The sequence below is a fragment of the Chionomys nivalis genome, chromosome 2, assembly GCF_950005125.1.
Source record: "Chionomys nivalis chromosome 2, mChiNiv1.1, whole genome shotgun sequence".
NCBI classification, from domain to species: Eukaryota; Metazoa; Chordata; class Mammalia; order Rodentia; family Cricetidae; genus Chionomys; species Chionomys nivalis.
Genome location: NC_080087.1, coordinates 22,168,539 through 22,456,896, shown reverse-complemented (window position 1 = coordinate 22,456,896; position 288,358 = coordinate 22,168,539). Strand labels below are relative to the sequence as shown.

General features: G+C 39.5%; 2 protein-coding genes across 2 annotated transcripts; both read left to right on the top strand.

The window, feature by feature from the left end:
* Nucleotides 1-3,350: 3,350 nt before the first annotated feature.
* On the top strand, nucleotides 3,351-18,343 carry Rab32 (RAB32, member RAS oncogene family). The gene is made up of 3 exons (XM_057762332.1): nucleotides 3,351-3,742; nucleotides 12,444-12,721; nucleotides 16,730-18,343. Exons 1-3 carry the CDS (start codon nucleotides 3,499-3,501, stop codon nucleotides 16,877-16,879), a joined length of 672 nt encoding a protein of 223 aa, XP_057618315.1. The 5' UTR covers nucleotides 3,351-3,498; the 3' UTR covers nucleotides 16,880-18,343.
* Nucleotides 18,344-72,155: 53,812 nt separating this feature from the next.
* Nucleotides 72,156-187,293, top strand: Adgb (androglobin). The gene is made up of 35 exons (XM_057761945.1): nucleotides 72,156-72,288; nucleotides 88,437-88,581; nucleotides 97,627-97,719; nucleotides 100,261-100,332; nucleotides 100,841-101,050; nucleotides 108,215-108,354; nucleotides 110,761-110,847; nucleotides 112,595-112,842; nucleotides 124,615-124,709; nucleotides 129,797-129,971; nucleotides 130,839-130,929; nucleotides 136,931-137,060; nucleotides 137,325-137,358; nucleotides 138,675-138,855; nucleotides 139,942-140,005; nucleotides 142,214-142,316; nucleotides 144,837-144,978; nucleotides 146,487-146,601; nucleotides 148,055-148,222; nucleotides 149,395-149,530; nucleotides 150,081-150,218; nucleotides 152,625-152,718; nucleotides 153,464-153,598; nucleotides 154,094-154,247; nucleotides 158,273-158,460; nucleotides 163,629-163,813; nucleotides 164,921-165,120; nucleotides 168,919-169,030; nucleotides 172,596-172,768; nucleotides 175,268-175,447; nucleotides 176,331-176,442; nucleotides 178,673-178,876; nucleotides 182,515-182,605; nucleotides 183,260-183,443; nucleotides 186,975-187,293. The coding sequence occupies exons 1-35, from the start codon at nucleotides 72,215-72,217 to the stop codon at nucleotides 187,161-187,163; spliced, it is 4,842 nt and encodes a 1,613-aa protein (XP_057617928.1). The 5' UTR covers nucleotides 72,156-72,214; the 3' UTR covers nucleotides 187,164-187,293.
* Nucleotides 187,294-288,358: the final 101,065 nt, after the last annotated feature.

The following is a 288,358-nucleotide window of genomic DNA, read 5'->3' as shown; positions in this document are numbered from 1 at the left end:
TTGCAAAACCATGACTGCAATATGCACACACATATGCACATACAAACACAGATTACAGAAGAAAGGAGAGTGACTTAGTTGAAACTGCATAATAAAGATATAGTTACCACATCAAGGTTGGTGTAATTCTGGTACATAAACCAGCAACAGAGGGGGGAGCACAGAAACGGACATTTTTATGAGAACATGGGAACTAAGTGAAGATACCACAGAGCACAGGAGAACTCTGCCTTGTCAATGATGAGCCTGGACAGCTTGCTTTTAATGTGAGCATCAAGCAAAACTTATTTTAAACTTATTTTCAATGTTTATTTCAGGAATACCAGGCTTGTTAGTTCCCATTCAATGATTATCACTAAATAATACTTTATTTTTCATAAAGCTCATGCTCAAAAAATGTACCTGATTCTTTTGAAATTGCTTTTCCTGGACTCATTCCAACATGAAGCCCTTGAGATCAAGCATTTTGTTCACTCTGTTTCTTTCTATTTCAAGTGTCAAAAATAAGCTTTTGAATCAACAAATAAGCATATACATCCTTCAGGAGTGGAAAGATCAGATAAACCTTTTATGTAACATATAAAGGATGGAGAGCATTTGGTTTGAAAAGCCTGAGTTGGGGCAGATGTGGGAAAAAGATTCTAGGTGAAAGAGAAGGCAAACACAGATGGAAAAGGAAGGCCGGGCGTGGTAGAACAAAGCTGAAGTCGCAGAACTTGGGAGACTAAAGCAAGGAGATCTCAAGTTCAAGGTATGGAGCAAAATCCTCTTTTCAAAGAGGCAAAAGGTATTTATGTGGGAATATAATGTGAAGCCACTCTTAAGTAAAATAAATGGAAAATTCATTTAAAAAAAAAAACAGCCATTCACAAGTCTCAGAATAGTTGCATTTTTTGTTATACACAAAAAGAAAAACTGTTTCCCCATTAAAATAATGCAGAATACTAAGGTTTTGTCCATTCCCCCTAACTTATAACATCTCCAACTTATATAGTATCCAATACATACATACACACACGTACACGCATTTGCGCGCACACACACACGTGCATGCACACACATGGATGTATGGGTTTCTGAGACGGTTTCTCTGTAGCTTTGGTGCCTGTCCTGGAACTAGTTCTTATAGACCAGGCTGGCCTCGATCTCATAGAGATCCGCCTGCCTCTGCCTCCCGAGTGCTGGGAATAAAGACATGTGCCACCACTGCTAGCTAGAAGTTCTCATTCTTAAAACAAGTATGTACCTCAAGCTCCTGAAGGTTTATTGGTTACATGCAGATTGCAGGGTTTTTCTTCTAAACGATTAAATAGAAGTTTTGGGTTCCTTAGGAAACTAGCTCATCAAGTGTCTTAGGGTTTCCATCGCTGTGAAGAGACACCATTACCATGACAACTCTTACAAAGAAAGCATTTAATTGGGGTGTCTCACTTACAGTTTCAGAGGTTCAGTTCATTTTCATCATGGTGGGTGCATGACAGTGTGCAGACACGTGTGGTGCTAGAGTAACTGAGCATCCTCCATCCTGCAGGCAGCAGGAAGTTGACCAAGACACTGGGCAGTATCCTGAGCATAGGAAACCTCAAAACTCATCCCCAGAGTGACACACTTCCTCCAACAAGGCCATACCCACCCCAACAAACCCACGCCTCCTAATAATGCCACGCCCTATGAGATTATGGGGGCCAATTACATTGAAACAATCACACCAAGTGAGTCAAACGTATAGCAGACATAAAAATGACTGAATTCTAAGCCCAAGTACATGAGACACTATTAGAATTTCTGAACCTCTCTGAATGAGAATTCTGTAGGCACTGTGGAAAATGGTATGGAGTTTTTGTCAAAAACGTATATGGAAATATAGTTGCTATATGATCCAGACATTTCACTTTTGAGTACTTAGGCAAAAGGATCAAAATCAAGATGTGTGTGTAGATGTGTGTATTGGGATATGTGTGCCAGTTGGGGCAGGAGAAGCTAGCAGAGGAGAGCCAACAATATCTCACAGAACACAGAATATTCCTCACCTCTATAAACTTTTGGAGCTGGGAATCTGAGCTTAACTGCTTAGTTGAGGTACTTGATACAATATAAGGCTGTGGTTCAGGTTGGCTTGGACCTGGAAAACAGACAGTTAATCCTGTTGTCCTGTCTTACCTTGGGGAAGCTACCTGCTAGTTTTGCAGTTGGATGAAGGGCCTGAAATGGCCAACAAGCTTTAGGGTGGGATGAGGTAGGGGACGAAGCTAATCCCTTTACTAGGGAAACATCTGGCATCTAATAATACGTAGTAGAGTGTAACACTTTTCTTTCCAAGTCAGGCCTGTTTCATTTAGAATGTGTCCTCTGGTTTCATCCATTTTGCTACATCTATTTTAAGACTGAATTATATTCCACTGTGTATATACACAAACATATAAATAAACATATATCTACAAACATATAAATTTATATATATATATGTATAAATGTATGTGTATTTACTCAATATAACTTCAACTCTTCTGCTCATGAACACTTCCGTTCTTTCCAAGTCTTGGCTACCGCGAATAACACTATAATGATTTCAGGTATGTGTTTACCTCCAGGGCGGACCTGATTTCATTTCTTCAGAGTATATCCTCAAAGGACATATTTCTGGGTCACGGGCTGGCACTGAGCTTAGCAACTATATTGGAAATCACCCCAAAGCTAGAGCCAAAACAGACAAATGGAAGTTCATTAAACAGAGAAGTCTCTGGACAGCAAAGCACAACAAAGAAAGAATTGTACAGACTGGGTGGAAATACATCTAAGCCGCACATCTGAAGCAATGCTCAAAAGCAAAAACACAAAAACAAAACCAGAACACTCAAACACCCAAATATGAAATGGGCAAGATGATATGAATGGATATTTTCCTAAAGAGAACATACAAATGGCCAACATGTGTATGAAAGAGGAACTTCACATCCCTAACCATCAGGGAAATGTCAATCAAACCCTCATGCAGCAATCACCTCACACTTATAGAACAGCTATTACCAAAACAGAGAGAGACAATAAGTGTTGACTAAGGTGTGGAGAAAGGGGAATGCTCGCACACCATTGCTGACCATGTGAATTGCAGTCATTATGGAAAGCAGAGTGCAGTTTCCTCATACATGAAAACTAGATTTATCAAATGACCAAGCCTTAGTCCTTTGAAAGGTTGAGTCACCTGCCTTTTATTTTCCAATTACTGGAAGTCAAAGGCATGGGACTCAGGGCCAACACTGGCCTCCCAGGTCCCCATGCGGTTTGCAGCCAGCAGGAGGCGCCATGGACCACGACGGGTTCCGCGGGAAGAGGAAGTGCCCAGACCAGCTCACCCAGCGCAGAGTGCACCGAGACTCTCCTGGCCGGCTGTGCGCGGTCGGTTCCGGGTCTGGTGACTCCCGTGACAAGGGTCTCCGGGTGCGCAGAGGGAAGATCTGTCCTGACAGTCTGGTGGAAGATTCCACGGCCTCGGTGCCCATGGCGGGCGAGGGCTTGGGGCACCCGGAGACGACGGCCACCACGGCGCCCGAGACCCACGAGCACCTCTTTAAGGTGCTGGTCATCGGCGAACTCGGCGTGGGTAAGACCAGCATCATTAAGCGCTATGTGCACCAGCTCTTCTCCCAGAACTACCGGGCCACCATCGGGGTGGACTTCGCCCTCAAAGTCCTCAACTGGGACAGCAGGACGCTCGTACGCTTGCAGCTGTGGGACATCGCGGGTAAGCGGGCGGCGTCCCAGAGCCACCAGACTTTCGCTCTTCTCTGCCTTCTGGTTCCTCTCTTTTCTTTTCTCTGCCTGAACTCCCTGTGGTGCGCTTTTAGATGTGAACGAATGGACCGGGAAGATAAGTCGGCTTTGGGAGGCCATTCCCCTCTCCTACTGAAGTTCTGGGTGACTGAAGGACTTACGTGGAGTTCCACTACAGTGGTTCTTTCGACCCATTCACGTGGGATCATCTAGGACCATCGGAAAACACATTTACAGTATAAAAATTACAGTTATGAAGTGGTAACGAAAATAATTTCATGGTTGGGAGTCACCACAACTCGAGGAACTGTATTAAAGGGTCGCAGCATTAGGAAAATTGAGGATCACTGCGTTGGTAGTGCAGTCCAAACCAACACAACTCGGTTATTTTCGACCAAGTTCCTCCAACATCTGTCTTGGGTCGGTACCCCGCTGATGTAAGGGTTTTCTCTCTCCTTAAGCCAAGAAATTTTACCTCTGAGTAATAACAGACATGTTTATAATTTACTAAGAGGGGGTTGGAGCTATGGGTGAGAAAATCTTGGAGCCCAGCCAAACCTTTGTGAAGGGAAACACTCCATTCCTGAAATGTTCTCACTTGGGAGGCCCGGTGACCCTGAGGAAAGGCTGGGAAAGTTCTGAAACTTTCCCGCTGCACGTCCCTCCCTAAGCCAGTTCTCCTGCCTTCCATTGGGCAATTCCCCATCCCACAAACACTGAACTGTTTCTTTTTGCTTTCAATTGTTGCTCTGGAACGTAAGAGCCATTGTCTTTAAGAGACCACTTGTGACCCTTCCGTGGGTTCTCATTGGTGTGGTAGGTGCCATCTGGGCATCGAACAAAAGGGGACTTTCTGTGAAGTTTAATGAAAATGGTAGCAAAGGTTACCCTGTTCAATCATTGCGTGTTCAGAAGCTCTGTCTGCCAGGAAGCAGTTGAATGGGAGCTTGTTTAACTGGAGAACGCCTTACCGAGTGCCAGCTCTGAAGTCTTTGGAGGCTGTGGTTACACAGCTGGGTAGCAGAGTGAAAGGATGCCTGGCTTCTGTCTGCCAGGTAGTATGTTCTGCTTCCAACCACTCCATATAAAGCGTTGAAAGACTGCAAACTTTAGGCTGATTTCCTTAGGAGCAGAGTCAAACTTAGACAAGAAGATACATTTATGTACATCGATACCAATCTCTCAGAAAGTTTTTTGGTCTTGGGCTCAACTTGGTTATAAAAAAAAAAAAAAAAAAGGCTAAAGAATCTATTTGAAGTGCCGCCCATCCTTTAAAGCCAAAGGATTTGAAATACTTTCTGCTATGGTCCAGAACACCGAAGAACATTCTTGTTGCTTGTTGTGACTTCTCACATCCTGACGGTCGCCTTACCCTGTCCAGTGCAGCTTTTTCACAGAGATGGTTTGAAACCAGTTAGAATGACAATTTATTTTCTTTTATTATGTGTAACTCACGATGACAATAAGTATTAAATTACATCTGGAGATTTGATAAAACAAAAGCAGCAAGTAGTTCTGGGTTCCCTTAGTTCCAACACTTGGGAGGAAGAGGCAGGCAGATCTGTGAGTTTGTTGCCAGACAGATCTACAGAGTGAGTTTCAGGATAGCCAGGGCTACACAGAGAAACCCTGTGAGGAAAAATAAATAAATAAGAATCTTTTCTATCTGTACATCACCTCTCCTCTTTGCATGGCCCCCTCATTTTCTCTTTCCCTCTATGCAGCCCAAGCTGGCCTCCGTGTGGATCCCTCTTCCTCAGTTTCCCTACTGTTGGAACTACAAGAACTTGCCAAGATACCCAGTTTCATCCTTCTTGAACTGACACCATAGCCAGGAGGGAGGCATGGTCCATCCATCTGCCATAATGATGCCATCCTTGCACTCTTGCCAAAATCTGAAACTTGAGCTTCTCTGGGAAAAAAAAAAAAAAAAAAGAAACATTTTATAATCTCAAAAGGGATCTCTGATGTTAGCTGCTGCTTTTCAGCAGGAACTCTTGTAGCGTTCAGCAAATACATAACTCCAAATAAGAACTAGAGAGGTGTTAGTGTTTTTAGTTGGGGGTCTGCTGCTGAAACATCATGACCAAGATGAATGTTGGGGAGGAAAGAGTTTATTTAATACACTTCTACATCACTATTTATCACTGAAGGAAGTCAGGACAAGAACTCAAACCGGGCAGCAACCTGGAAGCAGGAGTTGATGCAGAAGTCGAGCTACTGCCTGGCTTGTTCCTCATGGTCTGCTCAGCCTGCTTTCTTTTAAAACCCAGGAACACCAGCCCAGGGTTGGCACTACCCTCAATGGTAGGGGCCCTCCCTCATCAATCACTAATTAAGAAAATACCTTACAGCCAGAGTTTAAGGAGGCATGTTCTTAATTGAGGTTCTTTCTTTCAGATAACTCTAGTTTGTGTGCTCAGTTGATATGAGCTGAGCCAGCACATGGGGTCACTAGACAGTGTTAGGCTTTTCTCATAGAGTCAGAGTTTGGGAAATGCTGTCTTAATATGCAGATAGCAAGAGACACAAATAGCTTGGATTTGGCCTGGAATTTGCAGAACTACGGCCTTAACTGCGCTGGATTTGAGCACTTGAGTTACTAGTGAATTCTGCTTAGCTCATGGCATCTGAATAAGAGAAAAGTTGTATAATAAACACCATGCCAAAACACTTCCCCAAGGCTAAGCATATGCCATGCATGATTACAACGCTGACTCATACTGAATTCTGAAAGAATAAAAGTATTTATCCCCTGAATTGCAAAACATAAGGAGGAGCCAGCCACATGACATGACGCAACTGCTGGTTCCTTTTCAATACTGTCGTTCTGGAGGCCGTGGAGGCGAACAGAGGCATAACAGTAATGTCATCTGTCAGAAGAGGTTTGAGAAGGGTAATAGGCAAGAATTATTGATTGCTTTCTGTAAAGGTAGCCAAACAGGTTCATGTAAACCCTTCAAATTAAGGACCACAGTAACTTGCTGGTACAGGCCTCAATAATGTGTTTCTCATTGCACTGAAGAATCCTAAATTAGAGCATGTACCTCGTAATGTAGACTCATAACAATTATCATTGCTTCCTACCTTTGTTCCACGAGTCATCATGCTTCCTTACTTATGAAGTTTAGTATCCAGAGAAGGTCAGTTTTGATTGGCTCCAGCTTTTTAAAGTGAATTTTTAAAAGATTTTCTAAACTATGGCCATTCTGCTTGTGATAAACTGTTTCATTGGTCCATACCCTAAAAAAAAATCAAAACAATAATTTTAGATATTTGCCTGGTATCTGATAAACAATCACTGAGGAAGTCTGTGGTCATTGTGGTCCAAGAATGAAGTATTATTTTCAAATACATCCTTGGAGAAATTGTATCCGTCGTATAGATGTTATACTGACCATTTGCTTTCTATAAGCTTTCCAGATAGAGTTTTCTGTTATTGTGTAAACCTGGGAGACTTCTGAATGGAGATATCAGAGATCAAAGAAGCATGGTTTAGACTTAATCCAAGTGTTCTCCTTCTCATCAAAAGCCTTTTCCCTTTGATCCAGCAAGCAGGCTTGGGTGACTCCTTTCTGAGACAGAAACGGAAGGAAAAAAAAGTGGGTAACAAAGATGTAGCTTTACAATTTCTATTGGTCATTTTAGCCGACAGACTGATTCTCTTCCACCCCATCCCCCCCCCCACAGTGGAGTTTATCTGTAGAATTTATGTATGTATCCTCTATCATGAACTGTGATTGCTTCTGGGGGTTATTCTGAATATGCAGGGGTTCCTGTTGTGATTATCTGGAGCCTCTCTCATCAGAACCTCAGACAGGGGCCTTAGCATCCACCGTCAGTAACATGTAAAGATTCTTTAACATCTACTGTGTAAGGAGACTAGGCTTCATCTGACGACTGTGTTCATCCAGCCTGGCTTAGCAGAAGAACTACTTTCACACATAAGTCCTGAGGACTGGTGTACAGTATCATAAAATCTTCATAGACAAAAACTGACTTGCCACTTCTCACTTATTCCAAGACTGTATTATTTGTTTCAGTGGTCCAGGAGGAAAAGGGCATGCCTACATACAAGTGCAGTTATGAGATAAAAGGCTCATGTTTCAAGCTATGCAGGGAGCTTGCTCCAAATATTATGTACAGTGAAGTTGGGGCTAACAATTAGTCATCTTTTAGACCTGCCAAATCAGAATTCGAAGCACTTGGAAGGTTGTCACCTACCAAACACTGTGGGTGATTCTGATTTATACTAAAGCTGAGAAGCATTGTTCTATCTTGGGTTCTGTTGCACCCTGGCAACACACCCACATCCCCACTACACCCTACGAGCTCACCACTTAATCCGACAGCCTGTCTGTTCAGCGTCCATGTTCCCTCGCCATCACATCTTCCACGTCCTTCACTTCCTTTCCTAGGTTCGCAGAACTTCCACCTAAGTGACCTCAGGCCACCCTCATCCTCCATGTGGCCATCCCAGGAGCCTCTGCTGGAGGCTAGTTTATAGACACAAGAGCAATTTACATACAGAGATAGGATACTTTTTGTTCTTGTTCAATAGATTTATTTAAAGGAACAGAAACAATGTCTTAATCTTTTAAAGTTGTTATGAGTTTGAACAGAAATTAGGAAGGTTTTTATTTTCTTAGACAATGATTCTCTTATAATCTATGATAGGAGATTGCCTGTTAAGAGTACTTTATCTCTGAAATGCAGCATGAGATTTAAGAATTTTATTTAGGAGACCTTCCATTTGCTAACTAGAAGCCAAACATTCCTTCTAAGTCACCTTGAGTAGTTATTGAGTAACTCATGTTTACTTTCAGTGGATGGGGAAGAGGTGAATATCTGAAAGGGGGGAAACTGAGCACCATTTTATTCTACTACTCTTGATTTTTATTATGAAATTTCTATTTTGAGTTTCAACTAATGTAACTAGAAACATTTGGATTATCAAGAGAGAGACTCAACCCAAGCAAAAGTCATGATGAAAATCCCAAAAATCAGTTTCTGTGCATTGCACTTCTTATAACCACAGAATGTGGTATTTCCTTTATTAAATCCAAAAGAAATACATTCATTATTAAGATTTTCATTTTAGGTAAGGTGATAGATTTTGTGTATTTTTTTTTATTTAGCCTAATAGGAATATTTATTCCTGGGAAAATGCTAGTTTTGCTGTTTGATCCTCCTCCGTGTCATTAATGGGTAGTATCCCAAATAGCAAGATAAATATTTTAATCTTTTCCCAATTTGCATATTTTAAGATTTTTCGCATTTGCATATGTAGGAGCTTGTGTGATATCTTTGGAACCTGCATCAACTCTCTCTGCCTCTGCACTTACCCTTCTCATCCTCCATGGTTGCCAAAATCTCAAGTTATAATCAACATGCCTTCCTTCTGAGGCAGTAGCACATTGTTGAAGAGACAAAAAACATTTTGAGAGTCATTGAAAATATGCTGTCAGTATGTCAGCAGCATTGGAGATAACAAAGGCTAACCCTAGTATCAGTGACTGGTGCACTCTGCAATAGGGGATCTTCCCTCCGCTTCTGTAGTAAGCAGGAGGTGACTGGGAGTGTGGAGCAGGAGGGGGACACTGTAGCACTGTACTGTGCTTAAGAATATCACTCTTAGCTACTGTTTCTAACAAGAATCTCTTCCGCCACACCAGACACAATCAGAAATTTATCTGTTCCAGCAAATATTGGATAGATCGGATGGCACAGTAGTGTGATTAACCCAGAGAATCTGAGTCTCTCCTTGGGACTCCATTCTCTCATGAATAAAATAAGAGAGATGGACTAAGTGGACACTTGCACCTGTCTCCTCCCTTCCACCAGCAATGTCTCTTTTAGACTTGGCTGTTGCCCAAGGTTGCCCCTGAACTAATATGAACTTGTTCAGCATACCCCTGGGTTTCAATCAATTTTCCTACCAGTGCAAGTTTTAACTCTGAACATGCACATTCTACAGGAAGCCAAACCTCCTCAGGCCCCCAAACTACTGAGGAGAGGCTTCCTCCCTTACCCACCTGTACCATATGCAAAGACTCCATCAGGTCCTGAGCCAGGCCCTGCAGCCTGGGCAAGGATTGTCTGCCTTCTGGTAAAATGTGTTCTACTGTTTCCATGACTTTGTTAACTGACTGTTTTCTCTTCCTGCTTGAAAGTCCTCTTCCCAACTTACTCTGGATACAAATCTTCACTGGGTAAGTCATTGACACTTGGTCCCCAGTCAGTTTCTTCCCTTTTTATTTGCTTAATTGTATAACTGACACCTTTTTCACATAGCATACAGAGGTTTTTGTTTTGGGTTTGTTTTTGTTTTTGTTTTGTTTGTTTGTTTGTTTTTTAGTACAGTTTCTGATGTGAGGCTTGTAAGGGAAAATTTCCTTCTAGTCTTGACATCTCAGAGACTCTGTCTGACATTTCTAGGCCAACATATCTTCCCCAAAAATTCCTTATCATGGGCATTTCTGGTTTTGGATGAGTTATCAGAAAGGGCAGATGAGTTCATCTTTTAATACCACAGTTATGATTAACAGAAAAATTATCTGGGATTTTCAGGAGCTTGACTTTAAAAAAGCAAGAGGGATGAAAGCCTAGCAGTTCTTTGAAACACATAGTTATATAGTTATCCATCCTTTTACTAATTTGGCACCTTATCTTTTTGAAATTCAAAGATGGTCAAACTGAGAACTATGTAATTATCCTACAGTGTTAATCTTCCCATATTTTTTAACCTAAGGCTATCTTTGTCTTAGTGGGGCTACAGCCCCTTTGGGTTCTATAATTCAAGTTAGTAACAGTGGATTCCTAAAGCCTCACTAGTAGAAAATGAAATCCGAACAACTTCAATGCATCTGTCTAGTCATTTTTGAAGACTTGGTGACTTTACCCTTACCTGTTACAATATCTTGGGTGAATGTATTGGTGTCACTGTTCAATGCACATTTATAGAGAGAGGTACAAGGCTAAGATGCCATAAATGTCACCATTTATGATTGAATGAGCTACACAGACAAGCTAAAATTAGATTTATCTTACCAATAAAATGTGAACATGACAGGTCCCAACAGATGACCATTCATTGTAAAGAAATCCAGATGTTTCAACATATGAAGAAGAGTCACGAGCCACAGCAATATTTAAAATATGATGATATGATAGAATTTGGAGGAGGAAGGGTATTTGCGGTCTGGGGTAGCTTTGTGTTTGTTTGAATAAACGGTAACAAAGATGTAGATGGAGCTTGTTTCTTGATGTGTGCTGTAACTATGCCTTTGTCTTAGATCAAGGTGATAATCTTAAATTCTCATTGCTTGCCACTCATTCTCTTTCTGAATCTAGTCAGCAATTTGACACCTTAAATATATGTGCCTAAGAACTCAAGGCAACCATAAGGTAATCCAGAATCTTAAGCCCGTAGGCGTGAAGGAGTCAGAAGGCTGTCTCCTTTGGTGAGTGTCACTGTGATCCAGACCATGAATGTTTTTGTCCCTCTCTTCATCTGTCAGATAAAGATTGGTGGCCTTGTTATAGGAAAGATATGTTTGGCAGCACATAGCAACAGCATGCTTTTCAGGCCTGTCTGGATGTGCAGACAGTACTATATTGAGTAGCAGAATTAGTTGAGCTGATAACAGAAGCTCAGTTCTTTTCAAAGGATTATATCTGAAGAGCTATGCATCGAACCTTCTCACAATCATACAGCCAGCTGTATTTGGAAAGCATGAGTTTTCCAGTGACTGCTTCTAAGAGGGGAACAATTTGAGTACTGTGTCAAAAACAGGTAGATATGTGTTGGAGGGAAACTGCTTGTTCCTTTCCTGGCCTCCTGGAACCAAAACAATCACACAGAAATTATTAATTAAATCACTGCTTAGCCCGTTAACTCTAGTTCCTTATTGGATAACTCTTATATCTTAATTTAAGCCATCTCCATTAATCTGTGTATTGACACATGGCAGTGGCTTACCAGGTGAAGTTCTGGCATCTGTGCCCAGCAGGGCTACATGGCTTTTCTCTTACTCCTCTCTTCTTTCTCCCAGCATTCAGTTTAGTTTTCTCAGCCTACATAAGTTCTGCCCTATCACAGGCTCAAGACAGTTAATGGTAATCACAGCATACAGAGGGGAATCCCACATCAGATATGGGTTTGAGATATAAAGGGAAGGTGAACTGAGATCACAAGCTGTCTTCTTGCCTGTCTAGTCCCTATGTTTTTTTTTTTATTTTGCAAAACTTGCTTTTTTTTTTTTTTTTTTTTTTGTCCCTATGTTTTTGACTGGCCTTTTACTACCTCACCTGTCTGCATTCTGTAAACTTCAGCATAGTCTATTTTTGTCTCTTCTTCCACTTCTACCTTTCTGTCGCCCCCCCCCCCACCTCTCTCTTCTTAGACTAATGGGAGAGAAAGCAAAACCGGCTATCTGTGCAGCCTGAACTACTGGAATCCTGAAGTGTATGGTAAATATGTTCTACAAAGGACTAACTCTTATCAAGCAAATTGTCAGCCACTTTTGTTAAGTTCATGTCCTGTCTGAATGTCCTTAATCCCAGTGATGCTTATTTCTTAGAATAGTTTTTTGATCTTTGAGCATATAACTGCCACTAACTATGACCCTCACAGTTATGAACAATTAACCTCCTTTTGTATTCATTTCCAGGGCAAGAACGGTTTGGCAACATGACCCGAGTTTACTACAAGGAAGCTCTTGGAGCGTTTGTCGTCTTTGATCTCTCAAGAAGTTCCACATTTGAGGCAGTCTTAAAATGGAAAAGTGATCTGGATAGTAAAGTCCACCTTCCCAATGGCAGCCCCATCCCTGCTGTCCTCCTAGCTAACAAGTGTGACCAGAAGAAGGAGGGCAGCCAAAGTCCTTCCCAGATGGACCAGTTCTGTAAAGACCATGGCTTCACTGGATGGTTTGAAACTTCTGCCAAGGTGAGATGGCTTTCCTGACAGATCTGTTTCTGACACCCTTGTCAGACTAGGCTGGGACATGAAGTGTGTAGATAGATTTCTGCAGAGTCTTGTAAGCACAGAATCAGAAAAGCATAGTATGGATATGTGACACCCTCCCTCTCGGAAGCAGAAGTGCTTTCAAAGTTAGCTTGCCGGGCTGTGAATAGGCCAGCAGAACTGTCATTCAGGGTAAAAATCGCATGACATTTTCTGTGAGTTTACATTCTTAACCAAGGTGTTTCTCTCCTGCTACTGGAGTAAATGGGAAATAAGGTGTTTTGTCAAAGACAAACACTTTATGACTTTTGAAAAAGGCAAAGAACATGAGAAAATCTCTTTAGAAGATGAAGGTCATATGGACAACTCCTACTGAATAGTCACTAGCAGGTTGGATTGACTCTAAGAGCTTTAAGCAAGAGCAAAATTTACTATGTGCCTTTTCCTAAATAGTTGAGTGGATTGTTTTCTCCTACTATTGGAAACTGCGTTTTATTTTTCCTTTCTAAAAACAACTAAAATAAATTTTGAAAAGCTTAACCATGGGGCAACTAGAAAACCAAAGTTAAAAAAAAATCACAGGTACATTCACTATACTGGAGAGTTGTAGTCCCTGGCATTGTTAAATAAGACAACTCAATAACCATCAGACTCTCATAAAAAATAATAGCCTTTTTGAGAAATTCTATTATTAGCATTTACTCCTTAATTTACATACTTGTTATACTGTCCCAGCTTATAATATGTGTGCTATATATGTATGCATCTGTGTGTGTGTCCACACCGTTTTTCCTCCAAATAGTCTTTCTGAGTGATGGCTTCCAGGATTCCTGTCAGGTTGCTTTCAACTCTACTAGGCTCTTACCCTCAAGGTGGGAGATTATTCAGTGTCAGTTCTCATCAGAATTACGAAAGCAAATGATGAACGATCACATCACAGAGCAGCCTCTGAGCACTGAGTGATGCTAGAATCGCTGGCAGGAAAGTCCCTGGAGGCAGAACTGAGTGGTCCCAGCCATACACTGTTTTGATAAATACGGCATCTTATGTTGCCCTTGGTTTCGTGAAAAGATAGTTGCGGTGGAAGAAAGATGGGGCCCAGGGGTCCTGCAGGAGTTCTTTAGCCTGGCAGGAAGGAGGAAATCACAGAAGGAAAGGCATTTCAGAGACTGAATTTTCCAGGACTGTGCCCCTCTCTGCCCCGTATACATGCTGAACAATTTGCTTTAACTTCCCACTGAAGAGTAGTATGTGTACAACTACATATATATGTTGAGGAATTTCCTATAATGCATGTAAAATTCTATGTAGGATTCAGTTGATCTTCCAGCTAAAATATTATAACTTTATGCAAAAATCTGCCTATAAGATTCATAAATCATTGTCATATGATCTATAATTTGAGACTGTATAAGTAATTGGCTTTATTGTATTTTAGACAAGATATTATATAGAAGAGGGAGAGAAGCATATTATTTATAAATAAATGTTCTCATATAGTTCAATGTTTCCCTCAAATATGCGAGGAAGAACTTCCACCTGATCTCCTGTGTGGCAATTCAGGAGTCTTCTAGAGTCTAGAATCTAAAAAATTACTATGAAGTTTTACTTTAAAGGTTTGGAAAATTATATCAAGGCTTTAAGTATTATGTATTACTAATAGATGTACTTCTGGGTGTTGACAACTAACTTTATGTCTGGATTTGGCTTGAATTTTAGTGCTGTGGTTTTAATAGATACATATAGTCAGAAGGTAGTTTTGAGCTCACAAATTTAATCTTTTCTCCTTTATGGCACATAATGGATTTTGATACTGAACTTTCCAACCCATTTCACTACAAGATGGGATTTATGTTCCCACTCAGCTTTGAGTAACCACTGCTAGAGACCTGTGTCAGAAGGAGAATATAGCCAGAGGTTCATATAATTGAATACAGATCCATTTGACGGAGCTGTTTGGTGAGGCTTAGGAGGTGTAGAGGAAATATATCACCAGGAACTAGCCCTGTGTTTTCAAATTCTCATATCATTCCCAGTTTTCTCTCTCTGCTTCCTGCTTATGGTTTAAGGTATGATCTCTTAGTCTCAACCAGTTGCTCCAGTCACCATGCCTGCCTGCTTGTTGCCAAGCTTGCCCTGCCCAGTGATGGTGACAGCACCTCTGGGCTCCATCTTTCTTCCACCACAACTATCTATCTGTTCACAAAACTAAGGAGAACATATGATGTCGTATTTATCAAAACGGTGTATGGCTGGTACCATGCACTCCTGCCTCCAGGACTTTCCTTTGCCAACGACTCTATCATCATTCAACAGATGGTTGCCCTGTGATGCAGTTCCTCATCACTTGCTTTCATCATTCTGATGAGAACTTACATTGAGTAATCTCCCACCTATGAACCCAAATAAATCCTTCCCTCCATACGTTTCCTGAGTCATGGTGTTGTATCACAGCAACAGCAACAACAAAATAACTAATGAAGAATGGGAATGGCAAGAACTGAATGACACGTTTGGAAATTCAAAGATCATTTTTGTGTTAAAGTTATCTTGGGAGTAAAGATCTCAAACCAGTCCATACTGTAAAAGCATCCTAAATAAACAATATCACTCCCAAATGAACAGGCCTGCCATCTGAAGAAGTTTGTGCAAATAAGGGGGTAGGCAATTTCATAATGTTGGATTTGGTTGGAGACATTAATGTAAATTGTTTCCTATTTATAAATCTATGTGTGTATTTATATGTGTGCATTTCTTTTCATGAATATTTATAAATATATTTAAAAAGATGTAGGTGAGTTGTGTATGTGTGTGTGTATGTGTGTATACACACAAGTGTTAAATAGCTCTCTCAGCCAAAGGGCTGGAGGCAATAATATCATATAAAAAAATGAACTCTCCTAATCTGACTTGTGAATACAATTTTTTAAATAAATAGATGGAGATTCCAGGAGAAAGACATGATTCCATGACTGATGGGAATAGAAAGTGCAGATAAGCTTGAGATAATCTGTGTTGCCAGCAAGTAAGAAGGCACTCACAAAACAGTGTGGACATCTCACTAAGAACACAGGCCTTGCTATTAGAAGTTACAGAACTATACACCAATCACTAAATAAAGAATTTTTGCAACGGAATTAATGGCTAAAATTGATAGCATGATGAGCACAAACAAACGATAAATACATTTTTCCTCACGGTAGAGTCCTGACTAGTAAATATAGAAAGGTCTGGTGCAAACAAAATGACAGCTTCCAATGCTGCAGTGACAACTGCTTTAGAAGAGAATTAAAAGATGCTAAAGTTAGCGAGGAAAGGTATGAAAGAAACAGGCTGTCTACTTATTTATATGCACTAGGTCCGAAGGTGGGGTTGCAACTTTCAACAGGAAGCCGGGCAGCAACGACCTTAATCCACGTGTCTCTTTCACTCTGAGGACACGTGATCCCATCTACTTCCCATCAAGAATGCGAAACTTTAAAGTTAATCGAAAGGAAATCTTAGAAAGAGCCAGACCGAGGGCGATTCTGTGGCCAGTGTTCTCCAAGATGTCACTTGAGATTACAGAAGTGGTGTAACCATTAAACCTTTCCTGTGTTTCCGTAAATAGCCTCCCACTAGTGCTGGGGCAATAACACTGATCAACTCAGTGAATCACACAAAAAGAAACATGAAAACAGGAGAAAGACTTTTAGGGAAGACGCCGTTCTGGGAAAGAAGGAAAGAAAAGAGAGATTAATGGAAATGGAAATAACTGAAATTCATTCTATACATGTATGAAATTTTCAAAGAATAAATAGCAAATTAATTAACCAAATGCCTTGAACTCTTAGTGTAACAGATACTAACTAGCGTTGGAGAAGAGGTTACCCAGTATGCTGGTGTGCCTAGCGCCCTCTGGATGTCTCCCTAGTCTCCTTACCGCACTCAATATTTACTTCCGAGGTCAAGGCTGGCACTGATCCTCTACATTCTGTTCTCCTATTACAGGATAATATAAACATCGACGAGGCCACCCGGTTCCTGGTGGAAAAGATCCTTGCGAACCAGCAAAGCTTCCCTAGGGAAGAAAACGACATGGACAAAATTAAACTAACCGATGAGCCCCTCCCAACGAAGGCCAGGTCCCAGTGCTGCTGATGTGTCTCCATGTCCTCCGCGCGCTCTCGTTGGTCCTACGTGCATCTGAAGATGTCCAGGAGCCATTGGCCTGTGAATCTCCCCTCAGGCATGCTTTATCATTCAGCTGCTCAGGAACCGAGCCTGCGAAGCTGGAGATGCGCAGAGAACTGTTCCCACTAGAGGCCCGGTGACTTACCAAATGAACCCTAGGCTCTTTTTGTACTGTCAAATGCAGAGTAATGTTTACAGCCTTGGAAACATTTTTGTACAGCAAGTTCAAGTGTTAGCTTTTAGTGTAAGAACTGGAATAGCAGAAAAACGTTCCCACAACCTTCCTGACATTCTGAGCGTCTTTGTTCCTGTATTCATCCCCACCTAACCATGATTTTTTTTTCTCATAGACTGTTACCTACAGACTTGAAGGTCCCATGCAACTATTTCCTAGTCAAAACATTGGGCAGGGAACGGTACTTTGCACTTCCTGTAAAATTTTGTCCTCAAATACCGTGAGTCTAAGCTGAGCTAGGCGGTAGTGGTGCACGCCTTAATCCCAGCACTCGGGAGACATAGGAAGGCTGATGTCTTTGAGTTCTAGGTCAACCTGATCTACAAAGCAAGTTCTAGGACAGCTAAGACTGTTACACAGAGAAAACCTGTCTCAAAAAAAACGAACAAATAAGCAAAAACAAACAAAATGTGTTTCTAGAGCTGATAGCTGGGGTATAATAGAGTTTGTTCTGAAACATCTTAAGATTCCCTTCCTTAATTAATCGAAAGTACTGAGCTGGGGCTGTAGCTCAATGATAGAGTGCCTGTCTAGAATGCTATAGACCCTAGGTCTGCAGTACTGGGCGGGCTGGAAGGCCCTTGCATCTTACCTGTATTATGGGTGTCTCCCTCTGAATCCTCTCCTGGCGTAAACTATAAATGAACATTCCTTCTCTCCCCTCTATTCCATTTATAGCCTGGAGCTATTGAAGGCACAGCAATACTAAGTGGAACTTGTCTTTCTAGATTTGTCAGGGTAAAGGTCAGGGGGGAAATTTTTTCCCCAAAGCTTATGCAATTATATCCAAGTTTCTAGAGTATGAAACCTGAAAGAAAATAAACCATGTATCATTTTGTCTATGGTTTCGGACACTGATTATATAATGCCTAGGACACTTTTGGAAGATGTACAATGTTTGCGTTGCACTTAACTCAGAGAAAGGAAAGAATAAATACTTTAACCTAAGCCTGTGTGTTGAATGAATGTAGTTCTAGGCATGTACTTTCTGGTTTAGAAGATGTTGTGTTTAACTGGAGTTAATCTGTAATACTAGCATGCGGGAGACAGAGGCAAATGGTTATAATTTCAAGGCATATATTAACTACCCAGCAAGCTCAAGGACAGCCTGGGCTACACAAGAGCCTTTCTCCAAAAAGAATAAAATTTCTTTAAAAAAAAATGTTTTCTGTTGAATTTTTTAGATTTAGTTACCTTATTTTATGTGTGTGCTTTGGCTGCATTTGTTTGTATGTGTACTGTCTCTGTGTGTGTGTGTGTGTGTACGCACGCGCACGCGCTCGCACGCACGCGCGCGCACACACACACACACATGCACCTAGTATTTATGGGGGTTAGAAAAGGACATTGGATTCCTTGGAATGGAGCTATGGATGGTTGTGAACCACCATATTGATGATGGGAGCCCAACCCACATCCTCTGCAAGAGGAAGAATTGCTTTTAATCCCTGAGAACCTTGATTTTTAATTTTAAGGGGCTTTTCACATTATGCAAAAAAAAAAATCAGCTTCTTTAAAGAAATTTAAGAGCTTTAGTGTCATAGCCTAAAGCTAAAACAATGAAATACTGAACATATTTGTCTCTTGAACCATGTGAACCTGCAGCCTAGTATTCTGAGAACAAGAAAACCATAGAAATGCTATTGTTCTGTCCTCTGTGTCCTGAGAATAAAGGAGGAACAGGCTTTCTTTTCACCAAACTTAAGCCTGACCTAAGTGTGGCTAGATGCTATATGTTCATGGAAAGAAAGCATGTTAACCCTTTGGACATGTATTCGTAGATCCAAGTTTTCTGGAACAGGGTACCAGGGCTTGATTGATGTGTATAATATAATCCCTATGATTTGTCATGCATTAAATCTCACTTTCTAAGAAATGCATATCACCCTCATGTAAAATAAAGCTTTATAATGTCTCTGATACTCCTCAGCCTGTGAAGAATGTATGAGGTATTGCTATCGAACCCCAAATGTAGAAACATCAAGTCAATACTAAACTACCGAAAGTGACAACAATCACTTGAAAGTTTTTACATGTGACATGATTTTAATTTTGATAAGAAATCTGCCACATTTAAGTCCATTACCAGTGATCTTAAAATGAGAAGTGTTATATTCCATTTGCTCAACTTCACAATGTGGGTTAATTTACAGTATTTGTCCAGGACAGTTCCTGACAAAACTGATTGCTGTTATGTCAAGTGAGACAGTTTCGACTTTGTACTGTTCACATTTCAGTGAAAAAAATGTTCGTCTTTTGCCTTAATCTTAAATTCTTTAAGGTTTTGTAACTTTAGCATAAAATTTGAGTTGAGGCTAAATTATATAAAAAGGACTAAATGAAAGAAAAGAACTCCTTGTTCCCTCACTCACTTTAAGAAGCAGTTATACATTTAAACATACACTCTAGTTCAGAACTGGCATAAAGTAACCAATTAAAAGATGTATCTTCCCCCCCCCCCACTGGTCTTATATATCAAGATGTTGCCAATTTTTCTTTCTGCTATGTGTGGGCTCTTAAACCCCATGTTTCTAAAAAGCAATTTTTGTGGAACAGAGATTTTCCAAAGTGTAGTTTCATTTTTTTCAATATGTCTACAAAGCACTGAATTCCTTAATGAAATTTCCCAAGCCTCCCTTTAGACTTGTATGGTTTCTTGGAAATACACTCTTATGGAAATCCAATATCTATTTTGAAACCTCCTATGCTAATTAGTATGCTAAATATTACTGAGTTTGAAATCTATCGTTTGCTCAAAACACTATTAAAATATAACACTATTTCTGTGTGCAAATTATCAATAGTATAAGTCTAGGCACTTTAGACAATGGACTAAAAATAAAAATGTGTTTTCACCCACTGAAGTCAATAGGCACTTAAGAGTCTTGCTACCACTGATTAGCCATTTAGTCTACATCATAATTCTCTCTTACTTCCTCCCAAAATTATATAATACTGAAATTAGCTCAAATGTGAGAAAAAAAATCTAACTACACTAACTGTAGGACTGCTAGGGGGAAATATACTAAGACAATTCTAAAGCACTCTAAAGTGCTAAGAGCCAAGAAAAAATGAAAACATACGTTTGATTACATAAGAATATAAATAAAGACAAGAAGACAAAATTACAACAAGCAACAAACAAAATATTTACAACCTATTTGATTAGGAAGGGAATGAAAGAAGGATAATGACAAGCAATGAAGAAAAATGAGCAAAAAATGCAAAACCAATACGTGTGGACATGCTATGCGAGCGTATATACTGATAAACCATGTGCACTCATGCAAATAATCCAGGAGTACATTGGGTGTTCTTCTGCATCATTTTCTGACTTAACTCCTTGATACAGGGTTTCTCACTGAAGCTAGGCTCTCAATCATTTTTGGCTATGCCCAGTTTTTGCCTAGAATTAGATTCCTGGGTCCTGACATTAAGTTTTGTCCTCCACATGGAGAACACACACATGTGTACATGCATGTACATGTGTACACTTACACATGTAAACACTCATATATCCACACATGGACATTGCATACACATGCAAAAGTTAATAATCAGGAAGCAAAACAATTTGTTGTAGTGGCATTTCATTTGTATTTTAATAAATAAAGCTTGCCTGAAGATCAGATTGTAAAACAGCCCAACTGGTAAGCCTTACAGACCAGGCAGTGGTAACAAACGCCTTTAATCCCAGTTGCCACACTAATTGATATAGAAACAGTGTAGTGCATGCCTTTAATCCCAGTGATGCATACCTTTGATCCCAGCCCTAGAGAGGATTATAAAATGGGAGGAGACAGCTCTCAGTCTCAGGCTCATTCTGAGATTTCTGAAGACAGGATTGCATTTTCGGTCTGAGGTAGAGGTAAAAGCTAGTGGCTGACTGTTTTGCTTTTCTGACCCTCAGGGTGAACCCTAATTTCTGTTTCTGAGTTTTTATTAATTGTGCTTCGTTTGGTTAAGAGCCAATGGCTAGCTGTTTCCCTTTTCTGATCTTCAGGCAAATTTTATTTATTAAAACACAAATGAAATGCCTCTACAATTTGTTAACATTTTTTGGTTATTTCCTTAATATTGAAATCATAGGAGAAATAAGGAAGTCGTAGCTGTTACACTCCGTTTATTTAAATATAGTCAAGTTTCCTTCCCAAACTGCTGCTCACTTTACACACCAAGTCCACATCCTGCTAAGAAGTGACATACTTATTCTAAGAAGAATTATAATTAAAAATAGAAAACTTTTGTTTTTGAATAAGTATTATCAAAATGAAATACACTTTATTATTTTTATGACTTTGAATAATCCATTAAAAACTTAAAAAGGAGACAACTCAAAGTAACCTCACTCTTTTATGTGATCAAGTACATAGGGCATGTTAGTTAAAACAGTTTCTTAAGAAAAACAGAAGTAGTCCAACATCAAGGCAAATTGGCACCATTTCTCAAACAGTTCATTCCAAGTCCACCTGGTAACTGAGAGGTTTGTCTGTGTTGATCAGTTTTATCTGAAAGCGAAAAAATAGAGCCACATTGTTATGACAAATAATTTTGTGTCTAGTACAAGCTGCTCACCAAAGTTAGTTTACCACAGAAGCTTTGAACCAAAGGTGTTCTTGGTCCTAACGACTACATCTCAAAGAGATGCTCCCAGGCTGCTTAGAAAAGCTGGTGAGAGGCTAATTTATGTTACAAAAGGACTTCCCACATCTCAGGGACAGCAAAGGAACTTGAAAGTTTCCTAATACAAGTATCTCAGAAAAGAGCATGGGAAGAGTCACTTCCTTCATTTTCAATAGGGGAATTAAGCCTTTCATTCTTAATGTTTTTGTTTAAAATTTTGTTTGCCCTTATTATCAATTCCAGATAAACATTTGTTTATGCCCACAAATCTTCTTAAACCTTCTTAAAGATTAATAGCTACAATATCTAGCTTGCAGTAAAAATGTAAATCTATATTAACCAACATTCTAGAAGAGACAGTTGGACATCTCAAGGAGGCTCTATACATAAAATCATATGGACTATACACATTTATAAAATTGTTTTGAAAGATGAACATATAAAAGCTGTGGCTCAAAGGCTAGGGTTGTAGTTTAGTGATACAATGTTCAAGTGTCCCAAATAAAGCCTAGACTTCAGCCCCTATCAACACACACACATACCATAAAATAAATCCACTGTCTCCAAGAAGCAAAATAAACCACCTAGTACTCTCTAACAAGACCATTAGCATGTCACAAACACATTCCACTGTCCCCATGACACACTTGCTCGAAAAACTTAAGTGTTCATGTGTTAGGTGTAATAAGCAGAATTACATCCACTAGAAGGCAGCATCTGAAACTGTCTCCTGAAAGAAATGCTCATTTGGCTGAAATTTTGGGCCACATTGGATCTGAAGCTTGCATTGATGTAAACTGTGCTTTGGAGTCCTGGGGATCGCATTAGCCTTGCTTTAAGACTGTGGCTTGGATGCCTATGGAACTGAGAAAGACGTAATTGCATCTGGCTGCCCTCTCACATCAGCATACTGCCTCACTTCTCTGTCTATAAAGATTGACTTCCATGAGTTTTTTCTCACTGATAATTTTTTCAATTTGGAATTAAAAGATAATCTCATTATTTTCCCCCTTTCACTTTAATCTATCTCATGTACTGTTCCCCATCTGCTCTCTCTCAAATTCATGGCCTCTTTTTCTTTGATTGCTGATATTCCTTTTTTTAATTGATTACAAGCTTTTAAGATATTGTCTAAAACCTTTTACTCCTGTGGAGATTTAGTTCTATAAAGAACTAGAGGGTTTTCATGCTGGGTTGATTCAGAAAGATTCTAGTCTCAAGGAAGAGGGGCTAAGTTTTTACATTATTGTGTCTTTAAACTAGAGCACATAGTCTAGCTTCTGACATGGTACTATTTGAACATATTTGCAACCATTCCTACTTAATGATTAAATGATAAGTTCAATGCATTTACTAACAATACAATTATGGGCAAGAGTGTGCTTTCTGTAGACAGAAATTAAAGATAAAACAGGATTCAATGCCAGGAGATAGAGTGAGCTATTCTTAGGCATACAGAATGCTAAGCACACCATGTTCTGAAGTAGAGATAACAGCTGACCAGAAACCAACTATGGTCAAGTATTCAAACATCTTATCCTGCAGTGTAAGATGAAGCCTGACTGTTGCCACTGCTGCATTCAGTGTGTTATGTTCTGATAGTATTTGTGTATGTGTATATCATAATGTCTATTGCAATAATTTCACATCACACATTATTTAATGATGGAGGAGGTTCATCTGTCTATGTGTTACTTTCATTGGTTAATAAAGAAACTGCCTTGGCCCTTTGATAGGACAGAAAATTAGGTAGGCGGAGTAAACAAAACAGAATGCTGGGAGGAAGAAGGCAATGAGGCAGATGCTATAGCTCTCCTCTCCAAGATGGACGCAGGTTCCGATCCTTCCCAGTAAGCCACCATCTCGTGGTGCTACACAGATTACTAAATATGGGTTAATCAAGATGTGAGAATTAGCCAGTAAGAGACTGGAGATATGGGTCAGGCAGTGTTTAAAAGAATACAGTTTCCTTGTAATTATTTCAGGTAAAGCTAGCCACGAGCAGGGCGGGAACACAGCCTGCCACTCCTACTACAATTTAACTGTAAAGCTAACATGAAATAAGTAATTCTCTTGGTAACTGACAATTTTAGGCATTTCACAATTTAGTGAGAATCTCCAATGAAGAAGAGAGTCTCTCTCTACATGTTTCAAAAGAGATCTCTGATGAAACACACTAAAGGAAGACCATACAAAGTATGGAATGCTCTGTAGTAATACTGCCTCTGATCTCTGACTCTAAGCAGGGTTGATCTTGGTAAGTACTTGGATAGGAAACAGAACATGCAATCAACTCCTCTGTCTGCTCCCTTCAGCCAATTACGCATGGGTGTCCTTTCTTGTGAGTGGCAGACAAAGTCTGCTGCAGCAACTATCGTCTAGTCTAGCTTTCAAATCATGCATTAGCTAATTCATTTGTATACTAAATATGTATTTTATTTTTGTGTATGTGTCAATGGGAAAGTATACACACATGTGTGCAGATGCTCAGGAGGCCAGAAAAGAGAACCAGGTCTCTTAGAGTAGGAGTTATAGGCAGCTATGAGCCAAGGAACATGGGTGCTGGGATTTAAATCAATGTCTGCTAGAAGAGCAGCAAGTGCTTTTGCTAGCTGAGCCATCCCTTCAGGAACTAGATCATATATTTGTAACTACAGATGCCAAACAAGATTTGCTCTCCAACTTTGAGTCCTCATGCAATGCATTAAGTCACCAAATAAAGAAGAGAAGCCCTGCTTTCTTTTCCTATAAAGAGTCTGGCAGACTTCTATATGGCTACTTCTGGCAGAGATATTTTTTGAATTGTGTATTATGAAGTCTGCTTTTAACCTTTCCTAAATGACACATTGCAAGTTCACTTTTGAAGTCACCTTGTGCTTTTAAAACCAAGGCTAATGATGAACTTGAAGAGAATAAAGAAACAGGGTCTGTCAAAGGTGTTAGTTACCTATGGGCTTCTCCACAGACTAAAACTGTTTTTATCAGTCTTTTATTCTGCTTCAATCCTAATGCTGTAGGAGGGCATGGCTGCTTAACTCTGCCCTAACATTTGTTTGTTATAGCACCTTAAAATGCTAGAGTTCAGTATTTTTAATCCAAGAATTTTTTGTTGTTTTTGTTAAGCTATATATTTATCTCTGCTCTCCTCTCTTCCTCTCCGCTACCCTTCAGCCCTCTCCCATGATCCTCACACTCCTAATTTACTCAGGAGATCTTGTCTTTTTCTACTTCCCATGTAGATTAGATCCATGTAAGTCTCTCTTAGGGTCCTCCTTGTTGTCTGGGTTCTCTGGGATTGTGAATTATAAGCTGGTTTTCTTTGCTTTATGTCTAAAAGCCACTTATGAGTAAGTGCATATTATATTTGTTTTTCTGGATCTGGGTTACCTCATTCAATATGGTGTTTTCTAGATTTATCTATTTACCTGCAAACTTCAAGATGTCATTATGTTTTCTTCTGTGTAATACTCTATTGCATCAATGTACCACATTTTCTTTATCCTTTCTTCAGTTGAGGGGCATCTAGGTTGTTTCCAAATTCTGGCTATGACAAATAATGCTGCTATGAACACATGTCCTTGTAGTATGATTGATCATCCTTTGAGTATATATTCAAAAATGATATGGCTACATCTTGAGGTAGGAGACCTCAACATATAACCAACCACACTGGACCTTATAGAAAAGAAAGCAGGAAGTATACTTGAATGCCTTGGCACAGGAGACAATTTCCTAAATATAACCCCAGTGGCACAGACACTGAGAGCAATAATTAATAAATGGGACCTCCTAAAACTGAAAAGCTTCTGTAAAACAAAGGACTTGGCTAACAAGACAAAACAACAGCCTACAGACTGGGAAAAGATCTTCACCAAATCCATATTGGACAGAAGATTGATCTTCAAAATACATAAAGAACTTAAGAAATTGATCATCAAAAGAACAAATAATTCAATAAAAAATGGGGTACAGACCTAAACAGAGAACTCTCAACACACAAGCCTAAAATGACTGAAAGATATTTAAGGAAATGCTCAACATCCTTAGCCATCAGAGACATACAAATCAAAACAACTCTGAGATTTTATCTTACATCTGTAAGAATGACCAAGATCAAGAGCACTGATGACAACTCATGCTGAAGAAGATGCAGGGTAAAGGAAACACTCCTCAATTGTTAGTGGGAATGAAAACTGGTATAGCTGCTTTGGAAATCAATATGGCAATATCTCAGAAAATTAGAAAACTAGCTATCCAAGATTTTTATGTAACTTTAACATTGGAAAAATAGTGTCTAATGATTAAAAAATAATTTTGAAGCAAAATTAAAAATGAATATGATATTTATTAAAATAAGGTGACATTCTCATAACATGAATGTCCCATAGCATTACATGGTTAGCTGCCTCAACTACAACAAGATCAGAAATTATACCATGGTGTTAGTCGTACTGATGTGGGATTCCCCTCTGTATGTTGTGATTAACATTAATAAAGAAACTGCTTTGGACCTATAATAGGGGAGAACTTAGATAAGCAGGGAAAACTAAACTGAATGATGGGAGAAAGAAGGGCAAATTCAGAGAGAAGCAATGTAGCCCCATTGGAGACAGAAACCCAGAACTTTACCCAGTAAGCCACAGCCACGTGGTGATACACAGATTAATAGAAATGGGTTAAATTAAGGTATAAGAGATAACCAATGAGAAGCTAGATCTAATGGGCCAAGCAGTGTTTTAAATAATACAGTTTCTGTGTGATTATTTTGGGGCTAAGCAGCTGGGAACAGCCAAACAACCCTCCTTCCTACTACAGGGCAGGGCAAGCTGGCACTGCCATATTTCCCCTAGCAATGGTATTGCTTAAGTTCATAAGAAGGCTTAGCATTCTAAGAAGCACTTTTGGTCATAAAAAAATTACAGATATGCAATAAAGGCAAATTCAGATGAAAGAGTCCTCTAAATGAGAAACAGCGTGTTTTTAAAATGTACATAGGCATGGGAGAAAGAAAAAAAAAGTATAGAGAGTTATAAAAAGAAGTAAATTGTTTATAAAAATTGTAAAAACAAGTATTTAAACAGAGAGTACAGACAGTCATAGATTAGAGCAAAGATAATAAAATAAATATTAAAAATAATAGAGTAAAAATGATATGCCATGTAAAGATGAAATACACAAAGAGAGTCTAATTTATGTATATTATTGTGTTTTCTTTGAATTATTTGACTGTGAAGGAGCTAAGTAAACAACATATATACTTTAAAGATATGTTGACTTCAGAATTTGAATCTAAAGATATGTTACTTTGCAAAAGAAGTTCTTCTTTTATTTCCTCAGAGGATGAGAACCTGTGGAATAATTTCAGACTAATGTGGTTTGGTGGACCAAGACCCCCAGAAAGGTTGCTGTGCACACCCCGAAAAGTTACTTCACCCAATAAACAGCAGAAAGCAGTTTGGAGAGAACTATGCCCATATTTCCAAATATTGTTTATAAATATATGTTTACATTCAAAGGGGGGGAATGCTATAGAGATTTGCATTGGTATGGATCTTAGTTTATTGATACAAATTTAAGGTCAATTATATTATATATATATATATATATATATATATATATATATATATATATATATATATATATTTCTGCTCTTGATTAAGGTTTTGTGTTTGTGCAGCTCATTTAAAAATGTAATGAATAATTAAGAAATATAGGTTAATCTATAATAGTCAATCTTTTAGCTATGTTAGTTAGTTTTCCTAGATGTATAAAGATGTACTTCAGATGATAGGGATTCTTCAAATCTTTCAAAGACTACAGAATGTGGCATTTTATTGTTTTAAGAATTTAGGACTTTTCAAGACAATGAGACATATCTGCTCCTGGCAGCACCAATCTATTCCAAGAGGATGATGCGCACTGAAGAATCTCCTTATGAAGTTTATTAGCTACTTGGGCAAGAACCAGCTCTGTGCTTGCCTGGATTGCTTGATGGCATGCTCTGTGAACTGGACATGCAGGACCCACAGAGAAATGACTGCTGAACTTGTCTAAAGGTCAGACTGTCCTTCAAGGTTACTGCTTCAAGAAAGAATAGAAAGAGTCTGCTAGACATTCTCCTGAACACAGAAGAAAGTGACTGATAAACTGCCAATATAGGCAGAACTGTCTTTGAAATTTCCTGCTTCTTGGAAAAGTCTGCTGGATACTATAGGTCTGTAGGCTGAAGATAGATGCCTGGATGGTACAGAACTTTGGATGACTGTCCAGGCAGTGAGATGTCTCTGTCAATTCTAGAGTTTTGAAAGTTTCTTATAATGTACTTCCTGTTTACTTAGGTAATATTATATCCTTCTGCAGTCTTTGATGGAGTTGAAGAATTGATAGTTAAAGTTTTCCTTAGTTATGATAAAAGATAAAGTAGATATATATTGTAACTATAATTCTTGCTTGATACTTGTCTTGTTATATGTAATTTTTCTATGTTAAAGTTAAAACCTTCCTTTTTATTTACACAGAAAAGGGGAAGTGATGTGGGATTCCCTTCTGTATGCTGTGACTACCATTGATTAATAAAGAAACTGGTTTGGACCTATAGCAAGGCAGAACTTAACTAGGCAGGGAAAACTAAATTGAATGCTAGGAGGAAGAAGGCCAAGTGAGAGAGAAGCCATGGAGCTGCCGCCAGAGACAGATGCACTGAAACTTTGCTGGTAGGCCACGACCTTGTGGTGATGCACAGATTAATAGAGATGGATTAAATTAAGATGTAAGAGCTAGCCAATAAGAAGCTAGAGCTAGTGGGCCAAGCAGTATTAATACAGTATCTGTGTGGTTATTTCCATTCTGGGCATCTGGGACAAGCAAGCAGACTCCTTACAACATGGTACCAAGATGGGTGTGACTGGAGTGACTAGATGATGCCATTTGGAGACACAGATGGGGCGAATACCCTGTGAAGACAGTGAGGAGTTTCATTCCCTGCTGCAAAGGAGTGAAGAAGGATTTTTCTGCAGGTTCTGGGGCTATAGGAACACATGATTGCCTCGATCTTGGGTTTTTAGCCTTTGTAGCCATGTGTCACACTAAGCCTAAGCCATCAAGTAAGTGGAGCCCAGGAAAATGATTAAATACATCCTGCAGTGGTTTGAGTGAGAATGGCCCTCTAGACTCATATCATTGCTTCTTTGGTTCCCAGTTGGGAGACTATTGGGAGGAAATGATTAGGAGGTGTGGTCTTGTTGGTGGAGGTGTGTCACTGGAAGAGGGTTCCGAGGTTTTAAAGGCTCAGCCAGACCCAATATCTCTCTCTCTCTCTCTCTCTCTCTCTCTCTCTCTGTCTCTCTCTCTCTCTCTCCCTCCTGCCTGGGGATCACCATGCCTCTGGGCTCCCCATCATAACGATAATGCACTAATACTCTGAAGCAAGCCCCCAGCTACATGTTTCTTCCATATAAGAGTTGCCTTGGCCATGGTGTGTCTTCACAGCAATAGACCACTCACTGAGACATTCCAGAGCAGCTTCGCTTCTTTCAGCAGATTAGACAAAAGAAGACAAAATGAGGGAGAAGTATCAGAAACACAAGATCTTGTTAGAAATAATACAAAAGAGAATAGAAACTTGGAAACACAGGAGTGAGCATAGAAAAAATGCAACTGATAAAAGAAAAAAAAAACTCCTAAAGGATAAAGAAACAGAATGTACTGAGGCCTAACTATCTTTGTGCTTCAGAATATGCCAAAATTATAGTAATATTTTTGAAGTGAAACACTAGGAGAGGAAAAGGCACACTAGGGCAACTAAAACCAAGCACACATATCAGGAAAAGTGAAGTCAAGGAAAAAGTACCATAAAACTCACAAAATTACTTTATTATAGAAAGAAGAATTCACAATAAATGCCTTAGAATTGTAAGTCATTATACATTCATCACAGCTCTGGAAGCTCTGGAAAGTGTTAGAGGAAAAATATTTTCATGGGACTTTGCTTAAACCTTCTTTAAACAATTGTGAAATAACAGAAGACCAATGTAACACACACACATACACACGCATAAAAATGACATGCATTTTTCCCTGAAGTTATCTTGAAACAATCAATCCTAAAAATGGCTGAAAACCAGACCATAAAGAAGCCTCAAAGTCAAAGAAAATCAAACAGACCTAAAAGGATATTTGTCAGCATTCATCACAAAGCAACAAAATGAGATACTAGCTGTAGGCATATCACAGAATCAAATAAAGGAAACCTAACCTGGGCATACATCTCGAGCAAAGGATAAAACCCATCCCACCATTATAGAGTACCTGGAAAGTAACTCTAGGGATAATACCACACACAGCTGCCAGAGCTTCTGATGGTGTCAAAGGAAAACATTTAAATCTGAAAAATCAAGAATAAGGTTCATGGGTGAATTATCTCTTCATAAGAACATCAAACGAATTAATTTAAAAAGATGATGTATTCCTTTATTCAGTGTAGTGGACACAGAACAGTGTAAGCCTCAAAAATTAGTTACCATTCAGGGTACTTTTTCTTGCAGCTTCTATTTAACATGGTTCTGGAAGTCCTATCCAGAGCAGCTATACAGAAGGAGGAGATCAAGATCATCTAAATTAGCTAGGAAACAGAAAAAAAGTCAGTGTTTTAAGATGATGCATTCTTATCCATAAAAATAAATTTAAGGAGCTCATGCAAACACAACTCACAGCATACAGATCTCAGATCCAAACATTGAAGTGTTCTCATTGCAGCATGACCACAAAAGCCAAGACACACAAACAATCCACATGTCCATACATAATGAAGACAAGGAAAATGTGTTATGAACATGAAATGGAACATGACCCCGTGTTTTTCCAAGTAAAGAAATGGGCCTGTAATCCAAGCTACTCAGGAGGCTGAGAGTAGGCAGATTTTTCTGCCCTGCCTACCATCTCCCAAATATCCACATGGAGGCTTATTATTACTTATGAAAGCTTGGCCAATATCTTAGGCTTGTTTCTATCTCTTCTAAGTTAATCCGTTTCTATTCATTTATGTGTTTGCTTTGTGACTCGTGGCTTTTACTTCTTTTTCCTTCAAGTTTGTTCCCTCTGTATCTGGTGGCAACACCACCTTCTTCTTCCCAGCATCCTATCTGCCCTAAAAATCCTGCCAACCTATTGGCCATTTAGCTTTTTTTTCTTTATTTTATTCTTTTTTAATTAAAATTTCCGCCTCCTCCCCGTTTCCCATTTTCCTCCCCCTCCTCCCACACATCGCCCCCTCCCCCCACTCCCTGCCCCCTCCCCCTACTCCTCTCCCCCTTTCCCCACTTCATTCCCCCTCCCTCTAAGTACTGAAGAGCTTTTTATTAAACCAGTCTGAATGACACATCTTCATGGTATATAAAAAGATTATTCCATAATAGCTAAGCCAGGGGATCACGGAAATGAAAATACATGCAGGAGTGACCTCAAAACTGAAAGTTGTTTCTGGGGAATACTGGTGTGGCAGACTGGCTGAAGGTCTGTCATTGGTGGCGGCTCTGCACCTGCTTCCAGCTAGCTAAACCTAACGCAGAAGGAAATCTCTGTCATGTGGTGTCTGAGACCCAGAACGTTCTGTGATGAAAGACACTTTTCAGTCATAGACCAGTTGCTTACATTCCATTTAAGACAAGGGATCTCCAGGCAAAAAATAAACCCTCTGAAAATTTTCATATATTGCATAAGTTCATTTTGGTCCTTTGGGGATCGAAGGGACAAAAAAAAAAAACCAAATAAATAAATCAGATGAAACACACCTGTAATAGGAAATTTTTAAACAAGACATAATAAAGAATCTAAGGTAGGGGGTCAGTGGCATGACTCAGTGAGTAAGAGTGCCCAAAGTTAAAACTCTTTTGCCACTGAACCTGAGTTTGATTCCCAGGACCCACGTGGGAAAAGGAGAAAACCAATTACTGCAAGTAGTTCTATGATCTCCACTCACATGTCTTGGCACACTTGTCCACGTACACACACACACACACACACACACACAGTGCACTTTAAACGTAATAAAAATGTAATAAGAATCTAAATAAAAATAAGAAAGAATGAGATTTTTTAAATTACACTCATTGGTTATTTCATGATTAACTGTACATTGAGAAGACATGTGTACATGCCATAGTATATGTGTATAAGATACATGCCATGGTGCATGTGTGTAAAATACATGCCATGTGATGTGTGTAGGACACAAGTCATGGTGCTTGTGTAAGGCACCATGGTGTATAGGGCAGACAACAGGTTTTAGTTGTCTGTAGTCAGTTCTCTCCTTCTACTGTGTGGGACCCGGGGATGGAACTCAGGTTGTCAAACTTGGCAGCAAATGTCTTTCTATGCTGAGCCATCTCACTCATCAAACACATTTTTTGTTTGTTTGTTTATTGACATATTCAAATATGTTCTTCATTAATTACACCAGAACAAAAGATTTGTCTACAATGTCCTAGAATACAGTTGTCTGCTTTTTGATTCTGTAGTTGCCTGCTTTTTGAATCTGTGAAATCTAACAGTTTGGAAGACAATCAAAAAAAAATTTTCTCTGAACTGCCAAACAATTTTATTATAGATGATAGAAGAAAAATGTTTGTTTCTCCCAGTTATGAACTGCAGTAGAATGTCATTTAGATGTTGCTAGGAAGAAAAGGCTGTTTTGCCCCCTTAATTATATTCTACAGTGCAAAAGCATCAAATGTTGGTTCTACTAAGTATATTGCTCTGAGCCTTCTATTTCCTGCATTCGAACACGTGGGAATAAGTTTGACAGTGTAGAATGTTAATAATAAATTTCATAATGCTTCTGGTTTATTTAATAGCAGAGGGATTTCTGGGTCCCACATAGAAATCAACATAGTGAAAGAACTGAAGATGCATTCAGGAGTGAAAAATAAGTGAAATGGCATGAAATTGTCCCTGACAAAAAAAACACATGTGGAGACCTCATGACCCTGAGGATTTTGTATGGCTGTATTATGCGCTTAGAGTAATTACACTGCTGCATATACCAATACTCTTTGGGCAGAAGTAGAGAACTACAAGTCAGGATCCTCAATTCTAAGTCCAAGACAAAAACCCTGAAACATAAAAGAGACTTTAGAATGTTCAAATGTGAATACTCATGAGATATTTAATCAAGGTGAAATATGAGCTATTCCATGCAAAAGGAAAATCTGAATGAAAATTAGAAAGACCTTGAATTGTTAGGAAATGTAAGCTCTCAGTCATTCCTATATCAATGACTGCTTTTGGAGGATGAAGTGGTTTTGTTGAATGCTGCTCCTAAAGCAGCTACATTAAATGTCTGGGAGTGTGTTTAGCTCTTGCATGATGATGGGCATTATTTGACATCATCTGCTTGCATGTCAAAGACAAATCCTGACACTCATGCAGAATCAACATAATCGAGATGCAGATGAAGGTTAGGAGACGCCTTTATGACCTTGAGAAATAGTATTTACTACCCAGGTTGTTTGTGCATTTTCCATGAGTAATTTCCTCAAAAAATGATATGAACTAGAAATGCAAAACAATATTATGAATAACATTTTGCTTAAGTACAGATATGAGGAGCGGCGGGCTGTGTTCCCACCCCCCAGCTAGCTTTACCCAAAATAATTACATGGAAACTGTAGTCTTTTAAACACTGCTTGGCCCATTAGCTCTAGCCTCTTACTGGCTAACTCTCATATCTTGATTAACCAATTTTTATTAATCTGTGTAGCACCACGAGGTGGTGGCTTACCAAAAAAGGATCTTAACCTGTGTCCATCTTGGAGAGGAGAGCTATAGCATCTGCTCGGAGAGGAGAGGCATGACATCTGGCTCACTGCCTTTTTTCTCCCAGAATTCAGTTCTGTCTACTCTGCCTATCTAAGCTGTTGTCCTATTAAAGGCCAAGCAGTTTCTTTATTAATTAACCAATGAAAGTAACAGATAGACAAATGACCCTCCTCCATCACTTAAGGGCAGTAATCTATCTAAAATATTCTAGAAATGTTGTCTTCAGGCAGGATGTGAAGTTTCATGTCCAGATGCAAGCTGGTAAAGAAGCAGGACCACCAGTTATTACTGGGAAGCAGAAAGGGCATCATAGATGGCTTACACTCCAAGAGATACTGAAGGATCATTTAACTCTTCCACTAGCTCAGTCAACATGAGCTATCAGTTTAGCACTAAAATAGAATAGTCAGGAGCATGATAACACCTGATGGTGCTGAGAACCCCTTCCTTGGTGTTATAATGCTAAATCTCTGGAGATTTGACTTCTTAAAATGCTATTGTGAATATCATAACTTTGTGAGCAACTCTAAACTGTTTGTGTATGTGAAAAAGATATATATATATATATATATATATAATTAAAGAAAATTTGTGACAATTAAGGAAAATGTGGTACATTTACACAATGGAGTACTACACAGCAGAAAAAATAACGACATCTTAAATTTTGCAGGAAAATGGATGGAGCTAGAAAAGATCATTTTGAGTGAGGTAACCTAGACACAGAAAGACAATTCACATGTACTCGCACATAAGTGGTTTTTAAACATAAAGCAAAGAAAGCCAGCCTACAAATCACAATCCCAGAGAATTTAGACAACAATGAAGAGACTAAGAGAGACTTACATAGATCTATTCTACATGGGAAGTAGAAAAAGACAAGATCTCCTGAGTGAATTGGGACATGAGGACCTTGGGGGAGGGTTGAAGGGGATGGGAGAGGCAGGGAGGGGAGCAGAGACAAATGTAGAGCTCAATAAAAATCGATAAAATAAAAATAAAAAACAAGAATGCATATAACATCAGGGAAGAAAACTGAAGGCAAGGGTAATAATCTAAGAGATGACTATGAGTCTAAGAGATGAATATTCAAAAAGGAAAAGAACAAGACACAGGAATAAACCATAGAAAGGGTGGAAAAATGTAAAACAAAAACGGTAGGGCAGAATGGGAGAAAAGTTGCTTGTGTTTAAGAAAAAGAAAGCAAAAGAGGCTAGAGGCCAGCAAAGACTTCTCAAGTAGAAAAAGCAAGTGTCTTTATTGTAAAGCGGTGAGGTGAAAGGAGCATCAGGAAACAAGGGGATGGGCAAGGCAGAGCCACAGAAGCCTAAGACTGCTTGTTTCTTTGTGTGAGTGAAGTTTAGCACACGAGTGGAGCTGGCATCCAAAATCCTGCTGTGGTGCTGTTAAGGATCTGGCATATGGGCTTCAGCCTCAGCAAACCTCAGCTATCAGTTCCCTTTCCAATAAACTACAGCGACTGTGTTTACATCCACCTGTAACTTGCAAGTTGTTGTAATTCCCATGAGATGACCATAGAGGTAGGGTAAGAAAATCCTGGACAGCAAAGAAAAAAGAAAAAAAAAAAACTCATTTGTTTTATAAAAAAATTAATCAATAAATTAAATCTTTTATCTATTTTTAAAAAAACCTGTTGATGCAGTTCTTAATTATGTGTATGCAGCACAAGATCTTACTGTGGGGATGATGTATGGTAGGATCATAATACTATAATAAGTATCCCATGTGTGTCCAAATTGAAATTTATTTGGTGCCAGCATAAGAATTACAGCATAGACTAGAGATAGCAAATCCAAAAATGAGTCTGAAGCCACTTATAAATATAGCATATGATGGGATGTTATTTCAAATCAACAAAGAAAAGTTGATTATTTTGTAGAATAAGTTGTAATAACCAGGTATATATCTAGAAAAGTGTGTTGGTTCCTGTCTTCGTGCCTGTTCTATTGCTGTGAGGAGACACCATGACCAAGGCAGCTGTTAACTGGGGGCTTGCTTGCAGTTTCAGAGGTTAGCCCATTATCATCATGATGGGAAGCATGGCTTACATAAGCTGACATGGTGCTGGAGAAGTAGCTGGAGTGTTCAACATGTGCTCTCTGTAGGCAGCAAGAAGAGAGAGAAAGAGCTACTGGACTTAGCATGGGCTTTTGAAACCCCTAAACCCACCCCCAGGGACACACTTACTTCAACAAGACCACATCTACTCCAACAAAGACAAACCTCTAATCCTTGTAACCCTCTCAAACACTTCTACTCCCTTATAACCAAACATTCAACTGTATGTGAGCCAATGGAGGCCATTCTTATTGAAACCACTGCAGCTTCCTGTATCATTATTTGTCCAAATAAGTTTCAAGTAAAATAGCAATTTAAGTGAAAACATATTTCCTAAATTACTAATAAGAAACAGTACCTAAACAAATAAATCATGACTGTGAAATCTGATTTATTTAACTAAATGAAAATAAATTCTTACTCAACATTGCCATAAACATTAAGCAATGATCCTAAAAATATTCTTTATCATAGATAAACTGTTTTTTTCATTAATTTTTAAGAAATTCCCAAGAAAGAAAGGAAAAGTCTAGCAGAAAATTGAGCAAAGAATAATTAGAAATGGCTCATCAAAGTGAAAATTCAAATGGCAATTTAACACGTGAAAAATTATTCAAACTAGCAATAATCCAAATTTAAACTAGACTGAAATAGCATTCTTCTGTATTATATTGGACAAAAATACAATTTCTAAAAGTACGATTACATGTCACTGAGACTGTAAAAGTGAAATGTATGTAAATGTATTTAAAAACATCCAACACATTTACAAATACAGTGTTGGGATGTAGCTCAGTGGTACCTCAGACTTGTCTATCACACACAAGGCCTGAGATCCAACTTCTCATAGTCCCCCTGCAATATATGTCGTAGCGTAAATGAACGGCAGACAGAAATTATAAAATATTCAGCTTTAATTAGGGAAAGACTCACAGAAACGAAGTTCCAGTGGAGAACAGGAAAGCAGAAGGGGCAGCTGGGAGCACGCCCAGAATCTTTATAAGTAAAAAATATCCTCAGGGGACCCCGCCCCCTGCTAGCAAGGTGATTGGCTGGGTCTCCCCTACATATACTACATATATATATGTATATACATATATATACACACATATACATATAGGACGGATGAGATGGCTCATTGGGTAAAGGTGCTCATCTCCAAGGCTGATGACCTAAGTTAGAACACAAGGACCCAAATAGTGACAGGATAAAGCTGACTCCAGAAAGATGTCCTCTCCTACACTGTAGCACTCAGGCCTCATCCACATGCAGAGAAGAGAATATTAACCAAATAAAATTAAATTAAAATGCTACTTTACAAAGCAGTCTCCCACAGACCTTTGATTCTGGATGTAAAGTGGTTTGCTGCAGTAGTGTTTTCAAAGGGGGAAATTTAGGGGCCATGGATCAAAACCAGAATGGTGCTGTCGTGTTATTTTCATAATCAGAGAAAAGCATTAATACAGAAAAGTTCGCTTAAACAGGAACAAGCTTTTTTAAAAGTAATGCACTAAAGTAACCACCACTTACTCTGCACTGCAGAAATGAAACCTTTCTAAGTTGATGTAAGTCTCTGATTTCACAGAAATGATTAGTTACTGAGGTCTACGCTGAACAAAAAGAACATCCCCCATATTGCACTAGTAATAATTGCTTTCTAGATTATGGTGACTAATGTCACTGAAATCCTAACTTACTATCTAATCTACACAATTTTCAGGTTAACATATAACAAACTCCTATAGACAACATGGTTTAAAAAGGATGTAAAGCTATTCTTGCAGGACTGGATGCTGGCTCAAGTCTACAACTCAGGCTTTACTAGATTCAAATATCATGATAAGCTGACAGCTGCTTTCTCTCTGTGTCCTCATGAGCCATTGGAGGCAGGAGCGGGCTCTCATGTGCGGTGACCAGAAAATTGTATTCCTGAATATTCTGTCCCATAACAAGTAAAAGCTTTGCCCCCAAACCAATAACCAATGTGCGTGTGTATACTTTATTCCTACTACTTGTTAAGATATACAGCATCAGTATTCTTATAGCTAAGAAGGCAGAGGTTCTAATAACTGAATCATTTGCCAAGAACAACTCTGTGTGGCAAATTCCAGTTCCAATTCATTCACTCTTCCACTCTCTACCTAACAAGCAATCACAATAGCTAATTATAGGATTCATCAAATTGCGATATCATAAAGCATCATTAATTCACACTCCTCTGACAGATACAACTTGCAAATTACACCTCAATAGAGCATTATAACAAACCACCCTCTAGCAAATTCCTAGCATATAAAAATGTAGTGCAGTAAAATGTTTTTGATAAATTGACATTTGATGTTTTGATGGGAATCTTTCAAAACCTGATATACTAGTCCCTTATTGTTCAGTATTTTTCCCCATTCTTGTCTAAGGTTTCTGTCTTGCCTGGTTCCCGCAGTCGTTAAGTCCCAAAGAAATCACACAGAGGTCTACATTAGTTATAAACTAATTGGCCCATTAGCTCAGGCTTCTTATTAACTCTTATAACTTATATTAGCCTATTATTCTTGTCTATGTTAGCCATGTGGCTTGGTACCTTATTTGGTAAGGCAGTCACATCTTGCTTCTTCTGTGGCTGGGTCATCACTGCAGACTAGGACTTCCTTCTTCCCAGAATTCTCCTGTTCTCATTGAACCACCTCTACTTCTTGACTGGTTCTCCCACCTATACTTCCTGCCTGGCTACTGGCCAGTCAGCATTTTATTAAGATACAATTGACAGGGTACAAACCATTGTCCCACAGCACATGCTTACACCGTGAGTTATAGAAGAAAGCTATTGATGTCATCCCTTGTTTGGTACAATGAAACATTTATGATCACCGCTTATTTAGTAGCAGATACTTCAAAAGAAATTGCAGCTGCCCTTTAAATGATAGACCCTCTGTCCATTTTGCCTTCTTCAGAGTAACTTTGTTCCATAGAAAATCATGCCCTGATGCTTCTAAAAGAACTCAACTATAGCTAAATTCAAAACTTGCCCAGTAGCATGAGCAATGGGTCTCAGTCATGAGTTAGTCAAATCATGATGGTATTTGTGCTCTCTCATGTCCAGGCAATGACAATTGTGTCTTCCCTTCTGTCTCCTAGATAATAATCGCTAGACTTCAAATATACATTTAACATTTTCAACATCAAAAACAAAGTCTGAAAAATGGATGAAAAGGAGACAAGCATAACATATGGCCCAGAGGATGCCATGAAAAGCTCTTCTCTAGGGCTGCTCACTGTCCAGTGTAGCCAGAACTGCCAGTCAGCAATTCAAACTAGGTATAAAGATAAATGTAACAATAAACAGGGATGCATCCCTTTATATACATATGTATACTTTATGTGTGTAAATTTATTCAGTCTTTATAAAAATTTTATGAGGTGAATACTTGAAAAATTTAAGGCCATCCCTGAATATCCAGCAAAGCTACCTAAGCTCTGTTCTGAGGGTGGAAAGCTTTTCGCAGGAGGTGCCATGTAAGTGTGAGTAATGGAGGGTCTAGAAAAACAACTGAATTAAAGGCAGATTAAAGGCAGTCTCATTCGGTGAGAGGAATCAGCACAACTGAGAGAGCGTGTTCCCTGGAAACACTCATGGTAGAAATGTAAGTGCATTGAGGCTCATAGCCTGCTGCAGGGGAGAGGCTTCTGCAGCCTCACAGGGGTGTAGATTGTGTCCTCCATATGAGGGGGACCATATCTGAAATAGAAGCACCAGAAAAACCAATCAAGAGAAATATTTCTAAGAGTTGAATAAAAGTTAATGAGGAGCAGGGGATGGAACACAGCTAATAGAGTGCTGGCCCAGCATGTTTAAGGTCCTGGGTTCTGTCCCCAACACCCGATAAAGCTGTGTGAGGTAGCACACTCCTGTTATCTCTCACTTAGGAAGAGAAAGCAGGAGAATCAGAAGTTCAAGTTCATCCTCCACTGCACGGCAAGTTCAAGGTTAGCCTGGGTAACATAAGTTTTGTTATAATAATAGCTCTCAGGTTACATTTGCATCAGTGTGTGAAATATTAAATTCTGATATCAAAGAGGTGTCCTTGATGAGAAAAAAAAGGCAGAGCAGAACATACTGAAGCTGTACCACTTTCCTAAAAGCAGTGAAAACTCTGGCAACACTGCAAGAATTTGATTTGGGGAACTCAGAATATTAACCAAAGATGAGTAGGAACCTCAGAAGAGTTGTTCAAGAGCAATGCCTTCATATTTAAGGATGAAAATTGCCAATCAATAAATAAACACTCCAAGCATTAAAAATATATCAATTCTGGAAAACAGGTTATAAAAAAAAAAAACAAAACAGAAAATGGGTCATAATAAAGTCTGCTGCTGCAGATCCAGCCTTGAAGGAATAACCGATCTTCCCAGGGCTTAGGATGCAACCCCGACATTTTCACCCTGAAATTAGTTGCCTGAAGGCTAGTTTTAAAACTTTGTATTTATCTCACCTGAGTCCAGATTATTTTAGCACCAAAGCTGCTAATAATAATATGTTCGTTGAAAGTGCTAAAAGGGAAACTCTCCAGTCTCTGCTACCCTAATCTATGTGTATTCGTGGGCAACCTAATTTAAATCTAAACAGAAGTCTGAGAAGTGCGATGGCTACCAGCCTCAGAAAACTTCTGTATTCTCCAAAAGTCCATTCCTGGGTGGTGTGGATGCTCACAGATACAAGGGAAAGGCCCTATGCCATTGGTTCTCAACCCATGGGTCGTGACCCCTTTGAGGTTTACTGATCCATTCATAGGGATTGCCTAAGACCCCCAGAAAACACAGAGATTTACCTTATGATCATAATGTAATTATGAATTAATTACAGTAACACAATTACAGTTATGAAATAGCAATGAAAATAATTTTATGGTTGGGGGTCACCACAGCATGTGGAACCGTATAAAGGGCCACAGGGAGACTGAGAAGCACTCCAAGCTCTCAAGGCTTGGCAGAGCAGCTCTGGCTTTGGAGTTAAGATTGCTGTAGCTTGGTACTAAAGGCATACCTCTGGGCAAGGGCTGGGAGAGTGTGGTTCCAGGCACGTAAGGAAATCTCTATGTGGTCATTATCTGACCGCTAATTAAGAAGTCTGACATAAGGTCAAACGACAGTACTCTGAAAATCCAAAATAGAAAATGATTCCAAGTCTGAAATTCAGAGATGGCATCTGAAGAATTTCAAGTTTTGAAGGATTTGGAGTTTGAAAGCTTGAATTGGTGATGTACAGCTAGAACATTTGACTCAGATATTCACAGAGCTGAGGGACTCTGAAACCTGAAGCACGCTTGCTCTCAAGTATTTCGAGGCTGGAATGCTCAACATGTACTTTCATTTCCATGTGTGATAAAGGGTGCATGTTTTCTAGAATCAGGTAAGAAATATCTTTGAACAAATGGCAGCCAAAAAATAAGTGGGGAGAAGAAAGGCCAGTGAGCCTCGGGAATCCACCTGCCTCCGGGTGTTGGGGTTAGAGGTGCACAGAATGTGCACAGATAACACTGAGCTTTTTATTTTTCCACCGGGGTGTAACTCAGGTCCTCATGCTCACACAGGCATTGCTATGCCCTGCTGAATCATCTCCTCAGCTGTAACCAATTATTTCTTGTTTTTTATGAGACAGGGTTTCTCTGTGAAGGTTGGCTGTCCTGGAACTCCCTCTGAAGACCAGGCTGGACTCTAATTCACAGATAATCTGCCTGCTTCTGCCTCTTGAAATAAAGAGGCTGGGATTAAAGGTATGTATCACTACCACCCAGCAAAAAACTATGTTTCCCAAGTTGGCCTCAAACTCCAAATCCCCCTCCCTTTGCCTCCTTTAACAAAGCCTACTACTGTCCTGTGCTACCAGAAAGGCCCATTATTCCTACATGTCTTAAAAAACAACTGCCCTTAGCCTGGCCATGGCAGCTCATACCGTTAATCCCAGCACTCAGAGGCAGAGGTAGGTGGATCTCTGAGTTCAATGCCAGTTTGGTCTACAGAGCAAGTTCCAGGACAGTCAGAGCTACAGAGAAACCCTGTCAAAAAAAAAAGTAAAGACAATTGTCCAAGTCATTAATTACAATTCTGTATAAATGGATAGAAAATGCAATTTCTAAGAATAACAACATAAAAATTGAAGGTGAGAGATAAAGAGAAAAACTTTTAATATAACTGGAATCATTAAAACTTAAGAATAAATAGTAAAACCTAAGTAGTCCTATAAAGTATGAAAAATGAATTTCTTATCAATTGAATTAATGATTAAACTGATGAGTTAAACCTCTCAAGGCACAAGATCCATGTCTTTTGAATGAAATATAACAACCATCAAGGAATAATTAATTCCTACCATGCACTAACTTTTCCAAAACACAGGAAGTGAAAACACTTTCTAATTCATTTTGAAGTCAGTATTCACAATGTCAATGATCACAAAGGTATCACAAAAATAAATCCAGATGTAAGAAAAATAGTGAAAAATCCTTTAAAAACTAGCAAGTCATTTTTAAGTAAAAGTAATTAACATATTGTATTAATAAAGGAGCAAAAGACATGCATGCCTCAATAAAAACAGAAAGAGAAGATAACAAAAATACAGTGCTAAATTTAGCTATTACTAAAGGAGACATCACCTCCCTCCATCACCTGACAAAAGAAAACCAGTTGAGGAAAACGTCCTCAAGGGACTATCTGTTGAAATCACACAGCAAATATCATACTTGGTGTTGAAAGATGGAAGCTTCCAGAAGCAAGACAATGACACCTTCTTTGCCCTTCCCTCTGCATTGTACCAGAGATTTTCACTGGAACAATCAGGCAGGAAAAAGAATGGAAAGACGTTAGCACTGAAATTAAGGAGTTGACATTATTAGCTGCATGCAACCTGATCTTTCCATTTAAAAAGCCATTAGGAAGCTGTTGAAATTGCAGTGTTCATTTTTAATGGAATACTTGAGCAAAACTTCAGCGTATAATACCAGTGCATAATATACAGCATATGAAAATCTGTCATGCTCATAATCATAGTAATGAACTATCCAAAAATGAAATTAACAAATTCATTTACAATATCACCAGAAATAATAAAATTTTTGAATAAATTTAAAGAAGGACAAATTCTTGCATAATGAAAATTACAAAATTATTTTTATAAATTTAAATTATGAAAGATCTAAATAAATGGATAGGTATCCCATGTTCAGGAACCTAAAGAGTTAATGTTGCTACTACAGCTGTTTTTGTAGAAAGTGGTTTACAGATTAAAAGCAACCTTAACTGCCCAAATCCAAACAAAAACCTCATGTAAATTACTTTTTGAAAAAAATCGACCACCATTTTTTCAGAAAAGGGTAAACTGATCCTGAAATTTCCATGGACTGATAAGGGCCGAGTTTCAGAAGTTCCACTGCTATAACAACATAGCTAAAGCAAGGAGGAGAAATTTCATCTTGCTCCTTCTTTCTGTGTGTAGTGAGGAAGAACTTCAGAGCCCGGAGGGCATGGGGAGGAATTGATTTGCCTCATGGTGGGGAAAGGTGGGGTGAGGGGAAGCAAAAAGCAAGAGGGGAGATGGACAAAGGCAGGTCAGAGTCCTAGGGCTTTTCTTGGTACACCCTGATGACCTAGTTTCTCTACCCAAGGCTTGGGAGTCATACTGGATCCAAAGTATAATAGAACCCAAATAACCAAAGCAGTGCTTAAAAATATCTACAAAGTCAATGGCCTTATATATCTCTGGATTTTTGAATTTCATACATAGTGACAGCAATTAACTGTATTTCTCAATAAGTAATAACATTTTAATGAAAGTGAAAACACTAAATACAATACCTAGATTTGTAATTTATGTTTCCAAGCATTTATATTTGCTTATAGAGGAGTCTACCTCCTCCAATATTTGAACCACACCTGGATGAAAAGGAAAGTTATATTCAAACGATTTTCCCAGCTTAGTACTAAACATTAACATTAAATTCTGTTGCATGTATCTTTCTGTTGCTATGGGCAAATTATTTGAATGACTTCAACAAATCCTTGAACTGAACAGAAATTGCTTCCCACTCAGTTATAATTTTACCAGGCAGAGGCTAGAGATTGGGACTAAACAATAAAAAAGTCATTCAAGTTCACATTTAATGCTCTGTGTGGGATGCAGCTGAAGTCTGGAGAGGGAAACATGACCTGGTGGTAGAGAGAGCTTGCTTTATCATCTGAAAGACATTTTGGCAGCTCTGCTTTTAATTCCACAGACTAAATGGGGGAGAGACCACCCCGAAGGAACAAATATGACTGTTAAAATTGAGCATTGAAAATTGTGCCTGGAGAAAAAAAAAGGTAAACAATCACAAATGAAGAAAAATGTAGGAGAGAGATTTCCTTTTATTAAGTTTTTGGAAGTGGTTGACAAAGCAACAGTTTTCATTATGTTCTCACGTGTCGTGTGCCGTGCTCCTGCCGCCCCTGCGTTCTCACATGCTCTGTCCCCTGTAACTGGCCTGATTTCCTGTGTAAGAGGAAGCTTAGGACTTGCTTATTATATGTTTCCTTCATTATGTCTAAATGAGATATGCTATTGGTTTTTTATCAACTTCCCCTGATAGTTTTTCTTCTATGCAATCTACTTTATCAATTTTGCTTTCTATTGTTACTTTAAAGATAATTTTGATATTTCCATTTGCAACACCTGATTTTATGATTTAAGTCTCAGCTTCATTATTGAATTTTCTATCCATGTTTCTGTCTTTTGCATCCCTCTCCTGAATGGATTTGTTGGCCTTATTCTTTTCCTGTCTTATCCTCACTGGAATCGTTGATCCATTTGTTTATATGGAAACATCTGAATTTTCGTCTGGCGTGTCAGATATCAGATATTTTAGTTCCCTTAGATTCATTTGTTGTGGGCTGTGGTTTTAAAGGGCATCCATGTTGCCTTACTTTCCAATGTTTCTTGTGTTTCTGTATTATGGTTTCTGCATCATTTGGGTTGGCCATCTCTTCTAGTTTTATTTTATTTAGTTGTATTTGCCTTCTTACTTTTTTTGAGAGCTCAGTTACCGGTACTGCTCCCAGAGGAGTAAAGAAACCATTGCAAAAGCGATGTCACCGAAACAAACCAAAATAAAAACACCAAGCGTGAAAGCCCCACTTGGAATTGTTGGTCAGGACTGTCCAACAGACTATCAAAATAATACACAGTAAGGCACACAGTTAAGAAAAACTATTAGGGTAAAAAGTTTTTTAAATGACTTACATAAAGGCAGAAAATGCAAGGAAAGAAGAAGTAACAGACCAGTTTACACAGAAGAAAGGAAGAAGAGAACAATGGTGGGCAGAGGGAGATTGCATAATAATGAAAATGTATGAGGTTATGTGCAAAAAAGAGGTCCGTGGGCTGTGTCAGAGGAGTAGTAGGTAGGAACTGCAGTTCAAGGTGTCCATCCCAATAGCAGAAAGCTCCCTGATGGGTGAATCTTGCACAGGCAAGGTCCCAAGACACCAGACCCCAGAATGGCTTTTGTTTTTTTGCTGTGCCCTCGCTTGCTGTTGCTATCTTTCTCTGGTGTCTGGTATGGTGTGGACAGGTGTGGGGAGATCCCCACTGTCTGTCATGTAGCATGTTTATCTCATGGAAACATCCTATTCTGCTGGGTATTCTTACTTTTGGATTATTATGAAGATGATTCCTTCCTAAGATGTACTGTCTGATTGATAATAATAATATTGGCTAAAGTAGAGTTTTGATGATTAAAATATGAACAAGGAAGGGTCACACAGCTAGAACACATGGGTTTCTATCGAGGAACCGCATAGACTGTGGCTTAGGTTAATGATTAAGGGAAACAGTTGAGTCCCGGTAGCCCAGCTAGCTTAAATTCTTTTAACCTTAATGTTGAGAGATGTGTTCACAGGTTTTTGGAGTGAAACATAGCTGAAACAAAGCTTTGAAAATAACTTAAAGTGAGACCAAGATGTTTTTGTTAAATAGCTTTGAGGTGAAAACCCAAGAAGATAATCTGAAGTTTTAGCAAGGCACATGGCTGAATATGGAGCTCGTGAAGATCAGGGAACAAGAACAAAACAGCCCAATTATTTCCAGCTGGTGCACTTTTGTTACCAGGATTGGTTGATGACCAAAGATGATGATTAATTCCTGTACCCATTTTGTCCTCAATCTCCTGACATAAAAAAAAAAAAAGACTATTGATGAGTAGGTATGTACCCTAAAGATTTAAAGTAGAGATGACTGATTCTTTTTCATATATAAAAGTTTAGGCTTGTGATTCTTTTAAGATTCCTTATAAGATTATCTTTTAAGATAAAGTAATTGGCCCTTTTTTGTAACTGCAAAATGCAGCCTGCAAGTAAAAGACCTGACTGAGAAGACTACCTTGCTTACCATGTTATCTAAAAAAGTTGCTTGGGTATGAATGTACATGGATCTTGGGATAATTTGATAATTTGTTTTTCATCTGTAATGCATAAAATGTTTAATAATGTTAACAGATATGGAAACATGCTGTTTTTCACTTGTATTTACTGTAATCATTCACTTGAAAAATCGAATGTAGACACACTGCAGTTTTTATATTGTCTGAAAGATCCTGCTGGGGTATATATACCATTGGGAAAGAATAAAGAGTTGAATTGAGTTTGAAGGAAAACATCAAGAAAATTAGAGAGAAACATCAAGAGAGACAGAGGGGACAGTTCTGGATAAAACTAAGAATAGAGGAGAATAAAGAAATAAATGGTCAAGAGAGAGTGTGAGTGTCTTTTTCCCTTAACCTCCTCCGATGAAAAACAAAGTCTAGCATCAGCCAACTCCACTGCTTCCATTTGAACCCTGCATGATGGAGGCTGCCCCTCCCCCCCCCGCAACTATAAAGAAGAATCAACAAAGAAACTATAGCAAAAATGACAGTAGCACACAGTCAAAATAGAAAAGGATGACAAGGTGGAAAAAGAAAAGGAAAACAGAGGGATAGACAAAAAAAAAAAAAACAACAGTGTTTTCTATGTGTTCTAGTGTTGGAGTTGGCCAGGTGGGTGAGCCATCACTTGATCTTGGAGTCTCTTGCCTTTTCAATCATTCAGCCTGGTGCTGAGCACAGACTGGTCAAGGACCAGTTGTCCTTCAGAGCCACACTCATTTTATTTGTTTCACTTCTTTGTGTGCCAGGAGCCTCTGCTGGCCTCTCTTAGTTTTACAGCCTATGAGTCTAGCAAGTTCTCACTGTGGGTACTCCCTAGTGAGTAGACCCAGACTGGTCAAGGACCAGTTGTCCTTCAGAGCCACATACTTTTTATTATCTTCCTTTTTGTGTGTGTGCCAGGAGTCTCTGCCAGCCTCTTTCAGTTTTGCAGCCAAAGGGGCTAACAAGTTCACACTCTGGATAATCCCCAGTAAGTAGACCCCAGGGTGCCTAAGGTCAGAGCTAAGAGACCTTCCCTGCCAAGGAAATTGAGATGAAGGAAGCTGAAGTCTTTATTGCAGAACTGTTCTCAAAAGATGCTTTCAAATCCCTTATCAGGTGTTTTCGGGTGTGAACTCCAGAGTTTTCAGTCATTCTAGCAGCTAATCATGCAATTGACTGAACTGAATAGTGGCCACAGGCTCAGGGACTCTCTCTGCTCATCCTCAGGTTATGGGATTCGTTTCTGGTCAACAGACAGCAGAATCACTGACCACTGTGTCCATCCTGCTGCCTATCTGCTTTCAGCTCTCCTCCTTTCTACAGTTGCCAGCGAGGGACTGGGACAGTGTCCTAGGGTTCACTCATTAGGGAATCTTTCTTATTTGAAGTCTTCCCTTATTTCCTAGTGCATTTCAAAACTGCTCCTATTTTTAGACTCTGGAGTGGTTCCGTCTCAAGATGGCACCTGGCTATAGTGATCTGAAATATAAGGAATGACAATGTGACAAAGTGAATTGCTTCCCCAACATTGACCTGTCACACAGGTAGAGTTATTGTCACATCAAATTCCTTACTTGGATTCAATGCTTACGCAAACTAAGGGCCTATCCTATGGGCAGGACTTCCGGGCTTTTTATAGGCATGACATTTCATGTCTTTACCTCCTCCCTGGCCAGGGTTGGAGAAATGGGCTTCATTCTTCTCGCTCATCAGACGTCCTCTCTTCAGATGTTCTCGGAGGTCAGGTGACATCTAATGTCTTTCTGTTTTCATCTTTGGAATAGAGTCTACCCTTCTATACTCTGCTGAGTAAGAATCTTCTTACTCAGAGTCTTATTCAAAGGGAGATTCTACTCTGCTATCTTCTGTGGGGACCGAGTGTGTGCTTCTTATCATCTGGTTATGACCATGACACCATTTGTTATCTAACTGTAATGTTCTTGACATAAACAGTGATGAGAAGTTTGGCGGATGGGGGAGGGTATTGGTCAGTTCAGCATAACAGACTAAATGGATTAAACAACAGAGACTAATTTCTCACAAATCTGGAGAGTAGCAAGGCCAAAATTGGGGTGCTGATACTGTGAGAGTCTGGTGAAGACTCTCTTCCCAGATTGTAAATAGTTGTTTTCTTGCATTTCCTCACATGCAAAGTAAAGGTGGAAAATAAAGGAAGCAATTAGGGGGAGAGGGAAACAAGGAAGAGGAAGGTTAAGTGAGCGGAAGATAATTTCTGGTATACTTTTTCCTAAGGCATTCAATCTGCCTTGAAGGTTTCATCGTCATGACCTCATGAAATTAATTGCTTCTCAAAGGTTCCCATCTCTAAGTATCAACACATAGAAGGATTGTAGGCCCATATTCCTGGATGGTGTGCCAGCCAGGCACAAAAGCCATAGGCCCGATCTGAGGTGGTCATGTATCTCTGCAGACAAGCTGTCTCTGCCTAACAACAGCCAGGATGTGCTGCTCCTCTTTCTCTTTTGTTATAAATGTAGATCACCTGAGGAGAGGTGTTGGCTGAAGCTGATGGTCAGGAGGTTTGGTGCTTCCTTCTTTTGTAATTTGGAGGATATCTTATAGAGATGCTAATTCAGGCCTATGAGACAGCAAGCATACAGGTAGAATGAGGATGTAACTAAAGCCCATTCACCTGGTTGCCTAGGAGACAGCCTAATGTGTTTTCCGCTCAATTTATACAATGATATATAAGCTGTTTGGAGAATAAACGAGGAAAGATCTTCAGGAGACCATCAGGAGAAAAGACCCTGAGATGCCCTTTCATAATGACCATGTAAGCTGTGTCTGATTATTCCTTGCGGCTTTGTACCAGTCCAGTTAGGGGAAAGAATTGTCTGTGTTGGACCCACATGTGCCCCAACAAAGGATAAGACATCATATACATGGACATCATATAAACTTCTCAATGGAGTTGATTTTCCCTCAGCCAGAATCTTCTCTAGATTCTATAGCTGGATTACCAACAGTTCCGGCTCAGCAGAGAATTACCTGTAACTTTTGATTCTGCCTACAGATTCTGTCACTGCTGGAATCCTGTTCCTCATAATATAGCTCCCTAGCTGTGAGGAAACATATGGAGGTGTTATGGTCAACATTCCCAGCCAGGGCTCGTATTCTTCTTTCCTGACTCTACTTTCTGGACTCAGGACTAGAACTGCCAAGATGATCTCAGTCAACACACAGAAACCTGAGGAGTAATAGAATGGTTGTTTCAAGCTATTAAAACTTGGATGCTTTGTATTTGCAACAATCACTAATCAAAATGTGTATCTTGTGTAATGGTTATAATAAGTTGTGTAAAAAGCTAAATATAACAGATGGTAGAATGAATTAAAGATTAGCAACTTGACCTATCTCCACTATTGTGTCTGGTTTCTCATGTCTCCAGAGAACTTCCTCAAGACTATTTTTTTTATTCCAAAGATTGATTTTTCCCTATGTTTCAAATTTATATTTCTCTGGTTCTAAACAAAAAGTATTATATATATATATGTGTGTGTGTGTGTGTCATATACATACTATATGATATATAATACATGTGGGTATATACTGTACAATATATCATATTATGCTATATGTTATGTATATCAACAAAAGTGTGATATATAAAGTATGATGCATATCATATATGTGATATTACATATGTGATATATTATATAAGCATATGTGTGCATGTGCACACATATTTATACATACATACATGTAGGGATATAGCCCCACCCATTGGGGGCGTGTTCGCCTCGGGCTAATGTTTACGGATAAATCTGCCGGGCGTGATCCCAGCAGCCCTTTCTTTTGCTCCGCTTTTCCTGTTCTCCGCGGGAACCTGTGGTCCTGTAAGTCTATTTCCTTATTAAAGCTGTATATATCTATATAATCTGTCTGCACTCATTTACGCCGCCACATTTTGGCACCCAACGTGGGGCTATTTTGCCCCCGACCCGGCACAGGGGGGCGCAAGCTCCATCTTTCCCAGCTAGTTACCGGAGCTCAGGAAATGCGATTTACAGCACGCTCCCTGCTCGCTTTCCCTTCCCCCATTCCAGGCCACTACAGTCACAGAGCAGCGACCCCCACAGAGCAGTTAATAGCTCCCTGCTTCTTCCAAACCCTCACTGCCTGATTTAAGGGAAGCACCTGCGGTTTTGAAGCAAAAGCCGCCAACCCCTTCCCTTAACAGGCAGTACAATAATTTTTGTTTTGAGTTAATTGTTTCAGACCGGCTCTGGCTTAGACCACGTGGACTCAGGTGCATTTCTTTCGCCACCACTGGCAGGAAAACTTCATTACAGGTACATAATTTTCTTTTATAAATAAGAAAAATGTCTGAAAACATTACCATTCAAGACTTTAACAGCCTTTTCAGTTGTACCATGTGGGAGATTTTACAAGAAGTGTCTGTCAGCCCACAGATATGGATCTTTCTGGGATTCGTAGTTTTCCTTGGTACTATATGGTTTGATAATAGAAATATGATAAAGTCTTTACGAGACGAGGTTGAATGCTTAAAAACAATTGAGAATGACAACAATCTTCTCAAAAATCAGTTTGAAGTTCTCCAGGCAGAGAAGAGATCTTTGTTTAACACATCTCGACAAACTGAACAAAATTTAGAAGAGGTACAGGCTGATGTTAAGGAGAAATTCATTACTATGGAAGAGGGAACAGCTGATTTGAGTCGTAAGCTTCAGTCCCTTTCAGTAGGAACTGAAACATTAACGGCTGATATTAAGGAGAAATTCATTACTATGGAAGAGGGAACAGCTGATTTGAGTCGTAACCTTCAGTCCCTTTCAGTAGGAACTGAAACATTAACTGAGAGAATCAAAATTACTGAATGTGACAATCAGATTTTGTCTAAAGCTTATGACAGATTGGTGGAAAGATTATCAATACAGGAAGGCACGGTATATGCTATAAAAATTATGTCCAAAGATGAGATGTTATCTCTAATGGACAAACTTCATACTTTAGAATCGTCAATGAAGGCTTTAGAACATAATTCTGGACAGCAGATTCAGACATTAAAGAAGGCAATGGTGAATAGAATTGAAAAGATTGAGGAATTTCTAAATTCTGAGGAAGAAGAGCAAGAGGTAGAAAGGCAAATTTTAACTAAATCTGTGGGTAAATCCCTCCAGGACAATTCCCACAAAGCTCTACCTACAGTTCTACCTGCCTTTCCAGTTGTAACAACAGAGAAAGTAGTTGGTTCCAGAAACCCTAGGGTCATCAAGGAAGATACATGGGAACCTGTCCGTATGAATGATCTCAAAGAAATTAAACAGGCTGTAATGACTTTTGGAATGAATGCCTCTTTTGTTAAAGAGATGCTAAGATCTTGGGCCAAAACAAATAAAGTCACGCCCTCTGACTGGTTTCAACTGAGCTCTGCTGTCCTTGAGAGTGGAACGCAATTGAAATGGAAATGCTTATTCAGGCAAGAGGCTAGACTTTTAGAACAGCAGGAAAGAGCAAAGGGAATTGAGATTTCCATAGATCAAATTTTGGGAAAGGGGCTATTTTCTGACCCTCAGGAACAAGTTAATTTGGATGAAAATACACTCTCCATGTGTACTACAACAGCCTTAAGGGCTTGGGACAGGGGGCAAGACCCAGGACAGAGGATGGAATCATTTGTCAGAGTTAAACAGGGTCAGAGAGAACCCTTTACTGACTTTTTACAAAGAATAACTAAAGCTGTACAAATAGGGATATCTGACCCAGAAGCAAAATGTATAATGATAGAGACTTTGGCTTATGAAAATGCAAATGTGGAATGCAAAAGGATTTTGGGACCTTTAAAGCTCAAATCAGCACCATTAGAAGAATGGGTCTTGCATACACTAGATGTTGATACATTTGACTATGGCACTGAAGCATGGGTAGAAGAAACAATTTCCAATGGTAAAAGGAGACATCAGAATACCAAATGTTTAAATTGTGGCAAAATGGGTCATATGAAAAGGAATTGTAGACAACGGATTTTCAGAAATAATAATAATGCATCTTCTAGAAATAACAGAAATAGGAGGACTCAGCCTTCAGGTTTATGTAGAAGATGTGGAAAGGGCAGACATTGGATGAATGAGTGCAGGTCTACAAGAGATAGACAAGGCAACCTGATACAGACGGGAAACGTGAGAGGGGGTCCTCACAGGCCCCCATGGCAAACATGGTTCAGTCATTTCCAGTTACTACAGAGAACGTGACTCGTCAGGACAATTAGAAAGCCCCATGCCTACTGTTACAAGCAATAATGATCAGAAAGATGAGTTCCATGTGTTTTGGCAAACTTCTATAAATGACCAAAGACCAAAGCTGAGAGTGTGTGTAAATGGCATTTTTATTACTGTCCTGCTAGACACAGGTGTGGATGTAAGTATCATTACCCCAGAATCTTGGCATCCATATTGGCCTCTTCAGAATGTAAATGTTCAGCTCCTGGGAATTGGAACCCTATCTCGAGTAAGGCAGAGCACGAGATGGGTTGAATGTATAGGACTAGAGGGACAAATAGGAAAATTAAGGCCATATGTAGCCAATATTGCAATGAATTTATGGGGTCGTGACCTATTACAACAATGGAATACCCAAATTAACATTCCTGCTACTTCTATAGCCTATATTTCTGGGGATAATATTAAAAGATATTACAAACGGAGAAAACTGGCCATTCGGGCTGTACAAGAACAAGCAATTGATGTCCCTTCAGAGATATCAACAGCCTTGCCTTTAAAATGGTTGACTGAGAAACCAATATGGACAAAGCAATGGCCTTTAGCTGAGGAAAAGTTACAGGCTTTAGAACAGTTGGTACAAGAGCAATTAGATGCTGGACATATAGAAGAATCTACCAGCCCTTGGAATTCTCCTGTATTTGTGGTTAAGAAAAAATCAGGTAAATGGAGAATGGTGACAGATCTCAGGGCTATCAACAAGGTTATCCAACCTATGGGCCCTCTGCAATTTGGAATTCCTTTGCCCTCTTTATTGCCAAAAGGATGGCCTCTCATAGTTATTGATTTAAAGGATTGTTTTTTCACTATACCTTTACAAAAAGAAGATAGAGAAAAACTTGCCTTCACAGTGCCTACTTATAATAATTCTCAACCTTCGAGGAGGTACCACTTGGCCGTCCTCCCCCAGGGTATGTTAAATAGCCCCTCCCTGTGCCAATATTTTGTGAATCAACCATTGCAAATAATACGCAAGAAATTTCCCAAATCGATAGTATATCATTACATGGATGACATTTTGTTATCCGATTCAAACATGGATACCTTGAACAGACTGTTTGAAGAAATAAAAATACTTTTACCAAAATGGGGATTGCAAATTGCTCCTGAAAAGATTCAGAAGGGAGATTCTGTTAATTATTTAGGTTATAAAATAGGTTTACAAAAAATTAAGACACAAAAGGCACAAATTCGGAGAGATCGCCTACGGACTCTTAGTGACTTTCAAAGGCTATTAGGGGACATTTCCAGTCTACGGCCAGCTATTGGGATAACACCTGATCTAATAATTCATTTGAACAAAACCTTGGATGGTGACAAAGATTTAAACAGTCCCAGAGAATTAACAGCTGAAGCAGAAAAGGAACTGACAATGATTGAGGAAAAATTACAACAGGCACATGTAGATAGGGTAAATCCAGAGCTCGATTGTATTCTCGTCATACTACCATCAAAAATTTCCCCTACAGGAATTTTAATGCAGAGAGATGATATTATCTTGGAATGGATCTTTTTACCACATAAACCAAGTAAGAAACTGAAAACTTATGTGGAAAAAGTCTCTGAGTTAATTATAAAAGGCAAGTTGAGACTTCATCAACTAGCAGGCATAGACCCAGCAGAAATTATAGTGCCTTTCACTGCTGATGAATTAAAGAAATTATGGGAAGATAATGAACCATGGCAAAGAGCTTGTGCTAATTTTTTGGGAGACATTAATAACAACTATCCAAAAAGCAAGAGGCTTAACTTCATAAAGAGAACTTCTTGGATCCTTCCTCAAATCGTCCGTGATGCTCCAATAACTGGAGCCCGTACATTCTATACTGATGCCAATAAATCAGGGAAGGCAGGTTACAAATCAGAAGACTTGGGTAAGGTGGAACAAAGTCCTTATGATTCTGTCCAGAAGGCAGAATTATATGCCATTCTTATGGTGCTAAGGGATTTTAAAGAACCTATTAATATAGTTACTGATTCACAATATGCAGAAAGAGTTATTTTACATACTGAAACTGCTGAATTTATACCTGATGATACAGAACTAACCTCTTTGTTTATCCAGGTGCAAGATTTGATTAGGAACAGGCTTTGCCCTATGTACATAACACACATCTGATCCCATACAGGTCTGCCAGGTCCTCTAGCACAAGGTAATGCAGAAATTGATCAATTATTGATTGGTAGTGTGCTACAAGCCTCTGAATTTCATAAAAAACATCATGTTAATAGCAAAGGTTTGAAGAAAGAGTTTTCTATTACATGGCAACAAGCTAAGGAGATTGTAAAGAAATGCCCTACTTGCTCTTTCTATAACCAAATGCCACTGCCTGCAGGGGCTAATCCAAAGGGCTCCCAAAGGAATGAAATCTGGCAGATGGATGTGTTCCACTTTGCAGAATTTGGCAAATTAAAATATGCTCATCACACCATTGACACGTATTCAGGCTTTCAGTGGGCAACAGCTTTAAGTTCAGAAAAAGCTGATTCAGTAATCACTCATTTATTAGAAGTCATGGCTATCATGGGTATACCTACACAAATAAAGACAGATAATGGTCCTGCTTATGTCTCTAGGAAAATGAAACGGTTTTTTGATTATTACAATATCAAGCATGTTACAGGTATACCATACAATCCTACAGGTCAAGCAGTCATAGAAAGATCAAATCGAACTATAAAGGATATGTTGAACAAACAGAAAGGGGTGGAAAACACCCCCAGAAATAGGTTACATAATGCTTTGTTAACCTTGAATTTCCTCAAAGCTAATGAGAAGGGAACATCGGCTGCAGAAAGACATTGGATAATGGAAAAGTCTACTGAACTAAATCAACCAGTTTATTTCAAGGATGTGCTGACCTCACAATGGAAGCCAGGAGATGTGCTGCATTGGGGAAGGGGATTTGCTCTTGTCTCCACAAGTGAGGAAAAATTGTGGATACCGTCAAAATTGATAAAGGTTCGTTTTGATGAAGAGAAGCCAGTTGGGAAAGATAAATAACAATTCAATCACATGGATGGCAATCATACTGATGGTAAGTAATACAGATAGGTTGGTGGCAGGGTTCTCTTCTTATCTCCACAGGAAAATACCCATCTTCAAAGAATTTAAGGTACCCCTAATATTTAATTACTGATGGAGGGACATGTTCTGTAAGTATTAATTTATATGTATATATATATATATGTCTTAAACTTTCTTTGGTTTTCCTCATATCTGTGTCTTTCTTTATATGTCAGTATATGTCCTTGTTGTTAATGTTTAAATTTCCCATAACAAGCAACAAATTTTCCTACTGTAATCTTTGAAGTTTCCAGGATGAAGATGGGGCCCCACGACATCAACTCCATCTGGTTTTTATGATGTCATGAATTTTTTTTTAAAGCGCTAATATTAGACCTGTTTTTTGGTACCAACTACATGAGACAATTTCAAATGGTGCACATTTTTGACAACACTCTGGTTGGACCTTCTCAAAACGCTCTGAGACTAGTTACAATTTTCTTAGGTCAAAGGTTAATTTGGGAATTTTACCATCATTTGCTTTCACAGGACCCCCTAAGAAGAACGTTGCCCCCATGTCAGCTAGAAGCAATCTTAGAGGACGACATCCCCTCTCCCAACAGAGTTTGCCCTCAGGGTTGGGGACATCTTTTAGTGGTTGGTTTAGGGTTGAGGGGATGGGGTGATATTTTTATGAAAAAAAAAAAAGAAGAAGAGGAAGAAGAAGGGGCATTAACTGGTTTTATGGGATGATTGGTATTTGTGAATTACTGTTTATAGAAAATTGTATTGGTACTGTTTCTTGTATATTGATATATTGAATATTGAATGTGAGTGTTACTACCTCTATTTTTGTATGAGTATGCTTATAACTTTGTCTATATTGTATTGATACATCTACCATATTAATTGTACATTTCTACCTCTGATACTATGACATTGTTTACAGTTGAAGATCATTGTCTTCATATATTGCACAGTTGTTTATTCTTTTAGTCTTCAAGTTAGATAGGTATTGAGAATTATATGTTTGTCATATTTATTTTTAAGTTAATCAGGTCTTTTAGTTACATAGAGATTATATTTAGTATAGATAGTATGATCTTCAGCCTCTTCAAGAGCTGTAGAAAATGGCCTTTAATCTAACCTAAAATTTCTGTGCCAACGAGACACAATTACTCCTGGCAACACCACTCTACTCCTGAGAGAACGTTGAGCACCAACGACACTCCACTGGGAGCTTGTCTTCTTGGCAGAACTGGCCTTTGGGTTAAGAAAAGCCCATACCTCAACTTCTGACAAAGATACAGACTATCCCTAAGTGGATGAAACAGGATTGTCTTATCCTGCCAAGACAGGGTAGGATAGTTCTAAGAATGGTATGCCAGTTATGTTAGGCCTTAGCCAAAGTTGGTTGACTCAACATTGCAAACGAGACTTTGGGTGATTGCCCAGGTAGTCAGTTGTCTCTGTCAATTGTTGCACATTTTGGATATCTCTCGATTGTTAAGTAATATTTATTCCCTTCTCAGATCTTTGACGGAATTGAAGATTATATAATTGTAGTTACTCTCTATGTTATTTAGACTCCTTGAGATAGAATGTTTAGCAAAAGTTTTGTTCTCAATATTGTTTGTTATATTTATTATTTGTTATTATTGTATATAGTTGTATTTGGTTTAGTTCTATCTTATTTAGACAAAAGGGGGAGATGTAGGGATATAGCCCCACCCATTGGGGGTGTGTTCGCCTCGGGCTAATGTTTACGGATAAATCGCCGGGCGTGATCCCAGCAGCCCTTTCTTTTGCTCCGCTTTTCCTGTTCTCCGCGGAAACCTGTGGTCCTGTAAGTCTATTTCCTTATTAAAGCTGTATATATCTATATAATCTGTCTACATTCATTTATGCCACCACACATACATACATACATACATACATACACACACACATACACACACACACATATCTCCAGTGTGTGAAACAGTGAAATGCTTTCACCCCTGAACTACAAGCAGGGAGAGAAACAAGAGTTTTACTTAGAATTTCAGGCTGTCCACTTGTTTTAAGTAAGATGGGAACAGAGAAATGTCAAGAAGCTATTTGTGACACTAACCTTTTACATTTTTTACTGACAACCATTTCAAGTGGATTGAAACTAAACCAAACAACTCCCCCAAAATAATAAACCTAGGCATTCCCAAAGAGGAATCTCTACATACTGAGTTAAAGCTTTTAATTCAGTATCTGTGTATAATTAAACTTAAATTAAAATGGTTAAAATTTGATCAGAATAAATCAGGACACATGCAAACTATCCTGTCCTTATAGTCTCCTGTATTTTGTGTAAGATTCCAGTGTTGAGTTTAAAACAATCATGTGCCTTGATAGAATAATAAAACGTTTTCCAATGTAATCTACTGAGAGATAACAGAATGCCCTGAGTTAAGAGGCCTGTCTTTTGAGAGTGGCTCTGAGGGAGAAAAATATTATTTAGGTGATTTTGAATAAAATGCTAACATAGATTGACTTCGATATTTGAAATAAGAAATAAGGAATAATAATAACAATAAAAAAGGATTATTCAAAATCGAGTGATCATGTCTTCATTTCAAGAATTAAAAGCATTTCAAAGATAAACAGAAAAAGGGGAAATGATGTGGGAGGGTCTTCTATCTATCTGTTGCTTTCATTGGTTAATTAATAAAGAAAACTGCTTGGCCTGATAGGTCAGAATATAGGTAGATGGGGAAGACAGAACAGAATGCTGGGAAGAAGGGAAGTGAGGCAGATGCAATGGAGCCAGCCGCCAGGTCAGACATGCTGAATCTTTCCCAGTAAGCCACCACCTCATGGTGCTACACAGATTATTAGAAATGGGTTAAGCAAGTTATGAGAGTTAGCCAAGAAGAGGCTAGATATAATGGGTCAGGCGGTGTTTAAATGAATACAATTTGTGTGCTTTTATTTCGGGTGTAAAGGTAGCTTTGCAGGAGCCTGGCAGGATGAAAAGCAGGCCTGCTCGCCTCATCACTACACAGTACTGACTATATTATCATTTTTTTTACATTATGAGTGAAACTGCTACAAATTTTCTTGTACAAATCTTTATGAAAACATATGCTACCTCTCTCTCAGGCCAAGATCAAAGTTTCTGAATCTTATGAAAATAGGTGTGTGTTCAAATTCGTACTTGACTACCCAACAGCTTCCCAGAGCGCTTTTATTCCAGTCATGATGTGCTGCAGTTGCTTGTATTAGCTCTAGAATTTGGCATTTGTATCGAGTAGTTTTATTTCATAACAAAACATTTATTGCTATAAAATAGCATTGATCTGAGCCAACACATTAGAGAACATAGCTGAAGGCCAGTCACCTCACTTGTATTATTTGATTCCATTCCTAACAGAGATGATGGGATGGTTTTGTGTACTGTGTTTCAGAAGCCACTAAGAGTCACATGAAAGACAAATTCTAGCATATTTTTTTACTTTCAAAGCTCTGCTTGGGTCATGTTTGCTAATGTTACAGTAGTGCAAGCGGCCAAGAGGCATATTTAAGTGATGGAAAAATAGAGTTCCCCTTTTCTGAGTGGTGTTAAGTCACTTGAGAAGGAAAATTGCTACAGGAATGAGAAGCATTGTTGGAAAATAGAGTAATTTTAAAAAGCTCAGCTTATTTAACGTAGTAAATAGAATGGACTTAAGGAAATCCAAAAACGCAAGGGCTTCAGACACCATGACAGGATGAAAAGGGGGGAAGTTCAAGGAGAAGTGTGATGGAGGTGGGTCATCTTTCTATCTGTTGTTTCATTGGTTAAGTAATAAAGAAACTGCCTTGGCCCCTTTAATAGGACAGAAAATTAGGTAGGCGGAGTAGACAGAACAGAATGCTGGGAGAAAGAAGCCGAGTCAGGAGTCGCCATGATTCTCCCACTCCAGACAGACGCAGGTTAAGATCTTCTCTGGTAAGCCACCTCATGGGCTACACACATTATTAGAAATGGGTTCGATCAATATGTAAGAGCTAGCCAATAAGAGGCTGGAACTGATGGGCCAGGCAGTGTTTAAAAGAATACAGTTTCCGTGTAATTATTTCGGGTAAAGCCATGCGGGCGGCCGGGTGCCAGGACGCAGGACGCAGCCCCACTGCTCGTATCACTACAGAAGTGAATAGAATTGTCCCCTCTATGCAGGAATCCAAGGCTAATCCCGTCTGACAGAATCACAGTTGAAGTCTCTCTGCAAGGCTACCAGCTCAGAAGGTGAGTTGGACATGCGAAGAAAAGAAAACAGGCTGTTTCCCCAGAGGACGTATTTGTTGTGTGTGGCACTAAGGTACTTTCAGGAGGAATGGCTACTGTTTCACTTACATGATTCAAATCTTTTTTTTAAATTGATTTTTATTGAGCTCTACATTTTTCTCTGCCCCCCTCCCTGCCTCTCCCCTACCCCCTTCAACCCTCCCTCAAGGTCCCCATGTTCTCAATTTACTCAGGAGATCTTGTCTTTTTCTACTTCCCATGTAGATTAGATCTATGTAAGTCTCTTTTAGTGTCCTCATTGTTGTCTAAGTTCTCTGGGATTGTGATTTGTAGGCTGGTTTTCTATGCACAAATTTTACACAAGTTCCTCTTCGGACCAAATCTAAACAAGAAGATGAAATTCCAGGAAATGATGAATTTTGTCTAACTCGGTTGTCAGAGAGTTACCAGTACACCGTGTGAGTCTTACCCAGTTTCTGAACTGTAGTTCTATAGAGTAATTCCCTGGCTCCACTCTGTGTAAAATAGACTTGTGTCCCCTTCCCTCATCTTCAGGTATGTCCACAGAGGTAACAGTGTCCTCTAAACCCTGACCTGTTTACATAACATACACCCAGTGCACACCCTCAGCGTCCTTGCTTCAGGCCACCAATGTACCAAAGAGAAATTAGAGTTAATTTTTTATATTCTCTTTGTTTGTCTGTTTTTGGTTTTTGAGACAACATCTGGCTATATAGCCTAGGAAAGCTTGGAACCCAGCGTGTATTCCAAACTGGCCTCAAATTTTCAACTCTCCCACCTCAGCTTTCCAATTGTTGGGATTGTAAGTATTTACTACCATGACCAGCTTTCGTTTAAACTTGTAAAATATCCCTGCCTCTGTTTGCTGACTCATCCCTTCAACTAGTTTTCAAATCTTTTTATTCGAATGTGTCTGTATTTGAATGTTAAATTACTTAACACTTTGCTTTTACTGATTTAGTCTCCTTCATGACAATTATTAGGGATCTGTAATATTGTATAATGGCTTGCTTGTTTTCTAGTATTCCTAATTTGATGTGGGATTCCCCTCTGTATGTTGTGAATAGGTTTTATTGCCACTGGTTAATAAAGAAGCTGCTTTCAGCCAATGGCTTAACAGAGTAAAGCAAGGTAGGAATTCCAAGCTGAGATAGAGGAGAAAGTAGGTAGAATCAGTGAGACGCCAGGTAGCTGCCATAGGAGAAAGACTCCTACACATGAGCCTTGTGGTAAAATATAAAATAATAGAAATGGGTTAATTTAAGATGTAAGAGCTAGCTAGACACTTAAGCTATTGGCCAAACAGTATTGCAAATAATATAATTTCTGTGTGTTTATTTTGGGTCTGGGCAGCCAGGAAATGAACAGTTTCTGCTAACATATATTGACTGAATTTCAGGTGATAGTATTCACTGTACATTTCTACCCTTCAGCATACCACCCAGGTCTCAGTAATTAGCATATATTTGTTGTATTACTTAGCTAATTAACTGTGGTAACTGAGTGACTTCGACCAAATCACTTTACTTTTTAAAATTTGAAGTGTGTCCTGCACACCACTGTGTAATACAATCAGAGATTGCAAGGAACAATAATTCCAAAATTTGCCTGTGACATCTCACCCTCCTCTAGCAAAAGTTTCCCTTACAGTAACAGTTGCTGTGTCGGGAGGGAGAACCCTAGTGTCACATTTCCAAAAAAGAAGTAGCTAGAAAGTTCTGAAGTGGGAATTCCACCTAAGCAGCATTATCATTTAAAAATGGTAAGTGAATAACACAGACACAAATCTCTTCGATCACCTTCACTCTTAAATGTTTCCCATGTTCTTATAAAATAATTTTATATACAGTATGGGGAAGTTACAGGAGAAGTGCTATCTTCTCTATCCTAGTGTTAAATGGGATGAAGGAAATCCCTCCATCTTTAAAGAGGGCTGCAAAGATGCTTCTGGCAAACCTCTCCTTAGTATTTTCTAAGATCAAAGTAAGCGTTCAAGGTTGCATCCTGTACTCAAAGTTGGGCTTTGCTTATCAGTTGCACCATTTTGACCTAGTCAGCCATAGGGGGATGTGAGGCTGAGCTCTGAACACTCATTGTTAGGCACAGAACTCTTTTGCATTAGAAATAAAATTTCAGCAGGACCACTACTGGGTGAGCTTGCCGCCTTGATTTGGCTTGGCCACGAACTGTTTTCAGGTATAAAACATTTTTGCCTTGCCTATATTTTTGAACTGTGTGGTATTTTGTTAAGAACCTAGACCCATTTCTTTTTTTTTTTAAATTATTGATTTTATTGAGCTGCCCATTTCTAACGCTCACTCAAAGGCCTTGTATTTTCGGCTAAGAGCAGGCTTCCTGTGTTCTTTTCAGTTTGGAAACTGGCAGTGTCACTTCATTAGTTACTTAGACCGAAGTTCTTCCTTCAACTTTGATCCTTCTTCTAGCTCAGAGACCATAACCAATCTGTCAGAAAAAACCCTTGGACGCGTGCATCTTTGGAACATACTGGGAACCTACCAGTTCTCACATTCTTCCTTAGTTACTTCCGTTGATGTGGCAAAACAGCATGACTAAACTAAGGAAACTTATAAAAGACATCATTTATCTGGGGAGCTCATTGTTCCAGAAGACAGAAGAGTCCATGACTATCATGGGGAGGGGCATGCAACAGTCAGGCAGACATGGGACAGGAGCAGTAGCTGAGAGCTTATATCTTATCCACTAATTGGAAACAGGGCAGGGTGAGGAGAGGGAAAGGGCAGAGCAAACACTAACTGGGAGTTGCATGAATCTTTAAAATCCCAAAGCCCACCACTAGTGACCCACTTTCTCTAAAGAAAAAAAAAGCCACACCATACCTTCTCAACCTTACTGAACAGTTCCCCTAACCAGGAACCAAGCATTTAGACACACGAGCCTATGAGGGCCACTCTCATTAAAACCACTACACTCTCCTATGCTGTAGGCTGCTGTTCATTGATGGTGCTTTTCTCTGAACAACCTCATTGTCATTTTAATTTGCTTGTCATATCTTCTGCCCTCCTCACCCCTCAGGAGCCACCAGTGTTTATTTTCAATAACAATATCTGCTCCAAATCTAATTGCTTCCATCTAACTCAAAATAAATGCCATGAACTTAACAAGGTGTGTAAGATCTGCCTGCCACATGCCCACGCGAAGGAACCTCTATTCTTCCTTGTGTTAGAGGCATAGAATGTCCGCAGCATGTGTCTTTCTGCCTCAGAGAATCAACTTGATGACCTTTCAAGGGGTATTCTTGTCCACAGAGGTCTGGGTAGCTTACCTTCTCACACAGGTCAGATTTCTCTTCAAACATCACATTATCAGAGCAGCTATCCTTATGCTCTTAACAAAATAGCAACTTCCCTGTCCAACTTCTATGTTTCACATTTCTTTTATATTACTTCCTTTACCCTAATCTAATTTACAGCAACATTATTTATTATACATTTTTCACCTGTCTACCTTTCTAGAGGGAAAATTAATGAGGGCTGGCCATTTCTCAGTTTTCTACCCTCCTGTCGTGGTTTGAATAAAAGTGGCGCCGTAGGTCCATAGGGAGTAACACTATTAGAAGGAGTCTTAGTTGGGGTTTCTATTGCTGCAACAAAATACCATGACCAAAAAAGCAAGTTGGGAAGGAAGGGGTTTATTTGAATTATACATTCATATTGTGTTCATCACTGAAGGAAGTCAAGACAGAAACTCAAACAGGGCAGGATCCTGGAGTCAGGAACTGATGCAGAGGCTATGGAGGGATGCTGCTTACTGGCTTGTTTTCTATGATTTGTTTAGCCTGCTTTAGTATATAACTCAGGACCAACATCTCAGTGCCCCACCCACTATGAACTGGGCCCTCCCCCATTGATCACTAATTGAGAAAATGCCTTACAGCTCTGTCTCATGGAGGCATTTTCTCAACTGAGGCTCCCTTCTCTCTGATGATTTTAGCTTGTGTCAAGGTGACACACAAAATCAGCTAGTACAGGAGGTGTGGCCTTGTTAGAGTAGGTGTGGTCTTGGTGAAGGCAGTGTGTCACTGGGGTTGGGTTTTGAGGTTTCAGATGCTCAAGTCAGGCGAGTGTCTCACTCACTCTTCTTGCTGTTTGCCAATTTGAATATAGAACTCTCAGCTACCTCTCCAGTACATCTGCCTGCATGCTGCCTTGGTTCCCATCATAAAAATAATGAACTAAACCTCTGAACTGCAAGTCAGCCCCAATTAAATGCTTTACTTTATGACTTGCCATGGTCATTGTGTCTCTTCTCAGCAACAGAAGCCCTAACTAAGACACTTTCTTATATGTCTAACCCTCAGAACTAGGCCGTGGACATAGTAGACATGATAAATACATTAAGTGAAAGGACAGATGGGTCTGTGGTCCTTAAGTACATCTTTCCTGTGCTGGGCTCTTCCTCTGTGGACCTCTAATTTTTAAAAACTGACTCCTTGGTAAAGGAAGATTACTTTTAATGAAGCACCCTTAAAACAATGCACTTTGATAATGTGAGCTTCGTGTGTGTGTGTGTGTGTGTGTGTGTGTACACATGCTTGTAAGCACAAATAGCATGTGTAAGATATGGCATATACGGAAACTGAATGAGTAGCAAAAATGTAAAGAATTACTGGCAATTCAGAGAAAAGAGAATAGATTCTAGTTAAATTGACAGGATATGTAATATCAAGATCCTTTGGTGAGGAAGAGAAAATGCTTTATCTTAATCATGCTCTTTCATTCTGCTCTTCTTAATCCGCATGTTATGAAACTTGAAATTAATCGTTAATCTCTTAAAAGATGTTAAAATTATTTGAAATCTTCACAGAATGCAGTAACACAAAATTTTATTACTCTCTTCTTTGCAATTACAGTTTTTGCCCCCCTTTTTAGAAATTTGATGCAGACTAAGCAATGATGTCTCATAGAGAAATAACTGCTTTTATTTCATCTGCCTTTGTTAAACATAGGCAGCACAGTTAATCACTGCAATAAACCAAATGAGAGATGAACTCAGAAAGATGCTTCTAGATGAGAAGAGGTTCAGAGTCTAACTTGCTCACTATACGGTGTATCCAGAATGTGATTCAACTCAGTAGAATTCCAAGTCCAAATACCAACATATTCATGCCAAGCTGTCTATACAGAATCTTTTAAATTAATCTGATGGCCCTTTTTGTATGGTAAGAAAGGGGAGAGGCTTATCTTAGTATTCTTCCAGCTGCTCATTCCTTTCTGTTAGGCCCCTGGGATACATCTTCTTTTTTGCTGCATCAAGATTCCTGGGTTGGGGGTTGGAGAGATGGCTCAGTGGTTAAGAGCACTGACTGCTCTTCCAAAATGACTGGGTTCAATTCCCAGCACCCACATGGCAGCTCACAACTGTCTGACGATCCAGTTACAGGGGATCTGACAGCTTCACACCAATGCACATAAAATAAAGTTAAATAAACCATAAAAATATTAAAAAAAAAAAGATTCCTGGGTTGCCCCATGGCCATGATTTGAATGGACATTCACATCCCCTCCTGTGTATCTGACTTTGCAGTGCCCACAGGTCCTGATCTCATCAAGAAACTTCTTTCCTGGCATAACGTCTTATGTGTCACCTTGGAGGTTTGTGAAAAGCTAATCTTGGTTGTCAACTTGACATACCTTGGAAGAGCAGACCGTGACTGAAGAATTGCCTCCACCAGGTTGACCTATTGAGCGTATCTGTGGGGGCATTTTCTGGGTTGTTAATTGATGTATGAGGACCCAACCCATTGTAGATGTTGCCATCCCCAGACAGGTGGTCCTGGGCTGTATAAGAAAAGTAGCTGAACAAGTCATGGAGAGCAAGATTGTAAGCAGAGGCCACAACTTCTGCTTCCAGGGTCCTGCCTTGATTTCTCTGGATGACAGGCTAAACCTATAAACTAAAACAAACCTTTTCCTCTCCGTGCTCCTCTTGGTCAGAGTTTTATCACAGAAGCAAGACGTAAAATAGGGCAATGTCTTACTCGGGGCTGCTGTAAGCTCAGGTGTTGTATGAGCAGTGGGGCTGCGTCCCGCCACCCGGCTAGCTTTACCCGAAATAATTACACGGAAACTGTATTCTTTTAAACACTGTTTGGCCCATTAGTTTTAACCTCTTATTGGCTAGCTCTTACACATTGATCTAACCCACTTCTAATATTCTGTGTAGCACCACGAGCTGGCTTACCAGGAAAGATCTTAACCTGCATCTGTCTGGAGTGCGAGAATCATGGCAACTGCCTGACTCAGCTTCTTTCTCCCAGCATTCTGTTCTGTCTACTCCGCCTACTGAATTTTCTGTCCTATTAAAGGGCCAAGGTGTTCTCTTTATTTAACCAATGAAATTAACACAAAACAGAAGACTCTCCCCCATCACTCAGGTTTTGGCTATCTGGCAGAAGCCACTGTGCCATTTGTAAATGTCAGTTTATTCCGTTTGCTTCACAGTATTACAAATTCTTCAGGGTTGAAACCCAATCCTACTCATCTTTTATAAAATGCACAATGCATGCAATTAAATCTCTAACCAAGACCTACAGATAAACTCAAAGAAATTAGGGTTCAAAGTATCAATAATTATAGTTAGATGATGTAAACACAAAACAAGATAAAATACATGTTTTATAGCTAATAAGAACAGAAGATAAGGTGGTGAAATATGTAGCATTAAGAGAAAAAATAAACCAATGAAAAGAAATTTAACACAAAAGAATACAGATAGTTGAGTTGATAGGTAAGAATGTTAAAACAAATATTATAAGCATGTTTTTAAATGGTAACAGCTATCAAGTTTCTTAGGCTTTATAATTCCCAACTCCTGGAGCATTCATAGGTCTTAGATATTACAACTCTTGGTATGTGCTGTACACTGATACCTTGTCCTAATTTGCCACGGGTTCAAGCTTGTCAATCACACTGTAATCCCAAATCAGCGATCATCTTTCTTAACTACTGGTCAGCTCCACACCGAGCTCATTTTGAGATGCCTCTATAATTGTAGTTAGTTTTACTCAATGTGATACTATTGAACCTTGTACTGGCTGGCTTTGTGTGTCAACTTGACACAAGCTAAAGTCATCAGAAAGGAAGGAGCTTCAGTTGAGGAAATGCCTCTGATGGGGAACCTCCTTCAGCCAATGGTCATTGAGAGGCTGGACCAGATTAGGCATGGCCTTGGGTACCAACAAAGTTGCAGGCCCACCTGTGCTATCTCTTTCTTTCTTGTCTCTCTCTCTCTCTCACCTGTTTGCTGAGTTCAGTTCCTGTTCCTGATTTATACACAAGCCTGTGATCTGTGAGTTCCCCCTAAATAAAGAACCCCTCTATTATACTCAATTCCAAGCTAATGTGGAATTTCACTTTCTTGCCTCCATGAGATATAGCTGTAAGGAATTTTCTCATTTAGTGATATATGGGGGAGGCCCCATCTCATAGAGGGTGATGCCATTCCTGGGATGTTGCTCCTGGGTTCTATACTAAAGAAGGCTAAACAAGTCATGGAAAACAAGCCAGGAAACAGCATCCTTTTATGGCCTCTGTATCAGCTCCTACCTCCAGAATCCTGCCCTGTTTGAGTTCCTGTCCTGACTTCCTTCAGCAATGTGGAAGTATAATTCAAATAAACCCTTTCCTTCCCAGCTTGTTTTTTGGTCATGGTGTTTCATTGGAGTAATAGAAATCCTAACTAAAGCAAACCTGGTTATGGAGTGTTTAGTATTTATTAGGTTTAGGGTTCATTTAAATTTTTGAATCTGTAGCTTTATAACTTTTATAAAATTTATAAAAACTTTCAACCAACCATTATTTTTTCATATAATACTTTCTGTATTCAGCAGCTCAGTCTCCACCATGTCCCTGCCCATTTGGGTGTTCTAACTACATCAATATTGGGCCATATGGTGTTATTACACTATACTGAGACTTCATCTACTTTTTCAACAGTGTTTTCGTCTCTCATTTTGGATAGCTTCTGTTTCTGGGTCTTCAAATGGAGTAATCCATTTTCTTGTAATGTCTGGTCTGCCATCAATCCAATTCAATGTGTTTTGCAATATAGACATTGTATTTTTTTTTCAGATGTTTCTAAATTGAAGTTAGCAATCCAGTCTTCTGCACATACGGGTTTCAATAATGATAACTGTTGTAATGTTCTATCTGCTAATTTTATCATCTGTATTTTTTTAATTCATTTTGAATCAACTTTTTCTTAATGGAGTATGTCTTTCTGCCTACTGATTTTTATTGGCTATCAGTAATTGCAAATTTTACATTTTGGGGTATTGAATTTTTTGGTTATATTAGTGTTCTTAAGATTTTTTTTTTTCTGTGTTGCTATTATTGAAAATACTATGGTCTTTTTAGGTGTTATGCATGGCATCTGTTAGGAGGAATTAATTTTTTTTTTTTTTTTTTTTTTTTTTTTTTTTTTTTTTTTTTTTTTTTTTGGTTTTTTCAAGACAGGGTTTCTCTGTGGTTTTGGAGCCTGTCCTGGAACTAGCTCTTGTAGACCAGGCTGGTCTCGAACTCACAGAGATCCGCCTGCCTCTGCCTCCCGAGTGCTGGGATTAAAGGCGTGCGCCACCACCGCCCGGCGGAGGAATTAATTTTTATATTATTCTTGTTGCTATTGTTTTGAGACAGGGTCTCAACTAGGTAGCTCTGACTGTCCTTAAACTCACTATACAGTCCAGGCTATCTTCAAAATCTCAGAAATTCATGCTTCCTGAAGATGCTTCTGCTTCCTAAAGGCTGGGTTAAAGACGTACCTTTCCAAACCTAGCTAGAGATTCCAGGGATTAATACCTTCTTTCTTTGTTCCCTTGTTTAAATAAATTCAGAATTTCATTTCAAACATCCCTAGTGCTGGAGCTAAAGTTTATCTACAAATAAAGATTTTTGTGGTAGGGTCACATATGGACACCAAATCACCTATTGCATCTGTAGAGGCCAAGCACTGAGAGAAATGACCAAATTAAAACTATAATTTATAAAACCACTTTCAAACACTCTCAGTTCACTCAGTTTAAGGATGGGGATGTAGTTCTCTGGAATTCACATTTGCTTAGCATGGCCAAAGCCTTGGGTTCTTTTGATTACTGGTACGGCAAAAACAATTACTAAAAAAAGAAGGCTACTAATTCCTTCTAATTGAAAGAGGAAGGGAACAGGTTACTTATGAACCTGCACTGGGAAGCAGAGTTTTATTCTAGTTCCGTTTTCTGAGCTCTTGAGTGCTTTAGATTCCAGATAAGTTGCTTTGCCTTTCCATAGTTTACTTTCCTTCTCTGTAAAATGGATTGATTGTAATCCCAAATTTAAGGGAGTTATAGACTAAAGGTTCCTGGGAGTGTGCCAAAGCAAGTGCTGAGCAGTCGTAAGAGCCAAAAAGCAGGAGTTTTAGGACTTCAAAGGTCCCAGCTGAGTTTGTCAAAAAAGGTAAGACAATGCCTGTTTCGAGAGATCCTGTAGCTCCGTTATTGAGAAAAGCTGGAGGGCGTAATTAAGGAAAACCACAATATCATAGATATCTCACATTATAAACAGTAAGGCTCTTCATAATAAAGAAGGTTATTATTTCCTAAGCAAATGAGACAAAACCTCAGAGTTGAAAGGGTGCTGTCCCTCAACCTACTGCAGAACATGTAGAGTTCACTCTTTCATGGAGCTGGATTTCTCGTGACTAACTGCACAACTGGCCTAACTGTGAAGACACTGAGCAGCAGAATCTGTGTGATTCCCTGTGGATTTGAACATTGGAGGACACCTGAAGGGAGGATGCTAAGAGGAAGAAATTACCTCCCCTTCCTTCAACACACACACCCCTAGTCCTCCTCTCCTCCCCTTCCGGTCATCCAGGGCTGCTGATGGTGGGTAGATATCCTATACCAAAGCCTGTTTCCACATTTCAGCAGAGGCTAGTTCTGTTTCTGCTGAGAGAAAGAAGTGTGTCTTTCTAACCACTTCCCTATGAGCTACTACTGCCCTAAGTCAAATCTCTCTTCCCGCTAGAGCAAATCTTATTGGGGGTGTGGCTTAATAGTATCGATGATGATGGTGATAGCAATAATAACTGAAACAATAATAACAGCGATAGTAATACCACTCTCTTCTTTCCCAGTTTCTAAAGGTATCTGATGGAAAGCAAGTTTGAAACTCCCTAAAGTGAAACCAAAGGCAACCACCTGGATCAGGAAATGTGACCAACAGGTAGCCAGAGGAAGTGAGCAGCTCAGCCTGAGGTGTAGCCTGCCTTGTTGGGCTACCCACCATCTGTTCCGCTTCTCCTGTGCACTGCAGTTTTGTTACAAGTGGCAATATCACCCGCCTCTGAGCGCTTATGACCTGTCAAGCCCATTTGTGGTATTATTCTTCCTTATTTTACAAATAAAGAAAATGGAAGTTCTGAGCATTCAGTGAACAAGAGCCAGTATTTAAATTCAACGTGGTCTCTAAAGGAGCTGGCATCCTTTCCCAATGTAGTAGACATGTGACAAGTCATAACTGATATCATTTATTATTCCAAGATGATATCAATCATAATTATAGTGTCTGTATTTACCTTAAAGGCAGATCCATAAGATCAAGTCTCCTTCCATGTTCTATTACATGACATGTCACTATAAGGTTAGAGAAACACACATGCTACTTATGTGACTTGCTCAAGTTTTTAACTCTATATGGAAGAGAGATTCCATCTACACATGTTGTCTTCTTAATATAATAATTACAGAAGGAACACCAGCTTAAGAATTTCTTAGGACCACATAGTTGTTAAAATTGCTGTGTGATCCTCTCATTCCAATACTTTGCCCATATTTTTAATCTTAACGATAAACATCTATCTGAAAGGAGGCTCTTTGTGAAATAAGTTCAGCTTAAATCGTCACTCTTTTGCCTGTCATCCAGCCACCATTATTGTGCAGCATTGTGATTTCTGGCAGGACACTTTGTCCCTTTAGGTCTGAAGTTCTTTGTAATTGTTTGGCATGTAGTTGTTTTGATTTGCCTAGCCTTTCTTCTCTCAGGGTCTTGGCATTCACAGGCATGGACGGTGATGTCAGGGACTGCCCCGGCTCTGAATTAAATTCACCCACTTATATGGTTGGCTACTCAGAGCTGTACTATTTCACACATGGTCAGTTGTACCAACTTACGGCAATGTTCCTTATTACTTCATTAAAATCATTACTGATATGTTTTCTCACTATTTAGTATACTTTTATTTAGAGGAATTCTATGGAAGTTCTAGAACTTTGGCAAACAAAGCAGGGCCCTCTATGGACCTTCCATTGTCTGTAGATGCAGTTTAAAGGAAGAATTTGAGGACACTTCGGCAGTAATAAATTTAGTACTTTAGGCTTTGAATTTATATTATGTGTAAAATATACTAAGTCATTATCTAATTGTCATTGATGTAGCTCTCAACAGTATTAAGACTGCAGTAGTCTGACAACCCAGGCTCCGCAGAATGGAGAGAGTGGAGCAGTCATTTGCCAGAGTTGAAAGATTTGATTTGAGGAAGCTGCTTTCTCAACTGAATCGTGTTCTTACTCCCAAGAGCAGAGGGGCTTATTTTATTTAAAGATGCTTAGTACTTCCCGGTTTGTGGGAGAGGCCACATATATGTTCTAAACCTCGGGACCATGGGTCAAATTTATCTTGAAGTTACAATGGGCTGAAAAAATAATGTTTTGTCTCAGTCAGTGGTGACCTTCCAGTATAAGCATTTTTTAGTTGAGTATAGGATCCACGGGCCCTATATTTAGCTAATTGGCCACATTTATTCAAGTTATCTACCCTCTCCCAGAAGGCACGTAATGAGTCTTGCATGTTATTCTGAACACTTTACATCCATTTTATCCTCAGAGTAGATGTTAGCATCTGCTAGCAGATGAACAATGGAAGGTTAAAGAAAACCAGTTCCAAGGCAACCTAACTGCACAGACTGCCCGAGCTCCAAACCCAAGCTTTAATAGATTCCTACTGTCCAGCATTTTCAGCGCCCCTGTATTCCTTAGCCAGATTAACCCTTTCACCTAGCCAGACAGGACGCTGCTTGTTTATCTCCCCGACTCCACAAATGGATTCTCTTCCGGATCCACCGTTTTTTTTTTTTTTTAAGCCTTTGGCAAAGTCAGTAGTATTTAATGAAGGAACTCTTTTCTTCAGCTAAGAGAACACGCGGTTGGACACCCAGAAGATCTATATTCTCTTAGTTGAAAAACGGAGTCTAAGGTTCAGAGTCTAAAACCCAGGCATAACAAGCTTCAAAGAAACCCCTCAGCAGTCATTTGATCCTGTCAGTGCTTGCCCACATCACAGTTCCTCCCGAATAAACCAACTCCTAGGTCTTAAACCGCGTCTCCACTCAGAGCCGGCCCTCCGCCCTCAAGCAGGCCTGGCTGGAGCCTTCCGGTTCTTAGAACTCGGTCACGGTCTCCGTCTCCTGGCAACCGCGGACGCGGGAAGCCTCGCGGGCCTAGTGGCGCGAGCGCTCTCAGTGGGCCCTGCTGGAGGCTGCCAGGGCGAGCCTCAGGCATGGCCTCCAAACAAGCTAAAAGGAAAGAAGTGCATCGGATCAATTCTGCGCACGGATCTGACAAATCTAAAGAGTAAGGGACTTCTCCCACCGGGTGCCTTCCCTACCCCTGGACCACTCCCACCCAGGGCTGGGACTGGCTCCAGAGCAAACCACCACTTAAGGAATTGATCTGCTTGCCCTGGGTCTGTCTTCCAAGGGACCAATCTAGGAGAAGCCTGTTCCCTCATCCTCCTTATTCCAGAGCCATTTCCTTTCCAGAGAGGCTGCTTGCCCGTTGGAAATGTTTCCAGTTTCCATCTCCTGACTCTCCCAGCGGCGCCTCCTATCCTGGGTGTCACAGGCCTCTCAGAAGTTCTGAAAGAGGAGGTTTGTCTAGGAAGACTCCAGTTAAAGACCCGCCCACTTTCGCCAGTCCACCTGAAAAGAGGCCTGGGGGGGGGGGGGGAGAAAGGGAAGAGAGGGAGGAGAAGAGGAAGTGAGAGTTTTATTTTTGCAGTAGCCCAACCCTCCAGACTTCTAATCAGATGCAACTGAATATGCAGTGACTTCAGAAAACTGAAAGAGTAAAGTCTACCGCATTAGCATGAAGTGGCTTTCCTAAGGCCTACTGGGGAGGTGGTATGTAGGCTGGTTCGTGGGATCTTTTTGTTCTGGGCTGCTGGTGTGTCTTAACCTCCCTATTCATAGTATTTTCCTTTGGTGTTTCCTTCCCTTTGGATATAACCAGATATTCTGTAGTATATATTATATTATATATTATATTATATTATATTATATTATATTATATTATATTATATTATATTATATTATATTTGTAAGCCATTCCTGCTTCGAGACACCAAACCCTACTTCAGGGGAATCCTGAACAGTCCTCTCCATGCAGTTCCTGTGGGGGATGGGCAGTATATATATATATATATATTTTTTTTTTTTTTTAACTGATTCTTACATACGCGTTTGCTTACATACTCTTCCCTATCTAAAATAAACACCTCCTGCATCTTCTGCTCTCTGGTCCCTCCTGTTTGAACTGTTTTCTTTGTGAATTCATCTCCTGGGCTCAGTCCAGAGCGGAGATTCTATGGTCTCCTACGTCTGTCCTCTTTTATAAACAAATGTCCAGATACCCAGCAGATAACCCATTCATTTCCTTAGTTCAAATTTCAGACCCGATGGTACATACATAAGTGATCTTTACAGGATCGCTCTACTTTTGTGTACCCGTTGTGAATAGAGCCATTTCAATGTTGCCTAATATTCCATTCTAGAAGTCTAAGACCCTTAAGGCCTGGAGAATCGGGCCCACACTGCCTCTTTGATTTTCACCTTACTGGTTCACTTACCCTCAGACACATGAGAATACCAGCTACCCTGTACTTCTAGGGTCTCTTCGGTTGTTCCCACCCCAGGGTCTCCACACTCTAGGTCTTTTTCCTCCAGATGTCCATTAGGTCCCTCTCCATCTCCCTCACAAGTTATCTAAATGTAATTTTTTCTCAGCTTCTTTTTTAGTTGCCCCTTTTAAATTGTATCCCTACTTCCCCGCCCAAACTAAAGCAAAAACTCAAAATACCCAGTACTCCCTGTTTTCCATTCTGCCTTTTCTTCATTGATTTTTTTTTGCTGTTCTTTTTGTTCATGTTACACATACACAAACACACACAACACACATGCACACACACACACCTCATAGTTTTTTAACTGATTGTTTTTCATTTGTCTGCCCAATACTGGATTATTTTAGGTACTTCCTAATATAAGTTCTCTTAATTCAGGGTTTTTGTTTTTTCTGTTTTATACATTGTCAAATTCTTAGTACCTAGAATGATTCTTAGGTCATATGTATAGTAGGTATTAAAAAATGCTTTGTGTGTGTATAAAAATATAATTATATGAAAAAATTAATTAGTAGTATAGGTCAGATTCTTAGATTAAATCACTTCTATTTAGTTCTACCACTGTGAGTATTCATGAGCTAATTCATGCAGACTCTGTTCAAGAAGGATGTCTCTGATAGCCACATTTACTCATTGTCCCATGTAGACAGAGAATCAGGTCAACTGGTAAAACTACTTAAATGAACTAAATGAGAAAACAATAGTGAGTGACAGATTTTACCAGGCTTGAAAAGGGATTTTAAGCTCCTTCCCCCAAATAATGATGTTCATATGCTCAAACCTATTTAGGAGCTGGGAAAGTTGTCAGCATTAAATAGTTTATTACATCCTGAAAGTGAAAGACATGATTTTTTCTTCTTCTACAAGGCAGCTAGTTTTTATCAGTGTCTGGAGAGAAGACCTGATCTGATAGGTTCTGTGATGGTTGCACCACAAAGGAAGCTCACAGTCCTACTGTAAGACACTGGCTATGCCTTTGCCAGAACTATGATTTCTTTTAGAAAAGATGATGTATTTCACATATGCTTCTTTCTTGCAAAATAATCTGAATTGAAATCCTGCTGGTACAAGTGCATGTTTGATTTACAAAAATAGAGAAAAATGGCAAGTACTTTTATATCATAATATTTTAAACCTAGGTTTTACTACCAGTGATTAAGCATTAAATATCACATCATTATTTTGATGTAGCATTAAATGAGAGAATGTGAAGTGGATGATAAATCAAGTCCGTCCTATGAGGTTTTGCCACAGAACGAATGGTGAATGCAAGGCTGATTCACAGACACAGAGCAAAGTGTCACGCAGTCACAAAGCCTTAGGGATCAAAGTCCAGCCAAGACTCTGGTGTGGTTGTCTTTTGTAGTACCATGGGAGAAAGTTAGAGGACTTGATGTCATTTTACCACTCCTATGGTTACATAGCTAATAAAATCAATCGACTCTCCCATAATCCAGCATAAGGAAGTAAGAAAAAACTTTCAGAACCTTGAAAGCATCCATTTCAGGCACCACCCCTGTCAACAGCCTCAGTGAGTTACTCTGTCTAGGGTCTGTAACCCGCCTGGCTGGTCAGTTATTCCAGGGTCAGGGAGAGGTACTACCTGAAAGACATGGGCTGGTGAGAAGAAGGAGGCTAGGCAGATTTGTTGAAGCCTCCGTTTATTAGAGTCATTGTCTTTTGTAGTACCATGGGAGAAAGTACTACCTGAAAGACATGGGCTGGTGAGAAGAAGGAGGCTAGGCAGATTTGTTGAAGCCTCCGTTTATTAGAGTCATTGTCTTATACAGCCCCTGGATGAGGAGCTTGGGGGTCTGGGGCACGGGATCTTGCCACGTGGTCCACGCCGGTCACGTAGTCCAAGAGGTTACAGTTGGTCAGGTCACAATTCCTCTGCCAGGAGTTCACAAGTTGACATACCTAGTTCTCTAGATAGAGTGTGAGGCGGGTTCCGCTAACAGATAGCTCTCTATTAACAGACAATTTGGGTGTGGGATAGGCTTTGTCAATAAAACAATTCTCAATACAATTGGGAAGTGGAGCCCTCTGCAAACTTCTCAGGGCATTGATCCTTATAATAATTTTGGGGGGGACATGGCTCCTGACACACCCCCTGAAGCTGTCATCCGTGGCATCTACTTTACCTTAAAATTATGCATCAGTCCCGAGGCAGGGGCCATATCTGGCTTTTGCTTACTAGGGTCACCAGCAACTAATACGTTTTTACTGTGTGTGTGGTAAATGATCTTAGTTTGGTTCCCTACCTCAGTTTTCAGTTCTTCTGGATTTGATTAAAGCCCATTTCTCCTTACATTTTCTACTTTGATCTTTTGTTGGCATTGTGCAAAACGAGATGTTAAAACTGACCCATCTCATTTGGTGCATTCAGTTAGTGGTTGATTCTATGGTGCACACTTTCTCATTCAGACCATACGAAATCTTTTTAGGGTTCACACTGGCAACGGGTCATTTATGATGATGGACAAACATTTTGAATTCAAATGGTTGCTTTTCTTTTTAAGTGAGGTCCATTAAAGTACGATTGCTTTGCTCCTCTATTGTTCTATTAAATTTATTTATTTATTTATTTATTTATTTGGTTTTTTTTGAGATGGGTTTTCATTGTGTAGCTTTGAGATTTTTTTTAACTCCAAAATAAGTATGGGAATATAGTAAAAATACTTAAAGTCTTGACTCATGTGACTTTTCCATTACTGTTTAACATAATGAACATTAGCATAACCTGTAGGAATCATTGTTTCAGTACTTTAGCCAATTCTAAGAAGTCAATAGAATACTTAGTTCAGTAACTGTGGCTACTAGGAGTTGCTTCTCGCAGTTCTGTAGGCTAGAAGTGCAAGATCAAAGGACAGGCATGGCCAAGGCCTGGCTCATAGGGGACCTAGCTCTTTCTGTGCCTTCACTCAGTAGAGAGGATGAGGACCAATCCTTTTCCTTTTTGAAAGACACTAGTCCCATCACGAAGGCTTTGCCTTTATGACCTAATAACCTTCCAAAGGTATCACATTCTAAACCCATTCCACTGGCGAGTAGGACCTCAGCATTTCGGGATATGGATAAGGTGTCTTCTGTAACATCATATAGCAGTAATTAGAAATCATAAACACATTTGACTGAGTTGTTTTGATAACTGAATGATACTGCAAAGATTCGTCTATCCATTACAGACTTGTACAAGCATTCATCAGATGAGGGATTTGATCTTCTTGGCAGAAAAAAAAAATGCAATCTAAACATTGGAAGTAATTAGAAGGTTGTAGGGATGGCTCAGTGGGTAAGAATGTATGCTGTGTAAGCACAAAGACACAAGTACGACTCTCAGAGTGTGTACGTGCACACACACACACACACACACACACAAATTAAAGCCTGTATGTGGCATCACAAGCAGCACGGGGCTGTAACTCCAGGGGATTGGAATACAGGCAAGTAGTTCCCTGGGGCTTCCTACCTGTCAGCCCAGTTCCCAGTTTGATGTGAGGGTCTCTCTCCATGGAATAAGGTAGATGTCACAGAGCAGGATAGCTGATGTCCCTTTCTAACCTCTGCACGTATACCTTTATACACAATGCGGCCTTCAAAGCCATTATTATCATTAATGCACATTTGGACACACTTAAATATTCCAAACTTGACAGAGTAGTCCACAAGGGGGATGGGGTACAATTTGGTATTAGTAGTCACAAAATTTTCTTCTACCTCCAATAGCATATTCAAACTATGATTTAAAACACTGCAAGAAATGTATTCAAGTAACAAAAATTATAACGCCTTCTACATTTGTAATGGTGATAACTTGTCATCAAACCTCTCTCAGATTGAGAATTACATAACTCATCTCCATTTTAATTGTGTCCTTATGGCCACAACACCCATTTTAACTTTATAGAATTTTCAGAAAAGGTTAATGTATCTGTCCATATGTGAAAAATGGGATTATTTTCAAAGTTAATTTTAATGATATTATGAGAGCAATATAAAATAGAATAATACATTTCTTGCTGAGTATGAAATTGAGTTCTTGGTTATCTGAAAGAGAGAAAAGGAGCTGATTACATGCAGCTGTGCAGCAGTGGGTGGTGGAGTATGTTCCTCTGTTTACAGAGATCGGGACAGTCCCACCCACTGCAGAGAATGAGGCACAGAAGGAGGCTCCTTTATGGCTCCCGATGAATATCAGCACTCACCATATTACCTAGCTCCATCTGCACAGTCCACACCAAAGAGAGAGGCCAGAGGAGCAAAGGTGGAAGAACAAAGGAAGTAGTGGGGGGGAGAACTTTGTAATTTCTATAATTGACCTTTGTAGACCCCAACAACTACAAACATTTAACAAATTCAAAATGCTAGCGTCACAGATAGAAATACACCCAAGGGGAAATTGGAATTCTTCATGTTTCTAACTAATGAGCGTGCCTCACACCAACATCATTGGAAATCCACAAATGATAAAGAATTGTGCATCAAGGTAATTCCATCAAAGGAGTTATGATGCGGCTTGAGTTCATAAGAGAAGCCACCGGGAAATCTATAATCATGTTTTAATTTCCCTGAGGACTTGGTGGACAGCAAAGAAGTCATGTGTCAGCATGAGGTTAGATTAGCGAAATCATGAGACTCCTAGAACGAGGCTGTGTGTGTTAAAGAGGAAGTTGCTTCTCTGCAGCCAGTCTTTCACCATTTCCCTCAACAGTCACTCCTTAGACAGCTAGTGCTGGGGAGGCAGATGTTTGGGGCACAAGAGGTCATCTAGACCACCCGTGCAGAGGGTCTGTGGCTCTTGACAGGTGCTAGCTCATGAGCGCGTAGTGGAAAGAGATGGAAAGGTAAAGAGAGAACTATAAAGTCGTGTGGGGAACACATGACTTAGATGTCTGAACAGTGATTTCAGAAACACAATCTGACACGTTCACGGAATTTATGCTTGACTTCAATCCAAGGTAGAACAAAATGAGCCGTGGTTTGAGCTTGGGGGATGCCTCCTTCTGTCCTGCTGACGAGCATGAGGAACACGGGGTGGTGGGTAGCCAAGAAGATCTGAGAAGTAACAATGGGAAAAGCTATGTTTGCCTTCCTCCATGGCAGTACACACAGTGATGGTGTACAGGCCCTGAGAGTGTGGTGCCCTAAAGAGGAAGGGTTAAAGAGTTATAGGTCTAGTTTATTTCATATTTCCTCAGGGCCTGATACAGTGTGTCGTAATAAAAGCAGGGTATAATTTAAGTGAATTGAAGTGGAAACAAGTCTTATAGCTGGGTCATAAAACCCTCTGAATCAGAGAGGGTGAGAACATGAGAGCCAGAGGGCAGAGGCCCATCTCAGGTTCCAAGAATCCCTGCCCCTGGGTAACACTTGGCGAAGATTATGACGTTATGTAAGTGTCCACTGCGTATTTTAAAATATAAAGTCTTGCTCAGGCAAATAGCCCGGCTTAATGAGGCTAAGACTGTCTTTCAGCCATAACAGGCTCTGCCTTGAGTTCTTTGTCTGAAATCTTCACTCGAAGGTTTCTGTAATAATTCACTCCAATTTGATGTGGTTTAAGAGTTACAGCTGAGACTTGATTTGTTGTTGAAATCACTCATTCTTTTTAAAGTCATTGTGTGTGTGTGTGTGTGTGTGTGTGTGTGTGTAGACATGCTTGTGGCGTGATGTGCATCTGAAGGTCAGAGGACAACTTTGGGTGTCTATTTGTAACTTCCACCTTTTTTGTGACCATTTTATGTTTAACACTACATTGGGAGTTAATTGGCTGACAAGATTCCTGGGATCCCCTTGTCTTTGCAGTCCAATCTTACTGTACCCACTCTGGGATTACAGATGTGTATTACTGCAGCTGGTGTTATGTGGATATTAGGGATTCAAACGGATATCCCAACCCCTAGAGCCATCATGTATAGCATCACTTTTACCCTAAAATTTTGTATCAGTCTGGAGACAGGGGCCATATTTGCTTACTAAGATCACCAATATCTTATAAAGTTTTACTAAATAATAAAAAGTTCTAAAAAATCTATTAAGTTAAAAGATTTAAAAGTAGATGCTCATAGAATCTGTTCCTCTTCTTACCTGAAACACGATTGAGTTTATGCCTTGGCACTGTGGCATTGTTGGTAAGGCTTCCTGTGGCATAAACAGTGGCTTCTCCAAAAGTAATTTTAACAACATCCTGTTGACGTTCATGTTACTGTGACATTTCTAGGCTGGAGATTATTTAAATGATAGAATTAATTTAAATGGTCTGTATACTTATTCTGCCACGTAATGTGAGGAGAAATTGATTGAAAGCCGTATCCAAAATAGACTAAAATGCACCCTTGTGTGGCATGGAGGACAAGTGGGAGGGTGACTCTTTGTGTTTATTTTCACCACCAGGAAGTCCACATGGGGAAGAAGGACCCAAGTAGGTGTTTTGAAATTTTATTGTAAGTATTCCCTCCCAGGTTCCTGAGGCTGTCTGTATCCCTTCTCAGGGTGGGTTCAAGGCAATTCAAGAATCTGAGGCAGTAGCCATGCTAGTTTGTGTGGTTAAATTAATACATAGTACATTTTTTAATTAGAGAAATACTGGATATGGTTTTAATTGTGTCACAATGAATACTGAAGTACAAATATTTAGCAATTCCTGGGAGATTGTCCTATCCGTGTAATTGACAGCTTGATTGGATTGACTCTAAAAGTAAAGAGCAATGAGACGTCCTTTTGCTTTCTTGGTGTCCTGCTGTCAAGGCTTAAAAGCCTCGGAGCCAGGTTTACATAGTTATGTATGACCTTGTCGGCACTCTGGGTTACCAAGTCTCCTTCCAGGGCCAGATAGGTGACTCAGATTCCGTCCTGACCAGTGATCAATGTCCTGATGTTTCAGTTCCTTGTTTTGCAGCATTATTGAGCATCAGTCAAGCCCCACTGTCCTCAGACCTGGTGATACTGATGAGCTATTCCTTTTGCCTCTCTTTTCCATTCCTGGAATCCACTTGCCCATCTGCCTTATTTTCTTTCTTCTACCTCCAAATTAAGACATTCTCAAACGGTTTTTTTTTTTTTTTAGTTGGACCCTTACTTTTCTTTCTATTGATCATTAAGCCAATGATCATCAATTAAATGCAACTTTATTAACTTCTCCAGGCCTCCTCCTGCAGTAGCCCACTTCCCATCCTACATGCCGAATAACACTGATCCAACCAACCCATGCTAAACTGAAGGTCTTTCCCATGAGGTCAAACAAACATGGCTTCTTCACTCACTTGGATATAATTTCCTCCTCTTCTGTGCTAGCAAAGTACTCTGCCCCTAACTTCCTTACATCCTTCTCAGCTCTTATCTTTATGCTCCAGCAATCGTGTGCCTTGGTCCTCGCTAATTCGAGACTAGAAACTGAATTTTGTTAATATTTCTATTCACTCAAGCATACTGAATTTTAAAAAACAGACAAATGTTAAACTGTTAAAATCAGTTTCTATTTAAATAATTTTAGTAAAACTAGGGGAATAAAAGGTCAACGTAACAACTTGTTTCTTATTTTTTTTTTTAACTATTTTTAAATTAGAAAACATGTTTTTTGCAACTCGTTTCCTTAGGAATTTGATTTTCTCAAGAGTGTGACTCAGAATGCCCCCAGACCAAATTTAGTCCGTTGTGTAATTCTATTCATATTCAGGTTCCCGTGAGTATTAGCTGACACTACTTAAGGCATGCTGATTGCATTTGGCATAAATAAGCTGCTTCCCACCAGGAGTAAAATCATGCCCCAGCACTGAACAGCGTGCTTTCAGAAAACAAGGGCAAAATTCCAGGACCCCATTTTATTGAAACTTTAATATCCCTTTAGTGGCCAGCTTCTATAAAATAATGTCATCAAAACAGAGATGAACAACTGCGTCTGTGCCTGGACAAACCAGATCAGCTGCTTTTCAGTGCTTAAAAGTCTCCAAGACCCCTCCTGTATAGTTCATATTGTATTAGTCTTGTTAAGTGTCTTAATATTTACTTTAACTAATTTATTGATTTTAATTAATTAACTAATTAATTAGAGAGAGGATCTTGTGGTGCCCCCGGCTATCCTCAAATTCTGGGTCTTCCTGTCTCTGCTTCCCAGTGCTAAGATCACAGGCATACTCTACCATGGCTTGAGGTGTGAGGAGAAAGGAAAGAGTAATAGAGGGTGTGAACATGATTACAGCATGTCCCCTGCAGCCATGGAAACGTTATCATGACAGCCCTGTCTCTAAAAGTCATTTAAATATCACTTTATTGTCTTTGCAAAGTATGAGTCAATAGTGCTTTTATGTCTCCTGGAGTTACTTTATTAATAATAGTCATATGATGTAGTGGGAGCTGCGGGCAGCATTCCTGCCTGGCTCCTGGCTGCTTGGCTAGCTTATGCCCCGAAATAATTATATGGAAACTGTATTCCTTTAAATATTGCCTGGCCCATTATATTTAGCCTCTTCTAGGCTAATTTTTACATATTAATTTAGTCCATTTTTAATAATCTAAGTAGCACCATTAGGTGCACTTATCAGGAAAGATTCAGCATGTCTGACCTGGCGGCTGGCTGCATCGCGTCTGGCTCTGAGAGGAGCTGCCCTGCATCAGAGCTCATTTCCTCTTCCTCCCAGCATTCTGTTCTGTTTACTCCGCCTACCTATATTTTGCCCTATCAGATGGGCCAAGGCAGTTTCTTTATTGATTAATCAATGACCTTCCTCCATCAATATGAAAATATTTTAATACATTTATGAACTAATATATATAAAGACAATTTTGACCTTGTCTCAATTCTAAGTCAGGCAAATCATTTAAGTTACTAAATATAGGTGAATTTGAATGAAATACTATGTAGACAAAAATGCATCATCTTGGACACAACTTGCTAATCAAATACATACTTGAGGTAAAAAGTTATGTTTTATGGGGCTGGACAGATAGCTCAGCTGTTAAGAGCACTGACTTTTCTTCTGGAGGATGGAGGTTCAATTCCCAGCACTCACATGATGATTCACAACTGTCTATAATTCTAATTCTCGGGGACCCGACTTCGTTTCTGGCTGCTGTGGACACCAGCATTCATGTGGTGTACAAATATACCTGCAGGCTAAACACACACACATACACACACATACACACACACACACACACACACACACATATACATATACCTATATATGTTACTTTTAGTCTGTTCACATGTCTACTTCACATTTTTTTTGTTTCTTTCTACATATATACCAGTTTTAAAATCTACGTTCTAACAGCCCGCCATAGCAGTTGATTATCTATTCTTTATGCTATTTTATAATAATTACTTGAACTTCTTAAATTTTTACTACTAAAATTGTTTAATGTCTGTTCACACACATATATATCACACATATATGTGTGTATATGTCACACACCCACATATATGATCAAAATTTAAGTTTAAAAGTGTGTGTATCATGAATCTAGGAACACCTAGAATTCCTACCATGAAGTGAAGTTGTGAAGTTTGGAAAATTCTTCAGTTTTAAAATTCCCAGCCTCTTCCTCTGTTTTGCTCTGTTCGTTGTTGTTGTCGCTTCTCTATCTGCTCGGCACTCAATGCGAAGCAGTCGGGGTTCACTGTTACTTAGAAATAAGTGAACCACAGCTTAAGTGAGGGATTTGCTTACCCAGTCTGAAATTATATATTTTCTAAAATGTTTACTTCCAAGATATCTGTTATTTGCCTCAATTAAAAGAATTCTGCATTTCCAGTTTTCATGTCTTCCTATAGACAGTTTCCAATTAATTCTTCACTAACATAAGATCTTTCTGCTCTTTGTTTTATGTCTGATTTCTCAGAATATCTTTAATTTCTTTTCACACGCAGGTTTACCTCAAATATTTTCTACCAAGGTCGATAGTTATTCAGCGTCATTTCTACAGAAAAAACACAAGAACAATTGCATCTCTCAGAATCCCTTTTGTTAACTGCTCTATTTTAATAACATAATCGTATCTTTTAGAAGCACAGATATTATTATCATTATTATTATTATGTGAGTTTTGTGAACAATTGGGATAGTAAAATCAATTGTTGAAATATTTGTGTCTCATTGAAGATGAACACTTTTATCTTTTGAATAAGAGTTTAATTGGATATTGACTTTAGCCCTGGCAATAGATTAACTTTTGTTCTGAAAATCATACTTTATTACTTTCTGATGCCTACTATTATTATGAACTTGAGATGGTTCTTAATTCCAAGTAATTTGATACTCTGTTATATAAATAGGCACCTGTATATATGATTGATCTGCATTTTCATTTGGTATATTTAGGCTCAGATTACCACCTTCTTACCTTCTATTCATTTAAAAAAATGGTTAAACTTGGATTTGAAAACACATTTTTGTCATTTCAATATTTTTCTCATAGGAATGTCTTCAACATTCTAATCTCTTTATCCCCATTCCCACATTCTAACCACTTCATCTTTCTGGAAATCTTAGTATGTCTGTGTTATGTTTAGTCTGTAAACATAAACATGTAGACATGTCTACTTTATATTTTTTGTTTTTTATATGTATATACCAGCTTTTAAAATCTATGTTCTAATAGCTTCCCTATAACAATAGGTTATCTCTTTTTATGCTATTTTATAATAATTACTTGATCTTCTTAAATTTTTACTACTAAATTGGTTAATGTCTGTTCACATCTGAATTTTTGTCTAATAACCTTCCCAATCTCACAGCCCCTCTGTTATCTCTTTTGAGAACTGTAAGGGCACTCATTTTAAAGACTTTTAAAATTACCTCATTTCTCTTCCCCTAGGTTTGCTTCCTTTCTTTTGAGATGCTGACTGCTCCTAGCTTTGCATTTTGCCCTTTGCTCGGTTGTTTTTGTTCATGTCTTGTAGATATTCTGAGGTCATGCGCTTTATTCTTGCCGTGCAGTTGCTGTAGTGTTCAGGTCCCTAACCTACTGAAGCCCTTGGTGCACTCTCACAAGAGGACATGATAGTTGTTACCATGTTGAGTAATACCCAGTCAGTTGGCAAACAGCTGCTCTTTGGAGCTACCTGAAGAATGTTCCTCTTCTCTTGAGCACTAGTCTCTCTCCAGAAACAAAACCTTGCTACAACTGAGCTACAACATAGTCAATGAACCAGCAGAGGCCCCTAGGACTTCGTTCCAACGTAAGAACAGTCCTTTCTGATAAATGGGCACATATTTAAAAGTTTTACCATAACTCCACCTCCTCCCAAATCTTAACGCTAGAATCTTGAGTTCTCTGCCATATGGGAAATACTCTCCCTGGTGTCTTACCCTAGTGGAAGTCTGTCTCCATTCAAGTTTCCCGGCCTGTCACACTATCAACACGGGGGTGCAATACCAGGTTTAGTTCAAGTTAGGAGCTTACAAATGGCTCCAGCATTTGTTCCTTTTTGAGACCTCCTTCTCACTTCCTGATACTTACAGCGTAGCTAGATTTCCAGATCTTCAAGCTCCACGTACTGCTGTTTGAATGCATTTCCTAGTGACGATGTATGCACTGCACCGTTTCATCCCCCAATTCACCCCAACACACTCTTTCTGTAATCAGTACACCTATCATCCTCATCACTGCATCCTCATGCTTGCTGCTCTCTTCTCTTTCATAGTTTACTAGTTCTACGATGGGAGCCAGTTTTTCACTCAGTTATCTATTCGGCTTTTGTTGTTGTATTGTTTTTAATTTTTATTTATTTTTATTTTTTAGTATTTTTAGTATACTATTCTGAACATTTGAAATAGCCAGAGTTTATGGTATAAATCTTCTCCATTGATTTTAATAAGTTTTTCAAAAATGTTTCCACCAAATGCATCTATAATTGAATTTTTGATACAGCTTGTGATTTTAATGATATGATGTCTTCTACTAGTATTTAGGAATATTGCTAAAGTAACTGTGGATAAGCCTTGTTTTTGATATTACAGATTTGACTTTTCTAAAACTTTGCAACGTGTTTTACAACAAGTGTTACAAGTTCCTAAATCTTCCTTTATTGTGGAGTGGTTAAGCACACATGCTTCTCTCACAACCAACTGTAATTCCAGTTCTAGGAGATTCAGTGCCCTCTTCTGACTTCTGCAGACACCAGGCTTATGGCACACATACATTCACTTTGGAAAAACAATCATGCAATTAAAAATCTAAAGTATAAGACACACTTTAAAAATTATCTAGTTCTCAGAATTGGTGAGATCAGGCACAATGTCCTTTGAATACTTAAATGGATCTATCTGTACTAAAGCAACTGCTAGATTCTGCCAGCCAACTTCAAAGTCACACAGGCTGTGCTGAGGATTTAATAAGCAGCCTTTACCAGGGCGTTTAAAGTCCTCAGTATATTTGACCTTGGGCTGAACTTTTTATCATGTTTGCCTAACACTACAAGTGATCCCATAGACTAGCTTGACACCATTGAGTGGAATCTTTTTAAGTAATATTCAGTGTAATTGAAATACATTTGATGTGTTCCAAGGAAAGGCAGTCAATTAGTTACAAAGCTTAAGAGCTCGAAGAGGAAGCGTTGACTTATGTGTGGCAGACTGAAACAGGAAACAAATATTACAAGAACCCTTATTTCTTAGAAAATGAAATCTTCTTTTTAATAATAGCTTTTAAGATTGTTAACTCCAGAACCAGGTATGGTGGCACACACCTTTAAGCCAGTGGAGGCAGGTGGAGCTCTGTGAGTCTGAGGTCATTGTGGTATACAGAGGGGGTTTCAGGGCAGCCAGAACTACATAGAAAGACCCTGTACCCCAAAACAAACAAGACTGTTAACCTTCTAAGTGAGTTAACCTTAACCCTGCTTTTTTGATACAAAGTCATCATCTTTTTAATCCATAGTCTATGGCAGCACCCGATAGAACATAATGAGATAAAGATCTACCTTTTGCCTAGATTGCTCTATCAGTAGTATGGAGTTTTCTATTTTTCCTGAAAACATACTCTGCGTCCTCACCTCTTGTATACTCTGACATGCTACTTAGGGATATACTGTAACAATGCGTAGGTCCCAAGACTATTTTCTAACCAGGCAGCAGAGTGAGATTTAAAACAAAAACAAAACAGAGAACCTGCATAAAGAATGGGAAGCTCCTAACCCCAAATTAGGAGGAACTGAAGATGACAGCGTCTTCTCAAGCAGCTCTCGGCAATGGCACTCTGACTTTTGCTTTTACACTTGTGAGTAAAGTCCTAAGCACAAATGAGTTTTAGCAGCCTCTGCCAGCAGCCATAAAGGGGGCTGCTGTTCCAGGAGACTCTGGCAGATTGCTGCAACACAGCACAGCAAAAATACAAGCTTCTCAACCGGAAGTGTGAACTGTTGTTCAGGAAACTGACCTAACCCTTGAGCGCTGTAATGGGAACTCCTGCGTGGAGTTCCGGGTCACCCACTGGCTTACGGTTGCTGTCGGGGACATGTAACCATCCAGGCAGAATTTGGCAGTCCTCGGAGCATAATGTTTTCTAAGCATTTCCTCTACCTTACCTGTTAAAGAAATGACTAAACTTGAATCCTATTGCTTTGCAGAGGGTTCAGGTGAAAGCACAGCTCTGCAAACCTTTGTTGGAATATCCTTGGCAGAGGCCAACCTAGGCTCTCAGTTCTCCTGAGGAAGAAGGTTGACTTTAGCACAAGCTCCGGCAGTAGTGCGCACAGAAAGTATTTACCAAGGAGCCCGGAGTTCCCAAGTCGATAAAGTGTGAGGCCCAGACTACTCATCAGGGGTAATCCTGTGGGACAGAGCCTTTGAACGGCTCTGCTAGCTAGCTGATGGGACACAGAGATAGGGTCTCAGAACCAGTTTGAGGCTCCGTGGGTCCTTGCGAGGTCCCACTCCCAGTGGCCTCTACAAAGGAGTCATTCCTCTTTTGGGGCTTCCACATGTATCAGGCATGGAAGGTCCTAGAAAGGAAAAATATTTTGGCAATTAGGAGACAGAAAAAAAAAATGTGTGAAGGGTTTGTAGCAACAATGAAACCTACCATAGTTTTCTTTATAAAAATAAGAGGCTTTAAGTCGGGCGGTGGTGGCACGCCTTTAAATTCCAGCACTTAGGAGGCAGAGACAGGCAGATCGCTGTGAGTTCAAGGCCAGCCTGGTCTACAAGAGCTAGTTCCAGGACAGGCTTCAAAGCTACAGAGAAGCGCTGTCTCGAAAAACAAAAACAAACAAACAAAAAAAGAGGCTTTAAAACCAAAATCCACACATTTGAAATTTTAAAGTATTGATGCTGAGTTAAATGAAACATATAATAGAAACTAGATATTATGAATTCATTGAAATAATAGGTAAACAAAAATAGATAAGCAGTTATGAACACAGGACTTACATAAGAATAGACTGAAAATATATGTATTCCATTTTTAATTGAGAATTTTTGCATCTACTTTCAGAAGGGAAATTGGCCTATAATTTGCTTTTTTGTTGGGTATTTATATGGTTTTGGTTTCAGGGTGATTGTGCCTTCATCAAATGATTTGGGTAAGTTATATTGTGTTCATATGAAGCTTGATAGTTCTCTATACACACCAGTATTGAGTCTTCTGTATTAGTCAGTAGAGACAAATGTTTAAAATTTGCTTGTGAACTAACCTCTTTTGGGGTTCTTCCTGTCTCTAGATTGTTGACTTGATAGTGTCTGACTGGCAAGTCTACCCAGTATACTCCGCTGACAAGAACGTTTAATTTATGCAATGCAATTAACTTACTATTTGATATTAGAGATTTTAATTAAGACTCTTCAACCCTTCCTCTCTCAAGTCTCTACCCTTTTGGCAGCAATGTGCCACCAGGTTCTGTGGAACAGAAGAAGGGGAAGTTCCCGATCTGGCCAGAGTGGAGCGAGGCAGACATAAATGCAGAAAAGTGGGATGCAGGCAAAGGAGGGAAGGAGAAAGACAAGACTGGCAAGAGCCCCATCTTTGTAAGTAGTCCTGACTGAGGCTTATAGATGCATGGGTATGACTTCTCATGCAGTGCTTTGCACATGCTGGAGAGGAAGGCCAGGGTCTTGCACATGCTGCACAAGTTCTGCCCCTGAGCTTCACCTCAGCTCATTAATAATGGGGTACACCTGTCATCGTGAGTTTGCCTTCCTCTTTCTCTCCCATCTCCATCCCAAAGGGAAAGATTTTCTTTTCACCCTGATCCCTTCCCCCATTTTGTTTTCCCCAGCTTTTATCCTGAAAATGGGCAGGAAGAAATATAATGGAGTCCTTGAGAAAGATGAGAAAAAAATGAGATAAATAAGCAACTGGTTTTGGACATGAGAGAACCCAGTATTTGCCTCCTTAGCAAAAGTCCCATGGTATTTGCTTCTGCATCCAATGTTGAGCTTTTGACTAACATGAGATGCTACAAAATGAAACAGACACTTGGCTACCATTCCAGTCTCTCTGTTTTTCTCCTATCTTTTCACACAGATCTGTTTTTATCTGAATAACACATATATATCCTAAAATCTGATCTGCAAGGTATTTTTTACCATCACAGGATAAAGACACTCTAAGCTCCCAAAGGCTTTTTTTTTTTTAAGTTCCCTGAACACTTTGGATTGACTCATCAGGTTGCTTCGCAACTCCATTGCTTAACTATAGATTTACCCAATCTAACCCACTGCTGTAAAATCTGAAAAACACTAACAGTTACAGGCATCCACACACAAGCAAGCACCAGATCCACACATGTTTTAAATTGCTGCTAATCATTATAATATTTCGTTTTCGTTTGAACTCAAATCTTCACAGGCCCTTTGAATGTGGAAGGTACAGTCATTTTATGTGTGGTACCAAGAATGCATTGCCTAACACATTGCTAATCTGCACGTTAAAATGATAATAAAGACATCAATTAATTGTCTTTACTAAATGTCTTTATCTTTAGTGAATCAGTCACTGAGATTCTACATTGTGTTAAGAGAATTTAAATTTTAATATTTACTATTTCAGAAAGCTCTATGCAAATAAAAACATCATAGACCAATCTAACCATTCTGAGTACCTTGCATGTATTTCAAAATGTTTGTGATATGGATATTTTTAAGTGAATATCACCAATAGTCCACAATCAAATTTTACTCAACAAGCAAGGTTATGACAAGGACATATGCCATTCTTTTTTAATTCTTTCAATTTTTTTCTTCTATTGAAAATAGATTTTTTTCTCTCACATCATGTATCTTGCTTATGGTCTCTCCTCACCCCACTTATCCCGATTGTTCCCCATTTCCTGTCTGGTTTTACCCAGGTTCTGTCTCTCATTAGAAAACAAATATGATTAACTGTTTGGGATAATATTAAAATAAAATATGATGCATAAGATAATAAAAGTTAATACAACAGATTTGGACAAAACAAAAAGAAGCAAAAGAGCCCAATGGAAGACAAAAGAAACAACCACTTGTTCAGCTTCCAAGGAATCCCATAAAAAACACTAAATTGGAAGCCATGATACATAGGCAAAGGACCTGTAGGGTAAAAAGAGAGAAGAAACAAATATATATGTACAATAAAAAATTATAAGATAAAGCTGGGCGGTGGTGGTGGAGTACGCGTTTAATCCCTGCATTGGGAAGGGAGGCTGACATCCATTGAGTTCGAGGCCAGCCAGGTCTACAGAGCGAGTTCCATGTCAGCCAGAATTACACAAAGAATCCATGTTTCAAGAAAAACAAAACTATAAACATTGGTGGTGCTGATTTAGAGGGCCTTGTTTTCCTGGTGTCCTCCATTCCCTGTGGCTCTTACAGTCTTACTGCCTCTTTTTCCTCAGGGTTCCTTGAGCCCTGAGGGGAGGGATGGAGATATCCTGTTTAGAGCAGAGTGATCAAGTCTCTCACTCTTTGCATAATGTCTTTCTGTAAATGTCTGTATTTGTTCCTGTCTGCTGCTGTAGGAATCTTTTCTGATTATGGTTAAGAGAGGCACTGATATATAAGTTATTCAGAGTCATTTCATTGTTTTTTATTTTAAAAAGTATTTAGTGTTACACTAGGTCCCTGAGCTTTCTAGTTTCAGCCTCTTGATCACCTAAGCAGTATCAGGTACAGATTCCATCTTGTGGACTGGTCCCTAAGTCAAATCACATATTAGTAGGTTTGCCCCACAAACTTTGTACCACTATTACCCTAGCATATCTTACAGGCAGAGCATCATAGAAGATCAAAGGATTTGTGGCTGAGTTGGTGCTTTTGGAGAGTATTTTCGTGTACCAAAGATGCCATCTTTGGTTGTTTGGCAGTTCTTGAGGGTGTAAGATAAGATCTAAAAGTGACTTTGATTTGTATTTCTCTGATGGCTAAAAATGTTGAACATTTCTTTATGAGTTTCTAAACCATTTTACTTTCTCTTCTGAGAATTATCTGTTTAGATCTGTACTCCATTTTTAATGGAGTTGTTTTTTTGATATTTAGTTTTTGAGTTCTTTATAGATTTTGGATATCAGCTCATTATCAGATGTGTAGTTGGTAAAAATCTTTTCCCATTTTGTAGGCTGCCACTTAGTCTGAATGATGGTGTCCTTTGCCATGCAGAAGCTGCTCAGTTCCATGGAGTCTTATTTATTAATTGTTGATCTAGTGCCTGTGCTAACGGTTCTGTTCATAAAGTCTTTCTCTGTGACAATGAGTGTAAGGCTATCCCCAGCTTTCTATAAACTATCCTGTTTGATCAGCAACATTTGTTGAAGATGCTGCCTTTTCCCCAGTGTGTGTTTCTGGCCTCCTTATCAAAGATCGGTTGTCTATAGGTGTGTGGATTTATGTCTGGGTATTCATTTCTATTCCATTGATCAACATGTGGGGTTTTGTACCAGTACCATGCTGTTTTTATTACTATAACTCTGTAGTACAAGCTGAAATCAGAGATGCTAATATATCTAGCAGTTCTTCTTTTACTTGAGATTTTTTTAGCTATCCTAGTTTTGTTGTTGTTTTGTTTAGTGTGTGTGCGCGCGCGCGCGTGTGTGTGTGTTTCTATATTAGTCTAAAAACTGGCCTTTTAAGATCTGTGAGGAAACTGTTGGAATTTCGGTGAGGATGCATTGAATCTGTAGATTGTTTTTGGTAGGGTAGCCATTCTTACTGTATCAATTATACTGACTCATGAGCATGGGAGATCTCTCCATCTTCTGATATCTTCTTCAGTTTCTTTCTTCATTTTCTTTAAGTTTTTCTCTTTCACTCTCTTGGATAGAGTTACCCCAAGATATTTTATGTTATTTGAGGCCATTGTGTGTAGACCGCCTCGACGGGTTACTCTGTCTAGGGTTTGTAACCCGTCTGGCTGGTCAGTTATTCCAGGGTCACGGAGAGGCACCACCTGAAAGGCATAGGCTGATAAGGGGAAGGAGGCTAAGCATATTTGTCAAAGCCTCCGTTTATTAGAGTCATGGTTACAGCTTATATAGCCCCTGGATGAGGAGCTTGGGGGGCTGGGGCATGGGTCTTGCCACGTGGTCCACGCCCGTCACGTAGTCCAAGAGGTTACGATCGGTCAGGTCACGATTCCTTGGTCAGGAAGTCACAAGTTGACACACCTAGTTGTCTAGATAGTTTGGAATGTGAGGCAGGTTCCATTAACAGATAGCTCTCTATTAACAGTTAATTTGGGTGTGAGATAGGCTTGGTCAATAAGACTATTCTCAATACAATTGGAAAGTGAAGCCCTCTGCAAAACCTCCTCACGGTGGTGCTTCCTGTAAATTTTGGGGGGACACGGCTCCTGACAATTGTGAAAGGTGGTGTTGCCCTGGTTTCTTTTTCAGTCTATTTGCCATTTATATGGGAGGGCTATTTGTTGACTTTTGTGAGCTAATTTTGTATCTAGCAAGTTTGCTGAAAGTGTTTATCATTTATAAGAGTTTCCCAGTGGAATTTTAAGGGACACTCTGCATAATATCATATCACCTTCAAATAAAGACTCTTTGACTTCTTCCTTTCTAACTTATGTCCCCTCGATCTCCTATTTATTTATTTATTTATTTATTTATTTATTTATTTATGATTTCTGCCTCCTCCCCGCCACCGCCTCCCATTTCCCTCCCCCTCCCCCAATCAAGTCCCCCTCCTTCATCAGCTCGATGAGCAGTCAGGGTTCCCTGCCCTGTGGGAAGTCCAAGGACCTCCCACCTCCTTCCAGGTCTAATAAGGTGAGCATCCAAACTGCCTAGGCTCCCACAAAGCCAGTACGTGCAGTAGGATCAAAACCCAGTGCCATTGCTTTTGACTTCTCAGCAGTCCTCATTGTCTGCTATGTTCAGCGAGTCCGGTTTTATCCCATGCTTTTTCAGACCCAGTCCAGCTGCCCTTGGTGAGTTCCTGATAGATCATCCCCATTGTCTCAGTATGTGGGTGCACCCTTCGCAGTCCTGAGTTCCTTGCTCGTGCTCTTTCTCCTTCTGCTACTGATTTGGACCATGGGATTTCATTCTGGTGCTCCAATGTGGGTCTCTGTCTCTGTCTCCTTTCATTGCCTGATGAAGGTTAATATCCAGGAGGATGACTATATGTTTTCCTTTGGGTTCATCTTCTTATTTAGCTTCTCTAGGATCACGAATTATAGTTTCCTTTAGAAGATCAGTTGCCTACTTGCTCTAAGATTTCAAGTACTGTATCGAATACCTGTGGAGAGTATCTTGTTCCTGGTTTTACTGGAATTGAATTGAGTTTCTCTTCATTTAAGTTGATATTGACTATGTGCTGGCTGTAATCTGCCCTTATGATGCTGAGGTAAGTCTCTTGTATCCCTAAACTCTTCAGGGTTTTATTATGGTTTGAATTTTGTCAAAGACCTTTTCTACATCTAATGATATGAGCATGAGGCTTTTATCTTGCAATTTGTTTACATGGTGGATCACACTTACTGATTTATGTATGTTGAACCATTCCTGCCTCTCTGGAATGAAGCCTACTAGATCATGGTGTATGATCATTTTTATATGTTATTGGATTCAGTTTGCCAGTATTTTTGTTGCAGAAGAAGGCCACTTGTTCATGCTAGCTGCCCAGAGCCAAAATAATCACACAGAAACTGTATTAATTAAATCAGTGCTTGGCCCATTAGCTCTAGCTTCTTATTGGTTAACTCTTACATCTTAGTTAAACCCATCTTCATTAATCTGTCCATCACCATGAGGTTGTGGCCAACCAGTAAAGTTCCAGCATGTCTATCACTGGTGGCGGATCCATGGCGGCTCTGACTCTGCCCTCTTTCTCCCAGCATTCAGTTCCATCCTATCAACAGGCCAAGGCAGTTTCTTTATTCATTAACCAAGAAAAGCAATACATAGACAGAACAACCTCCCAAACCATTTCCTATCCTTCCCTGCAACATACATTATTGAGAACTTATGCATCTACTTTCATAAGGGAAATTGGCCTATAATTTGCTTTCTTTGTTGGGTATTTATGTGGTTTTGGTTTCAGGGTGATTGTGCCTTCATCAAATGAATTCGGTAATGTTCCCTCTGTTTTTTTTTTTAGGTGCGATAATTTGAGGAGTATTGGCATTATCTCTTTTATGAAAGTCTGGTAGAATTCTTTGCTAAAAGAATCTGAACCTAGACTTTTATTAGTTGGGAGACATTTTAGTATCCTTCTGTTTCACTAGGGGTTATAGGTATGCTTAAATTGTTCATCCAGTCTTGACTTGACTTTTGCTAAGTGATATGTATTGAGAAAATTATAGACTTCTGTTAGATTTTCCAACTGGAGGAGTACAAGTTTTTCTTGATGTATGTCTTGATGGCTCTCTGGATTTCCTCAGTGTCTATTATTATTTCCTTCTGTTCATTTCTAATTTTGTCAACTTGTTATTCTCTCTCTGCCTTTTAGTTAATTTGGGTAAGGGTTTGTCAATTGTGATTTTCTCAAAGAACTAACTCTTTGTTTCATTGATTCTTTGTATTAGTTTTGCTGTTGTTGTTTCTATTTTATTGATTTCACCAGAGTTTATTTCTTATTTTCAACTCGTTTTGAGGGTCATTTCTTCTTTTTGTTCTAGAATCTTCAGGTGTGCTATTAAGTTACTAGTATAAGGTCTCTTTAACTTTTTCTGTGTGCACTTAATGTTATGAACTTGCCTCTTTGAACCACCTTCATTATGTCCCTTAAGTTTGGGTTATGTTGTATATTGATTTTCGTTCCATTCTAGAAATTTGTTGCAAGGAGGGGGCCGCTTGTTTGTTTTGGCAGCCTGGCAACCTTAGCCCAGAAATAACCACACAGAAACTGCCAAGCCCTCTCAGCTTTCACGTGGATTTAGTTGGCCATGTGGGCACCAATTGTGGAAGGACACTTAAAAGAAATCCCACACTAGCTCAGAATTGAGAAATAGATGGTTATTTATTTAGGGGTAAACTCACAAATCAGAATCCTCTGCTTGAATGGAGAACAGAAACTGAATCCAGCAACCATAAAGAGTGGCCAGAAAAGAGGGTAGATGTAGGCTCTCCATCAGCATATATAGTATGAGGCCACACCCCAGTAGGTGGGTAACCACAAGCTGTAAGATTTTCTACAGCAGAAAGTCTTTAATTTCTAATTTTTTTCTTGATCAACTTTTCATTCAGTAGTGAGTTGTTGAGTTTCTAAACATTTTGATGTTATTTGTTTCTGCTGTTACTGGTATCCAGCTTTAATATGTGGTGGCTAGATAGGGTACAAGATATTATTTTGATTTTCTTGTATCTGTTCAAGTTTGTAGTTAGTTTTGTAGAAAGGTTATGAGAAGGTATATTCTTTTATGTTTGTGTAAAATGTTCTATAAATAACTGTTAGATTTATTTGATTTATAGTGTCAGTTAGCTCCAGTATTTCTCTGTTTAGTTTTTGTCTGGATAACCTGTCTATTGGTGAGAGTTGTGTCCTGAAGTCACCAACTTTCAGTGTACGGGGATCAATATGTGATTTAAGCTGTAATAGTGTTTCTTTTGTGAACTCGTGTACCCTTTTGTCTTGGGCATGAATATTAAGAATTGCTATGTTCTTTTAGTGGATTTTTCTTTAATTAGTATGTAGTGTCCTTCCCTACCTCTTCTGATTAGTTTTGGTTTAAAGTCTCATTTATCAGATATTAAAATGGCTACACCAGCTTGCTTCTTAGGTCCATTTGTTTGGAAGATCTTTTATCACCCTTTTATCCTGAGGTGATTTCTCTCCTTGCTGTTAAGATGTGTTTCTTGGGTACAGCAGAAAGATGGATCCTGTTTTCACATCCATTCTGTTAGTCTGTGTTTTTTTGTTGGGGAATAGAGATCATTGACGTTGAGAGATATCAATGGTACAGTTTGTTAATTCCTTTTATTTTGCTGTTGTTTTCAGGTGTGTGTGTGCGTGTGTGTTTGTTTTGTCTCTTTTGATTTGCTGGTCTGGGATTATTCAGTCCTTTTGTTTTTTTAGAAGTGGCTAATCCCTTTAGGTTTGAGTTTTTTTCTAACACCTTCCACAGGACTGAATTTGCAGATAAATATTACTTAAATTAGGTTTTACCATAGAATGCCTTATTTTTCTATCTATTGCTTCTATAAATTTTGCTGGGCATGGTAGTCTGGGTTGGCATCTGTGGTATGTTAGAGTAACATCTGTCCAGGCCCTTTTGGCTTTGTGAGTCTCTGTTGAGAAGTCAGGTATAATTTTAGCCTTTGTGTGTTACTTGGTCTTTTCTCTTGAAGGTTTTATGTTCTGTACATTTAGAGTTTTAACTATTATGTGTCAAGGGACTTTCTTTTCTGGTCCAGTCTATTTGGTGTTCAGTACCCTTCTTGTACCTTATGGGCAGCTCATTTTTTAGCTTAGGAGAGTTATTTTCTATGATTTTGTTGATAATATTTTTTATACCTTCACTTTGGGTTTCTTCTCCTTTCAATATTTATATTATTTTTAGATTTGGTCTTTGCTGTAGTGTCCCAGATTTCCTCGACATTTTATGCAGGAGTTTTGGGGATTTAACATTTTCTTTGACCATAGTATCCATTTCCTCTACAGTGTCTTCAGTGCCTGAAATTCTCTCTTCCATATCTTTTATTCTGTTATCAAGACTTGCCTCTGAAGTTCCTGTTTGAGTTCCTAAATTTTTTAATTTCAGATTTCTCTAGTTTGACTTTTCTTTATTGATTCCATTTCTACTTTCAGGTCTTGATCTGTTTTATTCATTTCTGTCTACTTCTTGTGTGTTCATAGATCTCTCTAAAGGATTTATTCATTTCCTCTTTAGGGACCTCTATTATATTCATAAAGACTATTTTAAGGTCTTTGTCTTATGATTTAGCTAGTTGCAATACTCAGGGGCTGCTGTAAGGGTGGCTGGGCTCTAGCAGAGACATATTTTCCTGGCTGTTATTGATTGTGGTTTTATACTGGTGTCTAGGCATGTGGGTTTTGGAAGATTGTAATTTCAGGTGCAGATGCCTGTTTTCTTCTTTGCTGGATAAGCATTTTGTTTTTTAATTTCTTTTGTACTCTCTGGTTCTTTGAAGAGTGTTTTATGGCAGGAAATTCTTCTGGGGTTTTGATAAGTGTGACTACTAGGGGTAAAATGTGTTTCTAGAATAGGGAGCTGACACTTAGGAATGGGGATGGTCTAGGAGGAGGCGCTAAAGAGTCCACAGGCGTCCACAGGATGGACCAAAGCAGGGCATTCCACCAGGATCTATCTATTTCCCTGGGAATAGAGACAAAGATGGACAGAGGCCACAGCAGGTGGTCTGATGCACAGCTGGCACTAAGACTCATAGGTTTGATTTGGAGGACTGGGAGGTAAACAGCTGCAGGTAGCCTATTTGCTTCCCTGGCCAGTTTGGGTTTCGGTATTCAAATATTCCACAAGGCCTTTCTGAAGTCAAACAGACACACATTACTACACAAATTCTTCTATATTGATGTAACATTTCTATTAGTTGGTCTTTATTAAGATGGAATTTTTATTATAATAAAGCCACATTTAAAAGTTCAATTTATTTTTTTTTCATCTAGCACTTTTTTGAAGACCCTGAAGGAAAGATTGAATTACCACCATCCTTGAAAATCTTTTCCTGGAAACGTCCACAAGATTTTATATTCAGCCGAGTAAGAACTGTTTTCACTATTGAATGAAATACTTATTACCTACAAGGATAGAATATCTTTGTGACCAAAGTTTGCATTCTTCAAGTAATTTACAGTGTTTCTCCTGTGGTTTACAGCAAAATAGTAATTGCTTTTTAGCTTCTAACTCAGAAATTAATATTTATCAGTATATTTTAATAATTACTTTGTTGTTGGGACTATGGAGATGGCTCAGCTGGTCAGACGCACTCTGTGCAAGCATGAAGGTATGGGTTCAATCCCCGGAACCCATTTTAAAAAGCCATATGTGGCAGCACCAGCTTGTAAACACAGCACTGAAGAGTGAGACACAGGTTAATCTCTGAAGCTCACTTGCCAACCAGCCTAGCTGAATAAGTGCATTTCAGCTAAACGTAAAACTCTGACTCGAAACTTAGAAAGTGACCGAGGGCTCTCTTCTCTCCACACATCACACCCAGGTGTCGCAGCACACATACATGGACATGCACATTCTTGTATAGATTTGAAAGAGATTACTATGTTTTGATCTACAGGCTTCATTTTCCTATTTCTATCCAAAATGTCAAATTGTAGCCAAACATGTTATTTGTCATTTCTGACTAGCTGATTTGTTCCACTCTGCATCTCAGTGTGAAATCCCAGGGGCGTGAAGGTCTCTTTCCTCCAGTGTTTATTAGAATTAATTTTCCAGTTCAAGAGATTTGCACATGGGTTCCCAACTTCCAGGAATCCTCCAAGCATCTTCCAAAGCCTGTCTCTGTTTCTAGACTCCATGCTCAGTCAGTTGAATCATACATTTGCGGAGACACCTTCGTTTCAAACAGCTCTCACACACTTCAGAACTCTATAAGCTTTGGTCTAACACATTAAGAGCCACATTAATTTGAGTGTAATTCTTGTCTGCAGGGTTTTAATTATCTCTAATGTTTTTTTTCCATCGCTGAATTTCTTACTGTTTTCATTGAATGCATGGGACACCAGTAGGGCAAATTAATTAGTACCAGTCACATAGCTTGTAATAGAGCCGATTCTTGTATGCATTTGTATAGTCTTTTGAGTCTATTTCCACACAGTGTAGCTAGCCTTCATCAGTGCTGGTATGAATGCAGGCAAACGTAAGTCAGTCCTCTTACTGATGGAAAACAAAACTTCATCTACATCCAAAGTGATTCACTGAAGCCACAGGGTCTTTCGAAGGCTTCCTTGTAAGACGTTTCAAATAAATCCATTATGCACAAACAAGCTTCTAAATCAATTTTAATTTTGAGCAACACTGACATGAATATAAATTTTCTGCCGTTCACATAATGCACTTGGCATTGATAGGTATTCTAATAAATCTTATTCTATTTACTGTAAATTCATCATAGATGGTCCATGTAAAAATGGTTTTATAAAGTGAATAAATAAATGTTTTAAGAACAATTTCCTCTACTTTTTAATAGATGGTGGGTCTGAGGTACATTTGTACTAGAAATCAATTAAGTCTTCCCTGTTAACCTCTCCATGTCTAGGGATCATAGCCGGCCATCAGGCTGCACACGGCTACTGCTCCTCCACAAAGGTTCCGCTCTTGACGGGTCATCCTAGAGTGGGGCCCAGAGCTTCCAGAAGCGAAAGTCTAACTACAGATATACCTAGAATAGGGGCTTCAAGATTCATGTATATACTCACAATAAGAATCACTAAGTATACTCATAAGTAAGGCTAAAACAAACAGAAACAATTCCATAAAATAATGACATTCTTACATGAGATTTGGTCAATGACATCTTCCTTCCCTCCAACTGTTTCATGAAGCTAATCTCATTTTTTCCTTTTCTTTTTTAAATTGCAGCATTTCACCCTTCCCTTTCCTTTCACCAAATACTTCCACGCACCTCTCTTTTTAATAGTTGCTGTTATATGCATATATGCATGTGTAGGTACATGCTTATTCCTAAATAGCCTACTGAGTCTGTATAATGTTGCTCCTATGTATGCTTTTCAGTGAAATTCTTTAAAGAAAGGTCAGGCTGCCATGACCCCACTTCCTCCCCTCGGGAGCCACAGTTGCCTGTAAACAAACGCCTGGTCAGCACTCTTGGTTTCAGGGTTTTTTTTTCCCCATAACACCAAAAAAGGGTCCCCTTTCCTGCTGAGAAGGGGTCCTGATGCTCAGACAAATAGTTTGATTCCTCTGGAGGAATGGCCTTGTGTGCTGCTTGCCAAGATCAGGTTTTTATTGTAAACGCTGCTGTGCACCTGCTGTGATGGAATCTCAGCCTTCACTTTAAAGGCCCAACCCTGCTTGTCTCACTGCGAACCTTTCCAGTCTGATAGAGGACTCAATGTATTCGCTCTTGGCTTAATCAAGTGTGGTGATCTGGAACGTTATGGAGTGGATTTTATCATCCTGGACTTTTGGTGTTAGATTAGCAATTTGTGTGCTCTTCCCTGGAGCCTATTTCACCCACAAAACTGTATTTGCATAAATTAGGTTTCTTTTACTTAAAAAGCAAAATACTAAATAAATATCTATGTCTGCATTTTTAATTTCAGCCTCCTGTAGTTGTGAAAAATGAAATCACGTTTGACTTGTTTTCACCAAATGAACATTTGCTCTGTAGCGAGGTAGGTGGGGCCACAGGGCCCACTGCTCCATTGAAGAATGTCTTCCAGGCCTGTCTACATAAATACTTCCTGGACAGCCATTGGACTCCCTCTTGTCCAGCTTTAAGTCACGAATTTTGTGGGGTTTTTATATTTTATTTTTCCAACTTCTTTGAAGTATACCTGTTAATTAAAAATTGTATTTATTTACAAATTTATAGGGTGTAATTTTAGTGATTCAATGCATATACTATATATATATATATTGCATATATACACTCTGCTAGCTCAAGGTCAATGTCATGTTAACCATTTTAGGCCTTTTAATTTCTATTGCTGCTCTACTTCATGGGAACAAAATCAAGATATATATTTTTTCTGTAGCTCAGAAATCAAAATTATATACATGCTAAATGCAAAATTATTATTCTTAGATACATATTTTTGTCATATTTCACTTAAAACTTCAGTACTCACCATTTAAAAATCAACCTATCAATAGTAGTAGCTTTTGTTGCTTTGTGTTCAGCTTATGAGGTGGATTATCAGTGAAATCTACGCCGTGTGGAAGATCTTCAATGGAGGGATTCTGCACAATTACAATAAAGGAAATTCAGGAGAGCCTCCTACACTGCTCTGGAAGCCCTGGGAACACATATACTCTCTCTGCAAGGCCGTGAAGGGCCACATGCCTTTGTTTAACAGCTACGGGAAATATGTCGTGAAGCTTTACTGGATGGTAAGTCCTTCAAGCTGCCGTGCATCTGTCCTTTCTGTTAATAAATGAGAATTAAAAACAAACAAACAAACAAAAAAACAAACAACAACAACAAAAAAAACCTTTGTATTTAGTGCGCTTAGGCAATCTCAGATTTTCTGTAGGAAGGTTTGCCTTCTATGGGATACGGTAGGAGTGGGACTGGACAGCCAGACTAAACGTGGAGTTCAGCGATTTCCAGAGGTTCTTCATGGGTGTCAGCTGAAGAGCAGCTTGCAGGGGTTCTGCTCAGCGAGGAAGCCCTGAAACTCAGGGATTTCCACATGGGTTGTTTGTACCAGCGTGCTACACATTAATGGCTACTTATTTTTTCCAGTTGATAGAAGAAGTCTGTCGTTTCTCAGCGAGGGAAGAACTTCTACCTCTTTCCAAGAAACCCCAAGCAGGGAGGGTCGATCCACACCAGTGTGTGCGCGTGACCGGAGTGAATACTTTCTGACAAGATATTCCCCCATCCCCTTCTCATCCATTCCCAGACCCAAACCGTTTACGTTTTGATTTTGAAAATTCTCTTCCAGTTCTCATGCAGTACTCATACTTGCCCATCCTTTGCTTCACCCTGCAAAGATTTGGAAAACATGATCCTAAGGAGACTGCTTGGCTCCCTTCTGCTGACCAGCGTGAGGTGCGGCAGACGCGATTTTGCACCCCATTGCTGTCCCTGTCCTTTGTCCTCTCCTCTCTGCTATGATGCTTGTTTTTCAATCCCAAAAGGACTTCATTTCCCTGCCTTGTTACAGAGATTCCCTTCCCCCTTCTCAGGGGTTTCTCAGAGCCCTTTCCCACATGGCTTTTTGAAGGCAATCCATTTCCTGGGGGCCTCCAATATTGAAGATTCTTATTTTTTTCAAAGCCATCTTTAGTGATTCAGGCCAGTCATCCCCAAGACTCAAGAGGCTAAAGCAGGAGGGCCTGAAATTTAAGGCCTGTCTCGGCTACGGTTTAGGTTCAAGGCTAGTGTGGGCAATTTCTTAAAATAAAAAGTTAAACAAAGAAACAAATAAAAAAAACGAATAAGCATATGGCTAAATAGTAGAGTGCTTGGCGAACTGTGAAGTTCTGGGTCCAAGCCCCAGTACTGGAACATCAAGCAAGTAATTAATTGTGATTTTCACACCAGGATATTATTTCTCAACAAAGTGTTCACATCATTCAGCCTGGATTCTCGGCTAGCTGTACAATGTTCTTTGACATCAGCCAGAGAGAAAACATACCGGTTACACTGAGAACAGTGCATAAAAGCGAGAGATTGGTTTTCTCTTCCATCTGGCTATAATGACAGGATGCAGGGACACACTACATCTTTCCGAGTACTTTCCAATTGCTGTGCTGCTTTGGCTCCCAAGAGGAGAGAAGGAAGCAATTTAGCTATTGTTTCCCACTTGCAATACAGCGTGTAGTAGGCAGCCTCCCTCTGCCTCTGTTCTTTCATTTCCCTCGGAGAAGCAGAAAACACACACATGGAGGCCAATAATCCCCCTCAGTTTTTATCGTACTTATGTGAAAACATTTTCGATTTTATTCTTCACTGAGATTTATTGGTTCGTTCACACTATCTAATTTAGAGTTTCTAGAGGTACAGCAAATCTCCAGCACAAACATGTGGGGACTTCACACCCCTGCTTCCCATGCCCCACCCCTCTCCTGGACCAACCAGCTGAATCCACCTGGGAGCAGAGGCAGCAATATTGTTCTGTTTTCTGCTACATTGTTTTTGAGACTGTGTCTCATTGCACTGACTGGCCTTGAACTCACTATGTAGGGTGGCTTTGGATTGTCTTGTCCTCCCCTTCCATCTGCTGAGATAGCTGTATCTGCCACCACGCAACACTTGCAACCCTGCTTTTAAAATAAGTTCTCAATGGTATTTTTATTAATTAAATTCAATAAACAGTGCATTCAAGATATTAAACAATGAGCTGGGCAGTGGTGGCACATGACTTTAATCCCAGCACTTGACAAAGAGAGGCAGGCAGATCTCTGTGAGCTTGAAGCCAGCCTAGTCTACAGAGTGAGTTCCAAAATGGGTTAAAAAAATATTATTGAACAATAATAACAAATTTTTTTATATTACTTGGTTACTATATCCCCCAAAGAAATGCAACATTTAAAGTTTATTATTATTATATATGCTTCTAGTGGGAAAATTCAAATACTATTAATATAGTCAATATAGAAAATCAGAATTCGTTGTAATATTAGTATATTTAGACAACCACAGTCAAGGATTCAGATATTTTTTCCTGTATTTTCCTGTTTTTTTGTTTTTGCTTTTGTTTTTGAGTCAGGGTTTCTCTATAGCTTTGGAGCTTATCCCGGAACTCACTCTGTAGAGCAGGCAGGCCTTGAACTCACAAAGATTTGCCTGTCTCTGCCTCCCACGTGCTGGGTTAAAGGCATGTGCCACCATCGCCCGGCTTCCTATGTTCTTGTAAGCATACATAGATATACTGTATACCATAATGGTCAAATGATACAGTTCTAGAAACTGCCAACTCATTTAATCATGGGCATTTTCTATGATGATATATTCTTGTACATTCTATACACACTATTCTGTGGACATATATGCAAATGTATGCAAATTTATATTAAATTTCCATTAATTAATGCTTAGGCTATGGTCAGCGTCTTACCTATACAAACAAGACTGCTCATGAATAGCCTTTTATGTAGGTCTTGTCCAATAGAATGATGTTTTTTTTCTCTAGTATTTCTGCAAGTGAAATTACTCTGTTATGAGTGTGAAAATGTTCATTTTGATAAGTGTATTCGAATTACTCGTTTTAATTTGAGTTTAAAAGTCATTTATACTAGATAGAATCACAAATTAATTTACCATTTTACTCTTTGTTACCCCTTTTGTTTTGAAATTTGTCTAACTCTTCTGACTTTCTGTGTTTCCTTGAGTGTTCTTTGGGATTCTGTTTCAATTTTTCTGTCTTATTTTTGTTGTTGTTTCTGCATATACTCTGTATATATTTCCAGATATTAAAATATACACACAAAGCTTTACATAACCCTTAATATCAACATTTTATCACTTGAATTGGCATCTAAATACCTAGCCACCATCTCAGAACCTTCACATATCTCCCCTTTCTGAGATAGTTTTCTTAAATAGTTTCTGAATATCTTGAGAACTTCATCAAAAAATTCTTAAAGATTTATTTTATTTTTAGTTATGTTTGTGCCTCTCCTTCTGTCTGTCTCTCTGTCTTTCTCTGTCTCTGTGTCTGTCTCTCTGTCTCTGTGTCTGTCTCTCTGTCTCTGAGTCTGTCTCTATGTGTGTGTGTGTGTGTGTGTGTGTGTGTGTGTGTGCGCAGGTGCCAATGGAGGCCAGAAGAGGGTGTAAGATGTTTTGGAACTAGAGTTACAGGATGTTGCCAGTTGATTGATTGTAGGTGCTAAGAATAGAACTCTAGTGGAGGTGCAGGGGGACGTCAGATCCAGCCCAGTCTATGTGGTTTTGATCACTTAACTATTTGCTGAAATATCTTTCCAATTATAACTCATTTCTTGGAATTTTTTTTCTTGTTGTAACTCATACTATTAATTTAAATAATGTATTATGCTTTCATCATGCTTATAGAAGGAAGATAGCATAAATGGATAGCCATTTACCTAGAATTTAATTGTGAAAAATACTAAAATTTGAATGTGATAATATACTAAAATATTTTTATAATTTATATTTTTAGTTTTATTTATTTAGGTAATTTATACTTACAAATCTATATTGCTTTTATTTGCATCACAGCAAGAGAAATACCTGGCAGAAGTGATTACAGGAGGAACAATTTACTTTAGTTCACTATTTCAGAGGACTCAACCCACCGGCAAAAGGGTGTGGTGAAACAAAGCAGACCATGCCATGATGGGCCAGCAAGCAGAGAAAGGGAATCCTGTCTTTGGTTGGCTTCCCTCTTCCTCCTCTTTGATGCTACCCAGACCTCCTACTTACTACCACCTACATGAGGGTGGGTCTGGTCATTCATCTTCTTTGGAAGCATCCTCTTTAACACATTCACAGGAATGCCTAACTAAGCTCCCAGGTGACTCTAAGTCTAGATGTGTTGACAATGGAGGTCAATGATCACAAGGGACACCTCTTTAGAGGTAGATTTAAAAAGTTTTTGAAAATGAGATTTTTGAAGAAATGATAGGGTGCTAATAAAAATTTCAATATTTAATATATGATTTACATAAAATAGTAAAATAAAAAAGCCAAAAATCATTTAGCATTCAATGATGAGTTTTTTTTTTTAAGATTTTATTTATTTATTATGTATACAACATTCTGCGTCCATGTATGCCTACAGGCCAGAAGAAGGTGCCAGATCTCATTACAGATGGTTGTGAGCCACCATGTGTTTGCTGGGAATTGAACTCAGGTCCTCTGGAAGAACAGTCAATGCTCTTAACCACTGAGCCATAACTCCAGCCCCCAATGATGAGTTCTTAAATTCTATTTTTACATACTTATATTTATTTAAACTTCTATAATAAATACTATATATTTTGATATACAGTGTAACTTACCAACAACAGAAATTGCTGAAAGTCCAAGTAACCAGATGATTGTATAACCTCATATGACACAAGAGAGCTCAAATCTTTATTCATTTATAAGAACACAAGTAGTTTCATGAACCCACAACCCTTATAATTTAATCGCCTCCCAAAGGCCTCACCCCTAGTACTAATATATTGACTGTTAAAATTTCAACGTACTTTTTGAGGGCAAAATAACCATCTATAGAAATTACCTATGTATACACAAATAATAGAAATGATTGAGGAAGGGGGTCAACCAAAGTATAATATCAGTGAACCAAAACATTAACAGGAGGACAAGTAGAATGTAGTCAAATTATACTTCAAAAATATACACAAAACTGAATGTTCATCCTGTGTTATAATAGACTTTTCATGCAATAGTCTTTTTGAAATATAGTTGCATACAATGTAATGTGCACAGTTCAATAATCAAAGCATTCTAAGTTGAAAAATATCTCCGTGCATCTGAAAAGAGAAGGTACTGTTGAACTGCTTTAGAATAATTGCTGAGGATAGTTTGAAATTCTTCTTTCATGGGAATCCAGCTGGCCATTTGGAAACATGGTTTGCAGTCAGAGTGTGGGAGGGATCTACCGCAGCTAGCTCTTTATTGTGGCAAAATATGCCGACTCGGCACGCCGTTTTAACCGTTTAAGGGTAAAATTAAGTTGGCATCAAGCATTTTCACAGTTTGTGAACACTGTCACTACTTATTTCCTGAAATTCCCATCATCTGAAGCAGAGAATTTGTACTCACTAAATGATGACTTCACACTGCTCCCCACTGTGCTGCTTGGTGACCGCTTTCTATCCCCATGAGTGCCCTAATTTCATCTCTGTGTTTGTAATAATTTATCCTGGCAGAGAGCAACATAGTGGAGACTGGTTTATTTGACTTGTAAATTTTACAGATTATAGTTTGTCGTTGCATGGAAGCTAAACAGGAGCTTACAACAGCAAGTTACATCATATCCATATAGCCAAGAAAAGAAAGAAAGAAAGAAAGAAAGAAAGAAAGAAAGAAAGAAAGAAAGAAGAAAGAAAGAAAGAAAGAAAGGAGAGGAAGGAAGGAAGGAAGGAAGGAAGGAAGGAAGGAAGGAAGGAAGGAAGGAAGGAAGGAAGGAAAAGAGGAAGAAAGAAAGAAATATGTAGATACTTTGGTTCAGCTAGCTTTCTCTGTACATAGTCCATGGTTCGAAACACGGAATGGTACCGCCACTTTAGCTGGCAGTAAAAGTTCCCCACAGGCTGGCCTGATTTAGACCATCCCTCGCTGACACCCACTTTCCAGGTAGTTCTAGGGTGTGCCAAGTTGACAGCTAAAATTAGAACTGTGGCTGAAATGTAAAAAGAGCAAAAATGAATACACAAACAAAAAATGAATTTTCATGCAAAAAAATTAGCCATCACAGTGAACCTGCCTGTTTTGTCTTCTTGTATCTATCTTATTTCTCTGTGAATTTATTGTTGTTATTTCACTTAAAGTTACATGAGTAGAGGTGGGGTGCTTTTAATCTATAACATTTAACCTTTAACTCTGTCTTACCCTTCTCCATCTATGGAGGAAGAAAGAAACAGATACAAACTACTACATAAGTTAATATTGAATTCAGAGTTAGGAACACCATACAAGAAAAGTATTTCACTTTCTCATGACTTTCCTCTAGAAAAATAAGTTGCATTTTTCCTCTTGTCCTAGATTGTTTTGAACATACTATGTTTTATATTATTCATATATACTCATATATAAAAATAATATAACAATATAATAATAAAATGAATATACACACTTATATATTATTAATAAATATAATTTATATATTATACATATATATAGGCTTTCCCCACAAGACCATAAGTATTTAATGGCAATAGTATCATGCCACTATAACTATTATGGGGCTCACAATGCCTGATATTACTATTGAAAATATTTGTTAACACGAAAATGAATTCATAAGAATCTAGGCATGTAAGCTAAAACAAAAACAATTATAATTTGAGCTTTCTTGTTTCATGCTTTTAATTATGAAATGAAGAGCTTTTAGTTAAACATATAATGGTTTGATTAACGAAATTATTAATTTATTTCATGCTGAAAATTAGATCATTAACTAGGAGTACTGAAAATACGGGATTGGAAGTCTAAGATTAGTAAGTACGTGTCTGGATCAGTAATAAGTATTAAAGTGATAGTGAAAGAATTTGTACTGTGAGTAAGCAAAGTATATTATGTGCAGTCTTATTTCTGGTTGAATTATGTTTTCAGTCTGTTATTTGAAATTTATTTACTTTGCAATGTGCTTATAAGACTTCTAATAAAAGGAACAGTATTGATATCACTATAGTTATACTATTATAATTTATTTCAAAAGCTAAAGTAGTCAATCAGATTAGTTCTGAAACCTGTATCTTAGCTTTTTAACATAAGATGTTAACACCAGGTGTTTGCTTGTTTGTTTAACAAAAATGAGCAGAAATATGTAGTAATGTCTGAGGGGGAGAACACTTTAAATCACTGATGACATTACCTATGACATTGCATTGCTTTCTTCTCATGTTTAGGGTTGCTGGAGAAAGATAACTATTGATGACTTTTTTCCATTTGATGAAGATAACAATCTATTGCTTCCAACTACAACCTATGAGTTTGAACTCTGGCCAATGCTGCTGTCTAAAGCCATCATTAAGCTGGCAAACGTTGAGTATGTAATGAAAAACTATCTTGTATTTATATGAAAATAAAAGGGCACCTACATCCATGCCAACACTTTAATTCAAGGAATTTTTCTTCTTGTAATCAATGTAAACTTTGAAGTATAAAAATTAAGGTGACCAATGCAATGGTTTGAAGTATTGGCTTAACTGGGTAAAGGACAAAATCATCCCAAGAAAGAATAGAATAATTAAAAATTATTCTATTCTCAATGCTTCCTTACTAGGAATGGAAAGTATATCATGGAAAATATTTTATGAAAATATTAAATCATCTAAATGATGAATAATATATACTAAGATCCAATTAATGATTTAGAATCTGTATGTGCTGCAATACTGTACAAACCTTGGAAAGATCTGAACTCATCAGAAGGATGCCAAAATAGGCTTCAGGCTTTTGTTCCCTTTAGCTTCTTGATAGCATCATGATGAAAACTCCTCCTTTACTTCAGTATGTTTGCAAAATGTGTTTATATTTATCTACCTACAAGACTTTACACTCAACATACAAGTCTGCCATGCCCTTATGGGCAGGTCTTTCTTCCATCTGGTCCTTTCAGGATAACTCTCAGTGAAAACAGAGCTCAGATACCGGAGTAGATGCGTTTGGCATCTGCACAGCTCAGTGGGTCATCCTCACTCTCGCTGCAGGAGCCTGATCCCATAACCTCCTGCAGTGTGCCATAGAAACTCCATCCTCCGCAGACATCACCCTCCTCCTGTCCACCTGTGCTCAAAGCCCAGCCCCTCCCCTTCCCTCAGAAGCATTAGCAATACCATTGAAATGCCAGAGCTGCTTTGTGTAGATATCCCTTTGACTGACCTTTCTTTTGTCTCTCAAGGCTACCTAACAAAACAGCCACCACTACTGTCAGCCTCCTCCTGATTTTTCTTGCCAACCCTCAGTTTCTACTGATAGTTTGTTTCACTCAGCTTTCGGTCCTCCATTTTAATGATTTTTTTGTAAAACTTTTACCAAGATTATTTTTTTTTGGGGGGGGGGAGCAGCTGCATATTTCTAAGTTTTCTATTTGGTGGCAGTTATGTCTGCTTGTTTGGGAAAAAATAAGTATAATGCTCTTCATGTTCCTGAGAATTGGAGCTGAAAGTCTGGCGAAACATTGAATAGATGACCCGGATAGCTGCAGCAATACTTCATTTGCTGTAAAGCCATGGTTCAGTGGAATTCATTAAGAACATGACTATTAATAGAGTTATTCTTTTAAAATGAATAAACAAAGCCAGCTTGAAAAGAAAAGACTAATAAGTAGAGTACATTTTTAGAGATTTCTAGTAGAAACTGCCTCACATGATGTCCTTCATATTTTTCTGTAAATTCATCTCAGATTTGATTTTATATGTGAGGCTTAGTGTTCCACAGACAAACCTAATATATTGTAGTGATTTACATACCCATGTGGAATATGGAACGAAAAGAGCATCATTTCCATAAGGCTTACAAAGTCACTCATAAAATGAAATTACCAGAGGCGTTTAGGGGAGACAGTGAACCACACACCAGATTTATGTTGTCTTTGAGAAATGTAGAGGCATCAGGATTCATAACCCATTAAATAAGCCAGTGTGAATCCATAAACAGCGGCTACACTACTGACAAGCTGTGAATTCTTTCCAAATACAAGGATGTGTGTTGGTCAGTCAGCTTCATTAGCAGCATGCTTGGCACAGGGAAGACTGTGCCTTCACTTTGGGTTTGAAGAAGAGGCTATGGTATTTCTCTACATAGACGAATATACATGTAAACACACTAACCACCCACAGAAATCACTCATAGGCAGACAGACCAAAGCAGAGCATGGCATTTGGCCAAAGACAACCTCCGACTATGTCATACTGCCAGGTCTACCCCTTTGTAGGATGGACAATGTATTTCTGTTTTCTCTTCCACTGTCAAAGGATTCCTCGTGTTTATCTTGAGTCACCTCATGGGCATCTCCACATCATCTCTGCAATTGCGATGGTAAAACCTCTCCACTTTGAAGAGAACACATTCACATGCAGAGCATAGAAATGAGTTAACAAAATTTTACACTATTTAATACGAGCATGTTTTATATTTAAGAAATTGATAGAAGAGCTTTTAAAGAAATAGTTCCTAATATGTGACTCCCTTGTTAAAAGAAAACAACAAAAATCATATATTCATGATTTCAAAATAAATTGAAAGCTTAGTATTGGGTCTACTTATGCCTTTTTGTAAACAAATTAAAAGCATCTGGCTTGTGAGATAGCATTCTATTACTCTGTAATGTGCAGCCGGTATGATCCCCTACGTTGATTACCATGATGCTGTGTAGAGTGTTTCCTAGTCTTTATTTACTGCTATGTGTTTCTAATCGTTGATAACTATGGCACCATGCATTTCCTTTCAGCATCCATGTAGCTCAGAGGCGAGAGCTGGGAGAATTCACAGTTATCCATGCGCTTACTGGGTGGTTGCCTGAAGTCATTCCTCTTCAGTAGGTTTTTATTTTTTCTTAAACATTTACTCATTATTTGTTTCTTTGCTTATTGGGGGTGGTTATGGAATGGTGTGACAAGGTGTATATGTGGATGTCAGAAGAGAGTGTGAGGGTTCCAGGGATTAAAATGAGGTCGTCAGGCCTAGCAGCAAGCATCTTTTGCCTAGTGAGCTATCTTATCAACCCCTCTCCGGTAGGTCTAAAGACTAAGTTTCTCATATAATTTTTTTCTTTCTTTCCAACATTTCTTTATAATATTCTTTAAGAACATTGCAAGAATGGTCATATTTTTACAAAATGTTTGGTAGCATAGCATTTTATAGTTTTTAAAATTCCTTGGGAGTTTTAGAATAAATTATTCCTCCTTATAAAGCAGAATAACTCACAAGATTCTCTGTTGAATCAAGGACAGACTAATCATGCAATCAAGCAAAATCTGTTTGTGTTTTTCTATCTGCAAGATTCATGCACCCAGCACACAGAAGGCCAGTCTGCCATGTTGTACAGACAAGCCTTTCTTCAGTTCTAGTCCTTATAGTGCAACTCAAAATGCCAGTGAGGCTCAGATGCTGGAGTCGGACGTACATGACAACTGTTCAGCAGTACTCTATGGGAATATCCTCACATATGCTGCACAAGTCTGATCCCATACCTTCCTGCTGTATGTCACAGCAGCTCTGTCCTCCAGCTCACCCTCCTGGTTTAGCAGTCCCTGTCAGTCCTGTGCTCAAAGCTCAACCCTCCCCACCTTCTGAAGGTGCTTGGCACAGTGACACCAAATAGATTGTGTCCTTAACCAGTGTCTGGGAGTTGGGCTAGTAATTTGTAAAGTGTTTCAAAGGCTTCCTAGAAATGTGTAAACAATTCTTTAGGGTCTCAAAGCAGAAGCACGTAGCTTACTTGCCTCATCCCCGGACTCCAAATGATTCATTGAAATTAATGTTGTTGACTAGGGTTGGAAAATCAACTCAGAACAGACAGCATAACAAGGAAGTAGGATAGATATGAATAATCCCAGTAAAGTGTGTGATTGTGTAAAACTGTACTATATGCTAGGGAATTGTAGAGGACCAATGGCATACTGATCAGAGAGGAGCTTCATAGTTAAAGGTCTTTGACACTATCTTAAAAATTCTTCCACATCTTCAGAGAGTGAGGATATAATCGGAAAATTTTACTCAGGAGGATGCCTTTGTATGCATATGGTATTTATACAGGGATAATATACACACACATTTAAAGTATATGTATAGCCGGGCGATGGTGGCGCACGCCTTTAATCCCAGCACTCAGGAGGCAGAGGTAGGCGGATCTCTGTGAGTTCGAGACCAGCCTGGTCTACAGAGCTAGTTCCAGGACAGGCTCCAAAGCCACAGAGAAACCCTGTCTCGAAAAACCAATAAATAAATAATATGTATATATATGTATTTATATATGCATATATAGCATATGCATGTATAACATATAGACACACACACATATATATTTCACCTGCCGTGATTTTAGCACCTGTCTCCTCTGCCAGACCCCAGTGATGCACTAATTTTGGTCTCTTTATCATCAAAGACTGACAATACTAGGAATGCATTAAAATCATGGTCAATGAATGGTATTGCTAAATAAAGTTGAGGTACAAAATGAAATTAGTCTAATAAACTAAGAAGTTAACCAGTCTGTGACTAGATTCTCAATGCCAGGTAGAAAACAGGCATCTGAGAATTAATGCCAATGCTTTTCCTCTAAGTCCAGGGTATGTGGACAGAGTTTGGGAGCTCTTGAAGGAAATATTGCCTGAGTTTAAGCTCACAGAAGATCCCAGTTCTGAAAGCAAAATCACAACGGTAGACAACAAACTGAAGGAACCCGGGAAAGAGACAAAGGATGCCAAGGAAGTGAAGGATGGAAAGGAAGTGAAAGAGGGGAAGGATTTCAAATCGGAAAGTTCCCTTACGACCCTGAAGGCTCCAGAGAAAGGCGACAAATCTACCAAGGGTAAGAAACGGGAAGTCGTGCACCAGGCCATGACTGAGATGCCTTACGGGCTCTGTTGAGGCTAATGATACTTTTTTTGGTGTTGCTACTCTCTCTTTGAATTTTAGAGTTCTCAGTGATGTGAACTGTAGATAATTATTGCCTCGTTACCTCCCTTTCAGTAAATATCAAAAGCAACTCTCAATTTTGCTGATATTAAATTCCTGTTGTGTTAGAAGGAGGCAACATACTGAAATCTAATCCCTACTGGGATACCTTTCTCTTATTTACATGCAGAGTAGGATGGGCCCCCACAACGAAGTAGGAAACTGACCTTTTATGTAGCCAATGCTCATATCACATTTTCAGAGAGTGTGGTATGAACATAGGTTACATAAAGTAAAACTATTATAAGATGGTGGTTCTAATCTGAAGAAAAACAATTTCAAATTATTTTTACAAAGTATACAGTTATTTCTATTTTCAAGATGAAAAGTTGATTGAATAACTGCTTGTTCTGTATCTACTGAACTATTTTATAATTCTGTATATGAAGAAACTGCTTGTGAAGTAGAATTAAATCTACTAGAAAGTACTTAGGTTTTTCTGTATATTTCCGTTAAATGTTCCTTCAGATATTTTATGTTTTATAAAGTATTAACATTTTGTCCGAATTATTCTTTATCAAGATTGCTTCTAACTAAGGAGGGAGGGAGAGAGACAGGAGATCACAAATTGTAGCCAGCTTGAGCAACCATGTGAGTTATGGTGAGACCCTGTCTTAAGAATCCAAAGGTTATAACTCAGTGCTATAACACTTGCCTAGCATAGGGAAGGCTTTAAGTTTGATTCCCAGATCTAAAAAAAAAAAGAAAGAAAGAAAGAAAAATTGATAAAAGATCTTATCTGCCAGTATATGTTACCATTATTATACAGAAAATTTTATTTTAAATCTTCAAAAATATATCAAGATCAGAGGCATGAACAATGTGTGTCCACTCAGGCCTATTTCGATGAAAATAAGCAATAGAGAAATGTGAGTGGATTTATTTTTTTCAGTATATTTTCAATTAATTTTCTTCTAGAAGTCCTTTTTGATGTTTTACAAGTTAATACTCAGGTATCCAATCATTAATACTCACCTAAATATACTCTTTGCTGACAAAAGTACAGGTAATTTTCTAGGAATTAGTGATAAACATGGTAAACAGAAACAGATGTGGAAAAACCCACATTTTGATGGTCCAGTGGGAAACACTGACTAATAAAAACGAAGCTATGCTAACCTGACGTTGAAAAATAAACTTTAAAGATAAATACAGGAAGCTATGGCAGTTATTAAAGGGGACTGTTGTAATGTATAAAGATGAGTGAGAGTAACTCATTGAAGAAGATGACTGCGGCCAGGACCCTGGTGGCAGAGGAGAGCCAGCACAGAGATTAGGAGACACATGGAGGATGGCAGTGTATTGGAGGGCAGGGTGCATGATGTGTTTAGATGAAGCAGAGTGAAAGGATCATTGGTTTAAGTAGAGCTGGATTGGAGCAGGAGTGTTCAGCTTGAGAGTTCGAGGCCGTGTTAGAGGTCCTGGTCTTCATGTAAGTGTTTCTGACCTATTGTCAGCCAGTGGAGAGTTTGGAGGAAATCAAGACCGAATCTGCTTTTTCAAAAGATGGTTTCGGCCATCACTAACAGGAATATTTGGGAGGAGGGGAGCTGAGAGAGGATCAGAGAGGAAATTCTGGACAGATGTAGATTAAACCAGTTTGGAAATTGTTGGATCAACTCATGTTAGATTAAATGGCATCTTGGAATAGAGAAAGTGGAGAGGCCCAATAAGAAGGCTGATTCAAAAAGGAAAAAAAAAAGTAACTAGAAAAGAGTAGAACTTGGTTTGCACAATTTGTGGAATTCTGAGTTGCAAAACTGGATAGATGGTGAGGTCTACCAGAAGGCACTTATAGAATGATTTTGGTCATATTTTAATCTGAAATGCCTTAAAGATAATCATTGAATTTTTAATATCAAAACTCCCAAACTGTGTATTTAGGAGACTTTCACAGGTGCACTTGATATTTCTCAAAAATGCATCATGGACTAAGAGAGAGGAACTGAGTCCAGAGATTATAAAGATCTGAGAATTGGTACCAATGACTGACCGATGAGGGAGAGAAAAGAGTAGCTGGAAAAGTGGGGCAAGAAAAGACGAGTATTCTAGCCTTGAAATCAAGGGGGAAAGTTCCTTCAAGAATAAGAAAGGCTGTTTCAAATATTATAGTGAGGTGAACTGTGATATTTCTCCACTAGACTGTTGGTTGTGGGAGTTAGTGGACACTGGAATGGAACATATGGAAATCTGTGGAAGAAAGCCAAAGAAACAGGAAGAAATATAATGTACAGACAAGTCTGCGAGAAATTCGGCTTTGAAAAACAATAGAGCAATAAACGGGAAGCTGATAGTTATTAGCATGAGATACACAGAATCTATATCAGTTAATTTAGTGAGGGAGAACGTGGCAGTTCTCAGGGTAGCTCTCTAGTGCGTGGTGGATTCCATTCTTTCTCCCTTCTCAAGAAACTGACACCAAGGCTCTCATTTAAGATGGATATTCCCAAGAACCACGTAGAACTGTTGAGTTCTCCTCAGCTATGTAAACAAGTGCTCCTTCTTTCTAATGTGCAGGCGTAGGCCATGTAGCCTTGGGGTGAACAGATACAAGAGTAGGTAAGTAGACAAGCTTGGTCTGGAAGAGGTTGAGGATTTATGGCACAAAGATTCGAATATTCTCTGGTTCTAGGAAGCCTAGCTGTGATCTGAGAATGAGGTTGAGATGGGAGATGGAGACTTGGTGGAAATTCGATAGCAATGTGGTGATATCTGTAAAACTAGGGAAGAATAATATTCAGTAACATTCAGCTGATAAGTTATTTATAGTGAGGCTAACAAAATCATGGAATTAAATAACAGATGACATATTAGTCTAGTGCTAAATGCTAAGCCATTTTTATTTACATGTTTTATGGGATATACTATAAATAAAATTCTAAATAGAAGCTTGAAAGTAAAGTTCAGTTTTAAAACTGTAACTGAAATCACATATTGCTGCACAAAATTAGCTTAAGTTGTGTCAATATTTATAAAAAATAGAATTTTATTATCCAGTTTTAATACTTAAATTTCTCAAACAGCTCAGCCTACATTTGATGTTTATAATATGTCTAACATATATTTTAAATCTATTCTAAACACCATGAGATAGGTTTATTTTCTATGCTAAGAGACATCAGAAGTAGTTGAGGTCATATTTTTAATAACTGCCCTCTTTTTAAAAAAGTGATCAGGCAACTAATGAGGGTTATAAATTTAGCAGTTGATGTAGATAATCTAAACTCTCATTCCAAATCGAAGAGACTTATTAGGCAAAAAAAAAAAATGCTTTGCATTTAAAAAAAAATAAAGTCTTTTCATGGAACTATGCTCATGAGTAAAAATTCAAATGGTGGGGACAGCTCGGTAGATGGTTTATTGCAAAAGCTATACTGGAAACAGGTGGCTGGTTTGTGGGTATTGTTGGATTTCATCCCCATAAGAGGATGCTTTACTGAAAGAAAATGGTATTTGTTTGAGCTGAAGTCCCCAAGTAGGGTAAATTGAGAAGGTCTTGTATAGATAGAACTAAACTTGCATTGCATGATTCGCTGTTCTTGTTTGTTTTCATTTTAAGATGAGAAAACTAACCTGACATTGAAATTAAATATAAGTAAAATATATTCAAGGGACTGAAGAAATAGCTGCCTGGTTAAGAGCACTTTCGGCCAAGTATGAGTATCTGAGTCTAGATCCCCAGGATCGGAGTCTAGATTCCCCAGGATCTGAGTCTAGATCCCCAGGATCTTAGTCTAGATGTCCAGGATCTGAGTCTAGATTCCCCAGGATCTGAGTCTAGATCTTCAGCATCCACATAGGGAGTGTAGGGCTGCCTGTGTAACCTTAGCACTGTTGGGGGCAGAGACAGGAAGATGTATGGAGTTTGCTAGCCAACAAGTCTAGCTGAAATAGTAAGTTCCGGGTTCAAAGAGAGAGAGAAACTCTGTCTCAAGGGAGTAGAGGAGAACGTGAGAGCAGGACTCCAGCACCCTCCTGTGCGTGTACTTGGGCTCCTCAGGTACTCTTGCTCATAGTACACAAATGCATTCAAGTCACTCTCCACATGCAACATAAAACTGGATATAATAATTTAATTATTACACATAATATTAACTAATTCTACCCAGATTTCACAGTCCATGTTAATTTTTATAATTGTTTTCTCTCATTTAATATGGTATCAATCAGATGAGATTACATTTTGGGAGAAATCAAGGCTGCAGTTTTACATTTAAGTACTATTATACACTATTTACATTAAGTACAGTTTTACATTTAAGTTTTGACCTTCTTAGGACACACTGGCTAAATATGTAGCACAGCATAAGGTTTTCTAGATAAAAGATTTACCATTTTTTCTTAATGTGTTAGAGAAAGCAGATGCAAAAGACCTTGGGAAGAAGAGGAATAAGGATGGAGAGAAGGAGAAGGAAAGATTCAAATTTTCACTCCATGGTTCGAGACCCTCATCTGATGTTCAGTACTCTATGCAGTCCTTGTCAGATTGTAAGCTCTCAGTCTCTTACAGTAACTACCTTAGTCTCTGCCTAAGCTGATGGAAAATGTTGGAACGTAGAGTAGTACACTTTCTCTTTTGACATGTCTAAGTAAGCATGTTCAAGTTTTCCCTCCAACTTCGGCTCCTTCGTGTAAATGATGGGTTTGTATGTTATTAGGGGATGAAAACAAAAGCAAAATTTCCACTGACAAAACCTCATCTTTTAAAAATAACTAAATCCTGCTTTCCCCCTTTCTTTGTCAAAGTAAAAGAAATAGCACCCCTTGCCTTAGAACTCATGATACGCTCATGGTGGTGCACACTTTTAATCCCAGCACTACGGAGGCAGAGGCAGGTGGATTTCGGGATTCGAGAGCAGCATAATCTACATAGTGAGTTCCAGGCCAACCAGTGCTACACAGTGAGATGCTGTCTTAAACAAACAAACACCCCAAGTATCAAATCAAACAGAAACAGCAACAAAACTAAGGAAGTTGTGAATATGCCAAATATGACGCAGGTTGGGGTTGTGAGCTCTGCCCATAGTCAGATCTCTGCTTCAACACTTGGTGGAGGAGTACCAGGCTAGTGAGAGAGCCCCTCATCAGCCAGGTTCCCTTTCTTCTTCATCACCACAGCAGCATCTTAGAGAGTTCTCAGAGTTAAAGTCTGAATTATTCATCTGTTGGTATGTCACATTTCAGCATATTCCTAATGACTGTTTTAATTCTGAAAAGTGCTTAAGACAGAACCCTGGTTTCCGCTGAGCTCTACAGGATGGATGTCATCTGACATAAATAAGAGAGTGAGAGTGCCTGTGCAGACATCCTTTTCCTATGCAGTTAATTTTAAGTGGCTTTGGAAGCTGTATTCCCTTCAGTCGGCTGCTTTACTTTCATTTGTAGCAGCTTGAAGATGGACCCTGAGGTTTCAAAAAGATACCCGACTTACAGATTCAGTCCCTACGTGAAAGAATGACTTGATTTCTACACTATTTGTATTCAGTTTGACAATAGTAATACAATATGCTGTACCTAGCTCTGAGAAGGCATGGAAAATTTAATATAAAACATAGGTCTTATTATTTTTTTGGAAATTAATGTTTATCACAGCTGTAATTACAATGAAATGGCATTCATAGCTTTAAAATTCTAAAAATAAGATAAATGAAGGTGACAAAAGTTCTTTAGATATTTATGCATGGTTTTTCATATCTGTGCTTACATTTCTGCAATATCTACTACAATCTACTACATGCAAATAACTATGTGACATTTGAGGCTCCCCCTCCCAGTTTGTTATTTCCAGAGTAAATATATTCACGAATGCAACTTACAAATTATTCAAACAGTACATTTTATTGTTTTAATTACAAGAAATTAAGGCTATTTATGACTGTCAGGAATTCTTCCAAACTGTATTGAAGAGAACTATGGTCCTGTCCTAGAGTTCTGATACCTTTAATCATGTGGATTCTGAGGCTTGTTCCCAGAAGTGGGAGAAGAGATGGGATGATTATGGTTGAGATCTTTAAGGGCGAAACTCATTGATTACTTCTGTTTGTATTCCTTTCAATTACAGTTAGCCCTGACTAACTAACTGTAAGGGAGTTGGAGAGACAGTTTGGTTAGATGTTTTAGAGAAAGAGGACTCCCTCTGGTGGACAGTAGCTAACCTCTGTCAAATTTTACTGTCCTGAACACTAGATACCCATTTCAGCCTTCCTGTACATACTTTACAAAAACCATGACCCAAACTATTCAATAATTACACCTAGTTCAAGTTCTAAGACCTTTGGGATGTGCACTTGCACACACATACAAGCGCCACACCTCATCTCTTATGTTTTGTTGAAGACAGATTAGCTGCAGTATAAATTCCCATTCATAAAATGAAACAAGAGGGTGAGTAGTAGTCACTGCTCATTATCAACTATACAATTCTTCTGAGACAGCCCTCTGTAGACCTTTGCCGCCACAGATGGGAGGCCTATTTGCACCAGCTGTGGTATTTTGGAACAACTCCAAATGAGTTGGAGGTGGGTTTGCAAATCCAGGAAGTTGATCTTCAGAGTTCACCCATTTAACAACTCTATTATTCTTCCCTTCAATACCTGCTGATAGAGCAATCTTTAAATGTTGGACAATTTCCTGACCAACTAAATTCAAAATGTAACTAAAGAGAAACTTGGATTCAGATTGTGACATTAATGAAAAAATGCCTAGGTTTTAATATATGAATGAATCAGACCCTTCTAATAGCTGACCAAAAATTTGCCAGAAATATTAGATACACAAACGTATTACCTACAAGTTAACTTAGATTTTGTAACTTATCAAGAGTCAAAAAATATATTTAAAAGGATCAAAGTCTGGTAAAACTAGAATATGATTTTGTAGGATTGTAAGAAGGGTGTTTTCTGAGTATGGAAGAGTTTTCCAAGTTTCATAACTTTCACTCTCCAACTAAGAGCAGCTGTGCTGTGTTTCCCCTGGATTCTTTTAAAGGTGGATTAGTTTGAGCTTGTGCTGTAACCCATGAAACATGAGCAGAGTGATCCTTCCAGTTTGTTCATGGAATGCCCCATGCACAATTCTTCCTTTGCTCTCTTGACACAACTATGTGGAAACCTGCTGTGTATCTATAACGTCCACTTCATGCTGTGTGTAAGCAAAAGGAAACTAGCGACATTTGTAAAGCTATGTAATTCTGAGTGGCTATTACAGCAGTTGGATCATTTAGTGATGCACGAAACATTGTCAAGGTTAGTGTGCCAGTTACAAGGTGAAGATATGTGGGCCCTGCCTAGCAGTGGGGTGGCTGCAGTGAGGAAGGAAGTGTCTCAAGCTGACATCCACTAGAAATTCACCACAGAAGTTGGTGAAACTAGAAGTTTTTACAGGTTGGAAAGTGGCTATGCAGTTGATGATTTTAAACTTCAGAAATATGTGGAAGAGTGACTATTAATGCACACTGTTTACTTATAATATTTAGTCTTAGTGGGGCATTTCATATAAAAGATAAACCCAGAAATAACTGTCTGTTCAAAAGAAAAAGGAAAACAAATGTCAGAGATCAATGAACTATAGAATTAAGGATACCACTTCTTATCCACAAATGAATTTGACCTAAAATGTTTAAGAGGACCATGATTTCCATATGTATGTGTCATTATATTTTGTTGTTATTCTTCCTCCCTCGCTGCCCACCCCTTATCTCCCTCTGTCTGGTTCCCACTCTTTGTCCAAAAGTTCCCCTTCTCCTTTCACGTCGTTTAGTGCCATCATATTCTTTTTTTACCCCTAACTTAATATGTCTCTTCCTCTTCTATCATAATTCCCATTCTAATTTAATGACACATGCTCACACACCCATACAGCCACACACATGTATACTATCAAACTGAATTTCTACATATGTGTACTAAGTAAGCCTGTCAGAAAAATTATTTTGCTGTTGAGTTTTGCAGCATATTGTGAAATTACAAACACCTTCTCGTGGAAGATGATCTGACAAGCCCTCTGGTCAGCCTATTCTTCTTCTGCTATTGCTATTAAAGCAGCACTTCTCAACTCAAGGGTCACGACACCTTTGAGGGGTCAAACAACCCTTTCAAAGAAGTCTATTAAGGTCATTAGAAAACACAGATATCTAATTATCATTCATAATAGTAGCAAAATAACATTAATAGAGTAGCAATGAAAATTTATGGTTGGGGGTTACCACAACATAAGGAACTATATTAAAAAGTCACAGCCTTAGGAAGATTGAGAAACAGTGCTCTAGAGAATAATTGATAACAAGGAGTGACTGGACAGGCTAGGCATCCCTTTACATTAACTTCTCACATTTTATACCTCTTCATATTTCATCTTGCATATATTTATTAACCTATCTTCAATTTAGCTTTCTCACTTGAAAAAAGCCATGCCGTCCGTACCAAACTTATTTCATAGGGCTCGTGACTCAGGCAAACTTCTTAGGGAAGCAATTAGTACATAGAAAACATTTAATGAAAGTCAGCCACTGCACAAGCATTTGTTGTAGTATTTGTAGTAATTTTGTAATCATTTGGAGTTCATCTCCTAGTAAATCAATGTTCTAGGCTGAAATTGTTATATATTAAGATAGTACAATCTAACAGACGATGAATCAATGATAAAAGTGATATTTGAGTAATTCTACATGCTAGATAGCAGAACTTTCTGATATATTCTTTTAGGAAATACAAAGAGCTTCATTCCGTGTAAAATGAGGCATCTAAATCATAATAACTTGGTGAAACCCTTTAGGCAATAAAGCACTTACATTAAAATGGCAGTTTTAGCAATGAGGATACTCATAGATACTGAAAAATATTGCAAAGTTGTTTTAGAAGTTAGGATTTTAAATGTCATCTCTTCATATCAAAGTGGGCATTTTTTATCTCTCCTTTTAGATTAGTCAATTATTACACATGCTCAAATACAGGTCTGTCTGTTTTGCCATCTAGAAAGTTAGATGAGGAAATCACATGATTTCTGTTAGAGTTGTAAATAAATGATGTTATGGAACCCTTGGGGTCAAATATTTACCTTTAAGATATTCTAAAGGTGCTTGTGTTTATATCTAAAACAAGAAGAAGCCAGGCATTTTTGGTGCATGCCTTTAATCCCAGAACTCATAGGGCAGAGGCAGGAGGATCACTGTGAGTTCAAGGCCAGCCTGGTCTAAAAGAGCTAGTTCCAGGACAGCTTCCAAAGCTACAGAGAAACCCTGTCTCAAAAAAAAAAAAAAAAAAGGAAAAAAATGAAGGGGAGATGGGGGAGATGCACTGTCCTAACTTTGTAAAATAAGATGAGACAATAGTTCCCTGTGGATTATCTGAGCCTCATTATAAATAATTGTTTTTACTGAGGAATAACAGACACTTTAGAGATTTTTGAAAATTATTGCCTCTTCTCTTTTCCCAGACTCTTACGTAGTCTGTGATAGGAGAACCATGGAGGATTCAAGTTCCACTGTATAATGTTGAATGACGGAGTATAATTTAGACCAAAATAATTTTATACATAAAGATGTTAACATCAAAATTTAGGAGGAAGTTAATGTGATGGGTGATTTTATGTCTCGCCTGAGCCATGGGGTACTCAGAAATCTGGGCAAATATTGTATGAAGATGTTTTTTGGATGATATTAATATTCAGATCAATAGGCGGAGTGCAGCAGCTCATCCTGTTTCCTGCGAATGAACCTCATCCAATCAGGTAAATGCTGGATATGCAAAAAATTGCCCTCCTCCTCCTTGAGTGCTTACAGACTCAAACTCACTGACCTTTCTTGGGACTGGAGTCATCTTTAGACAGGAATTACTCATTACTTCACCTGGGTCTTCCTCAGTTGCCAGACTTACCCTGCAGATTAAACGATAGTTATATAGACCAACTCCTAATAATCACCCTATTTCCATATCAGTCATGTTTCTTAATGCAACAGGACTAATGCAGATGTTGGTACTATGACTTAATGTGATGGTATAACAAATACTAAAAAACACAGCTGAGTGATGTATGGATGAGTTTGAGATGCACACTTGAAAAGTCTTGAATGGCTGTAAAGGGCTGAGTGGTAAGATTTCCAGATGTGACAGATGTTGTGGGACAAGTCCTGCCTGGAAACAAGGAAGATGTGGTTCGAAAGGAAAGGTGATTCTTATTGTGAACTGGAAAGGAGTTTGCTGGAAGTGTATTCTAGTGTTTTGTAGAAGCAACAACATGTGAATTGTGACACTGGATATTTACCTGAGGTGATTTCCAAGCAGGGCTGGGCATGAAGGCTAAGTTCTTAACTGTGAGTGGTAATATATGATGGAAGGTTAAAGGAAAGGGATCGTAAACCAGAAACCAATAAAAACTTAAAGACTAGAAAACAGTTTCACTCTGACCTTATCCTAAAGCAAGAAAACTTGTAAAAGAGTGCCAAGGGTGTGGCTTGAAGCCATCCATAAGGAAGTTACTCACTGTGGAGTTCACCAGGTCAAGTCCACAAAGAGTAGGGATAGAAATGTTATTATCCACACAGAGGCCATCTTTCAGAGGAAACACAGATAAGATGAAGGAAGGCTGTTTGTAAGTTTACAAGACTGGACCATAGAACTATTTGTCTATGAATGAATATGCAGGTAAGTCCCCAAGATGATCCAGAGGTAATCAGGACTGCATCTAATCAGGCTCCCAGGAGACAAGGCTGTTTCCCATTCAGTTGCACAGGGTGAGCCCTGCTTCTTACTTTTAGTAACCCCTATTACCCACACAAAGAGCCAAATGGGCCTTTTATGGGTGAAGCAATTGCAAAATGTTCTCACAGGTTCTCTGGACAAAGCCAATAAGGTAGGTCACCATTCAGGGCCTGAAGGGAACAGTGGGCCCAGCAGACTGACAATCCAACCAAGAGAACTATTCCCAAACCTGAAAGTGGAATTTGCCTTGCTAAGCTTTTGTGCTAACTGGGTTCCTACCTGTCCTTTGCTTTTATCTCTATTGTTCTTTGGAGTCACATTTCTTATCCAGTAGAAACAGCAATGTAAGAACTCTAGGAGATAATTTCATTTTCATTTGTAGCTGAATAAAGTTTCATTGTTTATGTTTAAACAAACAACCAAAAAAGAATTGTAGGAGAGAAGTTTTGCCTCGAGATGGGTCCTGCCTTCAGTCTCACTGGAGGTGAGTTAGGTATTTCAGTGACACTTGGGACTTGAAATTGATGTTGAACTGAATTAAAACTTTTGGTGCTGGTGTCTCGGGTGGAAGGAATTCGTGTATGTGGACGACACAGTCTACAGAGGAGCAGAGCTTATGGAGGAGACTGTTTCTCTCTTAATTGATATGTTGAAGCCATAACCTCTAATGTAAGTGTTCTTGGAGATTCCTTTAGGGTGGTAGTTAAGGTTAAATCATTATAAAAAAGAGGAAAAGATACCAGATATATTCTCCCCTCTCTTTCTGTTTCTTACTTCCTTTCACTTCTCCTTCCTTTGTCTCTTCCTCTCTGCTTCCCCGCTCTTCTTTCTAGTCTATCCCTCCTATAAATGAGGCCACACTGAGAAGGTAACTGTCTAATTTCATGTTGACAGGAATGCTCATGATCCATGTATGGTTTTTTTTCCAGGTTCCTCAGCAGTACAGACCCCTCAAATGGTTGTATATGCTACCTTTACACCTCTCTATTTGTTTGAAAACAAGATCTTTACATTAGAGAAGATGGTAAGACTTCAAAAGCAAGAGATATCATGTCCTTATGTGTGATGGAGGGGAGGTACATGCTCCTGTACTAAGGGGCTGAAACATCCAAATTATCTCAATTGTTCATAGTACTATCTCATTATATAAAGGTAAAATAGACATTTTAAAATATTTTTATATTTGTACAAAAGAAAAATAGAGGAAGTATACATTTCAGTGAAAACTCGTGTACATCATTCCTGACAATCACTTTTCAGCGACTAGAGTACACATATGTTTTCTCTCTATATATATAATAGGCATGTTTTCTCTGTATAGCCCTGGCTGTCCTGGAACTTGTTCTGTATGTCAGACTTGCCTCAGACTCACAGAGATCCGCCTGACTCTGCCTCCTGAGTGCTGGGATTAAAGGTGTGCACTACCATTGTGTGGAGCCCACACGTTTTATACAGTAATTGTACAGCTATTGGAACTATTGGACTTTTCATGGGCTGTATGTATGTATACTCCACATAGAGAACCCGCTTTTGCAGAGTACGGGCATACCTGTCCTTTGTCAATTCTGTAAAAATCTTGTGAAATCGTCTCCCTTCTAGAATATCCCAGCAGTGTATAAATCTGACTTTTCCTGTAGGGTGACTGGATACCTCCCTACACACCATGAAGCCATGGTGTGAAAAGGATTCAGTCAAGTCCTTGTTCTCACAGCCAAAATCTACATAAAAATAGTCCCACACAAACGTTCTTTATTGGCAGGAGTCACTGATAAGAAAGGCGCCTCATACAGAAGGTGATAAGTCTGCTCTAACAGCAGACTCAGGAAGGTGCGATCTACTGGTCTGCTCTGACTTATCAGGCTACAAATATTCTGTACTTGTCCTTCACCTTTGTCTCAACTAGCATAAGATCATAGCTCAGGAAATTAACCGTTTATACAGGAAAATGGCCTGAGTCACTAAAACTAGCTTCAGAGAGAAAAATTCTCACCTGGGCACGCTGATGGAGTCAAAAGCAAGGTCCCTAGAAGAGATTTCCTTTAACTTAGCCAGCTAGAAACTAATGCAAATCAAGCCCTCAGGTTAGTGTAGCTACCAAGGCTGTGTTCCCAGTTGCAGGGGAACTTGACAGCTATGCCCCCTCTGAGAGGTAAGGTGCCTCCTTGCCAAACCCACCGGTTTCTAGTGACTGTCAAAATGTATGTTTGATACCATTATTACCGCCTATGGGACTGTTAACTAGTCTGTATGCTTACTTAAACTGAAAGCTTTGTGGTTATCATCCCCCCCTTTTTACCCCTTTTCTTACCCTTAGTTTTATCCCTACTCTTATGCCTTATGTCTAATGTCTTGCTCTTAGCCTTATACCCTTATGCTTCTTTTCCCTTCTTTTAGCTTCCCTCAAGGAATAAAGAAACTTGTGTGTGTGGGGGGGGAGGTGGCGTACTTACGTCAGTCAGTTTTCGCTTGCCGTAGAAGTCCTATTCTAAACCCTGAGAGGGTGCTGAGACTGGTACCCAGTAACCATGATATACCACCAATCAGTCACACGTATGTTCTTAAAGTGTGATGATAATACATACATTTGCACTAAGACTGGGAGCCACAGCCACAATCTTCTTGCATCATAAGACAATGCAGAATAAACGCTACTTGCTTTTAAACAACAAACTTAATAACATAAATTTAGTAAATACAGCCAAAGGCAATACAATTAAATTGTGCATAGTATATACAATCAGGCACAGACTGTGTACGTGCTGGTATATGTTCTTTGGTTCCTTCCTCTATGCATATGTCCTGTATTAAACTCTATACTTTTGTTCAGTGTGGAGTCTTATTTTATGCTCCATTGGGAAGCTGGCTTTTTGTTTAACAGTTTTCCCTATGGTGTCACATTTAAACGATATGTTTAGTGATTATATAAGTTATGTTATTTATTTTGAGCAACATTTTGTTCTTTGAGGAAAAAGTAAGTTCTTACCTCCTGTAATGATATCTATCAAGTTACCACACAGTTTATTTAGATGAACGCAGCCATACATTGACAGCATTGTTCCCTCCTGACCCTATGTGGGGACTTTAGTCATCCAGCACCTTACCCCTGGGGTTCTCTATGCTGTAAAGTCACTACATTAAACTGTAAGGATAGCGCACACTCTGGTACAATTGTACATAAATACCCATTGTGTTAGAGTTGATTTTTAAAATTTTAATGAGAATTAGCTTGAAAAGTAAGTATTCCAATAGGTTCACTGCTGCTCCATGTGTCACGTTCATCTTTTAGATTAACCTGAGAGCACAATACCATCATTTCAGAAGCTGTTATTTCTAGCCAAAGTCTACTGCATAACAGTAAGAACATAAAAATGATAGGACTCAGGATGCTAGCACAAGCATAGGGACAGAGGCAGGTTCTGTTCTTTTTAATTCAGAGTTAAGTAACAAAAGCCGTGGCTGAATAACAGACTCAGAACTTCTCACAGTTTCTGGAAATCAGCAGCTCCCCACAATCGAATGTATGCCCAGAGTGTCTCTAAAACCAAGACTCGTGTTTACTTTAGGCCTGATGGTCTCCTCTTTCATGTGAGCCATGGGTACCATTTTAGGTACGCTAGATGGTAAAGACGCAATGTATGGATCATTAAGGTACATCAGCCATATGTTGTGGAATGTTACACCTCATATCCAAGAGATACTCAAACTGCTTATTAAAACTGTAGCACTCAATGCACATTAATTCTTATAATATAAACTACATCTCAGGGAATATGCTCTGATCTTAAGGTATAAAGATGAGTAACATAATCTAAATTCCTTACCACAAAGCTCAAATTCTGTAATGAAGTGGACAACAAGAATTAGAAAGCTGTTATAACAAAGAGTATGTTAGGTACCTAGGTAAACTGTGTTTGTTGAGTAATGGCACAAATGGATAGCTATATAAATAAGGGGGAAAATCAACGTGGGGTGACAGGACACAAAGCAGCTAGGGAGGTCTTCCCAAAGGAAGCTAACTCTTTAACCTGAGGTCTAAGAAGTTATGCTAGCAAGTAGGAGAAGGTGTGCTTAAAGCGGAGATCATTTCAGGAAGTCTGAAGGGCAAGGCTACCACATAGACCCCTGTTCTGGGAACTAACAGAGATTGGGTTAATTGTAAAGAGATTGGGTTAAAAGTTTCAGAAGCAACTCTAGTTATGGAATTAAGGACAGAATATTCTTCACAAATCTTTTTTTCTATTTTCCTTAGATACAGTGTCGCTATGTAGCTCAGGTTGGCCTAGAATTTGTGATCTTCTTGATTCAGGTTCTTGGTGCTGGAAAGAAATGTGTGCCACAACACTAGTTTAAACCTTCCCTTCGGGTGCCATAAAGGATTTAAGGTGCCAAAGACTGTGGAATCAATCTGTTGTCTGTAACATGATTATGAAGAACCCATCCCAGATATCACCATTTGTCTGGAGTGTTGTGATCCCCTATCCCATCTGATGGTTTATTTAGGTTGACTTTCTATGAGGTTGATCTAGTTCCCCTGTAAATATCAACTAGCCTAGAGATATAAGTATACCCTTTAAATCATAAATCCATAGGAAATGGTTCTTCCCTATTAAAATTTTGTGAAATGGAGGCTAACACTGAAGTTACAGCCCCAAAGCATGTTAAGATCAACACACATAGTTAGTGACTTGCATTTGGTTAAGAAGTAATGGAGACCACAGAGGAACAGAGCAAATCATGAAGAAGGACCCTGTGTGATCCAGCACCCCTCCTATCACAGGCTGCCCTTAAATTCACTTTTGAGTTTCCAGTGCATTACTCCGGGGCTATGATTTCATTTCATGGTGACTTCTAACACTTAAGAAAAGAAATATTTGTTTTTAAGCTACTTTACAAATTAAAGAAATTTCTGAATGTTTTTGTAGTAAATTAGAAGAGTCTATACGATAAAAAAGTGGAAAAACTTTTCTTCTTAGGTACTTTAAAAAAAATCAGGGTATCATTTTTCTCTTAAGTTTAAATTATTATCTATACCATGATTACAGAAACTAATTATGTGAAATCATTAGAAAGAAAATGGTTCTTGGAGGAACTGACTTTAGTGTAGTTGGTATTTTATTATTTTACTTTAAATGTTAAAGCCATCTGTGGTTGTAGTATGGATCAATTAAACTTTCTGTTTCTTTCTCTGTCTTTAGCTGCTGTCTATCTGCCTCTCTCTTCTATAATATACTTCAGACAGCATTTAGGAGCTACAGTTACGTTAAAATAATGGTCTGATGTATTCCAAAGAAAGCGACTTTACTGCTTAATGTTTGACTGTGGGACGTATCTGTCAGGACAGCTTCTATCCTCACTGTCAATGCCTCTCTTGTCTCCAGTAATGGAGGGACTTCCTGAGGAAAAGCCCGCTGCTAGAGATTACAATCTACCATAGATAAAGCTATTTCTTGTCACTTTGCAAGACTGAACATATTTAAAAACATTTTTAGCCGGGCGGTGGTGGCGCACGCCTTTAATCCCAGCACTTGGGAGGCAGAAGCAGGCCTCTGTGAGTTAGAGACCAGCCTGGTCTACAAGAGCTAGTTCCAGGACAGGCTCCAAAACCACAGAGAAACCCTGTCTCGAAAAACCAAAAAAAAAAAAAAAAAAAATTTTAATGTTAAATAACAATTGTGAGTTTTTTTTAAAAAAACTTTTAGCTAATAAAAACTGGCTTTACACCTTTAACCTACGAAATACTGCCTACAGATTTTTATATTTTCTTTGGAATTTAAGCTCGCAAATGATCTAATCTTTTCTTTTTAATAAGCAAATATGGTTTCAGGAAACCTTAAACATACAAATAATAAATTAATACACATATCAATATAATATTAATAATTTAATAAACATAAATATGAATATACTGTATACTATGGCATAACATGTTATAATATATAAGCATATATAAACATAATGTAAATATATGCATTAATTAATAGAAATGTTGGTGTTGTTCCTATTAAGAGCTAGAAACATTGGTGTCCCTGTTTTCCTATATTGGCAAAAGTGTTGCTTTTAGATACGAGAGGTGATGAAAGATTCATTTCAAATCTTCTTTCCATCTTGTAGGCGAATTCTGCAGAGAAACTTAGGGAATATGGGCTTTCTCACATCTGTAGCCACCCTGTGCTGGTGACCAGAAGTAGGTCTTGTCCCCTTGTGGCACCCCCCAAACCTCCTCCCTTACCTCCCTGGAAACTCATTCGCCAAAAAAAGGAAACGGTCATAACGGATGAAGCTCAAGGTATGCGCCCTGTGGCCTTACAGTCTAATTTACACTTCTCTGGGGCTTCCCAGTGTCTCCCATGGAGAATGGTATGTTTGGAGGTAAGCCACGCAGCCCTGCACCCAAAGCTACTTGACCCATGTCCGAATTATGTATCTAAAAAATTCAAGTATGTGTACTGTATTTAGTACGGTGGATCCACAGTGACAGTGGACTACACTAGGGTTCATCCTGTATTTGTCTTTCTGTTTTCTATTGGGCTTAATATGTAAAGTAAAAAATTAGCAAAAATGGAAAGGGAGTTCCATTCTGAAAGATAGTGGGACGTGGCTAACTACCTGAGCTTGTTTCTTTTCCGGTTCAACTTCTGAGTTCACTGAGGTGATGTGTGCTACTCTCCTTTCTCATTGGTAATTTCTTACTTCTAAACTAACTTAACACTTACACATACACACAAACCCCTTATTTCCTTGCTATTCCTGGCACTTCCTGCTTCTTCTTCCACTATAGTCCCGTAGTCCCATGAACCAGCTCACATTCCTCCATATCCTACGTGGTTGTACCGAGGACGTTAATTGAGGGACACTTGTTTTTTAAAGAAAAAATTGATATGGAAAGTCACCATTAAAACATTAGCAAATACAAAGACTTGCCTGTCTTTCACCATTTGAGTTCTCACTGTTCTACTCCGTAAAAGAAACTGGCTATAGACAAAAGAAAGCTAACGTTGGCAAGATCTGTAAACCGTTTCACTTAAAAATGTCTCTGTTCATTCCTGGTTAACTCTATTGAAACCCCCGGGTAAACAAGTCCTCTAACCAGCACTGCTTAGCATCTGAAGGATTCTGGAAGTGTACATCTCACTTCCTCACCGGAACTTTTCAGATACTGAACCGAAGAAGCCTGAGCAGTTTCTTGAGATTTCAAGTCCATTTTTGAACTACAGAATGACTCCATTTACGATTCCAACAGAAACGTAAGTATGTGACTTTCTCCTCAGTGTGTCTGTGATGTATGTGGCTAAAAATCACACTTACTGGAGACCACTGAGGCCAAATATATATGCTAATCCTCACAGTCTATTGAATGGGATGCCTTATAGCTCATGCTTACATAATTTTATTTATATTTTTATATATGACTATTATAGTTGAAAAATTTTATATCTCCCCAAATGAAATTCTAACCCTCAGGTCATTGGGTTTGTTAGAAATGATTTTTAAAGATGTTGCATGAGTTATATGGTGAAATAGGTTAAAAGTTACATATGATTAAATGGGTTAAAGGTTGTATGGGATGCTGATCTGATAACTTCTGCCTGTGGGAAGATTTTATGAGCTCCTAGTCTTATTGATAAACTAAATGTATGGATACAGAATGCCTGCAAGCAGAAGTCTTATTTAGAAAAGGAAGCAAAAATGTGCATGACTATTGTACCAAAGATGTCCCAGATATGGTCAACTGCACAAAATAAAAATAGTCAAAATCACACTGTGGGTAAGAGAGGCTCACCAAACCCCATCCCTAGTTGAGGAGCTATTGGCTATTGATTGCCGAGGGAGAGAAAGTCATTTTTCTTTGCTGGTGTGAACTCTGGTGGGTTGCCCGAGCAGATAGCCCCACAGCCATACACATGAGCAGTGATTATTGGACTCAGTGGGTTGTCAAAAAAAAGAAGGAGCATAAAGTTATGAGGGGGATCTTTCTAGGTGTATGGAGGAGGGCAGTGGAGGTAAATATAATCAAAATGCATTCCACGAGTGTATGAAATTCCCAAAGAGTAAGATTAAGTGTGCACGCTAGGAAACAGGATAACGGAAGTCACGAATGAGATCAGAGCAAGGGACTGAGGGGGCATTTTTGTGGGTTAGTGGATGTAATTGAGAGCAGTTTCAGAGTGAAGCTTCTAAACTATCTCCTCATCTGATATAAATCAGACCTTGAGGTTTCATCAGCCTAAACCATAGGCAACTGGTGCCTGAAGTCAGGATTTGTGCACAATGGGATCAATTTCCTCTTAAATGTGCCCTTGGTCCCAGGAGCATTGGTCACAGAATGGCCGTTTACAGAATAAATTTGCAAGAATGCACATGCCCTAGGGTTCTGTGGCTAGAAGTGGTTTTGGATGTCTGCAAGGATATTCCGTCAGCAGGCTAGCTCCCCGTTTGGACTGAAAACAAGAAATCAGCAGTTGATTTCATGAGCAGCAGAGGGAGTTTAATGATGGGGTTGTCTACTGCCCTTGGCTCCTGATGCCCTGCCTGGAAATTCTTTCTCACTCACTACTCCCAAAATTCTAGAACACAAAAATAATCCATCCACTTTGTAGCAGTAACAGCCTTTGTGTTATTGTCCAGTAGAATCTCATTATTATCTGAGACTTTAACATTTTGTTAAGAATTCTCTTTATCCCCCCTCCCGTATTTGCACTGAAATAATCTTGAAAATCATCTACATATTCCCTGAAATTAGAATTTCCTCTACACTTTCCTGTTCTTTATAGTGTAGTACCAAAATAATTTTAACAAAACAGCAATTTAATAAAGTTCCTTAAAACGCTTCCAACCTCTACTCAGCTCCAAAATGATGTCCACTGCTTTAGATGGGCAACAGCCAGATTCTGGGCATTCATTTTCTGTTTGAGTGAGAAGTGTGGAAACAAAATGTCATAGACCTGTGGATTGTAAGTGGCAAGAGTGTATCTTGGTCCTGGGAGCTGGGGATTCAAGATCAAGATCCCAGCTTATCTACTGTGTAGAAAGACCCATTTCCTTATGCAGGCTTCTTTCTGCCTCCTTGTGTGCAAGAAGTGAACACAAACTCCCTGGAACCCTGCTGCCCAGAGCACAAGTCTCACTCATGAGGACTTTGCTTTCATCCTAAAGGCCTTCAAAGGTCCATGCCTACTACTGTTGCCTCAGGGCTGAGGTTGAACACAGGAACTTGACTTTCAGGTGTATTTCCATTCAGAGCACCGCACTTCCAGCCCACTTTGTGAAGCCATGTGTCCAGCTCTTCCCCAAGAGGACAACCCGTGGAGCTATTACAATTTGGTTTTGGCTTTTATGCCCTTTCTGTATGAAAAACTTTCAAGTATCTATTTCTACACCTTCCTCTTACTGTTAGGTTTCTAGATATGAAAGAATACTGTGTGATTTATTTTTCATCCCCTCTGTATTTTCAGTTGAATATAAGGTTTGTATCAATACTGTAAAATTTTGATATTTAACACACTACTAAGGATTTGACAAGTGCCTATACTCAGTACATATTGAATAAGAAAGTATTTTGAGGCATCTAAGTCATACAGAAATTTTTTGCTATCTTCTAATTTGATAGTTGTCGTCACATGTACTTGGCTTAATTGGGTACTTTTAAAAATATTTTAAATTTTTAAAATATTTATAAGAACATTTAATAAGAGAAATTAAGAAATTGTCTTTCCCAGGAAAGAGTCCCCCCACTCCAATGGTTATCTAAAATCAAGTGGTCAGCCTAGAAATCATATAGAGACAATAACATTATATGAACTGAGCAGGTTGTATTTAGATATTCAGGAATACATATATGCATATTTATGCATACATGTGACATGTTGGGGACCAGCCTAGACAAAAATACCTTTTGCTAAGGTAGAGGCATGGAGATTTAGAAAATATTAGTAAAGAATATGAAGACACAAATGAAAATAATAAAACAGAGAAACATATAGAAAAATATTAAGAGGGAGTTCCAGTGAGTACTGGAATTCACCCACATTTAATTTCCAATGGCTTTAAATACCCCTGATCTCAAAAGGCAGGAGTAAGACAAAAAACCGCATTAACATGATACAAGGAAATGAACATACCAATTGAAGGTCACATGTTACAACCACAGTTAAACATTCTGTTGCTAGAACAAAACAAGTCACACTCACACCCTAGACCAAAACATTCTGTAGGCAAGCCACTCCCCGGGTGGGATCCCAAGTTATCTCCTTAAGGGAACTGGAACTTAAATTGGATCCATAGAGTTTTGTTTGAGGTAGAAACATATCTACTTCTCTATTCCTGAAATACAGGGTCTGGCTCTTAGCCATAACTGTTGATTATAACCTTGAGAGAGCAGAACCCGCTGACTAAATCTAGGTGGGTTCTTTGTTTGAGGTAGAAGCACTTGAAGGACTAGAAGTAAGTTCAAACTCTCTGACCTTTGGCCAATGAGGAAACAGGATCACATTTTTGGGCCTCCACAGTGACATGAGTTTGAGAGAGAGCAAGGGCCACGCTCCTGCTGTCAGGAAGCAAAAGAGATCAAATGGATACTAAGTTCTCAACCTCTTTCTCCTTTCATTCAGTCTAGGAGTCCAGCACGTGAACTGATGCTGCCCTCAGTAACAGCACCTCAATTTAACCCAATCTAGGAATCCTCATAGACATACCCAGAGGTTTCTCCTTGGTGGTTCTACTATACTACTCATCAGAGACTGTGGTAGATGTATATGCTCTCTGATATAGCTCAGTCTTTTCTGAGATATGCCATGAACTGTAACCATGATAGAAGTAAAAACTGACAAGAAAAACAGCTGTTATAATTTAAATGCCCAACTCAGTGTACTTTGTACTGTTAGTCACTTTTTATACCAAAGCCAGTTAATAAGTTAACTTACACTGTCTTACTCTGGTTAAGTTTAATACATTAGACACTTTTTAAAATTAATTAGCTCACACTGTCTTAATCTGTTTAATTTTAACATATTAGGCACATTCTCGACATCTTTTACTCTTTCTTGTGTTTCTGTCATGTGTTTATTTTTGTTGTTTTTTTCTTTTTTCTTTTAATTAATGTTTCATAGTTTTCCAATTATTTTTATACTGAAAGTTCTCCAGAGAAAGCTAACCAGCATGTTTATGACTAGATGATAGCAGGAGCAATGGTATAGAAGCCTGGTAACTCTGTGGATGACAAGGTATTTCTGGGAAGTATCAGTGACATGATAGTAGAGCAGTCTTAAGAGAGACCACTTGCATTTAGAGAACTAGGGAGGCCGTTAGTGAAGCTATCCAAGTCTGAAGTTTTAGAAGTACAGAAAGCAGAAGCATGGTGTCCATTTAGCTGAAGGATCAGGGATGCTGCTATGGAAGTCCTGGAGTTCAAAGAGCAGAGACCATGGGGTTGTGATGTCCATGAGCAGGGACAAAATAATCCATGACCATAATTCTTCACCTTCCTAATGCTGGGACTCCTAAACAGTTCCTCATGTTATGGTGACTCTAACATTATTTCATTGTTTCAAAACTGTAATTTTGCTACTGTTATAAATTGTAATGTAAATATCTGATAAGTAGGATATTTGATATGTGATATGCAAAATATTTGATACAGTGTCTCAACCCTCCATTTGAGAGTTACTGGTCTAGGCACAAGAAATTAAAGTCATTTTCCCTCAGCTGGTGTGTGCCACACTGGCCTACTGATGATTGGACAGTGCCTGCCTACACTGAGAGCAGAACTTTCCCACTCATTCCACTGATGGCCAAGTTCATCTCCTTCAGAAATCACCTCCCAGACACACCCAGAAGTGATACTTTACCAGTTACCCAGGCACGCCTTAGTTCAGTTCAGTTGACACTGGACATTGTTCAGCATATCTAAGATTTCAATTTGCCATTCAGATATATTTTGTTGTTTTTGGTCTTTCATATGACTGTGTTTACATACTAATCAGAGGTTGTATAGGCTGTAAACACTGTAGCTGCTTGACACCATAACATATTGTCCTACGGCTTATATTATCATACCTAGCCTTTAAGCATCTCTATGTTTATAAGTAAAAAAAATGGATTGATTTCATAGCTCAAGTTTCCTGAGTTACTTCCATACCTGATTTTCTGTAACTTCTTTTTGCTCCTTGATTAAAATAGATAAAGATTCTAATACCCAGGAACAGGCAACCGTCAATTAGAGATTGCCTTCCTCTAATCTACTATGTACTGTAATCTGTTATCAGTTCATTCCCATATCCAAGCTCTGTGACAAAGCCAAAGGCAAAGGCATGCCAATGCCATTGCACTCTCTGTGGAAGACATGTCCTAGACCTGTTCTGTGGTACAATCAGATTTCTCATATCAACGTAAGGACAATCTCCAGGGAGAATGACTGCTGTCGTGATTTCATTTCATTGAAATTCCATGGCTGGAGCTGCATGTTTGCTCATTCCTGGCTCATGGTTTTGTATGAGACAATTGGAGCTTCATAAATATGTTTCTGCTACCCTCTAGTGGAAGTTGTATGAAAGTAGGAGAATACAATCTAACTAAACATGGTGGGATCGTAGTTCATGAAGTCTATATGAGTAAAAATTATTTTTATTTTGCTTTTGATACAGGGTCTCACAGTGTGAACCTGGCCAACCTAGAACTTGTTTTCTTGGCTGGGAACTCATCTTTCTCTGCTGGAATTAAAGTCATGCACCACCATGCCTTGCTATATATGTAGAATTTGATTGTATCTTTGAAACAGTAGTATAAAATACACATGCTATGATAGGCCAATGAAATGTGTGCTTCAGTGGTGCTATTTTGGACCATGTCAATGACTTCTTGAGGAACTGACTTGGGTAAAGAATATGAGAGTCACACTTAGAAGCTTAAATGCTTACATTTCAGGATTAGATTTCCCACAGCAAAATGTTTCATCCACACACACTCGGCTAATTCCACTAATGTTGTAATCATCAACAATTCCCATCTTTAAACAGTGTCTCTCGAAAATGTGTACAATACATTGACTGATATAGCGGTGGTCTAGAAAGTAATATAAAATGTTATTCAGAGGTTTTGTGTGAGGTGCTTTTTAAAAACTTCCTTGTAAAAGGATAAGAACAAAATGAACAGAATCAGAACCTATTCTTGTTGACAAAACTAAATGTATTCACTAATCACTGTGAATCAGAAGTGACAGCAACAGAAGTATTGTGGGTTTTTCTCCACTAGGCATTTTGTACAATCTGTCGTTAAGAAAGGGACACCTCTGGGATCCATGCTTCCTCCTCTTGTAGAAAATGAGTTAAATGCAAGCACCAGCCAAGGAGAGATGAACATATTAACAGGACACCTGTCGCAGGTACTGGCTCGACCCTGAATCAGGCAAGATGTATCTGAAATTGTGAACTCTCTTGTATCTCCGCATCTCAGCAGTGTAAAGGACTCCATCAAACCCACACCTTGTGTATCTGTGACACCTTAGAAAGTGGAACATCCTTCTGCTATAAAAGTCCTTCTTGTCTCCTTCCTGGTTCATGCTTCCTATACACCATTAAACAGCTGCCTATTTTCCTAATTTAGGTTATCATGTATATACTTACAATTGTTCATTTTCACTTTGCAGGGTAACCTTCCATCACAACCTATCCCTGGAAAAGGTAAACTAGTCTTTCCCTCATGCTTTTGCTCTCCCATAGATAACAAAGCACTCAAAAATCCTGCTTCTAAACAGACAGTTCTACCTTGTCCCACGTCATCCTCTCCTATGATTTACTAGTTCTCATCTACTCCAGACTAGGAACATGGGACAATCTCACAGGTTAAGTTCAAATGGAAATAGGAATGGAGGAGCATGCAATGGAGAGTCTGTGAGTCAAGTGTGTGTGATCGTTTCATTTGTTGTTCAGTTTCATGTGAGACTGGGTCTTACTAAATTGTCCTGACTGGCCTCCAACTCACTGAGGTCCAAGTTGGCCTCAAGCTCTTAATCCTCAAGGTTACTGAGTTTACAGGTGGGTGTCCACACTGTCATGCCTTTTAACACTTGCATGTTGTAGTCATAATAATGTTATGAACTAAAGACTTCGTCAAGACTCATATCCAAAAGAAATGTCACATACATGTATTTAAATTGTTGGTTCAAGATTCTCTATGAGTTTTGTGACAATATTTGACAAATATAAACTGTGGTTATTGTCACTGTGTAGAATAATTAAAGGGCTGGCTGACACATCAGGAGCAACAGACCCCTCATATTTTCACTGTTTTCTGCACTCCGACTCTCCCTGCTCCTCTGATTCATTCTTTTTTCCAAGACAAGGTTTCTCTGTGTAGCCTTGAGTATCTGAGAGCTCATTCTAAAGACTAGGCTGATCTTGTACTAACAGAGATGTGCCCATCTCTGCCTGGGATTAAAGGCAACTACCAGCACTGCCTGGCTAAAATTTTCCTTAAGATTTATTTATGTATGTATTTTTTATGTATTTGAGTGCTCTATTTGCATGCATGCCTGCATGATAGAAGAGAGCATCAGATAGAAGAGTCCATTAGATTCCATTATAGATGGTTGTGAACTACCATGTGGTTGATAAAACTTTAACTTGGGACCTTTGGGAGAGCCACCAGTGCTTTTAACCACCCGGTCATCTCTCCAGCCCCAGAACTGCCCCTTACAATATTTCTGTGGCAGATTTTATGCAATATGCTAATTATACCTGTCATAGCTTGATAATTTTTAAAGAATATCTTCCCAAACTTACCAAAGTGATTTAAAGTTTCTGTATTATAAAATTATGAGTGTGTGAACTTGACCTTCACAGACCTTAGGCCTACATATAAGTGATTATCTCACTGATTTCCCATAAATAGAACTTGAATTTGAAACACTCCCTGCCATTTATTTTTCCATACTTTAACAGTCTGTCACTTAACAGTGTAAGATATGTTTGACATATTTGTCCTCTCCTCTTCCCAGATGAACAGATAGAGTTTTCTCTGGGTGACACCCACCCACCTGATGCTCATAGTTTAGAAAAGGATTTGATGAGCATGACCACAGCGACACTGGACAAGTCACAGGAGGACTTGGCAACAGTAAATGAAGGTGCTTCCAGAGAAATATGGTTAGATTTTGAAGACTTTTGTGTATGCTTTCAGTAAGTATTTAAGTGCTGTTTAGCTGATTAGATTCTCCTAAATAAATCCTGAGCTATGTTACTGTATAGACATGGTTTGTTTCTGCATCTTTATACATTAATCATATGATCTATTGATTCTTAACTATCATTCAAAAAAAGGAAAGTAGGTATCAGCTGGGAACTAGCATAATATCAAATACAATTTTTCTTTTTATTGAAAATAGATTCTTCTCTCATATAATAAATACATCCAGAACACAGTTTCCCCTCCCCCAACTCCTCCCAGCTCCCCACACATTCCCTCTCCCCCATATTCTCTCTCTCTCTCTCTCTCTCTCTCTCTCTCTCTCACTCTCTTTTCTCTTTAGAAAAGAGTTGGCTTCAAAGAGACAACAGTCAAAAAGAACAAAACAAGATATGTTAAGACAAGGCAAAAACCCTCATATCAAGGTTAGACAAGGCAATTTAGTTGGAAGAAAAGAGTCCTAAGAATAGGCATAAGAGTCACAGATACACCAGCTTCCACTGTTAGGAGTTCCACAAAAACACCAAGCTTACAGCCATATCGTACATGCAGAAGACCTGGTGCAGACCCATGTAGGCCCCATGCTTGCCCCTTTAATCTCTGTGAACTCATATGAGCCCTGCTTAGTTGACTTTGTAGGCAGGGTTCTTCTGGTGTCCTCCATTCCCTCTGACTTCTACAATCTTTCCTTCCTGTCTTCTTTGGGGTTTCCCGATATCTGAGGGAAGGGATCTGATGGAGACTTCCTATTTAGACTCTCTCTTTACACAATGTCTGGCAGTGGGTATCTACATTTGCTCTCTTCTGCTGCCTGAAGGGAATAATGGATGCATTGAATATTTATCTGTATAGCACATTATCAACAAAACCCCATTCTAGTTAGTCTTAGTTCCTTCTCAAACACTTGTTAATTAAGGTAGATTTTTCCCATTGAGATAATTTTGTCTCTTTAAAACAACAAGTGAAGCAATTTTTAAAGAAGTTTTTTGCCTATAATTATTTAAGTTTAAGAAACTAAACATGTAATACTAGTTTTGTATCTAATGGCAATAACCTATTATAAATGTTCTCCTTTACAGCCACATATATATTTTCCACAAACCAAATTCTTATTGTCTTAATTTTCAAAAGTCAGAATTCAAGGTAAGTTCATTAAAGTTTTCTTTTTAGGTATAAGGTTCATGAAGAATTGTTGTATGGGGGAGCTGCTTGTTTATTTCCAGAGTTCTCAGAAACTGTATTAATTAAATCACTGTTTGGCTCATTAGCTCTAGCTTCTTATTAGTTAACTCTTACATCTTAATTTAACCCATTTCTATTAATCTGTGTATGGCCATGTGGCTGTGGCTCACCAGGTAAAGTTCCGGTCTGTCTCCAGTGGGGCTAAATGGCTTCTTTCTAAACTCTGCCTTCCTTCTCCCAGCATTCAGTTTAGTTTTCCCTGCCTAACTCAACTCTTTTGTCCTATCGCAGGGCAAGACAGTTTTTTTTTAATTAATCAATGGTATTTACAGCATACAGAGGGGAATGCCACATCAAAGAATGACGTTACTAAAACATTCTAAATTTCTTACACAATTATACTTGATACATCAATTTTCAGTTTTTTAATCCCCCTTTATTTAGACCATAAGTGATGCTTTATGAGTTTGTACCCAAGAGTCATCCAATTGGTTGGGGTATAACTAAGACTATGCCTGTAAGACACTTATCCTATCAGTAAATGATGATAAATGTTGTCTGACACTTTCAAACTAAACTTCACCATTTTTGAAAACCATCAACCTTTTCAATGTATGGGCATATGTATGGCATGGTCAAATGTTCTTTGTTCTAAGTTTTTTTTTTAAAGTGATGGTAAATAATTATTTTTCCTTTTAAAAATGTCAATTTAGCAAAATAAAGCGACATGCCTATGTAACTTGTTTATTTCTCCAAATGTTTATAACATATATGGTCATGAGGAAATGGTATATATATTTTTTAGACATTGGAGCTCAAAGCTTCCATGCAATCTCAAAGAAAGAGTTGAATGTGGTCTGAGGCCAGGCTTTCCTGCTTTAGTCACTGGTCCTGCCAACTTAGCACAGAGCTGGTGGCCACAGCCCACCTCACAGATATTCTCCCAATGCACAATGTGAGGATGGGAAAGAGACCTTTGAAAGTCATTCATGAATGGCTTTGAGGAAAACCAATGCCCTAAATGCTAAACCTTTAAAATTGAGCCCCTTGCAGAGATTTCTCCTCACAGACACATGTTGAACTGGGAGATCCAAGGTCCTTCACACTCAAATAACGAGTATTTAAAACAACTGTCAATGACACTAGTATACCGTAAGTCAAAGGAAACAGAAGAAATGGTTGGATGGTAACTAATAGATAATGCTGGAGGAGCCAGTGACTTGGATCTTATACCATGCCACAGTTCTAGCAACGATTTTATAGTTTATTGAATAGCAAGCTTTCCATTATTACAGTGTGACTAGAGATCCATCATCCCGCTACTAACCGGTTGTTTAAATATTGTGGTAAAGTAGCACTTCTGTGACATTCTTCTACAGCCTAGTGACAACTAGATTTGTTGAATGTGCTTATATTTGCCACCATTCAAAGTTATATTAAAGAACTGTGAAGTTGAGAAGCATTAACAAGGCCATAGTCATGAGTACAGTGTTGGAGTCAAGCTTTGTTTTCAACCATGATTTTGCTACGTACAAACTTTGTGCCTTTGGCAACTCACTCATTCTGCTTTGCATTTTCTTGGAAATTAGGGCTACTCATAGTTCTCTATAGAACACACCAAAGTCTTAACTGTGTAGCTCTATATGACTGTCTTTCCAAAGAATTCTGATGTGACCAAAGAATTACTGTATCTCTGAAACAAAACACCCTGAACACCAACAAGCCGAAGTTATATTTCTAAAGATCTTATGAGAAAAATGAAAAAAAAGAGTTTTTTGTTTTGTTTTGTTTTCCTATGCAACACTCTGCAAAATGCATAAATGAATCCCTTTTAGGCAATTTCATTCACTAGAATGCTCATTCTGTGCCTTCTTGCCTGTCTGTAGCTGACCTTCTGCCCTCTGCTTGCCCCCTTCCTCACAACTTAATTCCTGGAGTTGGTGGTTCCCTATTTTTATTCCTGCAGAAGAGTTTTCTAATTCAGCAATAAGACTCTCTGAGGTTCAAGACCTAGCTGTCACAGATTATTGCTTCGTCTTATTAGACCTGTAATGTACTGACTCTGGTCCATAGAATGCAGTAAGAATGTAGTTTACTGTGTGTGAACTACACTATGCCTGGCAGGATAAATGGACTGGTAAGCCTGATGACTGGTCTGGTTTCTTGTAGTTCTCAGAGGAACGTGTGCCATACTATCTGTTTGTGGACAGCCTGAAGCCTATTGAACTGCTGGTTTGCTTTTCCGCTTTGGTGCGCTGGGGGGAATCTGGAGGTAAGAGGATTCTGAGAGCACCATCATCTGGATGCCCAGAGGACATGTGGGCTAGGGAACATGTAACAATAAGACTTTCAGTCCCTAGGTGATGAAACTATCTCTTTGCAGAGTTTCAAGGGATTGCCCCTGCCACCACCTCTGTTGCCCTTGCTACTCCAACACTGGGTACTCTGCTTACTCTTGCCACCAATTCTTCCTTGGTTACAGTCTCTTATTCAGGTTTTTGGCATGCTCAGTCTCGCTTTTCTTTTTGCCTCTACTTGTTATCATTCTTATTTTCCTTGTTACTTGATCTGACAAATATCAGAAATGATCTTTTCCTTTAGCTCATTCCAGGTTCCTCTGTGACTTGTGGCCCCCTGTCCCTCAGTGTGGTGAGAGATCTTTCTGAGATGGAGGCTTGTGCGAAATGACTAAGTCCATGAAAGTGCTGCCCATGGATTATGTTAATGCTAGTGTCAGATTAATTTGAATTAATTAAATAGATTCTCATTATTAAATATTAAATCTCTTTAATATTTATTAAGTTAAATAAAATTATATTATTAAATATAATTATTATATTAAATCTCTCTCTAGAGTTTCCTCTCTTCAGACTCCCAGCCTTATAATTCTTGAATCTAACAAGCTCTATACCATTTTTTATATGCCCATCATTTTATGACCTTTTCCCTCCTACTCCAGTATAAGTTTTCTGGCCAGTCACTGCAATTATGTCCTTTTGTCACCCTACCAGACATGCTCAGCCTTTTGACAGTGACATCTACAAAGTCCATTCTAGGGAACGATGCGATCCATTTAACAAAAACAAAATCTCACAATGTTTTAAGTATGTTAATGGTTTTTTGTTGGGCTGCAGGCATAGCTATTGTTAGCTACATAGAGCCACATGTGGTCCATAGGTTGAAAATGCTGCCTAGTAAACACACTTGCCCTTACCTCTTTCCATCACCCTTCCCTGAGAAGCATTCCGATATTAAACTCAACTCTCTATCAAATGTTTGGCTGCAAAAGAGCATCTGAATATGACTGGGAAAAGGAACTTCCCTCCTGGCCAGCCCACTTGACACCGAGGAACCTAGACCTCAGCACGGCCCCCTCTGCAGGCAGACCCTAGTTTGCTTGTTCTCCCACTATTCCACCATTCTCACAAAAGGCTAAACTTGGAAGTCTCTCTTCTTCAAGTCTTTCATATCTACTCTCTTGTTTTGTTTTGTTATTCAAGACAAGGTTTCTCCGTAGCTTTGGAGTCTGTCCTGGAACTCACTCTGTAGACCAGGCTGGCTTTGAACTCACAGAGATTCGCCTGTATTAAAGGTATTAAAGGCGTGCTGGTATTAAAGGCGTGCGTCACCATTGCCTGACTTCACTTACTGCTCTTATTCTCATTTATTTTCAGTTGAAAGCCATGCTGCTGATTTCACTGGGAAGTGGCTGGCCTCATTTCTCCACACAAACTCCCCATGGCCCTAAGTTGCCTTGCCTCTTCCTTTAGTGGGTGGGCTTCCCTGTTTGGACAGGTCGTCTGACATGCCTTGCCTCTTCCTTTAGTGGGTGGACTTCCCTGCTTGGACAGACCATCTGACCATGTGATTATTCTTTGATTCTTTTGCCTATTTTATTAAAGATCATCTTTAACACAAGTTAACCATGTCACAGATTACAGTTGTTCAACAAATATCTCCCAAATACTTAAGAACTGAGTGTTCTGACAATATTAAAGGTGAGAGCTTTTTTGCTTCATCTTGAATTTTAGTTGTCTTGAATAGTGAATATTGTGTAACAGGTGCCAAATAAATATTCACTTAATAAAATTACCAAAATTTAGTGATTTTAGTTTAATATGCCTTCTTAGCAAAGTGCTCTGAAGTCCTCACATTCCAGGATATTGAAATTTTGGATGCATGAGGACACTGTGACCTTGTACCTTCATCTTCAGAGGTTTTTTTTTTTTTTTTAGAAAAAAGACAAAATTCATTATGTTCTCAGTCAGTGATGCATCATTATTGATGCACATTTAAAGAAAAACTTACCTGATTAAATTTTTTCTTTTGCAACTTCTATTTAAGTTCAAAAACTTTTAGAATTTGAAAGAGAAACATTTAGACAGACAAGAAAATATTTTGATTTTAATACCATCTTGGAAATCTCTTATTATTCTGGATACTATACAATTTTTCATTAAAGTTGCATCTGTGAAGATATTCTAATTATGCACCTAGATATGATAAAAATAGTAGTCGACTATGATGAAATATATCTGCATGTCCTCCTTTTCTCATCCCAGTTTTTCTGTCTGAGGAGATGATTTTGAAGAGCGAATGGGATAGGGAGGCAGCGCAATTGCCAAGCCAGGTGCTATTTCTCATACTTATAAACTCAGCATCTGGCATTTCAGGAATGCCTTTAGAATTCACCTTCACGATTACGTATGCTGTTACCGGACAGAACGCAATGCAAGTGGAGGCAGGCTATCATTCCACAATTACATTTCAACACATCTCCCTTCTCCCAAAGCCTTAACAAAAGACAGTCCCTACGTGGAGCCCGGACTCCTGACAGCCGAAGCAATCACCTGGAAGTCCCTGAAGCCTCTCAGTGCAGTTTTGAGGATCCACACCTATGCTACAAAGGCTGCCATGGTGCGCCTGCCTGTTGGGTAGGCTCTGACTTCATTTTCCTTTGTTTGAGTCTTTTAGGCTGTTGACTAATGAAATAAGCAATGGGAGTTCTACATTATTGTTCCCTGAAGTGATTCGACTAGGCATCTGTCCACCATTGGGATTATTGAGAGACAGACTCTTACCAATAAGTGACATTCTCTGGGCCACAGTGGATGCTCTTTTGGGATGGCCATTGTTGACAGTTCTGGGGGTGAATATGTAAAGAACATGGCCTAAACCTGCTTAATCCAGAGGTTTCTAAAACGATTGTATCACCAATCTCTCTTGTGTTCTCATAAATCTCACTATTCTTTAGCAAGACTTCCATTTGATTTCATTCCATTTAGCTTGTAAAAGAGAATTTCTTCCGACCAACCTGGAATTTCAGGTTGCTTTTTTTGTTAGACGTTATCTTTAATTATGGAAAAACCAGGCAAATAAGTCACATTTTCTGTTTGAAGAAAATTATATACAATGGAAGTGTTTTCCTGATTTTAGTATATAAAATTAGGGAGTCCATCTTGTATTTCAAACAGGAAAAATTCTTGCTAGATTTTTTTTCCTTAAGTTCAATCTTTGTAGTTGTGTGTGATCAGTGAAAAGTTATGGGCGGTGTGCAGAAGGCAGATCCCAAGCAACTAAATTAAATGCCAAAACAATGTGTTATGAACCTAGAAAACCAATTTTTAAAAAAATCAATCATTATTTTTTAGTCTAGACTCTGTATAGAGAGGTTCTTCAGAAATCAAATTAACTCCGCAAGACTGTCTAATTCAGTAGTTCTTAACCTTCCTAATGCTATGACGCCTTAATACAGTTCCTCATGCTGTTGTGACCTCAGCCATAAAGTTATTTCATTGCTAATTCAGAACTGCAATTTTGGTACTGTTATAAATCAAAATGTAAACACCTGTGTTTTCCAACAGTTTTAGAAGAGCAGTTCGACCTTGAAAGGGGTCATGACCCACAGGTTGAGAATCAGTGATAGAACTGGCAACACACTAAGGACAAGGATTTTAAAAGGGGGCATCTTACAGTTTCATGTCCCCACATAGACCCTAAGCCAAAAGTGCATTATGGGCATCTTCATAACAATCTAAATGGCCAGAAACTGAGGAAAGTGTCTGTCTTCAGTGTTAGAGACACGAGATAGGAAGGAGAGAACTTACATCTGTGAAATGATGTGTCTGTGAATCAGCAAGGCTCTATACTCACATGAGAAAAACATCCAGAATCCTCTTTAGCAGCACAGTATGTGGGAGGTGTCTTCAGTGTGTGAAAGTTTGTCGTTTTGGTCTAATTATTTCTGTCTTCTGCAACCACTAAAACACAGATTTCATGATATCGGAGGGTGCGAGTGGAAATCCAAAGGTAGTCCATCCCATCTGTGTTAAAAAATATATATAAAATGCTTCACTCGCTTTGACTCCAAACTCTGATCCAGCAGCTAGAAATACATCCGGCAGAGGAAGCGCCCTCCTCACTCAGTGTTCATTCTCTCTAGGAGGCATATGCTACTCTTCAATGCGTATTCCCCAGTGGGACACGCCTTACATGTCTGCAGCATGATGACATTTGTCATCGGCGATGAAGATGTCGTACTGCCCAACTTTGAGCCGGTAAATATCTTAGCAAACCTCCTACTTTCTCTCTGGTTTCAAAAGCTTAAACTCAGTCTTATTTTGATTTTTAAAATGTATTTAGTTTACCCCTCCTTTTCTAACCTATTAAACTATTCGTATATCCTTTAAGAAATGTTCAGATGTAGTCTGTATAGTTAACAATCTAAGGTCTGCAGGGAAACAAACAAAATGAATTTTTCTCCAACCAGTGTACCCAACGCTGCTCTGCAGGGCCTTTCACTTCTGTCACTACGCGGGGAGATGCATTGGTCCTTTGGAAGGATACAGCACCAGCGAAGGCCTTTAGAAGGCCATTTTCGATCTGAGCATTCCTCCCCATCCCATCCTTTCCTTACTCTGAGGAGTTTAGAGTGCATATTCGCGGGATTCAGAGGATCACAGTGGCCTCCTGGAAGCATTTACCACCTCCTCCCCTTTCTATTTTGTCTTTCCTCGCCACCTCTTGCTCCTTTCTCTGTTCTGAAGAGAAAAATGAGTTCAGCAAGGCCACTAAAATGCTTTCTCTCGTGCAGTGTCCTCTGTCTATGCGTGTGCCTAGGGAAGGTTGGAATGTGTATTTTCTGCTGGATGACTCTTGAAACGTACTCAGCTCTAATAACGGTAGCAGCACTTTCTCTTCAGGACCACCAGGCCCCGAATAATGACACAGAGATTTTATTCATTATGAAAGCTTGGCCTTGCTTAGACTTGTCCCTCTAGCTCTTAGAACAAATTAACCTATTTCTGTTCATCTGCATTCTGTCACGTGGGTTTTAACCTCTCTTTCGTTCTTTATGTCCAACTCCTTTTGTGTAGATTCACTCAGCTGCATTTTTCTGTCTTCTTGTAATCTCCCCTAACTTCTTCCTGCCCAATGACTGCCCATTCAGCTCTCTATTAAAGGTGCCTGGTGAAGATAAAATGTACAAAAACATTATCTCACAGGAAACAACTATCACTAAAAAAAATATCAAGATGAAATAAACTAAAAACCCAAGAAAACTAGTTAAAAACTCCAGGCAGAGCAAACATGGGAATCTCTAAGGTAGCCTGAAGACCCTGTGGCAATACAAGGGTTGAAGACTGGGTTTTCCCACACGTTCTGACTCATGCCCCTTAGGCTGTCTGGGCAGGACTCCACGAGTTTCCCCCAGGCTTCCTTCCTTCTGTTGGCTGTGCTGTCTTGGTAGGCATTAAAGGAAGCACAAGAAGTTGCTTTCATAGCTGTCCTTTGTCTCCTTGTTTGTTCTTGTTGTTTTGGTTGTTGTTGGTTGGTTGGTTGTTTTTTTTGGAAATATGGGACAATGATTGCCCTAGGGAACCCTGCAGAGAAACAGAAAAGATGGCTCGGTTTTCCTGACTCTCTCCAAGCACTCATGAACATTTGTAAACTCGCTTGCCCTTAAATAGACACGAGATCGGCTGCTGCACGTGTGCTCTGTCTTCACAGGAGAGCTACCGATTTACAGAACAGTCTGTCATAATTATGAAAGCTATTGGAAATGTGATTGCTAGTTTCAAAGACAGAGGTAAATTGTCTGCAGCTCTGAGGGATCTGCAAGCAGCCCACTATCCTATCCCCCTCCACAACAAAGAACTCACTGCTCAGCACTTCAGGGTAAGCAGTTCCGGGCCTGAGGCTCACAGCAGGAAACCTCCCATCTGAAAGATGCACCAGATGAACCCCAAATGCTGAATCTGGGGAAGTGGTTTGCATAGAGACTGTTTCTGGAGAAAGTGATTTCAGGAAGCAGGGAGGAATCTAGAGGAATAAGATGAGAAAGGGAATGAAATTAATTAGAGAACATGATAATGGCAGCAGTGGGCTGCTGACACTCAGCCATCCAGAAACTCCTGCTGAGCTGGAAAGGATGTCTTCATAAAGGACAGGAAAGGCTGGCACTCACCCAGCCGTGCTTCTGTCAGTAGTTCAGGTTGCCTTTAGGAACATTAGTCTCCTCACGCTCAGAACCTTCTGCTGGAGCTGAGTAGTGTTCTGGCTTTCTAGATAGCCTGCGGGAAGGGAAGTCAGGCTACTTCTTTCTGGTTGTCTCTTGAGGAAGAAAACTGAGAGGTACTGGTCCACTCTAGCCGCATGGCAAGCAGGTGGCATCTGTTTTTATTTATTTATATATATATTTTTTAACCTCCATGCTATTAACATTCAGGCTAAATTAATTTTGTTAAGAGAACATCCTGGGCACTGTGGGATGTGTCACAGATCACTTGTTTTCATGGCACATGTCAGTAGCACCCAATTTTGACAACAGAAAACATCTCAGACCTTATCACGTGGCCTTTGAGGGAGGGGATTTCAAAGGCAGAATGAAAAATACAGGGCATTCAACCAAACTGTAACTTTATGTAAACCAACAATATTCACCTTGCTTAATGTAAGTGTGAATAAAAAATTCTTTGCACTAGAAGTATATTTTATCATTGTTCACTTGTAAACTGATGTTGGATGTTGTTGGCAAAGCAGAAACTAAGATTAAGCCCAGCCAAGAAGAGCCAAGCAGAGGGGAAAGAAACCATTTTACTGCTGTGTGAGCATCAAGGTGGACTACAGTATATGTCCCAGACAACCAGCTGAATATCCAGTGGCAAATGCCCACCTTGTCACACATTCAAACAGATGCTCTCAGCAGCGAAGAATGACTCAGCTCCATACGTCGTCCAATCTGGATGTTGCCACTATTGTTAATTTTGTGTGTGTGTGTGTGTGTGTTGTGTATGTGTGTGTTTGTGGTGTGGTATGTGTGTGTGTGTGAATATTTTTATCTTTTTCAGGTTTTCCACATATCATTGTGGCGTTTAATGAAAAAATCTCAAATAGCCAAGCCTCCTTTAAACTTCAAATTTGCATTTCGGGCTATGGTTTTAGAAACGGACTTACTGGATTCCGTCATAGAGGATGCCTCTTTAGGTACTGACTCATTTTAAGTATCTGAGCATGGAAGTGATGATAATTTCAAAAGGGTAAGTTTAGCTGTTGTGTAGCAGAGACAGCAGATCTGTCGGAGACCTGTGGAGCTCAAGCCCTCTCTAGGATTCTCCAGGGGCTTCCAAGGTCTGTTGGAAGATATCCTAACCCTTACATGTACCTCCAGGGGAACCTTGAATCCCTCTGTATTCGTCATTGACCCACCTCGTATGGATGAAGGAACTTTGAGAGATGTCCGGATCCAATTGCCTTCCTTCCTTCCTCTTACTACGTTTTGTTTCCTTTCAGTTCTGAGGGAAGCCTCTGGCTACTTTCTGAAGGGAATCCAAGGCAGATCACTAAAATACCATAGCTTCATGCCCATTCTTTCTCCAGGCATTTACCTAAGCTCAGTAGACAATGCGAAATGGGGTGTTCCATCCATCCTTGTGGAATGTTCTATGTTTGAAGGATTTCACAGTTGTAGGCATTAAGATTTTTGGGAAGGAATTAAATATAAATCCCAATCCAGTGTTTGTCTTTCTCTTGCCAGCGGAATGGGTAGACATTAAATATTGTATGCCAATAAACGAGAAGGAGTATTCTCCCGAAGAAATAGCTGCGGCAGTGAAGATTCAGTCCATGTGGAAAGGGACTTATGTCAGACTGCTCATGAAAGCCAGAATGCCAGGTATGACTTTACATATGTAAAATGGATCCTCATTTATAGGAATGGGTGTTTCATTACTTGATTAGGGTATTTTAGAGTAAGTTTGCTTACAGAACTAATTCAATCTATTAAATACTGAAGTTCCCGGAGGCAAGGAGCTGGTCAGAGTTCATGTTCTCATTCTCAGGATGAGAAGCAGTGTCTGAGATGTCAGGCACATGTAATGAATATTTACTGAAAGGATAAATGCCAAGGCTGGGACAACGGGGTAGAAAAAGTGCTTTCTGCCCAAGCATGAGGACTGGAGTTTAGATCCCAAATTCTGCAGAAAAACTTTGCGAGTGTGGTGACCCATCAGCCCCAGCACTTGAGAAGCAGACAGAGGGCATCCCTGTGGCCAGTTGTCCAGCCAGTTGAGCCACATCAAGGATCTCAGGGTTTCTGCAAGAGACCCTGCCTTGGTAAATAATAGAGAGCAACTAAGAAAGACACCTGACCTCAACTTCTGGCATCCACATGTGTGTGTGCACACATGCATGTGCCCATTGCACACACATGTCCACACAGATGCACACATGCACTGAGACCACATTGAAACAGAATGCACGGGCCATGAATCATTGAGAAAATGATCAGCTTAATCTCTAAATCTTCCGTGAGTTCTTTTCAGCCATCCCCAGTTTGGTCGCAACAGTTTTCAGTGTAGCTTCAGCCAAGTAGGAGATTATTGTACATTCTCAGACTGACTGTCACAGAGGTGAATGAAGGAGGGAGGTGCTTCTGTGCATGAGGCAACAGAAATGTGTTTCAATATGCTCTCACATTTGTGGAGTGAAATGTCTTCAGGTATATCCAATGAATTGTGGGGGAGAAATGCCTAGTTTATCAGATGAAAATTCAAAAGGTGTTTTCAATCATTTTCATAATGTGATGTCCATTGCTATTTTGAAGGAAAGATTTATCTAGGAGAGACCTTTTTAGTTTACACAAACGTTTTGTTATAAAAATACATCTATGGAAAATATTTAATGACAATATTGAAATGTTTATCTAGGGAGTGAAAAGTCGGGATAACCAAAGGTTTTTTTTAAAAGCATATAGTAAATAGTTTGCCATAGGAAATCAGTACAGATGTAGAGATGCTACTCCATTCCTATAATCCCAGCACTCAGGATGAGGGCAGAGGATTGCTACTGTTAGTTTGAGGCTGACCTGAGGTGCCATGTTCACTCACATTTATCGAATGAATCTCAGGGTCACACACCCGTGATGATGAGTTTCAGAGAAGCTGTCCAAACAAGCGAGGCTTTGGCTCTATTACATCAGCATTACAGCAGTTAAACAAAGGCTGTGGTTGCCATGTCATATCCTGAAGAGCAGCAACGGCAGTCAGTCAGGACAATAAGAAACTCTAGATTGCCTGTTTTGAACGCCTTGACTTTGACCCCTGTGGGTCCATTTGCTGTGAAGCCATATGTGGACAGTGCCATAGATTAAGGTTCGTGCCATCCATCTAGGTGTGTTCTTTAGAATAATTGGGTGGTTGCCTTTTCTGAACTAAGTTTTCCACAGGAGTTTCTGGTATGACAGAAGATCTCCTTAGGCAAACTGTTTCATGCATCTCTTAAATAACATCCAAGAACCTGCCTGTTTTCAGGTTAAAGATGAGAGGAAACAGTTGAATACTGTGAGCAGTGCTCTCCTCTAGACCTTTTTAGCACTACGGTTTAAATATGACTTTACCTTACGAAGTTGGAGAACCTGGAGCCATCTTCCTCATGGATTCTGAACTCTGCAAACACTGTGGCCAGCAGAGTGGTGATCCACAAGAGGCAAGAATGAAATCTACTTCAGCAGAACTCAGTGGCTGCTGCTGGTTCGAACTCTGAGTCTTACTCCGGTAGTTTATTTTAGGCATATTTGAGCACAGCACAATTTGGAGAGAAGTTTCCTGGTGATAACTAACGCAGTCCCATAACGCAGTGCACAATAAAGTTTACATGACTACTTCAAAACTCTTATAAAGCAACATTTTCCTTAAAGATAGCTTCTGTAGGTTAACTGCGGAAGACAGGCTCAAGATAAGCAAGCTCGTAGGTTTCTGATGCGGCCTGGCCATACAGATAGCACAGAGGGTACTGGACTATTAGCCACACCCCTTCACAACCTTCAGGCTGGAAAACAGATTATATATCCTTTTCCTTGAAGGGACAACCATGTGTGCTTAACATTACTGGTTTTTCCATTGTTTATCTGTGAGCACAAAGATGTACATGCCTCCTATAGGGAATTTCAAAGTTTTTACCTGCGAAATGAAGGCTGTGTACAAGTTCATTGTTCACATATCTTATGGATTTAATGTTTACTCTTATTGTTAATGTTATTATTATTATTAATATTACTACTATTATTATTATTTTTATTTAGACACGAAGGAAAATGCCAGTGTTTCAGATACACTTCAAAAAATTTGGGCAGTACTAGAGATAAATTTGGAGCAGTATGCACTTTCTCTCCTAAGGTAAAGAATGCTTCTAGATTCCCAGTAAAGAACCTTTTTGTGTGGCCATAATGGCCTCTATCTGAGTTAATACCTGTGATATTGTGAAAAGGATCCAAGATTCCTAATGCTTTTAGGCTAGATCTAGATTCAGGCAGGAAGGGAGGAATCCAGCCCATCAACTCCCACCCTGTTGCAGAAGAAACCAGACTCCCTGCAGGGAGCAAGCAGATCTCATGATTCACTTTAGTCAGTTACGTGAGCCAGAAAGCACAGAGGAAGAAAATTCTAATCTTACACTCATGTTTGTGTCCTTTGTTTTTCATCATTGAATTTTCCAAACTGATTGTTCATGTTAACTTCACAAGCTTCCTTCAAATTTCTAGTCTCTATTTGGATCCTTCAGGGCCTCAACCTAGTTTACAACTGCTTTGCCTGCTTCCTTTTCCCCAGATATAGAGCTTAAACATCCAGCCTTATTTACCATGTATGAAATTAAGTACTCTCTTCCTTGGGAATTACATCCTCCTTCAGTTAAAATCCTCAGATAACTTCAAGTGCATTTGAAAGGTGTTATTCACGACTGACCCACAATGCTTCTCTCCCTTGGTACCACTTACTACAACTCACAGTGTCTCTTTGACCTCAACCGGGAGAACATTGGTGTCTGATATTTTGCTATTTCAAGGGTTACTTCTCTTTTGTAACTGGAGCTTCTTTTAAAAATGCTTTGTCATTGATACTCAAGTTGTTTTTCCATTTCTAGACTAATGTTTAAAAGCAAGTGTAAGTCTATGGAGTCTTACCCATGCTATCAAGATGAAGAAACCAAGGTTGCCTTTGCTGACTACACGGTCAACTATCCAGACCAGCCACCAAATTCTTGGTTTATAGTCTTCAGGCAAGTGGTGCAGGATTCCATCTTCAGATGGCATGCAGTATTCAGACCTGCAGTTTCAGGCGTAACAGTAAAAGTACCAGCCTCTAGACTGCTTTCATATTTGTTTAAAACTTTTCCATACATATACACAGATTTTTTTTCCTCCATATGTGATGGGATGTCAGAGAATTTTTATCAATTGTCCTTATATCAAAATAGGAAAATGTAAACAGTTTATAGATTTTTTTCAGTGAATATGTTAACATGATAAATCAGTCTGTTTCCAGTATAGTTAGACAACATTTATTTCCAAGCAGCAGCATACTGGGGACAAGTGCAAAGTGGGGGTTTGCTTTTATACATCAAAATGACACAGTAATAATAACTTGAAATAAAAAAGATACACAAGCCTTTTAGTTATTTGCAATCTTAAAGTTTCACAAAGGCTCTTCGGTTAAACTCTACTTAAAACATTATGAGTTCCACTACTAAAGTCTCGTGCTTCTGTGATTACAGAGAAACGTTTCTGGTTCCTCAAGACATGATCTTGGTCCCTAAAGTATACACTACACTCCCAATCTGTATGCTGCATGTTGTCAACAATGACACGATGGAGCAAGTGCCCAAGGTCTTCCAGAAAGTGGTGCCGTACCTGTACCCCAAGAACAAGGTAGGTGCCCAATGTATCCCCAGCTGTTCTAACAGCGGTGAACGGGAGCCCAGAAGCAAGTGCAGCAGGTGAGCTTGTAGCACTTAGGAGGAAGAGTCCATTGTTTTAGAGACCGTGAATGCTGCAGCACACTTGACATCCCAGAAAGTACACATTGCACACGCCCATTGTTGAAACCAAAGCCACATCGATTTTAAAACAGAAGCGGCTCCCGGGAGTTTATTTGGTCCTAAAATGAGAAAGGCCAGGCTTGCCTTCATCTCACACATTGCTGTTGTTCTGTTCTGAAGCATGGCGGGGTGGGGGGCAGGGGTGATGAGGAGAGATCACACACCCAGCCCCCACCCTCAGTCTTCGAAGATGGCGATATTTTTATCAGGCCAAGAGCCACTTTAGGTTGCCTGCTGAATGGATGAGAGACCTCGCTTTCAATCAGATGTTTTCTCTCTGGATATTTTAGTCTCTTCGTGTTTCCAGTCATGTCCCCCACTAGGGAATCATGACAAACATAGTGGGCATGGGCCACAAATGAAGAACCATTTTCACTCCTAACTTCCATTCTTTAACCTCGTGGTTTTGAACTTGATACTCTTCCCCCTCTGGACTATGAGTGTGTTTTTCTTTTTAGCCTATAATCACATGCATCATTTTATGTAAATTAGATTTACTTCTCTAATGAATGTCTAATGAATATTGACTTCAGGAAGATGAAGAATATATGTAAAAATATATCAATTCAATAAGCTCTTCTGAACTAGTTTCAAGATTTGAGGAAACATTTTTCTTTTAATAAGAAAAATAAAATTTCGTTACTTTTTATTTCTTATTTTAAGGCAAGGTCCTGCTATGTAACACTGACTGTCCTGGGACTCATATAGATAAGGCTGGTTTCACGTTCTCAGAAATCCGCTTGCCTCTGCCTCCTGAGTGCCAAAACTAAAGGTGTGCCCAATACACCCATCTAAAATTTTTGATAAGACAACTTATTCCAACTGATTATTTATATATGTATGTATGCATATGCATAGTAATATTTTAAAAATTGTTTTTACTGAATTTATTAGTATTCAATATAATTATAAAAACTCATATTTTATTAAACTCAATTTTTCTTTTTTTCATGAGATAAATTTTCTTGATTTGGGCATCAGATTTTATAAAATTGGAAGATAGTATCAAATTGTACTGAGTACCTTAAATTATTTTTACCTTATATTAAATCAGACAAGTATCATGTCTATAGTTTATGAGGCAATCTGGTAAACAATATGTTATTGAGATTATGTTCTAAAGTATAATTTTCTGAAAATTTATGTTATTAAAATCAACGGAACAGTTATTTTATCTATACTTAGCCATATCATTTTAATTTATGGTCATTATGTTTACCACTTGTTGCAATGATATTCACATTTTCTTTATTTCAACAACAGTTATCATTTTCCACACATCAAGCATGCCTTTATGAACTTAGTTTAACCCATTGTATTCCCTCCTGCACTATATTCTCCTTCATGGCCTAATAAGTGACATTTCATAAAAAATCCCAGGATTGTGAAATTTACCTTACCCATGAATGCTGCCTTCTACAGCAGGATGTCTTGTGTTAAGTCCAATGTTAGAAAAGAATGTAGGCCCTTCCATAACAAATTTGTTTTTACACACAGACAATTTTTGCATTGTCACTTATTGAATTTGACTTACATTTCTGTTTAAACAGAAACAACTTAGTTTGTGATCACAAATATTAAAAAACAAGAAAGCTCAAAAGCAAGGAGGTTGTTTTTTCTAAATCAATGGTTCTCAGCATTCCTAATGCTTCAAGTGTATGTATGGTAATGCCCAAATATAAAATTATTTTCATTGCTGCTTCATAACTATAATTTTGTTATGAATCTTTATGTAAATATGTGTGCTTTTCAATGATCTCAGACAACCCCTGCAAAAAGTCATTCATCCCCCAAAGTGGTTGTGGCCCACATATTGAAAACCACTGATCTAAAGGAAGAACCTACCAAAGTCATAGATGCCATCAAAGTCTGGAGATGATCTTTCTTTCACCAAATAAGTTATATCAATATTAGTCACTGATATTTAATTTTGGAAGGGGTATTTAAGGAATATTTAATTCACAGGTTTTGGTGCGTGTGTGTGTGTAGTTTTGAGCTTATTTTTTAGCATGGTTGGCTCTCTAATCTAAACTAGGTGGATTTCTCTCAAGGATACAAGTTGAGTCAAAATGTAGATGTGTGTTTCATCTTCATTCAGCTATTATTTCACATTGCAAATTCAGATTGCATCAAGCATTCCCATCCCTCTCTGATGTTTTCTGCCTTCTGTATCTATCTAACTTTTAGTGAGAGAGATGGGAAGGCTGTGTAAGAGAAGTAGACATGCGTGAACAGAGAACTAATTGTCTGTGGTTTTGAGGGGCAATGGGGTAATCTTGTCATCTTTTTGGGAATGTTATCTCAGAAGAGAGCTGATGAAAAGAAAATTATTGCTTAAATCTTTGCACTGTAGTCTGTGACTGTATTAACACTCTGTATTAACCTGACAAGTTTGAGAACATATGTGTAGCATATTATGTCACCATAAAATTTTTGTCTTTAAAGGTGCCTGTTTTGTCTATAAAATTATAGTGTTCAAAAGTTAATGAATCAAGGGTAAAATAGTTATCTTTAGATTTCTCAGGGTTTATTGACATTTAAATACACACACACACACCCAGAAAGGAAAAGGACAAATATATAATACTCCCCAAATATACAACATCCTAGAAATCCATTTTCATAAAATGTATTGGGTCAGTATTTTACGAAACAAATCATGGACGACACTACTGTAAATTGAAGCCCTCATCATTTCTCTATGAGGTATTTCTATCCTTGTATCTTTACCATTAAACAACTTGAGCTGGCATTGATGAAGCATATTGATGTGATGTCCCAGAGATGGTCTCCAGAGATAGATGAACATCTTCACCTACAGAGAGGATTTCTAAAGCTAATGAACAAATAGATATAACGTAGCCCTGGGTGCTAACTATCCTGGTTACCTGACTAGAGCCCTCATCAGGAGACATCTCGCCCCCCGTGAAGTCAACAGCTTTGCTATTATTTACTTGTAAATTAGTTATATGATCTAATGAAGTTCTTCTTCCATATAAAGTCATGATGGAGGTGGGTCTTGTATCTATCTGTTGCTTTCATTGGTTAATTAATAAAGAAAACTGCTTGGCCTGATAGGACAGAAAATTAGGTAGGCAGAGTAGACAGAACAGAATGCTGGAAAAAAGAAGCAGATTCAAATAGTTGCCATAGCTCTCCTCTCCAAGATGGATGCAGGTTAAGAATCTCCCTGGTAAGCCACTAGCTCATGGTGCTACACAGATTATTAGAATGGGTTAATCTAGATGTGAGAGCTAGCCACTAAGAGGCTAGTGCTAATGGGCCAAACAATGTTTAAAAAAATACAGTTTCCGTGTAATTATTTCTGGTAAAGCTAGCTGGTGCAGGAGCTGGTGGCAGGACGCAGCCCACTGTTCTCTACAACAAACTCATGTTGGCTTGAAGGAGTCTGCTTTGTTCCTTGGATTTTCACAAGGCATCCTTTGAAACTTGATGAGCTCTCTTATTGGAAAGAGGCTTGCAAATGTATATGCTTCTTCACTTAAATGAACACTTGTCTCCCTATTTCTGTCATAATCCCTCAAAGACTGAACAGTGCAATTTAGGACACTGACCTGTGAGATTTTTCAGAGTTTATTTATTTTTTTACAGCACTGAGGATCTAATCTAGGGTTTCACAGAAGCTAAGATCCTACCTCTTAAATACAACCTCAGCCCTAAGATTATGATTTCTAAAAAGGATAAACATAACATTAATGGCTTGATGATTCTTAGGAGATCTTGGACTCTACAGGGGTATCAACATAGTGGCATATTTACTTCAATGTGTGGACCACATATTGGAGAATCTCATGGCAATGTGAATCCTGTATGTGTGGCTGCCTTCTCTTTCAGAAGGGATACACGTTTGTGGCTGAAGCCTATACTGGTGACGCATATGTGTCAGGCGCGCGCTGGAAACTGCGGCTCATTGGCTCATACAACCCGCTTCCATTTCTCTCCCGAGAGTCTCCGTGCAGCACCTTTACCATAAAGGAGATCAGAGACTACTACATCCCTAACGACAAGAAAATCCTGTTCAGGTACAAGTATATAATGGACAGATAAATGTGTTCTTTACATATTAGTATTTTTTATAAATGAATTCATAATTGAGAATGTAATAAATTTTAAGTTCTGCAATCTTATGGAAATAGGTAACATTAGCGTGACTAGATGGATGCTCGACCAAGCCTGTACAGTTTCAAAGAGTGCTAATACTGTTCTTGGGCTTTGTTTCACACCACTTCCACTATTGAGTCTTCCTGGTCTCGGTGGCTATTTGACTTTTTCCTGGTCCCGCTCAATCTGTGGCCACTCTCTGGTCGTGGGCGGGGCTGGGGATTCTTGTTTGTCACTCCAACCTTCTTTTCATGCTCACCTATTCACACCCCTTGAATTGTCCTAGTACCAATTCCGCTTTCTTTCAATAATTGTTTCTTTGGATTCTAATTCTGACACACCGTTGCCTCACTGTGGGTCTCCTCCTCTCTTCTCAATGCTCCTACACTACTTTGGGAACTTCCTTATATTTGTTACATAAAACTATTGTTTTTGGAATCTCTTAAGACACTGCACTGTCACTCACTCTCCCTTCTCAATTTATTTGTCTATCCTTACTACTAACATACACATTTACACATGCCTATGAAATGTTTTTAATTTTCCATTGACTGTAGAGTAAAACTCTAGCTGTATAGTCAATATTGAATGCTCTTGTCCGGGCGGAAACTGGGAGCACATGAGGGAGGAGGGGGACCCGGTAAACATGAACTCAGCCCCACATTGGGTGCCAGATGAAGGGGAGTGCACCAGATGGGGGGGAATGTGAATAAAGAAATCCTGTAATAGCTCCTAATATGGTATACTAAGGTGTTCTTTATTAAAAGGGAACTCACCGATCACATCAAATAGCCAGGTGTGGTGAGCAGGAAGCCAGAGGGAGAGCAGGCGGTCCCACGGGCCTTTTGGTACCCAAAGCCATGCCCAACCTGGTCTAGCCTCTCACAGGCCATTGGCTGAAGGAGGTTCTCCATCAAACCACTAACCAGGGCTGCCTCACAATAGAACAAAGGGTTTCCTCCAGACACGTGGGCTGTGCTAGTTCATTTTCCTAGCACACTTACTTATTTTCTGATATTCCATCCTCATTTTGCCACTTTGAAAGAAAATTACTGATAATTTTCAAGATGTAAACCTTTTGCATTAAAATGCCCAGTATCAGTAGATGCAGTTACCATTCCAGTGGTAAACATTTTATGTAATGTGTACACATTTTAGGTGATTATCTGTTCATCAGCCTCTATGAGAATTAACGTTTTTTATTTAGCATCACTAAAAATAGATTCTTCTCTCATACAATACACCCCGACCACAGTTTCCTCTCCTCCACTGCTCTGAGCTCCTGCTCTCCAGCTCCGCTCTCCCCAGCTTTATTCACTCTCCGTTTCCTCTTCAGAAAAGAGCAGGCCTCCAAAGAAGACAGCCAAACTAATTGGAGGCCAGACACATGCCCTTTCAACATGGGAAGAAGCACAGTGTCTAATGCATAGTTGGCCTGCATTAAGCATTTTCTTTTTTTAATATAAACTATTCTTCCACATGAATTTAGAACACACATTAAATATCTAAATGCCATTCATAATCAGACAACTAATAAGCAGTCATAGCACTTTGTTCTTCTCTCTTACAACCTTTCTTTCTGGTCATAGTTCACCAAGAACAATGACAGCGAGAACGTGGTGGTTCTGACATCTCAAGCAGTCTTATGTGGTGATCATTTATCAGTAGCATCCAGATGTCTTTAGCTGTTTTATGGCTGTCTAGTCACCACTCGTGTGAATACTCGGCCGGTTACTTGGTCAAAGCCATGGTGGGCATGATCTATGATGCCCAGTTTTTTTTTTTTTTTTAAAAAAAAACTCTATTATTTTCTAGGTTTTATTGTATTGAAGAGATATTTTAAAGGCACAATGCATTGGTGAGTTGGTTTTCAGAGGGAAAAATGTAAAAGCAGACTGCTTGTTTGTTTCCTGACTGCCCAGACACAAATAATCAGACAGAAACTATATTAATTATAACATTGTTTAGTCAAAAACTTAGGCATATTTTTAGTTAACTCTTGTACCTTAAATTAACCCATTTCTATTATTCTGTGTATTTCCACTAGGCTGTGGCTTACTGGTGCCGGTATGTTACTCCTTTGGTGGTTTATGGCATCTTTCTCCTTCGGGAGCTACATAGCATCTCTCTGACTCTGCCTACTCTCTCTCTCTCTCTCTGAATTTCTTTCAGTCTGGCTATATTCTGCTAAGCCATTGGCCTAAACAGCTTTATCACTCAGCAATGATAATACAACATATTCACAACATACAGAGGCTAATCCCACGTCAGTAAAACTAAGTCTTTCTGATAAAAATTTAACAAATAATAATACTCTGCCTGATTTTTTCCTACAATTCTTATTTAATACAAAAACTTTCCCCCTTAAAATTATAAAAACAATTAAATCAAAGCTAAATAAGTAATAACATTCAAACACAGAAATATATATATATATATACACACACACACACACACACAAATATATAAATAGTACAACCCTAAGCTCATGTTTCAGCTTTATACATGAACATATTTTATCTCTAGGTAAAGACGCAGAACATTCTTCTTGGAAGCACACTAAAATGCAGACATTAAAGTTGGGGGTTTGCTCTCAGTTTGTCTTCCTGTAATGTATTTTCAACATTGCCTATAAGAAAGAAAATAAGGAAAAAGGAAAGCACAAACTAAAAATGGAATGATTAATTTACTTTGTTTACTAGTGTGACTAGTTTGCTAGTGTGACTAACTTATTTACTAGTGTGACTAGTTTACTAGTTTGACTAACTTGTTTACTAAAAGCCATGGAACCACACTGAGACCAATTACAGACCAAGAAGTGATGTTTAACCCAAAGCTAAATTAGTCCCAGGAGCTGGTCTTAAAGGTGTGGGACAGAGAGGTGAGGAGTTGGGGAGCAGGCTGCTTGAGGAGTGTGGAGGGGCTCAGCGTTTTCTGAGAATGGAGGCCAGTTCTCTGCAAAGTGCATTTCCAGGGTGCAATATGGAGCGACCAGGCCAGAGAGACTCCTCCCCTGAACCTCTTCTGGAAGGCTCTCCTAACACAGGAACAGAAAACTTTAAGGGTTTTAAGGAAACTGGCATTGTCAGACTTGTGTGAAAAAAAAAATGTGTCTATAATATAGCTGAGTGGCAGTGGCATACACCTTTAATCTCAGTACTGGGTTGGTAGAGGCGGGTGGATCTCTGAGATCTAGGCCAGAGCGAGTTCTAGCACAGCCAGGGCAACACAGAGAAACTGTCTTGAGCAACAGAAAACTAAACAAAAAATGTCTATAATACATTAATTGAAAAAAATTAATATAATTTCTAAGATGAAAGCTATAGCCACATTATCATGAGATTCTATTTAATTGTTCAAGGTGTGGAATATGGAACGTATTAACTCAGGCAGCTTCTTGATGTTGACCGGGATGAAGGGCAATGTGTCAGCAGGTAGAGGAGCAGTTGGACAGCTGCAAGATAGCACAGGTGGTTGCCTTGGTGACTGGAAACAGGCAGTCCGTAGGTCCGCTACAGCTGCCCTGTCAAGCCTATGACACAACACTGAGTGGCTGAACAACAAAAATGTCTCATCTCACAATCAGGAAGTTCACTCTGGAGTCAAGTTGTCCCCAGGGTAGGTGTCTCCAGAGCATTCAGGAAAGAATCTATTTCTTGTCTTCCTCTTGGCATTCCATGGTTTGCTGACGTTCTTTGGCTTGTGGGTTCATCACTCAAATCTTCATTTTCATCTTCATATTGTGTTTCATTTTGTGACTGTTTCTAAAATCTGCCTTATTATTCTAAGGCCACCAGCCATACTGATTTGGTCTCATCCTTTACCTTATTTTATAATGAAAAATCATTTCCACATGAGATGACCTTGTGAGGTCTCCAACATTGGTTCTGTGGGACAGAGAGATACAGTTCAACAAACCAGAAGGAGGTGCGTGCATCTGGAGAGAATGTTTTAAAACATGGAGGTTAAATGGCCTTGGCTGATTGGGCTTGCCTCGAGAAATGTCTGAATGACATCATTTATGTCAGAGGAGGACACAGGGCAATAGCTAATTTGCAGGGTGGTCAGTAGGAAGACTTCTTGTTTGTAAATATTAGTAACAGCCACATCATCCTGAGAGGTAGCTGAGCTAGAGGCTTCAGTTTAGGAATTCTGATCCATTTGACGGCACAGAGAGCCTGGGGAACTGTAGAAGGAATGTTGCTTCCAGTCTGTGAATGAGAGCAGAGCCTTGCTTCTCTGACATGTGTGAGACCATCAATGGCAGAGGGGCCTGAGAAAGCAGACCTGAAGAGAAGGGATGGTGTGAAGCTATTTTTCCCAGACACAGCAGGTATCTAAAGACAAGGCTGGGAGGATCCCTTCAACTCTGAGAGACTCTTTCAAGAGGTCAGAAGATAAGACTAAAAGTTTCCATATGAGATGCACACATGGTTGGGATCTTGGCCAGTGTAAACCAAGACTCTGGATCAGTACCGAGCACGGGAGAGGGAGATGAATTGGTGAGAAGAACAAAAGGGGGTGGGGGACTCCAGAGAGGGGCCCACAAAAGGGAAGGCAGGTCACTTTGGAGGGCAAAGTGATGGATTTCGCTGGTTTACCTTCTGTTTTATTTGCATCTGCTTGGAAAAAAAATCTACCATGTCTTGGGCATTTGTGAAGAATTACTAGAGAAAGAAAACAGCAGAAATACCAAACAAGGGTGAAACTCACAAAGGTCTGCTTCCCCGAAACTGTTTTTGTCCACTCGTATGAATATAAGTGACACGTGGTGGTGGTCACATAACTCTCAAGGATGGTGGCTTGTAGGTCTATCCTGTTCCATAAGTGGCTTCCTGTCATACTTAACAAAATGATACATTTCCTACTTGGAATTCTCCAGCAATGGAAACACACTACTGTTTTTCTTGACTGTCATTTTGGGCTCATCTGTCTAAGTCTGCGGTCACTCTAATGTCTTAGCAAGTCCATGGGCCTTCAAAGCTGTCTTACAAAGATGATCAAATGAGAAAAACCACATCATTTCCTTTACCAGCTCGAGGGAGAGATCGGCGTACTTGCTCACAAAGCTGAACCTTTCTCACCACAGGTATTCCATTAAAGTGTCAGTGGCCCAGTGCATAACAATCCAGGTCCGCACATCCAAGCCCGATGCCTTCATCAAGCTGCAGGTGCTGGAAAGCGAGGAGACCATGGTGAGCACCCTGGGCAAAGGACAAGCCATCATCCCTGCCTTCTACTTCCTGGGAAGTGAGAGAGCACTGAGCTCCCAGTGTAAGTACCTGCCTGGCGTGTGGGCTGCCTGCATGAACAGATGCTTGTGTTGCTTTGGCATCTAAAAGGCTTAATTTTCAATGGAATTCAAATCTTGACACTGTACTTGACCCCAGTGATGCCTTTGTAATTATGTGTTTAATTAGGCTCCAAAACCCAGTAGATCGGATATGACTTTCTCTTAAAGACTTCTTAGAGAAAATTTCTTATACATGAGACTGCTTTTATTTTTTTAAGATGTATGTATGTATATGAGTGTTCACCTACATGTATGAATGGCCCATGCACATGCCTGGTCCCACAGAGGCCAGAAAAAAGACTTGGATCTCCTGGAAGTGGAGTCACTGGTGGTTTTCAGGTACCAGGTGGATGCTCAGAACTAAACCAGGATCCTCTTCAGGAGTTGCATACAGTCTTAGCTGATGCATCATTTCTCCAGTCCCACATGGACATTCTTTTTTATTTTTAAATTGATTTTTATTGAGCTCTACCATTTTTTTCCGCTCCCCTCTCTGCCTCTACCCCTTCCCTTTAACCTTCTCCCATGGTCCCCATGCTCCCAGTTTACTCAGGAGACCTTGCCTTTTTCTATTTCCCATGTAAATTAGATCCATATATGTCTCTTAGGGTTCTCACTGTTGTCTAGGTTCTCTGGGATTGTGATTTGCAGGCTGGTTTTCTTTGCTTTATGCTTAAAAACCACTTATGAGTGAGTACATGTGATGATTGTCTTGCTGGGTCTGGGTTACCTCGCTCAAAATGATGTTTTCTAGCTCCATCCATTATTTTTTCTGCTATATAGTACTCCATTGTGTAAATGTACCATATTTTTCTATTCATTTTTCACTCAAGGGGCATTTAGGTTGTTTCCAGGTTCTGGCTATGACAAACAATTCTGCTATGAACATAGTTGAGCACATGTCACATGGACATTCTTAATAAATATCTCTAAGACCAGAAAATTTGAAAGGATGCAGTGGGTTTTTTCCTTCTTAAAATAAGCATGTCCTTTAAAATACGCTCTATTCTATAAGTGTATATGTAGCTCATTTAGTCAGTAATACCAATGTCCATCAAATATACTAATATAATATTTCTCCTTTTTAGCTAGCAAGCAAATTCTCTTATCTCATACTTCACCTAAAAAAGAACCAGAAGTAATGACAAAGAAAAAAACCGGGCAAACAGGCCAGAAATCCTTTAAGGGCAGACCTGGGAGTGTGGCGGTAGAGGTAGGTCTGCCCCTGCTGGAAGAAGAAGTTATGAATGTGCCTACTATAGAAGAAAATTCTAGCACACCACAACAGGTACATTAACTGAAAAAAAAAAAAGAATTATTTAGGGCTAGGAAGATGGTTCAGTGGGTAAAATCTCCATATGTGACTCCAGGCTGGGATGCTGAGCCGAGCAGATCCTAGAGCCAGTTAGCCTACACGAATGCAAAGTTCTGCATTCAGTGTGAGACTGTCTTAAAAAAGAAGGCAGAGTGACTGCGAAAGGAACTCAGAACTGACTCTGGCCTCCACGTGCACATGTGGAGACCAAGTGTGCCTAACACACAGGTACACAGGCACACAGAGTGAGCAAACCACATTCAAGTGCACCCGATCCAGATGTGCAGGCACACAGAGTAACCAAATCGCTGTTGTCTATAATTTGGTCATACTGTGTGTCTGTGCGCATGTGCACCTGATCCACATGTACATAGGCACACAGTATGACCAAATCACAGACACCTGCACCTGATCCACATGTGCACAGGCACACAGAGTGAGAAAACCACATTCAAGTGCACCTGATACACATGAACAGTTACATGGAGTGACCAAATATATGCAAAAAAAAAAAAAAAAAACCCACAGACGAATCTAGCACAAAATATAAACAGGGATGATGTCCAAGGTCACACTACATAGACATTATTACAGGCAGATGGCAAACTAAAAAGAAGAATGAATCAAGTGGTTGGGGTCTTAATTATCATGGACACCCAACTGCCCAACTGAGAAGGGAATGAAAGTCTGTTAGGAAGAAGGTAAGTCAGTCAGTGATCCAATTGAAACAGTGCAGCTGAGGAGCAAAATTAGAATCATATCTGGGGATTTGAGACATCTCATTGTAATGTCTTTGTCTTGGTATACCCAGGATATTTTACTACTTCTATATATGTGCCTCTGAGCACCATGTGTGTGAGTATTCCCATACTCATGTGTCAAAGCACACCACAGAAAGCCAGAGGACAACCTCAGGTTGGGCTCCCTGCCTTCTAACTTATTTGTAGCAGGGTCTCTTTGTTGTTTGCTACTGCTCATGCTTGTGTTAGCTAGCCCAGACATCTAGGCAGTCTTCTGCCTCAGGCTCCTTGCCACAGGAGCACAAGGTTACAGCACAGCCACCACACCCAGCTTTAGAAGCATTCTTGAAATTTGAACTCAGGTCTGTGCACTTTCAGAAGTACCTTACTCATTCAGCCATCTCCCCACTTCACTGAGAATATTTTAAAAGATGTGTTTGGGGCTGGAGAGATAGTTGGTGGTTTAGAATGCTTGTTGCTCTGGCAAAGGACACAAGTTTGGTTTCCAGCACCCATGCAGAAGCCCACCTTCAGAGACTGAATCCTCTCTTGCCCAGCAGGCCACCTGCACTCATTTGCACACATGTATAAAACTAAAGTAATTATTTGTAAAAAAGATAAATATTTTGTGATAAAAAACCAATGAGTGCTTCAATAAAAGTCAATGCTTTTAGATATAGACATAAATATGTAGTACTAGCATAATGTAATAGCAAATACATTATTAATAATAAATAGTTTAAAAGCCCTAAGTGTGGAAACATAAGCTAAATAATCTTTTACTTCAAAAGAATAGCAACTAAGAATTTATGAAACATAGCTAACTCGATGAGTTTTAATAAAAACTCTACAAATTATGCTTTGTCAGCAACACCAATGCGCGTTTAGTGAAATACTTACTTCAGTTAATCAGTGAGGCATGGATGATCTGAAACATGAGGCGAGCTAATGCTATGAGAGTTAGAAGTGAGCTGAATAATAACTCACTGAAGGGGAGACAAGGTTCTGAGAAGGATGAAGAAATAAACCAATGAAACATGCAAACAAAACCCCTCCAAATGAATAAAAAATTCACTAGTTTCACATTTTACAATTCTAAAGTATGTATGCTACTCGTAAGACCAAGAAAAACACAGAAGGCATGAATGTACAAACACTTGAAATGGCACAAGATTTCACAGGCATTGAGTAGTATGGACAAGTCTGTGCTTGCAGTTAGACACTGGGGCAGGGGGTAAATAAGGGACTGGTGAGCATGAGAAAGGAGTTTGGCCAAACACATTCATTAGAAAATAATAATCTGAATAAAGAGATAAAGCAATAAAATTACAATTATAATAACTTCAAAGTTTTCTTTGCTAAGTAGCATGTGCCCTGGGAGCTTATGCTCAACCTGCTTTCTCATAGAATCAAGACGACCAGCCCAGGGGTAGCTCCACCCACAGTAGAATGGACCCTCCCACATCAATCACCAACTAAGAATTAAGATAATGCACAGCAGGCTTGCCTGCAGCTTGACTTTGATGGAGGCATTTTCTTACCTGAGGCTCCCATCTCTCACATGACTCTCGCCCTGTGCCCAGTTTGAAGGTACTTATGCATCATGAGGTTCTTCCCTCTGGACCCCAGATTAGGCACACACCAGACCAAAACACCGATTTCCAAGCACAAACAAAACATGAAGAGATCCTTTATTAAGCAGGGCAGGGACAAGATGACTGAGTCCTGAATCCTGAATTGGGCAGAAATAGCAGCAAATAGTTTTTCAAGTGTTAGAGGAAAAAGGGAGAGGTCTGTGTTAGAGGGAGTTAGGGTGTGTTGATAAGTTCTGATTGGTATTTTAATTAGGTTAGTCAAAATAATGAATTTGGATTGCTGGAACTTGGTGTTTTGAGAGTTGTGTCTGTTTGTTCAGTCTCAGGAATAAGTCAGTGGTCAAATAAGGGAGAGACCTTTGTGACTAGCTTTAGGAATGTAACCTAACAATTCAGCATGGGGGAGAGGGTTAAAAGGCAAAACCTTTCAGTGCCCTGTTTGTCATGCCCAGGCCTGCTAGAGCCCTTCACAATTAACATAAAACTAGCCAGCATAAAAAGAAACATTGATTTTTTTTTTAAAAAGAGGTAAAACTGTTAGTTAAAGAAGAAAAGGTAACCTATTAGAGGCTAGAGAACTTGCTTCTCCTTCACCACAGCTAACACTATAAATAAAGGTGGATTCCAGATACGCTGCAGATTTAAGTAGGAAAATTTAATCCATAAATATAATAACAGATAATGCAGGACACTGGCTTTATAACTTGAGTACAAAGAACAGAGACTCCTAGAAGCCAACCTTGTTGGAAAGATCCTCTCAAGCTCTGCAATAATATAAGAAAGCATGGAAATGTCACAGAGATGAGATTTTACTTTATGCCCATTGCACTGATTAACAACTAAGAATGTGGATGACAGAGGCAGTGGCCAGGGTGCAATGTTAAATGCATTTTCACTGTGTGATTTTCACTGTGTGTTAGAGGTTGTCTTTGTTACTGTATTGTTGCTATGAAGAGACACCATGACCAAGGCAACCTATAAAAGGAAGCATTTAACTGGGGGCTCACTTACACATTCAGAGTGTAAGACTATGACATCATGGTGGGGAGCATGGCCGAAGGCAGGCCTGGCACTGGAGGGATGCAAGAGCTAACATCTTCTCTGCAACTTGGAGGCAGAGAGACTGGGCCTGGCATGGGCTTTTGAAAGCTCAAAACCCACCCTCAAGGACACACCTCCTCTAGCAAGCCGCACTTCCTAATCCTTTCCAAAACAATTCTACTAGCTTGGCCCCAAGCATTCACACATATGAGCCTATGGGGACCATTCTTACTCAAACCACAACAGAAAGTGGTGGCAAACATGTATCATTTAGTTAACCTATGATTGTATGATTTATAAAATGACACATTATAAGCCTGACCTAATCCGTCTTTCAGTGCGTTTACTGTATGGGTTTTTTTGGTTGTCCTGACTCATTGCCTTCCCTTTCACAGTGCTACAAGTACATCATACAGTGCTTGGTGATGTTTAACAGCTGGCCTCTCACAGAAACGCAGCAGGTGTTTGTTCAAGCACTAAAAGACTTAGAGAAATTTGATACCAAAGGTATGTTACCCTAAATAATTTAAAAACATTTATTTTATTTTACATGTAAGGGTGTTTTGCCTGCATTTATATAAGGACACCAAGTGTTTGCCCAATGCCTCTGGAGGTCTAAAGAGGGTATTAGATCTCCTGAAACTGGAGTTACAGATGTCTGTGAGCCTCCATGTAGGTGCTGGCAATAGAACCCTTTTCTGCAACAGCAACCAATGTTCTTAATATTAATACTAAGACATCTCTCCAGCTGCACACTTTAAATATTACTCATGCCATTTATATCTTACATGCTTATCACAGAATTATAAAATGTTATCGCTCACAGTGTATAGTCTCTCATATTTTTTATATTGATTATGTTTCAATATTTTTACTATATAATTTATAAAAAATAAAAATATTTCATCATTATAGCCTTGCATGTTTATAAGGTCATGTTTTGTCTACTCAACAAAACTTATGCACCAATTATACTTGTGAACCTTTCAAGAAATATACAGACAAATTTAATGTTTATAAAATTCTATTACCCTTACTTGCTAGGAAAGAGTAATAATAACGATAAACTCTGAAATTAAGACATACATCTTTAATTTCAGCACCCAGGAGGCAGAGGCAGGTGGATCTCGGTGAGTTCAAGACCAGTATAGTTTCCATAACTATAGGTATCTAGGGTTGCATAGTGAAGCACTGTCTCAAAAATGTGTTATGATAAGGATCTATATGTGAATTAAATATTCACAATTGCATGCATAAGTAGAAATAATAGAGAACAGTACAATGCTGTGTATGCTACTGTGCTCAGCAAAGCTTTTGCCTCCCTTCATCCCTTCATCCCTCCGAACTTTCCTTCCTGTTCTCTAGGGATAAATCATAGTGTTAATAAATGTTAAATTATAACCCTGGAGGCTTAGAATTACAGTAGAGTAAAGGATAAGACCCAAACCCTCTGTTTGCCTGTGTGGGCTGTTCCATGAGTTATCTAAATCTCTTAAGACTTGTTTTCATATTATAATCATTTGTTACATCTGTCTTGTATAATGATATAATGAAGATAGTCATGCTACTATTGCTCAAATCAATCCCAAATGCATAGCAAGTAACAGGGGCCACATTACCCAAGAAGAGCTCATGAGAAGAGAGTGACAGTGGTGGAGACATAGGTAAGTGAATCACACAGCTAGGCACAAGCAAGGCTTTGGGTTCAATCTCAGAGGGGGAAGAGAGGAGGGGAATGTCAAAGGAAGGGGGAAAGGAAAGGAAGGAGAGAGAATGGGAGAGAGGGAGGAAGAGGTGGTAGAGAGGAGGGAAGAGAGAGAGGGAGAGGAGGAAAGAGAGAAAGAGAAACATCAACAACCTGATTAAAATCATAAGGGAATCTAGCTAGTAGGGGAAATATGTTTTGAAATACTATCTAATGAGATTTATGTATACTCAATGACAGAAGAGATTGGGGTACACACACACTAGGCTATCGAAGGTAAGACAGCAACGCACAGTTCAGAAATAAATTTAATTTAAACCCCCTGTGCAAAGTGTGACATTAGCAATGTGATTTAAGCCTCTAAAAGGAAAGTCCTCCTGAGATGAGGAGGTGCACTGTAACTAAACTTTGCTGCCTGAAGCTGAACAGGACCAGCTTGTCAACAGGTAGTCCCCCAGCACTTCTTTCCTACATTGATGTACAAGTTGATGTCCTCCAGGGCTTCCTAATTAGAGGCACACACCCATGAGGTCACACATTTTATAACGTTGAGTCAGTGGGACGGTTTCCAGCTCACAGCTTATTCGAGAACATGCTGCCAACACATGCAGACTTAGTGAAAGTCTTGCACACTAAATTAAGCAACCTGATAATGGCTTCATCATATGAATTAATCAACTAGATTTAAAGGGCATAGCATGAATATGGGCAATTTTGACATTTTTATCAGCATCAAGAAGAAATATATAAGAACAAAAGTCTTTGTATTGTATTGAGATTAAATTGGTATCACTCCAAACTTGCTTGTATAAAGATTTTTAATTATAATCTTACCCCAAAACACCACAAATAAAATGAATAGAAAACAAGCAAAAACCCGAGACAATTAAATGCTGCAGATGTTAAGTGTGGTTTTGAAACAAAAAAAAAAATGTACTAACAAGACTAGAGAAACTGAAAAACACATAAAATATGTAGTAAAATAATTTCAAAATAGGAGACATAAATCCTCCCTTTTAGGTAATTATATTCAATGTAAATTAAATGTGCTTTACTACAAAACATGATCCAACTCTATACATTTATAAAAGAGGGCATCTTTTGATTTAAAATATACAAACAGTTTTAAGACAGAAGAATGGAACACACATTACAAATAGCAATCAAATGAATCCAAACAGTTATGTTAGTTATTTTATAATGCTAAAGAGACCACATATTAATAAAATAAAATCGTTATAAACATATGAACCTAACATCAATGCTGATAAAACACATGAGGCAAAACTAGTATTGAAGAAGAAATTGCTAATTCCACAGCTAGTTGGAAATTCAAATACTGCACTTTAAGTGGTGGAAAGAAATTTAAACAGAAAATCAGTAGGATTATAAAATGCTTGAATAATACAGCAAACAAACCTTTCCTAGGAACAGAATTCTCCACTCAGCAGCACCAGAACACATGTTCTTCTCATGACCAATAGAACATCTGGAGGATGCCAACATATACAGTGGTGCCACAAGTCTAAACAGTATAAACCGAGTTTAGATCTGTTTAGCTGAGACTAAACAGATGGGAAGGTATAGAAATAATGCAGCTATGTTCTCTGATCACAAGTGAGGAAAACTAGAAACCAATAAGAGACGAATGTGGAGATTTCATAGATGTGTAGAAAGCAGCATTATCTCAACATAATTGCCTGCATTAAGAACAACCACTGAAGGATGGGGTCTAGAGAGATGGCTCGGGGGCTAAGAACACTTAGTGCCCTTGCAGAGAACCAAGATTCAGTTTCCAGCACCTACATGGCCACCCACAACTGCCTGTAACTCCATCTCTAGAAAATCGTATGCCTTCTGACGTCTGGGGGCACATATATGCACAAGTGTCACATACACAAACACACACACACATACACGCACACTCAGACACACACACACACACACACACCTGCATATAAAAAAAATCTTTTAAAAAGAAAAACTTCAAAGCTAGAGAAGAAAATTAATCCTTAATCAAAAGGAAGGAAATAATAGTAAAGGTTAGAGCATAGATGAATAAATTGTGTATATGCAGTGTATGAAATAAAAGACAAACACAGTGGCTAGTGTCTGATAGTGGCATAATCTTCTTTATAACTTCTATATAAATCCACTGCTTTATATAGACCAATGTTGAGTTATGCTATAATGAATTATACCTTAATTTTATTAAAAAAATTTGACTGGCTCTTAGGAAGCATTTGTTCATTTGCTTACAAGGAAACCAATCCAACCTCTAGATGAAACATGCTTGCCATGTCCCTACAGGAAGTGGCCTTGTCATCATTTTGGCTTTCACTGCTTTCCATTTCCGTGTCTTTTTAGCTCATGTAGAAAAGCATGAAGAACTAGTTACCATAGGAAGCCCAGATTCCCACGCTGTCAGTGAAGGGCAGAAATCTGTGGGGATTTCCAAAACAACGCGGAAAGGCAAAGATAAGGCTGCAGAGAAAGAGAAGTTGGCCAAGGAAAAGCAAACACCTCGCTTTGAACCTCAGGTGGGTCCGATGCGATTCCCTTACTGAACAGACCCTGGTAGCACTTGCTGTCCCTCAGGACAGAGAGGGAGGCAGCAATAGGAAGAAATGAGAACTCACCGTCCTAGACTCCAGAAGTGAGTGATCACTTACATTTGAAAGATCCTATTTCTTAGCTGTGTTGTTGAAGAACCAGAGTTTGGCCGGATCCACAGATTTCTCTCTCAGCACCTTGACAGTTCTCTATCAGTCAAGGTTCGACACTGGGAAAGTTCTATCACCTCATTTTTGAAGTCATTTTAAAGAGTAAAGCTAAAACCCTAGGCTTCAAAAGTAAGAGAGAACTTTCCATCTGAGACTTAGTTCTCATTAAAATACTAAGAAAATCATGTAGGAAGCAAGGTCTTCTCGGTAGTAATGAAACCAAATTTCAGTGAAAACTTATTTAATGGTTGCAACCTTCTCTTCCTCAGTTACATTATTTCAGATGGTTACATTATTACTCTTCTTCAGTTACATTATTACTCTTCTGCACTGCATTCTGCAAGCACACAAGTTTTAACCTTCAGCTTTCAACTTGCCTGCTGGGGTCCTGGAGATCCCGCTTCCAGAGCCTGGTGACTCAAAGCCAGTGAACTATGAAAATCCTTTTTTTCCAAGTTGCTTTTGGTCATGGAACTTATCATATCAACAGGACATACATTCCAGCTTATTAAATAGAAACTGTTGGAGAGAATTTGGCAGAGAACAAGGGTCTCTCTCCTTCTTTGATTGTTCAGGAATAAACTTCTCATATGTAAAAGTCAAAACCCATTTCTGCTCCCTCCAGCCCGTGCAATTGTTTCTTCAGTCATTGAAGTAGTGCTCACTTCTAGAGTGAATCTGTAAATGATCAAGTGTCTTCTTTACAATTTTTGAAGATACCATGAGTAGCCATAAGTATAATTTAAATTTTATTTAAAATTTTTTAGACAGTGTGTGTGTGTGTGAGTGTGTGTGTGTGTGTGTGTGTGTGTGTGCATTCACATACTCATAGGTACCATAGTGCACATGTGGAGGCCAGAGGACAAAATATGGGAGCCAGTTCTCTCTTTCTACCACATCTGCCCTGGGGTTGGAACTCAAGAGTCACAGGTTTGGCAGCAAGCACCCTTGCGTGCTTAACTGGCTAGATTTTATGTCTAAGCCAACACAGCCTAGAGTCATGTGGGAAGTCAGTTGAATAGTTGCCTGTATCAGATTGACTTGTGGCCATGTCTGTGAGGAATCGTCTTCTTCAATGTTTGATGCAGGGTCCAGCCCCCTGTATTTAGCACTATTCCTAGGTGAGTAAGGCTTGGTTAGATATGACAACGAGCTGAGCACTAGCCAGTAGGCAACCTTCTTCTGTGTTTTTTGCTTCAGTTTATGCTTGAGCTATTTCTTGACTTCCTTCCAATAATGGACCTCAAAATCTAATCCTAAATCAACCCTTTGTCTTCCAAGGTGCTTTCAGTCATCACATTTTTTCACATCAACAGAAAGAAAAAAAACCAAACTACAACACCCATCAGCCTAACTTAGACTTTACTGTGTATAATTTGAAGTTAAGATTGCATCAAGTGATGCGCATAAACACTTGTCTTTCTTTCATGCGCATATGATACGTATGAATGTGTGTGTGTGTTTGTGCACGTATGTGTAGGTACATATGTGTTCATGTGCCTGTGGAAGCTCAGGATTAATGTTGGGAGTCTCCCTCAATCACTTTCCACTATGTTCATTGAGGCAAGGGCCCTCAGCTGGATTGGGAATTCATCAACATGGCTACCCTAGCCAGCCAGTTTGCTCTGGGGATACTATCTTTACCTCTGAGCACTGGAATTCCAAGTGGGTTGCTGCGAACAGTCAGCATTGAGCTTCTGAACGCCACTCCTCACCCTTTCCAAGCAAGCATGGTTTATCTGCTGAGACATGGCCTCAACTCCGAAGGCACAAGTCATAATTATACAATCCATTGGCTTCCACAAGTATATACACCGTGTAACTGAAGGTAAAAGTTGTAGACTATGTTCAGAAGCCATTGCTGCCCATTTTGTCACGCCTGCACCAGAGTGCCAGAGAGAACTCGCCACTTGCTTTCAGTCACCACGCTACTTCTGCCTGTCACAGAAGTCAAATAAATACCTCACCCAAGCGGAACTACTTGGTGTTATTCATTTTACTAAAATGTATGCCTGTAGGATTCTTCCACATGGTGGTGTACGACAGTCTTGATTTTTGTTTAGTGCTCAGCAGACAACATAGGAACAGCTGTAAGTTGGTCATTCACCAGCTGATAAACCTTCATGCTATTTACTTCATTTGCTATGGCTGCCGTGAAAATGAACACTGGGCACTCTTACAGAAGTCTTGTGCAAATTATGGTTTGATGTCTCTACGTTAAGTAGCTAACAGTGAAATCACAGTTTAGGCAGTGAATCCTAGAACCCTCCTAGGAGAGAAAAGCATTCCTTTTTAAAACTTATTTTCTCCCCCTAGCCAATACCCACTGCTCACTCTCAGCAAGAAGATCCAAACAAGCCCTACTGGGTTTTGAGGCTGGTTTCTGAACACAGTGACTCAGACTATGTGGATGTGAAAAAGGACACAGATCGGTCGGATGAAATACGAGCCATGAAGCAAGCTTGGGAGGCGACTGAACCAGGGAGGGCTATCAAGGTCACGTGCCGGAAAGGCTGTTCTTACTCTTCCTGGGTAGACGCGGTCTGAGACATGAGCCCTGTCTCAGCCACACGGGATTTCTTTTAGGTGTGGGATTTGGAATTGCATCAGATACTAGCTGAATTATGACATGAGGTGTGCCAAACTATGAGACCCCTCCTCCACCCCCTCATTTTTACATAGCCGAGCAGGGCTGGATCCACAGGTGCCCTGAAAAGCCTCAAGTGAGAGCCCGCAATGTTTATTTTCCTACGAGGATCAGCTTTAGAATAAAAAGTATGTGCTGCCCTCTGGTGGAATTTAAGTGTCTGTGTCACTTTCTCTTATGCAGTGGTTCTCAACCTTCCTAAGTGCTGTGACCCCTTAGTAAGGCTCCTTACATTGTGGTGGCCTCCAATCATAAAATTATTTTATTTGCTACTTTCATAACTGTAATTTTTATACTATTACTAACCATAATGCAAATATTATTGGAGATAGAGTTTGTCAAAGGGGTAGCGACCCACAGGTTGAGAACCACCACCTTATAGTGAAACAGTCATTTTACCTGCACTGTTCCTTTTCCTAATTCAGGGTAAACGAGGCAGATAAAAAATTATTCTGAAACAATTGGATTTAAGATAACATTCTTTGTATATTAGCTTAGCATGGTGGGTTGTGCTCTTTCTCTTCCTTGTTCTCTGTCGTAATCTACAGACTGATGAAATCACAGAGGGCTCTGAATTTTAGTCGAGTTAGTGAGGAGTGGGCCTGATCTAAACTAACTTATTTGTGTTTACTCTTTAATCTTCTGTATTCTCTGAGCACATCAGCTTGCTTCTGTCCGCTCTGTTTGCTGCTTTTCAATGAGCACACAGGATGACTGACGTCTGTCTTCCAGGCTGCACAGGCCCGTTTGAAGTACCTCAACCGGTTCATCAAGAAGCCATCTGATGTCCCTGGCCAAGAAACTTTGTCTGCAAGCCAGACTCAAATTAAAAGCACAGAAGAAGGTCAGTGGAGGCCACCCAACTTCTCAGGCATTTGGCAGGGCCTCCTTAGTGACAAGGAATTATTTCAGAGTTTCTGGTACTCAGGATGGTGAAAGGCCATGGGGCTTCACATCAGGACATGAATAGCCTTTTGATTATCAAACCGCTTGTGCTTTCTCTTCTAAGACTCACATGCCCGTTCTCCACACATGAGCAGAGGTGATTTTCCCTAATTAAGCAAAGTTGAAGGATATGGTACGGTGGCACTCACCTGAAATCCCAGCATTTGGGAGGTAAAGGCAGGAGGCTGAGAAGTTCGTGCCCACCCTCAGCTATAGAGTGGATTCAGGGCCAGCCTGGGCTACAGGAGAGTCTGTCTTGAAAAGGAAAAAAAAGATAAGGAAAAGATGGAAGCAGAGATGAAACGAGTGGTTACTCAGTGTGATGGTAGTCATGTGGAATTGGAGGCGGTCCTATTACTGCCATAAACTTGGCTCCTTCTTAAGAAGAATAAAAATAATAATAAGATAGTCATAATGACGATAACTACTTATATGGAACGTTTGTCATGGCTTGGAAACTTGCATTTCTTAAATTACAGTTGACCCTAGTGTCCAAAGGTTATCACTCCCAAGACCTACAATGTCTATCAAAATACACAGGCATTCTAGACCCTTCTAGGACATGGTGATGTCTTTGCATTCAATCTATGCACATTTTCTACATGCTTTAAATTATCATCATAATTCTTATAATCATAATTCAATCTAAGTGCTTTATAAGTAGTTGTTATGCTATATCATTTAGAGAATATAAAGGCAAACAATGTGTATATGTATGTGTATATATATATTTATGTATATGTGTATGTTCATCACCAGTAAAACTAACATAGAACTAACTACGCAGTAGATAACAAAATAACATTTTCAACTACATATTTCAAATTGTTTAGTACTTATTATGCTATGTGTTTGTGCATGTGCATGCTGGAAGGATGGTCGCCACACTACACGTATAGAGGGCAGACAACTTTGCTAGTCAGTTTTTTCCTCTACATGGACCCCAGGAGTTGAACTCAGATCACTAGACTTACATAGCAAGCATTACTTTACCCTCGTGGGCATCTGTCATCCTTTAACCATATATGTTTAAAATGCTGTATTAATTTATTAATTTTTATGTTTTTTATGTTATGTGTGTGTGTGTTTTCCTGCATGTATGTTTACATACCACATGTGTGTCTGGTGTTCAAGGAGGCCAGAAGACATCATCAGATCTCCTGAAACTAGAGCTATAGCCAGTTGCCATATGGGTGCTGGAATTCAAATATGGGTCTTCTAGAAAAGCACCTGTGCTCTTAAACACTGAGCCATTTCTCCAGCCCTGCCTTAACAAATTCTTGATTAGTGGTTAGTTGACTAAATCCATGGATACAAAGCCCAGTGATACAGAAGACAAACTATATTTTATTTGGCATTTATACACCAACTAATTGATGTACTTCTTGATCTCCAAGGTAGAGAAAATCTCAATAATATTTCTACATTCATGAGAAACAAGAGACCCTACAAGCACTCAGACCTGGCCCTCCTTTGAACCATTTGTCTTCTCGTACATGCCCAACTATATCCAAGTACCACTGCTCTAAACTTATATGGAGGCAGAAGCAATTCACATCCCAAACTCTGCATTCCATTCAAATTAGAATATAATGCAAAGTAAATCACCTACAATGGATGAATAAATAGGAGAAGAGTGCATGGTTAACATGAAATTTAGGGTTGGTTATTATGGTTTCTTCATGGCCTAGAAGTCACTGTTAAAATCACCACTAAGGAAAATCCTCCTAGCTTTAGGATCTTCACAAGTAAGAACCCCCTTCAGTTTTATTTTAAGAAAATTTAATGCCAAGTCTTACTAGTCCCTTCCCAAAGAGAAGTGCCTTGCCTATGTACAGTGGTTCCAATACTTAAAACCTCACTTCTGTCAATATTGTCCCAGTTTCTAAAAGCTTCTGATTATATGTGGCTTTCATATTCCAAGAGGTTGCCAGGCTCACTACACACTCATGCCTACACTAGTCATATCATGCTTTGACACCCCGATGCTGTAGGTTAGACACTACGAAGCTATGAAATTGTGTCTCCAAATCTGAGCTCCTAGAAGCAAGCCTTGTTAGATTTGTTTTGCAAGTGACTTCGCGGAGTGCAAGTTATTCTTTTTCAGGAACGTATACATTATGCTATAGGAGAAGTAGCAGGAGGTGCTGGGAAAGACGCAGACACCAAAGAAGTGCCGCCACCTGCAGCGCCGGCAGCAGGAGGTTTGCTCTGGAAGAAGTGGCAGCTGTCCAAGAGCATCAAGGACCTGTCAAAGTCTTCAGGCAGTGACAGCAAAACGTCTGTAACAGGGAAGGAAGAGAAAGAGCAGAGTGCACCTAAGGAGACTGTTGGTGAGTTCTGATCTGGCTGGTAAGGTAAGATGGACACTTGACTTTGAAACAGCAGTATCCACAGATTATAACACACATGTGAAACTGGGGCTCCCAAAATAGAAAAAAAAAGTGCACCTGTCACAGCTGGCACCACAGCATGGCTCCCTGGGATATTAATCTAGAGTTCTCTCATCGCAACAAGGCCTATAGTAAATGCTGAAATTAGAAAAAAAATACTATTGACTAAGAATTCTTTATCCAGTTAAAAACCATTGTTAAAAACTTAAGTCAAAATGGGAGTACAGTTATAGTTTAGTGGTAGAACTCTTGCCTAGCACATGCAAAGTTCTAAGTTCAATTTAAAGCACTGAAAAAAAGCAAACTTAAAAAGGAGGAAGTGATTAAGGAAAAATAAGTACATCTTCCTGAAGACAAACACCAATAGATGTGAGTCTAGAATAGATGGTTTAAAATAAGTGTCTGGATTAAGATAAAATGACCCCAGAAAGTAATTCAGATCCACAAGAAAAGCTCATTATGTAGATATATGTCTGAAGAAATCAGAATCGTATTTCCAAATTTTTAATTGATTTGAAAGTAATTGGAAAACTGTACTGGTTGGCTTCTGACACATAAGCAGCATGCCAATAGTAGTACAAATGGTGGCTGAGGAAAAGGAGCTGTGTAAGAAAAACGTATTATCTCCTGCTTTCACGAATACCAATGTGATCTGAATAGTGGGAAATGCAAGTGCTTATTATAAAAACTATTCTCAAACAAATGAAAATGGTAGCATAACATAGGGAAACCATCAAACATGGGCAAGGCTAAGAGGGGAGTCTTTAAGGATGAACGCCACCTTCCAAAAAGTATGATCGCTACAGCTCATGGGGCAGGAGTACTGAGAACAAAGGCAGCTCAAATTTACAAAGAAAGAAGTAAAAACCAGAGCAGAAATAAATGAATTAGAGACTGAAAATCAAAATATGAATGAATACCTACACTTGACTTTAAAAAGGGGGGAGGACTCAATTAAGCAAAAATAGGATGTGGAAAGAAAGACATTAAAATTAACAGCAGAGAAATACAAAAGTGGTGTTAGTGATTATTATGAACAACTGTTTGCCGGCAGTGACCTAAAATAGATAGGCAAGTTTCTGGACACGCAGCTTACAGAGATGATGAGGGCCTGGGCTGGGGGACAGCTCAGTAGGTAAAGTACTTGCTATGGAGCAGAAGGACCCTAGTTCAGGTCTGCCCCTCGCGTGCGTGGCAGCTTGGAAACATGTGGATCCCTGAGTTCACTGACCAGGGAGTCTACTGAAACAATGAGCTCTGGGCTCAGCAAGTGACCATGTCTCCAAAGGTAAGGTGGACAGCCATAGTGGAAGCCTCCTGTTGAAGAAGCTTCTGTATGCTTCCCTACACACACACACACACACACACACACCACACAATTTAAAATAAAATAAATCTGTAAAAGCCCTGACAAAGCAAATACAACAACACATTAAAAATATTATTCACTATGATCAAGTTGGATTCCCACCAAGGATGTAAATATAATTTAAAAGATTATTAAATTGGATATGCCACATAAACAGAATAAAGGGCAAGAACTCAGGGAGGCTGGGCCAAAGTCAGTCTGTCAATCAGAAACTTGGTCCTGTGATAACTAAGCCATCCATACAGGGTTTCACGGATCCATGCACAAGGATGAATGCCTGGTGGCCTAATTCACTAGCTCTAGAAATTCTGTATAGGTATATTTTGTTTGACACAGTTTTTTTCTAATATCCGTAAGATTTGTTATTCTTCCTCTTGCCCAGTTGCTCTGGTAAGCCCTTGCAGACTATGTTGAATGTGACGAATGTAAGCATCCTTGTCTTATTCCAGACCTTAAAGATAGTTTTTGACTTTTTTTTCTGTTCAGTAATACTAGAATTGGTATCCATATGACCTATGTCTTACTTGAGAAATGGCCCATGAAGTAAGAAAAGGCAAGCAAAGGAGGCAATCAGGGAAGACGACACCATTACTTTCTGGAAAGCCATCAGTAGGATCAGTAGTTGAGTGGGTGATGAATGAGAGAAAAAGCAGCCGTGCCTGGAGCCTTTCTGGGTCAGAGAATGTTCTCTCAATGATATGTCAATCCACGGCTCCTTACAGTTATCCAAACCCATACAATATTTCCAACCTAGAGTAAACACTAAAGTAAACAATGGTGTTTGGGAGATGGTGGCCCTTGGGAAATATCAACAATGGGGAAAGTTGTGCATGCATTGGAGAAGGGTTAAATTGAGTAACTCCAGTAACGCTGTGATTCCAAAACTACTCTTAGAAATAAGAATTGAAAACATAGAGAATGAAATGGAAAGATTTTCTTCTTTGTAATTACAACTTTTATCATGATCTTAATCACAGTCACTTTGGGTAGAGGGCTAGAGTTGGGTTAGTGAGATAAAGTACCTGCTTGCCATGTAAGCCTGACCATCTGAGTTCACTGCCTGCCACAATAAAGTCAGATGCAGTGTCGTGTGTCTGTCCTCCTGGTGCTGCTGGAGATGGGAGGTGGGCATAGAACGGGTTGGAGGTTCGCTGGCCAGCTGGCCGTAGTGTGATGTACAGCAGCAGCAATAAGAGAAATCCCGATTTACCAAGGTTGAAGGTGAGAGCTGACTCCCAAAAGCCATCCTCTGCTCCCCCGCCCCCGCTCCGTGCATGCACCATATGCATGCTAGCACATCAAAAGAAAGAAAGAAAGAAACAAATAAAAACTTACTGTGGTTTGAAAATCCCTTAAGAGGTTAACTGCCATTATTTTACCTCGTGACCCAACTCATTCCTGCTTATAGGAGATGTTTAGGAAACAAACCTAGGTTGACCAATGTAGACTAATGACTGGCCTGCCCGGAGCTTCTGGGGGAAGGAACACTCTGACTATGGAAGGACAGGAACCGGTCTGAATTATGCAAATGTCTTAAAACTGGGTTTTATGGTGATCCAAGAACCTACTAGATTTATTTTAAAAGTATTGCATGTATCCTTCAGATGAGGTAGGTTTTTTTGTTCGTTTTGCTTGAAAATGATGCTCTCTTTTTATTTTAAAGACGTAGTGGTCTGGAAAAGTCAAAAGGTCATTATCATCCAAAGGCTAAAATTCTTTATGTAGCTCCCTGTGGGTGTATGGAGTAAAAGTTGGTCCTTTGATCTTCAGTGTATTCATTTTATATATTGTTCAATCCAGAGAAAGGTGTAATAACACGTCTTATGTACATTTAAATTCCAACTCCCATAGTGTTCAGCATGATTTCCAGACATTTTTCAAGCTTTTTCAATTTTGGATCATTTAATTTGCTTACAATGAAACTTTGCAATTTAAATAAGAGGCTATTTTCCTCCCTCATTTAACTGCAAATAGGAAAGAATTTGTTACTATTCTGATGTTGCATATTCATATTTTTACCTCTTTTACTTAGCTATAGACAAATTTACACAAAAGGATAAATATGAAATAAAATTCATAAGTGTTTTTCAAAAAATAGTAACAAAAGTACAGGATTGTTTCTTAGCAGAAAGCATTGTTTTCAACCAGAAGGAAATATAATAGCGATTTAGCTATTTACTTCTGGAAGCCTGTGCTTGCTTTCCAACAGTACCTCGTCCACGATCTCAGACAGTTCTGGAAACGTCCCCACGACTCATTCGAAAAGCACTAGAATTTGTGGACTTCAGTCATTATGTACGGTGAGTTTTTAGCAAAAATGATTAATGCAGACAAGTGTGTTTATAAAATCTTAGATATAGCCCCAATTGGTAATTGCTAAGTAACTGAAAAGTTGAAATTAAATGCTTAATATGTCTTCATTTTGTTTGTCTTTAAAGCTACAAGATTATTCATCTTATATTTCTCAAATATTTTATTACATTGATTATCAACTCTTTTAAGTGACTTTTGTAAAAAATCTGAACCTACATAAAGTTCTCATACTTCCCACGACTAGTATTTAATGAAGTCACATTTTCTTCAGAGCTTAGTAATAGGATCAATAGAGCTTGTTGCGCATGTTTTTGTTTGAGAATGTCATCTCTTGTGAAATTGATAAATTTAGATGTAAAACCCACACAATTCTCATAGTTTTGAAACCAGTTTCATAGTCACCTTATCTAATGATTTATCAGATACTTCCCATAATATTTTCTAAAATATCAATGAGTCAATATACAGTACCTAACCCAATTTTTAAAAATTAATCTTTTATTCCACTAACTCTCATGTTTAATTTGATTCAGCCCAGCTCACTGTTAACACAATTCTAAATTAATTCACATTCTGAAGTATTATTTACTTTCAAACTCTCAAAAATGATGCTCTTATTTCATCTGACATTTGATATCAAGGAAAACAAGTGACGAGCCTGTGCTGCAAACAAAGGAACTGAACAAGCAGCAAGCAATGCAGAAGGCAGAAGAATTCCACCAGTTCCGGCAGTATAGGTCCCGAATCCTTAGCATCAGAGACATTGATCAAGAAGAACGTCTTAAGCTAAAGGATCAGCTTCTAGAAACATATGGAGAGATGCGGGTAAGTCTAGCAGCACCTCTGACCACATCTGTAAGGTTCCTTTGTAACAGGAAAAAGAAAGCAAAGTTACACATCTGAGTAGAAAGAATTCATAGTATCCGACTCTGAAGTTCATCACCTCCCAGAAAGGCTGGGCATCCATCCATAGATCTCCTTTCACTCACCGCCTCCTTAAATCCCACTAGCCTATCATAATAGGAATCTATCTTAAGATGGAATGAATGTGAGAGAGGACGAAACACTATTTGTGAATGTATAAAATTACAGGGTGAGCACTCGTGACCTGAGTTGAGACAGGCAGACCCAATGCTGGCTGTCGAAAATGCGTTAGAATCTGCCTGTTTACTCATAGCATCTTCGCAGGATATCCCACAAGCCCAGCAGGCCGGCACCACGGACATTATGAAGTGAAAATGAAGTGGGACAATGATAATTAGGCTTAAAGTTACAGATCAAAACCACAACTTTTCACTGTGGTAACCATTATCTCTGTGCCTCCCGCCCCCCATGCCCCGCCACACACACATCTGTAGCAGTGTAGAGGTGTTTTATGAAGACACCTCCAAAGAAAAGTTTTCTATGCAGTGGGAGACAGATTAATTTTTGAAGACAAGACTATGACAGGAATGGAAAGATGCAGTAAATGTGGAAGAATGATTTCCATCTGTAATGACAGAGACGTATTGCTTTCTTCTCACTCCCCTAACACACAGACACACATGCAAATACACTCAAACATGCTCACACAGACACACACTTACTCATACACTCATACACTGCACTGACATACAGACACACTCTTACACACATTACACATACTCTTACACACACAGATATAGGCAGACACATATATATGCATGTGCACATGGATGCGTGCACATGCACACACACACAAACATAGACGGGGAGCTATAGACCTTTCTAAGTATTTTAGCCATAGTAATACTGGATCCTCCACCACAGTATTGCTTACTGATATGGAGGAATCTGCTCGTTAGGTATCTCTTTGTTTTGTTCAATAGGCATTTCAAACAAAAATCTTCAAATATTAATTGTAGCAATTTTAGCCCTCTCTCTCATTTCAGGAAAAACATGTTACTTCACCATTGTCATCTTAGAAATTGACAATTGCAACTTCTCTTGTTCAGAGCAGAAACCTTTGAGACAGTCCTGCCTGTCAGTCTTCACCAGTGATCCATTATCAAAGCCCATGTAGTCTACTTTGAGAATCTATTGGAAGCTCAGTTGCTGCCCATCATGGTTTCTGGTCAGGGTCTTTCTACAGATCCCTCATTGATCTAGTTAGCTACTTCAGCCTTTGTCATTCTTTGATGTGGTCTGTCCTTAGCAGGCAGAGGGCTCTGTCATTCAGGATAAATTGTTTTCTTCTGTGGTAACAAACAATCTCACCATTTCAGTGACTAATGCAGGATCTGGTAAACTTGTTTTCTACAAAAGGGGGTGAATTTTTTTCCTCTGTGGGATCTTTGACTGTTTATCGATTTGTTCATCATATATACTGCTTCTAGTTACCTCTTCTTACCAATATTAACACATAATCAATGTTAATACTTAACTAAATGGGAATACACCAAATAAACAATACTTTATTAAAACAAAGCAAAATAAAACAGGCAATAGTCAGATTTGCTCCAGAGGCTTGAGCTCACCAAGCCCTGGCGTTTCTTGTCCTAGGCACATGTCTAATGCAGTGCAGTGGGTTCTGCTAATGTTTACTAAGATACTGAATGAGGCTGGAAGAGATCATTTGTGGAAACTCTGCTGTGACCACATTGAACTGAGCATGGCAGTTGGGTCATGCTGCGTCTGTCCAGAAATAGCAATTATTTCCATTCAAATTTTATTGGTTAAAGAAATCACAAGTTTACTAAGAACTTCAAAGATGGAGTCAACTTTGGTTGATTGACCAACATAAAGAACTTTAAAATAATTACCTGGTTGCTGTTACTTTGTTATAGTAAATCTATCAATCTAATATGGAGGGCCATGTTACCTTGAGCCGAAAAAAGAAAGGGGAAATATTTATTGATTGCACTAATGGTATGATCATGCCTGGTTTTGATTTTTTAAGTTATTTTCCTATTTTTGTTACTTCCTTATTATTTAAAATGAAAGCTTAATATATTTATAATAAAATATGAATGCATTTTAAGCCTATCTCTCCTAGAGAACAGACTATAGATAAAAACGGCCTTGGTTCTCGTTTGTTCTTATACTTTCAAAAGGGAAGAAAAGGAATTGTGTTTCATAAATGAATGAGAATCAATTAATGACTGTTAAATCGCACAGATTCAATAGAACATAATACATTATCAGAAATAGGGAGTTTCAAGGTTATGGACTTAACTTCTGTGCTTAGAAGCCAAGCTATTGCAACAGATAAGGATGTGTAGAGAAGAAATATTAACTGGGACCCTGGGTTCAGAGCCCAGTCATTCAAGTGTGGGGTATAAATAAACACCCTCATTTTGACTGAAGCCATTTTAAGAGAAACACAAGAATAATACATTTCTTATCAAGCAGGACAGAATAGCTCTCTCAAAACCCCTCAGAAGTTTACTGGGATGTGTTCAACTGACTTGGTGAACATCCTTAAGATGTTTGTATCTTGCTCACTCACTCTTTCCAATGTGCACATACTGCTATCTTATGCCAGTGCACTTTGTTCTAGGAATCCAATTTTATGGAAGTTACAGTAAGTTTATTCCATCAAATGCATTGTGAAGTTTGATTCTGGCATCCAGCTATTCCAGCTTCTTAGTAAAATCATACCCGTTGCAGAACAGTGGGGAAAACCCTCAAAGAATTTAGCATGAAGAGAAAGCTGACATTTATAGAAAGTTTTCTTTATTCCAGTATTGATCCATTAATCCTTATTATTCCACTGTATTGGGTTTGAAGCAGTCAACAACAGTGAGGCCTTCTCCACATTCAGAGAGGAAGGAGAAGATGAGGAAGCAGCAAGAAGTCCCGAGGACAGCTAGCGAGACTGAGCATGAATTACTAATGTGACATCCAGTGAGCCGAAAGAGGTCAGCTGACCGCAGAAGAGACGATTAAGTAGGAACAGAATCAAGAACTGATCTTGAATGTAGCTACACACTGGTGGCCGGTGTCCTAGATAGTACTGTTATCTACCATGTTGAGAATGAAAGAAAGATAAGAGGTTAGCTGTTCTTACTCAGAAGGCCTGCAGCACAGTCCTGGTGTGTCTTGTCAGAGTTAGAGCACAGGTGAGGCCTAGTAATCTCCCGAGCACAACTGCTGTGTGGGGGACAGCTGGATTCTGAACTCATCTAAGGCAAAGTTCCACTACAGAATGTCTACCAATGTCTCTGCCCTTTGTATCACATATTCCTAAACGTTCAAGGACAAACCTCGCTCCCGTCTTCAGTGAGTTTCCCCATTAATGTGTTAGCATAAGGACAGGATAAAGAAAACGTATTATTTTCCTGCTGCTTATGCATCATTATCAGTGAGACTGATTGGCTTGGGTTTGTTTTGGAATAGGATTCAGTAGATGAAGCCCGGCAGAGGATCCTTGACATCCGGGAAGAATACAGAAACAAGTTACTGGAGGCTGAGCGCTTAAGGCTGGAGGCTTTGGCAGCCCAGGAGGCTGCAATGAAGGTGGAGTCAGAGAAGAAGTCTCCAGTTTCTGACTCACAGAAGAAGAAGAAGCCGGGAAAGAAAAAGTGACCGAGAGGTCCTGTGGCACTCTCTTCTGTAGTGGACGGAGTGTTGAAGGCGCTACCACTTTGCCTCTTGCTGAAACACTGAACAACTGAAACTGGAGAAAATGTTTTCCACTCAGTTTCTTCATTTAAATGTTCACTAGTATCTCAGATGTTCTAATTTCACTAAAATTGCTTTAAAAAAGGTTTCGATTGTAAATAAAATTGTGTTACATTTTGAATATCTTGTATTAAATTTATGTGCGTATAGTGTGTGTGTGTGTGTAAGTGTGCACACCCATTGATATACATTTAGGGGTCAGAAACTCTTTTGGAGGGTCTGTCTCTTCTTCCACCTTGTTTGAGCATGGTATCTGGTTTCTGCTGCTGTACTACAAGCTCGCTAGTCCACAGGCTTCTAGGTGAGATAATTCTGTTCTCACTCCCCGTCTCACCATATGAACACCAGGATTGCCATGTGCTAACAAACATGGCATACATATATTTCAGGAATTCCTACTCAATCCATTGACTCCTGTAGCCACTGGTTTGGATCCACTGAAACATCTTCCCAGCCCTGAATTTTAAATATTTTTATTTTTAATTATTTTATATGTGTTTGTGTGTATGTCTGCATAAGTGACCTGCCTTCAGAGGCCAGAAGATTGCATCAGATTGCCTGGTGCTATATGCCACCCCTTATGGGTTCTGAGAGGTGATCTCAGGTGGTCTACAAACACAGCAAGTGCTCTTAAAGGCTAAACCATCTCTCCAGGCCCCTCAATTTTAATTGGTAGCAAAACAAGATCCTAAATGGGTTAAGAGGGTTATCTTTGAAAAAAATCAATGAAAATAAGTATTCATTGTTTATTTCAAAAGTATTAGAAGATTAATAATGACTCTTCATAATTGTACCATTTTTAATGCTGAAATTTAGTACAGTGTTATTAAACAAAATGTTTCTAGTGCAACTGACAAGGTGTCAAGAATCATACTGAGCATGATGACCTGGCAGAAGTCACAAACACAACCCTCTGTGATCTGCTATGGGACAATAATCTGTACCCTGTTCCTTGTATTTTAAATCAATGCTGATCGGCCAGTAGCCAGGCAGGAAGTATAGGAGGGGTGACCAGGCAGGAAGTAGAGGTGGGACAAAGAGAATTCTGGGAAGAGGAAAGTTCAGTTTGCAGTTGTCACCCAGACAAAGAACAAACAAGATGTGACTGTTGTGACTGCCTCGCCAGAAAAGGTCATGTGGCTAACATAGACAAAAGTTATAGGCTAATATAGGTTATAAGAGTTAATAAGAAGCCTGTTATACTAGGCCAATCGGCATTTATCTAAAATACAAGTGACAAGGTACAGACCCTTGTCCCACAGCACTCTCAGTCAGTAGAGCATGAGACTCTTAATCTTAATGGAGCTCCAGATCCATCTGGTGAGAGTGGACCACTGAGGTGAGGAGAGCCATTGCAATAGCTAGTGTCTGCATGGAAACATTATACTCTGTGTCTATACACTGACTGATTAGCAAACCTGTTTCTTTTCTTCCTTTATATTTATTATTTACTTATTTTTACTTTTTTTGAGATAGGGTGTCGTAGGAGCCCACTCGTTCATTCCCGGCTGCTCAGACCTGAAATAATCACTCAGAAACTGTATTAATTAAATCACTGCTTGACTCTTGTTACTTACTGGCTAGCTCTTACATCTAAAATTAATGCATTTCTATTTTTTTTATTTTAGTATGAGGCTTGTGGCTTACCGGCAAGTTTCAGCGGTTGCTTGTATCTTTCCTCTCTGGGAATTCCATGGCATTTCCCTGATTCTACCTTCTTTTGTAACAGGAGGAGTGGGTTGCTTGTCATCCTGGCCGCTTGGCTATCTTACACCTGAAATAATCACATAGAAACTGTATTCATTTAAACACTGCATGGCCCCTTAGCTCTAACTTGTTATTGGCTAATTTTTACATCTTAATTTAATCCATGTCTATTAATCTGTATATTGCCATGTAACTGTGGCTTACTGGCAAGATTTTAACCAGTGTCCATCTCGGGCAGGAGATCCATGGTGGCTCTCACTCTGCCCTTCTTTCCAGCATTCAGTTCTGTCTATTCTGCCTACCTAAGTATTGTCCTATTAACTAGGCTGAGGCAGTTCTTTATTTATTATCCAATGAAAGCAACCCACAAACAAAAAGAACTCCTATACCATTCTTTCTCCCAACATTCAGTTTAGTTTTCCCTGCCTAGTTCTACTCTGCCCTATCACAGGCCAAGGAAGATTCTTTATTCATTAACCAATAAAAGCAACACATAGACAGAAGGACTTCCCATACCAACAGGATCTATGTAGCATTGGCTGACCTGGAACTCACAGAGATATATCTTTTTGCATGTACCCCATACCTTGCTCTTTTCTCAAAACTGTTAAATGAGGGGAAAACATGGAAAGGAAAATAAAGATTTTGATAAGGGAAAAAATGACACCCATTCAACACAAACTTTGTGTACTGTACTATTCTTGTGAATCGGACCAAATAAAAACCTGTAAGATACTAACTGGGGAACTGGCATGAAATTTCCAGTTCCTGAGATTTCTGTTCCTTTCCATACAAGGGGTTAAGTATTACCTGTGACACTAGAACCCTTTTCATAACTAGATAACCAGATGTTTTAAGTTTTTGTTAAAAATGAACAGCCAGGCCATGGTGGCACATACCTTTCATCATATCACTGGGGGTGGTGGGAAAGGCAGGCAGATCTCTGTGAGTTTGAGGCTAGTCTGGTCTATAGACTGACTTGCAGAACAGCCAGAGATACACCAAGAATCCCTGTCTCAAAAATCAAACCAACTAACCAAACAAACAAACAAACAAAAACAAACAAGCAAAAACCTACTTGAAGGATCCCAACTACAGCTCACATATGTGCCCCTTCCTGAAGCTATCAGACTACTGAAACACTAGTGCCCACAAGGAATTGGAATTTCCAAGAGAATCTCTGCAGGGAAGGAAAAAGATTGAAGCCTGATTTCAGTCACAGCAGGATTTTGTCTCCCAGGAAGAGATTCCACACAGTTCTGACAACTGCCATGTAAGACTGACTGAAGAGCAACAAGGAGAGATTGGACCAAGCCTTGACTGCACAAGTCAGAACCCAAACCACAGACTTAGGAAATCTACTGGGCCTCTTTATTTGTTCTTTTCTTAAATGTTACCATATTGAATGAATTTCCTTTCACTGGTTTTAATTATTCTTTGTTCTTTTTTTTTTAATTAGCACATTGAGGAAGGGTGACTGTCTTAGTTAGGGTTTCTATTATTGGGAAAAGACACGTGACTATGACAACTCTTATAAAGAAAAACATTTAATTGTGGTAACTCTTAGTTTAGAGGTATATCCATTATCATCATGGCAGGAAGCAAGGCAGCCTGCTGGCAGACATGGTGCTAGAGAAGGATCTGAGAGTTCTTACATGGTGACTTGCAGGCAACAGGAAGTGCAATGTCTCACTGGGCAGTATCCTGAGAATATATGAGACCTTAAAGCTCATCCCCACAGTGACACATTCTTTCAACAAGATCACACCTACTCCACAAGGTCACACCCCCTAATAGTGCCACTTCCTATAGGGACTATTTTGATGATGTAAGTCATAAACAATCCCACACCAGTTTGGAATTATGATTAATAGGGTGGTATTTATTTAAAGGGGAAAAAACTTACAGATCACCGTCCCAGACAACAGCCTTCTGCGCAATTGGGAAGAAGTCTAGTTGCCGGAACCAGAGCAGGAAGTAAAGAGAGCGAGGAGGGAAGTATCCGCTTTTTTAAAGGGAAAGAGATCACGCTCCAATGGACTGATATCTCAGAGGCTATTGGCTGGAGGAGCGGAAGGACCTCCAGCAACACTATTTTCTTTTAAACTGCCATGGTGACTGTAAGGTAAAAGGGCCGATGGAAGAAACCCACCTTGGTTTTGAATCCAGAGCCTATAAAAGAAACACTTTGACCCTGAACCCAGAGTCAGTGAATAAAACACTTTGGCCTTGAAACCAGAACCAAAGAAATACACCTTGACACTGTAACCAAAAGTCAAAGAAACACACTTTGGTCCTTGAACCAGAGTCAGTAAAAGAAAGGCACTTTGGCCCAGAAACCAGAGCCAAATCTGCCCCTGACCAACTGAGCACAAAAGCAACAAATCCCTAAACAGGAGAACTAACTAACCAATTCTTGAGCAAGAAATCTAACCAATCTGAGCTTGTCCAAGCTCAAGGAGATCAAAACCTGACCAATTCCTTCCCTGAAAATCTCCCTGGAAAATCTCTGCCCCTATGAAACCCGATATAAGCCCCTCTGCCTGTTCAGTTGGTAAATGTCCTCCTCCACCCTGGCAGAGACAGCCATTCTCTTGGGCTCCTCATCCCTAAATAAATGTATTTACAGAGTTTTGGGGAAAGATCTTTTGCTGGCAAGGAGCAGCAGCTCTTCTAGGAAGCTTCTTTAGGGGAAGAGAACAAAAGAAACAACTGACTCCTCTGCTGGGAACCTCCATAAAGGGGAGCCGTGGAGCAGAGCTCAGCTGTGATGGCTCTCCCTTGGAGAGGAGCAGGATTGTCACATCCTGTCGGAATCCCCTGCCAGATCCCAGTTTCAGGTATAGCCTGGCTTCCTGAAAAGTCAGGATACCATCCTCCTCACAGTGGTAGGTATCTGCGATACCTTCCCTTCACAGCTATAGGTATATATGTTGACTTCCCAACAAGTTGGGGTACCTTTCCCTTCAGAGCTGTAACGCAGTGGCAGAACTTGTTAGAACCATCTGAGAGTAAGTTTGTATCCTAAAGCTGCAGTTGCATGATTTGCAGTCTAATACTTGTTCTTCCTCATGGAATACACCTACAAACCCTGGAAAAGACATAAGACCAAATTCCTTGTTTTCTGACCACCAAAGCAAAAGACAGCCATCAAACACTAAAAGTCAGCATCTACTCCTACATGGCCTAGAAGCCTCCTCTCAATATTGGGTGAACTGATATCACAAGTAAAGGGGATCTGTGGAGTGTCTCTCACCACGGCTAAGTAGCCAGAGGAAAACTTTTTTCTTTGCACATTCAGGCATTTCCTTTTTCTGGTGAGAGATACCCAGCAGGTCAATAGAAGGAGCAGGAGGAACTCAGCTATAGCTGAGTTGAGGAAGCTTTCTTGACCCCCTTGGCCCATGATTCTTCCCCCACCCAGACATACTAGACAGACAGGAAGAAAACTCAGATTCAACAAGAGGTCCCATTCCAAAGGAGTGTTTGTACCTGCAGCCCAAGTCTTCTCTGTCAAAAGAAGCAGACAAGTCAGGAGGCAGTAAGAGGGGACTCAGCACCCCTCAGCTCTCCTGAGGAATACCCATCAGCTGACCTGAGGATGTCTCTTTTCAAGTACTGTGGCAGCACCAGCCAGGAGCAACAGCAAAACCAGATGAACCAGGTGAATGTAGCTATCCCTATGAAGCTGTGCAGATTAAAATGCCATTACAACCATGATCCACAAGAAAGGGCAAAAACAGCCATGCTAAAATTTAGAAGTGAGGCAGATTTCCAAAATAAAACATGCCCCAGATTTACATAGTAAAGGGGAAATAAGTAAACATAATTGGCTCATACCAATGACCTGTAAATGCCCCAGTCTGTGGGATTCTGAGATTCTCAACTTTCTTAGTCCTGGGTTGTTCACTCTATGGCAAGGAAGAAAATACTCTTTATAGAGAAAATAAATGACCTTGAGGGGCTTGAAGCCCGCTTTGTTCTCCCTGGAGGGTTATAAAGGAGCCAAGTATATAAATAGATTAGCAACCTGGGACTCCAATTGGCTTAAGCAATAAACATAGCCCTTTCCTGACAATGTGGATGCCTGATTTAAGCTATGGAATTGCATTTCTTCCTTTGGCCACCCCATTGATAACATCCTAGTTGTAATTAAACATCTTGAATGCAATAGTGATAGGCTGATCAAGTTTGATCTGGTTTTACTGCATGCACATAAAGCAAGCAGTGTTCTCTGAGTGAATTTTCAAGGGGAATCTCCTATTTACTATCTTATGCCTATGGAGGTGCATCTGATTAAAATCAAATGCATCATAGGAAAGGGACTATGCAGTAAAGAAACATAACTCAAGCTTGCTGTTTAAACTCAAGGGACAACCTACGTCCTCCCTGTAGCTCCTCCTCCTGTTCCTGAACCCCACAAACAGTAATGGGGAACCCTTGAGTGTGCTAATTCCATGGCCTGGTACTTTCTTGCAGGGTACCAATATGTACTGTCATGTTGCTTTTGAAAAAAAACTTTCCTTTAAAACTCTTCAAGCCCATGGTGCCACATGCCTTTAATCCCAACACTCAGCAGATGGATCTCTGTGAGTTCGAAACCAACTTGGTCTACAGACTGAGCTCCAGGACAGCCGAGGCTACAGAGAGAAAACCTTGTCTTGAAAACAAAATAAAATAAAACAACCACAACAAAAACCTCTTCAGTCTTTGGGTACTTCAGTTCTTCAAACAGGATGCTGAGATTTGGAAGCACCTGGTTAGGGCAGCCATCTCCTGGAAGAGGTATGATGTGTTTGCTTCCATCCTAGGTACAAATGGAAATATAGCAACCATCAAGTCGGTGTAAGTATCAGCTGCTTCCCCGAACAGAAAGCAGGATCCTACATGACCAAGAGCTCAGCATTGGTGATGGACAGGTCAAACAACAGGACTGATAAGGAAATGTCTAGAGTACTGGATCTTTATGTAAGTCTCCAAAGACATAACTGATTGAGGTATGAATTCTCAGACCAGCCATGTTCCAAACACCAAGGGCCTGAAATGCATCTACATTTATTTAAAATCAGCATAGTAATCATCACTTTCATAAAGAAAGCAAAATGATTTCATAAGTGTTCCTTTCCAAGTGGCTTTTCTGATCTGTTTTGTTTTAATTTGGCTGGAATTTCATGGTAACACAAGTGGAAGAAAAATTGCTCATGAGACATATTGATGTTTGGCCGACTGTGATGTGACTTAAAGGCTCAGGTGCAAAGCTGGGTAATTCATCATCTAGAGCCATCCTGGCCAATGAGGATGTAAAACCAAGAAAGGCAAAGAGAAGTTTGCTGTTGAGGGTAAAGTCACTTCAGCCCCAGCTTTATTAAAGTTTACTGTGTAAATTTGAAAATGTGTGTGTGTGTGTGTGTGTGTGTGTGTGTGTGTGTGCTGATGTTGTAGGGTGTGCTCATGCCATGGAGCTTCTGTAGCGATCAGAGGACAACTTTGTCAGTTGGATCTTTTTCCACCATTACTGGTGTTCTCAGATGAATGGAGACATCCAGGCTTGCATAGCCCGTGCCTTAACACCCTGAGGCCTCTCACTGGCCCACTGAGGCCTCTTGTTGACCCATTGAGGGCTCTTGTTGACCTACTGAGCTCTCTCGTCAAGCTAGAGCCCTCTCATCAGCCCACTGTAGCTTTGTTTTTTCATGAACTAGACAGTGAACAGAAGCTATGATTTTGTACATCATCAGAGTCGCAGCTTTCTTTCAGTTCTTTCATGGTCTTCCCTCTACACTTCTCCCTCCCATTCACCCTCCTTTCCATAGTTGCTAGGAGACATGCACTTACTTACACTTCAAGGGAAGATCTCTTGCTTTATGTAGCTTTGTACTTCTTTCCCTGGGGAATTTTTTTTTTTTAAAAAAAAGATTTACTTATTTTTCTTTCATGCATATGTGTGTTTTCCTGCAAGTATGTAAGTGTACTCCATGCCTGCCTAGTTCTCAACAAGGCCAGAAGAGGACATCACATCCCTCAAGACTGGAGTTATAAATGGTTGTGAGCTGCTATGCCAGTACTGGGAACTGAAAACAAAGAGAAATATGAGAAAGTGATAAGGATTAATAGATGACCAGGATTTACACCATCCATAAAGAAAACACCTTCATATTAAAATGAAAAGGCCAATTTTACCTTGTGGCTCCAATTTAGAGACCCATCTCAGGTAGCTGCACAAATGTGGAAAGAGAACCTGAGCTAGACAGAAAATGTGGCCAGCCAAGACCAGCCCAGATCTTTCATGAAATAAAACAAAGTTAGCAGCTTGCTCTTGGCACTGGGGAGCTGTAGGCTGCAAGCCAGCTAGCTGCCTGCTGCTGTGCCTCTCTTCTGCCACCATGGATTCCTATGGCTCTGGAACCTTCACAGACTACACGCTCTTCCTAAGTTGCATTTGATCACGGTGCTTTGTCCCAGCTATCGAGGAATAACTAATCAATTCACCTTCATTTAACCCTTTTAGACAGGTCTCTCTAAAGTGCTCAGGCTGTCCTTGAACTTCTGATCTTCACATTTCAGCTTCCTGAATAGTCGGACTGGGAAACCAGATCTAGCTCTTTTCTTTTGTAATACTATCAACTTGGAATCATTTGGGGAGTTGTGATTTACTTTTAAGAAAATATTTAAGAATAAGGTTATAGCACAGGAACTTAAGAGCACAGCAAACATTAAACACTCAGGTAAAATGTTCTGAAGCGGTAATACAGTTACACAAAGGACCAAAGAGCCATATCCAGTAATGCTTATTTCCCATCTGGGCTGTGTTCCTGCATTAGGCAAACCGCCTCCTGGGTTCAGACAAGCGTTTCCACATTTCCATCTGTCCCACAGCTAATTCCAGTGTACACAGTGCAGCATGGAATCAACTTTTAAATATGCACTCTCATTTAAAATATTAACATTGGGATATCATTTTAAGACCAAATGAACTCATTTTTAAATGAAAGCATTGTTACTTTAAAACAATCATACAAAATTAGCACAGATTTTCAAAATCATTATAATAAAAAGTTAGTAAGTAAACTATCACCGTGAAAGGTAAATCCACTATTTTGGTAAATTACAGAGTAGATATAGCATGCAGTAGACAAGCTACCAACTATTTAACTAGTCCCCTACAAAATTTTTAAATTTTAGGTTTTTATTGTTTTTACATAATATTTTTATAGATTACTTGGGGATTTTACATAATGTACCCTGATCACACATTCTACTTTTCCCATGTCTGTCCCCTTACCCTTCTGACCTCCTCCACAAAAAGGTTTGAAGATTATCTATCTAATTGAAATATATCTAGAAAACCTAACTAACATGACTACAAGCTTGACTATTATAGATAACTATCTATTTGCCTATATTTCTTAATTATACATTATAATTTTAAATGAGCTACATAAACACAATACGTTAATCAAGAGCAGAAGTATGCATATAATAAAATTGACCTTAAATTTGTATCAATAAACCAAGATCTACACCAATGCAAAGTATTCATCTCTATAGCATATCCCCCTTTAAATATAAATAAATGTTTATAAATAATTATTTAGAAAATTTGGGCATTGTTGTCTAGACTACTTCCTGCTGATTGGGGGCGCTGTTAATCAGGCCTGTCATTGGGTATCCTGTGTGGTAGGTCCATCTCAACCAGCAGTCCTGAAGCCATCATGGATATTGGACCATCTGGGCCTTTGTTTCAGGGGGTCTTATTTGATTAAACCACATTAGTTTAATAGAATATAGAAATATAGAATATAGAAAGTCTTTAAAGAGACAGAGTACAGGCAGTTATAGAAAAAGTAATAGATTTAAAACAAGCCATGTAAAGATGGAATATACACAGAGAGTCTAGATTATGTATATTATTATGTTTTCTTTGCCTTTTTTGACTGTGAAGGAGCTAAGTACAGAGAGATATTTCATTGTATGGGCTGCTAAATTAAACCTGCATATATATTTTAGAGGTATCTTGATTCCAAAATTTGGGTCTAAGGATTTGTTGCTTTGAAAAAGAGGTTCTGCATTTGTTTCCACAGAAGACGAGAAGTTGTAGATTGCTTCCCGAGTAATGTGGTTTGAGGGACCAAGACTCCCAGAAAGGTCACCTTGAACACCCCTCAAAAAATTACTTTGCCCAATAAACAGCAAGAAGAAGTTTGGAGAACTATGCTGATATTCCCAAATATTGTTTATAAATGATGGTTTACATTTAAAGGGGGGATATGCTATAGAGATTTGCATTGGTGTGGATCTTTCCCTATTGATACAAATTGAAAGTCAATTTTGTTGTATAATTATTTTGGGGCTAAGCAGACAGAAACTAACTAGCGGCCTCCTTACAACAGCTTGCCATCACGTTCTGGTGGCAGTCAAGAACAGTCACCATAGTGTGTGTTGTTTTGGGGGTCTATGGATTCCTGACCAACAAAGCAAGGGAAGGCATCCACATCGGACACTGAATTTTTCTATGTTAGCATTCATTTCATACCATTGTATAAATGTTGAAACGAGTGCTCTTCCCTTTACAGTTCTCTGCATGTGTGCAAATATTCCTTTATGTGGATTGCTAAATGTCTGTCCTCATTTTCTTCCCATGGCTGCTATAAACATTATTATGGAATATAATTAGGTTAGGAAGGATTCATTTCAGCTCACATTTTACAGTCCATCATGAAGAGAATTTGGGGCAGGAACTCAAGGTGAGAACCTGGAAACAGGAACTGAAGCAGAGGCCATGGGAAGAAGTGTGCTTCTTATGACCTGCTAAGAATTCTTTGTTATATAATCCAGCACCATCTACCCAGGGATGACATTGCCCACAGTGGCATGGTCCCTCCCATACCAATTATTAAACAGTAAAATGCCCAAGTGTTTCACTATTTCTCTGAGTTGGCTTGTTAAATGGAGTTATATGAAGTACTGCTTTTCTGTGTCCAACTGATTTCACTTAAGTGTGTGGAATGGCCATTCGTGCTGTCTCAAATGGTAGATTTCCTTCCTGTTTTACACTGAGTAGCACTTGATTTCAGATAGACCACATTTCCATCCATCCATCTTCTCACAAGATGTAATCCCATCTTCAGGGTCTAATCAATTTCTCAAGTCAAACTGGGGATTGAAATATCAACATGGACATTCACAGGTAGGTAGGCAAGGGCACAATATTCAGCCTACATAAGGCGTGGATAGAGGAGGGCAGTACTGGGAATCCAGGCTCTCAACTGCAGGGCATATTTGACCAACAGATGACAGGCAGGAGACCTTTGCCACTTTGAGGCACCTGCAAGTCAAGCAACTTCCAAGACTACAGCAAACTCCACGAGAGAACACTGGGCATTCAGGGAGGCCAGAGTGTACCAGCACTAGATGTCAACTGTACTGACCAATTACTCTTTGCTCTGTCTCCATGTTTAACTCTCCTTAGGCACCATGCCAGGGGTTAAAAGAGCAGCAGCTGGCAAATGAAGAAAGATGCAGAGCCAGAAGGCAGCGAGAAGGCCATGCTTCCTGCCTCCTCCTGGCTCACAGGCTCGGTTTAGGTCCAAGCCTGGGAACGAAGTTGCAAAAGACATGAACAATTCCCGAGTTTTCATCTTAATGGTGGGGAGGTGTTGTGTTATTATCAGACTGCCTATGCTTCTAATACCAAATTAATGAATATTTCTTTAGTATCTAAGACCTCACTAAAAACCTCCCATATTGCCTGTATTAGTCAGCATTCTCTAGAGAAAGAGAATGGAGAAAATGAATACATATTTAAAAGGGGGCTGTTAGATTGGCTTATAGACTACAGTCTAGGTAGTCCAATAATGACTGCCCTTACAGTGGAGAGGTCGAGAGCTGGTAGCGTCTGGGTTCAGTATACTCAGTTCAGAACACTCAATGAATCAGTGGTCTTGATTGGGCACTGGAGGACTGGAAGGTTCCTGGGGAGCCGCTGGTCTCCATTGCACATTGTAAGATGAAAGAAGCTAAGTTCTGTTGTCAGTAAAGGACAGTGCAGCAGCAACAGCAGCAGCAGCAGCAGCAGCAGCAGCAGCAGCAGCAGCAGCAGCAGCAGCAGCATGGTAGATGATTAGCCAGCAAGAAGTGAAGCAAGACCAAAGTTTTCTACCTCCCTATTAAGGCATGGTTCCCTTGACGCTTTGGACTTTACTTTTTCTTTAATGCACCCCTCCCTACCATGCAGCTGCTTGTCCACTACATGGCTGATCACAACCCCTGCTTTAACTCACAGGAAATAGAGTTTCTAGTCTCCATCTTCCTCTCCTGGGCAGCTGCTAACCTTTATTGCTGCCCTGGTGGCAGGGGGACTGAGGTTCTTTTAAATTCTTAAAATTATCCTCAAGCTTTCTTTTGAGTCCATTCTTAAATTCTTTTACTAGTGAGACTATAGTCTCTAGTTTATGCGTCAACTCCAGAGAGAGTTCCCCACATTTTCCATAGCAAAATGGAAGACGGACTCATGCCAGGAACGCATCCAAAAGAAATTGCTCACAAGAGATTATGCAGAGATACAGGAAGCCAAAGGTAGGCGGGGCCCAGGTTTGCTATCTTACCCACAACCCTCTGTAAAGAATCAATTAACGGGGCACATGTGAATAGTCAGGAAGATGGCGGAAGAATAGGGGTGGGATTTGAACGCAATGTATTACGTGCATGTATGACATTCTCAAATGAAAGGAAAGAAAGGAAGAAAGGAAGGGAGGGAGGGAGGGAAGAAAGAAGGAGGAAGGGAGGGAGGGAAGGAAGGAGGAAAGAAAGAGAAGGGGCAAACATGAACTAGGGTCTGACCCTACTGGTTCCTTCTAAAGGGGGTACCCAGCTCTTAAAGTCTTACCACATCTCAGCCACCCTACTGGAGACTCGCTCTGCATATGTAACCCTTCCAGGAGCATATCTACATCCCACCACGGAATCTTTAGGATCTGAAAGAGAGTCAGCGCAAGTTTGAATACCGCGGAACGTTTCATGGCAAAGTGGTGGTGACAGCTAACTTCAAGGGAGGCTTCTGTGATTTTTACTGCAGGAATCTGCTGATGGGAAGGAATTAAAGGCCAGGAAGAAGTTTCGAATACTCTTTCAGTTTGGGGGGTCTTTTGCTTCCGTGATGTGATTAGAACTGAAGGTGACAAAAAACCCAACCCAGGCCTGTAGTCCCCACCCTGCAGGTGTAGGGAGAGTCCGAGTTCCTATTTGTGGAAACTCAAGAATTATCCCCTCTTCCAAAGAATTCATACATAGGTGGACGCTTGAGGATGTTATTTTGCTGCACTTAAAAGTTCCTCTTTTACGCAGAAAATTCTCTTCTCACACAGTGCAAGATGGGAAATAGTGTCCCAGAAATGGAAAAAGCCTGGATTGCCAGACCAGTCGCCATTTCCCGGATCTTCCAGTAGGGGGCACCAGGGACCCACGCACAGGCTGAGCCGCTTCCCCAGGGAGATTATGCAATGATGAGGATGCAGGCTCCAGGGACAGAGATGGCTGATGCAGAAGAACCAGCTGAGGCCCAAGAGGGTAGTCCCCAGAGGGTAGGACGGCTGTCGGGAATCTTCTTCCTTCCACGAAACCCTGGAAACTGCTTAGTTGTTTTTCTGGTTGATTTGTGGCTGTATGCAACTGTCAGCTGCCTGTGAACTGGGAGACACTAGCTCAGTGCTAGCGTCTGTTTTCTAAGGAGACCTCTCCGAATTCTTTTTTTTCTAAGACTAAATAATAACAGCTATTAAAGACACCATCTCCTGCACTGCTCTTCTATGCCTTCAGGGTGTTAGAGGCTGGGCAAGTGCTATGTAGCTTTTCCTACACGATGTATTTTTTATTTCTTCCTCCCAGCTGCTTCAAGTGGTCCTGCCTAGCCTCTTGTATCAGCCTCCCCACTGAGTTAAACACAGCTTGTTAGACAGACAGGGAGGGAAGAAGAGAAGCACAGGACACCAGCCTCTTCAAATATCCCCCTGTATATTCCACTTATCTACTCTGGAGAGAGACGCATGCGCCTGTGTTCAGAGCGTCAGGAGGAGTCTGAACATGGAGATTTATTCAATTCATCTTCCTCTCGCTGCTAATTCTGCTTAGGATTTTGTGTTGCTCTGCTTTTAATTTCCTTAAAATCTATCAGTGATCTGGTGGATAAAGGATTCTGGTAAAGCAGGAGATGAAGACATTATGGCATTCTCTCTGAGTAGGGAAATGGGCTGCTAGCCGGTGCCTTTTATTACACCATAAAGAAAAGCCATAAATTACTTTGAAAAGAAATTAAAATATCAAAACCAGGCTTGCTTCATAGATGACTGCAGGGAATTTGGTCTGGAGTAGAAAGAGAAATCTACTTATGATCCCTTAGCTTAAAAGTCATGACATACATGATGGTATTTTTATAACATTGCACACATGGTGCCCTAAAGTGTTATATTATTAATAGTGGCTAAAATACATTGTTTCCCTCCCGAAAAAATTAGCCATATTTCAGATATTTTCATATTAGTCCTCATCATGTATAATGTAAATGCAGCAAGATATACCCAGTTAATCCAGTAAGGAAGGACAAGCAGCTGGTCTTCTTATTTTTAGTATTTGCTCCTGAAGATATTCACTACATTACTACATTTTGAACACTCTGGTAGTCCTGCCTCCCGCTGCAGGGGGTTGGGGTAGGAGACACTAGAAGAGAAATCGAGGAGCGATGGATATTTTAAGACACTCAGCGTATGTCTGCAATGCTTTATTAAAAGCACGGTGCCAGTTTGTATTCTAATCAATTGTGGGCCAGCACTTTGTAGGTTGCCAGGGAAGTCTCTCATTTCTCTGACTAGCATTCTTAGCCATGGCTTTTTTTCTTACATTTCTCAGATATTCTGTAGGGATCTAAGGAATGGGAACCTACAAAAGCAAGCAAGCAAGCAAGTAAACAAACGAAAAAACAAAAAACCCTGCAAATAGAAGACAGGGAACATGGGGGACCTGGAGGCTGCCTGTGGCATTGGAGGTACTTAAGATTTAGTGAGATCATGTCTCTTGCGTACAGTGATGCTTTTATGGGCACCGGAACCTGCAGGGGACTGACTGCTCTTTTCCCCCCTGAAATTTAAATACTAGAATCTTTAAGGGGATGGCCTTAGGCAGCTTTTGGGATGGGATTGGTGGAATAGGGGTGAGAGGCCCATCAAATGGTTTGACAGCCTTGTCACAAGACACTGGTAATTTCCCTTGCCCTCCACCATGTGACCGCACCTTGAAAAGTCACCGTCTGTGACCCAGAAAGTGGCTGCAGTAGAGTTAGCAAACTGGTCAGTGGCTTGATTTTGAACCTTGTGGTCTCTGTGAGAAGTACATCCCTGCTTTATGGTGGCATTTTATGATAGCAGCTCAAATGAGTCTGCAGCCATTGAAGTTGGGGAGGAGATGGCCCCATGGACTCAAGCTAGAATGATTTTTGAAGTTGATCACTCACCAGTGATGCTTATAAGACTTTCCCAAAATCTAAGTAAAAGGATGCTGAGGATCTTTGGCCTGAGGCAGGATTACAGCTTGGAGGAGGAGATGGAGTTTGACAAGTATATCACCCTATGACTCAAGCCCAAAAGTGTGCTTCACGTATGGGTGGATTCGTGTCACTTGTGTGTGTAACCGCATATCTTTGCAGATGCCATTGCCATTTCCCTTATTTTAGTGCATATAGAAGCCACAGGAAGCTGTGCGAGGAAGAGGCCCTTACGAAGTAGCTATGCATTGGGGAGGCAACTCCATTTGCTCAAGGACCAATTTGCTGAAAAACAATTTGCCAGAAACCTAATTTACAAAGTTGTAAGAAAGCTTAAAAAGTTTGACTTTCAGGCTTGTCCCGTACTTTGCCTGGCTCCCATCTGCAAGGCTTACCCAGGCTATTTTGTTACAAAGGCAAAGTCAAGTTCAGAGGCAGGTACAAGAATAGACAGAAGTAAGGGCAGAAATTAAACTAAAGCTTATGTACAAAAACCTTCAGTGAGTCAGGAAATTGGTCATTTTTTTCAAGTTAATTTTAGCAAACTGGCTTTCAACAAATTGGCTCCCATCCCCTTTTGGTACTATCTTCCAGAAATACCCCCTCTGCTTTCTCTAGTTCTTATCCATTCAATGTACTTTACCTGAACCTTGGTACTACGCCATTCCTAAGAATATCCCCCAACATTCAACCTTTGACATAGAACATAAAGATTTAACCACCAGCTGGCTAGCCTGAGTGTCGAGACGGAGAAGAGCTGAGTCAAACCATTTGAGTATTCAGAGAGCCTGAAGCTGAGACAAGGAGATTTACATGGGATAATTTGGAATAATAATTTCCAAAGAAAAACACTAATAATAAGGACATCATCAGTTCATGATTAAATAGATAGTTGAACAGATGTTTTTGGAGAAGCACTTTTTGTGTGTGCAAAATTTTGGTCTGGTTATTGTGTGTGCTTTCTTTTCTTTGGGATTTGCTGCTGTGAGGTCATCTATTGTCAACCCCACATTGGACAGAGGACTGATCTCCAAAATATACAAAAAACTCAAGAAACTTGACATCAAATGAACAAAGAATCCAATAAAAAAAGGGGGGAGTATACAGACCTAAACAGAGGACTCTCAACAGACGAATCTCCAATGGCTGAAAGACACTTAAGGAAATGCCCAACATCCTTCGTCATCAGAGAAATGAGTGACCAAGATCAAAAACACTGATGACAGCTTATGCTGAAGAAGATGTGGGGTAAAGGGAACACTCCTCCATTGCTGTTGGGAGTGAAAACTTGGAAATCAGTAAGACAATTTCTTAGAAAATTAAGCAACAATCTACCTCAAGACACAGCAACATAACTTCTGGGTATACCCAAAGGAAGCTCATTCATACCACAAGGAGGTATGCTCAGCTATGATCCTAGCAGCATTATTTGTCATAGCTAGAACCTGGAAACAATCTAGATGCCCCTCAACCAAAGAATGAATAAAGAAAATGTGATAAATTTACACAATGGAGTATTACACAGTGGTAAAAAACATAATAACATTTTGAAATTTGCATGTAAATGGATGAATCTAGAAAAACCATATTGAATGAGGTAAAGCAGACCCAGAAATACAAATATAATATGTACTCACTCATAAGTGGCTTTTAGACATAAAGCAAAGAAAAAAAAAAACAGCCTACAGTCCACAACCCCACAGAACCTAGACAAGAAAGCAGGTCCTAAGAGAGACACACATGGATCTAAATAGGAAGGAGAAAAAGACAAGCTCTCCTGAGTAGATTGGGAGTATGGGGGTTACAAGAGATGCTAGAAGGGTAGAGGAGGAAGGCAACTTAAAAAAAGAAAAAAAAATTAACTACAAAAAAAGATTTGGGTCTGGGAGTCTTTTGTGAATAGACTTTTGTTTTGGATTAAAAAATGCTCAGGCATGAGATTACCTCCTTTGTGGCTTCTGGAGTTAGTTTAGTCATTTTCATTGTTAAGACGTCACAAAAGTGACTCCAGTTTGATTCTAACTTTTTTTTTAATTATTAAAGATTTCTGCCTCTTCCCCGCCACCACCTCCCATTTCCCCCACCCTCCCCCAATCAAGTCTTCCTCCCTCCTCAGCCCAAAGAGCAATCAGGTTTCACTGCCCTGTGGGAGGTCCAAGGACCACCCACCTCCATCCAGGTCTATTAAGGTGAGCATCCAAACTACCTAGGCTCCCACAAAGCCATTATGTGCAATAGGATCAAAAACCCATTGCCATTGTTCTTCAGTTCTCAGTAGTCCTCATTGTCCGCTATGTTCAGCGAGTCCGGTTTTGTCCCATGCTTTTTCAGACCCCGGCCAGCTGGCCTTGGTGAGTTCCCGATAGAACATCCCCATTGTCTCAGTGTGTGGGTGCACCCCTTGAGGTCCTGAGTTCCTTGCTCGTGCTCTCTCTCCTTCTGCTCCTCCTTTGGATCGTGAGACTTCAGTCCAGTGCTCCAATGTTGGTCTCTGTCTTCTTTCATTGCCTGATGAAGGTTAATATTCAGGAGGATGCTTATATGTTTTTCTTTGGGTTCACCTTCTTATTTAGCTTCTCTAGAATCACGAATTATAGTCTCAATGTCCTTTATTTATGGCTAGAAACCAAATATGAGTGAGTACATCCCATGTTCCTCTTTTTGGGTCTGGCTTAACTCACTCAGGATAGTGTTTTCAATTTCCGTCCATTTGTATGCAAAATTCAAGAAGTCATTGTTTTTTACTTCTGAGTAGTACTCTAATATGTATATATTCCATACTTTCTTCATTCATTCTTCCATTGAAGGGCATCTAGGTTGTTTCCAGGTTCTGGGTATTAAAAACAATGCTGCTATGAACATAGTTGAGCATATACTTTTGTTGTATGTTAGGGCATCTCTATGTATGATGTCACCATGGTGATGGCCTGCTGGAAATGAGCTCACTAATCTTTCTAACCTCTGTCTACAGCTGTGGGTCTGAGAGAGCGTAACTGTAGGATGGAGGATGCAGATCACATTCTCCTCACCACACACCTTTTCCAACAATGCTTTCATGCCAGTCAGCTCCTCATCAACACTGAGTAAATTAAGTCATCAAAAAGGACACTCCCTCTTATTTCTTCTATTTCTGATGTGACTTGTTAAGAATTTGATCCACTTTGGGAAAAAAGAATTCAAAATTTGGTGCTCAGAAAGAGGGGATAGACAGGGAATGACTACTGGGAGCTGCTTCCTGCCAGGTTCTAGGCATTTTCCTAGTTTAGCATTAGATCTGAACCTCATTCATCTTTTGTGTTGCAGCCATGGAAGATACTAGACTTTGGGGAGAATTAGAGAAAGTAGGGAATGGCAAGAGATAAAAGTTATCTTTCCACATGTTGAGTCATGGCAGAAATCCATTATATTTTTATTATTTGTTATGCACCATTGTGGTTCTTAGGGAACATCAAGTTCACTATACTTCCAGCGTGTAAGGGGAGAAAAATCTATTTATAGAAATTTAACATAGTGTTCATGTATTAAATGCTAAAGTCTCAAGTTGATCATAAGCTAAACCAGGACAATAAATATCTCAGTAGACGTGGTGTGGGAATTTAAGTTGTGATTAAGGAAGACAGGAGGGTGAGTTAGAGACGGTGTCAAAGGTGCACTGATGTGTGACCTGAAGGGGAGAGGAGGAAATGGAGTGGAGTAATAGATAGAGAACAGTTTCATCTGCCATGCTGGAAGTCCAGCCAAGTCTCGAAGGGGTCGTTCTTTTAAAGTCACCTCCACAGAATTCCAGAGCAGAGGATGACTTATCCAAAGCAGCAAACAAGATTTGCTTTTAGTCGCCAAGAATGTGTGTTAAATACATTCCTTTAAGAAAATGCAGTGCATAGACACATAGGTAGGTAGGTAATTTAGTAGATGGATGTATGGATAGATAGATGGATGGATAGATGGATTTATAGATAAATAAATACACAATAGCTAGTTAACTAAGAGGTTTAAGGCAAACAGGAAAGTAATTAATAATAAAAACTGTTCATGCTCATATATTTTCTTTCTTCTTTTTTGTTGATCTATATTCTGACCCACAGAAGGAACACTTATATACTTTATAAAAGGCAGAATTACCTCTGAATTCCATGAAATATTTTATTTCAAACCTATCTGTTACATCTTTGCCTACTGCTTGTTTGGGAAAAGGCCTTTTCATCTATTTCTACCTATAGAACAATCTGATTTTCTTATAATATCCATCTGGTGTTTCTATTCACCTCTTGAAATGTAAGGGCTGACAAACCTATGAACAACTAATTTTCGATAAAGGAGCTAAAAGTATACAATGGAAGAAAGAAAGCATCTTCAACAAATGGTGCTGGCACAATTGGATGTCAACCTGGAGAAGAATGAAAATAGACCCATATCTATCACCATGCACAAAACTCAAGTCCAAATGGATCAAAGACCTCAATATCAATCTGAACACACTGAACCTGACAGAAGAGAAAATGGGAAGTACCCTACAACATATGGGCACAGGAGATCGCTTCCTATGTATAACCCCAGCAGCACAGACATTAAGGGCAACATTGAATAAATGGGACCTCCTGAAACTGAGAAGCTTCTGTAAAGCAAAGGACACTGTCATTAAGACAAAAAGGCAGCCTACTGACTGGGAGAAGATCTTCACCAACCCCGCTACAGACAAAGGTCTGATCTCCAAAATATATAAAGAACTCAAGAAACTAGACTTTAAAAGGATAATTAACCCAATTAATAAATGGGGCACTGAACTGAACAGAGAATTCTCATCAGAAGAAGTTAAAATGGCCAAAAGATACTTAAGGTCATGCTCAACCTCCTTAGCGATCAGAGAAATGCAAATCAAAACAACTTTGAGATATCATCTCACACCTGTCAGAATGGCTAAAATCAAAAACACCAAGGATAGCCTTTGCTGGAGAGGTTGTGGAGAAAGGGGTACCCTCATCCATTGCTGGTGGGACTGCAAACTTGTGCAACCACTTTGGAAATCAGTGTGGCGGTTTCTCAGAAAAATTGGGATCAACCTACCCCTGGACCCAGCAATAGCACTCTTGGGAATATACCCAAGAGATGCCCTAGCATATGACAAAAGCATTTGTCCAACTATGTTCATAGCAGCATTATTTGTAATAGCCATAACCTGGAAGCAACCTAGATGCCCTTCAATAGAAGAATGGATGAAGAAAGTGTGGAATATATATACATTAGAGTACTACTCTGCGGTAAAAAACAATGACTTCTCGAATTTTGCATGCAAATGGATGGAAATAGAAAATACGATCCTGAGTGAGGTAACCCAGACACAAAAAGAAGATCATGGGATGTACTCACTCATAATTGGTTTCTAACCATGGATAGGGGCCACTGAGTCTATAATTTGTGATCCTAAAGAAGCTAAACAAGAGGGTAAACCCAAGGAAAAACATATAGATATCCTCCCAGCTATGGGAAATAGACAAGATTGATGGGCAAAAAATGGGAATCTTGGGGGGTGGGGTGGGATGGGGATGAGGGGAGATGGGGAGAGAAAAGTGTGAAGGAGAGGATGAGGGGAACTGGGGGAATCGGGGTGATTGGGGGTAAAGGAAGGTTGGATGGGGGAGCAGGGAAACTCATACCCTAGTTAAGGGAGCCACCTAAGGGTTGGCAAGAGACTTGAACCTGGAATGGCTACCAGAAGCCCAGGGCAATGTCCCCAGTTAGTTCATTGGGGCACCTGAGGATAGGGAACCTGAAATGAACCTATCCTATAATCATACTGATGAATATCTTGCATATCGCCATAGAACCTTCATCTAGCGATGGATGGAGATAGAGCCAGAGACCCACACTGGAGCACCGGACTGAGCTCCCAAGGTTATAATAAGGAGCAGAAGGAGAGAGAACATGAACAAGGAAGTCAGGACCATGAGGGGTGCACCCAACCACTGAGACAGGGGGGCCGATCTATTGGGAGCTCACCAAGGCCAGCTGGACTGCTACTGAAAAAAACATGGGATAAAACCGGACTCTCTGAATGTGGTGGACAATGAGAGCTGATGAGAGGCCAAGGAGAATGGCACAGGAACTTTCATCTGGCGATGGGTCGAGAGAGAGACAGAGACCCAATTTGGATCAACCGTCTGAGCTCTTAAGGTCCAAATGAGGAGCAGAAGGAGGGAGAACATGAGCAAGGAAATCAGGACCACGAGGCGTGCACCCACCCACTGTGACAGTGGAACTGATCTATTGGGAGCTCTCCAAGGCCAGCTGGACTGGGACTGAATAAGCATGGGTTGAAGCTGGACTCTCTGAACAGGGCGGACAATGAGGGCTGATGAGAGGCCAAGGACAATGGCACTAGGTTTCGATCCTAATGCATGAACTGGCTTTGTGAGAGCGTAGCCTGTTTGGATGCTCACCTTCCTGGACCTGGATAGAAGTGGGAGGACCTTGGTCTTCCTGTAGAGCAGGGAATTTGGACTGCTCTTCAGTATCGAGAGGGAGGGGGAGTGGACTAGGGGGAGGAGAAGTGGAGTGGGGATAGGGGGAGGGGAGCGGGGGGAGGGGGCAATATGTGGGAGGACGGGGAGGGAAATGGGAAACGGGGAGCAGTTGGAAATTTTAAGTAAAAAAGAATAAAAAAAAAAGAAAAAAAAGAATAGTTAGAACTGCTGGAAGGGTGGCATGCAGGACTCTGCCAAAAATGCAGATAATAAAAAGGAACAGTGACTTCATTTGTAAAAAAAAAAAAAAAAAAAAAAAAAAGATTGTTGTTTATTACCCAAATGAAGTATTTTCCCCATTATTCTTTATAGAAAACAGTTATTTAATAGTAAGTTTTAAACAAATAAATCACATGTATAAATACTTAAAAAAAAAGAAATGTAAGGGCTGTAGAATTTAGATCGGAAATATTCCATGTGGAATGGAATAGAGATGTGTTTTGTAGACAACGAAAGGTGTGTACATGTGTGTTTGTGTGTGTGTGTGTGTGTGTGTGAGAGAGAGAGAGAGAGAGAGAGAGAGAGAGAGAGAGAGAGAGAGATCACCAGGATACAGCTAGTTCTCTTAAAGACCTTTGAAAAGCCAGGTTGTATCATTCCTAGTTCATCAGCTACAATAGTGTTCACACATTAACTACAATGTACAACGATTGTCACCTTTGGCCATCAGCGGTAGAACTGCTGGCTCACTCTGACATAGATTTTGTGTTTAGTCTCTCACTGGAATGGACAGAACATTTGCGGTGCTTATACTGTGCCATTTAAGAAGCCCTCTACTTAAACTGTCTTTTTAAAAGATAAGTGGAGATGATGATATGGCGATTGAAGTAAATAAATGGCCCTGCGAGGTGGCATAGGGAACCCTGTTGAGGACCTAGTTTTCTGAAGGGAAAGTATCTCTGGTCATTCAGGGGCACAGGCCAACCCTGGCCTCTATCTTAGGACACTTTAACTTTTCTAGGAGCCATGGGACTGTCAGGGATCTAGATTTCTATTTATCCTCCATTATCCTCAGCATACAGCTTCTTTCCTATTGATCATGGCTTGGCTTCAGGTGGCTGCTTTGGATTAGCCACTGTGACTACATTACAAGATGCAATAGCCCAAATGACAGAGAGACCAAATAACAGCACTACCCAGCAAAGGGATCTCAGCTAAGCCAGGAACCACATCAATACCTGCCATTGTGTCTCCTGCAAAGAATGTAAACTTGGGGTCAAATTGTGAAGGTGGCTAAGAAATGTGTTTCCTTGGCTGTGATACCCACCCTGCCATTTGAAGTCATTGTTCTGTTACTAATAAGTAAAGGTCAGTCAAAGAAACCCATTAACGCAGTAGGAAAATTGCAGTTCCCATCACACTGTGTTTGCATCTTTGGACACTGCTCTCATTCCCTGTGTTTAATTTCCAGTAACCAGCATCATAGTTATGACTTTCTCTACATAACACCACTGAAAGGAAACAGGAAGCCCAGTACTCCAGTGGGGTTGAGAGTCACACGAAGAAGTAAAACCCTATCCTGTATCATCATTCCGGGAAGCCTTGTCCCTCACAGGTAGGTAAACACAGGTAGGTAGATATTGACCTTTCCTTTGGTGTGTGATCCAAAAACCTTCTATACATATATACAGATATCAATCCCACTCCTGATGCATTAGTGTCTAAAACTGCTTTATTAAGAGCATCCAGGTTTACACAATTGAGATGCTTTGAGAATCTCACTGGAGTGGTCTGTGATACATGAAGTCTCCAGTTAAGGACTGTACCTGATCTTTAACCTAAAAGCCTATACATTAGGTTACCAAATACATATTATCCCCATTTTGTGTGACTTCTAGGAGTCTGTAGAGGTAACTCTTGGTGTCTTCTCTTTTCATCTTTTGAGAGTTGGTTCCTGTGAGAGAGTCACTTTAAGCCACCTGGAAGAACTGTGTGTCACCAGAGAGAATCTTTCTGTCAATATTCAGAGGCTGATACTTTACCTTTCAGGATGGGTCATGGGTGATGCGTACTGTGTGCCAACAAGCAAACAAACAAACAACAACAAAAACCAGGGGGGTCCTGCCACAGTGTGCACAGGAGGAAAGAAATCAGACTGTTGCATCAGCGTGCAATTTTGTATTAATAATAGATGGAACCCAAAAAGAGCTTGGCAAAACTCCCAGGTACTTCGCATAACATCACTTCTATGATCTGTTTTGCCTGCTAAGAGCAGAATATTCCTAGGTTGGCTCAGAAGCAGAGGGCTTGGCACCAGTCCAAAGGCTCGCATAGTGATTCTGCTCTTAGAACTTCACCTCTGCAAGCCCTCATGTTATCCCCGACGGTGTGTAGAGCTATGGGAAGGAAGCCATGAGTTTGAATATGCTCCACAGAACAAACAAAACCCTGTGTCCTTCAGCTCCTAGGACAGGAATTGAGTTCTGTTTTCCATATGAATGACGGTGTGTAAATGTACTGGGGAAACTGTAGGATCATGGGTGCCTATGTGTTCTATAAAACAGACCTACTGAAAAAGAATCTATACCTTTCTAAAGGTGGCTCCCTGGGGATTCTCAAAGTTCCTTCTGTTTCTTCTCTCCTAATGTTCTCACCATGCCTGCTCACTTCAGTTTAGCATGTTCTGCATACATAAAGTCCACACACCCATATCAGAACAGAAATATCTACAGATTGAGTTAATGATAACTCAATAAAGCAGCACAAGCCACTGTGTTTCCTGATTGTAGTTCTTAAAAGATCATGTCTCCTCTATGTCTCATCATCAATTAACTTTTGAGGGATCCGACTCATTAAAAGCAAATAAACAAACAAAAACAAAACAAACAAACCAGCCAGATAACTTTATTTGGGTGCCTCCTTACCAACTCACCCAAGAATAGTAGTACCCTCATCTGCTCTGATTTGAATGTGAAATTCCCTACAGACTTCTCTGTCTGAACACTTGGTTGCCAGTGGGTGGAGCTGCTTGGAAAGCCTGTGGAACCCTTGGGAGATAGAGCCTTGTTGGTAGAAGATTAATGCGGGCAGACCTTGGCTTTCCTAGCCCAGTCCCACTTCGTGTTTGTTTGACTGTAGATACAACATGGTTAAAGGAGTTCTCTTTCTCTCTGGTAGCCATGCCTCTTTCACCATGGGGATGTGTCCAACTGACTGTAAGTCAGACTAAATCCCTCCTTCCTTAACTGGCTTGTCAGGTGTTGGTCACACCAAATAAAGAAGTAATTGATAAAAACTCAATCATTGCAAAGTGTTGGTTCTTTATAGGAATGGCAGGCAGCAGATGGCAGTGGGAGGGGGCGCTCTTATTAGGGCTCACTGTAACAAGACTGACACCAGGAACCATAGAGACTAGACTTGCTTAATCTCAGCCAACTGCTCCTAATGCTCCAGAGATTTCAGCTGCACTTATGGCTATCCATTTATTCCCATTATCTTCTCCGAGTTTGGTTTCTGTTCTTGATAAGTGATCTTTACACCATCTAAATCAGGACTCCTAACTCCAAATGCCAAGCTGAGTCCCCTGTCCCTTACTTCCCTACAGCCCCCAAAGAGTCTTATAAAAGTGGATACACCATCTCTAAAATGGGCCTAGGAAGGTCAACATCAAACTGACTGAAGGTCATGATCTTCCCTTCTCCCAGGTCAAGAAGTCCTTCTTCAAAATGTACAGGAAAATCCCACAGTAAATATCCCCAAACCCTACGTCCACACAATTCTCATAGCAGTTTTCATTCTTATTGTTGTTATGATTATTTTTGTATGCTTCCAGGGATCAGATTGTATTATACATATTTTGTGTGGTCCCAAAGCAAGTAGCATATAACCCTTCATATGTAGAGCTCAATATATAATTGATAAAAATGTAATAAAAACAAGTTCAAGAGCCCAGAAACTATTTCTTAACTGTGCAGCTTGTTTGATTTCAGCTTGTCATTGGATTTAGTTGACAGAGAGCATTTTCAGATTTGTTTCAAGGGGGTATCGTTGCTTTCTTGAAGCCATTAAATTCAGTATCATCTGTCCCAGCATCCATCTACTTCTGATCAGGTCTGGATGGCTAAAAACAAAAGTCATTACATGACTGGGCATTTCAATGTACCCTGAAGAAGTAAAGTTACAGTTTGAAGTCTTTTTCTAAATAAAAATCATCTATGCATATAGAAAATGCATAGCGATTTCAGTATCATTATGCTTCTCTGAACTCCTAACCCAGATATGAGTTACTACCACACCCTCCGACGCACAGTCTTGTACAAACATCACAGGCAGAGCATTGAGGGCATTGTTCTTATTTCCATTTTATAGATGAAGAGCTTGTGAATGAGAGATAGCAAGGAAGTTGATGAAAGTTATGCCAGAGAGAAAAATCTGCAAACAGCCAGAGATCGTCCAGTGCTTCAGAAGAAATCTGGTCCTTATGACTTGTTGCCAGGGACTTTCTCTGCATGATTCACACCTCATCAGCAGTCAAAGCCCAGGCAGCAGGATGTCTTCTGTCAGATTGTGCTGCCCCTGGGAAAGCCTGAGCCCCTGCTTGTCATCTCACTGTTCCCGAAAAGGCTCAAGATAAAAAAAATCACACAAGACAACAAAACTACGTCATTTTCTCCATCTAGGACAGGAACCTGTGAGCCAGTTGGTGAAGTCCTCACTTCCAGGTCCAGGAAGGGAACCCAAGGTAACAGTGACTTGTCATGATGGGTATGGAAGAGTGGAGCAAGAGCTGTGGTAAAAGTAGCAACGGTCCCCACAATTGGGTGCTGCGCGGAGCAGGGCCCCTTCTTTACAAGCACAGTGTACTTTATATGAAGCAGAAAGGCACACTGGGAAGTCCTAGCGAGGAAAAGAGGTGTATGGCACAGAAAACGCAGCTAGTTGTTGTCCTCTACCAAATGTTGTCAGTGTAACTTTGTGGTCCCTAAGTCGTTACAACATGAACAACTGCCCATCTTTTTCTTAGCCCTGGTCAACTGAAGGTTCATTGCAAGCCCGTCTCTCTGCAACTCCGAGAAAGATCACTTGCATTGCAATTGATTTTTATCATCGAACATTGATTTTCACCAGTGACAGCACCATCTGTTCCTGATATATTTGAGATGCAGGATTATTTTATTATGTATTTTTATGTCAATTTCTTGTATCACAATTGCTGGCAGCTTACATCTCACTCAAGCAGTTGTTGATATGTTTGCTTTCTTACTTCTGCTTCTATGCAGATTTTCTTTGCTGCTAGTACCACAGAAAAGGCCCACAATATCGATCCTGTTGCTACAAGGGGCCTTCCTGAAATACTGAATGCCAATTACCTCATGCTGCACCAAGCAGTAAATTTTAGGATAACCTCAGCCAAAGAAGTCACCATTAGTGTTTTATAAGAAGGCCAAACTATAAAAGGAGTGCTCTTTAGAGTCTTCTCTTGCTAGAACCTATTCGGATCATGTTTTATTGGTGCTCATAATCAAGGCGGACAGTGATAAGTGTGGAAACCATGGAAACCCATTATGACCAAATTGATGTTGCTTCGAAACACCAGTGACTCACACTGTGAAATACTTCCCATGATCCATTAACAAGGATCTGAAAGTTTCGCCAGGAAGGCCGGCTGTATGTGCGTTGTAGATGAATGTCAGCCACATGCTCACCAGGGATGCTCTTCAAATTAAATGGCATGCAGGTTACCAGCATTTCCTTAGAAATGGCACACCAGCCTTTATCAGTTCATACAAACAAATCCCCTGAACTCAGGGGATTATTAGACAGAGAATATATGAAAAAACTTACTGAATACCCACCAAGACCCTTTCTCTTTCATGTATTATTTGCCTGTAGTTCTTACAATGTTAAAGAAGAGTAGGTACTCAGAGGTATATCCGCAAGATAATCTACCAGGCACCTAATATGTATTGTTCCTACAAAACACAACCAAAACAATGAACACATCATGTAGTGAGTGAAGGGCAACATTGGACCAGCACCATGAAGTGTGAAGCACAAAAACTCAGGGTGACTGCAAAGTGAAGGGAACAAAACAACAATCCTCCACCACCCGGCTGTCAATCAACTCATAGTAAGACTGGACATTACAGCATGAAGGCAAAAGCAACCAACCCCTGTAAACAGTGGGGACTCTTGTATTCTTCATTTCTATCGTCCTACATCCTCACGGGTTCTGAGCTCAGTTTTGAGATCAGCCTGGGTATCACACAGTGGTGCTACTCCAGAGTCTAAGCCCATCAAAACTGCCATAACCACAGTACCTGAGCCCAAATGGTGCCCGGTCCCTCTTGGAAGAGGTGTACAAGACTAGGGGAAAAGCTGCACCTCAGTTGGCAGCATATCCATGTCTCTCTCAATGCTTAAGCAAAACTGGTACCCTGACCCCATCAAATAGGAGCTGTGCCATGATGGGACTGACACACTCATTTGTATCCTATCTCCTGAGTGCCAGATGGTGCAGCCCAGAGGAGAAAGCTCATCTCAGATGGTAAAATACCTCCCATTCCTCTGATGCCTGATTTTACCCAATAGTTCATGGGCTATGAATATATCTTAGTAAAGTCCTTATAACTTATATTAGCTCATAACTCTTGTCTCTGTTAGCCACATGAGTTGGTACCTTTTTCGGCGAGGCAGTCATATCTTGCTTGCTCTATGTCTGGCTTCCTGTGTGTCTGGATGATGACTGCAGACTGAAACTTCCCTCTTCCTAGAATTCTTGTTGCCTCGCCTCGTTGTTGTTTTTGCCTGGTTGCCCCACCAATACATCTTGCCTGGTTACTGGCCAATCAGTGTTTATTTAAAATACAAGTGACAGGGTATAGCACTTCCCTCCCCTTTTTAAAAATAAGAACTCTGAATCGAATCTCCTTTGTTTAGCTTTTCTACTGACCATTATCCATAGCAACTTACAACCAACATTCCAAACAAAGGCAAACATCCATAATCCATTTTTTTTTGAGAATGTGGGTGTAGTTTTTCAGGTTACTTACTGCTGATTGGGAGTGCTGGTAATCTTATGGAGATCTAAAGAAAATTTAGAATTATGATGAAGTCCTGACTGGAGTATCATGTGAGGCTTGATCATCTCAGACAGCAGTCTTTGAAATGTTTATCGGATAAAGCCCTCTGTTTAATCTTGAGTAATACATAGACACACACACACACACACACACACACTAGTGATTCATACCTAGGGAATCAGAGTCTCGATCCAGGAGAATAGCTATGATTCAGATGTTTGAAACTTCTCAGTGTCTGGTATCCAAAAGAGCTGTAAGCTTGGCTCATGTGTAACACTCCATCCCTTCAGCTAAATAATAGTAACATACTTCTCCCTACATCAAGACCATCTGAGCTCCCTGAAATGACCCATCCCTGACTAGAGAAGCCAACAAATTACTGTTCCTTAGTACACAGAGCTCAAGTTCCTAGGTCCTCAGTGTCACTGCATCTGCTCACTTAGAACTGAGTCCTCTACTTGGTCATGCAAGTTCAGGATCCAGAATTGTCATGGTCCATCATCCTCTCTCTTGCTGTCCAAGTTGATACAGTGCCTGTTGGCTCTAGAGACTAATTGCAGCCCCACCCTGGCTCTTGAAGGCCTAACCCTCAAGAACGCCCTTCCTCCTTGGAACTTTGCCAGCGGTGCATTCTCTCCACCAGGATCAGTCACAGCTGCACCTCTGTTTCCCAAGGCTGAATTATGAGGGATTGGTCAGAGTGGGAGAGTTAATACCACCTGCATCTAAGGGAGTGGACATGTGCTCAAGTCACACATCCAACAGCAGTTCAAGAAGACGCTTACGCAGAAACCCAGTTCCACTGTCTCTCAGCATCTGTGTCCTGGCTCACAGCACTCCTGCTGTGGCCCAAGTCAGGCCTGGCACCAAGAGGGACCCTGACAGTTAAGTCACCTGACTATGGAGAGAATGAGAAAAGAAAATACTTGCTACTAAGATGACTAGCAACTTGCTGACCATCAGCACTGACAGAAAGTCTCCACTCCAGGCCGCTGAGATGGCTGTTGTCGCCATGGGTGGTGGCACAGTTGAAGAAGCTGCAGAGACTTGCCTGCGCCCATTCAGAACCGGAGTTGTGGTTTGCATGTGAAATGTCCTCCACAGGTTCACATTCTTGAACCCTTTTGGTTTAATGGGTCTCTGGAACAAAGACTTTTGCGCATATTTTATGGTACTTCTTTCTGTAATTTTATTTGCATTTAACTTTTAAATCCATTTCAATGCATTTAATTTTCAAATCCATTCAGTGTTTGGTACATAAGAATAAAGAACTTTCTCTCACATTTTGCCCCAGAGGGCACATACGAAAGGTTTGCTTCCACATGTGTACATGTAAGCAAATGTGCATGTGGGGTAGTATAACATTCCGAAAGGCAGGACAGGGCAATATGAGGTGACAAGGAAGGGCACAGAGCAGGCAAAAGACACTAGCATGAAAGAGAACATAAAAATAATTGGTTGTCTAATTTTTTAACTTTCATTTGTGTGTGTGTGTGTATGTGTGTGTGTGTGTGTGTTGGGTAAGTAAGTAAAAATGTAACTCATAGCAAAAGTGTACAACTCTAAATGAAACTCCATGCCTTCAAAATGGCCTTTCTAACTGACTAGATGTTCATTAAGACTACACAGTTTGGGACCAGGCAACTGTTTGAATGATAATCTGTGTGAAGCTTTTATTTGTGAATTTATTTACAGTAAAGTGACTTGATATTGAAAAGAAAGGAAGGAAAGGAGGGAGGGAGGGAGGGAGGGAGGGAGGGAGGGAGGGAGGGAGGGAGGAAGGAAGGAAGGAAGGAAGGAAGGAAGGAAGGAAGGAAGGAAGGACTGTGACTTTCTAACATGCTCTCAGTAATGCAAATTCCATTTATGGCTTTCTTTCAAAAATGGCAAATTTTAAAGGTGAAACTTTCAGATAAAGGCAGGAAAATTTCCTGACAGTTCAGATGTTTCCAGGGGTTTGCATTGGCATTTCCATTGTGTCTTTTTTTTTTCCAATTTGGGAAACATTTATCATAATCATCCATATGATTCTCAGAAAAGGTTATTAGCCTTTTTTTAATTTAGGCTGGTACTTCCTTCAATGTACCTGTTATACCTTTTCCTATATTTGTTCTTTGAATGACATATTTCCATTCAAAATTAGAATATATTAATTATATTCTACTATATTTTCTGGGTTTCCTATGATTAGTTATTCTAAAGAAAAACTAAACATTCTATTTTTAATCAGACACTTGGCCAAAAAATTGGCCAAGCTTCCTTGCCATATTCCATTTTTGCACTTGGTATAGAAGGAGACATGTTGTCTTGATCCTTCTGGCAGTATGCATCACAAACTCAGAGAAGAACTTATCACTGTGTGCTTCCTTATTTTTAAGAAACATTTCACATAAAAGCATGCTACTGTTAGAATAGTCTTCTTTATCTCAATTTGATTTTAGTTTTCAGACTTAAAAGTATGACTAAGTGTTAGAGCCCATGTGGGCCCAACACAGATAACTATTTTCCCTAACTGGACTGGTACAGAGTCACGGGGAATAATCAGACACAACCTACAAGGGCATCTCAGGGTCTTTTCTCTTGACGATCTCCTGAAGATCTCTCGTTTATTTTCCAAACAGCTTATATATCATCACATAAATTGAGAGGGAAAATACATTAGGCTGTCTCCTAGGTAGCCAGGTGAATGGCCTTTAGTCACTCCACATCTACCTGTTCTGCTGAGTATGCTAGCTGTCAACGTAGGCCTAAATTAGCATCTCTACAAGATATCCTCCAAATTACAAAGGAAGGAGCACCAAACATCCTGACCTTTGTTAGGCAGAGGCAGCTTGTCTGCAGAGCTACATCACCCCCTCGGATGGGACCTATGGCTTTGTCGCCTGGCTGCCACACCATACAGAAATATGGGCCTACAACTAAGATATATTCTTATAAAACAAAAGATATTAAAGTTGCAATATCTAGTATTTTCATGAATTTCCCTTTTTGTCAAATTTCTCCTATTTCTATATATGGTCTATTTTTATAGATGGTCTTTGTAATCACAATTGTTGACTTTTGCAAGCAAATCCTTCTCCACAACAGTAGCAGAAGTTAGCTGACCAAATATTTCAATGAACTATTTCAAAGGATAAAGCTGAATCCTTGAATCAGGAAGCCACAAAGTCCTGTGAGTTGTACTTCCAAAATTATACCCGGACAGAGACGTGACAGATTCTACCACTCTCTTGCGCTAGGCTGAAAGCTCTCTTAAGTCTACTGACAGCATGGTCTTGGACAAGGGGAGAGAAGTCAGTAGGCGTCTCATGACTAGGCTGAACAGACCTCAGGCCAGTTGCACTCAGCTGCTTTGGGTCTTTGAAAATTGTCTTAGGTTTGATTGAATTGTTGGTTAATACACAGGAACTAAATTAGGTCTGTAATTCAGACGGCCTTTGCTAATGACTCATTTTTTTCTGTCAATAAAACCGACAACAGAGACTGGCCGAACTCTGGTCTGCACTGTCAAGTCATGTGACAGTGTGGAGCGTTGCCAGACATACACTGTCACTCCCTACTGGCGTTCTCATGGAAACGAGGTTAGAGAGACAGGTTGTGCGGGTGCAGGGACTGTCTCAGCAGATGGGGGTGTGTGTATCCATCATTTACCGGAAGGTCTCGCAGAGGCATTTTCACTGATAGTACAACACAAATGTGTGCAGATAGGCAAGTCTGGTTTTCCAGTTAAAACCACCTCCTTAGGCACATAGCATCCTTCACTGACCTTAGATCGCCCTAAAAATACCAGATCATTTATCTCACTCCCATTCTTGAGAACATGTAGAAATCTGTAAGAAAAATTAGGAATGTCAGGTTTAATGGCAAATTGAAATCACAAAAGAATTTGTAAAGGGTTTTCCTCACCAGGTTTTTAAAAACAGTCCTCAAAGGAACAGGAAAAGGACAGCCTTTACCTTTTTTCTGGTAGTTCCTCGATGCCGATCTTGTCACTAATCAGTTCGTGTATAGATAGGCTATACTCAAGAAGATTCTGACATTTAAGCAGATAATGCAGGGACAGAGATGTGGATTGCTGACGGAATCTTAATTAAAAGCCACAGTGATGTTAGCCCAGTTCTCATGCTGACTTGTATGTTTGAATGCACACACGATGCACACAAATACACACACACACACACACACACCTTCACTCAGCTGAGAATAATGAAGTGGCTCAGAGACAAATGAAAATGATCAAGTGTGAACAACCAGCTGTTTCTGAACTGTGGACTCATTTTCAAAGTTAAATTTTAATAGAATCAGCGAGTTAGTATTTAAATGAAAAGTTGAAGAACAATTTTTAGAAAATGATGCTTGCTAATCAGGGAAAGGTATGAAAGTACCTTTGAAATATAAAAGACGTTTTATCTGATTCAAAGTAAGAGGAATTTAACTTAAAGTGTTGAGACAATATTTTTGTTTAATTAAAACTGGCAGCGAGGGGCTAAGGAGATGGCTCAGTTGATAGAGTGCTGGGCCACATAGACAGGAGAACCGAAATCCCAAAGCCAGCACCCATTCAAGATAACACTTGGCAGAGCCTTGTATCCCAGAGAGGCAGAAAGGAAAAGATCTTTGGGCCTTTCTGACCAGCAGATGTAGCCCAATGAATGAATAATTAATGAGTTCCAGGTTCAATAGAGAGCCTGTCTCAAAAGAAAGGTCCAACATACTTGGAGGAAGACATCTGACATCAACCTCTTGACTCCACACACATGCATGTGTACCCCAAAAACCAACCCTGGAATGAAAAATGTTAACATTCTCATTGACCAAGGCTTGGTCAAATTAACATTCTCTAATTCAACTTGAAACTCTTTAATAGAAGTATCTTGGGAAACAAATTGGCCACTACTGTTAATATTATAAACATACCAAACCAGGTTAACTCAGAAAGATCCATCTCTAGGAGGTGATTTTATCAATCCAGTCATAATAAAGAAAAATACTTTTGAACAGAGATTACTAATTGGAGTGCTTCTGGTAATAAAAAGAAATAGAAACATTGAAAATAGGTTCCAGGATGTGAAATTGGTGAAATATTTGTATTTATCTTACAATTTAAGTAAAATATATAGCATTTAAGAAAGATACAGCAGGTGAGGCTGGTCTAAAGGGTGACCTCAGTTGATCCCTATAACCCATGCCAAAGGCTGGCTGCAGTGGCATGTATGGAACCCATGCCAAATGCTGGTTGCAGTTGCATGCATGGAACCCATGCCAAATGGTTGCTGTAGTGGCATGCACAACTCCAGCCCTCCAGCAGCAAGATGGAGAGGTAAGACAGTGAAGCAAGCCAGATTCTTGTGGTCCAGCCAACCTGGAGTACGCAGAGAGCCAAAACCAGGAAAGACCACAGTGAAAGGAAAGAATTGACTCCTGAATGTTGTCTTTTGATTGCTAGAGGCACCATGAGCTTTGTGCACCTGCACTCACGTACACTGAAAATAATAGCAAAACCTGAAAATTAAAAAAAACAGACAAAGGCATAAAAGTTGTTGTGACAAATCTAGTTATAAAGCCAAAATGAAGAATGATATGCAAAATATAATTCTTTTTGTACATGTGCTTAGTACATCAACTAACTCTAAAGGACTCAGCAGAAAGTCAGAGGAACACACTGATTTAGGACATAAAACTGAGATCATAAAGAGGTTGGAATGAATATAGGCATATAGATTTAACTCATATTGTGTTTGGATGTTATCTAGACTCTGGAAGAGAACAATTAAGATAATTCAAGGAACAAAAGTGGCATGACGAAAGAGAAGAGAAGTACGGGTCCAAAGCCCTCTTCTTTCCCTGTCATTTCAAGACGCAGTATGACATGCCTCCTACGGGAAAGCCCTAAGCCTTCAGGAGCAATTATTCCCTCCATTCTTACACAAGTTAAAGATCAGAAGCGTCTTCCTACGGTTTGTGCCATGAGATCTATATTTCAAAACCTGAACTCGTGCTGACGCATTGTCTACAGTGGGAAAGTCAGTTTATCTTTTTACACTTCTTTGTGCAATCATGGTAAGACTATGCTTTTCAACCCAAAATGTCACTCAGCTGGAGGCTTTGTTTTGTGTGTTTCCAAACTAGCGTCATTATCGTAAAGATCACATTCTTAGCCAGGATCTCGAGGAAGGGAGTAGAATATGTCAAAGCTGACCCTCTTAGTTCACAGTATTAATTTCTTCAATTGTTTCCCCGATAGTAGTTATACATTTGTAGTTATTTTCTTATGTGAGGTTTTGTTGACAGGCTCCCCAAACACTATTCATTCAGCTGCCAGGCAGTGAGTTATTTAACCTTTGGCCCTTGGTTAACTCAGCCGTGTAACTGCTGTGTGCCTGACAGGCCCTCCTTAGGCTAACCTGGGTACAGAGGGCTAGCCTGAGTGCTTGTTTAAGGCTCTAGTGCAGTTCGCTTTCGGAGTCCCACTCAGCCAAGTTCCCCCACACAGCTGATATTCTGCTGAGGCTAGGAGCTGCTGTCAGTTCTGATAAGATTCTAATTCCTACTACAAGCATACTGTGAAGTGTGCTTCCATAATAAAGTGTAGTCTAAAATAGACTGTTCTAAAGGTCAAACTGTTACAGCCTTTGGCTCCATTCTCGACGCTAAACCAATGTTCCAGTTCAGGAAACTCTTTTATGTTTGTCTGCAGACTGACAAAATCTCAGTGGACAATCCTTCTCAGAACTCAATGCTCTATCCCCATTGCCTTTGGTGGCTTTTCTTGGAACAAACTAGGTTCTGGAAGCTTGCAATCTCTGCTTCTCTAAAATGAAGTCATGAAGGTCACTGTCCCTCCATATCAGCATCTCCTCCGATCTCTCTCTTTGTGTGTGCTGTCCTCTTTCCCTTAGGTTAATATGTAGGTTCGACACCTGAGTCACTCCCCAGCAGGCTTCAATTATCCTCGTAGCACAGGAGAGCGAGGTACTGACTTTCAAGCAATAACCAAGACCCCAGGGGATTCACCAAGGTTACAACTAGCCAACCTTTATTACGTATATATTCTAGACCTTGAAATAGCTGTCAATGCAGTTAGGGAATAGAGACACACAGGCATGCAAGTAGGAAACATCAATAAAGGCCTCTAGATATAAGGCACACAAATGAAAAGGGCTGGGTAAACCCCACCAGATAGCGATCACTTTCCAGTAAGAATGAAAGACTTACTGCACAGCTGCAACTGTCTTCTAAGAGCAGGTGGGATGTAGGTGACTTACTGAGAGATGAGATCCCATTGATGAAAAATAAAAGAGGTAGTGAGTTCTCAGTAGTCCTCATTGTCCATTATGTTCAGCGAGACCGGTTTTGTCCCATGCTTTTTCAGTCCCCGGCCAGCTGGCCTTGGTGAGTTCCCGATAGATCATCCCCATTGCCTCAGTGTGTGGGTGCACCCCTCGCCGTCCTGAGTTCCTTGCTCGTGCTCACTCTCCTTCTGCTCCTCCTTTGGATCGTGAGACTTCAGTCCAGTGCTCCAATGTTGGTCTCTGTCTCTGTCTTCTTTCATCGCCTGATGAAGGTTAATATTCAGGGGGGAACTGAAGAACAATGGCAATGGGTTCTTGATCCTATTGCATGTAATGGCTTTGTGGGAGCCCAGGTAGTTTGGATGCTCACCTTAATAGACCTGGATGGAGGTGGGTGGTCCTTGGACCTCCCACAGGGCAGAGAAACCTGCTTGCTCTTTGGGCTGAGGAGGAAGACTTGATTGGGGGAGGGGGAGGGAATGGGAGGTGGTGGCGGGGAAGAGGCAGAAATCTTTAATAATTAAATTAATTAATTAATAAAAAAAATCAGCAAGAAAAAAATAAATAAATAAATTAAAAAAAAAAAAAGAGGTAGTGAGTACCAAGTGGTTTTGTAGTTCAATGAGCATGCAAACAGGCAGGGATGGAGATCTGTCGGATATGCACTGCATGTCATGGGCTTCCCCTACCCAAAGACATCTTCGTGCTGAAATGGACAGCCTATTACGGCATGTCGTTAAGGAAGGAAATCCCAGTGTGGCCTTTTGAGGAGGTAGGTGGATCCACAAGCATCCCGACTTATTATGGCTATTTTGTTGTGTCATGACTGGTTTTCCCAGAAGAGCTATGCATGATTTGAATTTGAAATGTGATTCATAAGCTCTTGTGTTGTTAGCATGTGGTCACCAGCTGATGACACTGTTTTGGAAGACTTTGGAATCTTTGAGGAACGGGAGATAAGCAGAAGGAGGTTGGCCTTGAGAATTATCCTGTCTCTAATTCTGGTCCAGCTCCATGTTTCCTGATCTACCATCATGCGCAGGAACTGAAGACGATGATTGCTCCACCATAAACAGTAGCGGACCCCACCAGTCTTTCTCTGAGATGGATTTATGTCCTCTGCCATTGTGAACCAAAATATACCCTCCCTTCCTTAATGCGTTCTGTCAGGTATTTGGTAACAAGTGAGAAAAGAACTAAGACTAACACCTGGCTAATAAGCTTATAGCCATTACCATTGAAAACTAGACAGCAAAAGAAAGCAAATAAAATGAGGGCAAGACCCAGAAAGATGGAACCTCTCATCCACAAGAGGCCAGTGACCCAAAAGGTTCATAGGACATTATTTAATGGTTTTAGGACAAAAATCCTCAATATCTTGAACTTTAAAATATTCTACATATGTATGCTGAACAACACTCAATTTCCATTCCAACCAGGTCCATAATGTCTTAAATAAAAATCAAATGGCAAGCTGGGCGGTGGTGGCGCACGCCTTTAATCCCAGCCTCAGGAGGCAGAGGCAGGCGGATGTCTGTGAGTTCGAGGCCAGCCTGGTCTACAAGAGCTAGTTCCACGACAGGAACCACAAGCTACAGAGAAACCCTGTCTCGAAAAATAAAAAAAAAAAAAAAAAAAAAAAAAAAATCAAATGGCAGTTTTCCTGGTGAGCATGTGACCTGATGGCATAAGTGCATTGTAGGGTTTCTATCACTGTGGAGAGACTCCATGACAATGAGAAACTCTCACAAAGCAAAACCATGTAATCGGGGTGACCGATTTGTAGAGGTTTAGTCCATTATCATCATGATGTGACATGGTGGCATGCAGGCAGACATGGTGCTGGAGAAGTAGCCAAGTGCCCTACATCTTGACTTGCAGGTGACAGAAAGTGGTCTGAGAAAATGCGCATGGCTCGAGTATATGTGAGATCTCAAAACCTGCCTCTACAGTGGCATGCTTCCTCCATTAAGACCACACCTACTCCATGAAGGCCGCACCACCTAATACCATTCCCTTTCACATTCCCACTCCCTGGTGCCCAAAAGCTTGTAACAATATCATATTTCAAAATGCATTTAGTTAAACTTTGAAAGTCCCCATAGTCTATCAATCTCAACAATGTTTAAAAGTCCAAAGTTCAAAGTCTTTTCTGAGATTCATACAATCTCTTAACGGTAATCTCCTACAAAATTAAAAAAAAAATTATAGCACATACTTCCAACGTATAATACACAAGATATACATTAACATTCCAAAACATAGGGAAGGAAGCATAGTGAGGCAATACTGGCTTAAAGCAAGACCAAAAACAGCTGGGCAAACTCCAGATTCTGCCCCATCTGTGTCTGATATCAATTGCTTTCCAGATCTCCAATTCCTTTCGGCTTGTTGACTGCAACACACTTCTTTCTCTTGGGCTGGTTCCACTACCTGTTAGCAGATTCTCCTCAGCAGGTATCCCACAGCTCTGGCATCTCTAATATTGTGGGTTCTCTAAGGCAATCCAGGCTTCAAATCCACAGTTTTACACAATGACCTCAGTAGGACTCCATTCAGTGACACTCCTGACAGACGCCTGGCCTCATCAGCTTTATTCCATAACTCCTTGACTCCAAAGGCCCAGAACCACATGGCCAAAACTGCCAAGTTCTGCTGCTTTTCAGGACTGGAACACAACTCCCTCATTCAAATATATCTTCACCAGCTTTTTGTTTTTGATGGTTCCTTCACTGCCTAAGTTTGGCTGTTCTGGATCAGATTGGCCCCAAAACTCAGAGATCTTCTAACCTCTGCTTTCCCTAAGTCCTGGGATTAAAGGTACGAACCACCACATGTGACTCTAAGCTTTTCTTTAATTCCTTTTCACCAAGTTGGAAATTGTAGCTGGGTGGGATCTTGTCAACTGCTCAAGGCCACATATAACTCGAGTATCAAGGGAATCCAAATTCTTCTGACTGCAGTAGGGTATACACACACACACACACACACACACACACTTAAAATAGAATGACAATTACTGCAGCAGTCAAACAGTGGGGACAGTGGAGAACAGGAGCTCTAGAAAAGTAGAGACAATGTGTCCATCTTTTCCATGAGTAATTATATATCTGCTTCACACACTTGGGTTAACAGAGAATGTTGTAGGAGACTCAACCTTCTTTGAAAGAAAACAGTGAGAACCTAGCATTGCAATGAATGTGCAAGTGAAATACATTTTTTAAATGGTTTGAAATGTGAAGTCTTCTAAAACAAAACAACGAAGGAATAGCAAGAGCAATTTCTATGCACAACCCCAGCAAGCTGTCAATCATGCAGGCATGGCTTCTCTTCTATCCTAGGTGAGAGGCTAAAAGTTGGCACCAGGAGGCCTGGCAGGTACAAGGTAGCGGGAAATCATTCAACAGAAAGACTAGGAAGAAAAAACTGGGGGTCAGCTGTCTTTTGCTAATGACAGAATGGATGGCAACCGAGAGGGACAGGAGCATCCAAGGACGAGTGATCAATGGTCCTCTTGCTTCTAGTTTCACCAAATGCATTTCAGGTCCACAGGAAGAATATACTTTCTTCCCACATGCCCAGTGGGAGTCTTTTCTGACTTATTTCACCCTCCTTTTGTTCCCATACCCTGCGTCCTGTAACACATGTCCAACTGTGTTCTCAGAACACTCATTGTTTTGAGTCTTAAAACACTGGTTCCAAAGACCTTTATTGCCCTGAGTTTGTTCTATCTTAAAAACCTCCTTCTTCTGGTTTCAATTATCTCCAATAAATTCAAAAACACTTAAACAGATTTCATCTTTTTAAGCATCACATTGCCATGACAATTTATTTCTTAAAACCTTAGTTTCTTTTGATTGTCTCCCTAAAACCTAAGACCATGATTTTTTCTTTTCTTTTCCAGATCCTGGAGTTCCTATCCTCTCCACATTTGATTCCTACCTGATTGCTATGTTTCTGTAAAATTTAAGAAAGCATACATTTACTATTAATGCAATCAGGAATATTTTATCATTTTCTCTCTCATTTTATCACATTTAGTACATTTTCCGTTTTGAACACAACTACCCTACCTTATTCAGCCATGTCTTGAGATTTCCAGCATGGAAACTGTTACGCAAGATTTTTCTTATGGTTGCATTTAAGGTTTCTATTGCTGTGATGAAACACTGTGACCAAAAGTTCGGGAGAAAAGGTTTTCTTCAGATTACACTTCCATATCTCAGTTCATCATTGAAGAAAGTCAGGCTGGGAACTAGAACAGGCTTGGGAACCTGGAGGCAGGAGCTGATACAGAGACCATGGATGGCACTGCCCACAATGGGTTGGACCCTCCCATATCAATCCTAATTAAGAAAAATGGCCCTACAGGGCTGCTTGAAGCCTAATCTTATTAATAGATTTTATTAACTAAGGTTTCCTCCTTTAGGTGACTCTAGTTTGTGTCAAATTGACATAAAAACTAGTCAGCACACCTACACAGTAGTTAGCTTATTCCAGAAAACCATTATTATTTCTTCTCACTCCCTTAGAACTACACAGTCGTAAAATGAAGGATAAAAAAGATGATGATAACTTTGACAAATACAACAGTCAGTAATAATAACCATAATCACAGTTTCCATTTAAATGGAAGTTTATAGTGTGTATGGTTATTTCTTTCATATATCATCTTAGGCTATTCTTAATATATAGATAGAAGAAAGTATGTACAAAACTCTTTTATTTCCCACATCTTATCACATTTCATATGGAGTTTTATATACATGGAGCAAAACAAGGCTTGATGGATAAATTGAGGTTTCATTACATATCTTTAGTAAATAGCTTTCCATGAATCTTCCACGTTACAGGCTGAGATGACAAATAATTTGTTACTTCCCGCTCTCTACCAAGAGAGTTCTTGAGAATTAGAGACAAAATCATAAATGGGTTCATTTTACAAAGTTATCAAGAGAAATAGAACGGGAAGAAATCATAGTCTACAGGGACAACAGACAGCAAATTCCTTACATCCTTCCTACTGCCACTACAGCTTTAGGGATGCAAAATGAAAGATAACTTAGAACTCTACAACTTTGTCTGAAAAATGAAGGTGGCCACTGGCCTCTATGCTGAGTTGCAGCTTTGGCAGATGGACCTCTTAAAGAGGCACTACAAACTGCACACAATGCAGGCCTCAAGGCAATGCCCACAAAATACTCTTTTCATACACACAAAAAAAAGCATCTTACCATGGGGTGAAGCTATAAAGAAGGGAAATCTGAATTTGGATTGCTAAATTCCCATTCTGAAATAGGTGGTTAGCCTATTTTCATATTTGAAAAACGACATAGTATTCTGCATTTCTTTTTATCCAAACTTCTGCTTTTGCCCTCTTACTGGATGTAACTTCACAGTGAATGTTTGGAGATGGCCCTTTCTTGGGCTGTGCTACAGCAGCTAGCACTTCTGGCTGCTTTATTGTTTCTTCGTTTTAATGGGCAGTATAATTAGACCTAAGGTATATTTAAATAATCATAGAGGGTGACTATCATGATCAGAAAAGGAAGTGGACTCAGAAAAAGCATAGACACGGTGCCTGCGTGCTGCTCAATATTTTACTTATAAGTATGAATAAACTATGTACTTTTATTTCCAGAGAAATTAAAAGAGTAATACAATGAACTAACCATCTGCTCGGTGTGACTAGTCACTGATCAACATACTGTCCCTTACATATACTTCAAGTTAGAGTGTGCTTCACCTGCAAGTACTTCAGTAGTGCGCGAACCCCACAGACATGCTCTTGTACAGAACCTTTGAGCCATTCTCACAGTGACCATGGTTGGTTGCTTAGATAAGGGAATAGTTTCAACTGTGAAGCTGCAATTTTCCTTATACTTAAAATGTGATGAGGGGATGCTGTTTTGAGATCTTATTTCTTCACCAATATTTCACCTATTTCACAAAAATCGATTATGAAAAATATGATGCTCCTTTTACCACCCAGCTAACAAGTGGTGCCCTCGCCCTATCAACTGTTGCTTGAGGGAGCCCTGTGTGGGCGCTGCTGAGGGCCATAGACTAAGTCAGCTGCACTCAGGACTCAAGATGTGGCATTTGGCTCCTGCTAGGGCAAGAGTTTCAGTTTCTTTATCACATCTCCAGAAATCCACTGTCATTCTAAAGATCCCTTGGCCTCCAGGCTCCACCTGTACTGGAGAGTCACTGTTACCTTCTCTACACGAATCTAACTGCTGAACTCAATTTTTCCTCCATTTGATGTATAAGAAGGGGCTGCATGTGACAGAATTTACCAAAAGCCTGGGAATATCTTAAAGTAAAAAGGAATTTTGGGGATCCTCACCAAAAACTCTAAATCAAATGTTTGTTATTTCCCTTGTTAAAATTCATTTGCTCTGAACTTGTGACTTGGACTTCTTTGTCTGAGCTTCTCTGCACTCTCATGCTATTAACAAAAGGAGGAAGTTCCCTGCTTATTTGTATAGAAATTAACTCAGCACCCATAATCCTAACCATAAAGTCAGCCGAGCCTTTCTGTGTGTATATAGACTCAGACAAATCTTTAAAATTGTATGCAGTGAGAGCAGACTTGGCCTTTAGTTTTCAATACCCCCCCACTATTCTGAGGATCAAATTTGAAAGAGGATGGAGAGAAAGAATGAACTGTAATTAGATAGTATCCCCAATTAGCAACCCCCCCCAAACCCAGTCAATATGTGTGACGCCCTAGAAAAAAATCAGAGGTGGGTATACATGTCTTTAAGTTTTTATCTCAGTGAGGTATTAATTGTAAGCAGACACCAGAGGTGGTGAGTGGGTGACGGCTTCAATGAGGATGAGCAAGTGCAGAATTTCAGATTCACCGTAATTTAATAGAGGCAATTCCTTGAGTTTTCCTTCAAAAGACAAGAGAGACTGTTACATTGATGGAGGTAGGTCTTCTATTTGTCTGTGGCTTTCATTGGTTAATTAATAAAGAAAACTGCTTGGCCCTGATAGGACAGAAAATTAGGTAGACGGAGTAGACAGAACAGAATCCTGGGAAAAAGAAGCCGAGTCAGGCAGTCGCCATGATTCTCCCACTCCAGAGAGACGCAGGTTAAGATCTTTTCTGGTAAACCAGCTCGTGGTGCTACACAGAATATTAGAAATGGGTTAGATCAATATGCAAGAGCTATCCAATGAGAGGCTAAAACTAACGGGCCAAGCAGTATTTAAAAGAATACAGTTTCTGTGTAATTATTTTGGATAAAGCTAGCTGTGCAGGTGGCCGGGCACCAGGAACACAGCCCATCATTATTACTACAGAGTGGCACCCAACATGATAATTAACTCCACGTAAAACCTGAGAGGGCTTAAAAAGGAGAGAGAAAATTTAAGACAGCTTTTTGCTGTTTATAGGTTGTGTGCCGCAAACAAATTGTCCTGACTCAGCAGCAGGAAAAAACTAGCTGTTTTAAAATGCCGGCTTTCTGGGCTGTGCCACCATCATGATCTGTCTGGCTCCTGCTGGAGACAGAGCTTTTGAATGGAGCATTTGGAGTAAAGTGCTACTGCTTGCTTGATGGCAATGTGGACTGCTGTGTGCCTGGAACTGCGAGTGGCTCAGTGTAACGACGTAAACGAATGCAGACAGATTGTAAAAATATATACAGCTTTAATGGGGAAATAGACTTACAGAATTACAGAACCACCGTTCCGCAGAGACCAGGAAAGCAGAAGCAAGCACTGGGAGCATGCTCGCCAGATTTATAGGTAAACATTACCCTGAGGCGAACACGCCCCCTAAGGGGCGGGACTTATCCCTACATCTCCCCCTTTTGTCTAAATAAGGCAGAACTAAACCAAAAACAACTATATACAATAATAACAAATAATAAATATAATAAACAATGTTGAGAACAAAAGTTTTGCTAAACATTCTATCTCAAGGAGTCTAAATAATGTAGAGAGTAACTACAATTATATAATCTTCAACTCCGTCAAAGATCTGAGAAGGGAATAATTATTACTTAACAAATGAGATATATCCAAAATGTGCAACAATTGACAGAGACAACTGACTACCTGGGCAATCACCGAAAGTCTCGTTTGCAATGTTGAGTCAACCAACATTGGCTAAGGCCTAACCTAACTGACATACCATTATTAAAGGCAAGGAACTTTTCAAAACTATCTTACCCTGTCTTGGCAGGATATGACAGTCCTGTTTTATCCATTGATGCATGCTTTGTATCTCTGTCAGTGGTTGAGGTATGGGCATTTCTTTGCCCAAAGGCCAGTTCTGCCAAAAAGAAAGGCTCCAGGTGGAGTGTCTTTGGTGCTCAACATTCTCTCGGGAATAGAGTGGTATTGCCAGGAGCAATTGTGTCTCACTATCATGAAACTCTGAGTTAGATTGAAGGCCATTTTCTACAGCTCTTTGAAGAGGTTGAAGATTATCTATACTGAGTATAATCTCTATATATCTAAAGAACCTGATTAGTCTAATTATAAATGACAAACTTAGATGACTATTAATCTATATAATTCTCAATACCTATCTAACTTAAAGACTAAGACAATAAACAACTGTGTAACAAATGAGGATAATGACCTCCAAATATAAACACTGTACAAATATACATTGCACAATACACAAACATTATATAAGTATCTTAATCAGAGGTAGAAATGTACACTGCAATATGGTAAATATATACTATATATATATCAATACAATATATGTCAATACATAAAAATGTTTTAAACAGAGGTAGAAACATGCATGCATACAATAGTCAATATAATTTAACTTTGTATCAATATACAAGAATCGATACCAATATATTTGTCTAAAAACAGTAACTCACAATTATAAATCTATTATCCCATCATTCCCTCTTCTTCTTCTTTTTTTTTTTTCAAAATGATCCCTGAGCTTATAAAATTCCTCCCCAATCTCCCAAACCCCTAAATGATGTCCCTAAACCCAGGGGCAAACTTTACTGGGAGAGGGGACGTCGTCCTCTAGAATTACTTCTAGTTGTCATGGGGGCGACGTTCTTTCTGGGGGATCCTGTGAAAGTAAAATGATGGTTAAATTACAAGATCAATGTCTTTTAAAATCGCAAATAGTCTCTGAGTATTTTGTGGAGGTCTGGCCAGAATGTTGTACAAGATGTGCACTATTTCGGCTAACCAAGTTGGGATCGTCTCGTGCATCTGGTACCCAAAACAGGTCTTGTAGTAGCGCTATCAGTATCATGACGTCATATCAACCAGGTAGAGTTGTTGTTGTGGGGCCCCATCTTCTTCCTGGAAACTTCAAATGTCACTTCAGGAAAACTCATTGTTCATTGTGAAAAACTTAAACATTAATCATATAGACATATATAGACATACATATATATATTCAATGAAAGGCATGATAGATATACTCAATGAAAAGTATGATAGATATAAAGAAAAGCAAAGATGTTTTCTAAACTCATATTTCTTTCTGTCCCATATCATGGCTCTTGACATGAGACAGAAACTCCAGAAACTCTGGGTTTTTCTCTTACTAACAGGCTTGGAATTGGAGAGGGACTGAGCCAGAATCCAACTTCAAAACCAGCTCTACATATTTATAAAGAAATGTTTAATAAGACATATATAAAAAACTTAATACTTACAAAATGTGTCCATCCATCAGTAATCAAATATTCAGGGTCCCTTAATTTCTTTGAAGATGAGTATTTTCCTGTGGAGATAAGAAAAGAACCCTGCCCCCAACCTATCTGTATTTCTTATCATCAGTATGCTCACCATCCTTGTGAATGAATTGTTATTTATCTTTTCCAAGTGACTTCTCTTCTTCAAACCTAACCTTTATTAATTTTGACGGTATCCACAATTTTTCCTCACCTGTGGAGATAAGAGCAAAACCCCTTCTCCAACGCAGCACATCTCCTGGCTTCCATTGTGAGGTCAGCACATCCTTGAAATAAACTGTTTGATTTAGTTCAGTAGACTTTTCCATTATCCAATGTCTTTCTGCAGCTGTTGTTCCCTTCTCATTAGTGTTGAGAAAATTCAAGGTTAACAAAGCATTATGTAACCTATTTCTGGGGGTGTTTTCCACCCCTTTCTGTTTGTTCAACATATCCTTTATAGTTCGATTTGATCTTTCTATGACTGCTTGACCTGTAGGATTGTATGGTATACCTTTAACATGTTTGATATTGTAATAATCAAAAACCATTTCATTTTCCTAGAGACATAAGCAGGACCATTGTCCGTCTTTATTTGTGTAGGTATACCCATGGTAGCCATGACTTCTAATAAATGAGTGATTACTGAATCAGCTTTTTCTGAACTTAAAGCAGTTGCCCACTGAAAGCCTGAATAAGTGTCAATGGTGTGATGAACATATTTTAATTTGCCAAATTCTGCAAAGTGGAACACATCCATCGGCCAGATTTCATTCCTTTGGGTGCCCTTTGGATTAGCCCCTGCAGGCAGTGGCATTTGGTTATAGAAAGAGCAAGTAGGGCATTTATTTGCACTCTCCTTAGCTTGTTGCCATGTAATAGAAAACTCTTTCTTCAAACCTTTGCTATTAACATGATGTTTTTTTATGAAATTCAGAGGCTTGTAGCACACTACCAATCAATAATTGATCAATTTCTGCATTCCCTTGTGCTAGAGGACCTGGAAGACCTGTATGGGATCAGATGTGTGTTATGTACATAGGGCAAAGCCTGTTCCTGATCAAATCTTGAACCTGGAGAAACAATGAGGTTAGTTCTATATCATCAGGTATAAATTCAGCAGTTTCAATATGTAAATAACTCTTTCTGCATATTGTGGATTAGTAACTATATTAATAGGTTCTTTAAAATCCCTTAGCACCATAAGAATGGCATATAATTCCGCCTTCTGGACAGAATCATAAGGACTTTGTTCCACCTTACCAAAGTCTTCTGATTTGTAACCTTCCTTCCCTGATTTATTGGAATCAGTATAGAATGTACGGGCTTCAGTTATTGGAGCATCACGGATGATTCGAGGAAGAATCCAAGAAGTTCTCTTTATGATGTTAAGCCTCTTGCTTTTTGGATAGTTGTTATTAATGTCTCCCAAAAAATTAGGACAAGTTCTTTGCCATGGTTCATTATCTTCCCATAATTTCTTTAGATCATCAGCAGTGAAAGGCACTATAATTTCTGCTTGGTCTATGCCTGCTAGTTGATGAAGTCTCAGCTTGCCTTTTATAATTAACTCAGAGACTTTTTCCACATAAGTTTTCAATTTCTTACTTGGTTTATGTGGTAAAAAGATCCATTCCAAGATAATATCATCTCTCTGCATTAAAATTCCTGTAGGAGAAACTTTTGATGGTAGTATGATGAGAATACAATCGAGCTCTGGATTCACCCTGTCCACATGTGCCTGTTGTAATTTTTCCTCAATCATTGTCAGTTCCTTTTCTGCTTTAGCTGTTAATTCTCTGGGACTGTTTAAATCTTTATCACCATCCAAGGTTTTGTTCAAATGAATTATTAGATCAGGTGTTATCCCAATAGCTGGTCATAGACTGGAAATGTCTTCTAACAGTCTTTGAAAGTCATTTAGAGTCCGTGGGCAATCTCTCCTAATTTGTATCTTTTGTGTCTTAATTTTTTGCAAACCTATTCTATAACCTAAATAATTAACAGAATCTCCCTTCTGAATCTTTTCAGGAGCAATTTGCAATCCCCATTTAGGTAAAAGTATCTTTATTTCTTCAAACAGTCTGTTCAAGGTATCCATGTTTGAATCAGATAACAAAATGTCGTCCATGTAATGGTATACTATAGATTTGGGAAATTTCTTGTGTATTATTTGCAATAGTTGGTTCACAAAATATTGGCACAGGGAGGGGCTATTTAACATACCCTGGGGGAGGACGGTCCAGTGGTACCTCCTCGAAGGTTGAGGATTGTTATAAGTAGGCACTATGAAGGCAAATTTTTATCTATCTTCTTTTTGTAAAGGTATAGTGAAAAAACAATCCTTTAAATCAATAACTATGAGAGGCCATCCTTTTGGTAATAAAGAGGACAAAGGAATTCCAGATTGCAGAGGGCCCATAGGTTGAATAACCTTGTTGATGGCCCTGACATCTGTCACCATTTTCCATTTACCTGACTTTTTCTTAACCACAAATACAGGAGAATTCCAAGGGCTGGTAGATTCTTCTATATGTCCAGCATCTAATTGTTCTTGTACCAGCTGTTCTAAAGCCTGTAACTTTTCCTCAGCTAAAGGCCATTACTTTGTCCATATTGGTTTCTCAGTCAACCATTTTAGAGGCAAGGCTGTTGGTATCTCTGAAGGGACATCAATTGCTTGTTGTTGTACAGCCCGAATGGCCGGTTTTCTCCGCTAGTAATATCTTTTAATATTATTCTCAGAAATATAGGCTCTAGAAGTAGCAGGAATGTTAATTTGGGTATTCCATTGTTGTAATAGGTCACGACCCCATAAATTCATTGCAATATTGGCTACATATGGCCTTAATTTTCCTATTTGTCCCTCTGGCCCTATACATTCAACCCATCTCGTGCTCTGCCTTAGTCGAGATAGGGTTCCAATTCCCAGGAGCTGAACATTTACATTCTGAAGAGGCCAAGATTCTGGGGTAATGATACTTACATTAGCACCTGTGTCCAGCAGGCCAGTAATAAAAATGCCATTTATACACATTCTCAGTTTAGGTCTTTGATCATTTATAGAAGTTTGCCAAAACACACGTAACTTATCTTTCTGATCAGTATTGCTTGTAACAGTAGGCATGTGGCTTCTTAATTGTCCTGACGAGGCACGTTCTCTGCAGAAACTGGAAATGACTGAACCACGTTTGCTATGGGGGCCTGTGAGGCTCCACCTCTCACGTTTCCCATCTGTACCAGGTTGCCTTGTCTATCTCTTGTAGACCTGCACTCATTCATCCAGTGTCTGCCTTTTCCACATCTTCTACATAAACCTGAAGGCTGAGTCCTCCTATTTCTGTTATTTTTACAAGATGCATTATTATTATTTCTGAAAATCCGTTGTCTACAATTCTTTTTCATATGACCCATTTTGCCACAGTTAAAACATTTGGTATTCTGGTGTCTCCTTTTACCATTGGAAATTGCTTCTTCTACCCATGCTTCAGTGCCATAATCAAATGTATCAACATTCAGTGTATGCAAGACCCATTCTTCCAAGGGTGCTGATGTGAGCTTTAAAGGCCCCAAAATCCTTTTGCATTCCACATTTACATTTTCATAAGCCAAAGACTCAATCATTATTCATCTTGCTTCTCGGTTAGATATCCCTATTTGTACAGCCTTAGTTAGTCTTTGTAAAAAGTCACTAAAGGGTTCTCTCTGACCCTGTTTAACTCTGACAAATGATTCCATTCTCTGTCCTGTGTCTTGTACTCTGTCCCAAGCCCTTAAGGCTGCTGTAGTACACATGGAGAGTGTGTTTTCATCCAATTTAGCTTGTTCCTGAGGGTTGGAAAACAGCCCTTTACCTAGAATCTTATCTAGGGAAATGTCAATTCCCTTCGCTTTTTCCTGCTGTTCTAAAAGTCTAGCCTCTTGCCTGAATAAGCATTTCCATTTCAATTGCGGTCCACTCTCAAGTACCACAGAGCTCAGCTGGAGCCAGTCCGAGGGTGTTGCTCTGCTTGTTGTGGTCCAAGATTTTAGCATCTCTTTAACAAAAGAGGCGTGCATCCCAAAAGTCATGACAGCCTGTTTAATTTCTTTGAGATCATTCATACGGACAGGCTTCCATGTATCTTCCTTGATGACCCTAGGATTTCTGGAACCAATCACCTTCTCTGTTGTTATTACTGGAAAGGCAGGTAGAGCTGTAGGTAGAGCTTTGTGGAAATCGTCCCGGAGAGATTAACCACAGATGTAGTTAAAATTTGCCTTTCTACCCTTTGCTCTTCTTCATCAGAATTCAGAAATTCCTCAATCTTTTCAATTCTATTCACCATTGCCTTCTGCAATGTCTGAATCTCCTGTCCAGAATTATGTTCCAAAGCCTTCATTGAGGATTCCAAATTATGAAGTTTGTCCATTAGAGATAACATTTCATAAACCGTGCCTTCTTGTATTGACAATCTTTCCACCAATCTGTCATAAGCTTTAGACAAAATCCGATTGTCACATTCAGCAGTTTTGATTCTCTCAGTTAATGTTTCAGTTCCTACAAAAAGGGACTGAAGCTTACGATCCAAATCAGCTGTTCCTTCTTCCATAGTAATAAATTTCTCCTTAATATCAGCCACTAATGTTTCAGTTCCTACAGAAAGGGACTGAAGCTTATGATCCAAATCAGCTGTTCCCTCTTCCATAGTAATGAATTTCTCCTTGACATCAGCCTGTACCTTTTTAAAATTTTGCTCGGTTGATCAAGTCATGTTAAACAAAGATCTGTTCTCTTCCTGGAGAACCTCAAACTGATTCTTGAGAAGATTGTTGTCATTCTCAATTGTTTTTAAGCGTTCAATCTCTGCCTTAAGAATCCTGGATTCATCTCGTAAAGACTTTATCATATTTCTGTTATCAAACCATTTAGTGCCAATGAAAATTACGAATCCCAGAAGTATCCATAGATGTGGGGTGATAGACACCTCTTGTAAAATCTTCCACATGGTACAATTAAAAAACCGTTAAATTCTTGAATGGTAACGTGTTCAGACATTTTATTTATAAAAGAAAATTTTTTTTTACCTGCAATGACTGGTTCCTGCCAGTGGTAGTCTCTGTGGTTTTGGAGCCTGTCCTGGAACTAGCTCTTGTAGACCAGGCTGATCTCGAACTCACAGAGATCCGCTTGCCTCTGCCTCTCGAGTGCTGGGATTAAAGGCATGTGCCACCACCGCCTGACCGGCCTCGAACTCACAGAGATCCGCCTGCCTCTGCCTCCCAAGTGCTGGTATTAAAGGCATGCGCCACCACCGCCTTGACAAGTCACTTTGTATCAGAGCAAATCTGCCGCTGTGGCGGCTTTTGTCGCAAAACCGCAGGTACTTGAGCTTCTTCTAATTCAGGCAGTGGGGTTCCGCTGCAAACTTACCCAAGGCGGGCAGGGAGGGGTTAATTGCTCGGGTGAGCAGGCGGGGCAGAATGGGCCTGTGTGGCCAAGTGTATCTCGGACTTGGCACTGGGGCCCGAGTCACGAACTAAAAAACAGCACCCAGGAGCGTGCTGTGTTAGCTAGCGGGCTACGCACTTGAATCGGGGTCAAAATAGCCCCACGTTGGGTGCCAAAATGTAACAGCGTAAACGAATGCAGACAAATTGTAAAAATATATACAGCTTTAATGGGGAAATAGACTTACAGAACCACTGTTCCATGGAGACCAGGAAAGCAGAAGCAAGCCGTGCGAGCAGGCTCACCAGATTTATAGGTAAACATTACCCCGAAATGAACACGCTCCCTTAGGGGCGGGACTTATCCCTACAGCTCAGGGACACCAGATGACTCTGAGGAAGAAGAGGCTCAGCTCTGCCATGCTGAACTGTGCTGGTCTCAGGCAGGAACTACTGTAATTACCATAATAATAGCACAGTAAAGTTTAGACTGGGCAGGACACAGTAAGTACCGTATTACCTGTACATGGTGCAACTTAAGTTTTTAAGAACTGCTTAACATTTTAAGAAATGCTCCTGGATAGTAAAAAAATTACAATAAAACAGATTCAGACATAAAAGACCATTAAATGAGTCACACTGTTGGATGAATGTACGTAGGCTTGGGAGAGAGAAGAAAAAGAATATAAAGAATAAAATTAATGTCTTAAAAAAAGGGGGTAAAGTCTTTAAAGAGACAGAGTAGAGATAGTTATAGATTAAAATAAAGAAAGAAAAATAAGGCACATAACAATGGAAAATTCACAGAGAGTCTGGATTATGTACATTGTGTTTTCTTTAAAATTTTTGACTGTAAAGGAGCTAAGTACAGAGAGACATTTCATTATATGGGCTGCCAAGAATGGATATCATAAGGGTATTATGATTTCAGAATATGGGTCTAAGGATATGATGCTTTGGAGAGGGTCTTCTTTTATTTTCACAGAGGATGAGACCCTGTGGATTACTTCTATCCCAATGTGGTATGATAGACCACGCTCTCCTGAAAGGTTGTTGTAAATACCCTCAAAAAATTACTTCACTCAACTGCCGACTGAGATGAACCTAGCAACAGGTTATACCATAAAAGACCTGAATAACAGCACCCCCATTCAGCAGGAAGCAGTTTGGAAAGAAAAAAAAATTAAGAACGGACACCAAATGTTTCCAAGCCAGACCAAAATCAGATTTAATATAAGTGAAATATTATGGGAAATTTGAAATTGTTGTTTTAATATTATTAGCAGTTTTAGAATGGTTTTTAAGATTAGCATTTTTCTAGCAGATTTTTTTTCTTTACTGTAATTTGGGGGCAGAACCATAAACAACATTGATGCATGTTTTATGCTGTTCACACGTCTAAGTAATGTCTATGATCTTAAATACTGAATATATTTTATTCAAGTGTAATTGTCAAAATGTCCCCCTCAAATAACAGTTATTCCAAAAGCAGACACATCAATCTTTTCTTTTTATGGTGCTTGGTTTCCAGTTCATATCACACAAAATCTTTTACTATTATACTTAGAAAGTATGAAAAATGTCACTTTTACATTTGGTTTCACAATGTTAGAAAATATGACTTTCCAATAGGCTACTCTCCACTTGTTTCAGGGTTGTGTGAACATGACTTGTGAAAAGAACATGGTGCCTGCTTTGTCCACACAACCCTGAAAGAGCCTCTTTGACACGCCTCTGGTTGGCCAGGATGGATCTGTTGATACATCACTGCCTGCTTCCCCTCTGATGATGCTTCCCAGTTTCTGATTTCTCTAATGATCAAGTACATTATAGTTGTAAAAGGGTTCATTGCTTTGTGAAAAGCAGATCCAGGGTTAATATAGGTTTTCCCACTGCTGTGCTCACTGCTAACATCATCTCCAGAGAAACATCCAGCAAGAATTGGCGAGAGGAGGAAGCAGATTGATCTGTTGAGGGCCCCTTTCTTCTACGAGATCAAGATAAACTACTGTTCTCTTGTAACTGTGAGTCTATGCTGAAGACCTGGCTGTGGGGAGATGGTCTAAATAGCGATGCTCACATGTTTCTCACTTTCGTTATTGGACCTTTGTTTATTTACAAAATCAGTATGACTGAAGGAAATGGATTTACATCAAAGCTACAGACTGGCAAAAAATTCTGTCATGTATGGAACAGGTCTGGTTTTATGTCTCAAAACCCCCCAATCTTTTTCTTTTTCAATAATGGAGGATGTGTGAGCATAACGGGTCAAGTGTTTGGTGCACAAGCAAGAAGATCTGAGTCTGATTCCATATTCATGTAAAAAGTTTAGTGTGAGGACATGCAACTCTAACCTTGGTGCTGGGGATGGGATGGAGCAAGAGGATCCCTGTTGCTTACTGGCTAAATAATCTGGCCTAAATGGTGAACATTAAAAGAGATGCTCCTTCTAAAATTATGGTGGACAGCAATAGAAGAAGGTGCAAACATTGACCTTCACACACACACACACACACACACACACACACACACGTTAACATACTATCCATGCATATTCATTGCACACATTCATATACCACATGAATTAAAATTGGGAGGTCTTTGAAATCTCATTTTCCTTGGCCTAGACTTGATGAAAAAACTTAGCAGGAAAGTTGGAGTCCCAGTCTTCTTAACCCTGGGGATATCTTCACTTAAAATTAACTGTGCTTTAGCCTTTGCCACTTGTCTTTACATAATCTATGAGTGGATCATAATCGTGGTAAGAGGAAGTTAGATCCTCCCTTCACCAACTGGCCAGACTGTGCAGAAATTCACTCTCCTTCCCAGCTTCTGTGTTCTAACTTTTAAAATACTGGTTAACAGATCTAAGCACCCGGCAACACACGTGATGACCCCACTCTTCTCTCATTGGCATAATTTCTGTGGATAAATATACCTCGCCCTTAACTTCTTTTATCTTTCAGAAACTGTGTAGCCTACAGCAATACAGCAGAGAGTGCTGACCTGTTCCAGGTTCAGACAGTGGGATGGTTGTAAATGATTGAGGGGAAGAGATCTGTTGGGAAATGCTGGAGTTGGGGTGGGGGAGTTGAATGGGAATTTCCAAAGAGGAAATAAGAACTTATAGAGGTGGCCAATAGCTACGGAAATACTGGTTCACTGATGCAAATAAAATTCAAATCTCTTTAGCAAACTGTAGGCCAATGTTTGTTCTGAAAAGGACTTGTATTTCCATTATTGTCATCTCAAAAGAAAAAAAACAAAAAAAGATATGAACAAATATAAAGTCACTGAAAAGGAAGATGTTAATCTGATAACTATATCCAACTAAAAATACATTAGATTGTGATTCCTATGAAATAATATATAACATCTCACAATATTTTAGTGTTTGATATGAGCTGAGTATCTTACAATTTTTCCATTGGTTATTCTGAATGATTCTAAATGATTATTTTCATTTTCCATATAAGAAAACAGAGACTCAAAGAAATAAAGCAATTGGCATAAGTTTCTAATGTATATATAGTGAGCGATGCAACTGCCAACTTATGCAGCCTGGTCCAGACCAGTGTTTTAAAGCCAGGCTTGCAAATAGAAATCAGGCAAAGCCCTGAATATTAGCTCCAAGGGATCAATATTCTGTTTTAGGACTACATGAGAGCTTGAAAAATCAACTTTTCATTCCTTTCCTCCCAGAACCTTTAGAGGATCTAAAAAGAAACACTGAAAAATAGGTTGCCATGAGGGTGCAGTGGAATTTTCCAGGAGGAAGTCAGGAAGGTTTGGGGGTGAGCAAAGAGTATGCCCTGGGCAGTAAGCATGAGATACTTGCAGAGTCTCTAAGCTGGCATGTGTGTGGACTTGAACACAGACATAACATCTCAGAAAAGTCTCATATAGGAATGTCCCTTCTTTGGAATGATTAAATTTATTAAAACAAGCTCAAAAGTTCAGGGGAATGGGAAATGGTCTGATGGAAGAGGGAGCATTGCGAGCCAGCCTGATTATACACACATTCACTTTGAGGGACAGCAGGCAGGGCTCAGGAAAACAAAGCTGCCTCTCTCTCCCTACAGGAAAGAATCTGGACCATTCTTGGATGCTCCCGATGGAAAGCTAGGTCTGGTATTATCAACAGCAGTAAAGTGGCCCTGCATGTGTGAGTTTTATTCGCTTTTTCAGCAAAGCACTAGGAGGCAAGTCAACATCAGCAACACTCTCCAAGCAGACTGGTAAAGATTTTACATTTCCTTCACTTACAATCAAGCTTGTCTTCAATATTTCAGCTGCATCAATGTTCAGAAATGGAACCTCAGAGAATGAAGGCTTTTCATCTTGTACTGGTCTGTCTGTCCAGTGATGGGAATAATACCGCACTCTCCAGGAACCTAGTACAGCTGAGTTAGCTAGTGTCTATACAGGGTTATGAAAACTGAAGTCTGTGTATGGCTGCTGCAAATAATGAACATATTCACTATATCATTATTCCAAAGATACATATTAATGATATTAACTATGAAACCTGTGACATGTTTGACAAGGAGCATTAAAGGGGGTTCTTTTGAAAAAAAAATCTACTCTACTGGCTTTCAGTGAGATTTTTAAAAATAATTTTGTATTTGTCCCTTAAATTATTTATTAGTAATTTCCTATTTTACATAGTTTCCATTGCTCAGTGCAGTCATTTTGATCATTTCACAAAAAATATTTCACACTAGAACTGAATTTTCTTGTTTAGTCCAGGAAATAATGCCTTCTTATTTCTTCTTGAAGCAATTTTGAGAAAATTGGAAGATGTACTGAGAAATAAATAAGAAAACCTGGCTTATGGAGGTCTGTTCACACAGTGGGCTGATGGGTACCCTGCTGCTGGTATTTACAGCATACACACACAGACCCAGGGTGGCTCACTGGGGTGTGCCTCCCACAGCTGAGCCTCCCAGAGTGCTTGCTCATCCACCCACCTGCGTCTCTCTTTCCAGTTCTCCCACACCTAGCTTCATGATGAACAACATTCATTTGGATTTATGAGATCTGCATAAATCCAATAAAATCCAGGTTTCTCCTGAAGACAGTGTAGGCAACAGAATGAAGGGTGCTTAGGTCCCAGGAAACCAAGGATATCTTCTTTATCATTTTGGTTCATTGAGATAAGTCTGAACACATTAATAACAAACTCAGTCACCAATAATAATGAACTTGTCACATAAAGGAAGCACTTCCCCATGGGGTCTAAAACCAAGAGTGAGTTCAGATTTGAATGCTCTACTTCGATTGTCCCTGTTTGTCTGTTGTATGCTTCTCCATCTGTGTCTCCCTAAAGGAGTGAAACTGTCCTCTATCTGTGTGTGTCTGTCTAAGCACGCCTATCCCTAGAAAAGGACTTTGCTCTCTCTTTTGTTGATTAGCATAGAAAACATGACATGGGGAGAGAATGAGGGATACTTTACAGCAATGTTTAACAGAGTTTTACAAGGGATTAAGTCACTGACTTCAACTGTATTCAATAATGGACAAACACTATCAAGTCATATCTAAATGTTGCTTGTAGCATTTACATTTAGTCTACCTTCTGTTTCCAGCAAGTGATTCTCAAAGCACACATACAAATATGCATGAATTACTGTTGAATTAGAGGCACAGAAGAGTATATAACTTAAGGTTAGAGCTATGCATAAGTTTAGATTATAAAAGCTGATTATTTGGAACATCCAAGACAAATAAGATTGATTGTGACACTACTTATTTATTAAACATAATTACTGGTTCTTTGGGAATTTCATACCATGCACCCTAATTCAGCTCAACTCCCGGTCCTCCCCATATCTTCCCTTTATCCCTTCAATGCCCTCCAAAAGAAACTTTTAAAAATTCAAACTGAGATAAAACAAAGCAAGCAAACAAACAAGCAAAAACAAGATCAAAACAAAAACCCTAAAATGTCTTAGCTTCTCCTTCGTTCCCACCCTTCCAGCACCTCTTCATTCCTCCTGGTGGCATTGGGAGCAGTGTGTCACATAGTATGCCATTTTGTTTTCTCAGCTTTATTAGAAATGTTCATTGCAATGAGTCATTGGTGTGGATCAAGGACTCTGGTTTCTGGTAGACCATCATCTCTGGATCCTTACCAACATTCCTCTGGGATATCCCAAGGCAGTCCTGAATCAGGGGAATCCTAGGAATAGAGTTTCATAGGACCAGTCACTCCATGAGTTCCAGTAGGTCCTAGATGGATAGAGATGAGGACGAGCCAACCCAAGGACCAGCTGTGGGCCTGAGTGGTTGCTGGACTGGTCAGTCAGGACTGCCTGCCTCAGGGGAGAGTGGAATCAGCTCCCACCCATGCCATCAAGGTTAGTTCTCCCTCTCCTGTGTTGAGGACTGGGGTCATCTCTCCTGAGTGGAGAGCAGGGGAGGCAGTTCTCCTGTGAAGGTCTGGGCCAGCTCTCTTGTTGCATTATTAGTGAGAGGTAGGATCAACTTTCCCAGAGCCAGCAAAGGATGGGGCCAGATAACTATGGCCTTGTGATTTCATCATGCATGGTTCCTATGGTTCCCTGAGGTAGACACAGGCCACAGACATCAATACACTGTTCTCTTAACGAATGGTTAAACAAACAGACTAAGTAAATGGTAGGGTAGCAGTCTTATGTCATAAGTGACCTCAAGGTGTATTATTAACTCTGGCTATGAGGTTCAGGAAAAATTCCACTCTCTTAGACTGTAGGAGATATTTTCACAACAGTGCATCAACACAACTCATAATAAGAAGGTCTGATAATTGATGTGGGATTTCCCTCTGTATGCTGTGAATATATTTTATGACTGTTGGCTAATAAAGGAGCTTCTTTGGTGTATGGTAGGGCAGAACAAAGGTAGGTGGAAAAACTAAACTGAATCCAGGAAAAAAGAAGGTGGGGTCAGGCAGATGCCATGTAGCCACCCAAGAAGCAAGATGTGGGGTAACAAACTATTAGCCTCGAGGGAAAATATAAAATAATAGAAATGGGTTAATTTAAGATGTAAGAGCTAGCTAGAAATATGCCTGAGCCATTGGCCAAAAACAGTGTTGTAATTAATATATTTTCTGTGTGATTATTTGGTCTTGGTGGCTAGGAAATGAAAGAGCAGTTTCTTTTTACAATGATGCCCAAATGTTTGGCAAGAATTTCCACATAAAGCCTGAGAAAGTTTTTTTTAATTTTTATTTATTTGTTTTTTTTTTTAAAGGATTCTAGACAAGCAAGAGTCAAGTGCAGCTTCTTGGTAATGGTTTTTTCTCTGGTAGACTCTTCTGCTTGTGACTAGCAGGCATGGCTTCTTTAAGAGTGGCCTCCTGACTCAGCATTAGTGGCAAAAACCTTGCAGCTCTTTTGAGAGGCCCTGCCACCAAACACTTAAATGGTGTTTATGAGCAGCCTGCATCAGGCTTCTTGGTGGTGGCAAGAACCTAGAAACTCCACAGAGTTATGGCAATAAACATGGCTCTCACCAGTACCTCCTACATGAAGCTAGATCCTCAGAAAGCCAAAGAATGTGGCAGAGCCTGTGGCCAAAGCTGCAGCTTTAATACTAGCTATGCTGCTTAGTAGATTTAAAACTCGTGTGCTCAGAAAAAGATAGAGATATACAGTGAAGATAGATTCTGATGATGGAAATACAAAAACCCCTTTAAATGGTTTACAGAATGTTTAAAAATATATGTAGGCATCCAGGTAGTAGTGGCACATACCTTTAATCCCAGTACTTGGGAGGCAGAGGCAGGTGGGTCTCTGTGAGTTCAAGGCCAGTCTGGTCTACAAGTGCTAGTTCCATGACAAGCACCAAAGCTACAGAGAATCCCTGCCTTAGAAAACCAAATACAAACACACATACACACAGACACACACACACACACGTAGACTTGGGGAAGAAAAGAAATAGAGAGGGTTCATAAAAGAGGAAATAGAGGCATCATGGCAGGTGCCTTTAATCCCAACACTTGGGAGGCAGAGGCAGGCAGATCTTTGTGAGTTCAAGAACAGACCTCGTCTATAGAGTAAGATCCAGGATAGCCACAGATAAACAGAGAAACTCTGTCTTTAAAAAATTAAAAATTAAATGTAAAAGAAATGTAGTTTTAAAAAGACAATGTTAGGATGGAAAATATACAAAGAGTCTGGATTATGTATACTATTGTGTTTTCTTTGAATGTTTTGACTATGAATGAGTTAACTACAGAAAGACATTTCATTGTGCATATGACTAAGCTAAACCAACATATATATTTTAAAGGTATTTTGGCTTCAAAATGTTAGGACATGTTACTTTGGAAAAGAGATTCTGTTTTTGTTTCCACAGAGGATGTAAAGCTGTGGATTCCTTACCAACTAATATGGTTTGATCAAACAAGATGCCCTGAAGTGATGACCCAGGTGATTCAATATCCATGACAGCTTCAGGACTGCTGGTTGAGATGGACCAATCACACAGGATACCCCATAAAAGACCTGATCAATGGTACCCCTAATCAGCAGCAAGTAGTCTACACCCAAATCTCCAAATATTGTTTATAAGTGTTTTCATTTAAAGGGGGTTTATTATAAATCATTAATGGTCACATTCAAGGTCTTTCTGAAGAAATAAAGGGGGGATAGGATATAGAAATGAATACTATTTTGGTATGGACTTTGGTTTATTGATACAAATTTAAGGTCAATTTTGTTATATGTATATTTCTACTCTTCTTTAAGGTATTATGTTTATACAGTTCTTTTAAAATGTAAAGTATAATTAAGAAACACAGACTAATATATAGTCATCTATAATCATCAAACTTTTAATTACATTAGTTAAGTTTTCTGGGTATACAGACATGTATTTCAGTTAGAGAATCTTCAATACTTCAAAGGCCTACATAATATGGGATTTAAAAGGTTTTTAATAACTTAGACGTCTCTTGACAATGAGAGATGTCAGCTTCTGGCAGCACCACTTACTTCAGAAAGTTTAATGGGCATAGGAGAGACTTGTTATAGAATGTTCCTTCAATGTGGCTAATACAAGGTTAGCCATTTGGGTAAGAAATTGTTCTTGTCTGGACTGTGTGATGCTATGCTGTATGAACTGGACATTCAGAATGAAAAAATGACTGCTGAACTTATCAAAAGCTAAGAAATCCTTCAGTGTTCCTGTTTCATGAAATAGTCTGCCAGAAAATCTGTAGGTCACAGAAGAAAGTGACTGACAAACTGCCAATATAGGCAAAAGAGTTTTCCAAATTTCCTGCTTCATAGAAAAGTCTACCAGATACTATGGCCCTGTAGGCTGAAGATGGATACCCCAGCATTGCTAAAGAACTTTGGATTGTTGCAAGGAGGGCACCACTTGTTGGTTCCCAGATGCTTGGCCCCAAAATAATCACACAGAAACTGTATTAATTAAATCACTCCTTGGCCCAGCCCCTTAGCTCTAGCTTCTTATTGGCTAACTCTTACATATTAGTTTAACTCATTTCTATTAATCTGTATATTGCCATGTGGTTGTGGCTTACCTGGTAAAGTTCTCGCATCTGTCTCAGGAGGGGCCATGGCTTCTATCTCACTCTGCCCTTATTTCTCCCAGCATACAGCCTAGATTTCCATGTCTTTTTTTCCTTGCCATAGACTCAAAGCAATTCTTTATTCAATAAAAGCAACACATAGACAGAAGGACCTCCCACACCATTGGGTGACTCTTCAAGCAGTGAAATGTCTCTGTAATTTCTAGATCTTTGGAACTTTCTCACAATGCACTTCCTGTTTACTTTGGTAATTATCCTTCTGGGATCTTTCATGGAGTTAAAAAACAAGTAGTTATATATAGTTTTCCTTACTTATAATAAAAGATAAATTAGATGTCAAACTTTAAACTCACAAAGATAACATAGATGATAGAATATTTTCTTTAATTTTGTCAGATACAAATAGACTAAATATTGTAACCATATTCTTGCTTGATAGCTGTTTTGTTATATGTAATTTTACTATGTTAAAGTTAAAACCTCCTTTTTATTTAGACAATATAGGGGAGATGATGTGGGATTCCCCTCTGCATGCTATAAATATGTTTTATTACCATTGGTTAATGAAGAAGCTACTTTGACCTATGGAAGGGCAGACTAAAGTTAGGCAGGAAAACAAAATTGAATCCAGGGAAAAAGAAGGTGGAGTCTGGCTGTTGTCATGTAGCCTCCCAAGAAGCAAGACATGAGGTAACAAACCACAAGCCTCGTAGTAAGATATAAAATGATAGAAATTGGTTAATCAAAGATGTTAGAGCTAGCTGGGAATATGCCTCAGCCATTGGCCAAATAATGCTGTAATTAACATATTTTCTGTGTGATTATTTGGGTCTGGGTGGATGAGAAAAGAAAAGGCAGTCTCTGTGTACAGTTAATAGTTAAGAAATCTTTTAGTTATAAAATTTTGAGCCCTTTTTCATACTGTGTTTTAAATATTTGTTCTCTAACATCCAAAAAGCACAAAAATTTAAAAATGGCAAAATCACAAGGAAAAATTCCTCAGAAGATTGTATTCTTTCAAACCACTTTCCAAGTTCAGACTTTTAATATGCCAAATAACACTAAAAGACATACTTTAGCCAAAAGCAGTAACTAATTGTTCATGATATAGTGAACATTGTTAAAATGAAAGCTGACGTTTGGTAGACAGCCTTATTGACAGTGATTTTCAAATGTTACCATGGAAAACTTGATAAAAATGGGTTACTGGGACCTTTGACATCATAGACTTTCTTGTTCACCATGTTAATGTATGACCTGTGGACCTGCATTCCTAATGACTTTCCAGGAAAGGCTAACGTTTCTGACAGCTCTCTAGACTGTATCAACTCTATCACAATTGTCTGGACCCAGGAATACCCCTTAGAACTGTCACAAAAAGGACTTTTCATTTTATTTTAAAAGCAGATAAAGGATGTTTAGAGATCCTTGAGAACCTTTCTCCTCATATCCAGGTTTGACATATCCCTTCTGACATCATCATCTTTATTGAGTTCGTTCTGCAGGTGGCCAAACCCGTAATCTATGCATTACCCTCAAAGAGCAGACAAGTACCATTTGTATGGGTTTAAAAATGGAAGCAAGATAAAAGTAATAGAACAGAATATTCCAGCAAATGTAGAAGATCATAGATCTATGCCAAAGATTGGGTGGGGTGGCATGATGGACATCTGAACAGCACAATGTCATTCTCTTGGTGGTGTGTACCTGACAGCTGCTCATCATAACTCACTCAAATTAAATTAGGATTAATTTTAATGGTTGTTGTTCAGGAATTAACTTTGATACTTTCTTAATTCCTGTTATTTAATACCGCAGAATATGCTACTTCTTCTGAGAAACCACAGGCAGAGCCAGCTGTGCACTGAGAAGGTAGACAAGAATGGATGGTCTAGCCCTGTGACTCTTCCTAACTGGATTCTTAGTGAAAAAGTAGAAATTATTCACTCCAAATGATGTGATTCTTTTGTTTGCTTGTTTGTTCCTTTTGTTGTTGTTATTGGTTTTTGTTGTTTGCTTTTTGTTTTATTGTTTTTTTTTTTCGGTGTTGGGAATGGCAAGGGCTAAAGGATCTTACCATGAAGAGAGATAAGAATGAAGCAGGCTGCAGGGGAAGCCAGAGCAAAGATAAAGGCAAGGAAACCATTGATGAATTTAGAGGAGTTTTGGTCGATAGATCAGAAGAATCGGATTGGGGCTGCGTGATGGAGAAGTTGGAGCACATGTGAAGTTCTTTCCCAAGGAAAACTGCCATTGTAGATTTCCTTTATAAACAAAAGTCACTCAAATTGACATAAGTATTAAAAAAATCAGTTCTATCAATAAGGTAAAAGATTTGACATGCCCCAATTTAGAGGTAAATATTGATGTGACATATTCTCTTGTATGAAGGGCTGTGAGCTCTAATGTAAGATCCACAAGGTTCTTTTTTTTAAGCTGCTGCATTAAAATAAGATCACACATTTAGTTTAACTGAGTGGAGCTCTCAGCCTGGATGCACAGATGCATACCATGCATTATTGCATAACTCTAAGTCATTCTATTAAGTTAATTCATTCTTACTCTAGTTCTTTGCTATAAAGCAACCAAAACCATGACATGATGTTGCTTTCTTCCCAAACTTTTAAGTAAAAATATGCTTTCAATCAATATTCTTATGTTTCTGAATCATCCTCACTTCCTTTTTCCTGGTAGCATGACCTGACCTTCCTTTCCATCATACCATTAGGCGTTTGAATCATTCTCTCTGCACTTCAGGAGGTGTGGGCACTTCCCTACTGTTTAGAACATAAAAGCCTGTCTTTTCCCCAGTAGAAGATTACCCACAAACCTACTCATTTCTTTGGGAAGAATGACTCATTTCAATACAAAAATAAAAATAATCTCTCAGATAGGAAATAGCTATATGAGCTGATGGTGCCAGTTAGTTAAGTGGGAGTTAAAGAATGGCAGAACTTGGTAAACACAGGAAGAAACAGTTGTTCCCTGCCTGTCAGTATATTTTTAAGGACACTTCTGGGATTTTAGTCTTCTGTTCTGTGTGTGGGAACAGACATTAGCCCATACTATTATCATTCCTGAGTTGTTTTAAGAAAATTGATGCTCATTAGTTTGAGAAAATAATCTATATAACTTTAATCTTATATAAGTAAACATATAAAATAACTTTAATCATTAACCTAGCCTATAAAAAAGAAGATAGTCATTAGTTATTATAATATAAACCATGTATATATTATCTCAGGTATTTAAAAGGAAAAGAATATGTACTCTGTTAGTGACTACAAAGTAAAGACTTAACCTTTCTATATGAAATTGAAACACAAAATTCTTGAACATAAATGTGTGCTTACATTATTTTTTACATTTCAAATAAAAACAATATAATACATTAAAATTATACATGGACAGATTTTAAGATTTATTCTTTCAAACTGGATAAAATCAATAACTTGACTCTAGATATACATCTTCTAAGTTGCTTTTGAGTTAAATTTTTCTCATGAGTCAGAAGCTTTTCACCAATACTCATGGCTACTTCTTTGTTTCACACTGAGGAAGCAGTAATGTGGATCTTTGAGTTGGATGTAAGAAAGAAATTTACTGTGATTCATATGAGTAAAGTATCAGTTAAGAATTAAACTCATTTTTTATGTCCTTAGGATGTAGCTGAAGAATAAAGACAGCCATAAACTTCAAGGAGAGACTTTGAGGAAGTTCCCTGAGAAAGAGGGGAGAGATCAAAATGGGGCTTAGAAATATTTATTGATATGCAATGCTGCAGGAAGGTGTGTAGCTAACAACTACCCACCTACTGGGGCGTGGCCTCATAGACTATTTATCTGGATGTGGAAGCATGTCCAGCCTCTCTTCCTCTCTGCATTTCCCCTTGGACCCCGGTTTTGCTGATTCGGTTTGTTTGGATCTCATCTTTATCCATCGTTCACGCAGAGAATCCTGATTTGTAAGTTTTATCTATTAATAAGTACCTGTATATTTTTTAGTTCTGAGCTAGTGTGTGATTCCTTTCATTAAGCGTCTGATCTCTGCCCTCAGTGCGAGTATGTGGATGCTGATATTTAAAAGTTCTAAAGCAGTGTCTGTTCAGCACAATTTATGGTACCTCAAAGAATAGGCATTAGTCAAGATTCATGGAGAATTTATTGTGAACTTGAATATGAACAAAGAGTGACAAACCAATTTAATGCATAAACTCCAAGCCAAACCATAATAAATAATAACAGACATATCAAAGTCACATTGATGACCCAGACTATTTCTCTGATCTTGGCAACTAGACAATGATCTGGTAGAAATTCCTCTCAGACTCAGAGATCTGTTAGAAGCTGGATTATCAAGAAAATATCTTGAGTGTCAAGTATACTCGATTACAACAATCATTGTTAGTATGAGAAGTAGGACTGTGAATTCTTAGAACTGAATTGTACAAACTGAAAGTCTTTCTGAGGATATTGAAAAGACAGTAAATAAATGTGATTTGAATAATATATCATGAAGGTAAAATTGGCAAAGAATTAAAAACGGTCGATGCACAGGAAGATAGGCATAAGGACCATCATGCAAAATTGCTTGATGAATAAATACAATAGAGCTCAAGAAGTAAGAAGACAGAGACTGTAAGACATTATGCTCAGAGAACTGTCCTGTCTCCACCATCTATCTCTGCTTGGAATTCCTGCATTGCTCTATTTTGCCCTGCCGTAGTCCTGAGCAGCTTCTTTATTCATTAACCAATAAAAGCAACACATATATAGAAAGACCTCCCACACCATTAAAGTTTGCCCTCTCCATTTCCTTCTGGGTGTCGCTGGACTCACAGCACTTTGTAACTACTAGAATTCTAAGCGTGAAGATGACAGATCAGATTCAACCTTCTCTGCTTTAGTAGCATCACAGTTAGACATTCCCTTGCAACTTATACGAAGGAAAGCAGAATCTCATGGTGTGTCTATAATGCAGTATTTTAGTTCATCTATTAAGAGATTATGTTTCAAACCAAGGGGGGAAAGGCGGTCTATTGCTATAGTACCTATAAAATTCAAAGCATCACCTTTTCTTTACCCTGCTTTTACATACCCCTGCTCAAAAGAATGCAGCTCTCCTTGCACACGCTGCTGGTCCTGTCACCCTCTGCTTATAACAATGCCTTGCCAACGAACGGCTTACCCGAGATGAGATAAGCGGATTTGGGCTTGTCCAAGTGCAGCCTAAGGAGACACGGCTCTAATCTGTTCAGATTCTCTTGGCTTCATTAAGTATTAAATGCTAACCTTTCCTTTTACACAAAAGGAAACTCTAATTTTCCACAGTCTGATGAAAAAGATGTAGAGGCCTATTAAGGCCATGTCTTTCACAGTTTCACCTTCTAGAAGGTTTGAAAAAAAGACTATTTTAAAGAGCTCATTAAATATTTCTCAGGACTGCCATGATTATATTACTCTTGTGTTAGCCTGGAGCTGGTTGGATGAATCCGATGCTTTTGTATCTGCAGTAACCATGTCGATAGCGCTTGTGGGAAATGTTGGAAATAAATTGCAGCAACTTGAGCTTCGAAGAACGGGCAAAGTTCTCCAAGGGATAGTCTTGCCCTGCCTGTGGGTAATGTAAGGAGGATCTTGTGCTATGGTTCAGTTATTTGTCCTTGGCATTGTACGTGTTTTTCAGTTGGGAATTTTCCCTTCAATCTTTTGTAATTGAATGGTTACGAAAAATCTCAGTCTGGTAATGGAGAGTCACAAGCAACAGAAAACAAGGAAGCAGGGGGGCATCTGATCGGAAGAGATTTACTTTCTAACTTCTATTTGGAATTTTAGTTTGTTCATATTCTTGAAACCTAGGGGTCACCTAATCAAGAACATATGCTAATATGTCCTTTTAGATTGTCTGAAAAACAGTTGTTCAATATTTGCTAAGGAGAGAAGTTGTCAGCTGGAGAGTACTGATCGGAGGAGGAGGCTAGCTCACAGAATGCTGGATTGTTAGCCTGGTGATCTCAGCAACCCTTCAGATGGGTGCCTGCCCTCACTTGACCCACAATCTTCCAAATCAGGTAGGACATTTGTCGCTGTAATCTAAGCATGAAATTTGGAAATCTCTTTTCCTACTACCAGAGCACTTTTATCAGGTGACTCTTCTACTTTTCCACACAGGATTTCTTCTAGATATTCCTTTTACTCTTATTCCCATAGACGCCTTTGCAAACTGACAGTTCTCATATATTTATGCCCAGGGCTGTTCAACTTTTTATTTTGTTTTGCTAACAGTTAAAATCTGTGGTGTGAAAGTGTTTGTGTGCATGCGTGTGTATGTGTGCGCACACGCATGTCTGATTTTAGTGCTATGGTGGCGACAGAAATGCGAGTCAAAATTGATTGGCTCATGTGTTTATTTATAAAATTATCTTTAGTTAGCATACAAATAATAGGCTCCACTGGGATATTTCCATACCTATTTTTGCAATTTACTCCTGTGTACCCTCTTCTTATCTTCTGTCTTCCCTCCTCCCCTGTTTCTTCAGATAGTTCCCATCCTCTTATCATTCTATTCCTAGACTGTTCAGATCTTTTATTATGAAGTCATTTGAGCTTTGTCAAGGGCCTATTCTGTGTCTATTGCAATAACCACGCAATTACTGTCACTAAGCCATTTTATGAACTGAATTATACTTCCTGATGTGCATATGTTGAATGTGTGAGAATGTACATTGTATTACGGGATTGATGAACTTGGTCATATCTAAATATATTCATGAATTCATTATACAAGTGTTTTATTGAGAACTTTTGTATCTATGTTCTTTAGGGAAATTGGGCTGTAATTTCCTCTTTTGTTGTTCTGTCTTAAGACTTGTTATTGCAGGATATTATCCACTCCTTATAATGAGATTGGTAGTGTTCCTCCCCTTTCTGTTTTACCATCAACTCTGAGAGGCATTATTTAAAGGTTTAGTAGAATTTGGCAAAGATCCTTCAGTCCTGGGCTTTTCTTTGATGTGTACTCTATTCCTTCTTTAGTCTGGCTAAGGAAACGTCTAAGATGCTTATAGATTCTTGATTTAATACTGGTATGTGTGGTGGTTTGAATGCAAACTGTCCTCAGTATGTGAATAAAAATGTGATTGATCATCAAGCTTCCATCCCACCACCAAACTTTCCTGGCCCATTTCCCTGACTCCCCTGCCATGATGAACTCTCTCCTTCTGGAGCCAAAATAAGCTCTGTATTCTATAAATGGTTTTCTGTCAGGGTATTTTATTATAGCAATGGAATAGTAACTAATACAGTAGGTCATATGTGTTTAGAAATTTAACCATTTCTTTTAGATTTCTCAGTTTTTTAAAATAAAATTCAAGAACATGTTCTTTAATGATCCTCTGAATTTCATTGATATCTGTTGCAACTTCCCCATTTTCATCTTTTTCCATTTTATTTTTTTTTAAAAAAACACTTTTAGTTAGCGCAGTGCTGGCCCACACCTTTACTCCTAGCACTCGGGATGCAGAGGCAGGTGAAGCTCTGAGTTTGAGGCCAGCCTGGCTTACAAGAGTTATTTCCAGGACAGGCTCCAAAGCTACAGAGAAACTCTGTCTCTGAAAACCAAAATAAAATTTTTAAAAGAACACTTTTAAATAAATATTTTTTAAAAAAAACGTTTATAAGGTACATGACTTCTTTAAAAGACATAAATGAAAACAAGTTTGACAGAGATGGAATTAGTAACAGCTAGGAGACTGTAATTTTGCTGAAAGAAACAACGTTAGCATTTCAAATGTATAGAACATGACCATAGAGATCATAAGAGTAAACACAATGATCTAGGACTCCTGAGATGGCTCTCACTGCCCCTCTCCCCCAGCCCAACTAGTACCCCTCCCTATGTTTGCTTTTTTAAGTTTTGTTTTAAGTATTTATTTTTCTATTTACTTTTGTGTTGGTGTGAGTGTCTGTATGGGTGTGTGTTGTATGGGTGCAGTGACCATGAAAGGCAGAAAAAGTCAATGGATCCCCTGAAACTGGAGTTACAGGAAATTATGAGGAGCCAGGCATAGGTGCTAGGAATTGAATTGAATTTGGGTCCTGTGTAAGAGCAGCAAATTCTTAAGCAATGAGACATCATCTCTCCAGTCCAATATCTTTTTTGTCTTTTCTTCGAAAAAAAAATCTCCCATATACTATTATAAGACATAAAGCAAGAGAGTTCCCATAATTCCTTGAACATGATTTCCCAGAACTTCTGGAATATAGCAATGTCCTGTAGTTAACACCATTTCAAACATCCTTGGACTTCTCTGAAATTCAGTTCTCTATTTTACAGAGCTCTACTGAATGATCTTTGTATGTGATGTGTCCCTGGGGGAAGGAGCATTATTAACTCTGTTTGCAAAAGCACTGCATATGCTAGCACTCTGATAAATGCTACCAGACAATGAAATGAATCGCCAAGGGCCACCAAGATGGTTTAGCTTGTAGAGGGTCTTGCCAAGCAAAATCAGCAAGCTGAGTTCAATACCTGGAAACTACAGAAAGGTGAAAGGAGGAAACTGACTTTACAAAGTTGTCTTCTGGCATCCCATCGATGCCATGGGATGTGCATCTACACACATCACACACTAATAACAATAATACTATTGTGACAAAAATCAATAATGAATGAATTACCAAGGGTCACTAAAAGTTCAAGCCTACAACACTGAAATGTTTTCTTTGTCAAGAGGCCACAAGCGCTGAGATGTTCACCACCTACCCACTTGGGTTTTCAAGTAGAGTCATCCAAACACCAAAATAGTACAAACTGAGTGGAAAGCAGCAAATGCATTCACCAGTAACAGGATGGTCCTCAAAACTCTGACCTTTGTGGATGCCCAAGACTGTGGAGCTGTGATTATATTAGACCTTTTGCATTTGTAAAAGGCAAAGACTATGGAGCCATTGGTTCAGACCATTAAGATCAGACCCATGAAGTGAAGAAAAAAAACCCACAAGACTGCTGTGTTTCTCTTGCAATGTCCAGCATTAGGATCCATGACTTTTCACAGTAAAGATTTTGCTATTTCGTTGTACATTCACTGATACAACATTAAAAGAATTCATGCAAAGGTTTGGGATCCAGCAGAGATAACAGCAGGTACCAGTGAACACTGGGATCTAACATTGATATGGGAGTTGAGACTAATGACCTGGAACCCATCGAGGAGACAGATGGTATACACGAAAAATCCCTGTGCCTACTCTGCAATAATAAAGACAATTTACACATAATATCATTCAGGAAATATTTTCATCCAAAATCCAGTGCCTGGTGTAGGTATCAACTTGTGGAGTAGACAGTAAATCTAAGCAAAAAGTGGTTGTTTACTCCCTTGGCAACCATGACACCATTGCATCAGTGGGCATGTCTTGCCAAGCTAGTCATTATAGTTTACAGGATTCACAGCTGGGTAAGATTAATATTACTTTTCAAGTCTGGTAGTGTACACAGCATCTTCTAGTAATATGAACAGTAGCCAATAAGGATAAAGCTTTCAGGTCAGTACCCCCCTGATTTCTTCATGTTAAGAACATTTTCACATAACGCATTTTGATTACATTATTTCCCCTTCCCGAATTCCTCTCATATCTTCCCCATCTCCCTACCCATCTAAATTTATGCTTGCTCTCGTTCTCTCTCCCTCAAGAATACCACCCCACCCCCAAAACAACCCCCAAAAGCATCAGAGCAAGAAAGCACACAAAAATCAATAAAAAAAAAATTACCTGTTGTCAGCACTGGGTCCTAATCAAGTGTAATGGTTCGGGAATCCCTGACAGTGAGTTGTTCTGCAGGTCTTTGGAAATCACAAAAGAATGGTTATGGGACAGAAGGAAGGGCCAAAAAGGGCCCAGGGGAAAGTTGAGTCCTTACCAAGAGGCTGAATATCATCTCCTATCTGATCATTTTTTTTTTCAAATTTTCTTTTATTTTTTTCAATCTTGCTATTTTTTTTAAAGAAAACAATTCTTGGTTTGATTAATTTTATGTATTGTTATTTTGAGCCTTGGCTCATTAATTTTTGCTCTAATCTTTGTTTTCTGCCACTTGCTGGCTTTGTGTTTCTGTTGCCTCATTAAGCTATTTGAAATATCTCTTTTAATGTAAGCACTAATAACTCACGACTCTCCCTTGGATAACTGCATACGCTGCATGCCAAAAAGTCTGGCAAGTTATAATGCATGTTCTTATGAAACAGTGTCAGAGCTTATTAAGAAGAATAATTTTTTAAAATATAGATTTAAGCGTGAAAGTTAATAGAAAGGAAGGTATTTAGGAAAAGGGCAGTTGACAGTGGATATCGACTCCTTCAGAGAGAAACGTTCTTTCCATTTAATTTTAAACACCTTAATAATTCTTTTCTGACTTCTTCAGTTATCTGTTCTGTCATCCACATGCAATGTTCACTCTCTTAGCATGTCTTTTCCTGTTGTCTTTCTAGTGATACCCAGTTTTGGTACACCCTGAAAAGACAAAAGAAGTTAAGTTTTTTTTTTTTCTATTTCTTCAGGTTTCCTTTATGGCCTACAATGAGCTCTCCATGAAAAAAGCTGAGGACTTGGACTGCATTCCCAGCACCCATGTCAAGCTCACAACTCCTTTAATTCCAGCTCCATGGAGATCTGACACCTGTGGGCCCCAAGAAAAAGTTCTATGAGCTGGTGAGAAGAATGTACACCCCATATATGTTGACTGGACTACCCTGTTAACATTTGGTAAAGAGATCTGATGGATGATGCAGGTTGGCTCTGATGTTTCCTTTACTTTTTAGTCTGGATGAGTTCTGTATTGATGCAAGCGGTGTTTAAAGTAACTCATTGTCATTGTTTCAGTACCTTTCCTTTTATGTCTAACAGTGAATGTGTTTTGCAGCTGGGGGTCTCAGCAGGTATATTTATATACTTATAGTCATTGTGTCTTCCTGATGGTTTGTTCCATTCATTTGTAGTGGCCACTTTAAATATTTTATTATTATCAGATGTGTGAGTGTGGGCACATGTGTGCCATGTGCCAATTTTGGGGAATTGATTTCCTCCTCCCAAGAAGGGTTTTAGGAACCAAACTCAGGTTATTTTATTAGGTTTGTGTCAAATGTATTTTACATGTTAATCCATCTTGCCTGCTCATTACACTACCGTTTTAATCTTTCCCGAGTACTTCTGCTTTGAGGTCTACCTAGACAGGTATCAGAGTGACTTCTTTTCTTTATTTAAAGCTATCATTTCTTGTTTAACTGACAGCTATCTTTCCACTCTGTTAGTGTCTTTACCTATGAGATAGTTTCCTTAGAGATGATAGGTAAGTGCATATTATTTTTAAGTCCAGCCAGCTACTCTACATGGTTCTTTTTCTTTGTGTGTGTGTGTTGTTATGTATGTGTGTGTGTGCATGTGTGTACTGTCTCATGTGTGCATATGTGATGATATCTTTTTCTATGCCTTTCACTTTGCTTTTTAAAGAGAGGGTCTCTCACTAAATCAACTTGGAGTTCAATATGCTAGACTGGCCAGTAAATCACCAGAATTATTCTGTCTCTGGCATCCTGATGCTCAGTGCTGGGAGTTAAAGACATATACACTACACCAAGCTTTTACATATAGATTCTGAGCATCAAAAGTCAGGTCCTTAGGCATCCAACCCTGTACTCTTTGAACCATCTTCCCAAGCCTGACGCTGTATTTTTTTTTAATGTGATGTTTATGATTGTTTACATTTGGGACTATTATTTACAGATTTTTTTCTGATGCCTGTACTCTTATTAGTTGTTTTTATAGTTGCTTAAATTATTTTTGTTGTTAATATTTCCCTACTGTTTGTATTAGAAGTTTGTTAGATATTATGGATTCTCTCATAGTCTTCTTTGTTCATTTTTTTCCTTGAATGAATTTTATTCTGCTGTGCCTCTTGGTTGACAATTTTCCCTCCTCTATATGTTGGGTTCCTTTAAGTCTCTGTTTTAGTTTTGGCTTGGTGACCACTGACTAGTCTATGAATGTCTTCAAGTGTCTTAATTCTCTGGCAATTCTACAAGGTAATTTCTGTGATTAGATTAATCTGTGATTAAATTAATCATAATTTACAGTTATTTACTGTCAGGCCTTGATTTACATTGTTACACATATTTCTGTATTTGTAAGTGTATTAATATTTTTTTCCTTAATAGATCCCACATTGTGTATTTGATTTGTACTTTGGGCATTTTGACCAAGTATCATGCTGAAGGAACACAGCTATGGATGTCTCTGTGAAGCCTTAAATGTCTCAGCCTCTATGACAGTAAGAAAGAGTTCTAGAGGTATATTGAACCAGTATAACCAATCTCAGATTTAAGGGTTGTCAAACTCCAAAAGCCCACTTAGAGGAGGGTGTCAGCTCCTTAGCCATCAAGGGTGGCACTCCTTCCTCTATATTCTTCAATGCCTGAGTTGATCCTCCTGTCCTCTGCACTTTTGGGTTTGTCAGCTCTGTCCGTCTGAAATGGCTTCCTGTTGTTCTGTCTCTCACATAAAGCTATGGCAGAAGTGATGGCTCCCTGTTCTCAGGGCCCCAGGATAACTCAGTTTTAAAGAACAGGCTTTATCTCGAGCTGGTACTTGACCACAGATCTCTATCTAAGGCACCATCATCGCATCTAAACCCAAACCAGGATTTGAGACTTACAGGAGCACGACCTTGTTCTATAGGTAGGACAATGTGTCTTCCTCCACCAGGGCCACCTAACTTTCACTTTGGATGAGGTTTCTTTTCTCTGCCCTGTCTACATAACTGGAGCTGCATGGGTCTAGCTCCTTTGGTTGAAATCCTTTTATGTCTCCACAACTATCTCTTTTCCACCACTCCCCTTTCTCTTCTTTGTCTTTAGGATGAAACAGATTCTTTCATATCCCAACTCTTCTTTTTCACTGTGCCACATAGAGATAACTCACAATCTGTCACAATCTGCCATCTTATTTGGAAGACTTGTTTTTTTTTTATTATTATTATTATTTCCAAGACAATACTGATTTAGTCAATAAAATCATGACCACATTGGGAAACAAAGACAATGGAGATCTTGGCAATGTTTACATTTTCTATTGATCAGTTGATTATTAGATTTCAAGGTACTAGGGCTTTGCATCTCAATTTTTGCACATACTAGGAAGGTGCTCCACTACTGAGTCATAATCTAGTTATTTTCCTTCATTTTTTAAATAATAGCTCTGTCAGTCCTCTGAGAAAATCAAATAATGTATTTTAACCTATTCAACCCCCTCCCTCAACACCCCTTCCATAACTGTCCTCTCTTGCCTCCTATCCCTTCTCACTAAACTTGTGATTTTCTCTTTTTTTTCTCCTGTCTTTCCCATTGAGTCCAGTTTGTGTTACCCAGCTAGTCTTGGAGGTGGGACCTGCCATAGTCTGTGAGTAACCTTCTGTGGGGTGTGGGTTACATCATTAAAGAAAGCAGACTCTCTCTTTCCCAGTAGCTAACTAAATCTAGTAGTTCCCCAGCTAGTGGTGAGCGTCTTTGTCCACCTTTCCTTTGCAATGCTGGAGTTTCTGTAAGTCTTGGGAATTCTGTCACAACTATTGTGAGTTCCTATGTTCATCTGCCCTGTTGCACGGCAGATAACACTGTAAACACCTCTGGCTAAATAAAGTGGTTTTTAGCACCCTCTGGCTGGGGCTGTTAAAGGGGCCAAGAGTCTATGGCTAGACAGGTCATTAGTTGTAGGGAAAAACTCAGTACTCTGATTCTGCTAAGTGGAATAGTCAAACAACTTCCAGTAATTTACTGTGTAACCATAGATCAAGCACTTCTCAACTCTCATTTGAGAAGCTTCTCCTGGAGATAGATGTAATTAACACAGAGACCCTCAGCTGGTCAATTGGCAAAGAATAAGAGTGAGCAAAGTGCTCTAGATGGGGGTACATGTCTTAACATTGAAGTGCTCAGTTCCAATTTGAGAGATTTAGAATGTTTTGAAATAATGCATTTTTATTTCCGCAAGATTAATGCTATAGTGTTATGAGATGAGAGGATAAGAATGAAGATGGATTTTTCTTTTTCTTTTGGAAAGCTTAGAGCAGCATTAAAATAACAAAATAACAGAATAAATCATGTTCTTGTTTAATTTCAGTCATTTTATCAATGCCTTTTTTGGTTCAGTGTACTGTTGCCTTCACCAAGACTCAAAAACATCCTGAAAGGCAGGAGGGATATATTGTTACTAAGAAAATGACTTTCTGTTGCTAAAAATAGACTATTGACTCTTAGATCTATGCCTTTAAAATTTAAGGTAGGGTTTGGAGAGATGGTTCAATAGTTAGGAGCACTGACTGACCTTCCAAAGGTCTTGGGTCTGAATTTGAACACCCACCTGGCAGCTAGCAACCATCTGTAACTCCAGTTTTTGGCGATCTCACTCTCTCTTCTGGCCTCTGTAGGTGATACATATGCATGAGCCACATGCACACATGAAGGAAAACCAACCATACCTATAAAATAAAAATACATAAATCTTTAAAAAATAAAATTATATGTAATACATTTTAAGGGTCTTTAAAAAATAAAATTATATGTAATACATTATAAGGGTGAATAATAACTGGTGTTAAAGGAATTTGTGAGGAAAAGGTATTTAGTGGGATGGTCTGAAATAAATTGGTAAGTAAGTGGGCACCATCTAAGCCAGAAGAACGCTGGGATCCAGATAAAAGGTTACCTGTCTGAGACAATGTTTTGAGCCTTGAACAGCTCTTGTTGCTGTAAAAAGACACTGACCACACACAACTTAGGGAATGAGAAGTGTATTTTGCCTTACAGATTACTCTTTGTTAACAAGGGAAACCACACCAGAAGCTCAACGCAGGAACTTAGAGACAGGACCTGAAGCTGAGACCATGATGGAAAGCGTTTGCTGGTTTGGCCAGCTATCTTCATTATAGGTCTACCTGCCGACAGATGGTATGACTCACAGTGGGCTGGGCCCTCCTGCATCAGTTAGTAGCATACCTTACAAGCATGCACCCAGGCCAATTCAATGGACGCAGCTTCTCAATTGTGGTTCCCTCTTCCCAGGATGTCAAGCTGACAATTGAAGCTGACTGTGACAAGGTCCCAGTAAACCACAACCTGGAAAAAAGTGCAGATTCTAAAAATTACCTCATACCAGGAACATACAAAGTGACCCAATAGATCTTATTTGGAGTAAAAATAATCTTAGACTTCCAGGTAGGATGGGATACAAAAAGCTGCCTCCTTGTGACCCAAAGAAGAATAACAATGTTAGAGTATGAAAAATTAGACTCTGTTCTTGAAAGAGGAAGTGAGGAAGAGCTTCAGTAATTCACAAAGGTTGTGACAGGATTTGTGAAAATTGTGAAGGAAAAGATATACAATGCACGGGAAAAAACAAACCAAACTGAACCAAACCAAAGCCACGCAATCAACCAACCAACCAAGCTACCAAACAAAAGACCTCCCCGCAAGGCTGAACACAGCTCTGTGTGATTTGCCTCAGTGAAAGAACAAGCAGAAAATTCACCATAGCTGAGTCAGACATCCCTGGAGAAAGCAGGTAGACACCTGCACTGCCCCTCTCTTTATTCACTCCAGTTAGGGAAGTTCAACTTTGGAAGTAATTCTTCCATCTTCTCTGTTACTCATAATTAAAGTGCAGCTGACTCCATGACAGCCCCTCACACACTTCATGCTCTATGTACAGCACAGCGGTAGAGATTGATTGAGTTCCTTGTTCTCTCTTGACTTCGCCCTCATCTGTTTTTGTTCTTTTATCTCCATGTTTCCCTTCAGTTTCTTAAGGATCATAGTTCTTTGGATATTATAAAAAAATCAGTGTATTTTACTTACCTCTTTCCCATATTATTCTACTAGAACACAAGTCCCTTGAGAGCAAGGATCCTGGCCCATTCTTGCCTGGTGGGTTCCTTGAGATAACACTAGTGCATTACTGTACACAAAATCAGCTTTCATTCTTGTGACTGAGTGGATAGATGGATACATGTAAACTCCTATTAATACTCATGTCTTTTCCACTTATTGTCATGGCTCTAAGAGGGCTATCTTTACCCACTCCCGTTTATGCAATAGGTATCAAAATGTGTAAAGTCATGAATTCCTACCAGCTAGCTATACTCCTATAATATTTAATAGAAGTCTGTTTTTCTGGTGGATTTTCACCAGCCCCTGTAATACGAATTTAGAAGCTTGACCATAGTGACCCTAAAACATTAACCTACAATATCTACCTAAAATATATTATGAGCAGACTTGTATCTATCTATCTATCTATCTATCTATCTATCTATCTATCTATCTATCTATCTATCTATCTTAAGCAATATCTATAGTGTCTTGATATTACTTCCAGGCTACAGTTACAGATAAGCTAATAGATTTTGAGGCCAGTTCATTGAGACATAGGGAAAAAATATAAATCATCGGAACTCTTGTGCATGAACAATCAGAGTATGAACAATAAAATGGGACTATACAGTGGTCATGAGACATACCTAAGTCCTGGAGTCTATTTATTATGCATGATCACTATTTTACAATTTTTGATTGTGTTGGTCAGCAGTGAATTTGCTTTCTGCTGACTCATCACAACCTCTATAGCCATACACAGTCCACTTTCTCAGATGAATCATGACACATTGGACCATGTGATGTTTACTCAGAAGACCTTGATTGTTTATGCAAGCAACCCGAAACGAGAAGAAGAAAAATATTTACTCCAAAGAACAGTGGTTTGGAATTGTAAGGAAATGCTTTAAGTAGAGGCAATTTGAAAAAATGTAATGGCCGAGCTCTCCACGAGATGGCACTCCTCGTCCTCCCACCATTTAAGGTTTCAGTGCATTCATAGAATATCAAGGCATTTATCTGCATAAACATATACACATTCATATGTGTGCACATATGCCTATTCAAATATGCTAAAATGCAGAAATTACCACATTGATTTTGTGCCTAGAAATGTGCTTGTATTAGACAAGGATGAGGCACGTGACCTAAACGAAAATTAAATGGGGGTGGAATGCCATGAACTATTTCAGAAACACTACATATCTTGGGGACATTGAATAGATTAGCAATTTAGAAACCTGCTCATGTTTTCTAAAGATCATCAGTGTTTGATCCCTGATTCACAAAAGGAGTCTTGCTCTTGTCAGAACCTGGGACCAGAGAGTAGCTTTCTCCATGGGTAAGGTTTAATCTGAATTAATACTTTCACTTGAAGTCCTCCTCCTGTTCATATTCCAGCCCTGTGCCCTTGTTAGAGTGTTTTAGTGGCAACAGACTCTAGTATGGATTTTGAGGTCAGAGACTCACAATTACAGCCAGCTGGAGAATCAGCTAGGGTTTTGGATCATTTTGAAGTCATCATTTTCATTACATTAACACTAAAAGGGGGAAGGATCAAGCCGGCAGAGTCTATAGACAGATGCATCAAATAATCTAGAGGAAGAACCGGGAGTTTCTCCACACTGACAACCACAACACACATTAGCCTAGATACTCATCTCAAACTGGCCCCATGGGCACTTGGGAGTCAGAGGAGGAAAGGGCACTTCCGTACAATTGGCTTTTCCATCCACCACTCCCGCCTCTGTGTGAGACCCTTCTCCCTCCTTGCCTGACTGCTGCTTCTTCAGGAAGCTGTCCTTCTCAGGGTGCGTGCAGCAGTGTTCCTCCGTGTGCACCCCTGACATCTCAAGTCAAAAAAGAAGTTTGCTTTCAAATCATTCTGACATCTCGAAGTCATTTGCTTTAGTTGTCTTCAGTCAGAACGATTTCAAAATTGACGTGTTCATGCTAATTTTACAAATAAGAATCCTGAATCAAAGACGTAACAATTTGGCCAAGGTCAGAAACTAGACAGAATCAAGGTCCCGCTGACTAGAATTCCGACTTACAGTTAGTTCACTCTGCTCTTTAGCTGACCAGGGAAATGGCTCATGACTGGTATGTCACAGGAAATGAAGTCTTCATTTTCTTATCTGTACAAGAATGTTGTGATGCGAAGGTCTTTCCCCCATAGATATTTTACACATGGTCCTTTTCACTCCCAAGTATTGTTTGCTAGGACCGATACAGTCATGACCTCAGAGGAAAGACACAGTATATTAAATTGCTTCTAGTCCTATGACTGGATTTTCATTAAGGCCGGTGCCTGAGTCTTTTTTAGTACTGCCCCTGGGCACTTAGGAAAGAGTTTGTTTTCATGGCTGACAAGGACATCATTCAAAAGACAATTTGAATGTAGCCTTTGATGTATTCCTTTCAGAGCTACTGTTTGGATAACCTGTGGGGGAATCTTTAAAACATACTAAAAGTGTGAATGCTATTTTTAGTTTGGTGGACACGCACATAAACAAACACCGATAGAATTCTGTATGCTATTGGAGACTAGTGTACATGTGTGTCTAGATGTGAGTGAGTGAGTGTGTGTGTGTGTTATGAGGGAAAGATGTTATCTAGGAAATAGCCTATCTAAAACTTCTTATCAATTTATAGGCCAACAAAACAGTCCCCACATTTTCAGTACATTCTATCTGAATTTACGAAGTCTGAGGATGTAAAGTCAAGCCAAGGAGCAAAGAGCAGAAGTGTGAGGCACAATTACCGTCATGAGGAAGCATCCAGTTAGCGTTCTCCAAAGATCTACTTTGAACTAACCTGGGGTATTAATACTGTTCTTAGATGTGGTAAAAATACATGAAATAAACAACTTAAAAAAGGCTTTATTTTGGCTCATGTCTTCAAAGACTTCAGTCAATGGTTGTTTCTATCCCCCATTTTAGAAAAGAAATAGGAGAGAGTGAGGTGCTTTTTGTTTTTCTTCTTTATTCTATCCAACCTCCAGCTCAATGCATGGTGCTACCTACTTACCTATTTAGGGTGGGCTCTCACCCTTAGTTTATTCTTATGGAAGTATGCCCACAGACACACGCAGAAGAGCGGGATGGGGAGGGGGGAGAATGACACTGATTTTCTAAATCTAATGAAGTAGACAATACTAAGACTGATTGAGACTTGGTCGGTCTAGCTCTGTGAGTTCAAGGCCAGCCTGGTCTATAAGAACTTGTTCCAGGACAGGCTACAACCCTACAGAAAAACCCAGTCTTGAAGAAACAAAACAAACCAAAATGCTAGCCTCACTCTAATGAGGACCTTTCTCCTTGCTCCCCAGCACTCAAAATTTCACCATGAACAGACACACTTGTGTGAATAAATTGGGTAAGTCAGAGGGGTGAGCGTGTACACGGACAACAGGATTACATACACATAAAATCTGAAAGCAAATCAGAGGATGCATTTGGCCGACTTTTAACACTTTCTTACTGATTTCTAAAAATAAACAGTAGCTAATAATCCATCAACAAGTACAAATACTTTTAATGGTACAGTTGGTACTCAAATACACCCATAAATGTGTATTTGCATCCATACATGAATGCAAAACATGCAAAGAATACAGATACGGAAGATGCATATTTACTATTATGACTTACCTGATTAGTAGCTGTTTTATTTCAGGTCTTCTAAGGAAGGTGTTCTTAGGCACTAGCCCTTTGCTGAGATTCAGGGGATTTAATTCTGAATCTGTGACTCTGTTGATTTTGTTCTCTGCCAAATTTCACATCGTGAAAAACAATAGCTTAATATTGGAGTGGTTACATTCCAGGGAAGGCTGACAGAATAGAGTTCTCCAAACCCCAAACCCTGCCAATTTTGATGGCCCTAATTCATTCTAACAACTGTTTACATCTGAATGCCTCCATTTTAATCACATTAACAGTATATTACAGAGTCTCAACACCCAAAGAACTCCAATGGCAAAATGAATTTGGCTGTTTCTCCTCCTCTTTTTATTTGGGATGATATTTGCTGTTAGAAACCTTCAGGCAAACTCAATCCTTTGGTAATTTTCAATTGACTTCCTTTGCTTCTTAGACGCATGGACTTTAGTGTTTGCCCGGATATAATCAGGGATATCCACATCCTTATTATCCAAGTGACAGCATGGGTCCCAGGCTTCCCATTGCTGGCATTTACATTTTCTATCCTCTTGGCTGGTGTTACTGGAAAATTGTTTGAACAAATCCACATCAATTCCTGTCTATCCCAAATGAAGGCATGATTGGCATCTTGCTGTAATCACAGGGGTGAAAGCTCCCAGGAAACCATGTGTCCCAGTTTCCATCCGGTGTTCCTACCAGGCAATAATATATTCATCCTTCAATAGGCCAGAGGTAAGGACTTTTTTCTGTGAAGACTGAGCTATAGCCAATCTGCCCATGTTTCTAAGGTCCTCATAGTCAGCTGCAAGAAAGCTGAATATTCCATGCAGGTTAGGTGATGGTTGCTTGGTTTTCAAAACAAGAATGTCTCTTCTTTAGGGTTCAGTTTTTGTCAACAGTTGATACCTCAGGAAATAGAATAAACATGTTTCTGCCCAGTGTAAGCCAAGGAATTTTCACATTTAGTTTACCAGAAACTATCTAACCACATGTGCACAGAGTCTTGCACCATTTTGTGAGATTGTCAGGCTTGGGTTGACCAAGAAGAGGAATGGTGTTGTCCTTTCACTTAAGTCATTGCTATGTAACACTCAGAAAGTCATTGGTACTCTTTGAGATTATGTTTGCTTAATTATTAAAACGAGAGATATAATTGTGTCTATTTCATACAGTGCTGCCATGAGAAACAAATAGGATAGTGTACAAAAACCAAAACAGAGCTTTGATTGCATGTTTAATAATACACTTAATATGGTCACCATTAAATAAGAGCTTAATGAACACTAGTGATAGAATGATCCTTATATTATTTCACTTTAAGACCTTTCTGAGAGATGGCATAACTTTGAATGATCCCGAGTCCCACAGAAGACTCCCTCAGAGGTTTGCCTCTGTTACTAGTCACTATTAGACTGGTTGGTGGTGGCTCCCAGAGTTTCTGCACAATCCACGCTTAAGGGCAGCTACACACTTAGAGGAGCAGAGATTGCATTCAAGTTGTATTTGCATAGTAACCATCATCATTTTCCCGGGCCTATGATGTTATTCTGTAGCTTGGTGAATGAAAAGATGATACAGGCCCATAACTGCTGTCCCACACCCCCTTCACCCTGCACCATTTTATTTTAGCCTTGGGTGCCCCAGGTTATACTTTTTCCTGGAATTTTCATTCTCACATTCCAGAATATTTAAGCACTTTATATTATGAAGTCCTGTTTCAACTTCTAAGGAATCCTTGAGGGACAACATGATAGTAGAATTGAATATCTACATACATGTTGGTCTCCTCTTTATGAAACCCAAACAGTACTTTCTAAGACCAACTGTTGGCTACTGGCCTTTGGTTGTTTTCACAACTTTGATGGGTGGAATCGTCTGCTGGAATAGGAATGAAATGAAACTTAAATGAAGTAATTTTCTTTAATGAGGCAATAAATGCAATGGAAAACCCGGATTAGAGAAATGTCTACTTCTCATTCGGTATGTACATGTGTACTGTATTTTACCAGCTGACACCTTCTTTTGAACAACTCACGGGTGGCCTGGCTTTGACATTGTACAAGGTGAAATGGGATACTTTGGATTCCTCAAAGTAGATGACATATTCAACTTTCTGTTCAAGCAGCTAATTTATTTTCACTGTAGATATCAATAAAATTTCCTTATATATTGGTTTTAATCAGCACTCATGTTCTAGGTCAGTAAACACAAATTGAACAGATCCTTCACCTTGCTAGACAGCTGGCCTTATATTCAGAGATTAAGGCCCAAAGCAGATAGATGAGACATGAGCAAGTATTGACATTAGCTCTCTTCTTCTTCTTCATAGGGAAGGATCTATAGTGAAAGAGGGGAATGCTGAAGTTGCCCATGTCTCTCAAGAAAGCTCTAAAGTGTCTGTTTGAAAGGGGAGAGTGGAATGATTTTTATTTTTATTTTTTTGGGGGGTGGGTGGGTACTCTTAGGTCCATGGGAAAGAAGAGTCCATTCTATCACATTTGGAGAACGGACAGCATTTATTTTCACTGTTGGTGGTAGTGTAATTCAGTGGTGTTTAGATCAGTGGATCCCATGGAATATGTGTCCTACTGCCTTAGTCTGTCCTGATATTATGGACACTGGAGTTTCTTTTAAAGCTGGTGAGGTAAGTTCTGAGTATTAGATGTAACCAGGCAATGAGAGAAAAATCAGCTATCATTTGGTGAAGAGCAAGATACCTATTCTCACCTGATGAAAAACTTCAATTTTGTAGGAATGTTCAGCTGTTGAAGCTACCAGGAAAAACTGCTCTTTATTCACCATTTTTGAAATACAACTAAAATCAACCACAGCTACACAGAGAGCTTCACCAGTATCTTTATCAGGCTACATATCTGTAGTTTACAAGTAGTAATCTGAGGATAACAACAACAGCAAAGAAGTCTTGCAAAGTATAGCATTTATCGCAGGGGCCTAGGTCTTAGGAGCTGGAGACTCTTGCAGCAAATAGAACTAAACAAAACACATTACATAAATAGGGAATAATGCTATAACCGCTTTATTAGCTTTGGAAATTTTAGCCCTAAATTCATTATTCTTCAAGCCACTTGTTTTGCGAGGTCAAGCATATCTATAAGATCCTTTTTTTTTTTTTACAAGTTAGTTTGGTTAACCAAAAGTAAATTTATCCTATATGCAAAAGGACATAAGTATTAACACACATTAGGATAACGATGCTAGGTGGTGGTGGTGCATGCCTTTAATTCTAGCACTTAGGAGGCAGAGGCAGGCAGATCTCTGTGAGTTCAAGGCCAGCCTGCTCTACATAGTGAGTTCCAGGACAGCCAGAAATGTTGCATTGAGAAACCCTGTCTCAAACCGCACCCCCCAAAAATTTAGAAATCAAAAGACATAAGTATTAACTCATCTTAAGACAATCTGTAATAAAATGTAGTAATACTAATGACAGTTTTAAGAAATGGCTTTTTTATTATTCTTGATGATATCATTTCTGCCAAGATGGCGTTCTCCTGGACACCTAGACTATGATTTTTTTAGCTGACTTTTCCTATACTTACAGAGTCCTTTATGGGCGTTTAGAACTCTTTGGTGCAGAACTGCTAAGTCACAAGGCAGTGCGAGTCACAAGGCAGTGCGATGACAAAGAACCTTGAGCACTTAACATTGGTCTAGAAGGACAGCATCTACTTATCTTCATTAGACTTCTCAAGTAAGACAGGTTGGAGATTTGTTCCCAGGCCAGCTCTTGTGTGCAGCTTTCAACTCTTGATCTTTCTGGTAGCAAGTACAGCTGACATTAGGAATGCTGTACACTGTGTCTCTGGGCATGATGTTTCCCAGTATTTGACAAAAATCTCAAAGGCACTACTATAAAAATAGATGTTTAACCAAGTTTGAACCGACAAAGCAAAAAGTTAGTGGCAAAGAAGTGGCAGGCTTCTTAAAACATGAAACTGTCTCAACTGTAGTGTTTTAGTTTTTGGAGAAAGCAGTACTTTGAGGAAGAAAGGAATCCTGGGAGTCAGTAAATGCAAATTTTATTCTTTCTCTTTGTAAGTAATGAGTGACCTTGGCCAAGGAGCAACTGTGTTCCCCAAAGTTCTCTCATCTGAAAAGTGTACTATGAGCCTTACTTAGCATCCCATCTACAGCTAAGGTTCTACATTCTCAAGGTGTTGTTGGAGGTTTGTCTTTCATGGAATGATAGAAGTAGAAATTCCAAAGACAGAATTTCTAAATTGTAGTGATATTTGGTGTCATAGTATGCAATGGGCTTGTGGAGGAGGCAGTTGAATGTCACCTTACCCTTCCAGAAATTTCTGCATGACACTATTAATTATGGGAGTCATGGGTGAATAGATTCTGGACCCTGTAGGAGGTTAGTGTGCAAGTAACCCTTTCCTTTCCTTTCTTCCTTTTTCCCTTCCTTCCTTCCTTCCTTCCTTCCTTCCTTCCTTCCTTCCTTCCTTCCTTCCTTTCTTCCTTCCTTCCTTCCTTCCTTCCTTCCTTCCTTTTCTTCCTTTCCCTTTTTTCCCCACACCCTGCACCACCATTATACCCTCTTTCCCTTCTCCTTCCTCTCCCCCTTCCCCTCGCCCAGTATAGTCTAAGCAGTCACAGAATTCACGATTCTCCAGCTTTAGCCTCCTGTGTTGAGATTACTGGTGTGTATCACTATATTGAACACAAGCAATTGCCCAGATTTAAATACACTAAACAACAATGAAAATATTGTGTAATAAAGGACTCTACTGTGAGCCTGGAGGTACTTGTGCTAGGGCTATTCTCCAAAAAAAGCATTTAAGTGAGCAAGTGTGGCAGCTGACGCAGAATCCAGAACATCAGGTCAGCGATGCTTTCTTCTGGGAGAGATGAACGTTGATACTGAGTAGTCACAGTGGTCTGGTGAGCAAATAGAAATAAATATATTGACTCTGAAGACCTTGGCACAGACAGTACAATCACGAGTTGTTTTGACAAGTCCAAAAGATGCTTCTGTCTCTCCTCTTTCCTTTAATTTGGCAACTACTTTACCTCATATTGATTTGTTCTTCATTTCCCTGACAACAGAATTTACCTTCTTCCTTAATTTCAATATTGTATTCTCCCCACAGAGTTTATTTCTAGTGCCTCTAACTTCATCCTAAATGATTTATTACATTTTCTTTCTTGTCCTCTATTAGCTTTGCTTCCATTGAAAATATAAAAGCAAAAGAGTAATTAACTCTCTCCCCCCCTCACAGACACACACACACATGTGCACATGCACACACACAACTGTATTTTCTCAATTATTTAAGGAATGAAGGCAAAGACAGACATGGAATTCTATGTGGTTGGCTTGAGAGCGCCTGCCAAGTTTCTCCAGAAGACATTGCTTCCAAGTCCTTTGCCTCTATGACAGACTCATCGACTCCTACTGTAGTAGGACAAACACTGCATTTGATACATGCTTATAAAAATCATATATGCCCATGTAATGTTTTGCTCAATCTTCATATTGAGAATTCTTTCCTATTTAAACAGTACAGTAATTACATCAGAGCACAACAATGACCTCTTAAAAATCACATCTACATCTGCAAAGCTGGCATGTTTATTTCAGACTTTTGGAGTCATGGTGGTAGTCCTCTCTCACTTGGTTGACTTTTCAGTAATGGTTTTAGTTTATAGATGAAGACAGCAAATGTCTCAGAGTACAGACATAATCATTCCATTAAAGTCAAATGACTTTGTTCTAGTTCAAGCCAGAGTCACTGAAAGTTTACTGTAAACTCTCAGTGGTCTCCATAGTCTCCTGGCTGAAGTGTTCTGGCACAGGAAAGGTCGACTATATGAGAGGCCACAGCACAGTCCAGTTTCTCAGTTCTGCTCTTGCCGATACATCCGGCTAAGATCATCTGTGTCTTTACAGTGACGTTTTGTGGAATGGTGCAGCACCATAATTGTTACTCTCCAAATCTCTATCATTTATGATGGTAGAGCCTTTCTTTTTGTACCTCATTTCTGAAATTGCAAATTGAGTTTGAGAAAATGCAGTTACAGTGAGTATTAAATTTAGGTGGGCAATTTATAAATAAATAGGCACCTAAAAATATCTTTGCTTTAATATATACTTTTTGGGGTCATTAAAAAACACTTTGCTTCTCTCCTTTTGATGGCATGTTTGTATTTGTGTCTGCCTGTGAGTTTGTGAACACTAGAGCTGGTGCTTATGGATGCAGGAAGAAGGTTTCAGATTTCCGTGTGCTGTGGTTCCAGGCAGTTGTGAGCAACTGGATGTGGATACCAGGTACTAAACACAGGAGAACAAGTACTTTTGACTGCACATCTCTGAATGAGCCACCTCTCTAGCCCCATGAGCCATTAAACAAACAGCCCCATGTCTATGATGGACATGTTTTTCTCCCTTCAAATGACATGTTTTTTCCTGTCTTAAAATTTTTTTCAGTAATTTATAGTCAAATTTTATCAAGTTGCTTTACTGTGGAAAGTCAAGATTCAGGCACATATGGTGTAGCTTCACAGTGTTTTATTTCTTGTGTAAGAGTCTGTTATTACAGGGAGACTGTCTGTGAGGAGAGGATATGCTGATAAATTCTTTTGAAGTCTACAGAAAGTAAGTATCTTTTCTAAGCTCAGAGGAAATGTACTGGATGCAGAATTCAGTACACAATGGTAGCGGTAGTTTCTGTTCATTCTGAGAATTCAAATATGGCTCCTTGATATGAAAAGAAAAGCAAACCTCCATGACAAGAGAGGAACCCACATAGAAATAAGTCCCTACAAACTGCATCTGAGAAATCAATTGGGTACCACTAAAAAACCAACATTCTGACTTTGAGAAGAGCAATCCAAATCATCAAACCACCATGAAGGTTTGGGTGTTAGAGAATCACCAGGGGGAAGCCACAAAAGCCTTAGGGTGAGAATGGCACGGGCAGAAGGGAGAAGGCATCGTTTTTGCTCAAGCGCTGCCTTGCTCCTTCTGCGGGTACCCTTTTGTGAGTGTCTAGATGTCCTGAGTCTCCGTGGCTCTGATGACATCTTCTCATTCCTTCTCTACCTGAGCTGTATTGCTGTGGACTCTGATCAGTGTAGCTACGCTCAGCCTTCTGACTGACTCCTTAGGCAGCAGCTTAGAAATGACGCTTTCTTCAGGTTTATGACTCATCTTCGCTCCCCATCACAAACTCTACTGGCAAGTCACTCAGAAGAAGGTACTTGACTTGTCTGTGCCTCAGTTTCCTCACTCGGTAAGTTGTGAGCTGTGTTTTGAGAGTTTGTAAAAAGGCTACATTTGCTAATCATTGCTAGAGCGTTTATTGTGAGGCAGGGGCATTGCCCAGAGGCATGGGATGTATAGGAATAGGCAAAGCAGACTAAAAAAATGACAGCAGGTAACAACTATTTTGTTACTCTCACACATTCTTCATGCAAGTACAAACCAGCTTTTCATTAGTAGTGTCTTTCTCAGCCAATGATATAAAATGTTTAAAGCAAATCACAGTAAATTCTATTTTTACTTATTTTTAACATGGCTTTCTAGTTCTTTGAAGATGCAAAGATTCATGTATACTGCTGTCAACTGTTCCTTTTGTTTTTACAATTGGTTGATGAAGAAGTCAGGAAACGTAGATCTGTGGGCATTAGGAAATTCTTATGTCTTAGGGCTTCCAGCCCTTTCCTTAGTGGAGGGTGGGTGCTGTGTACCCAGGCTGTGGTCAAACATGCATAAGAGAGCAGCCCAGAGTTCTCCTACATGCTGTGTCTGATCCCTAGCATGCCTGAACCTCAGCCTTGTCATCTTCAGACTGCTGATTCATGCTCCTGATGCAAGCCAAATGACCACGAACATGCTCCATTTCTTCTTCTTCTTCTTCTTCTTCTTCTTCTTCTTCTTCTTCTTCTTCTTCTTCTTCTTCTTCTTCTTCTTCTTCTTCTTCTTCTTCTTCTGTAACTTTTCTTGGTAACCAGGCAGATGATATGCTAATGCAAACTGGCACACTTGAACTCAAACTACAAAAATACGACCTGCCTCATAGAAGAAACAAGGGACCAAAGAGACTTCAAGGTCATCCTCTGAATTTCCCTTGAAAGGCACACAGTAAGTGTTCAAAAGAGATTTCCAGGTGTCCAGAAGGGACCTCTGGTGACTAGTGGGGGTTAAGATCACTGCGAGCAACATTTCAACTCATTTAAAATAAATTCCTTTGGATTCTTTCTGCAATGTGCTTCATGAGACTCTCTGCCAGTTTCTCTCATCCTGTGCCAGGAGCTCTGAGTCTCTGTGCAGTGTGCTCAGTGAGGCAGAAAAACTAGAGGCTGCATCTTCTCAAAAATCCACCCTGGTCCCAACCTGGCTGCATCTTGCTTCTGAGTCATGAAGGCAGGGTTCACTGGAGGTCACCCTAGCTCCACGGGCTCATTTGGAATTTTAATGCATGGCTGTGGAAATCATGTTTAATCTCTTTTCATCAGCTGGCTGGATGCTACAATAATATTACCCTGTGTTGCCACAATAGTGATTAAAATACAAGAACATGCAATCCCTGCTTCCACAGCCCTCTCTTAGGAAAGCACGTGGAATCTGCAGGAAGAATGAGCTTTCTCCAGCATGCAGATATTCCCAGAAAGACCATTCCGAAGCCAGTTTATTAGGCCTGAGCTTTCATGGCGCTGCCACGTGGAATGCCAGGGCTGCTGCTTGCTGTTTTATTAAGCTTCTCTTCTGTCTGACTCATACCCACAAATTTCCTGACCATGGACTCAGGATTTACTGTAAAGTGAGTCATCTAAACAGAACGATTCAAGACTCTCCAGGCAAATTCAGCTCAGATTTGGAGTTGCTATTTCTATTCTCAAATGGCCTTTTCCTTTAGTATCAGGAAAAGACATCAGTGAGGTGGGTCTGGGCAAGCCTGTTAAAGATGCTAAAATGAATACATCACTTTGAGGAAGTCCATGCCCAAAGCCACAGCTTTTGGTTGGTAAAAAAGAGGATATTTACTTTCCATGGGAAAGGTCACAGTGGATCTGCGAGGCTGATTTTTAAAGTGATGTGTTAAGCATGAAAAAATGAAAGACATTTCTGACAAAGCAGAATGAAAATGTGGGCTTATTTTTCCTGAAAGAAGAGCAAGATCCAAATCTAAGTCCTGAACAAACAAGAGATCATTTTGACACACAGAAGGTGGTTTCATCAGTTCAACACCTAGAACATTCTTGAGGTGATTTTTGTCATTGCCTCACAAGTGGCATGGTGTTGACAGTACAATACAAAATCCAGGCATGGTGCCGTCAGTCTGCACATCAGCATAGGGAAGGTCACAGAGCAATAGCATACAGCGTCAAAAGACCATCACCATAAACTGACCTAGCAGGAGCCTCTGGCTGTACGGTGCTATAGGTAAAGTATCCATGCCTTTCAAGGGCTTTAGATATGTAAACATTTAGCAACAGTTACTAAAATCCCCATCACTATCATGTACTGTATCCTACAGACCCAAATTCAGAAGAAAACTGTATTGGCTAAGACTTAATGAACACACAGACTACACTATCACAGTGGGAGCTTTAGACTCAGAATAACAGAGTGGTGTTTACAGATTTTGAGCTAAAATTAAAATGTGAGTGTTCTGTACAGCGGAAGACTGAGAAACATGAAGCTGAAGGTCTGCATCCAAGCCTCATTTTGCAAGTTCTGGGTGTACTTAAAAGTCTGCCCATCTCCATGAGCTCCAGCGGCCTGCCTTAATCTCACTGGAACGTTATCAGGAGTGATTGATCTAAGACATGTAAGAGGGTTTCAGAAGCCATGAAAGTATTTTCATGGAAAAATATTAGATTGACAAAACTGTTTAGGAATAAAAATAATACATAAGTAGAATGTAGAGTACTATTTTCTTTGTTTGGCCTGAAATTCTATAATCCTGTTTAGGTTTATTTAATATACTCTATGACACTTCATTATTAATCAACTGAAGAGACTCTGAGGAGAAGACAACACGCAAGAACACGGGCTTAGGCTCAGCTGAACTTGTCCCACCCTTCCACAATTTATTGACCAAGGTTCTGTGGCCATGATGTTTTTGAAGCCATTTACTACGTTTATAAAACACATATAAAGTATCATCTAAAATAAAGGCAATAATTTTGATTTTCAAAGTCCATTTGATTAAAACATAGACTCAATGAGAATTATTTCCACTGCAAAGTTATCATAATCTCTGTTCTCCCATTAGCCCTAACTCTGAACATCCGTATGGCTCCTGTGCTGTGCCAAGTCCTGCTAGTTTTGGAGTCTCCTGCTCCTCTTCGCTCGTTGCCTTCCAGTAGCAGCTGATTCGGGATTGCCATAATTATAACGAAAACACTTTGGAGGCCTGATTAACAAGGCAGTGTGATACTTATTCATTATACTCGGTGTTATACACCACAGAAACATCTGAAACACAAGTGTCCTTTGAAAGATAATGCCAGGGGCTGGTCACAAGTGACTGGAGACGTGGTCTTATCAAGGTGACTCCTTTCAAGGTCATAACTCCACTTTTGTCTTTCCTTTTCTTGAAGTGAGTGTTTTGCAAACATTATCCTGCCTGCGGGAATCTGGTAATTGGTAATGTGAAGGCCTGTCGGAGAAGCAAATCACTGCTGCGAAGGATCGGATTTAGCATCATGACTTTTATTCATTTTTAATATAGAATTTCATGGCTCATCAAGAGCAAAGCTGGTCTGTCATGTCTCTTTGTTCCTTTCCGAGAGTGCCGTGCCATCATTCTGTTTGTGCTGCTGTGAAAATCAGCAGAGTTTAAGGGGAAGGGAGTGACATTCTGTTCTCTTTCCCTGGCTCCTTTCTAACTTCCCGGTTTCGTTTTGTTTTTGTTTTTTAATCTCTAAAAAGCCCTGTCACAATTTTACCAATTCTGTCTTGCAGCTCTCAGTAATGAGTGCCATAGCTTATCAAAAATCATCACTACACATTGAATTTATAGTTGAGCGCATGCAATGGGAGGATCTTCCTCCAGAATCTTTTCATTCTCTTCCCTTGATATGACTGCAGATGGGAAAATCGAACTTCCCGTAAGACAACCGAGAGGAGGTGGGCTTCTTCTTTTTCAGCTTTACTTCCCATCTCCTTCTTTGCTTATAGGACCAGCTTTCTTTATGACCTACCAGCATGCTGTGACTGCATCAATGATTCTCCAGAACACTCAACCAGCCCAGGAGAGTACATTCCTTTTCCCATATGATTTCAGAATAGTCAATATGTTCTTAGTATGAACCAGCTCAGCCCCTAACCTGTCACTTCGCAGCCAACCTGATTTTACTAGCCTTCAGACGATGAATACAAATGTTCCTTAATTGCCTGTCCCTCTCCTTACTTGCCTGTGGCCCTACATATCTCTTTATGCTTCTTCCATTTATTTCTTGCTCACATTTAATTGATGGATTAGTAAAAGAGAAACTTCCAACTGAAGAATTATCTGAGTATTTAAATCAGCTTTTGTTCCTGCCGGTGCTCCAGTCTCTCAGATGAAGGTTTAAACGTTGTGCTGTGCCAGATAGATGTTTATTCTAAAAGCATTTCTGAGAAAGTGGAAAGTAAGCCTATAAATAAATGAAGAGAAAAGGAAGTTGGAGAAGAGAGAGGCGTCGTGCTTACCATGCTCTTCCATGTCCTCTGATCACAATCTCTGCCAATTGTTCAGCCTGAAGTTCCATAACACCAAACTGATAACAGTAACCAGGTACCCACCGCACGCACCAATGTCATCTCATGTGCCTTAAATTTCAAGGCAGTGGAAACAAGGACACCCACACAACTTTAAGGGCTGTGAACATGCTGCCAATGACAAAAAATTCCTGAGAAGTGATCATGTGTGTACACATTGTATTAGTTCCTCTCCCATTGCTGTCATAAAATGCCCTACAACAGGCAAGTGAGTGAAGGCAGAGTTTATTTTGGCGACAGTTCCCAAGTGTTATAGTCCTCCATGGTTCGGAAGTCATAGCTAACTTGGCAGCCAGGAGGCAAAGAGATCACATGTTATCATCATGCAGAAAACAGAGCAAGAGAACAAGGAGTAAGATCAGGCCAACCAGTGACATCCCTCCCCCAGCAACGCCGTACCTCTTAAAGCTTCCATAACCCCAGTCACCAACTGGGGGCTCTGTGTTCAAATGCAAGAGCTCATGGGGGTCATTTCTCATTCAAACCATATCACACACGAACATGTGTGAACATATGCATAAGAGCAAAGGAATCAATACATAATAAATGATTCTCATTACCTTGCTGTCTTCATTGCAAAGCTAATTGAGTACAATGGAATAATGTTTATGGTCAATAAAAATATTCTTTCTATGCTTTTCTAAATTATCAAGATGTTTTTATTGGGCCAAATAAGGAAGTGGAATGACTACTAAAATAACCGTGGAGTGTTGCTGTCCCTGTATAATGACATAGTACGGCTTTAGTTTTCACTCCCTACTCCATACGTCCATTTACTCTCCCGTGTGTCCATCTGACACACCCATGGAATGACAGTATTATATGTTTGTGTTCTGAGGGTGGTGGCAGGGAAAGCAGGAGAGAATTACAGAGAAGTTAAGGACATTTCATAAGCTTGCCATTTACGGTGATTGCCATGGCTTCTGTGTGCTGGAGGAAGAAGTGTTCAAACAAAATGGGTAGGATAGAGAATTCCTTTAGCCATAGTCACTCAGAAAAGGTGAATAGGATAAGATACTTGCTTAGATACAGCAACTGTGTGGAAGGTGCCATGGGGTGGATGGTAAATTATAAACCAGGATGCATGAGAAGACATTTGGTATAGAAAGGGAAAGAGGAAGAGTCAGTTGAAAGAGGAGTTTGACTACAGAAGGTGTAACTTACATGACTCAGTAGTGATTCAATATTAGAACTGAGAGAAAGACTCAAGGACTCCAAACTACCATAAGAGATGTCTGCACAGCAATGTCAGTTATGTAGTATTTGAAGTAGTTAAGTCATTCAACCCACTTACGAAGGGATAAAGAAAATAGTAGGTTTTTCTTAGCCATAAAGAGTGAAGTTATATTGTTTATAAGATAATGGATGCAATTGAAGACGATCATAGCAAGCAAATGAAGGCAACCACAGGTAAACAAAGTCTGTGTGTTTTATCTTATTTGTGATTATTAGATTATTTTTGTAGGGAGACAGAGAAATCATGAATGTCTACATGAAAATAGAAGAACAAACTCCTAGCTCTGGGTTTGAAGTGCTAAGTGAATCTCTGACATGACATGAGCAATGTAGAAACAATTAGCTTTGTGAATGCAGTCAGCCTGGAGATGAGAAGTCCAAACACCCAATGACATGTTATGTAAACATCTTCAGTGGTGGAAAGTAGAGGCACATAGACGTCAAGCTCAAAATATATGGTTGAGCTCAATTAAAGTATCAATATCTAGATTTGAGAGTCATCGGCAGTGCCAGAGACTCAGCAGGGAACTTGACAGGAGACAAGGAAATGCACTCAAGTTATGGGTATAAGAAAAGAAGTTAGCAAAAGGGAATTTCTGAACAGGAAGGAGGGGCCCCAGTGGACAACCATGGTTCAGAAAGAGCAGGAAAATGCTTTCCAAATTAAATAAGATAAGGATGTAATAATATGACTCTCTTTAGCATATATCTATGTCAATGGTAAGACTTGTGAGTAGACTTTAATATGAAAAAAGAAAATCTTATCAACGTTCAGAAACATGCTAAAATCATATATGTGTAACATTTAAACATAAATTTGTTGAAAATTAAAAAATACTTGTATATGCTACCTAGAAAATTGATTTAGAAATCATTTATCTATGAGACAGACTCTTCAAATTGTAAAAGTCCAATGACAAAAACTGTGCCTGAGAAACATTACTCCCTACTTTTTGTGCTCATGGATCAGCTGATACTGTATTAGGCCTCTTGTTTAGAGCTGGAAATCTGAGCAAGACAGATGTGATAATGTTTCAGATGGTAGACAAAGGATTTCACAGGCAGAAACTCCATGAATGAAACATAAGGAAAGAAACCCTGTAAGCACCTGACTCTCTGCAGGGTCACAGGCACGAGGGGGAAACAGGCAGAGCCCTGGCATTTATCAAGCACACTTTGGAGGGTAACAGTGTCGTGAATAGCATGACCAAGTGCTATAGAGAGAAGAGTGGACAGGGGTGAATGTTCAAGGAGCTAAGCAGAAGCACATGTAGGTCTTCACATTTTCATCTCCTAGAAGTTGAGATCATTGGCAAGGGCCTATAAATGGAACTATGAGAGCTGTGAGAAGCTAGTGTGAAGATACACATCTGGACTGTCCACAAGAGAAAGGAGAAAACCCAGGCTATACGAGGCAGTGAAACTGCCAAAATGTCCATACTTCACTACGTGTACAAAGTACCTTGACTGGGCAATGGTGGCACATGTTTTTAAACCCAGCACTTGGGAAGCAGAGGCTAGCAGATAACTAAGTTAGAGGCCAGGTGGCCTACAGAATGAGTCCCAGGGTAGGCAGGGCTGCACAAAAAAATCCTGTCTTAAAAACCAAAACAAGCATCAAAGCAAAGTAGCTGTGATATAACTATAACTTTAAAATAGAAATGAATAGAAAGAGACTTAGGACGGTCAGTGAGATGGCTCAGTGAGTTAAGGGACTGGTCATCAACTTTAGAACATGCCTTTGATTTCTGTAACCCACGTGGTAGCAGGAGATAATTGACATCCGAAAAGGTGTCCAATGACCTCCATATGTACATACCATCCCCCCTCTCTCTCACACATACACACATAACTTTAAAAACCTGGAATAGATACCAGCATTAATGAGAGGCTAGAACAGCTGCTAAGGGTTGTAAACACAACATTTTAAGAAGATTCTTAGCAAAGAACTTAAAAGCACCAGCATGATGTTTAGAGCTAAAGTTGAAATGTAGAATCCATTGAATAAACTCAAAGCAAATTAAATGCCATAGAAAAAGATTTAGTGACTTAAAGTTACTTTTATTTGTATGTGCACACTTACACGTGTGTGTGCATGCATTTATGTGGTGTGTGTGTGTGTGTGTATGTGTGCATCCCAGGGATTGGAATCAGGTTGTTAGGTTTTGCAGAAGTTGCCTTTATATGCTGATTGTCTCACTGTCTTGGGATCAGTGATTCTAAAGGTGAAAACAGACTCCCAAAATACCAACAATATATATTAATACCAAAAAATCAATATTTTGGATGAAATTGGAAATTCCTTGAATAGCACAAACTGACAAAGCTGAAAAATTAAAAAGGAGTCTAAACAGCTATGTATGGATGAAGCTTCATTTTTTAACTTAAAAACTAAACACATGAACACAGACATACAAATTTAGGGCCTGGTGTCTTCACAAAACTGTTTCAACTCAAGACCACATAGTTCTAGTAAACAATTTCCAAAAGAAAACAGACACATAGAGATAACTAACCAGTAATTATAATTGGTGAAAATTATTTCAACAGTTTCACAGAAGATGTTAGAGGGGAGCAGATTTTGGATTTCCTTGCATCATCATGGTCAAGAATAAAGCAAAAGAAATTTTGAATAGTAAATATGTATTTAAAGAATTTCAGTAAGACAGTATAGGGCCATTATAATGTGGGTAATGGAATTCCTTCCTGGAATGGCAGGAAGTGGGAAATCTAAAGACACGGAAAAGTGAATACAACCAGACCGGCCCATCAGAACAATTGCAGGGTCTTTTTGGTCCAGGCTTAGACTAAAACACCAATGACTTCCTAGCCAGTCATAGGACACCTTCACTTTCAAGGGGAGAGTTTGAGCATAGAAAGGACACAATAAAATAGACATTTTGGGAGTTAGATCTAATGAAGGCTATAGTATTAGAGGAAGGAAATTTAATGGCAAGAGAGAGTAACCTTAAAATGACCCTACATGTTGCATGAGAGAGAGGGCCCCTTGTTTGTCCAGGCCACCCGGCTAGTTGACAGCTGAAATAACCACACAGAAACCATATTAATTAAAACACTGCTTGGCCATTAGCTCTAACTTTTTATTGGCTAACTCTCACGTCTTGATTTAACCCATTTTTAATAATCTGTATATCACCACGAGTTCATGGCCTATCAGGAAAGATTTGCCATGTCTGTCTCTGGCGGCTCTATGGAGCTCTCTCCTAACTCTGCTTTTTTCCTCCAAGAATTTAGTTCTGTCTTCTCCACCTTCCTAAGTTCTGCCCTATCAGGCCAAAGCACTTTCTTTATTCATTAACCAATGAAAGTAACACACAAACAGAAGTACCTCCTACACCACCTATATGACTCTTTAGAAATGGAAACTCAAATGTGGTGTCCAGAAGTCCCATTCTCCAAGTATCAATTATAATCTCTCATATAGGTATTAATTATAATCTCTTGTCTCAGTATTAATCATATTCTCTAAGAGTTAAGATTAAAGCTATTAGTGCAGATCCCAATTTCTAAGCTCAGAACAAACTTCACATGGAGTGGTATTTTATCATTCAGACCTTTTCTCAGCAAGAAAACAAATATTACTTCAATTTATGTCATGTTCTTGATCTGAAAAGACACATAAATTCAGTCCCAAATATCTGTTCATGAAAATCATTCTACATAAGAGCCATGAAGCTCTGGTCCACATTTTTTCAACTCGGCTAAGCTCAAGTAATTCATAATGGAAAACAATTGATCTATGCACATTGTACATTTATTGGATTTTCAATTAATTTGGGGAAGATGGATTGATCTACTGAATTGCAAATGGTCAGAGCTGATTGAGTCAGTTATATCTGATGTCAAGTGTAACTTTATTTTCTTGATCTTAACATGATGTCTGACTAATTCATTTTTCCCTCTCTCCCCCTCTAGCCAAGGTCTGTGTGCACATGTTTCTGAGGTAGCTTCAAATCCTCTGAATTTCTCTAGTGAACACAGAGAGGGACTAAGTCCAACAAGAGTCTGATATGCTATTACTGCAAAACAATAAACAAACCACTATGGAGGAAAGCAGCAATTACCGTTGTGAATTTATCATCAGGGCATCTTGTGTAAAATAATTTTTATGACAACCAGTCTCAAGAAAGATTTGTTGGTCTTGCATTACTGAATGGAAATCCCTTAAGAGGTAGCTAAAAATCAGAGTACGCAGGATCATCACAGGCACTCTGAAAGTCTGGTTTCTTAAGGGGAGGGTTTGCACCCTGCCATTCATGTACTCAGCAAGACAGGATTGATCTTGCTCTCTGTGGGCACTGGTATGCATTGGCTGCCACAGGGGAAGAAGGATGCATTCTTGTGGCTTCAGGAAGTTACTAAGGACAATCAAAAGGGCCTGCAGGACTTGCTCTATCTAAAAACAATTTTGAAGAATTAATATAAAAATTGTACTTAAAATATGTCATGGCTCTGTCTTACTATGCCTACCAAGGCTTGTACGTTTATTTTGCAGGCTACAGTTTTGGATATTCTCCAGTTCTGATGTGGACATACTTTTTCTCCGTAAGCTGTTGGTTGATACAAGACCAGCATTTGCTGTACAAATATCGCTGTAATGAAAGCTGCATCTTCCTTGAGCATACCATAGTAAAAGGGAAGGAGACTTCCTATTAGCTCTGCACTTCTACTTGGTGCTACAGGAATTAGGGTTTAAATTGGTGTTTCTCAACCTGTGGTTTGCTATCACTCTGGGAGGTCTAATGACCTTTACACAGGGGTTGCATATAAGATATCCTGTATATCAGATATTTACATTACAAATCATAACAGTAGCATAATTACAGTTGTGAAGTAGCAACAAGTATGATTTTTATGGTTGGGGAGTCACCACAACATGAAGAGCTGTATTAAAAGGTCACAGCATTAGGAAGGTTGGGAACCAGTGCTTTAGATCCATTTGATATTTGAAACACCGTGTCAGGTTCAGGTTGTTAGACTTATCTATAGCACTTCATGCTAATAGTGCTGTTAGATAGCAAAATAAGACATTGCTCATGAAACACCTAAGTCTTGTGTGTGTTCTATCCTGTATAAAAACAAGTCTGCATCCCAGGAATACACTAAGTGTAAATATATACTTTCAAGTTCTTTAGCCATATTATTTATAGTAGTTGAATTCAGGAATTGGGAAAATATTGGTCAGCATTTTTTAATGAAGTTTTTCACTATATGAAATTATAAGCATGTAGTCAGGCAGGTACTGACAAAGAACAGAGCAGATTTAGAACCAATTATATGCCAGACATCTTCTTATTATATTACATGCATTAAATTGATTCATCATTAGAACTGTCTTAGAAATAACATTTTCTTATCAACTTGGTTTATATATGAGGATACTCATATTGGGCAAGAAGCACAGAGAAGTTACATTATTTGCTCAGGGTGACATAGCTTGTCTCTAAGAGATAAAATTTGATGTGCTGATTCCAAAGTTAGCCTGCAATATTTGATGATATTTACTAAGGAAAGAGTATTTGTGGCTCCAAACATTACTCATTATCCAGGTAAACTTTCTGATAACAATTTTAGGAGTTATATTTTAAGGCAAAGGTCACATCACACCATGGTACTGCAATGAAGCTTGTGTTTGTATTAGTCACCTTGCCACCACTGTGACTAACACCCAAGGGAACCTAATTAAAAGAAAAGGGCTCTTTTGTCTCATGATTTCAGAGGTTTTAGGCCCTTTAGAGCTGAGTTCATTGCTAGGGGCTTGGGGTAAGGCTGAAACACCATGACAGAGTATCTGGTGCGGGAATGGTGAAGGAAAGTTATCACCTCATGGTAATCAGAAAGAAGAGCAAGAGAAAGGAAAGATGAAGACAAGACAGACCCTTCAAAAGCAGCTCCTAAGACATTCTTCCTTTGGGAAAGATCCAGATCCTAATTGCCCTCTCATTTAGAACTCATCAATGGATCAACGCACTGATGACATCAACACCCATAGGATCCGATCATCATTAAATTGTAACACTATCTGGGGACCATGCCTTAAACACACAGGTTATTTGGGAGAATGTTTTATATTCAAACCATGGCATGCTAGTTGAGGGTCTTACATATTTCAGAGAAAGTTGGAGAAAATGATGATTGGCCTCACTAGGGATAGGAAAAGATGTCTGAGAAAAGATACTTTGGAGATGTTCCTGAAGAGAGGGTGAGGAAAACATGACAGTGGGTCTTTATTCAAATATTTCACTCTCTGGAGCATCCAAATGTGTATCAGAAGCACAAAATAATTGACAAATTTTAAATAAGGAGCAATACATTATATTTTTATCTCTATTTAAGATCATATATTTTAGAATTAGGTAATAGGATATAATTGCCAAAATTTCAAAATTAGCAGTGACATTATTTTTTGCTACCACTTTGAATAGATAAGAAAGCAATAGGAAGCGGCAGGTACCATCAGCCATGGGGAGGGCTGTTGAAGGAGCAAAGGATGGCATCTTTTTTGACCTGTCACCTGTCAAGTGCTGTATCCATCTGAACTGAGAAAACAGAAGTCAAGAAATATACCAGCCACAAATAAGCAGTTACCTACACTCTGAATCTATCCAGCTCCGCTGGCTCTCTGCTTCACGTTCTTTTTAGGGTACCATTTGTTTCATTCTCCAAACCTTTCTGCTGCCACTTTCCCAGAAAACACCAAAGCTACGTTCTTGATTTAAAAATATCTGTTGTAGCAGCACCTATCACTGATCAGGGTTGGATGAAAGAACATTTGAGGGGAAAACTCAGGAGAATGAGCAAATATAACTTTCTCCTCTTGTATTCTCCTGCTCTTATTACATGGTGCTCCCTTGGTTACTATATTCTTCATTTCCAGAGCTATAAAAAGATCAGGAGGCCAAGAGACAGTAGAAGACAGAAGAATGTATAAGACTTAATAATACAGAGGGAAAGAAGAGCTTGAGGTTTCTGTGAAGTTTACTTCGGATATCCACGTGAGACATTTTAAAGGAAGAGATTACAGGTAGGAAAAGGGTACAGGGCACAGGGAAACCATGAGTGTTAAACACACAAGGTTGCCTCTTCAGTGGAAGGGATGCATACCTGTTTCTGCCTGGAATACTGAAAATTGATGTTGAAGAGAATTTCCTTCTTGCCTCACTTGGTACGCTGCTTTGCTGGCCCAAGTGTCTACAGAAAGAGTTTTAATACACTCACAGTAGCTCCTACCCAATAACGGTTAGTCAAACAAGGTTCCAGTCTCAAGGAGGAGAACAGGTAAAAAACAGGGTACTGCAGTGGGAGGGATCCACACAGCCAGTCTCCTCATTCTCCTGAGCTCCCTAAGATGAAACAGCTATGCTAAGTCCAGGGTTTTATAAAGAAGATTGTTCTAGTTACTATGATCTGATTTAAGAACCAATGATGTATAAGAAAAAGAGATTTATGTTGGCTCATGATTCTAGACAATGGGATATCCAAGATCTGATGGCTTTATCTGTTGTGGGATTCATGGAACTCTATAATATTGTGGAAATATGAAGGAGAGTAAGGACATAAGAACATACAATAACAGGGTGATGCTATCAGGATCGCTAACCCATTCCTCTGAAAAAGGCACTCATTCATTATTGAAGGCCCAGCTCCACGGCTTCAACAACTTCCACTAGGTACCAGCTCCCTATATTCACACATTGAAGAATTCAGCTCCTGTATTCACACATTGAAGAATTCAAGTTTCCACATATGAATTTGTGAGGGACACAACGGAGTCATGCAAGAGATCGATCCAGCTGG

Bases quoted from the DNA above. Each gene is read 5' to 3' on its own strand.
- Rab32 (XM_057762332.1), top strand. From the start codon at position 3,499: ATGGCGGGCGAGGGCTTGGGGCACCCGGAGACGACGGCCACCACGGCG. The intron at 3,743-12,443 runs GTAAGCGGGCGG...ATTCATTTCCAG, and splicing joins GCAGCTGTGGGACATCGCGG to GGCAAGAACGGTTTGGCAAC. The intron at 12,722-16,729 runs GTGAGATGGCTT...CTCCTATTACAG, and splicing joins GGTTTGAAACTTCTGCCAAG to GATAATATAAACATCGACGA.
- Adgb (XM_057761945.1), top strand. From the start codon at position 72,215: ATGGCCTCCAAACAAGCTAAAAGGAAAGAAGTGCATCGGATCAATTCT. The intron at 140,006-142,213 runs GTAAGTTCATTA...GGTTTCTTGTAG, and splicing joins TTCAAAAGTCAGAATTCAAG to TTCTCAGAGGAACGTGTGCC. The intron at 144,979-146,486 runs GTAGGCTCTGAC...CATTCTCTCTAG, and splicing joins ATGGTGCGCCTGCCTGTTGG to GAGGCATATGCTACTCTTCA.